Here is a 288,358-nt window from a genome sequence, read left to right on the forward strand (position 1 = left end):
TTGTCAGTGTTGTGGTCTGATGAGGCAGCGTTTAGTGTTACCTGTAATCGAGGAGCGGGCGTGTACCGGAGCAAAGGTAGTGACCCGCTTGACCCCTGTTACGTGGAGAGCACAGTTAAACACCCTGATTCACTTATGGTATGGGGTTGTTTATCTAGGAAAAGTTTAGGGAAGCTTGTTGTGCTTCCCAAGAACTGCAGACTGAATCATGACATTTACCTGGAGCTTCTTTGTGATCATTTACCTGAGTCCTTCGAGCTCACAGGTGCACGAGTGTTTCAGCAGGACGGTGCACCTGCTCATAAAGCCAAATCGGTCACCAACTGGCTTCATGACTGCGAGGTATCCTTCATGAAAGACTGGCCAGGCAATAGCCCAGACCTCAATCCGATAGAAAACCTCTGGTGCCTCGTAAAGAAGAATCTCCAAGGGAAGGACGTGAGCTCTCTGCCTAAGCTGGAAGCAGCCATTCGTGACTCCTGGGCAAAAATACCACTCCAGCACCTCAGGAACCTCACCCTTTCACTTTCACGATATCTCGGGTCCGTGAAGAAGCGTAAAGGATGCCCTACCAAGCATTAAAGGTAAATATAATGCATTATTTACATGTTTTTTCAATGTTGAACGGTTTGTTTCGTAAGAGAGACGCAGGGCGCTCGATACTTCTGACGAGCACTGTATAGAAATGAAGCTTGGACCTTGGTAGAAGAACAGAAGTCAAGAGTGTGTGCAGTGAAAATGAGTTATCTGACAGGAACATGTGGGGTTACATGGAGTGAGAGAGTGAAAAATAAGGAGGTTAAGAGTGTTGTAGTATGGAAGTGGATATGACAGAAAGCATTAGGAAAAATACACTGAAGTGGTTTGGCCATGTGGAGAGGATGGAGAGTGAGACCTACAAGGAGAGAGTATGTGGTGGAGGGGGGCAGGGAGAACGAGGGGGAGACCATGGATGAGATGGAGGGATGGAGCAGAAGTATACGAGAGAGGAGGGTGTAAGCTGTGGGTAGGGCCGCAAAATGGCAGGGGACACGACTACATGGAGGTAAATTGTTTGAGGACACCTCTGCTGGGATGAAGGTGTCTGGCTATTTACCGATAGATAGGCATATCGTCTTTGCAGCCACCAAACATTGTCCCCCAAATAAAATTTCATCATGATCACCCAGTACAAGATGTAAAGCTGAGGTAACTAAATAGTAAACTAGAGTAGGAAAAAAATATAGACAGAGAATATGATGAATGTGAAATCTGAAAGTATGCTGGAGCTGGAACACACTAACGCCCAAATGGAGATAGCCGTAAAAGGGTTTCATTTTGCAAGACTAAGGTTATTGATAACAATGATCATGATGCAACAATTTCAGGATTATTTTGTCAACTTCCATATGATTTCCTGTTGTTAATATTTAATATCTATATCTCTATCTACAGCTAGATGTTTTAATCCTAGAGAGGGTGGCCGTGAACAAATCACCTCCACATCACCCTGCCTTCCACTAACATGTCTCTTCTCTCCTTCCACATCATTCCTACACAGTTTTCTAGTAAATCTCTTGTTTTCCACTACTCCACTTGGTTTAATCATCTCAGGGTACTGCTCTCAACAACTTCCTGTGTATTGGTGTTATGATGAGGTGAGACAGATTGAGATGGTTTGGGCATGTTGAGAGGATGGAAGATGGCAACTGGGTGTGGAAGGTGTGAGGTATGAACACTTGAGGGTAGGGCTGCGAGAGGCAGACAAAAAAGACCTGAGACGAGGTCACACAGTGTGACCTCAGGGATAAGGGACTGAATAGGGAGGCTGCCATAAAACAAGCAGTGTTGAGAGCTGCAATAAGGTGACACATGCAGGCATGTTGGAGCATTTATAAATGGTATGAAACCATGATATAATCCACATCAACACAATGCTCTTGAACTTCCTCATTTGTCTCCATCCTCTTTTTCATATAACACATTTCTACTTTTCTCACTCCTGACTTTTGTTCTTCCAATTAAGTCCAAGCTCACTTCCACACATTTTTCACCTGATGATGGCAATTATCTGTGACTGGGTGCCATGTGGCCCAAGCACCGCCAGTGGGCCACCAAACAAGTAACCTGAGCCAGATTTTATTAATGGCCATATCTTCTTATTCATGCCAACCCTTCCTAGGACCTTGGATTTCAATTTGAATTAGGAGTTTGTCTTCTATGCCAACTACTAGTCCCAGGTTAATGATTCCACTTAATCCCAGGGATCAGGTTTACGTATTCTTAATTTTTTAATGTGTCCAACTCTGGGCATAGGCTTCACAGCTCATTCCCCAAACTAGCAGTCCTCTTAGATACTATACATCTCATGCCACCGATTCAGTGCTAACACACCCACTGTCTATTCTGAATCCATGCTAGGGCTGTCTCATACAAGACTATGTATTGGTATTGACGGGGAAAGTTTTATGACATGCTGGCGGATCTTCTGGTAGACCAACAAAGTCTGCTTCAATAAAATTAAATTCTATAAACTGTTCCCTGCACTAGCCAGGATTCAAACCTGGGTCCATTAGGATTGCAGGCCACCTCTCTACAAGTTTGGCCACCATTATATAGAAGATATACAGTATATATTTATAACAGTCTCACCTTTGATTCTGACTGAATAAATATGATGAGTTACCTACTGAAAAGTTTTGTGCAAGACCAGCTACTGAACTTTTGACCCCATGCTACTCGCATGGTAGTATATCCGTGGGATGATAGTAACCATCCACTTCCTACTACATGTGTTATATGTGTACCTACTCCACCTCCTACCTGCCCCTTTACAATGGGACTGTTGTACGGTATTATAACAGACATGCAGTCTTTTAGCACCACCAACCTGCCCATTCTCCAGATTCATTCCCCCTCCCTATCTACATTTGTTCAGTTGATCCATTCTTCTCTTCCTGCCTTTCGTCTTCTCTCAGCCATTCCCCAACCACATTCACTATTGATGCTTTTGTTCTCTACATTCAGCAAATCAGTAAAATGTTTTTTCCATCTGTTCACGATGATGATGCATCCATAATAACCACACAACTGTTTCGTGCATGTTGAGCAGTGGGGGGGTGGGGGGGAGAGTATTTACTTACAGAAAGTGAAGGAAGAGAACATGAATATTTGAAAAGTTTGAAATAACAGAGTGAAAGAAAAGAGAAAGGGAGAGGGGAAAAAAAAAATTCAAGAAAATTATAAAAAGAACAGCACTTTCATATTCAAACAGCTTACTATCTCTTTTACTTATTTGCACAGGTGGTGCTGAGAGGATTAATTGGCAGACTCTCATAGGAACAAACTCGTTGTAGATAGACAGTCTTTGGTGTGTCTGGCAGCATCAAACAGGTATGGTAACAGTGTCAGAGGATTTGAAAAATCCACTCTTCAAGTAATAAAACAATTACAACTCTTCCGTTAAGCAGCTTCAACTATTTTTTATTGCCCTAATGAACTTACAAATTTATCTTACAGTTACTGTACTCCAAAATTCATGGAGTTCTGGGAACTACTTTTATGAATTACTGTTATTTTACTAAACTCTCAACATCTTTCTAAATTTTATTATCAGCAACAATAATAAAACATACCTTCTGACTCCTTTTGATGGTGCAACATAATCTTGATCATCATCATCATCATCATCATCCTCTGTGGAATCTTTGTAGGATCTTCTGCTGCAGCGCCGCTGTGGCTTACTGCTTTTCTGCTGCACCTGTCCTTTCCTCTTAGGCATGACTCTAGTCTTATTATTCCTTGTATTTCTTGTTCTTAATCCCCAACTTTCATCATCATCATCATCATCATCATCATCTTCCTCTATTTCCTTGTATGTCTGCCTTGATGCCCTTCTAGTGTCAGTTATCTGGAAATACAGAAATAACAATCATCATATTGACCATTTTTCCACAAAAGGATGGAATGAGGTATGGCCAAGAAAACATGGAGAGAAGATGGAACACAAAGAGAATATCAACAGCATGACCAGTGAAATGGGATAGACACTTCTTAACACATCATTCAAGCCCAAGGAATCCTGACCTCACCTCACAGGCTTAACCATGTGCGTATGCAGTAAAAGTCCTCCAATCCGACCGCCAACAATTCAAAATCCCAATACTCCGAATTTGTCGTGGCGAAATTTTTCTGGACTTTATCTATGGATTTATCTGGCTTGGACTTGCTCTTGGACTTGGATGTACCTGCCTGCAACTATTCATCTGTACTTCTATGCATTTCCAGTGGGTAAAACAACAACCCATATCATTTTAAGTGTTTATTTAATGATCATGTACATATTTCTAATGTTTTCAAAGGGCCCTTTAAAAAAAAAAAAAAAAAAAAAAAAAAAAAAAAAAAAAAAACTCAGTCTCCTATGATTCGAATTACAGGAATTTTACTGTATTTTGGCATTCTTCCTCATAGATGTGCTTCACATTACAGAAGACCCTCGCTATACCAGACCTTGATGTAATTGAATTTCAGATTTATCGAATGCTTCTAAGCCCACCGAACTTTCATCTGTTTTACTGAACTAGGGTTGATAAATGAGACGGTACAGTGTACAACACATGTGTTAAACCATTCAGCTTGTCACTCAGTGTAGAGTCACCCATAGGCAGAAGGAACAGGTAAGAATGAAGGAGAGAAATACAAAAGAGTGAGTGTAAAGTTGCATGTAGGCAGAAGGACGAGGAAAGAATGCAGTAAAGAAAGACGGAAGAAGACCAAAGGAAAGGAGGAAGGAGAGGAAAGGCCAAAAGCCCGAGAGCAGCACTACATCGAGTGAGTGGATGGTGAGCGCCCCCACCTACCACAAAATCTGATTAAAACTATTTTTAAAAATATGACTGGAATGTAAATACCTGGACAGGTAACTGGTTTTATGCAACGAAGAATATTTGTCCCAAGATGTAGATGGTTAGTTTTGTGACTCCCTTCAACTTTATCAAACTAAAGCTTCTTTCCCTCATTTTACTGAGTAAATACATTCATAAAATTATATTTATGAACTACGAAATAAAGGAAACACTTACAAAACAGTAGTTCAGTTGACTGCATTTTTACTTTTCAAATTAAGTTATCAGGTGAAGATTGGCAACTTCTGGAAGTTTGTGAGTGCTCCTATTGGGCGGTAACTTTGTGGTTTTGAAGGCTGTTCTAGGATTTCGTGTTCAACTTGTATGACACCTTACTGTTCCTAAGTGATAAGTTAAAAAGTTCAGAGAGAGGCTTTGATATTTCAATTTGTAGTACTGTACCTCTAATACATGTCGAGATACTTTGTCTGGTCCCAGTGTTTTATCCTCATTTAGTTTACTTCCCACAAGTTGTACATCACTTTCACTACCTGTAATATCACTGATTACGTTGACCTCTTCAACAGAAATGGGGGAACTGCAGGGATCCTATCCTATGTCTATTTTCTATTGCAAATATGTATTTTCTATTGTAGTGATAGTGAGAGGATGGAAGTGGAGGGAGGGTGGTGGTTACTTAGTGACATTTTCAGCAATGAGAGACCAAATGCAGCACCAAGATTCACCAGCGAAAATCTGAGTCTGAACCATGTACAGTAATTGATCATTCCGCCACTGTAGCCCCTGCTGATGCATTCTAGCTGATTTTTGATAACAAGATAGAAGAAACCTTGTGGATGGACAAATCAAGTGGATAAGTCTTTCAAGCCCAATCCCCCCTAAAAAAAAGGGAGAGGGGGAACTAAACAGCATAAAGTGGAGGCCCATGACCGAAAGTGACATGTATACATTTATTGCCCATGGGTTCTGAAATTTTAAAGTAAAGGGAAGGGATACTCTTAATTTATTGGTGGGTACAATGAATGATGTTTTAAACTAGTCATAAACAAAGTGGTATGTATTTTCTTTACAATATTCCACTATCCTTACACCATTGCCAGTTGTATTTGAGGTCGTATCTCTCTCTCTCTCTCTCTCTCATGAACACGTCATCTCTCTCATTCTACCATAAGTTTATCAGGCATTCCTTTGTAATGTTCATGACCCTGCATTGCTTTTATCTATTATTTTACCTACCTCACAATAAACATATACTGATATACAGATTTTCACATGCTTATGTATTCTGTCTCATATTCAAAGGCATGTATAATTAAGTAGTGAGTGATACAAATAATGATCATAAAGACTGTCCTGTTTGGGAAATGTCACTACAAAAAAGCTCATATTGAAGGATCGAGGTAAGAACGCATCCATCCTGTTGTTGGGTTAATACCATTAAAGCACAATCTCCTAAACACTATTAAAACCACTTTCCCTATTCACATCGTCTTCAACTCAGAATCAGTTATTAATGTCACAGTCTTCTCTGTAACAAACAGCCTTGAAATGACCAATAGGTTCACTGTCATTTCATTTTCCTTTATACAATAATCCCTATACTATCCGGATGCTCATTTTCTGGACACCTCACTTACTGGACATTGTGGACCTGGACCTTCAAAAAAAAAAAAAAAAAAAAACGCCCCAAAAAATGATTTTCTCCCCTCCTGTAATTTGAAATTCCCATGCAGTGCCGAGCAGCTGTATACACCATGGCCCCTTTACCCCTTCCTTCCTCCCCCCTCCCCTGTCAGGGTTGCCATTTGGTATTTTTCATTACCAAACGTGGGCCAATTTGGTAATGAAAAATTCGTTTGATAATGAATCAGAATAATGCATTATCAAATGGATTTTTCACATGCATCAGGATACACAGGATGGAGATGGTGGACTGTCTGCTCTCTCTGATTAATGTGCTAGCCTACATAGTGTGAAAACAATCAACATGCTGCTATGGTGGTACCATTCTTAAGTGGCGGTTTGGGTGGGGCACCAACCTCTGTACAGTGTTGCCATGTGTTCCATACCCGCTATATGAACGGCTCCGATATATATATGTAATAGGCATCACAATAAGATAAACACATAAGAATATAATGGTAACGTGTGTATTATAATATATGAAAGAACAGTAAACTTATTATGCGTAAAATATTTATACGGCAATACAGAAACGTGGCATAAATATTTTAGTGTTGCTTAAAAACAAGTAGTCACTTTTATTGGCTGTTACCGTATTTCTGGGGTTGGTAATAATGTCACAATTATGACTATAAGATAATGTGCAAGAATATAAGTAAAAATATGTCAATTTCTTAGTAAAAAAAAATAATACATTAAACCCTCGTGAATGGCAACACTCACACACACCCAGTCCCACCTGGCCAGAGCTTCCTCTATCCTAGGCCTGTTTGGGGACACCTCTTAAAAAAAGATGCGCCAAGACTTTTACCTCCTCGGTGGTGTGGAAATAAAGTCAAATTTACAATATGTACATTATAAAGTAAAAGAAAATAACCAAAATGTATCCTAAAATACCACAGACGAGAGAGAGAGAGAGCGAGAGAGAGAGAAGGGGGGGGGGAGGCAGACCAGGGGCAGCGTTGAGTGCAGCTTAGTGAGAGATGGAGGAAGGGAGGGAACGAAGGAGGGAGAGAGTGATTGAATGAAAACAAATCATGGCGCCACAACAACAAGGTCATCTAGCGCCATATGTAAAACAATAATATTTTTAAACATAATTAGATATAATAAAAACAAAATAAAGAAATTAAAGCACAAGTTTATAAGTCACTCATAAAAGAAACAAAATTCCCAAGGGTGAAGCACATCTCCCCCAGGAGAGAGAGTGAGAGAAGGCAGGAAAGGGGCAGTGTTGAGTGCATTGTCAAGATGAGGGAAAGATGAAGGGAGGGAAGGAAGGAGGGCGAGAATGATTGAATGAAAACAAATCAAGGCTTTGCAACACCGAGGTCATCTGGCGCCATCTGTAAAACATTAATATAATAAAAAACAAAATAATGAAAGCACAAGTTTATAAGACACATAAAAGAAACAAAATTCCCTAAGGTGACACACATCTCCCTCCAGGAGAGAGAGAGAGAGAGTGAGAGAGAAGGCAGGCAAGGGGCAGTGTTGAGTGCATTGTCAAGCCGAGGGAAAGATGAAGGGAGGGAAGGAAGAAGGGCGAGAATGATTAAATGAAAACAAATCCGAGCGCCTCAACACCGAGGTCGTCTGGCGCCATATGTAAAACAATAATATAATAAAAAACAAAATAAAGAAATGAAAGCACAAGTTTATAAGACACATAAAAGAAACAAAATTCCCTAGGGTGATGCATATCTACCCCCAGGAGAGAGAGGGGGGGGGGGTCACGAGTATGGAAAACGTGGCAACACTGTACAGAGGTTCGTGCCCCACCCAAACCGCCACTTTAGAATGGTACAACCATAATTATAAGGAGAGTGATTACATGTATTTCTACTTGTGTATACTCCCCCAGTATCCCTGCTTGTCGTAAAAGGCGACTAAAAGGGTTGGCGGAGGTTTAGTGTGCCTCCCCGGAAAACAACTAACTAAAAAGACAAACAAGAAGCCTCGGACAAGGACTGACCAAACGATGACGACCCAGGACCGGACAAAGTACTTGGTAATGGCAACATGGAATGTAAGAGGAGCGAATGATGAGGTGAAAGAGAGAGAGATTGTCCAAGGGACTGAGGGTGCGAAAGTGGATGTATGTGGAATAACTGAAACAAAATGGAGAGGAGAAAGTGTGAGAGAATGGGAGTATGGATGGGGTATATGTGCAGGAGTAGGTGAGAATGAGAGGGCAAAGGAAGGAGTATGTATAGTTGTGAGTAAAAGATGGAAGAAGAGCATAGGACAGTATGGATCACTTGGGTCAAGGATTGTGTGGGTAAGGTTGAAAGTTGGAATACAAATGTGGGCGATTGTGTGTGTGTATGCACCAAAGCAAGATCGTGCTAGCAGAGTGAGAGAAGAGTTCTGAGCAAATGTAGAAGTGTGCATGGAAAAGTTTGGAAGGAATGAGAGAGTGTTTTTGATCAGTGATATGAATGGTAAAGTAGGGAATGTGAAGGTGGATGGAATAGTTGGTGAGTGGGGTGTGCCTGCTGAGATAGATGAGAATGGCAGTGCATTAGTGGACATTTGTGCTGGGAGGGGGTTGGTGATAGCCAGTACCCTCTTCAGGCATAAAATGATCCACAGGTATACATGGCGAGTGATGAGAAGGGTGGGTGGTGAACTGAATGAAAGGAAGGCAATGATTGATTATGTGTGTGTGGATGAAAGGATGCAAAGATGTGCAATGGATGCAAGAGCTTATAGAGGTTGGGGGAGTGGACTTTCTGACCACTACTTGGTGGTGGCCAGAATTAGAATCCAAGTAAGATGGAGAAATAGAGGAAGGGAAAGACGACAGGAAGGAGTAGTTGCAAGGAGAGTGGAAAGGTTACAAGAGGATGAGAAAAAGGCAGAGTATAAGAGAGAAGTGGAGGAACGATTGGGCAAATATGAATTGGAGCAGATGGGGGACGTGGAAGGTGTGTGCAGGATATTTACAGAAGAAATATGTGCAGCATGTGATGTGGTGTGTGGGAGGAAGAGAAGACAGAGGGGGTGCAAGGAACAGCGTGGTGGACTGAAGAGGTGAGACAGGCTGTGGCACAAAAGAAGAAAGCATACAATGAATGGATGAGAAATAGGGGCGTGGAAGAAGTTGAGAGGCGGAAGAGAGAGTTATATGTAGAAAGAAAGAGAGAGGTGAAAAGATTAGTAAGAGAGAGTAGGAAGAGAGTGGATGAGGAATTTGGAAGGAATTTGAGTGTAAAGTGGAGGGACTGTAAGAAAATGTTTTGGAAAGAGGTGAAGAGAGTAAGACAGGGTGGAAGTGAGGTTAGCAGGGGAGTGAAAGATAAAAATGGTAGATTACTAGTGGAGAAGGGAGAAAAAGTGAGCAGATGGATAGAACACTTTAAGGAATTGCTGAACATACAGGATGGAAGTAATGCGAGTATAAGTGGCTGAGGAATGGCTGAGACAAGGAGGGAGGTGAGAAAACAGGAAGAAATCAGTAGGAAAGAAGTTGTGGAAGCAATGAAGAAAGTTAAATTGGGGAAAGCCCCATGAATTGATGGAGTGTGTGGTGAAATGCTGAAGCATGGGGGAGAGATAGTAGTAGAATGGATGTGGAAGATGTGTAGATTGGTCTGGGAGAAAGGTAGAGTCCCAGAGGATTGGAAGTCAGGTATAATTATTCCCTTGTACAAAGGAAAAGTGGAAAAAGAAGTGTGTGGTAATCATAGAGGCATTTGTCTTCTTAGTATGATAGGAAAAGTGTATGGTAGGATACTTATTGACAGAGAAAGAACAGAGAAATTAGTTGGAGAAGAACAGGGAGGCTTTAGGAAGGGAAGAGGTTGTATAGATCAGATATTCATTCTTAGATCTTTAGTGGAAAAGTTTCTAGAGAAGGGAAAGAAGTTGTATACGGCTTTCATGGATTTGGAGAAAGCATATGACCGGGTGGATAGACAAGGATTGTGGAAAGTATTAAGAATATATGAAGTAGATGGGAAGTTGTTGAATGCTGTGAAGAGTATGTATGATGGTGCTAAGGCTGCAGTGCATGTGGATGGTGAACAAAGTGAATTTTTCTCTTTGAAGGTTGGGTTGAAACAGGGATGTGTCATGTCTCCATGGTTGTTCAATCTGTACATGGATGGGGTAATAAAAGAGGTGCAAGGTAGGGTAGTGGATGTTGGAGTGGCCCTGGTGAGAGAGGATAGTGTTTGGAAACTCCCTGTACTGTTGTTTGTAGATGATACTGTGTTGTTGAGTGAAGACGAAGAGGAGCGGCAAGGCTTGGTGGATGAGTTTGCGAGTGTGTGTAAGAAACGGAATCTAAAGGTGAATGTAGGGAAGAGTAAAGTGATGATCTTTGAGAGAGGTGAAGTCAGTGAATGTACAGCGAGGTTGGATGGTGAGGAATTGGAAAATGTGAGTACGTTTAAGTACTTGGGTAGTGCTATGAGTAAGGATGGAGGTTTGGAGGGTGAAGTGCTTGAACGGGTACAGCAGGGAAGAAAGGTTGCTGGTTTTTTTAAAGCAGTGATAAGAAACAGGGAAGTGAGCATGGAAGTGAAAAAGTTACTACATGACTATATTGTGATACCAACTCTAACGTATGGAAGTGAAGCTTGGACGTTGTTGGAAGGACACAAGTCAAGAGTGAGACCAGAGGAAATGAGTTATTTAAGAGGAGCCTGTGGAGTCAAATGGAGAGACAGGCTGATGAATGAGGATATAAAGGAGCATTGTGGTGTGGATGTGGATGTGATAGGAAGCGTTATGAGGAACACATTGAGGTGGTTTGGCCATGTGGAGAGGATGGAGGGTGAAAGACTGACAAAGAGAGTGTATGTGAGTGAGGTGGAGGGGGAGGCTGAGGATGAGATGGAGGGATGGGGTGGAGAGGTATATGAGAGAGGGGGGTGTGAGTTGGGAGCAGGCAGTGAAACGGCGGGGGACAGGGCGACGTGGAGGCGATTTGTTTGTGGCCACCCCAAACGGGATTGAAGCGTCTGGCAATAGACAGATAGATAGATTTATGAATCTGGTAATGAAAAGTTATATTTGGTAATGAAAATTGAGGAGTTTGGCAATGTGGCTGTTGCGATCTGGCAACTCTGTTTCCCCGTCACCAACACTCAACAGTTACTGCTTAACTTGGATCGCGAGTGGATGCCTATCAGTGTGGATGCCTATCAGTGTGGATGCCACACGTGCTCGTTTTTTTGTGTGAATAAAGAGTGAATAAACTGCAATACCTCGCCAGTAGACCACATGGAAATTTACTGAGTTGTGCAGTGTTAAGAAATTAGAATTTAGAGTGCAAAGGATTAACTGTGGAGTGCAAACTGGTGATTGAACTGGCAGCTGAAACTGGTGTGGTGCATTTAACAATGTGCAGTGTTGAACAATCATAACTCACAGTGCAAAGAATTACTGTAAGTGCACCACAACACTGGATTACTGTACGTGGTTCAAGAGCATTTTCACTACTGCCAAAGCCTTAAGAAGGCAGTCACAGACGTGCTGTAAGTACCCTGGCTGTGGTACAGTCACTTCTAATTCCTCATTCTTTGGTTCCATTTATTTCATGCTTTATGTCCATTATTGGTGTGAATAAGGTCTTAAATAGGTTTAAATAGGTGCTATGCATGTCCGGTAGGGAGTTATTAAGGTGGCTTTCAAAGTTAGGCTGGGTTAGGGACCTTAAGTACCAGTTCAGCAGGAAGGTGCCCACTTTCTGGGACATGCCTTTGGCCCTATTACATCGGATAATGGGGGGATTACTGTACTCCCTCTTCCGTCTTTCTTTATTTTTCCTTCTGCCTATGGGTGACTCTACCTGAGTGACAAGCCAAATGGTTTCTTGTACACCAGGAAACCATTTACTACGCAGGGTGATAATCGTATATCAAAAGTACGGCGTCTGGTAGTTTAGTGAGTAATTACAGAGCTCCAATCGGATTGAGCTGGTGCAGGTTTATATCCAAGGAATGGTTGGGGTTTACTTCTCATGTAATGCCACTCTAGGATAAGAGAGGCTGGTTACTCTCATCTTAAACGGATGGATGGTATTCTATGCACAGCACACACACTCCTTACCAATCATATTTACTTCGAGTTTTCACTCACACACCGTACTGACATTTCACACCCAAATGTTTACAAGAGCACTAACACACCTTCATACAAACCTATTTTAGCTCCAACACCCAGTCATTTGCTTGAGATCAAGGTCTTCATAGCATGAGCTCAAACAATAAGATAAGTGAAGTACCACCTACCAGAGATATTTTCAGCAAGGAGTGTATGATAAGATAGTATTCCAACAGTTTTTTTTTTTAAGCAAAAATGAATTCCACTGGCCTCCGGCCTTTGGTTCCTTCTTCCTTGCATATGGAAAAAAAAAAAAAAAAAAAAAAAAAAAAAAAAAGGAGGCCTCTAATCCCTTGAGGGATGAGGCCTCGAGCCCCTAAAGGTTGCTCCCCCCATCACTGATTTCTGGGATTCTCCCACACAAACAAGATTCTTTCTCACGCAACAGGTATCAGAGTACAGTTTGTCTCTTCGCATAAATGGTGAAAATGGCAAATGGAACCTGCATTATTGGAAGGGTCACTGTACACAAATATGTACCAGTCACTCGCCAAGATGGCTCATAAACGCATACATACGTATCAGTCACCTGCTCAGATAATACAAACACATGCAAATGTACTGGGTGTCCGTCATCTGTTCAGATGAAAAATACACAGAACACAAGTACTGTACATATCAGTCACTTGCCAACATGAGAGTATTTCTGTTCAGCTAAATCATACCAGTATTAGTATACAGTATCATTCACTTACTAACTAAAAATGCAGAAACACACACAAATGTATCATTCACTTGCCAAGATGGCACATACACCCACAAAAATGTATTAGTAACCTCCTTAGAGGACATAGAATATATCTCACCAAGACCTACAAGTCATCCTTTATGTGAAAAAATATCAAGTGGAGGAAGCAAAAACAGAATACCCTGTAGAATTATACAATGAGTACCTGGACTGGACCTTCGATATTTGTTCAGATGACAAACACATACATCTTTATCAGTCATATGATCAAACAGTACATAAACACACACGTCAGTCACTTACCAAATCCATAGGTTCCTCAACCTCATACTTGTGTGATTGGCTATCTTCAACCACATCCCTGTGTGGTCGACTACGGCTGCTTCTTTCACTCTTACCCTTGGGAATGAGTGAACAGTTAGATGGTATTACATTCACAAAATAGTGGTAAAAATACTGTAGATCATCACCAAAATCATACTCCCAATAAAAAAATGGCTTTAAAGACTATCATAATCAGTGCACTGTATTCTATATATATCCACAAATGAAAGACAATAATATATATCTATCTACCTTTACAGGGTAAGGTGATCAATATGTACACATAAATGCATGTTTTTCCTTCTCAAGATTATACCAGTACCCCAGATGTCATGAAGCATGTCATATTTGGTCTGCATATGAAGACAACGTTGCAGTTGCATGTGATACAACCAGATATTAAATATCTCAATACAGTACACAGTTGAGAAACACAGCATCACTCTACCATAGACAATACCAGCCAGAATGTCCCAGTACTGGAACTTGATTCTCTCGAAATTGCCCCACTTATAATACAGACAAGATACGTAAAATCCATCCTAGACAATTTACCTACCAACAAAGCTCCAGGCCCAGATGGAATTCCGCCAATTGTCTTGAAAAAAGTGTTCCCCTGAACTTGCCTCTGTCCTAGCTAAATTATTCAGACTATGCATACGTACTTCTTTATTCTTAAATTCATGGAAAGAAGCCAATATCCACCCAGTTCCGAAGAAAGGAAGTTCGTCTGATCCCTCCAATTACAGACCAATAGCTGTCACATCTTCTCGTGGTAAGGTATTTGAAACTTTAATTAATAAGCACATTGTTAAACATCTTGAATCCAACAACTTAATTAGTGATAGACAATGTGGTTTTTGCCACGAAAGATCCACCATTGACATACTCAATCTCTTAACTCATACCATCCATCAATCAATTGATCTTTTTGGCAAAACTCATGCAGTAGCTCTTAATATCTCTAAAGCTTTTGACAGAGTATGGCACCGTTCCCTGCTGTCCAAACTCCCATGCTATGGACTAACGTCTTTTGTTCCTTTGATTTCTTCATATCTTAGTGACAGGAAAATAAGAGTAAAAGTAGATGATGTATATTCCAATTTCCATTTAATTAATGCCGGCGTGCCGCAGGGATCAGTTCTGGCGCCAACCCTATTTCTGGTTCATATTAATGATCTCTTATCTGTCACCCACAATCCCATTCACTCATATGCAGATGACTCAACACTACACAGTTCATTCACACTCAGACATCCATTTACAAAGTCTAATATCTCTACCTCTCAACTCAGTAATTAGGTGTGTATAAACCTATATGGTGAAGAATATAATATTTTCACAACAGTAACGACTGCATTCCAGCACTGGGAACTTCTGACAAGCAGCCAGCCACCACTGCTTTCGTTTACTGTCATTGGCTAGTACAGAGGAATGATTTCCCTACTGTCCTTCTGTCAGTGCACTTACACATTGGAACGAAACATTAGCAATTATTCCTCTTGTCACTGGACATTCTTAGAGGTCAGAAATAAGCACAGTGTATGCTGGCTAAACATAAACAAAGCAGACTATGCTGCCTCAGTGTGAGTAGTGACGTCACGACCAATCACAGGCTGTTTCAGAGTCATGTGATTTTCGGCTACTCTATCTATTATTTTTTCATATTTCTGCACATTTTTTTTGGAAATAATGATTGACATAGTTATTTTTTGCGTATTTTTTTACCCATACAAATATCTAACTTCAAAAAAATTTCGACCGGAAACTTGTCTATTGGTTGGTAAGAAAAAATGAGGTCGGATACTTTCTAAACAGACCTCATATGAAGTCAGTCACATATCCAGTAATGATACTCTACTATCCAATAAGTTCATTAAAGTATCTATCTATTTATCTATAACCATGGGCCTTAATCCCGTAAGGGGTGGCTACAAGCAAATTGCCTGCATGTCACCCTGACTCCTGCCATTTTGTTGCCCTCCCCCCAACTTAGATCCCTCTCCCTCATATACCTCTCTACTTCATCCCTCCATCTCATCCTAGGTCTTCCCCTCCATCTCTGCCCCTACAACTCACTCAAGTACACACTCTAGTTTGTCTCTCACTCTCCATTCTCTCCACATGGCCAAACCACCTCAATGTATTTCTCCTAATACATTCTATCACATCATCAAGGTATGCTGGTATATAAAAAGCGTGTGACAAATTTACACTTTCAATGCAAATTTCAGCTCAAACTTTATGAAATGTATCAACACAATTCATTTCATTTTTCGTTTCATTTCTAAAGGCTCCAACATGCTTGCATGCGTCGGCCTTGGTCACCTAATGGCGGCTTTCCACGCTGCACGATCCATTGCATCCTCCCTGTTCAGTCCCTTAACCCTGGGGTCACACTTAATGACCTCGTCCCATGTCTTTCTCGGTCTACCCCTCATAACCCCACCACCAATATTAACACTTCTCACCTTCCTCACCCAATTATCATCCCCCATCCTCTCCACATGTCCAAACCATCTCAATCTACCACTCCTCATCACAACACCAATACACTCCAGCCCCATCCTACCTCTCAACTCTTCCATCGTAAACCCAGCCCCCCCGGACCTTGCACGCAGGGACACACTAGACATCCACCTAATCATTGTCATTTCTGTATGTCTGAGCTGGCGAATATCCTCCTCCTTTACTGCCCAGGTCTCACTACCATACAGCATTACCCTCCTAACACATGCTGCATATAAAGACCCCTTAGCACATAGGGATAGCCCTCTCAATGTCAGAAGAGGCAAGAGCTCACTGAATTTCTTCCAACCACTTCTCACCTTAGTCACAGAGCTAGCTCCAGCCCCACCTCCAGCACACAACATGTCTCACCTCCCCCCAGCCCCAGCCCAATGTTCACCCAAATGAATTTCTGATTCTGCCTGATGTCCACATGAAGTCATCAAATAAAGGCACTGTCAATCATTACAAGAATCCAGTTGAGTGCCCAGCCAGCCCCCTGACCGCAAACCACTTACTTTAGCATCGCATAATACACTACCCGCTACATGGTTTCACAGGTTTAAACTCACACCATGAAATGTTGCATTATTTCTTCTTTACCTGTTAAGAGGACTACGTATATTATTTCTGTTCCAGGTTTAGTATATTGTACTTTCACTTTTCCCTTACTTTAGCATCACCTAATACACTACCCGCTATGTGGCTTCACAGGTTTAAACTCGCACCATGAAATGTTGCATTATTTCTTCTTTATCTGTTAAGAGGGATATATTACAGGTACTTCTGTTCCAGGTATAGTATACTGTACTTTTACTTTTCACTAGGTTAACCAACTGACACTATAACTTTTGGGGGACAATTCGTTTAATGTCACAGCCACCATAACTTTGCTGGTGTCGCCCAATACACAACTTCCTGCATGGCTTTGCATGCATATGAGGCGTCTAGAGCCAAAGGGGCATCCCCACCAATATACTGGTTTTGAGTTAGGTAGGGGAGACAACAGGCTTAACCCTCTTCTCAGTGACAGCACTGGTTGCCATACAAGATTCGGCCTTCTGGACAGTGGTAGAGGTGCTCAAAGTCACGTGGGTTTGTCCATGCTGCCGGGCGAACAAATCAGAGCAGGCAGGCATCTAAGCCACACAGCCCAAACCAATCAGCATTATCACTTTCTGCCACTCCCCCAGAGCAGCCAATCAGCAAGCTTGTGGCCCGCCCGGTGTGACGATGAGGCTTCCTTATCGTGTTCACTGAGGTGTATAATTATTACGTATTGGATTTTTACCCCATTTATCGTGGATTATTGGTGACAAGATGAGTTGTTGTTATTGGGGTTGAAGGAGAGGTGACAAAATGAGTTCATCACATAGTTACGGTGAGGAGGTGGTGCCAATAACCTCTCGTAAGTGTCAGAAGTGTGTGGAGAAGTGGAAAAAGGTAGAAAGGAAGAGGAAAAGAGAATGGTGAGGGGGAGACAGCGGGAGGGGGCGTGGCACCGAGGAGGCAGAGTTGGATGTCTATCTCCTAGATGACGACCCCACCATTTAACCCCCCACTACCCCTTCTCAATTTACTTAAGCACTACACTACTTTTTTTTTTTTTTAGTGTTATTATTTCAATATATTATGGTAGAGGAAAAATAATAACTGCATTGATTTCAGTTTTAGTTGTCAAAAACGTGAAATTACAGTAATAATTATTCGTTTATTAATATTAAGTGAACTGGAATCTTCAGTTAATAAAGTTTTGTACATTAATACATTCGTTGATGTTTTTTCTGCTATGTTTTTAAATCCCTACAATATGTTATTATGCCCACTTATAAATTGGGGGTTTGGTTTACTGCCTATTTTGTGGTTACGGTTATTATTGTTTTGTTTTTTTGGCTTTACATGTAGAGCATAGGCGCTGATGATCATTTTGATGCATAAAAGGTTTGTTTATTGCCTTCTGGCTATGACGTTACCATAAACACAACTTTAAAGCGTCATAACTCAAAAGTACATTTTGGCGCCGATGCCCCTTTGGTTCTAGACGCCTCATATACAGTACTCAGACCCTGAAGTGTTGTATTACTTTTGCAATAAGTATTTACTGACTGTTGCATGATTTCTGCTGCTGAAAGTGAGTACTGAGTATATAACCAAGGTTACAGCAAACTGATACCAAAAGGACTTTTCTTTACATAATTCTTTTGGATAAAGACGATTTCCTGCATGTGATTTCAGTTTGCTTCATGTTCCTCATGATTTTTTCTCTCTGGCCTGGCGTGTTGTATATAAGTATCTTCAAAAGTGGCAGTACAGACTAGTCAAGAAACTGTAAACATTAACTTCATTTCTCACTGTGCAGTGTTTTTGCCACTACAGAAAGTAACTATTTAAAAAAATCGATTACTCCAATTCTCAGTATGGTATGATAAACTAGTTTACTGTTCTCCTTTCCTAAAAGGTTGTAGATTATGGATTAGTAATAAAACAACAACTTTTCAATGAAATGTTGGATACAGTAGTTTGAATACCAAAAGTGAGTGCGGATGAATTTCTTTCTTTAAATACCAATACTGTACTATTAATAGGTGTATCTAGCTTCTGCTTTTTCCATTGTGTTCCTCATTTTTTTCCTTTGTTTTCATGTGCATCTCATGTTAACAGATGCAAAAGAGGCAGTACTGAGTGCAAGGGGAACTGAAGGTAGTTTTTATTTCTTGACACAAATGTGGCATCCACCAACAAACCAAACCTCCACACATTCCCTCACGCCTCGTTGTGGCAAGGTTCACAGCACAGGGCAGCCCTACAGGGGCAGTTGCCTGCCTGTGGTTAATAGGCCTGCTCAGTCAGGCAGTCTAGGGTTGATTATTTCTGTAAGTGGCCAAGTTAAACTTCAACCTTTTCTCCATCATTAAGCATTCATACCATAAAAATATGACAATGCAAGTACATAACGTGTTAAATGTGGAAGATAATAAATATCTTGAGTGCAATTATGGCCCAAAATCAACTGGGAAAGTATGGCCCACATATTAACGGCCGTTATTAAAATGCATGTGAGGCTCAAATAATTTATGTGAAGGTTGCAAATCTAAAATGATGTCAGCATATGAAAAAGTTAAAGATAACTCATTCATTATCTACTCCTGTGTTGCCCCATGAGGAGTGTAGGAACCCAGGGCTAGGCAAAGTTGGTCTTGATATTTAACCCCTAAAATCATATGACTGATGATCATCAGTCTGCGAGTTTGCAGAATCCCAAGAATGACGATCGTACAAGGAATGTCAAAAACTGCCAAGCATTAAGCCAGCCCCTTTTATGACGTAAATGGCTCCTAACCAATCAGAACTAGGGAATAAGGTGGTGGGATGGAAGATCCCACCCCCTCACGAGGTCAGTGGGGGAATCCCCCCTAAGAGCCATCTTCACCTCCCTCTGGCTGATTGGATACAGCCTGCTCTGTCCCCTCCCACCCAAACTACCCACCAATACCAGATCTGCATCATATGGGGGGGTGTCTCATGCCCGCTTAACCCCCTCCCCCCACCCCCACTTCCCTCCCCACCTTTAAATCAAATGACACAGCAATTTCCCTGCTATAATTGCTTTGTGTGTGTTTCCTCCAGCCATAATACCCCCCACACCACCTCCCCCACATTGGGGGGGTCTCATTCCCCCTCATCCCCACCAGAGACCCTCAACCCCACCCCCACCTCCCTCCCTCCCAATCCTTTGTCCTGAATATGGTACAGTAATTTCCCTGCCATGAGTGGTTTCTCTATCTCTACCCACACAAAAATAATCCCCCACACCACCTCTCCCCCACATTGGGGGTATGTCTCTCCCCTGTCTGAGACCCTCCACCCTACCTCCACCTCCCTCCCTATCCTTTGTCCTGAATATGACATGGTAATTTCCCTGATATGATCAGCCTGTGTCTGTCAACTCTCATCAAAATTACCCTCATACCACCTCTCCCCCGCACTGGGGGTATGTCTCACCCTCGCCTGAGACCCCCCGTCCCACCTCCACCTAACTCCTTTCCTAGTCTGTGTCCGGAATATGACATAGTAATTTCCCTGCTATGGCCACCCCTTACGGGATAATGGCATCTGGCAATAGACAGATAGAATTTCCCTGCTATGGTCTACTTCTAATCATTGCCAAATAACTCTGACTGATGCTTAGAAAGGTTTGTTATAAGTTTATAGTAATTTATGGAAAGTTATTAGCTGTCATGCTGACTCCTGCACCTAGTTACATCAATAGAAACGTATTTTACATTGATTTCACTGATTTAGGTAAGGTTCTTTAGCAAAAATTAGGTTTTTACCAAATTTTTTGTTTGTATTTTTTTTTTTAACTCCCATGCTGACTCCTACACCAAGTTTCATCAACAGAAACATATTTTACATTGACACTGATTTTGGTGTGGTTCTCTTGCGAAAATTAGGTTTCTGCTGATTTCTTCCGGTTTTCTCTCTTACTGCAAGGGGGGACTTTGATAATCTTTCATGGACAGTTTAATTTAACCATTAGGCCTAAGGGACTGAGATTGGCAATTTCAGATGTGTAAATTCAAGCTCTTCAAATCTGCAAGAAAAAAATTTACCTTGGTATAAGATGAAAAACTGACCCCGAATTGCAATTGGGGTGGAACATAGCCTCAAGAAAAATGCAGTCTTTAGGGGTTAAGATGAGAGTGACCAGCCTCACTCATCCCTGAGTGGCATTATGTGAGCAATAAACCCCAACCACTCCTTGGATATAAACCTGAACCTGTTCAATCCAACTGGAGCGTCTTAACTGTCCACTAAACCACCATGCGCCATAATTTGGTTGTACAGTTACCACCCAGCGTAGTAAATGGTTTCCTAGTGTCCAGGAAACCATTTGGCTTGTCACTCAGTGTACAGTCACCCATACACAGAAGGAAGAGGAATGAATGAAGGAAAGAATGACAGAAGTGGAAAGATGGAAAGAAGAAAGAGAGGAAAGGGCGGGCAACTGTGAGCAACACTACATCAAGTGGGTGGATGGTGAGTGCCCTCACCAACCACTAATAACCATATTGAAAAAAAATTACTTCAACGAACTTCCTCCCTCCCTCTCTCTCAAAGAAGAAAGAAACAAAGACCAGAAGCCGGCAGATGTTATTTTTATTATTTCCAGGAAAAATTAACCAAAAGAAAGCAAAATAAAAATCTGTTTGCTCTGAGATATCAAAACATGGCTTTTAAGGGAATGGAGGTCATATACCAAGAGAAATAGACTGAGAAAGACAGTTCCAGAGTAGACCTGTTTCATTCAAGAAGGCAGAGAACTGACTCTTACAAGTTGAACAGAAAATGGGCGAGAGTGAACTGCCAGACAGGTGCTATGCGCCGACCATAACAGAGGAGGGATGCAAGCTGACAGTTCAAAAGAGAAGTGACCACTGAATTAATGATGGAAGAGGGATAAAGGTACACCAATCCAATGCAGTGGCAAGGTTGACGAGTCACTAAATGAAGGAGCGTTGATGACACAAAAAGTCTTTGATTGCTCCCTGTTTAGAAGAGCTGTATGTGGCAAACTCCCCATACATATGAGCTGTACTCTACAGAGGGGTGAGTAAGGCCCCTGTACAAAGTCAACAGCTGTGCAGGGGCAGAGAAAGGAATCCTAAGCATGCTGGATGCTGGAAGGTGATGAAGGACCGAGTTGTAGTGATGAATATCAATGAATATTCCTTTGAAAGGTTGTGGCAGGCTGAATAATGTAGTATTAATTTTTGATACATTAAATGCAATGACATTCCTTATATCCCCACACTGAAATAACAGCCAGGTCAGTAACCAGGCGTGCGTGAAGTAAATGCTGTGATGGGTGATGTGAATGCAAGAAGAAATGTGATGGATGGAGTCATCACTATCAGTGGATAGGGCAACAAATGTAGTTCAAATCATTCATGAATAGGATGGAGAGATTTGATGACAAGACAGATCCCAAACAAACATCAATAATGACAGGTCTTACAGAATGGTGGCTATATACTACTACTACTACTAATCTCATATTTTGTTTTTCGAAAGTGTCAATTTTTCCAAAGGAATTCATTAATGCTCAAAACACATATGTACCTATACAATTACAAGAACTTTGACATTATTCATATACAACACAAACTTCATCAGAAAAGGCAATAACTGCACCCTGAAATCATCTACCACAACATCTCTCTCAAGATCACAGCTTTTCAAAAAGTGAAAGGCTTTCTGCTGCCTTTTAATGATTCAACAGAAGCCAACTGTTTCATAACAGCAATCTATTATGTAACCTAAGGACCACAAGGGTCAATGACAGATCAGAACAAGATGAATGAAGAACAGCCCCTAGTTCCCTGAGATGCTGAGGACTTTCATATTGCAACATCACACTTGGGCATGCCGATAAAGCTATTAACAATTCAGTAAGACACTTCAGTTCACCAAATATACCAATAAGCATCTTTAAAGTCATGAACAGTTTAAATTCTATTCTAGCTTTTACTGGCAGCCAGTGCAACTTGATTAGAAATGAAGTACAGGGGGTCCTCAGAGGGAGGCCATGGATAAGCCTTGCTGCCTTATACAACGTTAAGTGAACCTTCACTTTAATAAATCATTTGGAAAAGCAAGCCACATTGGATTATAATAAGCAATATGAGACTGGATTATTGCACTTGCCAATGTTATGAGGTTACATCTATTCAGAAACTGTCCCAAAGAGTACAGGTTGCTGATGTGCAGATTACAACTTCTGACTACTTGATTAATGTGTTCCTTGTAATTTAGCTTTGAGTTAAAATATATTGCAAAATTTCTAACAGAACACTTATAGAACAACCAGAGCATAAGCTAGAGATGAAAGAAGAAATAAGATACCAACCCCAGGAGGGCAGTATGGAAATGACAGATTTGTGCCAGAGTCAAAAGACTTTGAGATATCATGTGCAATGGTAAAGGTTTCACCAATATTCAGCAAAGATGACCAAAAACAGATAGGAAGGTGAGATCACCAGTGGAACTTCCCTTGTGGAATCCATGCTGGTGGCCAGAAAGTGGGTTATGTGAAGAAGGTTGTCCAGAATCTTTCTACTGTGAACAGATTCAGACATTGGAAATGCAAGATACTGTATTAAAGCATATGGGCAACAGTTTGAAGAACTATAAACCCAACTATGAAACCATACTAGTGCTCAGAACTGATATATCCTTACCACAACATCAGGTTCGGCAACCGCCCTGCGATTTCGGCTACTGCGCCCTTTTCTTTTACTTCTATCAACGCAGTCTACACATTCCCAGTCTTTTCTGCAAATACACATCAAAACAACACTGTAATATGCAGGAAAGCACAACAAAGCACTTAGGTTTGTTTATATATCGTCACCCTCAAAAAGAAATTGCCTAAGTCATTTTTCAGCGATTTCTGGATTTTTGCCTGAATCAATTCTTCATCACGTGGTGCACCTATTGGTATAGCTGCCTTTGCCAGGTCTAGGGTGTGAGTGGTCTAAAATGCGCCTCAGGTTTCTGTCTAAATCATTTAAAAGTTAAGAAAATGAGACAGGTTTTTCTTGATTTCCCGAAAAGTAGAAAAAATTACTTAGGCAGTTTCTATATGAGGGTGATGATATATATATATATACACAGTATATGTATGTACTGTATCTATATCTATATATTATATGAAGCATTGAGAATGACAGAGGCAAACTCGCCACCCAAGTGAAAATTGGATTTTTATACAAACATTTTCATTAGACTTCGCTCTACAGTATGAGAATGGATGGATGTGAGTTTGCCTCTGCTTTCCTAAGGTAAACCCCAAGAAAAGCTATGGTGGGGTCAGCCAAGATCACGAATGAGAGTCGGTGTCTGGCTTGGGGTGACAGAGGCGAACTCACGCAACTTCATCTCTTCTTCAACCAATCAGCATGCGGGAAGGATGGCTTGAGCTAATGAGCATAATGATACAGTCGTTTCTGTGCAGCTCCCAACTTTCCAATGTGTCAATTTTAAGTATGGCAAGGTCTTCATTTTTGACAAAAATTATAAACAAGGCTTTGCCATTGCACCAGACTACGACTTATCTCACACCAATGAACTCAAGCTTCAAAAGGGATGGGCCCCAGCTTATAATCTATCTTTTAACTTAACTGTGATAACCCTGCCTGTCAAGTACCATCTAGCCATACAGATCTCCAAGGAAAAAGCTGAAGACCTCAAAGTACTCAGAGAATACTTAGGGCAGTACCAATGTGGAATTCTTGATGATGTCATTGCCAGACAATCAACTTCACTTGCTGCAGAGAAGGAGGTGGCATTAAATAATGACCAGAATGACTACTAATTACCTACCATTCCTCCTCAGCACACCAGCTTCTTTAGCGAAGTAGACACATCATCTAGAGTGTGTTACCTTAGCTTAACATTTATTTAGTAATTACTATTATTTAAAATATTTGTAGAAAAAAAATTAATTATCTCATTCATCATCATCATCTGGACATCCTTTTCCACCATAGAACAGGGTAAGGAGTAGCAATGTCCAGATGGCCCAAATCCGCTCAATCCAATGGGCTGTGCTTCCATTCGCTCACCATTCAAGCCCCCCCAGAATCCTGGCTCTATCTGATATGCCAAAAACATTCACCACATTCTGTATCCAATAGAGTCAATCCAGACGCTCTCACAGTAAAAAGGGGAGCCAAATCCCTGATCATGAGCTTCTCACAATATACATCCAGCCCACTCAATTTCTTATCAGTCCCCTAGTCTCACCAACTTCCAAACCTCAATTCCTCATACACTAATCCACCATATCCTTCCACCTCCTTCTTGGCCAACCTTGCCCCCTCCCTCCTTCAAATTTGCTCAGATATATCTTTTTCACCACTCTATTGTATCCATTCTCTCCACATGACAATACCATCTCAGTACACTCTCTTCAATTCTGGTGTCCACAAACTTCTCACTCCAAATCTTTCACGAATCACATTATTTTACATCCTATCCACTCTCTGTACAGTACTCCACATACATTCCTCAACAGTCCCATCTCCACTGCTCTCACTCTTGACTTTTCATTTTCTTGTCACACCAGCCGGACCTCCTTTCCCACCCTTGGGTAGGGTGAGGAGTAGCAATGTTCAGATAGCCCAAATTTGCTCACTCCAATGGGCCACGCTTCCATTCACTCATCATTCAAGACCCTGAAATCCTGGTTTTATCTGATACGCCAGAAACATTCACCACGTTCAGTAGTTTCACATAAACGTAACCGACAATCAATCCAGATGCTGTCACATAAAAAAGGGGTACCAAATCCCTGATCATGTGCTTCTCCTCTCAATATTCATCCACCCAGCTCGATCTCTTGTCAGTCTCCTAGCCTCACCAACTTCCAAGCCTCTCTTCCTCACACACTTATATACCATATCTCTCCACGTTCTCTTCTGCCTACCTCGCCTTCTCCCACCTTCAAATTCACTCAGTTATACCTTTTTCACCACTCTATTATTATCCATTCTCTCCACATGACCATACTGTACCATCTCAGTACACACTCTTTCATTTCAGTGTCCACAGACTTCCTCACTCCACATCCTTCACAAATCATACTACTGTATTTCCTATCCTATCCACTCTCTGTACTCCACATACATTCCTCAGCAGTCCCATTTCCACTGCTCTCACTCTTGACTTTTCATATTCATGCCACACCATAGTCTCACATCCATATATTAAATCTGGCACTAACACTCCTTCATGTAAGCCTCATGCAGCTGCAACACTCAAGCCTCTGTTTCTTATCGAGGCCTTCATTGCACCAGCTACTTTTTGCTTCCTTATGTCATTCTACTTTCCACTTCTTTTGCACATTTTCCTCTATTTTCTATCATTGTACCCAAGTATTTCAACTCTCTCACCATTTCCAGTCTCTCTCCATTCACTGTACCATTGCACTGGGGAGTCACCTTCTCCCTCAATAACCATCACTTAACTCTTTTATACATTTACTTTCAAGGCACGACACTCACAGGCATCAGCAAAACTCTGCACTACTCAACCAAGTTCTTGTCCGGTATTTGCAAGTGGTACTGCATCATTACTACACAACAAATTTGGAGATATTCCATCCATCACCATTCATTACCAACTCCATCCCCCTTTCCATTACTTGTGTTTTTACCTCTCTCATCACCCCATCCATATATATATATATATAGATATATATATATATATATATATATATATATATATATATAGATATATATATATATATATAGATATATATATATATATATACAGTAATCACTCTAATATCCGGACGCCCAATAACCGAACATCCCCACTAACCGAACCTTATCGTCCTGGGATCAAACATTCCCAAAATGGTCCGAAAATCCAAAAAAATTGGAAAAAAAAACGATTTTTTGCCGTCCGTAATTTGAACTTGCCGCGCGCCGCGTGAGAGCATTGTTTTGGTTCGTCATTCCTCCGACGTCCGATAGAGCGCCGCTGCATCCTCCCCACTTCCCGCCTGTCTCTCACCGCGACTGGACCTGCGCTCTTCGTAATGGCTGCCCACGTGCTCGCTTTTGTGGTGGTGCCGTACTTGCTGCAAGGCCTCCTGCTGCTCTCTGCCCTACTCTTAGTGTGTGTGATGATGGCCCCGCCTCCTGAGAAAAGGAAGAGAGTGGTGTTGACTCTGGAGAAGAAACGGGAGATATTGGAGAAGGTTGATGCGGGTTGGTCTTCCTCTCCTCGCATTCTCCGCGGAGTTCAACCTGGCCCGGTCGACTTTGTTTGATATCAAGCGTTCCCGAGACAAGCTCATGCAGTACACGGCTGACTTCTCGTCGAGAAGCAAACGCAACGTGGAGAGGAAGGTTATGTTTACTCCCAAGTATGCAGAGATCGACCGCTCCACGTTGATTTGGTATCGACAGCAACGTGCAGCTGGTGTGATGGTACGTGGAACGGGAGCTGAAGGCTGCTGCTGAGAAGTTTGCAAGGCTTCACGACGCCCTAGACTTCAAGGCATCCGAGGGCTGGCTCTTCGCGTTCAAGCTGCGACATGGCCTTACTAACCGTAAAGCACATGGCGAAGCATTGGACGCTAACGAGGATGGAGTGGACGAGTTTCGGCACAAGGTGAAAGGCTTGATCGACAGGGAGGGCCTCACTCGGGTCAAGTCTATAACGCTGACGAAACTGGCCTATTCTATCGCTCGGTGCCAACGAACACTCTCGCCGATGAGACGGAGAAGCGTGTACCCTGGCCGCAAGCTTTCTAAGGAACGGATATCTGCTTTGTGTTGTGCCAATGCTAACGGCATGCACCGGCTTAAGCCCGTTATTGTTGGCCGTGCAAAGCAGCCTCGGTGCCTTCGTGGGGTGATGGATGTCCTTCCTGTCGTATGGTACCATTCTTTGAAAGCATGGTTCACAGCTGTGATTTTCAAAGACTGGTTTCACCATCACTTCGTCAAGGAGGTCATACATTACCAGACGAAGACACTGGGAATTCCTCGCGACCAGGTAAAGGCTCTCCTTCTCCTCGACAATGCACCTGCCCACCCGTGCGACAAGGACTTGGTTGCTGAGAATGGCCGTATTAGGTGCATGTTTCTGCCACCCAATACGACTGCTCTCATTCAACCAATGGACCAAGGAGTGATCGTGGCAACAAAGCGCCTGTACCGTCGGAAGTTCCTGGACGAGGTGATGGTGGTTCTCGAGGACGAGGACGAGCGCAGGGAAGGACGTGACACTCGAGGCAAGCGGACTTTGGAAAACCTTCGCCGCTACAACATCAAGTCTGCGCTGTACAACTGGGCTAGTGCATGGAAGGAAGTCCCTGTGAAAACTCTTGAAAATGGTTGGTCTCGTCTGCTTCTCGGAACAGATGTGGAGTACGATTTCCTAGGGTTTGACGTGGATGACTTCCATGCACGGCTACGTACGCACGGCGACGATGTTGATGTGGACGATGTTCGTGAGTGGTTGGACGACGACGGGCGATCCTGGGTATCAGACGTTGTCTGATATCGAGATCGCGTCTTCGGTTGCTGGTGTCAGTCCCGAACTTGAAGATTCATCACGAAGGCGATGATGATGCAGACTCCGCCCAGCAGGACACTACTCCAGCCATCCCCAAGCTGAGCGCACTGGAACATCTAGAGTTCGTCCTAGACTACCTGGAACACCCGGACTGCGACAGGGAGATGGGGCCCTTGGGACTCGTGGAGGAAGTGCGTGCTTTCCGGCAGCGCATCATCAATCGCCAGAATCGTCGGTCCTTGCGTCAGTCAACGATTGACAGTTTTTTCAGGCCCGTGACCCCCGCTGTGCCAAGCCCTGGTTCCACTCCGTTGCCTCCCCAAGACAGGCCCTCATGCTCCGAGCCACAGCCCAGCACATCAGCTACAGTGGAGTCACCGCTCGACGTGAGTTTGCGGCTGTCTTCAGAGTCTTCTGTAGTCGGTACGCCATCACCACTACCCACCGATGCACCCCTTGGACGCCTGCCAGTGATACTCTCGGGCTCTGACAGTGAATAAACAGCAAGAACTTCTCCACTAGACCACACGGGAATTTTGAGTGTTGTGCAGTGAAAAAAACGGTGTGTTGTGTTAAGGTTTTCAAGTTGGGAGAAAAGACTAAGTAGAAAAGAAATTTAACGTAACTAACCTTCTTTGTTTTGGCTTTGGAAACTTAAAAAAACTTGGGAAAAGTTAATGTGCAACACTTAAATTTAATGGAACATTATTTGGACTAAAGTGAACACTGTGAAAAGAACGGACTTCTGTGTGTTAGTGACTAAGTTCAGTGCAAGACTTCAGGAAGAGTGTAGTGCAAGTGCTTCAGGAAATCGTTCTTACTGTCAGAGTCCGAGAGGAGGCGGTTATTCATCGAGGTGGCCAGGGACTTGCTGTAAGTAGCCAAAATGTTTCATGTTGTACTATTTTCCATACTATATTTACCAGAATGTTTCATATTGTATTTTTTCCCATACTATACTTACCAGAAAGTGTCATACTGTACTTCTTTCCATACTAAACTTACCTCATGCATGTGCAGTAGGAATGTGTTTTTCAGAGTTCGGTTAGGTTCGGTTAGGTTAGGTTCGGTTAGAGTCCATAAGTACCAGAATGTTTATTAATGTATGAACATACTTCTAAACCCACATTTTATGTGTCTATTGCATTTATTTCAGTCATTTATGTGCCTTATTGGTGTGATTTGGGTGTTAAATAGGTGCTATGCATGTCCGGAGGGAGTTGTATAGGTGTTTCTCTGTGTTAGGGTCCGTAAGTACAAGTCCATAAGCTGGGGCCCAATATCCGGACAAAACCAATATCCGAACCTACCGATGGCTCTATTGATCCGGATATTGGAGTGATTACTGTATATATATATATACAGTATACTGAACAACCAACCATGGGGACATCACACAACCTTGTCGTGTGCACACGCTGATGATGAACCATTAACTCAGATGCACATTTACCCTTACACATGCTTCATGGCCATCATAAAAATTCTTGACAGCACCTAGCAGCTTACCATCTACACCGTACATGTGCAAAACCTTCCACAATGCTCCTCTGTCTACTTTGTTGTATGCTTTTTTCAGATCAATGAATGCCATAAAAACCTTGTAGTCCTTCTCACAAGGCTTCTTGACTATCTGTCTCATTGCAAATATTTTATCCACACATCCTCCGCCACTCCTAAAGCCACCCTGTTCATCACTCACTCGCTGATATCTCTTGTACTTTCTCTATAATAGTTCTTTCATTTACTTTCCCTACCACACTCAATAAACTTATGCCATGATGATTCTTGCACTCACTTTTCTCACCTTTATTTTTGTACAGGGATACAATCACAGCCTTTTTCCACTCTGCAGGCACAGTGTCACTAATCCATGCCTTCTTACATATCTCCAAAAAGCACTTCATTCCACTCCCTCCAATACACCTAATCATCTCTGCATACACCTCATCAACTCCCGCTGCTTCCATTTTTCAGCCGCTTCACAGCATTCTTCCCCTGTGCGAGTGTCACATTTCCTGGCACTACACTCCTCTGCACATCCCCAAAATTAATCATGTTTACAGTGGCTCTGGTCTCTCTATTACCATTCACCAGGCTTTCAAAATATTCTTTCCATCTGGTCCTTACTTCATCCCCTTGAGTTAATAATCCACCACTTACATCCTCCACATCTTCACATTTCTTTCCGCTTCTCACTTCTACACTTACGCACCTCTTTCCAGAATAACTTCCTATTTTCGTAGTAGTTTTCATTCATTTCTCGTCCTAGTTCATCATTTACCTCCTTTTTCCTCTTCACTAGTCTCTTTACGTGCTTCTTTCTCTCAATATACTAAGTTATTATTTCAACTGAACCCCTGTCCTGTAACCACTTAGCCACTTCTTCCTCTTTTCTTCCACTGCTCTCTTAAACTCTTCACTCCACCATGCCATACCTTTCTGCTCTGTTGTTACTCTTGCCACACCACACACGACTTTAGCATTCCTAACTAAGCAATCCCTATATGCATTCCACAGGCTGTCCAGAGTCATTTAATTCCTATTGACCGATTCTAACTCCTCCCCTACTTTGGTCCAGTATTCATCTGCCATTTCTTTGATCCTCTGCTTCTTGACTTTGAGTCTTTCTCCATGACTGCTCCTCTCTCTCCTGGTCCACCTCACTAATCTCAGCTTAATCTTGCATACCACAGTCATATGATCTGACAGACCTCCACATCGTCCTCTCATGGCCCTTGTATCAGCAACCGTTCCCAGCATCGACCTCTCTACGAGCACGTAATCATCAGGCTCCTTTCAACACGATCCCTGTTCCCTTTACACCATGTATATTTATGTGCATCTTTGTTTGAAATACGAGTTACAAATGCACAGCCTCCTTTCCTGACACATATCCTTCAGTTGCTTCCCATTATCATTTTCTCCTGGTACTCCATTACTACCCATTATGTTATCCTCAGGACCAGTGCCTACTTTTCCATTCATATCGCCCATTATGATCACTTTATAACTCCTGGGCATTTCTCCCACTGCTTCATCCAGCTCATCCCAAAACCTGTCTTTCTCTCCCTCACTCCTGTCCTCAGACGATGCACATGCCACAATCACCACCATTTTCACCGTCTCAAACTTGAACTTGACATGCATCCGTATATTAAAGTTGGCACCAAACACTCCTTCATGTTAGCCTTGTGCAGCTGCAACATTGAAGCCTCTGTTTCTTGTCAGGGCCTTCGCTGAACCAGCTACTTTTCTTCCTTGTGTCTCTCTACTTTCAATTTCTTTAGCACATTTTCCTCTCTTTTCTATCACTGTACTTAGGTATTTGAACTCTTTCACCATTTCCAGTCTCTCTCCATTCACTGTAACATCGCACTGGGAGTCACCTTCTCTCTCAATAACCATCACTTTACTCTTTTCTACATTTACTCTCAAGGCACAACGCTCACAGACCTCTGCAAAACTCTGCACTAGTCTACCAAGTTCTCGTGCAGTATTTGCATCACAGCATACAACAAAGTTGAGATATTACATCCATCACCAACACCATCCCCCTCTACATTACTCGTGTTTTTACTTGTCTCATCACCCCGTCCATATGTATATTGAACAACCATGGGGACATCACACAACCTCCTCGCATGTCCACACTGATCATGGACCATTCACTTAGATGCCCATTAACCCTTACACATGCCTCACTACCATCATAAAAACTCTTGACATTAATTTCTTTAATGTTCATTTCACACCATTATATTACTGAACATCAGTTTGCTCCATAACAATATATAACAATTTATTTACCACAACAGGCATATTCTGCATTAAATGGGCTTTAAAGAGACCTCATTCAGCAAAATTAATAAATGTACAGCAAAGATATGATTTGCATATTGGCAAACTTTAACTCTTGTTTTCTCAAAACTGTTTTGGTAAGTTTGCCCCGGTCATTTTCAATGCCTCATAAACATACGCTCGCTCGCTCTCTCTCTATAACTTTTAGTTAACAATATACATTAAAAGGTGGCATCATACTGGTCATTTCTGGCTAACATGAGTGTCATTTTTGCTAGCAGAACTGGCTGGCAAAATGAGGTGTTTGTCACACTAGCATGCTTTGTTGGTATACTGCCTAACAATATACAGAAGACAGATGGTGTCTGTCATGGATCCTGCAATGAGTTCTGAGTCTTTACCGTCAGATGAGCTTAATACTGGCTGACGATGGCACAAGTCATGAAATGTGTTTACAAATGCTGTTCAAAGATGGTCAAGGGAGTTCATGAAATGATTTTGTACCAACCATTAAAAAAATTTGAGGCACTTAATAAGCACAAGATTTTCACTTCATTACAAATGTGCCTAACTACAATTATATCGTGCTCTAATGGAATATTTTATTCACAGTTACAAGAACTGATATAAAGCTCAGTTAGGTACTCATCACAGCAACAGAGCTCACAGCTTCTATCCACTTCTTGTAGCAGGTGAGATCCTGCTGCTCAGTGGTCACCGTGGCTAACAGCTAGCAAAAACAACAAAGATGTTTACCAAAAATGATCAATGTGACACCACATTCATCTAATAAACACTAAGTATATCTTAATTTGCATACGGAACAGTACTAACAATTTCAACAGCAACACAGTTCAGGAAAAATTACCATTAAGAAACAGCTGATAATGTACAATCAGAGACAAAAGTTGTGCTGTGAAATTTGGTAAAAACATCCACTGAAAGGCACAAGTTTTGGTGTGCTCTACTTTGTCATACAGACAGTTGGTAGCACTGACATGAGTTGCCATTTGTTCCTGGTGACGAGCCTGTGGATGTCATTATAATTTTGGTAACTAAGCAAACCATATCTATATACTGTGCTTTTCAGCTGCTAATTAACTGTTAATGTTACTTGATGTACTGTATATGAACCATGTCTCATCTGTTCCCTTTTCTGCTGTCATGTTAGCAACACTTCAATTCAATTAGCTAAAGAACTGTCCTGAAATCACATCTTTATTAATTCGACTTCAACTTAAGTTGATAATTATGAGCTGTGACTGTCATTATCTGCCACTGTTATCAAACAAAACAGTACAAACTTTTTTACACAAGAGGGGAGAGTTACCGTATAATGATGATCGAATGTTTTGCAATTAGTGGTGAAATTAATCCTACAGGAGGGAGTCCAAACAAATAACCCTGATGACTGAAATCTATGTAAGACTATTCATGTACAGGCATAACCCGGTTTTACGATGCAATTGGTTAAGTAAAAAACCCATCACTTGGCAAAGTATCATATCTCGGGGAAGATTTAACACGTAAAGTATAGGGATGCGTTTTTGAGTCATGGGTTTCCCCCCAACCAAGTCCTAAACGTTCACAAAGAGTCCAAAAACAAGTTTCTTGCTAACCTAAACCCCTAAATGATTTCCAAACAAGCTAAACTATGCCTCAAAGCAGTTTATAACTCACTTAAACCTATAAATAAAATATGAAAATCATTGTAAATAAGTCTGGAAAAAATCAAACTTAGGAAACTGTATCTCCAAATGACAATGTTCACTCCACCTATAACATAATCTAAGTCTAAAAACAATTTATAAATCAACCTAAACACAAAATTTAAGTCTAAAATACCATCAAAACCAGTTTAAAAAAAAAAACAACAACCACCATCGTTATACAAAGGTCTGGCCATCATTTGGCAGGGCAGGGTGGTATTTCTACCCCCATCGTCAAACCGGGGTATCGCATATAGCAGTATTGTATCTCGGGGTTAGCCTGTACTTCATTCAATTGCAGTTCGTCTCTTTAGGCATAAGTACTACTTCAGGTGCTGCCTTTCATTTCTGTGATTACAGTATTTCTGGGTTTTGTAGAAGTGTGTTAACATGAGGTCAACCTGAATGATGACTGTTCTCATTGTGCCTTCGTCCCAAAATCACCTAATTCATCTCTCCTTTCTCTGAAATCTCCATTCTAGGTGATTTAAATGTTCATCACCACCTTTGGCTCTTCTCTCCTTTCACTGATCCACCTGGTGAACAAGCCTACATCTTTTCTATCCTTAATGACCTAGAGCAGCTAGCACGACACCCTACTCGTATCCCTGAATGCCTTGGAGAAAGCTCCAACATACTTGACCTCTTCCTTACAACTAATCCTTCTGCTTACACTGTTAACCTTTTCTCTCCTTTGGGCTCCTCCGATCACAACTTTATTACCTTAACCTGTCCTTTCGCCTGTGGACCCTCCAAAGAAACGTTGACTGTGGCACTTTGGAGCTGCAGATTGGGAAGACCTCAGGCAGTACTTCTTTGGTTTTCCCTGGAATGATTTTTGCTTCCATGGCCGGGAGCCATCTGAGTGTGTATTGTGCATTAAGGAGATTATTCTCCCAGGCATTGAAGCATACATTCCTTTCTCATACCCACTGTCTAATGCAAGAAAGCCTTTGTTTAATCACGCTTGTTCTAATGCTGTCCGCAACAAGGAGAGGGCCTATAAAAGGTACGGAGCCAACCCACCCCTGAATAACATCTTTTATACATTTCTGCCCGGAAACGTGCTAAGTCTGTTCTTCGCTCTGCTAAAAATAATTTCATCCGTACAAAATGCTCTCAACTCTCCAACTCGAACTCTTCCTGCTCCTTCTGGCACCTTGCCAAAAACCTTTCTAACAACTTTACCTCATCATACTTCCCTCCTCTTTTCACTCTGATGGCTCTGTAGCTATTTCTTCTACTGATAAAGTAGATCTCTTCGCTCAGACTTTCTCCTCCAATTCCACCTTAGACCACCATCACTTCCCCCCTCTGACTTCCTCATGGCTAACATTAAAATTTCTTCAGCCGATGTATTTTCTTCCCTCCTGTAGTTCTCAAGAACTGTGCTTCTGTGCTTACACCCTGCCTAGGCAAACTCTATCGCCTTTGTCTGTCAACTTGTACCTTTCCTTCTTGCTGGAAGTTTGCTCTCATTCAGCCAGTCCCAAAGAAGGGTGACCATTCCCAACCCTCTAACTATCGCCCAATTGCTTTAACATCCTGTATCTCAAAAGTTTTCGAGTCTATTCTTAATAGAAAATTTTTAAAGCATCTTTCATATCATAACATTCTTTCTGACTGTCCGTATGGGTTCTGTCAGGGACGCTCCACAGGCGATCTTCTCACCTACCTTTCAGACTCCTGGTCATCCTCCTTTCGGGACTTTGGCGAAAGGTTTGCCATTGCACTTGACATCTCAAAGGCTTTCAATCGAGTCTGGCATAAATTTTTAATCTCCAAACTGCCCTCTTATGGTTTCTATCCTTCTATATGTGTCTTCATCTATAGCTTCCTTTCTGGTCATTCTATAGCCGCTGTTGTAGACGGCTATCGTTCTTCTCCTAGATCTATTAACAGTGGTGTTCCTCAGGGCTCTGTCCTATCACCAACTCTCTTCCTTTTATTCATCAATGACTTGCTAAGCTGTACATCTAACCCTATCCACTCATACGCTGATGACTCCACCCTTCACCTTTCCATTCGATTCCCACAACGTCCATATCAGCAGTTACTTCAACAGGCAAGGGATGAGGCTATGGCACACCTAATGTCTGACTTGGCTCGTATCTCTGACTGGGGTAAAAATAATCTGGTTGTTTTTAATGCATCAAAGACTCAGTTTTTGCACCTATCAACCAAATAAAATCTTCCACTGGTATACCCACTTATGTTTAATAATACTGTACTCAATCCTGCATCATCCTTGAGCATGCTTGGGGTTTCATTTGCTCGGGACTTGTCTTGGAAAGATCATATTACATCTCTTGTAAAATCTGCTTCCAAGCGATTGCGTGTGCTAAGCTGACTCTGTTCCTTCTTTGTCCCTGCACAATTGTTGACTCTATACAGGGGTTTTATCCGCCCCTGTGTGGAGTACAACTCTCATGTGTGGGGAGGCTCCCCATATACAGCTCTTCTCAATAGGGTGGAGTCAAAGGCTTTTCGTCTCATTAACTCTCCCCCTCTTACTGACTCCCTTCAACCTCTGTCTCTTCGCCGCAATGTTGCATCTTTATCTCTTTTCTATCGCTACTTCAATGGTCACTGTTCCTCTGAACTGTCTGCATGCATTCCTCCACTTCTACGACGGGCGCGTAGCACCCGTCTAGCAGCAAACTCTCACCTCTTTTCTGTCCAACTCTCTAATGCAAGAGTTAACCATTACTCCCAGTCCTTCATTTATGCAACAGGTCAACTCTGGAGCTGTCTCCCTCTGTCTGTATTTCCTGCTTCCTATGATCTCCAGTCTTTCAAATGCAGTGTGTCCAGGCATCTCGAAATGAATGGATCTTGAATTTGGCTCTCTCTTGTATTTTGTTTTTCTCTTGGAAGGAACAGTTTTGCGGGCTCATGGCCTTTGGTTCCTTCTTCTTCACATTAAAAAAAAATATATATATATATATATATATATATATATATAATTTTTTGTTTTCTAATTAATGCTAGATCATTCCCTCAGCTAGGAAAGCCCAAACCGACAGCACTGGAGAGGCCTGAACAGGACACAAGGGAAGCGAGAGTGCAGGCCATGTAAGAAAACGCTGCATGGGTTGTGTAGGCGGAAACAATACACCATGTGGTACACCATCGGTACCCTCCAGCACTTTTCAGATGTTTTTGAAGAATGACCACCTACTCTCTGTGAAATATCAAACCCAAAAATAGCAGGTCATGCGAAATGGCAGCGAGTAATGTAAGTGGACTGAAACGGTTGAACTGGATATGAAAAGTAATCACAAAAAATGTGCAGTATGGTAGTCTACTGATCAGTGTAAATGAGTGTTTGTATGAAATATCTGCATGCCAAGGGATATGACAAGCATGATGAAAATGGTATGTGATTATTATTATTCTTTTCATCCATCCATCTATCATCCAATCCTACATTGCCCCATGAGGAGCATAGGAGTCCTGGGCTAGGCAGTTGATCCCGACATTTAAGATGAGAGTGACCAGCCTCACTCATCCCTGAGTGGCATTACATGAGCAATCAACCCCAACCATCCCTTGGATATAAATCTTCACTGGCTCAATCCGATTGGAGCGCAATAATTACCCACTAAACCACCAGGCGCCAAAATTTGGTTACATGTTACCAGCCAGTGTAGTAAATGGTTTCCTGGTGCACAAGAAACCATTTGGCTTGTCACTCAGTGTAGAGTCACCCACAGGCTGAAGGAAGTGGAAAGAATGAAGAAAAACAGAAGAGGGAGTGTAAAGTCACCCGTAGGCAGAAGGACAAGGAAAGAATGAAGGAAAGACAGAAGAGAATGGAAGGAAAGAAGGATGGAGAGGAAAGGGCAGACACCAGAGAGCAGCACTACATCGAGTGAGTGGATGGTGAGCGCCCCCACCTACCACAATTTTTATTATTATTATTGTTACGTGGTAAGTGGGGGCGCTCACCATCCACTCACTTGATGTAGTGCTGCTCTCAGGTGTCGGCCCTTTCCTCTCCTCCATCCTTCTTTCATTCCATCCTCTTCTGTCTTTCTTTCCTTCATTCTTTCCTCATCCTTCTGCCTACAGGTGACTTTACACTCCCTCTTCTGTCTGTCTTTCCTTCATTCATTCCTCTTTGTTCTGCCTGTGGGTGACCCTACACTGAATGACAAGCCAAATGGTTTCCTATACACCAGGAAACCATTTACTACGCTGGATGGTAACCACATAACCAAATTAAGGCGCCTGGTAGTTTAGTGGGAAATTAAGGCGCTCCAATCGGATTTAGCCAGTGAAGGTTTATATCCAAGGAGTGGTTGGGGTTTATTGCTCACGGAATACCACTCAGGGATGAGTGAGGCTGGTAACCCTCATCTTAAATGTCAGGACCAACTTGCCTAGCCCCAGGCTCCTACACTCCTCATGGGTCAACATAGGATTGGATAATGGATGGAATGGATCGTTATTATTACCTCCCCCAAGGAGGTTATGTTTTCACCCTTGTCTGTTTGTTTGTTTGTTGGTCAGCTTGTGAGCAAGATTACACATAAACTACTGGGCAGCTTTCCACGAAATTTGGTAAAAGGACGGGCCTTGGCCCAGAATACACTCCACTACAGTTTGGTGCGGATCAGGATAAAGGTGCGGATCCAGGATTTTTTTTTTTTTCACTTTCTTTCACACTGCGAGATAGGGTGTTTTCTTACATTTTTGTAAATTTTTCAGTGAATATTGCATGGATCTTGATGAAAAAATCAGGCATATTTAGGATGTTGGTATTTACGAATGTGTACAGTTTGGCAGGATTCATATAAAATTCTGGATCAAGCAGATTTAACCTGTGGATTGTGAGCCAAAGCTCCGGCTGGGTGGCGTCGTGTTCTGAGCCACAGCTCAGGCTGTGCTGGCTGTGCATCACCGTAAACGAGTCGACCCCTACGCAAACTTATGCATGGCGCTACGCAAAGACGGAGAGAGAGAGAGAGAGATTTTTTTCTTTTCACTAAATGATCCCCTGGATGTTTATCTTCAAGTTTATAATAATCAATTTTTTTTTCTTCATTTTTCCACTACTCCCGCATGTAAACTTACACATGGCCCTATGTAAAGACAGAGAGAGAGACAGACAGAGTGATTATTATTATTATTCTTTTTTTTTTCACCAGATGATGCCCTGGATGTTTATCTTCAAGTGTAAAAAAAAAAAAAAATCCCCTTTGTTTTTTTTTGTGCACCACAGGGTGAGTTAAGAAATGATAACTGCGCAATCCATGGGTTAAATAGGCTTTTATAGGGGGGTAGTCTTTTTCCAGCTGCATGTTGGGCCTTGGCGGAGGTATGTGCTCTACTGTCATTATAGTTGTCATTATTATTATTATTTTCTGAGTTTTATCCCATGTCCTCTTTTGTTGATAAGGGCTAAGGCATTGCCCCTGGGTAGAGGACTTTGGTTTTGGAGCATGTAGCACTTTATGATTGGATGCCCTTCCTAATGTCTACCAATGACCCTTGGGTGGACTCGAATCTCCAACCCTTCAGTCAAAGCATTCCAACTCACTGAGCCACAGCTGCTACAACCAGCTAGGTGTCAGGAGAGTGCTACCTCTTCCAGCACGGCAGATTACCCAGGTGTGGCGTGAACTCATGTTTCTTCAGTCTCCAGTTAGGCGCTCTACCACTGAGCCACCATGCGGCAAGGAAATCCAAAAGGAAGAATCAATGTGGTGTGTGAATGTCAAGTTACACAAGCAGAAGAACTAATAAAAGACTAATATGGATGGATGAAGTATGTATGGAGGTGCACATGACGTGGGCTAGAAACCCCCTCCTTTTTTTTTTTAACCGGCAATCAATGGAATAATGTTCACCATAATATCAATTAGTGAATTTTCATCTAATGAAATATGTATAACTGAGAAGAGTTAATGCAGACTCTATTTACATAACATCATTATACAATACAGTCACGCCTCGCTGTATGATGAGATTTCATCAAGCTAAAACCCATTGCATAACAATGTAATGTATAGTGAGGTCAATGTGACATGGGTTCAAAAAAACTTACCCTTTTAGGCTTGCACATAGTACTGTAGCATCATGCTTTCCACTAATGGTAGCATCCTTGCCAGACGTGATTTCCATGTCACAAGTTTCAGTATTGTATATACTTTCACACACAACAAGTTAATGCCATTTAATATCACACGCTGCACTATTTGTTAAGCACTTGCATTGTTATCTGGTGACAGCAATGTTTTTTCAACAGCCTTGCATCAGCAAAACAGAACGAAAAGGAGACAATAACAGTGAATGTAAATACTAGGCAGAATCATGGCTCAAACATCTGACTGTCAGTTTGTGGGACACATCGTGTATGCACTGAATTGTTGTACTTGGCCACCACAATTATCATATACGCAAATTTCGCCTACGTTATTGCAAAATTGAGTATAACTTTTAGTTCATCGTTATATCGATTTATCACATACCAAGCAAACATATCATATGACCTGACTGTAATTCACATATACAGTATAACTGTAACATTTTAGCATTACTGGTTTTACAATTGCCTTTTTTATTTATATATAAGATCATTATGATGCCCAGTTTCTCATTACATGATCCTTTCCTCCCTTATATTCTTGCTATAATGGTGAATTCATTATACTGTACAATCACTTGTTCTACAAACAGTTTTCAAAAACACCTCTCCATCATAAGACAGGGGAGTGTTGTACAGTATCAAATAATGAAAGACTGGAAGTAATGCCTTCTTCAATAGACACACCCTTAGTTTTGTATTCTTGTTTTGCTGTATTCACTACAATGGGGGGAAGTATAGTTAACTCCTTAAACCCTGTGATGTGTTTTTCAACATACATTAATCCCTCGTTATACGATGCCTCATTATACAATATTTCGCTTACACAATGTCGACATTTTAGTACCCTACGCTCGCTATACGATGGGAACGATTCGCTACAATGATGGATCATCTACAGCTCAGTGAATAGCGAACGCAACGCAAACGTCCCCACACGGTCAGCACTGGACAACACACACACGTCCATCGGTCCAGCCTCATCAACCAGCCCTGCCCAGCCAGCCAGTTCTGACACTGATGAGGGCTGTGAGGCCCTTACTGTCCCTTAGCCTAGCAGTCAGGACAATTCACCGTCAAGTCAATTCGCCGTCAGGACGATTCCCCGTCATTCATATATACATATACTGTATATCAGTTTATTTAGCAAGTACACTAGTTTTTGAATTATGAGTTATAAATGTGATGATGGTTTATTTTCTTTATAATAAATGTAAAATATGGCATCAAATAATGGGTATTAACTGAAAAAAATATAAATACAGTATGTAATCCCTCTAATATCCGAACGCCCAATATCCGAACATCCCCACTAACCGGACATAATCCTCCTGGGATCCAATATTCCCAAAATGGGCCAAAAACTGCAAAAAATTCGAAAAAAATCTGACTTTTTTCCCTCCCATAATTTGAAATTCCCGCCTGGCGCCAAACAGCTGTTACACCATGGTCCCTTCACCCCTTCCTTCCTCCCCCTCCCCCCTCCCCTGTCAGGTTGCCATTTGGTATTTTTCATTACCAAGTGTGGACCAATTTGGTAATGAAAAATTCGTTTGGTAATGCATTAGAATAATGCATTACCAAATGGATTTTTCACATGTATGAGGATACACAGGATGGAGATGGTGGATTGTTTGCTCTCTCTGATTAATCTGCTACCCTACATAGTGTGAAAATAATCAACATGGTGTTAGTTATAAGGAGAGTGATTACATGTATTTCCACTTGTATATATAATTAGTGAAGAATATATGCTAGCTTTACGAATTTGGTAATGAAAAGTTATATTTGACAATGAAAGTTGAGGAGATTGGTAATGTGGCTGTTGCGATCTGGCAACTCTGTTACCCCACCAACATCAACAGTCACAGCTTAACTCCAATGGAGAGCAGATACTCATAACAGTGCAAGCCACAGGTGCTTGTTTTTTGTGAATAAACAGTGAATAAACTGCAATACCTTGCCACTAGAACACACAGGAATTTACAGTGTTGTGCAGTGTTAAGAAATTAGAATTTAGAGTGCAGAGGATTAACTGTGGACTGCAAACTGGCGGTTCAAACCAGTCCAAGACCAAGGGACTTGTAAGTACCCAGAATGTTTAATATTGTATAAACTCACCTCTAAAACCTCATTTTATGGTTCTTTTGCATTTATTTCAGTCTTTTATGTCCCTTATTGGTGTGATTTGGGTCTTAAATAGGTGCTATGCATGTCCAGAGGGAGTTGTATAGGTGTTTTTCAGAGTTAGGGTCCGTAAGTACTAGTCCATAAGCTGGGGCCCAATATCCGGACAGGACCACTATCCGGACCTGCCTATGGCTCTATTGATCCGGATATTGGAGGGGTTACTGTATACTGAAACGCGAATCAGGCAATTTATTATTTTTCCTTCATCGTTTAACATAAAGTTACATACAAGACATAGGCACATATATAAATGCCTAATGACCTTCAGTGAACGATCTACATACAGTAAAACCTCAGTATAACAGACTTCAGTATACCGGAATTTGCTTTTATCGGACTCAAGGAGCCTACTGGACTAAACTGTTACACATCGGAAAATGTCTGATAAAGCCAGAAGCAGTCCGGACTGCTTGACCACTACAGCTATGTTCACCACAATTAAGTATATAATACATGTTTATCAGTGTACAGTACAGTATTATTACTGTATATTTATTATATCATTTGATTATTGTAGTGAAGGTATAATACAGTACAATATTGCAGTGGTAATGAAAGCAGTTTAAAAACCGTTGGTGCGATCCGCACTAATGTCCGATATATCAGAAAAAGTCCGGCTTAGCAGAGGGAAGTCTGTATGTCGCTTTTATTGGAATTTTGCTTTTTTCAGAATGGCTTGGGCCCTAATTAGTCCGTTATAGTGAGGTCTTACTGTACTTTGGATTTATACGAATAATCTTCATATTACATCTATATAAACGTTTCAGGACAATTCCCCATCAGCACTTTTCGCCATCAGGATGATTCCCCGTCGTTTATTTACATATCAGTTTATTTAGTACGTACACTAGTTACTGAATACTTGTACCTCTTCAAAGTCATTGTAAAATATACCCAGGGTGTTTTAGTACCAATGGAAATTAATGAAGACAGCTATGGGTGATGCTAAAATATAATTAAAAGTCAACTACAGCAAGGTAGAAACAAGTTAATTATTGTCTAAAAGTGCAACTTATAAATGATATCCAAACCCTACGCTACTGAATGAACACAGACTTTGATAGATCCCTCTGAAAATTAGTTATTGATGTATCAATTAATCAATAAGTATATTTACAGAATGATGGGGAATTGTCCTGATGGAGAATCGTCCATATTCTGATGGCGAATTGACTTCACGATTAATTCACTCGGAACCACATCAACAACCCTACTTGCTTCAGTAAAGATAAGAACTACTGTATACTGCAGTTTTCATGTTTATTCCTCTTTATTCATTATTAATGTGTTACTTTAAATGTTTAAACATAAGGATATTTCATGTATGTGAGTGCTAAGGTGTGTGTATGTGGGAGTTTAGGCAGGTCAGGGAATGTATCCCCATTGACTCCATGTTATAATGGGCTTGCTATACAATGGGGCTTTCAGGAACAGAACTCCATTGGATAACGAGAGGTTACTGTACATTCTTGCTACCTCCAGATGATTCTGTAATGCTTTATGCAGACCTCTTGTGGTGAAAGGGTAAATGCAGGCTTTACTTACCTCTCCAATTCACTCTCTCATAAGCAGAATAAAACTCTCTCTAAGTGGCAAGAATAAAGTGGGAAAAATACATCATACGATTAAAAGCACTGTGATGATGACTGATGATTACTCGTGGTGGTGGTGGTGATACTCTGAAAGAGTACACATTGGGGAGTGGTAACTAACCTTGCCCTGGAGGTGAGTGGTGGATCATGGCACTCTGAGTGGTAAGCAGCAGGACACTGGCTACAGAAGATGAGCCCTAAGCCCCTAAAGCATACCCGGCACACTTTTTCTCTCTCCCTTTCCTCTCCCTCGTCTCCATCATCCAGAGACTGTAGGGTATCACAAAAACCTGCAATGACTTGGTGATTACACAATAAATTTCAAGAACCATTTAACAAGGGTGCTCAAGTTAATGTTTTCCATCTAATAAACTGAATCAACTTAGGATCTGAGAGACGTATGACAACAAGGGGAGTCTGTGTCAGGTATACAAATTCAATGTACCCTCAGCAAAACAACTGTATCTTTGTTATGTGATACAATATGACTCATGGATCAGAATTCAGAAATACAAACCCTGCCAAATAATAAAAGAGTATTTCCATTGGTCTGAACTGTGTAACTTTGTCAATTTGATTCAGTCTTTTTATTAGCCTGAACATTAACACTGACAGTCTTGCCACCAGAGTTACATTTTCTTGCTTTTTAAATTATGATTAAACCAGACCAAAATACAACCAGTAAAATATATAAACAAATACCCTACTAAATAAATAAATATATAATAAGCAGATCAATGAGTTACATTTTCAACCATATCATCCTATACAGTATGTATTGGATACAGAGTCAGGGTTTCATTTATCTATTAACTCTTTTAATGTATTTGACCCTCATCATGAGCTAAGAATCACACTCTAGAGCCCTACTGACAGGGCTTCACATATATGCCATCACTTGATCACTAATGTCGACCATCACTCTTGTAATATGCTATGGATGACTCATTTGGAATTGGTGTGATGGTATCTGCAAGAGTGACTTAATTTTACAACAAACCAGTGGGGCATAATGGAAGAGTAGTGAAAATAATGCAATGAAAGGAAATCATTGTTACTATAACAAGAGGTGTAAACCAACATTTAAAAAAACAATGTAGTCACTGCTCCAGGCATCTGACCATAACCTTCCTCATAAATTAACCTCTTCTTGTACAGGTCTTTCCTTGCAAAATCAAACAATTTGGTGGCAGAATGAAAAAGGCAATTATACTGATGGGGTTAATGGAGATTTTCTAATCTCCTATGTGTCAGCGATGTCAAATGATTTATTCATGTCAATGCGCAGGAGTTAGTAATATAATGTATAATTTCCTTACAGAGATTATGGTTAATTTACCTTGCGTCTATCAGGCCTGACTGACTTCTTTGATGGAACACATGCAGGACAAAGCCATGCATCTGGGAGAGTATCTCTCTGAGGGGGCCGCATACATCTTCCATGGTAGCTCACTTCACACTTGTCACAGATTGCTAGCGGACTCTCAGGACTGCCTTGTTGTCGGCACACCTTGCATTTCTGGCAAACAGCAGAATAAAAACTCAACATTTCTTTGGCTACCAACCTATTTCACATAAGGACAGGCAGGAAGGTGAATGACCTCGTGTTCTTCAGCCTTCCCAGTCAACCACTGGATAATCATCATCTCCACTGTCTTGCCCTCTAGGACCTCTCAGACTGGGGATGGCCCTGACAGAAGAGCCTCCACATTATTATGTCCATTCATGTTCCTCTCAGTGTCACACTTATTCCTCTCCCTTTTCTCTCACCAACATACCAGTTCACTTGTCTCCCACACAAAATGCAATATCCTGCTTTCATTCAAGAGTAACATCATATACTTTCAAAAACTCTGCCACTCAGTCAACATGCATTTTCTGAATGTGTCCATCTCCTTGTTTCTCTCTATCCATTCAACAAAAACAGTTTATCACTCTAACAACTCATTCTACCATTCAAAAGTTCCACTCATGAATTACCAAAATTGACTAGGAAAATGTGTGTGAATGACATGGAAGGGAAGGGGGCAGGGAAGATTGAGGATGAGCTGGAAGGATAGGGCAGACAGGTATATAAATCTGAGCAGTCAGTTGGCGAGAGGGTAGCCTGATGGTGGAGGACAGGACACATGGAGGGAGTTCATTTGTGACCACCCAAATGGGATATTGGTACCTGGCAATCAATAGACTTTATCATCTACAGTAAGGCACAAGTTTTGCTCCTGACAGGGACCGTGAAAAGTGCTGCCAAAGTTAATTCCATCAAAGTTGGAGCATTGACCTTAGCGGAAATAAGCCGGTAGGAGCTGGGCCCATAAGAAAACTCACCTCCCAAGTGTATTTCCTACTCTAAATACATCCTAAAGTTACCTGAAATGTTGGTATTAATCTACCTTTGAACCTCTGTAGCCAACCCCATGATGCAGTGAACTCTGGGGGTGATGCAATGATAAGTTTCTTTGCAACTGCATCATAAAGCAGGCAGGCCTGGTCTTGAATTTCTGGCCCTGACACACTAATGCCTTCGCGGGTCTCCTATTCAACCACTGTGACAAATAATGTTCAACCACTAGCATAACTGAGCTGTACTCAGTCAGTTTTCACTCGTCTACCTCCGGTGCCTGGTTCAAAACACAATATATATATATATATATATACTAGTGGTAGGTGGTGGCGACCATCATCCACTCACTTGATGTAGTGCTGCCTACTTCTTCCTTAGCCTTATCATTTTTTTTTTTTCTCTGTCTGTCCTCCTCTCTTCCTATTTCTCCCAAACTTTCCTGTCACTTTTTATTACTCTTCTTTCCTTTACAGGTGGCATTACATTGAGTGACAAGCCTAATGGTCTCCTGTATGCCAAGAAACCATTTACAATGCTGGGTGGTAACCATATAACCAAACCATACGTGTTCCCTACGTGCCAACAAGTGGGTTGGTGGAGGGTTAGTGCCCCACCCGTAAAACAACTAACTCAAAGACAAACGGCCACCCCTTACGGGAGTATGGCGTCTGGCAATAGATAGATAGATAGATAGATATACCGGGTATAGATATATAGATATACTGTAGATATATACATATATATATATAGGGTATATAAGTACTGTATAGTGGTTGGTGGAACGGGACACTCACCATCCACTCACTCCATGTAGCATTGTTCTTGGGCGACTCCCCTATCCTTTCCTTCCTTCCTCTTTGTTTTTTATTTTTTTTGCTTTCTTTCTCTTTCTTCCGTCTACTGGTGACTCTACACCGAGTGACAAGTGCAGTGGCAGTATCGCAACCAATGAGGTCTTGCCAAGTAACATATTTGCTGCTGCCATAAAGCTCAAATTGGAAAAAGTTGTAAAATACCATCTCAGGACTTTTGCAGCACCTCAGTTTGGGTTACCTTTCCTAGAAGGGTAGTGAAGTCGTACCCCACCTGCTTGTGGTGACATCGCAAAAACCGTGCTTTTTTATTTCTGTTCTGTTTTTTAGTTTTCTCCCCCCCCCCCCCAAACAGGGTGACTTATCCCAGGTAGTAGTGTATATGCTTTTTGCTGTTGTTGTTGTCATTTTTTTTGCTCTTTTCTTTTTGGCCAACCATGAGCAAACAACACCAGTGCCCTTGCTGCAGTAGGTCTGTAGCAAAAATGCACAAGCACTGAAGTGCACCTATTGCAGCGAGTGGGCTCTATTGGCATGCGAAAATATGGATGCTAATGATTATCCATTTATGAAGAAGAGCCACCAGCTGGGCTTTCGCTGGCTGAGTAGCCAATGTGTTGCACTAGCAGATGAGGTCTTGGCTGGTGGGGGAAGTAGACTCACTAAGAAGGGGCTGGAAGATGGGGTTGTTGGGCCAATCTTTCAGGCTATCGAAGTTATTTCAAGCAGACTGGAGGCACTAGAGACCAAGGTCTCATTACCCATGGCAGTCAACCAGGACCAGGCCACGTCATTTGTGAATGCTGTTTGGGGGTCTCTCGTGGGGGGAGGGGGGAGGCTCTGCCTAGGGGTGTGGTTGAGATCAATGCTCAAGGCCAGAAAAAAGCCATTTGTAGTCAACATGTACTGATCATAAAACCAAAGAGCAGTGCTGATGCTCTGACAGTCAAATTGGGACCAGAAGACATCAAAGGTTTAGTTGACTCGTTACTGGTTGACAGCTGCCTCATGACCAAGGCTGGTGGGCTAGTAATGAAGTTTCCATCAGCCAAAGCCAAAGGTGAAGCACCTGGGATACTGAATGATCATTTTGGCACTGATGGCACTTTTTGCGTATCACAGCCAAAGAAAATGCTGCCAAAAATGACCGTGACAGGCCTCTCCTCTTCCTTGGGCGACTCTGACATCATCCCAAACAGTCTACATCCATCCTGTATTTGGGATGATCACCAGAAGTTGGTGGGTTGGGATACTGACCCTCTAACCTCTTCCCCATTAATCCTGTGAAAGTGGGTGACATCCTTTTTGGTTTTTTCATGTTTCTACTGTGCATGTATAGACAACATTACTCAACCTGGTAGAGCCCCCTGTAGTATAAAAGTTAATGAACCCTACACCTAATCTGTGCAGTTCAGAAAGTCTCTCAACCAGTATAAAATCATCCGAACTTACCAACAATAAAATTATAAATACATCACCAGATTAAAGTGGAATTGAGTTATTTAAGAGGAGCCTGTGGAGTCACATGGAGAGACAGGCTGACAAACGAGGATATAAAGGAGCGTTGTGGTGTGGATGTGGATGTGACAGGAAGCGTTAGGAGGAACACACTGAGGTGGTTTGGCCATGTGGAGAGAATGGAGGATGAGAGACTGACGAGGAGAGTGTATGTGAGTGAGGTGGAGGAAGGGAGAGGGAGAGGGAGGCCGAGGATGAGATGGAGGGATGGGGTTGAGAGGTATATGAGAGAGGGGGATGTGAGTTGGGAGCAGGGCAGTGAAATGGCAGGGGACAGGGCGACGTGGAGGCGATTTGTTTGTGGCCAGCCCGTACGGGATTGAGGCATCTGGCAATAGATAGATAGATAGACAGATTAAAGGGGTTAACTGCCTTATTATGATGCATGGAATATTTGGCTACTTTCTCATTTATTCCCAAAGATAAATGATATTACAAACCAACTTGCTTAGCCTCGGGTTCCTACGCTTCTCATGGGGCAATGTAGAATTGGATGATGAATGAATAAATGAATGAAAAAAAACTTTCATAAATTATAAAATATTATACAATCAAGCAACTAACCACAAAAACAAAACTGACCTTAGACGCTAAAGATTTCTCCCACTTGATGCAGGAGTCAAACATTCCCACCAGTAAGTGCATGCGGGAATAGGTTTGACAGTTCATTACAGCATCCCTCCAATTTTGCACTGCAGCAGGCTCCACCAAATCACACTCTGGAAGACACAACACTTATCTATCAGTCAAAAGCATATATATAATGTCGAGACTTATTTCTGCCTCTCTCCCTACAATGAAACCTAACTTGGCTTCAAAAGACAATAAAGCAACATTTCAACTTAATAACCTCTGAGAGCAGCAAGCAGCAAGATAACATACTGGATGATGCTGTCATTCACCAAAATACCACAAAAAATTCTTAGACATTTGGTTCCAATAAACTTCGTAACTGCAACTCTAAAATGCCATCATCAGTACTGTTGGTCCATGACTGCCAACACTTGGTCAAAGGCTGCTCATTATCAACTGGCTGTAGGTGGGGTTGTCCATCATCCACTCACTCAATGTAGTGTTGCCTTATGGTCTCTACACGGAGTGACAAGCCAAACCTGTACCCAGGAAACAATTTACTATGCTGGGTAGTAACCATATAACTGGGGTTTTTGGCTGGTTAAATGTCCCCCAGATTCCCACATCCAAAATCATTAAGTCATAGCAGTTGTTTCAGAGAGCCTTGGAGGGCACAATACGAGCGCAGGACCCCAACCAAATGGGGCAGGTTAGGTGGCCATGTGGAATGTGAGAGGTGTGAATGAAGAAAGCAAGATGGTGGATGTGGTGAATGTGTTCAAGAGTGCAAGATATGCTGTGATGGCACTGTGTGAAGTGGAGGGCTGGGAGGATGTGAAATGTGTAAGGTCGGGTATCAACGGGTAAAGAAGATGCAAGGAAGAAGTTGCTTTGATGATGAATGAAGTGTGGCAGAGAGGAATGAGAGATTATAAACATGTCAGCTCGAGATGTATGTATGTCATGTTCAAGTCTGAGAAGGTGATAATGGCAGTGATTGTAGTGTACCTGTATGCACCGTGTGATGACAGGAATGAGACAGAGAAAGACAGCTTTTGGGACAAGCTGAATTAAGTAGTAGGAGAAATACCCAGGAGTTATAAAGTGTTTGTAATGGGTGATATGAATGGAGGAGTAGGTACTGGTCCTATGAATGATATAATGGGTTGTAAAGGAGTACCATGAGAGAATGATAATGGATTGCAACTAAGGGGCTTGTGTCAGGAAAGGTTCAGCTTTTCTCCATCTATGTTCACTCCTTTTTTTTCCCAGCCTAGCTTTATGAAAACACTTTCTAGGCATGCTGTAAATAATTTTGGAGTAACTGTATCTCCCTGATGCACGCCCTTCTCAATCTTAATTTTTTCTGAGTTCTTATGTAATTTAACTGTAGTAGTTTCCTCTTTATAAATGTTTTTGAGCAGTTTTAGAATGTTCTCATTCACTCCTTGTTCTCACAATGAATTTATAATTGCTATGTGCTCCACTGAGACAAAAGGCTTTTCGTAATCAAGAAAAACTAAGCGCAGAGGTTTATTATATTCTGTAGTTTTTTTTGTTGAATGTAGAGAGTGAGAGCAGTGTGAGTATAAGTGGTTGGGGAATGGCTGGGAGAAGAAGAGATGAGAGGAGGGAGGAAGAGATCAGTAGGTCGGAAGTAGTGGAAGCGATGAAGAAGATTAAGCTGGGAAAGGCCCCAGGAATTGATGAAGTGTGTGGTGAAATGCTTAGGTATGGGGGTGAGATTGTTGTGGAGTGGATATGGAAGTTGTGTAGATTGGCTTGGGAAGAGGGAAGGGTTCCAGAGGACTGGAAATCAGGTATAATTGTTCCTCTGTACAAAGGAAAAGGGGAGAGAGAAGTATGTGGTAACCATAGGGGTATTTGCCTTCTTAGTGTGACTGGTAAAATATATGGTAGAATACTCATTGATAGGGTTAGGCATATGACAGAGGAGCTAGTTGGAGAAGAACAAGGGGGATTTAGGAAGGGAAAAGGGTGTGTAGATCAGATATTTGTTCTAAGATGTTTGGTGGAGATGTATCTAGAGAAGGGAAGGAAAGTGTACGCTGCCTTCATGGACTTGGAGAAAGCTTATGACAGAATAGATAGGAAAGGTATGTGGAAGGTATTAAGAATATATGGAGTGGAGGGGAAATTGTTGAGTGCTGTGAAGAGTATGTACGAGGGAGCTAGGGCTACGGTGCGAGTGGATGGTGAGCTGAGTGAGTTCTTTGATCTCAATGTGGGAATGAAACAGGGGTGTGTAATGTCTCCATGGCTGTTTAATATATATATGGATGGGGTCGTAGAGGAGGTACAAGGTAGGGCAGTGGATGTGGGGGTGGCCCTAATGAATGAGGGTGAGATTTGGAAGCTTCCGGTATTGCTGTTTGCTGATGATACAGTATTGTTGTGTGAAGATGAATGGGAGTTGCAAGGTTTGGTGAATGAATTTGGGACAGTGTGTAGGAGGAGGAAGCTGAAAGTTAATGTAAACAAAAGTAAAGTTATGGTGTTTGAGAGGAATGAAGTCACAGAGTGTGCAGTGAGGTTGGATGGTGAGGATATGGAGAATGTGAGTGCATTCAAGTACTTGGGTAGTGTGATGAGTAAGGATGGAACTTTGGGGGATGAAGTACGTGAAAGGGTACAGCAGGGAAGGAAGGTTGTTGGCACACTGAAAGCAGTGATGAGAAATAGGGAGGTGAGTATGGAAGTTAAGAAGTCACTGCATGATGGTATTGTGATCCCTACCCTGACGTATGGAAGCGAGGCGTGGACCTTGCAAGAGGGGAACAAGTCAAGAGTGAGAGCAGTGGAAATGAGTTACTTGAGAGGAGCATGTGGAGTGACATGGAGGGACAGGTTGACGAATGAAGAAGTGAAGGAACATTGTGGGGTAGATGTGGATGTGGTTGAAAAGATTAGGAGAAATACACTGAGGTGGTTTGGACATGTGGAGAGGATGGAGAATGAAAGACTGACTAAGAGGGTGTATGTAGGTGAGGTGGAGGGAGGGAGAGGGAGAGGTAGACCGAGGATGAGGTGGAGGGATGGAGTTGAGAGGTATATGAGGGAGGGGGGGGTGAGTTGGGGGGAGGGGAGTCAAATGGTGGGTGACAGAGTGACTTGGAGGCGTTTTGTCTGCGGCCACCCTTTGCGGGATTAGGGCGTCGGACTAGAGATAGATAGATAGATAGTTTTTTCAATTAGCTGATTCACTGTGTGTAGATGATCAGTAGTTGAATACTCGTTTCAGAATCCTGCCTGTTCACGAGGTTGGTTTTCCCCCAAGCTTGTAGTTATTCTGCTCATTTGGACTTTAGTGAAGAGTTTGTAAATGACTGATAATAAGCTAATGGGTCGACAGTTACTAAGATCTTTTGCATTACCATTTTTGTAAAGTCAAATAACTACTGCATTACACCATGTTTGGGGAATTTTCTTTTTTATACATTGAGTAAATATGCAAGCAAGCCTATTTTGTACTTCTACTCCTGCATCCAACAGTAAATCTGCTACTATTTCATCTACTCCTGGAGCTTTCCCTCTTTTCATATTTTTAAGAGAAATATTTACTTTGCTGTTACCTCAAGTATTTCACTTATGTCAACTGAAAAGTTAGCTATTGGTACTACGGTCTTTGATGCATACACTTCTTTGTAATATTCTTCAACTCTCTTCACCATCCTATCTCTGCATTTGATACCCTCACCGTTTTTGTCTTTCAGTGATGTAATTTGTCGCTTTCCTAATGCCATTATACTTCAGACATGTTTCAGATTTTTCCTTTTTTGATGGTTTCTTTGATCTGATCCATGTTTCTCTTTCTTTTTCTTCTCTTTGTCTTTCGTTGATAAGCTTATTTAACTCCGCTCATTCTATTTTATCTTTCTTCATTTTTACTTTCGCTTCCTTTCTTTTTTTCATAAGCTCGAGTGTCTTTTCTGAATACTTCTTGGCTTTGGTTGTATTAGGTTTTCTTACTGCCTCCGCTGACTCTCTTAGCACTTTTGTTAGTCTGTCATTCAGCTCATCAATGTCAATTCAGCATTACTTAGAGCCACAAGTAAATGTACGGTAAAGTACCCGTCTGCCTCGTGACAGAAGGGTGAAAATCCTGCCCACAGCCTCGCGTCTCCCCCCCTCCCGTCCCTCTTCCATACCCTCCTGGCTCCCTTCCTCACTCCCTCCCCTCCTTGGCGCTGATAGCACTGACTTGTAAGTTTTCAGATTTTTTTGTGACTTATTCAAATACTATTGGTCGTATTGAAATTATGAACAGACCACAAGAGAGCTAATGAAATTCTGCATCTAGACGTGCTTAACTCTTGGAAGGTGCTGGCAAAATTTCGCACTAAGATGGTGGGTAGTTATATGAAGGTATGTTTTACATTTGAACACTATTTATTCTCACTGCATCTCTGTGCTTTTACCCATCAGTTTCCTGTGTTTTTATTAGCTTATCTCAAGGTATGAACACCAGTGAAGATGATGGTATACCACTTATATCAATTTAACCAATTTCCAGTGGCAAACTTGGCCATGAAATTTTTTTGTGGTGCAGGAACAGATATCACTGGTGTCAAATAACTGATTATCCAACCAACCTGAGTTTTACTGTGGATCTATCTATCTATCTATTGCCAGACACCTCAATCCCGCTTGGGGTGGCCACACACAAATCGCCTCCATGTCGCCCTATCCCCCGCCATTTCACTGCCCTGCTCCCAACTCACACCCCCCTCTCTCATATACCTCTCCACCCCACCCCTCCATCTCATCCTTGGTCTACCCCTCCCTCTCACTCACATACACTCTCTTCGTCAGTCTCACCCTCCATCCTCTTCACATGGCCAAACCACCTCAGTGTATTCCTCCTAACGCTTCCTATCACATCCACATCCACACCACAATGCTCCTTTATATCCTCATTTGTCAGCCTCTCTCTCCATGTGACTCCACAGGCTCCTCTTAAATAACTCATTTCCACTGCTCTCACTCTTGACTTGTGTCCCTCCAACAACATCCAAGCTTCACTTCCATACGTTAGAGTTGGTATCACAATACTGTCATGTAGTAACTTTTTCACTTCCATGCTCACTTCCCTGCTTCTTATCACTGCTTTCAAAAAACCAGCAACCTTTCTTCCCTGCTGCACCCTTTCAAGTACTTCATCCTCCAAACTTCCATCCTTACTCATCACATTACCCAAGTACTTAAACGTACTCACATTTTCCAATTCCTCACCATCCAACCTCGCTGTATATTCACTACCTTCACCTCTCTCAAAGACCATCACTTTACTCTTCCCTACATTCACCTTTAGATTCTGTTTCTTACACACTCTCCCAAATTCATCTACCAAGCCTTGCAGCTCCCCTTCATCTTCACTCAACAACATAGTATCATCTACAAACAACAGTACAGGGAGTTTCCAAACACTACCCTCTCTCACCAGGGCCACTCCAACATCCACTACCGTACCTTGTACCTCTCTTATTACCCCATTCATGTACAGATTGAACAACCATGGAGACATGACACATCCCTGTTTCAACCCAACCTTCAAAGAGAAAAATTCACTCAGTTCACCATCCACATGCACCGCAGCCTTAGCACCATCATACATACACTTCACAGCATTCAACAACTTCCCATCTACTCCATATATTCTTAATACTTTCCACAATCCTTGTCTATCCACCCTGTCATATGCTTTCTCCAAATCCATGAAAGCTGCATACAACTCCTTTCCCTTCTCTAGAAACATTTCCACTAAAGATCCAAGAATGAATATCTGATCTACACAACCTCTTCCCTTCCTAAAGCCTCCCTGTTCTCCTCCAACTAATTCCTCTGTTCTTTCTCTAACTCTGTCAATAAGTATCCTACCGTACACTTTTCCTATTATACTGAGAAGACAAATGCCCCTATGATTACCACACACTTCTTTTTCCACTTTTCCTTTGTACAAGGGAATAATTATACCTGACTTCCAATCCTTCGGGACTTTACCTTCCTCCCAGGCCAATCTGCACATCTTCCACATCCATTCTACTACTATCTCTCCCCCATGCTTCAACATTTCACCACACACTCCATCAATTCCTGGGGCTTTCCCCAATTTAACTTTCTTCATTGCTTTCACAACTTCTAACCTACTGATTTCTTCCTGTCTTCTCACCTCCCTCCTTCTCCCAGCCATTCCTCAGCCACTTATACTCGCATTACTTCCGTCCTCTATGTTCAACAATTCCTTAAAGTGTTCTCTCCATCTGCTCACTTTTTCTCCCTTCTCCACTAGTAACCTACCATTTTTATCTTTCACTCCCCTGCTACCTTCACTTCCACCCTGTCTTACTCTCTTCACCTCTTTCCAGAACATTTTCTTACAGTCCCTCCACTTTACACTCAAATTCCTTCCAAATTCTTCATCCACTCTCTTCTTACTCTCTCTTACTAATCTTTTCACCTCTCTCTTCCTTTCTACATATAACTCTCTCTTCAACCTTTCTACTTCTTCCACACCCCTATTTCTCATCCATTCATTGTATGCTTTCTTCTTTTGTGCCACAGCCTGTCTCACCTCTTCATTCCACCATGCTGTTCCTTGCACCCCCCCCTCTGTCTTCTCTTCATCCCACACACCACATCACATGCTGCACATATTTCTTCTGTGAATATCCTGCACACACCTTCCACGTCCTCCATCTGCTCCAATTCATATTTGCCCAATCGTTCCTCCACTTCTCTCTTCTACTGTATTCTGCCTTTTCCTCAACCTCTTGTAACCTTTCCACTCTCCTTGCAAATACTCCTTGTTACCGTCCTTCTCTTCTTCTATTTCTCCATCTTATTTGGATCTTGATTCTGGCCACCACCAAGCAGTGGTCAGAAAGTCCACTCCCCCAACCTCTATAAGGTCTTCCATCCATTATACATCTTCGCATCCTTTCATCCACACACACATAATCAATCATTGCTTTCCTTTCATTCAGTTCACCACCCACCCTTCTCATCACTCGACATGTATACCTGTGGATCATTTTATGCCTGAAGAGGGTATTGGCTACCATCAACCCCCTCCCAGCACAAATGTCAACTAACGCACTGCCATTCTCATCTATCTCAGAAGGCACACCCCACTCACCAACTATTTCATCCACCTTCACATTCCCTACTTTACCATTCGTATCACCGATCAAAAACACTCTCTCAATCCTTCCAAACTTTTCCATGCACACTTCCACATTTGTCCAGAACTCTTCTCTCACTCTGCTTGCATGATCTTGCATTGGCGCATACACGCACACAATTGCCCACATTTGTATTCCAACTTTCAATCTTACCCACACAATCCTTGACCCAACTGATCCATACATCCATATTGTGGATGTTTCTTGTTTATGCACCGTTTCCTTGGTGTTTAGCATTAAATGGATAATCTTATGTCAGTTTTGATGTATAAATATGGCAAAATGACCAGAAGTGTGCCAAAATGAGGAGAGGTAGCCAACGGCCATACCACGTTGAGTACATCGCTTCCTGTCCGATCAGCGAAGTTAAGCAACGTTGGGTCTGGTTAGTACTTGGATGGGTGACCGCCTGGGAACACCAGATGCTGTTGGCATAACGTTCTCCCTACGTGTCAAGTGGGGTTGGTGGAGGATTAGTGCCCCTCCCTGTAAAACAATTAACTCTAAGCCTTGGCCACCCCGTTTGGGATACATGGCGTCTGGCAATGAATGAAAACTGTATATACAGTACAGTAGTGTATTGGTAGGGTGTTCCTTGGTTTTCAATGGTGTTTTTTTTTTTCATGGTTTCCTTGGTGTTTAGCATTAATATCGATAATCCGGATAATCCTGTGTGTTTTGATGTCTAAACATGGCAGACTGACCTGAAAACAGTGCCAAAATTAGGAAAGGTACTGTACATACAGTAGTGTATAGGAAGGGTGTTTTCTGGTTTAAGCAACGTTGGGTCTGGTTAGTACTTGGATGGGTGACCGCCTGGGAACACCAGATGCTGTTGGCATAACGTTCTCCCTACGTGTCAAGTGGGGTTGGTGGAGGATTAGTGCCCCTCCCTGTAAAACAATTAACTCTAAGCCGTTGGCCACCCCGTTTGGGATACATGGCGTCTGGCAATGAATGAATGAATGAACTTTTTTTTTTTTTCTTTTCATGGCTTTCTTGGTGTTACGTGATAGGTGAGGGCACTCACCATCCACTCACTCGAGGTAGCGTTGCTCTTGGGAGTCTGCCCTTTCCTCTCCTCCATTCTTCATTCCTTCCATCCTCTTCTGACTTTCAGTCATTCTTTCCTCATCCTTCTGCCTAAGGGTGACTTTACATTCCCTCTTCTGTCTTTCTTTCCTTCATTCTTTCCTTTTCCTTCTGCCTGTGGGTGACTCTACACTATGTGAAAAACCAGATGGTTTCCTGTACACCAGGAAACCATTTACTACGGTGGGTGGTAGCCATATAACCAAATTTTGGCATCTGGTGGTTTAGTGGGTAATTACGGTGCTCCAATTGGATTAAGCCTGTGTAGGTTTATATCCGAGGGGTGGTTGGGTTTACTGCTCATGTAATGCCACTCAGGGATGAGTGAGGTTGGCCACTTTCATCATAAATGTCAGCAGCAACTTGCCTAGCCCCGGGCTCCTATGCTCCTCACGGGGCAATGTAGGATTGGATGATGGAGGATGATGAAAGAATTTTCTTGGTGTTTAGCATTACTTTGGATATTCCTATAAGTGCTTTGATGTCTAAATATGGCAGATGAACCTGAAAACAGTGCCAAAAATAGATGGGGTACTGTACATACAGTAGTTTTTGGTTTTCATTTTTTCTTTTTTTTCTTTTTTAAGCATTACTGTGAGAAGATGAAGGTGGCAGTGACTGTTGCATATGCACCATGTGAAGACAGGAGTGAGAGAGAGAGAAAAAGATTTTGGGATGAGGTGCATGAAGCAGTGGAAGAAATGTCCAGGAGCTACAAGGTGATCATAATGGGGGATATGAATGGAAGAGTAGGCACTGGTCTTGATGATGACATAAAGAGTTGTTATGGAGTACCAGGAGAAAATTATAATGGGAAGCTACTAAAGGATATGTGTCAGGAGAGGAGGTTGTGCATTTGTAACTCATGTTTCAAACACAAAGATGCACATAAATATACGGGGACCGTGTTGAAAGAAGCCTGATTGATTACATGCTCATAGAGAGGTCGATGATGGGAATGGTTGCTGATATGAGGGACGTGAGAGGATGATGTGGAGGTCTGTCAGATCATATGACTGTGGTATGCAAGATCAAGCTGAGAGTAGTGAGGCACATCAGGAGAGAGAAAAGAGCAGTCAGGGAGAAAGACTTCAAGTTGAGAAGCTGATGATCAAAGAAATGGCAAATAATTACAGGACCAAAGCAGAGGAGGAGTTAGAATCAGTGAACTGGAATGAAATGGATCTAGACAGCCTGTGGAATGCATACCATATAGGGACTGCTTAGTTAGAAATGCTAAAGTGGGTGTGTGGTATGGCAAGAGTAACAACAAAGAAGAAAGGTAAAGCATGGTGGGATGAGAAGGTTAAGAGAGCAGTGAAGGAAAAGAGCAAGAAATGGCTAAAATGATTACAGGATAGGGGATCCGTTGAATTAAGAACTGAGTATGTTGAGAGCAAGAAGCATGTAAAGAGACTAGTGAAGAGGAAAAAAAGGAGGTACATGATGATCTAGGAGGAAAAATGAAAGCGAACTACTCTGAAAATAGGAACTTATTCTGGAAAAAGGTGTGGAAATGTAGAAGTGAAAGTGGAAAGAAATGTGATGGTGTGAAGGATGCAGGTGGTAGATTATTAACCCATGGAGACGAAGTAAGGACCAGATGGAAAGAATATTTTGAAAGCCTGATGAATGAAAATAGAGAGAGCAGAGCAGTTGTAGACATGATTTGTTTTGGGGGTGTGCAGAGAAGGAATGCAGTGCCAGGAAACATGACACTCGAACAGATGAAGAGTGCTGTGAAGCGGCTGAAAAACGGGAAAGCAGCTGGGGTAGATGAGGTGTATGCAGAGATGATTAAGTGTAGTCGAGAGAGTGGAATGAAGTGCTTGTTGGAGATATGTAAGAAGGCATGGATGAGTGAAACTGTGCCTGCAGAGTGGAAAAAGGCTGTGATTGTACTCCTGTACAAAAATAAAGGTCAGCGAACTGGGTGCAAGAATTATTGTGGCATAAGTTTATTGAGCGTGGTGGGGAAGGTATATGGAAGAATTATTATAGAAAAAGTAAGAGAGATTTCAGAAGTCCTAGTGAGTGATGAACAGGGTGGCTTTAGGAGTGGCAGAGGATGTGTTGATCAAATATTTGCAGTGAGACAGACAGCAGAGAGGGCATGTGAGAAGGACCATGAGGTGTTTATGGCTTTCATGGATCTCGAAAAGGAATACAACAAAGTAGACAGAGAGGGATTGTGGAAAGTTTTGCACATGTACAGCATAGATGGCAAGCTGCTTGGTGGTGTCAATAGTTTTTATGATGGTAGCGAAACATGTGTAAGGGTTAATGGGCATCTAAGTGAATGGTTCACGATCGGTGTGGGTATGCGAAAAGGTTGTGTGATGTCCCCATGCTTGTTCAATATAAACATGGATGGGGTGATGAAAGAAGTAAAAACACGAGTAATGGAGAGAGGGATGGTGTTGGTAATGAATGGTGATGGATGGAATATCTCAAATTTGTTGTATGCTGATCATGCAGTACTACTTGCAAGTACCGGACAAGAGCTTGGTTGGCTAGTGCAGAGTTTTGCTGAAGTATGTAGGCATTGTGCCTTGAAAGTAAATGTAGAAAAGAGTAAAGTGATGGTTATTGAGAAAGGTGACTCCCAGCGTGATGTTACAGTGAATGGAGAGAGAGTGGAATTGGTGAGAGAGTTCAAATACCTGGGTAAAGTGACAGAAAAGAGAGGAAAATGTCCAAAAGAACTTGAAAGTAGAGTGAAATAAGGAAGAAAAGTAGCTGGTGCAGTAAAGGTCTTGATAAGAAACAGGCTTGAGGCTTGAGTGTTGCAGCTGCACAAGGCTTACGTGAGGGAGTGTTAGTGCCAACTTTAACATATGGATGTGAGACTATGGTGTGGCATGAAAATGAAAAATCAAGAGTAACAGCGGTGGAGATGGAACTGCTGAGGAATGTATGTGGAGTACAGAGGGTGGGCAGGATATGAAATAATGTGATTCGTGAAAGGTGTGGAGTGAGGAAGTCGGTGAACACCTGTATCGAAGAGAGTGTACTGAGATGGTATGGTCATGTGGAGAGAATGGACAACAACAGAGTGGTGAAAAAGGTATATCTATGTGAATCTGAAGGAGGGAGGAGGCGAGGTAGGCCAAGGAGAAGGTGGAGAAATATGGTGGATGAGTATGTGAGGAAGAGAGGTTTGGAAGTTGGTGAGGCTTTGGAATTGACAAGAGATCGAGCTGGCTGGATGAATGTTGTGAGGAGAAGTGCATGATCAGGGATTTTGGCACCTCTTTTTACCGTGGCAGCGTCCGGACTGACTCAATTGCATACGTTTGTGTGAAGCTGCAGAACGTGGTGAATGTTTTTGGTGTATCCAATAGAGCCAGGATTCCGGGGGATTGAATGATGAATGAATAGAAGTGTGGCCCATTGGACTGGGCAAATTTGGGGTGTCTGGTCATTGCTACTTCTCACCTTGCCCTTGGGAGGGAAAGGAGGTCTGGATGACGATGATGATGATGATGATGATTAAGCATTACTGTACTCTGGATATTCTTCTGTGTGTTTTGATGTCTAAATATGCCTGAATGACCAGAAAACACTGCCAAAGGAAGCAGAGGTACTGTACAAACAGGTTAGGTATAGGGTGATGATTGGGTTCAGGTAGGGTCTGGGTATAGTAGGGGAATACTGTTCATTATCCGGACATTGCCACTACCCGGACATGCCTTTGGCTCTATTACATTGGATAACTGGGGGATTACTATATACAGAATCCACTCAACTATACAGCAGTATCCCTGATCAGTGTTGTAAGCTAGGTACTAGAATAGCTAATAAGAAAAATGTGGTAAACCATCTGGAAAATACAATATGATAACAGAAAGATAGTTCAGTTTTAGAAATGGAAAATCATGTTACAAATCTATTAGGCTACAATGACAGAGTTGCAGAAACACTACAGAAAAGAAAGGGATGGGTGAACAGTATCTATTTAGACTTTAAGAATGCACTTGACAAAGTACTGCACCAATGACTTTTATGGAAACTGTTCCATCATGGAGGAATCCAAGGTAATCTGTTCTGTTGGATGCAGGATTTTCTCTGAAATAAGGAAATGAGAACAATGCTGAGGGGTAATTACTCATCATGGAGGGAAGTGACTACTGGAGTTCCACAGGGCTCAGTGCTGGCACCAATAATGTTTTTAGTACATATAAATGATACAGACAGGAACACTGGAAATGGGAGCTATCTAAATATGTTTGCTGATGATTCAATAGTACAAAGGAGAATTACAAACACAGACTCTTGCGGACAGCTACAAAAATTAAATAAGCTTCATGAATGAAGCAATTGATGGCAAAGGGAATTCAATGTGGACAAATGCCATATAATTAAGTTTGGTTAAAGTGGAAAAAGACCAGATTGGGATTATAAGTTAGGAAGTTCAACCCTACACATAACAGAAAAGGAGACGGACCTAGGTGTGATTATCACTAACAGACTATCTCCAGCTGACCACATAAATGAGAGGGTACAAAACAAACACACGCTACTTGCTAATACGAGAATAACATTCATATATATAAATGATGACATGCTGAGAAAAATAATATTCATCAGACCAACCCTGGAATATGCATCAGTGGTCTGGAATCCTCATCTCAAGAAACACATATATAATACTGTAAATGGCCACTACAAGATGGGTACCAAGATTAACCCCCTTGGGTGAAATATATGACCGTGTGGAGTAGCGTATTTTCGGAAAAATAATGTATCAATGAATAAGCCTCAATATGCATAAAGTGATGGAAATGGATGAAAAAAGAAGGTATGAGGTGTTACTTACATGGTAATACGTCTCTGCTGACTGTAGAAGGAGGAGGAGGGGAGGAACGATGGAGACGCGTGGGCAGGCAGCTTAACACCAGGCATGCTGGTACTGATTTTCTTTTTCTTCACCAATGAACACTAAATTTAGGAATTCATTACACTGTTCATTGTCTTTAATCTTATGTATGTGTTCTCTGTTTTACTTGAACACTTAAAACAATGAAACTTACGTACATATATTCTATTTTACTTGAACAGTTACAACACTACAACTTATGTGTGTATATTCTACTTTACTTGCTTCAAGGTTTGGGCGGGTAGAGGGCACGACAGTAACTGACAATGATGCCACATCGGCCCAATTTCACCGATAAATAAGGACAGAAAATGGCTGGAAATTACGGAACGACACCCGCCCCCCTCACGCATGGACGTTACGTAACGTCACTCGCCTTTTAGGAGTTAAAAGATCTAAGTTATGAAGAAAGTCTAGAAAAAATGAACCTACCAACATTACAAGACAGAAGGAAATGAGGAGACATGATTACACTATATAAATGCATCTCTGGAAAAAGAGAAAATAGACATCAACGAATATACAACCTATGGAGAGGCATCAGCATGAGGACACTGCAAAAAAAATGCATAAAAATGGAGGTGTCAAGGACATAAGGAAATTCAGTTTCCCAAACAGGGCAACTGATCAGTGGAATGTACTACTGAATGAAGTAGTGTGTGCCAAAACTATTCACAAATTTAACAATATTTATGATAAAAATAGACTAATGCACGGGACAGTACGAGCTTGACTCATTCCTCTAAAGAAATAATTAGGTAAGAACACACACATACAAACTGTATACTTAACTGACCTTCTGGGTTATCAACCTGGACAAGTACAACATTCTTGGAACACTGCATGAAGTTTTTAAGGAACTTCTTATTCATATGTCGCTGCGCTTCAATCAGACGCTCTCCTAATTCCTGCAGGGATGTTGTCTGCCGGAAAACAGTAAGTCATGATTAGTTTTAGTATGCTTACCACATATACTTGGAAGAAGTAATACATGAATATGAAACATTAACATTTAACAAGTGATCCACAACATTTCAGTTTGTCACTCCCTGATGAAACTCGACCACCTCCACAACTTGAAGTACCAACTCATGTTTGCAAGAAATTTCACAAGCCTTAGTAGTAGTAGTAGTAGTAGTTGTTCCCTAGGCAGTCTAGCCAAACAGCCCCGAGTCCCTAAGGAAGGCCACGGCTGAGACTGGGCTTTCCCACAGAGCTCTCAAGGAGTGTACAGATATGTTGTGTTGTTGGCATAGGTCATTGTGTGAAATGCAGTCTTCCACAATGTGCTTAACAGTATGGAATGCTGTGCTGCATCCTGGATAGGCATCAGCAATGGAGTCATCTAGCCTTTTCTGATAACTCAAGAGGGCTGGATGATGCCCACATCTCAGCCTGGCCAGGTGGACCCTGTCCTCACAAGGGAGATGGGATTCTGAAGGGTGGATATCAGGAGGCCATGCATGCAGCTGTGTGTTGTCTTTTACGTGACTGAATGGAGCGGCAAGTGATCTGAGTATCGATATGCTTCTGGAAGCTGGTCTGAGGCGGGCGAGGGGGTAGAGATGACAGTATTTGTGTATGGTATCGTGTGCTGGGTGTTGTCTTGATGTTCCTTGGTGTGTGTGGATGTGCTGCCATGTAGTGTAGTGGACGGTGTGGGTTTGTGGAGGCTGCAGCGAGAATTTGGGTGCCTCTCATGTCTAGATGATCCCTGACTTTGAGGACTTTGGTTTCTTGGTGTAGGCAGTCTGTGGGTGTGGTACCTGTGCAGTCTGTGATTATTTTTAGGGACTTGTTCTGTATGGTCTGTAGGGTGTTGGTGTGTTTTAGTGAGGTTAGAAGCCCAAGCAGGGCTTGCATAATTCATCACTGAACATATATAGTGCTTGTATACTGTGGTGGTGGTTTCTTTGTTGTGTCCAAATGTTGTATGCGCAAGTAACCTTAAGCGTTTGAGTCTTGGTGTTAATCTTTAATGTTCGTAACATGTTGTTTAAATGACAATGATGTATTGTATGTTGCACCAAGGATTTCTGTGTGTGTGTGTGTGTGTGTGTGTGTGTGTGCGCACGTGCGTGCCTTCGTGCGTGCGTGCGTGTGTGTGTCTCACAAGTTCATACCATTTTCCCACAGCTCCTTGAAGGAAGATCGCTGTCTAGGTATTTGTGTCGAGCATCATTCTAACCACACTGATAAAATATTATAGTCTAAATATTTTGCATGTTTTAGTTCAAGCACTCTACCACTTATGACAATCAATGGAATGTGGAATATGTTCGTATCTCCAAAAATAATCATTACAGCATTAGTTCACACCTAAATGGTAGAGAAATAAGTGCTAGAGTCTAAATATTTTTCACTGTTACTCAGCCAATTCCAAGTATCAGACAATTGTTTCCTTTCAATAATGATACCGATATTAACTGGCTTTTGTTTGTCAGCTTATAGCACTAACTACTACCAAGTTTAAAAAGTGTGCAACCTCTGACCTGTATCTCTCCATACAACTCCATCCATACTATCAAATCTGTCAATCTTCTTGGTCCCCCAAGACTCCTACTTCCTTCTGGCTCAACTGCACATAACTTTTCACAACCCTTTATTCATGCATTGTCTCTATCTGTAAGTATTCACTCACCACTCATATAAATAATAAAGCAACTGGGCACTTGCTTCCTATTTCACTCTTTTCTTACTCAAATGACTCCCCACCCTCACTCCATCATCCCTTTCTCACACCTATGCCACCAAAGTATCTCTTATATCTCATCCAATCATTCCTTACTCACCTGTTCAGTTTTTCTTTGCCACTCTTCCAAATCAGGAACAGCCCCAAGGAGTCCCTCAGCCAACTCCTTTTCAATCTGCAGGATGTCCCCTCGTAAGGTCTCAGCTAGCAACAGCGCCCCATTTTCCAGTTCCTCCAGGGGTGCCCATCTGGAAGGCAACAATGTTTAAGGATTAAGATATAAATAATTCACTCCTCCCACCTGATAGCACATTCACTTCACTGCTGCTACCTTTGTACAGTTTAATTCAGTTCTGGGAGAGCAACAAAGCTGTGATGGGGTTAATGGAAACCATTTCTAACCCTATCACAACAAATGTTTTTTTCAAAGTTAACATAAAATATCTGAAGGTTGGAGGAATAAAGCTTAAAAATACATCAGACTGATGGGACTTCACACTGTTACCACAGCTGAGTTCATATTTCATTCATATGCTGCATACATTACTGATGATCAGTCACTGTTATTAGAATGAAAATACCGTATATTGTATTGCTGAGACATACAATCTTTAGCTTACTCCTTAGTGAAGATGTCTTGCAGTTGGTCTCTGACTTTCCTGATGGCGGTGATGAGTTCTGACTCCCTGATTCCCATGGGGTTCAAAGCTTTCAGTAACTCCTCTACTTCCTCCATTGACCTTAAAAGATACATAAGTTTTACAGATAGTTCTTGCTTAAAACTGTTTCACATAAAATGAGTCATTAACTGATAAATTAACATTAATTTTCATTTAAAAATCACTTGTGATTCACTATAAAATTGCTTTGAAGTCTGTAAAAAGTTTGTTGTGCTTTTAACTGCTTATCATGAACTAAAAGTACCTGTAAGTCTCCCTTAAAGACATTTAATTTAAAATCAGCATTTTGCCTACACATCCCCTAAGCATTATGTGATAACTTACTCATACTGTAAGAATCTCTTATCATAAACACCTAAACATTATTTCAGTTATTTTCATTGTGGGTATGTCTGCATGAATGATATATGTACTGTACCAGTCATGCTGCACATGCCTGACATTGGCAAGCAGCTGTTTTACAGGTGAGGAATAGACTGTAGCACCAGTCGAGCAGGGCTGTACTCCCAAGGTGGATAGAAAGCTGATGACAGAGAGAGCTGGAGCTCCCGTTTCATCAGCCCTTGGGACTAGTTCCTGACCTTCCCCCTTTGCTGAACTTTTTCATTGTCTCAATGACACAGAGAGTAGGCCAGCATACCCTCCAATACAAGTTTTTCTAACTGTCAATACCAAATTACATGCACAGTACACACTACACTCCCTTTTCAAAATAAAAAAGAAAAGAAAAATGGCACAATCAAATCTGGCCTCCGAGTCCCCAGGGGGAGAGGCCATAAATGCCCCCACCATCAGCCCCTCTCCCGGTGACGACTCAGAGAGATACCTGGAACCACCGTCTGACTCACTTCATTTCTGCACCGTTCGCAGCCTTTCCTCTAACTTTCTCTCTGTCGAACATCACCCCTCCTCCTCTAAACCTCACCTTCTCTTCCTGTCTGAGACTCAGCTGTCTGAGGCAACTGACAGCAAACCATTTTCTGTTTCCTCCTACTTTCTCTATACTAATTTCAAAGCCAAAGGCAGTTGTTGTGTATATGTACGCAACGATTTATCTTGCTCTCGTGATCCTGAACTTGATTCTTCTGAATTCTCTACTCTCTGGCTTTGGCTTTCTTGTCATTCTCTGACTAAATATATCTTCACAGTTCACTTATCTCCTAATTCTACTGACTATAAAAAATTCTTCGACTATCTTACTTCTACGATGGAACACATTCTATCCATTTCTCCTTTCTCTGAAATCTCCATTCTAGAAGATTTTAATGTTCACCAACACATCTGGCTCCCTCTCCTTTCACTGATTCACCTGGTGAACACGCCTTCATCTTTTTTATCCTTAATGGCCTAGAGCAGCTTGTACAGCACCCTACCCGTATCCCTGACCGCCTTGGAGAGAGCTCCAACATACCTGACCTCTTTCTTACAACCTAATCCTTCTGCTTACACTGTTAATCTTTACTCTCCACTGGGCTCCTCCGATCACAACCTAATTACCTTAACCTGTTCTATCGCTCCGGTACGGCCTGCAGACCCTCCAAAAAAACGTCGACTGTGGCACTTTGGAGCTGCGGATTGGGAGGCCCTCAAGCAGTACTTCTTTGATTTCCCCTGGAATGATTATTGCTTCCATGGCTGGGAGCCACCTTAGTGTGCACTGCGCATTACGGACGTTATTCTCTAGGGCATGGAAGCATACATTCCTTTCTCATATCCATTGACAAATGCAAGAAAGCCTCGGTTAAATCACACTTGTTCTAATGCTGTCCGCAACAAGGAGAGGGCCTATAAAAGGTACCGGAGCCAAACCACCCTTGAATCACATTTTTTTTATGTTTCTGCCCCGAATCGGTCTAAGTCTGTTCTTCGCTCTGTGAAAAATAATTTCATCCGTACTAAATGCTCTCAACTCTCTAACTCGAATTCTTCCTGCTCCTTCTGACACCTTGCCAAAAACCTTTCTAACAACTTTACCTCATCATCCTTCCCTCTTCAACTCTGATGGTTTTGTAGCTATTTCTTCTACTGATAAAGCAAAACTCTTTGCTCAGACTTTCTCCTCCAATTCCACCTTAGATGATTCTGGTGCTGTTCCTCCATCACTTCCCTCCTCTGACTTCCTCATGGCTGACATTAAAATTTCTTCTGCTGATGTATTTTCTGCCATCACTGGCCTTAATACTAACAAGGCATATGGGCCTGATGGAGTCCCTCCTGTTGTCCTCAAGAACTGTGCTTCTGTGCTTACACCTTGCCTAAGTAAACTCTTTCGCCTTTGTCTGTCAACCTGTACCTTTCCTTCTTGCTGGAAGTTTGCTCTCATTCAGCCAGTCCCAAAGAAGGGTGACCATTCCCAACCCTCTAACCATCATCCAACTGCTTTAACATCCTGTGTCTCAAAAGTTTCCGAGTCTATTCTTAACAGAAAAATTTTAAAGCATCTTTCTTACCACAACCTTCTTTCTGACTGTCCGTATGGGTTCCGTCAGGGACGCTCCACTGGCGATCTTCTCACCTACCTTTCAGACTCCTGGTCATCCTCCTTTCAGAACTTTGACGAAAGCTTTGCCATCGCACTTGACATCTCAAAGGCTTTCAATCGAGTCTGGGATAACTCTTTAATTTCCAAACTACCCTCTTACAGTTTCTATCCTTCTATATGTGTCTTCATCTATAGCTTCCTTTCTGGTCATTCTATAGCTGCTGTTGTAGATGGCCATCATTCTTCTCCTACATCTATCAACAGTGGTGTTCCTCAGGGCTCTGTCCTATCACCGACTCTCTTCCATCTACTCATCAATGACCTTCTATGCTGTACACCTAACCCTATCCACTTGTAAGCTGATGATTCCACCCTTCACCTTTCCATTCGGTTCCCACAACGTCCATCTCAGCAGTTGCTTCAACAGACAAGGGATGAGGCTATGGCAAACCTAATGTCTGACTTGGCTCGTATCTCTGACTGGGGCAAACATAATCTTGTTGTTTTTAATGCATCAAAAACTCAGTTTTTACACCTATCAACCTGACACAATCTTCCACAGGAGTACCCACTAATGTTTAATAATATCCAGCTCAATCCTGCATCATCCTTGAACGTGCTTTGGTTTCATTTACTCTGGACTTATCTTGGAAAGATCATACTTCATCTCTTGTAAAATCTGCTTCCAAGAGATTAGGTGTGCTAAGCCGACTCCATACCTTCTTTACCCCTGCACAATTGTTGACTTTATACGCAGGTTTTATTCGCCCCTGTTTAGAGTGCAACTCTCATGTGTGGGGAGGCTTCCTACATACAGCTCTTCTCAATAGGGTGGAGTTCGTCTCATCAACTCTCCATCTCTTACTGGCTCCTTTCAACCTCTGTCTCTTAGCCACACTGTTGCATCTTTATCTCTATTCTATCATTACTTCAATGGTCACTGCTCCTCTGCACTGTCTGCATGTATCCCTCCTCCTCTACGACGGGCGCATAGCATCCGTCTAGCAACAAACTCTCATCCCTTTTCTGTCCAACTCTCTACAGTAATGCAAGTGTTAACCGTTACTCCCAGTCCTTCATTTATGCAACAGGTCAACTCCGGAACAGTCTCCCTCTGTCTGTATTTCCTACTTCCTATGATCTTCAGTCTTTCAAACGCAGTGTGTCCAGGCATCTCGAAATGAATGGATCTTGAATTTGGCTCTCTTTTGTATTGTTTTTGTTTTTTTCTTGCAATTAATGGTTTACAGGCCCCTGGCCTTTGGTTCCTTCTTTCTTGCATTAAAAAAAATAAATAAATAAATAAACTTTACATGTTCAACCCATGTTTTACAAGTTCTATATGGCAGAAGAGTTACAGGATCAAGGAATACCAGTTTGTCACTGGAGCCGAGGCCAGCCCCCACCCAGTACTTCACAAATGAGGTGTTGAAAGCTTCTGACGTGTAAGAAGATAAAGTGCCTGTGGAAATCAGTGCTGGAGTGGTGTAATGGAAGTGAGATTATGTATGGGGTATGTTAGTGGGGAAATCTCAACAGGGTGTGAGGCTTTATGATCCAGAAGCAGTAACTTATCCCTATTTCTTGCTAAAAATGGAGACCCAGAAACATTAACAGTAAAGCAAAAAAAGATGTGAAAAATACCATCAGAGTGTCCAGTGATATGGCACATACATCCATTCATCATTTACATCCATCCATCCATCATCTAATCCTACATTGCCCCATGAGGAGCATAGGAGCCCGGGGCTAGGCAGTTGGTCCTGGCATTTAAGATGAGAGTGACCAGCCTCACTCATCCCTGAGTGGCATTATGTGAGCAATAAACCCCAGCCACCCCTTGGATATAAACCTTCACCGGCTCAATCCGACTGGAGCACCGTTATTACCCACTAAACCACAAGGCACCGAAACTTGGTTATATGGTTACCACCCAGCATAGTAAATGGTTTCCTGTACACCAAGAAACAATTTACTATGCTGGGTGGGTTCTATGCTGTAGGGTTCTTTCAGACACATCTTTCAGCAATTGTGGGTACATATCTTTCAGTTGTCTAGCAGTCAAACGTGTTTTTTTTTATCACAGCTTGCTTCAGTAACCTGTCTGTAGTTGGTGATGTCTTCCTTTTAGGTCCTAGCCTGTCTTTATGTTGGGGAATTGTGTTTTTTAGCAGGTGGCGGTCAGCAGCAAGGAGTGACATTTCGGTAGATTTTCCTCACCCAGTTCGAATACAAATATCCTTAATTTTTACATTTTCCTCTCTCATATTTAAAATTCGTGCTTCTTCTACATCAGTTAGTGGCTTGGGACCCATCTCCAATGATTCACTAAGGCAGAGGAGGGTGTGAAAATGAGAGCTTTGAAATTAACAAAGGCCAGGCAGGACAAGAAAATCTGACGTGCTTTCCAATCCAAAGTCAGGCAGGCAGTGAGCTCATAAACTCACAGCACGTGCTGGTAAGCCTGTAAAGTCGCTAGAAACCACCAGAAAAAAATCCACCAACTACTGGAATTTTCCTACATTATTTCTTGGACCCTACCAAATATATGGTGCGAATTAGAGGGTCCAGACTTCTATTGCGCCGACTGTACGTATATATATATATATATATACTGTACACCATGAAACCACTTACTACGCTGGGTGGTAACCATATAACCAAATTTAGGCGCCTGGTGGTTTAGTGGGTAATTACGGCACTCCAATCAAATTAAGCTGGTGATGGTTTATATCCAAAGAGTGGTTGCGGTTTATTGCTCACGTAATGCCACTCAGGGATGAGTGAGGCTGGTCGCTCTAATCTTAAATATCAGGACCAACTTGCCTAGCCTCAGGCTCCTACGCTCCTCAAGGGGCAACGTAGGATTGGATGATGGATGGCTCTATCTATCTATCTATTGCCAGACGCCTCAATCCCGTTCGGGGTGGCCACAAACAAATCACCTCCATGTGGTATGGCCACGAGATAATCACGCATCGCGGCCCCAAGCGCACAGCACGTTGTACTAGCAGATCCCTCGCAATTTCACTGCCCTGCTCCCAACTCACACCCCCCTCTCTCACATACCTCTCCACCCCATCCCTCCATCTCATCCTCGGCCTCCCCCTCCCTCTCCCACCCTCCACCTCACTCACATACACTCTCTTCATCAGTCTTTCACCCTCTATCCTCTCCACATGGCTGAACCACCTCAGTGTATTCCTCATAACGCTTCCTATCACATCCACATCCACACCACAACGCTCCTTTATATCCTCATTTGTCAGCCTCTCTCTCCATGTGACTCCACAGGCTCCTCTTAAATAACCCAATTCCACTGCTCTCACTCTTGACTTGTGTCCTTCCAACAACGTCCAAGCTTCACTTCCATACGTTAGAGTTGGTATTACAATACTGTCATGTAGTAACTTTTTCACTTCCATGCTCACTTCCCAGTTTCTTATCACTGCTTTTAAGGAACCAGCAACCTTTCTTCCCTGCTGTACCCTTTCAAGCACTTCACCCTCCAAACCTCCATCCTTACTCATCACACTACCCAAGTACTTAAATGTACTCACATTTTCCAATTCCAATGGATGGATGATGATTATTATTATTACCTGTATTATTATTATTATAATAATAATTATTATTATTACCGGTATGTGCAGAGATCATAAACTGTAGCTGAGAATGAGGAATGTAATGATGTTTGGAAATATCTTGGAAGTTTGGATGAGTGGAGCTGTACTAGTGATGTCAAAGAACGCTATGATTGTTGTACTACAAAAGTAAATGTGGTTTTAGTGAATACACAACTTCACTACAATCATTATCTTGACCACTTTTCCACCAAATAACAGGATGAAGCAGAATCCAGACACTGGCAAAGAGACTATCATAAGAGAGAGAAATATCAACAGCATGTCCAAAGTCACATACAGTACTCCAGTTACTTAATTTCAGCTGAGTAATAAACCATTACTTTTATCTGGAATATAAATGAAGACTTGTAACATTTATGGCAAAAGAACTAAGATACATAACTTACTTGTAACAAAACCACATGTTCTGTCCAAGAGGAGGGAAGGTCTCAGTCCGCTCAATCTCAGTCAAGGGCTTTCGACAGATCACTGGACTTCCCTGCAACATAAAACATTTTCTCATTGCCAGAGCAGCAATGCCTTGATATTATTTCACAGTCCATGAGTTAAAGTCCTTTAACTTATGGACTGTGACATACCTCATAAAGGTGTGTCCCGGAAAGCTGCGACATACCTCTTATGAGCAAGATTTTTCAACAATGCATCACAAAGGTTCAAGAAACATTGCATCACAAGGGTTCAAGAAGGATCAACTTGACACGAAATTTATGGGGTATTAGGGAAACTGGTAGCTCTCATTCTCACCCCCTATCTTGAGCCCAGTTGCTAAGTTGCACCAGGAACAATGACCCAAAAGTATGCACTTCGTAACACATCCCTCGCAATATTATCACCCCAGGAAAGGCAGTCATGGGTCAAAATTGTTTAGAATAACATAAAATCTAATGTATGGTCAAAAATGAGGTAATGGAACAGAAGCAGGGTGGTGAATAATGGGTATAAAAGTAGCACCCTAAGCGCATATTGCAGCAGCATGCGCAACAGGCTGGCAACCCACGTGGCAAAGTGATAAGCCTGGCAACAGCCTGTCTCTTCTGCCCCAATATGCATTACACTCTCTCTTTCTCTCTCTCTCTCAAAGCACAGTTTTCATGTTCCTGCCAGAAATGCAATTTCTGACAATTATTTTTCCATAACTATGGGGGGGGGGGGGGGGATCCGTGGCTAGCTGCACGGTGCAATGTCCTGGCCACAGATAAACATTTCACTGAAATCTGTAAGAGTGATCAAAACTGCAATTCTGCCACACCATGGGGGATGTCTGCATGACCCCCAGCTGAAGCTCATCGGTTAAACCCCAGGAAAATTCTAGAAATTTCACATCTGGACTTCATTCTCCTGTACAGCTAAAAATGCTTCTCTCTCTCTGTTACATCAGCTGAACAACAACAACAACAACTACACACACACACACAATGCTCAGCTGCTTCAAATACCTAACAATGAGTCAAGCTCGGTACAAAGCTAAAATATAAATGACTTAATACTGCAGAGCAAGTAAAAGCAAAAGTGTGAAGTCCAAAGAAAGTACAGGTACTGCATATCAAATAATCAGAGCTCTAAGGAATCTGAGACGTAGGCAGAAAGACAGGCACCAGGTTATCACAACAGATGGGTGCCGGATAAATTCCATCACCGAAATAACAGAGATGCTAAACTTTAAAAAGTATATCTAAGTAAAACCGTGTACTTTCAAGAAGTGCATCTAGGTAGGAGGAAGAGAAACAGTAAAAAACAAGATGATGACTACACAGACCTGATGGAACTGGATTATCATCATCATCATCATCATCTGGACCTCCTTTCCCACCCTGGGGCAAGGTGAGGAGTAGAAATGTCCAGACAGCCCAAGTTTGCCTAGTCCAATGGGTCACGCTTCCATTCACTCATCATTCAGGCCCAAGGAATCCTGGCTCAATCTGATATGCCAAAAAACTTTCACCATGTTCTGCACTTTCACTATGTTCTGTAGCTTCACATAAATGTAGCTGATAGTATCAATCTGAACGCTGTCACGTTAAAAAGAGGTATCAAGTTCCTGACCATGAATTTCTCACAACATTCATCCATCCAGCTCGATCTCTTGTCAGTTCCTTAGCCTCACCAACTTCCATACCCCTCACACACTCATCCACCATACCCATCCACCTTCTAGGCCTACCTCACTTCCTCCCTCCTTCAAATTCGCTCAGATACAGCTTTTTCACCACTCTATTGTTATCCATTCTCTCCACATGACCATACCACCTCAGTACACTCTCTTCGATTCTAGTGTCCACAGACTTCCTCACTCCACATCTTTCTCAAATCACATTACTCCATATCCTATCCACTCTGTACTCCATGTACATTCCTCAACAGTCCCATCTCCACTGCTCTTACTCTTGACTTTTAATTTTCATGCCACAACATAGTCTCACATCTATATGTTAAAGTTGGCAACAACACTCCTTCATGGAAGCCTTGTGCAGCTGTAACACTCAAACCATTGTTTCTTATCAAGGCCTTAATTGCACCAGCTACTTTCCCACTGTATGTCATTCTACTTTCCACTTCTTTTGCACATTTTCCTCTCTTTTCTATCACTGTACCCAAGTATTTGAACTCTCTCACCAATTATAGTCTCTCTCCATTCACTATACAGTAATAAGAAATTGGGTGTCACCTCCCTCAATTACCGTCACTTGACTCTTTTCTGCATTTACTCTCAAGGCACGATGCTCACAGACATCAGCAAAACTCTGCACTAGTCTACCAAGTTCTTGTCCAGTATTTGCAAGTAGCACTGCATCATCAGCATACAACAAATTTGAGGTATTCCATCCATCACGATTTTTACCAATGCCATCCCTCTCTCCATTAATCATGTCCTTACTTATCACCCAATCCAACAACCATGGGGACATCACACAACTTTGTCACATGCCCACACTGATTGTGAACCATTTGCTTAGATCCCCATTTACTCTTACACACGCTGTCTACCATCATAAAAACTCCTGACGGCACCTAGCAGCTTACCATCTACACAGAACTTGCATAAAACTTTCCACAATCCTGCTCTGTCTACTTTGTTGTATGCTTTTTCCAGATCCATGAATGACATAACAGCTTATATAGTCTTCTCACAAGCCTTCTCCATTATCTGTCTCACTGCAAATACAATATTTGATCCACAAATCCTCTGACACTCCTAAAGCCACCCTGTTCATCACTCACTAGGACTTCTGATATCTCTCTTACTTTCTCTATAATTCTTCCAAATATCTTTCCTACCAGACTCAAAAAACTTATGCCATGATAATTCTTGCCCTCATTTCATTCACCATTATTTTTGTACACAGGTACAATCACAGCTTTTCCCAATCTACTGGCAGTATCACTCATCCAAACCTTCTTTCATATCTCCAACAAGCACTTCAATCCACTCGCTCCACTACACTTAATCATCTCTGGATACACCTCATTAACCCCAGTTCCTTTCCCACTTTTCAACCACTTCACAGAGTTCTTCACCTGTGTGAGTGTCATGTTTCCTGGCACTGCATTCCTTCTCTGTACACCCCCAAAACTATTGATGTTTACAGCTGCCCTGCTCTCTCTATTCCCATTCATCAGGCTTTCAAAATATTCTTTCCATCTAATCCTTACTTCATCCTCATGGGTTAATAATCTACCACCTACATCCTTCACACTATCGCCTTTCTTTCTGCTGTCACTTCTACATTTCTGCAACTATTGACTCCATTCAATTTTCTTCCTAGATCATCATTTACGTCCTCCTTTCTCTTCTTCACTAGTCCCTTTTCATGCGTCTTGCTCTTAATATATTCAGACCTTATTTTAACTGAACCCTTGTTCTGTACACACAATAGCCACTTCTTCTTTTCCTCCACTGCTCTCTTAACCTCTTCATCCCACAACTCTCTTAACCTCTTCATCCCACCATGCCGTATCTTCCTTCTTTGTAGTAGTAGTAGTTGTTCCCTAGGCAGTCTGGCCAAACAGCCCCGAGTCCCTAAGGAAGGCCATGGCGGAGACCAGGCTATCCCACAGAGCTCTCAAGGAGTGTATGTTGTGTTGTTGGCATAGGTGGTTGTGTGCAATGCAGTCTTCCATAATGAGCTGAATAGTATGGGATGCTGTGTTACATCCTGGAGAGGCATCAGCAATGGAGTCAGCCTCTTCTGGTAACTTAAGAGTGCTGGATGATGCCCACATCTCAGCCTGGCCAGGTGGACCCTGTCCTCACGAGGGAGATAGGATTCAGAAGGGTGGATATCAGGAGGCTGTGCATGCAGCTGTGTGTTGTTTTTAAGTGACTGAATGGAGCGGCGAGTGATATGAGTATGGATATGCATCTGGAAGCTGGTCTAAGGCAGGTGAGGGGGTAGAGATGACAGTATTTGTGTATGATATCGTGTGCTGGGTGTTATTTTGATGCTCCTTGGTGTGTGTGGATGTGCTGCCATGTACTGCAGTGGATGTTGTGGGTTTGTGGAGCCTGCAGCAAGAATTTGGGTGCCTCTCATGTCTAGGTGATCCTTGACTTTAAGGACTTTGGTTTCTTGATGTAGGTGGTCTGTGGGTGTAGTAGATGTGCAGCCTGTGATTATTTTTAAGGCCTTGTTCTATATGGTCTCCAGAGCATTGTAGTGTGTTTTAGTGAGGTTAGGAGCCCAAGCAGGGCTTGCATAATTCATCATTGAACGTATATATTGTTTGTATACTGTGGTGGTGGTTTCTTTGTTGTGTCTGAATGTTGTATGGGCAAGTGACCTCAAGGCATTGAGTCCTGGTGTTATTTTATTTTCAATGTCTGTGATGTGTTGTTTAAATGACATTGATGTATTGTATGTTACACCAAGGACTGTGTGTGTGTGTGTGTGTGTGTGTGTGTGTGTGTGTGTGTGTGTGTGTGTGTGTGTGTGTGTGTGTGTGTGTGTGTGTGTGTGTGTGTGTGTGTGTGGTAGGGGAGTGTTGTTTATGGTGAGGTGTGGAATGTGACTATGCTCTGCTGTCCAGTTTGTAAGGAGGGTCACTGTAAATCTGGCTGGGACCATTTTGAGCCTGTTTGTTGTGAACCATTCGTGCAGTGTTGAGGTAAGGTTGGAGGATGTGTGCAGCTGTGTTTGCATTTTGGTGTGTACATGTAAGCATTATATCATCTGCACAGATAATTTGTGTATCTGTGGTGTGTGGGTATGTCGTGCATGTATAAGTTAAATAGTGTACGGGACAAAACAGATCCTTGGGGGACACCATTTGAGAAGTTTCTGATGTTTGAAGACTGACCGGCAAATGTTACATGTGCACATCTGCCTGCTAAGTAGTTTGCCAACCATCTATCAGTACACCAGGAAAACTTTAAAACACCCACACCAATAAATGATCTGAGGCTCTTATAGCAGTGTTATGGAGAAAAGGTAGCTTGTATTTCCTCCCCAAAAATGTTACAATGAACAGTGACCAGTATTTGCAGTTGTCAGAATACCATTTGCATGCAGTTTATGACATCCATGGTTGCAACATCTTTATGCAGGATGGTGTGCTGTGCCATTGGTCAAAAAAAAATCTATCTATCTCTATCTATCTATTGCCAGACGCCTCAATCCCGTTCGGGGTGGCCACAAACAAATCGCCTCCACGTCGCCCTGTCCCCCGCCATTTCACTGCCCTGCTCCCAACTCACACCCCCCTCTCTCATATACCTCTCCACCCCATCCCTCCATCTCATCCTCGGCCTCCCCCTCCATCTTCCCCCCTCCACCTCTCACATCCACATCCACACCACAACGCTCCTCTATATTCTCATTCGTCAGCCTGTCTCTCCATGTGACTCCACAGGCTCCTCTTAAGTAACTCATTTCCACTGCTCTCACTCTTGACTTGTGTCCTTCCAACAACGTCCAAGCTTCACTTCCATAAGTTAGAGTTGGTATCACAATACTGTCATGTAGTAACTTTTTCACTTCCATGCTCACTTCCCTGTTTCTTATCACTGCTTTCAAAGAACCAGCAACCTTTCTTCCCTGCTGCACCCCTTCAAGCACTTCACCCTCCAAACCTCCATCCTTACTCATCACACTACCCAAGTACTTAAACGTACTCATATTTTCCAATTCCTCACCATCCAACCTCGCTGTACATTCACTGACTTCACCTCTCTCAACGACCATCACTTTACTCTTCATTTAAAAAAAAAAAAAAAAAAAAAAAAAAAAAAAAAGGTGACAACAATATGCATGACGTGTAATGACCAAAAAAATGCCAAGACCCGAATCCAAATGAAAATACTAGGCTATACAGTACTGAAAACAGAGCCTTAACTCTCAGGATACCTTATTTGTCCCCCACTGAACAAAAGAGAAGATATGAATGTATGACTAAAGTGTGAAATACTTTCAGATTATGTCTGATTTCAAGTCAAATGGTCATGCACAACAAAGTCTGGATTATCAGATATTATTCGAGTGGTCAGCAATACATTATCTTTCCCTTTTCACCACAAAATAATTAATGTCACAAAAAATTGGAGTACTCCAAAACTTTTTGTGGTGTGTGTGTGTGTGTGTGTGTGTGTGTGTGTGTGTGTGTGTGTGTGTGTGCGCGCGCGTGCACACGCTACAAATTATATAAATGAGCATCATACAATGGTGTGTGTAATGGAACATACAATAAATACACTACCTTCTGAGGTGAATTGGTGAGCTTCTCTTTAATAACTGCAAGAGGTTTCTCATCTGAATCTGAAGCCTCATTAAGATTTTTCTTAATAGCTGCTAGAGGCTTGTCATCTGAGTCTGAATTTGCATCAATATCTCCCCTGATGGCTCTCAGAGGTGCACTGTTTGAAGTTAAACTTGATATGAGATTCTGTCTCACATTTGCTAAAGACTTGTTGTCAGAATGACTATCCAGTTCATGCTTGATGGCAGACAGAGGTTCATCATCGGAATCCGAGTCAGAGTTCTGAGACTGGTTTCTGTGGCAGCTGTGTGATGATGGAGTAGCAACTGGTTCCTGAAAATTGAAGTATTGTACCTGAGTCTATACATATGCTGAAGGATAAAGTTAAAGAGCTCAGGTGCCATTTTAAATTATTTCTCTATCACCATGGGAGTAATACTGGCCAGACTGATTATGTGAAATTATTTCATTATCACCATGGGAGTAAACCTAATCTGACTGACTATTTCCTGAATGGAAGGGCTAATGGGAAGTTGGTAGGAAGTTAAAGTTATACTGAGCACAGTGTGTGTGCAATAACACAAATTAATGCTATATGACACAGTGCTGAAGACGACGACCTGTGCACCCTTGAGGAAAATAACAAAGTTGAAAACCAATAGTATGGGATGCCTTCTATTGTGAGATGAGCAGAGTGATGGCTAAACAGGAAGCTGTAAACACAAGAGCATTACAGAGCTCATGAGAACAATCTCTTGAGAGTTACAGATTCAATGAATGGATGGACAAAGGGTCATCAAAGACCAACAGCAACATGGTGGTAGGATGAGGGGGTAGAAGTGACAGTTATGGAGACAAGAAGTTTCTGGGAATGGAAATGGGGTGGTAACAGAGAGGAAAACATTGCTACCAAGTGCAGGTAAAGAAAGAAGGTACAGTAATCTCTCAGTTATCTGTTGTCACATTATCCAGCAAAGTTTGTCAATATCCGGCTCAGAAATGGGAAGCAATCAGCAGTACTGCACTACACATGTTTCTGCAGTAATGTATATCACCCGGCTGAGTCAAGGGACCCAACTGGTGCGCGGGCAGAACCCACAACACAGCAATAAATGCCAGCCAATCACAATGCATTGTGGGAGCAGCCCAATCGATGTGCCAAGCCAACCGTCGCCCTATCATTTTCTCCACTGGATGCCGTATAGTGAGGACATATCTGTGCCTTGTGCATTTGTGACTTATGTGGTAGCTACCCCCCAGTGCTGTGACTTAGCCTGTGCCTCCCATCCGTCGCTCGTAGCTGTAGTGCTGTGACTTCCCTTGTGGCCCCTCAGTGCTCCATGCCCAAGTGCTCTGACTACTGTACCCTAGTTCTCTGTGATGGCTGTGTTTGTGACTTTTGTGGCAGTGCCAACACTAGGTATGATTATGATTACATTATGCACTCTATTACTGTACTTTATGTACTGTACCAATACTGCATTTTATTTTTTGCTTGGTTTTATATTTTACTCATGGGTAATACTGTAGGAAAGTTTTTAGGTTAGCAAGTCAAGACAGATAGCTTAGGGTGGTGAAGTATTATCTGGCTCAACACTGAGCTGACTTGGGGTACAGACACAATATCTAGCATTTCTGCAATATATGCACCAGAAGGTTTGGCTGAATATGCCAGATAATTGAGGGATTACTGTATACATGGCAAAATATGAGTCTCAAGAGATTTTTATTGGATAACCTATTGCCAAAAGGAAGAATGTGGTACTTAAGGTGACGAATCAGAAGAGGGAAAACAAGGATATCCTAGGTGAGCCGTGTGAAATGACTGATGAAGGAAAAGTCATGGAGGACAGCGAGGATATTAAAGCTGCCTACAGAAAACAACATACCAAGCTGCTGATTGAGGCATCTGACTGGAATAGGGAAGATTTGGAAACAAAAGATCCAGTGTTAGACCCTGGCCTTTGATTGATGCTGTTACTGCTTTGTTCGTTTGGTTTTTGAAGACTCCAGCATGCTTGCATGCGTCGGCCTTGATTACCTAATGGCAGCACTCCATGCTGCTCGATCTCTGGCAGTTTCCCTATTTAGTCCCATATCCTTGGGGTCACACTCAATGACCTCGTCCCAGGTCTTAATCAGTCTACCCCGTGCTATCATAACTCTAACATTAACACTTCTCACTTTCTACACCCAATTATCATCCCCCATCCTCTCCATATGCCCAAACCATCTCAGTCTACCCCTTGTCATCACAATACCAACACATTCCAGTCCCATCCTACCTCTCAACTTTTCCATCGTAAACGCAGTCCACCCAGGCCTCACACTCAAGGACACACTGCACATCCACCTAATCATTGCTATATCTGTATGTCAGAGCCTGCGAATATCCTCTTCCTTTACTGCCCAGGTCTCACTACCATTCAGCATTACACTCCTAACACATGCCGCATAAAAAGATCCCTTAGCATAGAGGGAGAGCCCTTTCAATGTCAAGAGAGGCAACAGCTCCCTGAGCTTCCAACCACTCCTCACTCTAACCACAGAACATGTCTCCCAAATAATAAAACTTTTCCACATACTCAAGAGACTCACTAGCAAGTTCAATCATATCATGCAAGGCAATCTCCACCTGCTCTCCCCGACACACCGCGCATATAAAATCAGCATTATCTCGCAGTCTACCTCTAATACTACATCTCTTATGCACCCACTAATCATAAACACTGCAAAGCATGGAATTACTTCCCATGCCCTTGTGGCAAAATGAACATGGCCTCTCTCCCTCTTCTCTGACAATACCGCCCCAGCCCTAGATACCATCACTTTCGTTTTATCTGCATTTACCCTTAAGCCCCTGTGCCCCATACTGTCTCTCCATTCCCTAAATCTTTCCTCCGCCTCCCTTTCATTCTCTGCAATCAACATCAAATCATCAGCATACAACATCTCCCACAGGAGTCCATTTCTGAAGTCATGTGAGAGGGCTTCAAGTACCATAATAAACAACAAGGGGCTCAAGAATGACCCCTGATGCACACCAACATTCACAGAAAACTCATGACGCAAAACTCCATTCACCCTTACCTGGGTGCAGGCAGCCACATACACGGCCATGACCAGCCACTCCTCGATCTCAAGCTTTCTCAATGTCCACTTCTCCATCTCTCTAAGGACTCTGCCAAAGGCCTTCTCCAAGTCAACAAAAACAAAGTACAGGTCCCTTTTCTTTCCTATATATTTTTCATGAAGCAGTCAAACAATGAATATGGCATCAGCGGTCCCTCCACCTGGCATAAACTCAAACTGCATCTCATCAGTATTCAGTGTTCCTCTAATCATACCTTCTAGAACTCTCTCCATTACTCTCATTATCTAGTCCAAAAGCTTTATGCCTCTATAATTTCCTTGCTCCAGGGCATCACCATTTCCCTTGTACATATTTATAACTACGCTCTTCGGCCAATCATCTGGGAAAACACACTGATATATACAGTAATTGTATTTATCAAATCAGTGACTAAACCCTGCCCTATATCTCCTGAGGCTTTCAACCTTCCCGCAGTCAACCCTGACACACCTGTCTTCTCCACCTGCATCCTACCTATTGCCCTGCTCACAGTAGCTGCATCAATCAAAGGATAAGGGCCAAACATTGGAGATGCTGGCTCCAAACCTTCTCTGTCCCAGTCAAACCCCTCATTAACCCCTTAAGCGCGGGCATGTTTTTGCGCTCCTTGCGCGTCCAGCGAGAATATTCGCGCTCCGACTGACTTTTTAAAAATATTTGCCAAAAATCAGCTATTAGTCCTAGAATATTATAATTAAATATGCATGTGGCACATACCTTCAGCTTTCTCCTGGGATGTTTGTTGGTCCTTCGTCGAGTACTGTAGGACTTGTGGACTCTTCTGAAGTTGGGTAATGAATTCTCCACTTTACACTTCCAGACACTCCGTAATATGATTACCACAGCCTGATATTATCACTAGAAACACTATTCTATGATTTTCAAGTAGTTTGGAATCCATACACCAAATAAAAAAAACACTGTGAAAGCAATGAAAATTACGAGCGCGTACGAGCTTCCCATTTGCGCTCGTTCCCCGCTGGTATTCTGTCATTTATTATTCATAAACACACTCACACTTTATATTCCTATTACCTTATTACACTTATATATATATATATATACAGTATTTATCCATAAGTTTCCTTCAGTAATAGTAGTTTATTTTCACTCCAGGCATTAACTTTCTCGTTCAGTAAACTAGCATAGAGAGCAAAGCTTTGACTGTCATTTTTCCAAGTTTTTGTACTCATATTCTTATATTAGTAATTAATTACATTTCTATTTTATTTACACTATGTTATACACTGTCACTTCCAGTAAATAAGGGCTCCTTTCCCTTGGAGCCAGGATGAACTTGGGACACTGAAGCACTCGTAGTTTATCACAATTTCCTCCACTGGCTCATCACACGATTCACCAGAAAGATTGTAATCACTGTCCATCATTATCACGGATAAATTAGCCAGTTCACGCTCCACAGCAGAGTCATTTAGTCCTTTATCCCTTCCCACACGAGGTTTAGTAGGGGCAGAGGTCACAGGGCCCTCTAAAAGCAGCGGAAATGGAGGGGCGCGAGTGCTACGTGCTTTCATCTCAAGAAACAACACTGAACTAAATGACGAGGCAGATATGGGGCCGCCAAGGGTTGACAACATCAGCGAGGTGACAGCTGCTAATTTATATGCTGTGAAATGACTGGCAGGAAATTAGGTAGTTCCAGGTGAATGTAAATATCACTTAGGCTTCTCCCGTCCTTTCTTATACTGTATATATTTTTATTACGAGAATAGATTATATGGCATATTTCAAGGGGAAATTACCAGGGAAAATTAGCGAACAAGTGCACGTGGGGTGTTGCCAGGTGATAATTAGCCAACTCCAGGTGTATGGCACTATCAGTTACCTTTTTTTTTTTTGGCATATATTATTTTGTGTACGAATAGGGCATAGGGCTTATTTCAATGGATGAAATCAGTGGAAAATTCCGGGAAAGATTTGCTTAGCGCAGCGCGGCCTGGCAGGCGAGAGGAGAGGGTAATGGAGGGGAGGTAGGGAGGGGGGTCAAGAACGGGGATAAATAGATAAATTGTCGACAATGGATGAGAGTACAGATGACATTAGCAGTGCTGACTATTGTTGGACACTGGCAGTACTGATAGGTGATACAAGCCACCACTTGAAAGCCCGGGAGAATTCAAAATAACACAGAACTGCAAAAGTGACTCCCCGCGGTATGATCCATTGCGCCCGAGTGTCACGAAAGTGATGCCCCGCGGTTAAGGGGTTAAACAACCGGTTGCAACAGTCTCTCTAAGCGTCTTTAATATCCCCACTGTTCATCACTACCTTTCCTTCATCATTCTTCACACGCTTCTCACCTACGATATCCCTATTCTCCGTCTTCATCTGATCTGCCACCTTAAACATCATATTCTTCCATTCCCTGCTATTTAGGTTATGGTACCAAGTAAAAGTCTCTGAGATTAAGACTTTGCCCTGTAAACCTTTCTTATAGCCCTGTGCTTGGTAGACAAGTATTCCTCTCTGCTACCACCCTTTCTCCACTCCAGGAAAGGCCTTTTTTTCTCCTTAACTGCAGCTTCTTACCCCCGTCCCAACACCAAGTTACTTTATGTCTTGGAGGCCCCTTGTCCATCCACACAATCAGAAACTTACAAGAGGTTGTTCTTGAGGGTTCTGTACTATTCATTAATACTTCTATCAATGTCTCCCTGTTCAGCCACCACTCTATTCATCTTGCTATAGAAGGCATCCATTACTGCTTGGTTTTACAACTTCCACAGTTTCCTCCTAGGTGCATAGGTCATCATTTTCATCACCTTCTCCTTAAGCACCATGTCACATATCAATAACTTGTGCTGCAGCATACACTCCTTGCTCCCTATAACTTTTTCATCCCTCACTAACCTCCTATCAGTCTTCCTGACCATGAAATTGTCTATATGGCTGCTATTTCCCCCAGACTCGTATGTACTCAACCTACTCTCTCTTTTCCTAAAATGTGTGTTGCACACAATCAGTCCCCAAACTCAAGTATCCTCTCCCCTTCCTCATTTCTTGTACCATATGTATATCCCCCACGTACTCCTTCATATCCTTAAGCTGCTTCACCTACATGACTTTTAAAGTCCCCTCCCAAAACTACAATTTCATCATCCCCCATACAACTTACTACACGTATTAGGCAACCCCAGAATCTATCCTTCTCTACCTCATCCAAACCTGCCTGTAGAGCATACGCCAATATAAATGCAAACATAATCCTACCGAACAAAATTTTCGATACTATTATCCTATCACTGACTCTCACCGCATTCATAACATATTCCACCCATTTCCCCAACCAACATACCCACACCACCATATCCATCTGCCCTACTCTGCCAAAACAACTTGTAACATGCATCCCTCCCAGAAATTAATCTGGTTGATCCTCCTCTATGCCTGACTTCCTGTACACATCCCACATCCACCCACATCCTGCTAAATGCCTCAACTACTTCTCCCACTCTGCCCAACAAACTTCCCACAATCCATGACACCACTCTGATCCCCTTAGGTGATTTAGATTCCCCAGGTTTGCTTTGAAGACATTTCTTTTTAGTCATAATTTGGTAAGAATAAATAATGGGGGAAACATACCACAGGCCCCACCCACCCACATAGTCCCAGTCCTAGGCATGGGATCTAAGGCCCATAGCCCACCAGTCAATGTGATAGTGGCCTCAGAGCAAACTGCCAGGACAGCTACAGGGACACCCTTCAAGCGCTCCTTGGCATTCTAACTGCTCCATCATTTTACACCCATTGACAGAGCAGCCTCCTGGGGTGCTACTCCCAGGTTCGGGCCCCTCTCTACTGGATGGAAGTGGCAGTCTGGAAATCACAATGCCCTGTACCCTCTAGCACAGGTTGAACCCCATCCCATCCCAGCACCAAAATCTATGCTGGCGGAGCCCTCATCATGCCTCTCCACAAGATGTCCGCCACTAGGTAGCGAGGGCAAAGTTTTCTAGCCACATGCCCATGCTGGTGTCAACCCCTATATGTAGTGGGATACATTGTGTGATATGTAAAGCGCATGTAAAGTAGGGCATGAGAGTGTTAGAGGAAAGTGTTTGGAAGAGTATGCTGCTCTACTCTCTATGTGCTACATTGAAAAGGTCAGAAAAGGGGGATGGTCCAGTAGCTAGTGAAATGGGAGCACTAGCTCTCCCCATCACCAGCATTCCCAGAGTAATAGGCAGGATGCAGCTGGGAAGACAGTGGATGTGTCTGGGTTGACTGCTGAAATGATGAAGGCCTCAGAAGATACAGGAGCGGGTTTGGTTACTGATGTGATAAAGGATTGTATACGAGTGTGCTGTCCCAGATGACTGACTGATGAATGTGACTGTAAATGTGTATAAGAGGAAGGGTGATGCCCTGGAAAGAAGAAATTATAGAGGTATAAAACTTTTGGCCCTTATAAAGAAAGTAATGGAAAGTCCTAGAAGGTATGAGAAGCGAAAGTGTGTGTGCTGAAGAGATGCAATTTAGGTTTATGCCAAGCAAAGGGAACACTTATGCTATATTTATTGTTACACTTCTTCAGGAAAAATATAATATGAAAGAAGAGGGAGCTGCACTTTGTTTCAGTTGATCTGAAGAAGCTCTTCTGTGGTAGGTGGGGGGACTCACCATCCACTCATTCAATGGAGTGCTGCTTTGGGTGTCTACTCTTTCCTCTCTTCCTTCCTTTCTCTTCTGTCTTTCCTTCATTCTTTCCTTTTCCTTCTGCCTATGGGTGACTTTACCCTCCTTCTTCTGTCTGTCTTTCCTTCATTCTTTCCTCTTCCTTCTGCCTATGGGTGACTTTACACTCCCTCGTCTGTATTTCTTTCCTTCATTCTTTCCTCTTCCTTCTACCTATGGGTGATTCTACACTGAGTGACACGCCATGTGGTTTCCTGTACACCAGGATGCCATTTACTACACTGAGTGGTACCCATATAAAAAAAATTATGGCGCCTGGTGGTATAGTGGGTAATTAAGGTGCTCCAATCAGATTCAGCCTGTGTTGGTTTATATCCAAGGGGTGATTGGAGTTTATTTCTCATGTAATGCCACTCAGGGATGAGTGAGGCTGGTCACATTCTCTTAAATGTCAGGACCAACTTGCCCAGCTCTGGGCTCCTATGCTCCTCTTGGGGCAACATAGGATTGGATGATGAATGGAGAAGCTCTTTGACAGAGACCCTAAAGTGGAAGTGACACTGGCAATGAGAAAGCTTGGGATTGAGGTGTGACTGGTTTGAGTGGTTATGGCTATGCGTGTGGGTGTTCACACCCAGGAAACAGTGAATGGAGATATGAGTAATGAGTTTTCCGTGGATGGTAAAGGGTCAGTCATCAGCCCCTTATTGTTTGTCACGGTGCTTGAAGCTCTCTCATGAGACTTCTAAAAACTTCAAAAATGGACGAGAGAGAGAGAGAGAGAGAGAGAGAAGGGGGGGGTTGCCTATATCATAAAACAATATCCCCTCACTCATATATACAGTGTATATATATCCATCATCCAATCCTACGTTGCCCCATGAGGAGCGTAGGAACCCGGGGCTAGGCAAGTTGGTCCTGGCATTTAAGATAAGAGTGACTAGCCTCATTCATCCCTGAGTAGCAGGGATGAGGAACCTATATGTGTAATGCTGTACGCACTGGGTGAGTCGACTGCAGCATTCCTTCACCTCACCGTGGGAAGGGCCCTGGCCCTACCCTGGTGAGCTGCTGTCTGCCACAAGAGGACACATGATCCCCACAATGTACGTATTGTTCTGTACCTGTAGGATGGCCCCACAAAAGCAGATGCTTACCTGTGGCCAACGGGTCTGCCCAGCTGGACAGACTGGGATCAATCAACAACAACTCATACCTGTTCATGCTCTTTTGCATCAGTGAATAGAGAGAGACCAGAATTGGTGAGAGTTCAAATACCTGATTACAGTGACAGAAGAGAGGCAAATGGGCTAAAGAAGTGGAATGTAGACTGACACAATAAAGAAAAGTAGCTGGTGCAATGACGGCTGTGATAAGAAACAGAGGCGGGAGTGCTGCAGCTGCATGAGGCTTACATGAGGGAGTGTTGGTGCCAACTTTAACATATCGATGTGAGACTATGGTGTGACATGAAAATGAAAAGTCAAGAGTAAGAGCAGCAGAGATGGGACTGCTGAGGAATGTATGTGGAGTTCAGAGAGTGGATAGGATATGAAATACTGTAATGTGATTTGTGAAAAGTGTGGAGCGAGGAAGTCGGTGGACACCAGAATCGAAGAGAGTGTACTGAGATGGTATGGTCATATGGAGAGAAGGGATAACAACAGAGTGATGAAAAAGGTATATCTGAGCGAATCTGAAGGAGGGAGGAGGCGAGGTAGGCCAAGGAGAATGCCCCCACCATCTGCCCCTCTCCCAGTGATGACTCAATGAGCTACCTGGAACCACTGTCTGACTCACTTCTTCATTTCTGCAACATTCATGGTCTTTCCTCTAACCTTCTCTCTATTGAGCACACCTCTCCTCCTCTAAACCTCATATTCTCTTCTTAACTGAGACTCAGCTGTCTGAGGCAACTGAAAGCAAACCCTTTTCTGTATCCTCCTACTTTCTCTATACTCATTTCAAAGCCAAAGGTGGCTGTTGTGTATATGCACTCAATGACTTATCCTGATCTCGTGTTCCTGAACCTGACTCTACAGAATTCTCTACTCTCTGGCTTCAGCTTTCCTGCCATTCTGACTAAATATATATGTGCTGTTTACTTATCCCCTAATGCTACCGACTATCAAAAATTCTTCGACTATCTTACTTCTACGATGGAATATATCCTACCCGTTTCTCCTTCTCTGGAATCTCCATTCTGGGAGATTTCAATGTTCATCACCACCTTTGGCTCTCCTCTACTTTCAATGATCCACCTGGTGAACAAGCCTACATCTTTTCTATCCTTAATGACCTACAGCAGCTTGTACAGCATCCTACTCGAATCCCTGACTGCCTTGGAGAAAGTTCCAACATACTTGACCTCTTTCTTACAACCGATCCTTCTGCTTACGCCATTAATCTTTCCTCTCCATTGGGCTCCTCCGATCACAACCTAATTATCTCAGCCTGTCCTATTGTTCCAGTACGGCCTGTGGACCCTCCAAAGCAACGCTGGTTGTGGCACATTGGAGCTGCTGATTGGGAGGTCCTCCGGCAGTACTTTTTTTATTTACTCTGAAATGATCATTGCTTCCATGGCCGGGAGCCATCTGAGTGTGCCTTGCGCATTACGGAGGTTATTCTCTCAGGCATGGAAGCATACATTCCTATCTCATATCCTTTGACTAATGCAAGAATGCCTTGGTTTAATCACAGTTGTTCTAATGCTGTCCACAACAAGGAGAGGGCCTATAAAAGGTACTGGAACCAACCCACTCCTGAATCACATCTTTTTTGTGTTTCTGCCCGGAATCGTGCTAAATCTGTTCTTCGCTCTGCTAAAAATAATTTCATCCGTACCAAATGCTCTCAACTCTCCAACTCAAATTCTTCCCACTCCTTCTGGCATCTTCCCAAAAGCCTTTCTAACAACTTTACCTCACCATCCTTCCCTCCTCTTTTCTACTCTGATGGCTCTGTAGCAATTTCTTCTGCTGATAAGGCAGATCACTTCATTCAGACTTTCTCCTGCAATTCCACTTTAGACGATTTGGGTGCTATTCCTCCATCACTTCCCCTCCCTGACTTCCTCAAGGCCGACATTAAAATTTCTTCAGCTGATGTATTTTCTGCCATCACTGGTCTCAATACCATTAAGGCATATGGGCCTGATGGGATCCCTCGTGTTGTCCTCAAGAATTGTGCTTTTGTGCTTACACCCAACCTAGGTAAACTCTTTTGCCTATGTTTATCAACTTGTACCTTTCCTTCTTGCTGGAAGTTTGCTCTCATTCAGCCAGTTCCAAGGAAGGATGACCATTCTCAACCCTCTAACTATCGCCCAATTTATTTAACATCCTGTGTCTTAAAAGTTGTCGAGTCTGTTCTTAACAGAATAATTTTAAAGCATCTTTCCTATCACAACCTTCTTTCTGATCTTTCTGCTTGGGGTTTCATTCTCTCGGGACTTATCTTGGAAAGATCATTTTACATCCTTTGTAAAAGCTGCTTCCAAGAGATTAGGTGTGATAAGCTGGATCCATACCTTCTTTACCCCTGCACAACTGTTGCCTTTATACGTGGGTTTTATTTGTCTAAGTAGGGTACAACTCTCATGTGTGGGGAGGCTCCCCACATACAGCTATTCTCAATAGGGTGGAGTCAAGGGTTTTTCATCTCATTAACTCTCCTCCTCTTCCTGGCTCCCTTCAACCTCTGTCTCTTCACTGCACTGTTGCATCATTACCTCTTTTCTATCACTACTTCAATGGTCACTGTTCCTCTGAACTGTCTGCCTGCATCCCTCCACCTCTATGACGGGCACGTAGCACCCGTCTAGCAACAAACTCTCATCCCTTTTCTGTCCAACTCTCTAATGCAAGAGTTAACTGTTACTCCCAGACCTTCACATATGCAACAGGTCTTCTTGCTTGCATTAAAAAAAAAAAAAAAAAAAAAAAAAAAATCTGCATTATGTTTTTCAATGCACCAGTTGCTGAGTTTGAGCACTAAACTCCTGAGGTTATATTTATATACTGTAACTACATTCTAACTTAGGCCACACAAAGCCTCCTTTAGAAAGGCCTCAGCCTCTTCCTAAAGGTATTGTGAAAAAGGCTGACCTTGGCTGTGGCCTTAAGGCATTGTTTTAAAAAGTCAACTTCGATTTCATAATTATTTAAAAGCCTTGACCTCAGCCTACAGGCCAAAGGCAAGGTTTATGTCCCATGCTTGGGTTTCAGCTTCATTATCATATGAAAACAGTGACAAAGATGGACCCATCAGTGTGTTGTATAAGGGGAATTTCTGGATAAAATGGATATCAAAAGTTGTGAGACTGAACGTACCTGTACATTATAGTCAGAGTTGGGATCAACCCAGCCTTTTTCAACATAAAGACCAGGTGTAGTCGAGTTAAACAGCCAGTAGCGGTCATGATTACGGTCCACTCCAAGTGGCTTTATGCGCATTGTAATATCCCGCCTATGCCTGGCCAACTGTGAATCAATTTTGACTTGCATCTGACGTTTCTCTTCTTCCTGTGCTTCATATCTGAAGGGAAAAGAATACTTTGTACTCTACATGCATTGAACCCATTAGTCTAATACAGTGTATAGGCTACACATTAAAAACACCACCAGCACAACTGAGTAATGTATAGTGAATTTCTCAATGTTATCATCTCATGGCAAAATGACACTGTTCTACCATGATAATGTCAAATCAACTGTCTTAATTCCTAACCAATGGTCCTGCAAGGTAGTATAAGACTAAACGGTAGCCATAAGTCAGAACATGATCTGTCAACACTTTCATGCAGAGACTCTGCCAAAAAAGTGTACAGAATTAAACTCAAAAGAAGAACTATAACAGTATCAGCCAATTCCATTCAACCATTTTGAAGGTGGCAAGACGAGGGTGGTCTACCATAGTCCGGTATTATTAATAACAGATTGTTTGTCTATTATCCATGTTGGTATTACAGGAGCAAAAAATCTACAATATTTCTTTGAGATCAAACCCAATCAAATGGCAGAGCAATCACTTGAATTGGCATTTTAAATGCCTTAACCCTTACCGTTTTTTTTTCTACCCTGCCCTTACCGTTTTTTTTTCTACCCTGCCCTTCTTCATAATTCTACCTTTATTTTGATTTTATTGTATAATAGTACAAAAATTAATAATTCACCATCATCATCATCCAGACCTCCTTTGCCACCCTCAGGCAAGGTGAGGAGTAGCAACGTCCAGACAGCCCAAGTTTGCCCAATCCATTGCGCCACGCTTCCATTTCCCCACTCTATCTGATATGTCAGAAACATTCACCACATTATGTAGCTTCACAAAAACGTATCTGATAGAGTCAATTCGGAGCTGTCACGTTAAAAAGGGGTGCCAAATCCCTGATCATGCACTTTTCACAACATTCATCTAGCCAGCTCGATCACTTGCCAGCCAACTTCCATACCTCTCTTCCTCACACACTCATCCACCATATCCCTCCACCTTCTCCTTGGCTTACCTCGCCATCTCCCTCCTTCAAATTCACTCAGATATAACTTTTTCACAACTCTATTGTTATCCATTCTCTCTACATGACCATACCATCCCAGTATGCTCTCTTCGATTCTGGTGTCCACAGACTTTCTCACTCCACATCTTTCATGAATCCCATTATTTCGTATCCTATCCACTCTCTGTACCCCACATACTACATATTGTACATTCCTCAGCAGTTCCATTTCCACTGCTTTCACACTTGACTTTTCATTTTCATGCCACACCACAGTCTCACATCCATATGTTAAAGTTGGCAATAACACTCCTTCATTTAAGCCTTGTGCAGCTGCAACACTGGAGCCTCTGTTCTTTATCAAGGCCTTCATAGTGCCAGCTACTTTCCTTCCTTATGTCACTCTACTTTCAACTTCTTTTGCACATTTTCCTCTCTCTTCTATCACTGTACCCAGGTATTTGAACTCTCTTACCAGCTCCAGTCCCTCTGGATTCACTGTAACATCACACTGGGAGTTACCTTCTCTCTCAATAACTATCACTTTACTCTTTTCTACATTTACTCTCAGGGCACAACGCTCACAGACATCAGCAAAAGTCTGCACTAGTCTACCAAGTTCTTGTGTGGTATTTCTAAGTAGTACTACATCATCAGCATACAACAAATTTGAGATATTCCATCCAGAACCATTCATTACCAACGCCATCCCTCTCCCTAATACTCTCATCACCCAAACCATATATATATTGCACAACCATGGGGACATCACACAACCTTGTTGCACACTAACACCAATTGTGAACCATTCACTCAGATGCCCATTTACCCTTACACATGCTTCACTACCATCATAAAAACTCTTGATGGCACCTAGCAGCTTACCATTTACACCGTACATGCGCAAAACCTTCCACAATCCTTCTCTGTCTACTTTGTCATATGCTTTTTCCAGATCCATGAATGACATAAACACATTAGTTCTTCTCAAAAGCCCTCTGCACTATCTGTCTCACTGCAAATATTTGATCCACACATCTTCTGACATTCCTAAAGACACCTTGTTCATCACTCTTCTGAACTTTTGATATCCCTCTTACTTTCTTCATAATAATTCTTCCATATACCTTCCCTATCACACAATAAACTTATGCCATGATAATTCTTGCACTCACCTTTATTTTTGTACAGGGGTACAATCACAGCCTTTTTCCACTCTACTGGCAGTTTCACTCATCCATGCTTTCTTACATATCGCCAACAAGCACTTCAGTCCGCTCTCTCTACTACACTTAATCATCTCTGGATACACCTCATCAACCCCAGCAGCTTTCCCATTTTTCAACCACTTCACAGAGTTCTTCACCTGTGAGAGTGTCACATTTCCTATCACTGCAATCATTGTCTGCACACCCCCAAAAACAATCACATTTACAGCTGCTCTGCTCTCTCCATTCCCATTCATCAGGATTTCAAAATATTTTTTCCATTTGGTCCTTACTTCATCCCCATGGGTTAATAATCTACCACTTACATCCTTCACACTTTCACATTTCTTTCCACTGTCATTTCTACATTTGCACACCTCTTTCCAGAATAACTTCCTATTTTCTGAGGAATTTTCATTCACTTTTCTTCCTATATCATCATTTACTTCCTTTTCCCTCTTCACTACTCTCTTAATGTGCTTCTTGCTCTCAGTATGTTCAGTTCTTATTTCATTTACACTTTTTCCTCTTCACTAGTCTCTTAATGTGCTTCTTGCTCTCAATATGTTCAGTTCTTATTTCAATTAAACCCCTGTCCAGTAACCACTCTAGCCACTTCTTCCTCCTTTCCTCCACTGTTCTCTTAACCTCTTCATCACATCATGCCGTACCTTTCTTCTTTGTTGTTACTCTTGCCACACCACACACAGCTTTGGCATTCCTAAGCAATCCCTATATGCATTCCACAAGCTGTCCAGCACCATTTCATTTCAATTCACTGATTTTAACTCCTCCTCTACTTTGGTCATGTATTCATCTGCAATTTCTGTGATCCTCAGCTTCCCAACTTTCAGTCTTTCTCCCTGTGTGCTCCTCTCTCACCTGATCCATCTCACTCCTCTCAGCTTGATCTTGCATACCACAAACACATGATGTGACAGACCTCCACATCGTCGTCTCACGGCCCTCGTATCAGCAACTATTCCCTGCACTGACCACTCTACGAGCATGTAATCAATCAGGCTCCGTTCAACATGATCCGTGTTCCCTCTACACCAGGTATATTTATATGCACCTTTGTGTTTGAAATACGTGTTACAAAAGCACAGCCTCCTTTCCTGACACATATCCTTCAGTTGTTTCCCATTATCATTTTCTCTAGGTACTCCATTACAACCCATTACAGTATGTCATCTTCAGAACCAGTGCTTACTCTTCCATTCATATCGCCCATAACGATCACTTTATAGCTCCTTGGCATTTCTCCCACTGCTTCATCCAGCTCATCCCAAAACCTGTCTTTCTCTCTCTCTCTCTCTTTCCTGTCATTAAACGGTGCATACGCTACAATCACAGCCACTTTCACTTTCTGAAACTTGAATTTGACATACATACATCTCGAGCTGACATATTTGTAATTTCTCATTCTATTCTGCCACACTTCATTCATCAACACAACAACTCCTTCCTTCCATCTTCCTTGCCTAGCCATGCCAGACCTCACACATTTGACACCCTCTCACTCCTCCACACCCTTTCATCTTTGTTTCACACAATGCCATCACGACATATCTCGCACTCTTGAAGGCATTCACCATTTCCACCCTCTCGCTCTCCTCATTCACACCTCTCACATTCCACGTGGTCACGCGAATCTACCCATTTGGTTAGGGCCCTGGGCAGGTATTGGGACATCTGAGGTTCTCCGAAACATTTGCCATGATTAAGCGATTTTTTTGCCTCAGGGTGGGAAAGGAGGTCCAGATGATGATGATGATAATGATGAATCTGTGGGACACTTAACCCAGCCAAAAACCCCGGTTACATGGTTACCACCCTGCATAGTAAATGGTTTCCAGGGTACAGGAAACCATTTGGCTAGTCACTTAGTGTAGAGACCAAAAGGTATCCCTACATTAAGTGAGTGGATGGTGGGTGCTCCCCTCTACCTAAATAAATGAAATAAAAATGATAATTATGATGATGATTAGCTGCTTCCTCACTGAAAGAATTATTCAAATATTGTATGAGTTAGAAGGCTTGGTGTGGGAGTACTACTCAATAACAAAATACAAAAATGGATAGTACTTTGCACCACAGACAGACAGCATCTTGTTGTATGGTATATAGCAATGAGATTCAGTGCTCTTACTGATCTGCATGTTGAAGTCCCAAAGCACACTTGCAATACTTCTGCACCCTGGCTACTTCTATATACTGCAAGAGAAATGCTAAACCAATTTGATGAAATACAACCCTTAGCAGTTTCACTTACTGTTTTCTCAGATCCTCTTCTTTCTTTGCCTTCTCCTTCTGCAATTCTTCAGGCGTTTTGCGCTTGCTTCTTTCTCGTGTAGGAATTACAATTACAGTCCTCTTTTTGATGATCTGTGTCTTAGCATCAACCACATTCTCATTTTTGTTTTCCTCTTTGACCTCTGCTTTACTCTCCCCTTCCTTCACATCTTTATCTTCCTCTTGCTTCATGTTTTCATCTTCACTCTGTTCTTGCTTCAACTTATCATCTTCATTTTTTTCTTGCTTCAAGCTTTCTTTCTCCTCATGCTCTTCTTGCTTGATGCTCTCCTTATTCTCTTCCTCCTTGTAATTATTCTCCTTGCTTACCTTCTCTTCCTCAGTTTCCTGATTGTCTTCTTTTTGAGCCTTCCAGCTTCTCTTTCCATAGAATTCTTCAAGTGTCACAACTGCAAAGAATCCCACAGAGCTGTGATTACAGATCCCAATTACTGTACATACAAAAATTAAAACACTTTGGTACACAGCTTTCAAAATGGCCATATTTGATGCCTACATAAGGCACTTCCATCTTTATATTATTATCATCTCAGATAATTTGGTACATGATGGGAATTAGTAAGGTAAAGAAGCTGTAAATCATTGAGAAAAATTATACACATTTAACTGGGAAAGCAATCACGCATGTGTGAAGGAATGGATCATTCAATCCTTTGATTCCAAAGATTTTTCTTCTATGTTCCCTGCATGTCAAAGAAGGGGGACTAAAAGGGATATGGTAGTGTAGACTAAGAATATACTCTCACAACAATCTCCAAAATGTTATATACAAATCCTCTAGTCCCAGCCCCATGCCTCCTAAGGGCCTATGCAGGATTACGTGGTTGTTTGGAATGAGTGAGGATTGAATTTGGAGAAAGCATATGACAGGGTGGATAGACAAGGATTTTGGAAAGTATTAAGAATATATGGAGTAAATGGGAAGTTGTTCAATGCCGTGAAGAGCATGTATGAGGGTGCTAAGGTTGCAGTATGTGTGGATAGAGAACTGAGTGAATTTTTCTATTTGAAGGTTGGATTGAAACAGGGATGTGTCATGTCTCAATGGTTGTCCAATCTGTATATGAATGGTGTTGTAAAAGAGATACAAGGTAGGGCAGTGGATGTTGGAGTGGCCCTAATGAAAGAGGGCAGTGTTTGGAAACTCTCTGTACTGTTGTTTGCTGATGATACACAGTTGTTAAGTGAAGATGAATGGGAGCTACAAGGTTTGGTGGATAAGTTTGGGAAAGTGTGTAAGAAATGGAATTTAATGGTGAATGTAGGGAAGAGTAAAGTTATGGTCTTCGAGAGAAGTGAAGTCAGTGAATGTAGAGAGAGGTTGGATGAGGAGGAAATAGAGAATGTGAGTTCATTTAAGTACTTGGGTAGTGTGATGAGTAGGGATGGAAGTTAAGAGGGTGAAGTGCTTGAAAGAGTACAACAAGGATGAAAGGTTGCTGGTTCCTTGAAAGCAGTGTTAAGAAACAAAGATGTGTGCATGGAAGTGACAAAGTTATTACATGACAGTACTGTGATACCAACTCTAATGTATTGAAGTGAAACTTGGACCTTGTTGGAGGGACCAAGTCAAGAGTGAGAGCAATGAAAATAAGTTATTTGAGGGTAGCGTGTGGAGTCACATGGAAATACAGACTGAGGAATGAGGAAGTCAAGGAGCATTGTGATGCAGATGTGGATGTGATAGGAAGCTTTAGGAGAAACACACCGAGTTGGTTTGGCCATGTGGAGAGGATGGGCAGTGAGACACTGATGAGGAGAGTGTATGTGAGCGAGGTGGAGAGGGGGAGAAGGAGGGAGAGGCCAAGGATGAGATGGAGGGATGGAGTGGAGACGTATACGAGAAAATGGGGCATGAGCTGGAAACAGGGCAGTGAAATGGCGGGGGACAGGGCAACATGGAGGCGATTTGTTTGTGGCCATCCCTTATGGGATTAAGATGTCTGGCAATAGATAGATAGATAATTTTTTTTTCTTCATTCATTAGGAAGATCATTTATTCACTGATAACATGTAGTAATTCCATAACAATAGAGTTAAAAATTACAAATAAGGGCAGGGGAATTAAATGATTGGAAACATTTTACGATACTGAGCCAGCCACTACTATGGCAGGTGGGCGTGGTCAAAGACTGTAACATATTTCTGTTCTATAAGCCAAAAAAATCTTTCTAACAGAGCAAGAAGTGTCATTTTTGTACGAAAATCATTGCAAATATATGCTCAACAACTTTCTCTCAACAAGCATTGACGAAATGCTTATGTATCCATGAGAAATCAACATTGAATAAATGAGTGAACGATAAAATATGGAAATTTATTTTCTTTTTTTCGGTTCATTAGGAAGATCATTTATTCATTTATAACATGTAGCAATTACATAACAATCTATCTATCCATCTATTGCCAGACGCCATAATCCCATACGGGGTGGCCATTTGTCTATCTATCTATCTATTGCCAGACGTCTCAATCCCATTTGGGGTGGCCACAAACAAATCGCCTCCACGTCGCCCTGTCCCCCGCCATTTCACCGCCCTGCTCCCAACTCACACCCCCCTCTTTCATATACCTCTCCACTCCACCCCTCCATCTCATCCTCGGCCTCCCCCTCCCTCTCCCACCCTCCACCTCACTCACATACACTCTCTTCGTCAGTCTTTCACCCTCCATCCTCTCCACATGGCCAAACCACCTCAGTGTATTCCTCCTAACGCTTCCTATCATATCCACATCCACACCACAACGTTCCTTTATATCCTCATTTGTCAGCCTCTCCCTCCATATGACTCCACAGGCTCCTCTTAAATAACTCATTTCCACTGCTCTCACTCTTGACTTGTGTCCATCCAACAACATCCAAGCTTCACTTCCATATGTTAGAGTTGGTATCAAAATACTGTTATGTAGTAACTTTTTCACTTCCATGCTCACTTCCCTGTTTCTTATCACTGCTTTCATGGAACCAGCAACCTTTCTTCCCTGCTGTACCCTTTCAAGCACTTCACCCTCCAAACCTCTATCCTTACTCATCACACTACCCAAGTACTTCAAGGTACTCACATTTTCCAGTTCCTCACCATCCAACCTTGCTGTACATTCACTGACTTCACCTCTCTCAAAGACCATCACTTTACTCTTCCCTACATTCACCTTTATATCCGTTTCTTACACACTCTCCCAAACTCATCCACCAAGCCTTGCCGCTCCCCTTCGTCTTCACTCAATAACACAGTATCATCTACAAACAACAGTACAGGGAGTTTCCAAACACAACCCTCTCTCACCAGGGCCACTCCAACATCCACTACCCTACCTTGTACCTCTTTTATTACCCCATCCATGTACAGATTGAACAACCATGGAGACATGACACATCCCTGTTCAAACCCAACCTTCAAAGAGAAAAATTCACTCAGTTCACCATCCACATGCACTGCAGCCTTAGCACCATCATACATACTCTTCACACCATTCAACAACTTCCCATCTACTCCACATATTCTTAATACTTTCCACAATCCTTGTCTATCCACCCTGTCATATGCTTTCTCCAAATCCATGAAAGCCGCCTACTTCTTTCCTATGTTCTTCTCCAACTAATTCCTCTGTTCTTTCTCTAACTCTGTCAAAAAGTATCCTACCATACACTTTTTCTATTATACTAAGAAGACAAATGCCCCTATGATTACCACACACTTCTTTTTCCCCTTTTCCTTTGTACAAGGGAATAATCATACCTGACTTCCAATCCTCCAGGATTCTACCTTCCTCCCAGGCCAATCTGCACATCTTCCACATCCATTCCACTACTATCTCTCCCCCATGCTTCAGCATTTCACCACACACTCCATCAATTCCTGGGATTTTCCCAATTTAACTTTATCCATTCTACTACTATCTCTCCCCCATGCTTCAGCATTTCACCACACACTCCATCAATTCCTGGGGCTTTCCCAATTTAACTTTCTTCATTGCTTTCACAACTTCTATCCTAATGATTTCTTCCTGTCATCTCATCTCCCTCCTTCTCCCAGGCATTCCCCAGCCACTTATACTCGCATTACTTCCACCCTATATGTTCAACAATTCCTTAAAGTGTTCCCTTCATCTGCTCACTTTTTCTCGCTTCTCCACTAATAATCTACCATTTTTATCTTTCACTCACCTGCTAACTTCACTTCCACCCTGTCTTACTCTCTTCACCTCTTTCCAGAACATTTTCTTACAGTCCCTCCATTTTACGCTCAAATTCCTGCCAAATTCCTCATCCACTCTCTTCTTACTCTCTCTTACTAATCTTGTCACCTCTCTCTTCCTTTCTACATATAACTCTCTCTTCCGCCTCTCTACTTCTTCCACGCCCCTATTCCTCATCCATTCATTGTATGCTTTCTTCTTTTGTGCCACAGCCTGTCTCACCTCTTCATTCCACCACGGTGTTCCCTGCAACCCCTTCCGTCTTCTCTTCATCCCACACATCACATCACATGCTGCACATATTTCTTCTGTGAATATCCTGCATACACCTTCCACGTCCCCCACCTGCTCCAATTCACATTTGGCCAATCGTTCCTCCACTTCTCTCTTACATTTGCCTTTTTCTCATCCTCTTGTAACCTTTCCACTCTCCTTGCAAATACTCCTTCTTCCCATCCTTCTCTTCTTCTGTTGCTCCATCTTATTTGGATCTTGATTCTGGCCACCACCAAGTAGTGGTCAGAAAGTCCACTCCTCCAGCCTCTATAAGCTCTTGCATCCATTACACATCTTTGCATCCTTTCATCCACACACATAAAATCAATCATTGCCTTCCTTTCATTCAGTTCACCACCCACCCTTCTCATCACTCGCCATGTATACCTGTGGATCATATTATGCCTGAACCAACCCCCTCCCAACACAAATGTCCACTAACGCACTGCCATTCTCATCTATCTCAGCAGGCACACCCCACTCACCAACTATTCCATCCACCTTCACATTCCCTACTTTACCATTCATATCACCAATCAAAAACACTCTCTCATTCCTTCAAAACTTTTCCATGCACACTTCCACATTTGTCCAGAACTCTTCTCTCGCTCTGCTTGCACGATCTTGCGTTGGCGCATACAAGTGCACAATCGCCCACATTTGTATTCCAACTTTCAAGCTTACCCACATAATCCTTGACCCAACTGATCCATACTCTCTTATGTTCTTCTTCCATCTTTTACTCACAACTATACACACTCCTTCTTTTGCCCTCTCATTCTCACCTACTCCTGCACATATACCCCATCCATACTCCCATTCTCTCACACTTTCTCCTCTCCATTTAGTTTCAGTTACTCCACATACATGAACTTTTGCACCCTCAAACACCTGGACAATCTCTCTCTCTTTCATCTCATCATTCATACCTCTTACATTCCATGTTGCAATTACCATGTCCTTTGTCCAGTCCTGGGTCGTCATGTTTTGGTCAGTCCTTGTCTGAGGCTTCTTGTTTGTCTTTTTAGTTAGTTGTTTTCCGGAGAGGGGCATTAACCCTCCGCCAACCCTTTTAGTCGCCTTGTATGACAAGCAGGGATACTGGGGGAGTATTCTTATTTGTTATACAGGGAGGGGCACTAACCCTCCACCAACCCACTTGCTGACACGTAAGGAGCACGTTTCATAACAATACATTTATAAATAAAGGCATGGGGAAAAATTGAATGGAAACACTGTCCAATGTTGCGCACATCGCTGAGTTAGGGGTGTGTGGCGCATTAGAGGGGTCACACAGTACTCAGAAGTGGTTAGACGCAGGTTGTGTTGAAAGACTTCTAGATGGTTAACTTATAAAACAGTGGAGAAATGATCAAAACTAGAGGTATGTGTGTATCACATATCTTAAGATGAAACATGCCTGCAACTGGGGTCGGCCATAGACTGGTGCGACTTATTATGAGGTACTATCCAAAATTTTCCAGACTGGGACTGCAACTCCTAAATAGGTTGTAGTAGCGCGATGCGCCTCTAGGTGGCAGTGCTAACATGCATTGTAAGTCAATACGCCATGCGGCATATGCTAGGCGGACGTGGGGATTAGTGACATTCGTCATTCACATGTTGTCTGGCAATTTTCGAGATGGATATAAAAACAGAATGGTAAATTTGTTTCAGATTTTGTAAGATTCTCAGGAAAAATGCAACAGAGATCCTGGCAATGATTCCGCAAGTGTTTGGTGAGCAATGTCTTGGTCGGACAGTCTCACCAAGGCCCAAAAGGGCCAGACAAGTGAAAAGCAATATCATGAGCATGCTGATCGTTTTCTTTGACATCCAAGAGGACTGTGAACAAATAATTTTTGTCCCAACTGGCCAAACTATCAACTCCCTCTTCTACTGTGATGTTTTGCAGTGACTGCATGAAGATGTGAAAGACGACGCCATGACCTTTGGTAAGACAACAACTGGCTGCTTCACCATAACAAAGCCTCGGCTCACAGTGCACTAAACACCCAGCAGTTTTTGGCCAAGAACAGCATGGCTATCATCCCCCACCCTCCTTACTCCCCTGATTTGACCCCCTGTGACTTCCTTCTGAAAGGGTGTCATTTTGATACCACTGAGGCCATCCAGAAGGAACTGAAGGTGGTGCTTGACACTCGTCAAAAAGGACTTCCAGGGAGCATTCCAGCGACGAAGGAAGAGCTGGGATGGGTGTATCAATGCGCAAGGGAACTACTTTGGGGGTGATGGCAGCCAATAGGAGCTTTGGTGAGTTTTCAGTTTTATATAGCATTAGTCAGGAAAATTTTGGATAGCACCTCGTTCATTGGTTTACAAGGCACAATGTGCTGATATCACAGAGAGCCAGCCCATAGCAATGTTGAGCAGAGGACACTTTTATTCAATCCCCTGCAGCAACCTTGCCAAGTATGTTTGGGTTTGACAAGTGTACAGTAACTTCCCTGATCACTGGGCTCCATAGCTTTTTTACCTTTACATGACTGTCCTTGCAATGAGGCTGGTATTTTGAAAATATATTTACTGGGCTCAAGCACTTTAGTTATACTATATGACATACCATCTTTCCTTGGGCGCCCTCGCTTAAGCTTGTTTACAGGATCCTGGGATTTGGGGTTGATTGCATCTTCATTATAATGAGTGGTACCTAGTGAATAATGAGGGTGATTAAAATGGATTCTATTACCTTTGGTCTACAATTAATTCATAGCCTAAATTGCCTGAGCTAAAAGGAAACAACACAAATTCACCACTTCTGCTGGGACTAATATGACTGACTGACCAATACCATTTGACCACGTGGCAAGCATAAACACACTGCATGTCTACGTTCCACTGTTAAACAAGCCACGCACAGAAATAATTAAATCTGTCTAGATATGGCATTCTGAGCACATGGAGTAAAACCAATAAAGCTAAATTACCACCGGTAAAATAGCAGCACACTGGGGGGGGGGGGGAATCAATTTCACATCTTTGCAGCCTACCACAAAATGGTTGGGTTCTGCTTTGTACACCTCATTTACTTTATGCTGACTTTTTGTTTAAATAAAGAAAACATAATTCAAGGCTTACTGCTTACGAAACTTGTTCTTTCCAAGTAAAAATAAACAATAAAAGGAAAAATCACAATCAAGATGCGTTCATTTTGGGATGCCTGAATGCAAAAATTTTTCTACGGGTACAAGCGGTCACCCAGCCATGTTGGCAATGATGGATTGAGTGCCTCAAGAAAAGACTCAGTAATGACGGACTTTCATCATCCCCCCAAACAAAATACAGTATTAGGGTAGGTTAGCATTAGGTTCGGTCTAAGTTGGCTAGGTATAGATTGGTTTAATGTCAAAACACGGCTTTTCAGATACTATTTTGGTCTGATTAGCCCAAATGTTTCATCTTTTCCCAAACGAACGTGTGACGTTGCCGCATCATTTCTCACTGAACTTGCTCCAATGCTGCCAATATGACTAGATGACTAACTGTACCTATCTATTTATCTATCTATCTACATGACTAACTGTACCTATCTATCTATCTATATGACTAACTGTACCTATCTACCCAACTATCTATCTATATAAATACTGTACAGTATATAAACGTCGCCCGAGCACACTGCACATGATATGATTATAGGCAGAGGGCAAGACAGACTGAGGGAGACAGTTCCAGAATTCACCTGTTGCATACATGAAAGACATGAGTACTGGTTGAACTGCATTAGAGTTGGACAATTATGGTACAGTGTGAATGAAGCTAGACAGGGGATGTGTGCCTGCTGTAATGGGAAGTATATAACCAGACTTCATACGAACATAGACCAGACAGAAGAGAGATGATGCAACACTGCCGAGAGAGAGAGAGAGAGAGAGACAAATGCAAAGGTAAACATAGTATGACCAGGAAGGAGAGAGAGGTGTAGAATCACGAGACTGACTGTGCTCTCACGTGATTTTATAACTGGACTCCAATGGAAGGTACTGTATGCTAATGACTTGATGCTGACTTGGAGAATGAGGGGGGTAGAGTAAGAAAGATTTAGGAAGCAGAGAGACAGACTAAGGTACAATGGTCTGAGTAAACGTGGGTACAACAAAAGTACAGTACGGCAATGATACCTAGGGAAGGTGTTGCACCATCTCTCCTCTGTCTGGTCTATGTTCGTATGAAATCTGGTTATATACCGTCAAAGCAGGAGTGTAGCCATAAATGGTTTGCCATATGGGTGGGGGAAGTAACTACATTTTATGACATGTTTGTGATAGCTTGGTGCATAAGAGATGCAGTGGTATTAAAGGCAGGCTAAAATATAATGTTGATTTCATGAAGCGGCTGAAAAATGGGAAAGCAGTTGGGGTTGATGAGGAGTATGCAGAGATGCTGAAGTGTAGTGGAAAGAGTGAAATGAAGTGCTTGTTGGAGATATGTAAGAAGGCATGGATGAATGAAACTGTGCCTACAGAGTGGAAAAAGGCTGTGATTGTACTCCTGTACAAAAAGGTGAGCAAAGTGAGTGCAAGAATTATTGTGGTTTATTGAGTATGGTAGGGAAGGTATGTGGAAGAATTATTATAGAGTAAGAGAGATATCAGAAGTCCTAGTGAGTGATGAACAGGGTGGCTTTAGGAGTGGCTGAGGATGTGTGGACCAAATATTTGCAGAGAGACAGATAGTAGAGAAGGCTCATGAGAAGGACCATAAGGTGTTTATGGCATTCATGGATCTGGAAAAAGCATATGACAAAGTGGACAGAGAAAGATTGTGGAAAGTTTTGCACATGTACGGTGTGGAGGATAAGCTGCCAGGTGCTGTCAAGGGCTTTTATGATGGTAGTGAAGCATGTGTAAGGGTTAATGGGCATCTAAGTGAATGGTTCATGATCGGTGTGGAAGTGCAACAAGGCTGTGTGATGTCCCCATGGTTGATCAATATATATATATGGATGGGATGATGAAAGAATAAAAACACGAGTAGTGGAGAGAGGGATGGCGTTGGTAATGAACAGTGATGGATGGAATATCTCATATTTGTTGTATGCTGATGATGTAGTACTACTTGCAAGTACTGGACAGGAACTTGGTTGGGTAGTGCAGAGTTTTGCTGATGTCTGTAAGTGTTGTGCCTTGAAAGTAAATGTAGAAAAGAGTAAAGTGATGATTATTGAGAGAGAAGGTGACTCCCAGTGTGATGTAACAGTGAATGGAGAGAGACTGGAACTGGTGAGAGAGTTCAAATACCTGAGTACAGTGACAGAAAAGAGAGGAAAATGTGCAAAAGAAGTTGAAAGTAGAGTGACACTAGGAAGAAAAGTAGTTGGTGCAATGGCCTTGATAAGAAACAAAGGCTTCAGAGTTGCAGCTGCACAAGGCTAACATGGAGTGTTAGTGCCAACTTTAACATATGGATGTGAGACTATGGTGTGGTATGAAAATGAAAAGTCAAGAGTAACAGCAGTGGAGAGGGAACTGCTGAGGACTGTACTTGGAGTACAGAGGGTGGATAAGATAAGAAATAATGTGATTCGTGAAAGATGCAGAGTGAGGAAGTCTGTGGACAAGAGACTAAATTCTTACATATCGGAAGAAGTCTGATAAAGTCGTAAGCAGTCCAGACTGCCTGACCACTTCAGCTATGTCTACCAAAATAAGGTAAATAAAAGACAGGTTTATCAGTGTACAGTACAGTATTACTATACTGTATATTATACCACTTGATTATTGTAATGAATGTAGAGTACAGTCAAAACAGTTTAAAAACTGTTGGTGCAAACCTGACTAATGTCTGATATATCAGAAAAAGTCCGGGTTAGCAGGGGAAAGTCTGGATGTCGCTTTTATCGGAATTTTGCTTTATTTGGAATGGCTTGGGCCCGAATTAGTCCGCTATAGTGAGGTTTTACTTTTTTTTTTTTTTTTTTTTTTTTTTAAAATAGATATATCAATGACTAAATACTCCTTCTTTCGACAAATGGCATCTTTTCTAGTCTCAGCTGTATATTTAGTGCGGCCAGAAGCATGAGAAAGAGAGGGTGTGTGTTGCTCAGTCCTTGGCAACATGACATGATATCTTTGACAGTCACTTTCGGAGAATGTATGTTTTTAACAAATGGACACTATTAGCTCCTAAAATAATAAAGCAATAGAAAAAATAAAGGTACCAGTGGAAAGCCCATAAAATTTACTATATATTCTCTACCTGGAATGTTTACATAATAATATGTTTGGTGTACAGAGCTCGCCAAACATCCAGGAAATTGTTACAATAGGAAACTTAGATTTTCATCGAAATATATAAAAAAAATCACTCTTATTCATCTAATGCAAACACAGTAACCCCTCTAAGACCCGGACAACCAAGATCTGGTCATCCCAAGTCATGGACATTTTGGGCTTGAGTCCATTAGTCCAAGTCTCAGATATTCCCTAAGATATCTGGACAAAAGGCCATCTAGACAAATGTCAAAAATGATCGGGGGAGGGGGGGGAGCCAATATGTCTTCATCCCTACTTTTTAAATTTGCCATGCAGTGACGAACAGCTGTGTTTTGGCGCATTATTCCAGCGACATCTGCTAGAGGTCTAGCACCCCTGCATGTGCAGTGTTAAAAAATTATAATTCACAGTGAGAAGAGAACGTACAGTGTTAAAAAATTATAATTAACAGTGTAATGGTTTAAGTGTATGTGCTTCAAGTGCACCTTCACCATTGTCAGAGTCATAGAGAAGGCAGGTTAATCTTCGCTATGACCACGGACATGTCGTAAGTACCCTGTACACTGCTAAACATTTTCCTTCCTCACTTTTAATTTCCCATTCTCTGGTTCCTTTTCATTTATTTTATGGTCTCTGTCCCTTATTTGTGTGAATATGGTTTTAAATAGGCACTGTGCATGTCTGATAGGGAGTTATTTAGGTGGCTTTCAAAGTTAGGTTTGGTTGGGGGTCTATAAGTACCTGTTCAGGGGCATTTTTCCCAAGTCCCGGACATTACTTGGGCTCTATTACGTCAGATTTTGAAGGGGTTACTGTATCATGAAATGTATCAGAAAATCTATAAAGCAGCACTTTATGATTAGTTCGCCACATAGCAAGCCAAATTTTATGCATCACTTTAGGAACCTGTTAAATTCTTATAGATAATCTAGAAACTGACAAAAATCTCAGAAGTCTAATGAATCGAATCTGATGAAACAGAGAGAGAGAGAGAGAGAGAGTGAGTTTTACGCCAGGTACCCCCTTTTTTGGATAAGGGCTAAGGCGTTGCCCCTGGGTAGAGGACTTTGGTTTGGAGCGTGTAGCATTTTATGACCGGATGCCCTTCCTGATGTCTACCAATGACCCTTGGGTGGATTCGATCCTCCGACCTTCGGTCAGAGCGGAGCGCTATAACCCACTGAGCCGCGGCTACATACACACAAACAATCTCTCATATAGGTCAATAACTGAAGTAAATTGCAGTCTCCTGGCCCTAATAGTTTAGAAGCAACATGCAGAATGAGACAATGGCCTTAAATCACCATAACAGTCATACCATAAATATCATATATAAATTCATCGTTCCATCCATCCATCATCCAATCCTATGTTGCCCCATGAAGAGTGTAGAAGCCTGGGGCTATGCAAGTTGGTCTTGACATTAAAGATGAGAATGACCAGCCTCACTAATCCCTGAGTGGCATTATGTGAGCAATAAACCCCAACTACCCCTTGGATATAAACCTGCACCAGCTCAATCCAACTGGAGCACCTTAATTAATCACTATACCACCAGGCACCATAATTTGGTTATGTGGTGACCGCCCAGCGTAGTAAATGGTTTCCCGGTGTACAGAAATCCATTTGGCTTGTCACTCAGTGTAGGCAGAAGGAAGAGGAGAGAATGAGAGATAGAAAGACAGAAGAGGGAGTGTAAAGTCACCTGTAGGCAGAGGGAAGAGGAAAGAATGAAGGAAAGACAGAAGAGGAAGGAAGAGAGGAAAGGGCAGACACCAAAAGCGTCATTACATTGAGTGAGAGGATGATGAGCGCCCCCACCTACCACCACATAATGCCAAAAATATACTTAACAGAAAGAAAATACTGTACATTTGAAAATCATAAAAATCTATCAGTATTCAAAGTTTTATGCACTCTCATCTTAAATGTCAGGATCAACTTGCCTAGCCCCGGGCTCCTACGCTCCTCATGGGGCAACGTAGGATTGGATGACGATGGATGGATGGATACAAAGCTTTATTTCAAGTTGCACCATGTCCAAAAATACTGTACAGTACCATTGTTTATAAATGTTTCAACGTGCTTGCAAGTGCTCGCCTTGGTCACATGTTGGCAGCTCTTCATGCTAATCATTCTCTGGCAGACTACCTATTTAGTCCCTTATCCCCGAGATCACACTCCATGACCACGTCCTATACAGTATAATTGTCAGATAAGGACAAATTAAGCTAAAATGTATTGATTCTGCTTTAGTTAATCAAGAATTCACAACAATTTGACTGGAAGATTTTAGCAAATGACACAAATCATCAGTTCTAAACTTCTGTTGTCAAAATCTGGACAAAATGAATAATAATGCATTTTTTTTTTTTTTCCTTCAAAATCCCAACATAGCATGAAAAAGCTGCCTATACAGTGGGGCACCAATTTTCGCGCCTAATTGGGTCCAAAAATAATGCGCGAAAGTGGAATTAGCGAAAGTTGGGGCATTGTCTTTATGGCAAAAAGGCTACCGTATTTCGCGGCATGTAAGACGCAGCATTGTGAAAGACGCACCCTAATTCTGGCAGGGCAGTTCTGTGAAAAAAAGTTTGCCCCAACCAAGACTGCAGTAAGGTTTCTTGATAAGAGCCATTACCACACAGATACACACTCACCTTTCAGAATCTATTCATTACTGATCATCAGCTTTTGGTTTCTTTTTTTATATACAAAGAATAGTACAGGAAAAGAAAACAATGCCCCTTCTTGACAAAAGCGACTGATATGAGCCACTATCACTTAGATACAACACTCACCTTTCAGAATCTATTCAGTACTGCTCATCATCCTTTAGTTTCTTCTTTTATGTACAAAGAATGATACAGGAAAAGAGAAAACAAAACCCCATCTTAACAAAACGTGACTTCAAACCACGAGGCCATCTCAACTTTGTTGATAAAAATGTATCAGTAAACTGATCTAAACACTGTTTTTAATATTTTATGAATTTAAAACCACAAATGAAGTCAATAAACTCTATTCTTTCATTCACTGACGAAAACATAAAATACAATGAATGTTCACATCAGTTCATTTATCCTAAAAGAACCCCGTCATATTCCACACCTGTTACGGAATTTCCTCACATTGCCTTGACTCAAGCACAATATCAGAATACTACCATCATTAATCATGCACTCTAACTAACCTGTAATTACCTCCACAAATATAAAAAGGTAGCACTTGTAAATACACAAATTACAATGTTTTACAACCAAAGTTCAATACAGCAAGGCTGCTTGGGAACAGGATAGACAGCTGTTTTTACTCTCTTCTCTCAGTATCACTCCTTCACTGTCAGCTATGTTTGCCTTGCAGCATCAACAATTAAAAATGTATGCTTCACTGATCATAATTTACTATAAACATTCATTTCAAAACATACTGTGGTGAAAACATCCATTGTTACACCTTAGTAACACTGCTGCCTCCTAGTCGCTAGACAGCAGTCTCTACCCCTTCCTCTCAGTATCACTTCCTCACTGTCAGCGATGTTTCCCTTGCAGCATCAACAGTTAAAAATACGTTCTTCACTGATCACAATTTACTAAAAACAGACATTCATCTCAAAACATGTCGAGAATGGTGAAACTATCTCTTAGCAACACTGCTGCATCCCAAGCGCTAGACAACTGGCTCAACCCTCTTCTCCCAGTATCACTCCCTTACTGTCAGCTGTTTTCCTTGCAGCATCAACAATTAAAAATGCATATTTCTCTTATCAGAATTTGCTAAAAACAGACATCCATCTCAAAACATTCGAGTACTGTGAAAACATCCATTTTTGGTCTTAACACTGCTGCCTCCTAGTCGTTATGGTACACACACACACACGCACACATGTACACACCACATGCAACATTCGCTCACCTCTGAAACATTTACATCAGTCCGTTTTGGAGTACCCAGTGGCTTTATTATATGCCAAAAACATCAAAATGTATTTGGTTGTTCAATATAAATATCATCACTTAAGGACATGAAACATCTCAAACAATTTATTCATCCAAACATCGTCAGTGCAAGACTAAAGGTGTACAGCACCATTGATCCTAAATTTTCCATGGTTGCATCTGTCATGATCACCTAAAACCTATATTCACTTCATATTACTGACATGGTGAAAATTTCAATCGTCTTCAAATCCTGAGAATTCATCACTACTTCCCCCGAGTCCTGAAGCATCACTGGAAGTCATCACCTCAGTCATCATCACTGTTTCACTGTCACTTTCATACAGTAAATGGTCCTCAGTACCATCCATTGAATTGCTTATACCACACTTCATACGATTTTAACTTGGCAATCGTTTTAACTGGGCACAGGCGATATTCAGACTTGGGGCATTTGATACAGCCCACATTAACCTCCTCAGTACATGTTTCCTGAACTGAATAAAATCATATGGCGAGCATGAATAAACTACCCTATAAAATACATTGCTGGGCTGAAGGGATTATAATAAGCGGATTATCAGTTCCCTAACCTGACTCTTCCCACTTCTACTTCCTTAACTACACCCACACCAAACTCTCACCTACACCTTAGGATTCTGGTCGTTTCGGCCGTAACGTCCAAAATGGCAAACGATTTTACAACCTAACCTAACCTAACAAATTTGGACGTTATGGCCTAAATGATCCCCATTGCCGATCATGAAAGCTTTGCTTAGGCAGCAGAGATGCAGAGAGTGAACGTTGTCAATCATTCTGATCGCTTCGTCTGCTAAGAATACAGCAGAAATGGCGGACGCTGATATGAATGCCCGTCAGGCACTGCTATTTCAGATATTGCATCAGTTATGCTACTCAGTGAATTTTATCCTATTTTCATAACAAAATACTGTAATTGGGTGTGCCCTGAGTTGCATAGACATTGCTAAAGTACTTCACTTAGCTGAAAAAGTGAAGCTGTAACTTTGTTAGCTTGCTAGAGTAGGGTGTACGCTAGACACTAAACTGCTAAGTTGCTAAACCGCTAAACCCCTTGACGTTGACGGTATTGGCCAGTTGAGCTGAAAACAATCCCGTGAATGCTTTGTGTTCTTGAACTTGCATGTTTTAATATCTGCTGCATATATACACTCACAAAATATCACAAAAGTAACTGACCTAATTAGGGTTACTGAATTTCCATACGTGACGAAAGTCTGTTTTGATGACTTGGCAGTTTCACTAGCCAGCATCTCTCCAGCATGACTGCTTTGCTAGTTAGTGAATGGATGGCAAGCAAAGTGGTCATGATTGCCTTTCAGAAGGTTAGCAGACAGTTCACCAGTGAGCACGTTAGCTTGCTAGAGTAGGGTGTACGCTAGACACTAAACTGCTAAGTTGCTAAACCGCTAAACCCCTTGACGTTGACGGTATTGGCCAGTTGAGCTGAAAACAAACCGTGAATGCTTTGTGTTCTTGAACTTGCGTGTTTTAATATCTGCTGCATATATACACTTACAAAATGTCACAAAAGTAACTGACCTAATTAGGGTTACTGTATTTCCATACGTGACGAAAGTCTGTTTTGATGACTTGGCAGTTTCACTAGCCAGCATCTCTCCAGTATGATTGCTTTGCTCGTTAGTGAATGGATGGCAAGCAAAGTGGTCATGATTGCCTTTCAGAAGGTTAGCAGACAGTTCACCAGTGATCATGTACGTTAGCATGCTGGAATAGTGCGGATGCTAAACTGTTAAATTGCTAAACCGCTAAATATCTTCACTATGTTAGCCAGTTGAGCTGTAAACAAACCCGCGAAAGTTTTATGTGTTTCTGATCTCGGGTGTTTCTTAAATCTGCTGCATATACACACTAGTGTATATTATTTTTAAAAATAAAATCAAGTCTGCATACTGTAGAAAACACCTGTGGTTGCTAAGCATTGAGATGATCATCTTTATAAGAGTTTCTTCTCAGTGAAGCCTAACTAACCTGCCTTAGTCTAACGTGCAGGACGCATGGGGATATTTTAAGGTAACTTTGAGACAAAAAAGTGCGTCTTATATGCCGCGAAATACGGTAATTGGTTCCCGGTTATCCTAAAGTAACATCAGATTTTCATTTTCACTTGCAATACAGTACATCAAATCACTATTGTACATTGCATTGTGAGATACAAACAATAAAAACTATACAGTACACATTATATGAGGAGAAACATACCACATTTCATTTTTATACTGCCGTTTCTTCACTCCAACACGATACTCTCTTTTAGCCTTGGCCTTTCCTCCCGACTTTGAATGTCCCGGCCACTTTTTATCACCACCACTGCCTCCCGGCCCTCCCCCCACACCACCAGGCTCTCCCCCCACACCACCAGGCCCTTTCCCCACACTACCAGGTATAGTAGAGGCCATTGAACCGTGAGAATCCAACACAATGGAGCTAGCATGCTCGTACACAATGGCGGGAATGGGTGGACAGTGTTGACATGACGTCATTCAAGATGGCGGTGGGTTGCGGGCGGGCGATGCAGGAAATTCAAAGTTCAGAATATTGTCCCAAACCCAAAATTTGTGCGCGAAAATTGATTTTTTTTCAAGCGAAAGTGGAAGTTAGGGAATATTTGGTGCATACCGCGAAAGTGGATTCCGCGAATCCTGCTGTAGCGAAAGTTGGTGCACTACTGTAATACAAAATGTCTGTGGCATTAAAAAATCCAAAAACAATCAAAACTGGCATGTTTCCACTATAGCTTTCCTGAATTTATTTAAACTATATTAAAAAATTACATTTAAGCATGTAAAATATAATTCTTATGCATTTTTTTGTCAAATGAGTACATTTTCTTTTTAATTATGCATTACTGAAATTTACGACAAAAATTTGCTGCTTTCAATCACCTAATTTACATAATGCTACCCTTGCCTACTAATAAGACTATAAAACAACAACAACAAATGACTGAAAATGTCAAAAGTCATGTTGTTGTTGCTGTTTTTTAACCCCAGCACATCTGGCTGAATAGACCCATCAACCTCTGGCATGCAACATTCCCTGCTGGGTTGTCCCGTGCAGTGAACCATTGTTCCCTTGTGGCTGACAGCATCTCACCACAGTAAGGTACTGTGAATAGCGTGGAGGTTTGGTTCCTGGATAGGACACCACATTTACGTCTCTCCATTTAGTTAACAGGGACATCGAAGCAGGATCCACTTCACCCCGTAATTTGGATATATAGTTATCACCCTGCGTTACAAATGATTTCTTGAGTTAAGAGAAATCATTAGGCTTGTCATTCAGTACAGAGCCACCTGAAGTGGAATGAGGAGTAATAAGAAGACACTGAAAGGAAAGGGAGATGTAGGAAGAGAGGAGGACAGACACAGAGACAGAAGGAGGAAGAGGATGGAAAAAGAAGGTGGCACTACATACAGTGAATGGATGATGGTCACCACCGCTTACCATCTTCAAGAGACGTGTGATGGACATACAGTAATCCCTCAATTACCTGGGCATAATAGGGCCAACGGCATATCCGGGTAGTGGCAACATCCGGATAATGAACAATATTCCCCTACCATACCCAGACCCTACCTATACCCACCTCAAACCTATACCTATCTTATTTGTACAGTACCTATGCTTAATTTGGCAGTGTTTTCCAGTCATTCAGGCATATTTAGACGTCAAAACACACAAAGGCATATCAAAAGTAATGGTAAACATCAAGAAAACCATGCAGAAAAATAACTGAAAAACAAAAAACACCCTACCTATACACTACAATATGTACAATACCCTTCTTTATTTTGGTAGTGTTTTCAGGTCATTCTGGCATATTCTGGCATCAAAACATACATAAGAATATTCTTAATAATTTTCAAAAAAAAAAAAAAAAAAAAAAAATGAAAACCAAAAAACACCCTACCTAAACACTACTGTATGTACTAATAAGTACCTCTCCTATTTTTGGCACTGTTCTCAGGTCATTCTGCCATACTGTGACCTCAAAACACACATAGGAATAACCTAAATAAATTTTAGCACCAAGGAAACCACAAAAGAAACCTAAAGCTACCTGCTGAAAAACATTCGGTTGGGGTACTTACCACCCAGTACACCATCGCCAGGCTTTGTAACCTACCACCTCCAGCAGCTTGTCTTGTGTGGTCTAGTGGCAAACACTAGCACCTAACAGAGGTCAGAAAACTCATCCTTATCATCCTCAACCTGCTGGAGCTGGGCGATGACTGGTGATGTGCGGTGCGGTGATGGTGGCCTAACCTCCTCGGGAGACTCCGATGACAGCCACAAACTTACATCTAATGGAGACTCAATGGCTGTCGACGTGCTCAGATGCGGGTTCGAAGGTGAAGGCAGGAAACGAGCTGGTGGTAGTGAGAATGGGTTTGCACTCATGGGGGTTGCAGGCTTAAAGAACGTGTCGATCCTGGTCTAACGGTAGGACTGAAAATTCCGTCAGAGGATAACAGCGTCCCAGACTGCCCGCAGCTCCAACATCAGGCGAAGTGGCACCAACTCCCTGTCATAGTGTAAGTGCTCGGCATACTCCAGCAACCCCTCCAGGTAACCACAGAGGACACTGAGATGAAGGACTGAAGGAGTTGTGGTGGGCTGCGAGTCAGGGTCCTCATGCTCATCCTCGTCGGTCTCGCTGTCCTCTTCCGTGCCCGGAGAGACAGCAGCGGTGATCTCCTCATCAGACATGGTCTGGTAACCAGGATCGCCACCACCGTCATCCAACCAATCCCACATGTCATCGACGTCCACCTGTTCTCCCGCCTGTCTAAGGTGACCATGGATTTACCTTCTTCATTAGATGAGGACCCTGTGGAGCCGGTGTGGCCAGAGGACCGTGCTGGGGACCAGTAGGAGTCCTGCCCTGCCTCAGAACCCCCCTCCCCCCCTCCCCCAGCGAGCCCACAACCTCTTCAATTCAAGGTGAGGAATCCTCTAATGTTTGTATGTACTGAAGTCATTTTTAGGTAGGTAAATGTCATGGGAAAAATCCATGAAAATTTCCCCAAAATGTGAAGCTGGTGCTGGCTTGGGTACCATGAAACCATTTAACATGTAAACATATGGCTGTATAATGAAGAATTCTCATCAAGCGGGACCTGCCAGAAACAATATTCGCACGTTATGTGAGAAGTGGCTGTATACTGAACAACCATGGGGACATCACACAACCTTGTCACAAACCCACACCGATCGTGAACCATTCAGTAGATGTCCATTTACCCTTACACATCCTTCACTACCATCATAAAAACTCTTGACGACACCTAGCAGCTTACCATCTACACAGTACATGCGCAAAACCTTCCACACTCCTTCTCTGTCTACTTTGTTGTATGCTTTTTCCAGATCCATGAATGCCATAAACACCTTATAGTCCTTCTCAGAAGCCTTTTCCACTACCTGTCTCACTGCAAATATTTAATCCACACATCCTCTGCCACTCCCAAAGCCACTGTATTCATCACTCACCAGGACTTCTGATATCTCTCTTACTTTCTCTATAATACTTCTTCCATATACCTTTCCTACCACACTCAATAAACTTATGCCACGATAATTCTTGCACTCACTTCGCTCACTATTATTTTTGTACAGGGGTACAATCACGGTCTTTTTCCCACTCTGCTAGCAGTTTCACTCAACCATGCCTTCTTACATATCTCCAACAAGCACTTCATTCCCCTCTCTCCACTACACTTAAGCACCTCTGCATACATCTCATCAACCCCAGCTGCTTTCCCATTTTTCAGCCTTTTCACAGCATTCTTCACCTGTGCGACTGTCACATTTCCTATCACTGTATTCCTTCTCTGTACACCCCCCAAAACAATCATGTTTACAATGGCTCTACTCTCTCTAGTCCCATTCGTCAGGCTTTCAAAATATTCTTTCCATCTGGTTCTTACTTCAATCCCATGGGTTAATAATCTATCACTTACATCCTTCACACTTTTACACTTCTTTCTGCTGTCAATTCTACATTTCTGCAACTCTTTCCACAACAACTTCCTATTTTCAGAGTAATTTGAATTCATTTTTCTTCCTAGATTATCACTTACTTCCTTCTTTTTCCTCTTCACTAGTCTCTTTATGTGCTTCTTACTCTCAGTGTATTTAGTTCTTATTTCAACTGAACCCCTGTCCTGTAACCACTCTAGCCACTTCTTCTTCTTTTCTTCCACTGCTCTCTTAACCTCTTCACCCCACCATGCCATACAAATAATGAAAACAATAATAATTATAAACAGGGACTACTAAAATTTACCTACCAAGAAGGCTATGACAATGGCTGAAAATAAACTGGTAAATAAGCAAAATAAAGACAGGTAGGAGACTAGCTAACAACTCTAAAATGCACTACAGTACTCTATTATTCTACAGAATATAATTAGTATACTACTACTATACAGTATATAATTAAAGTGAGCTTGATGTACAATGTGAAAATATGAAGAAAAATAAAACACAGATCCAGGACATGAATGTCCCCAAATATGGCTACAGATCATAAAAGAAAAAGTCAATATAGCTGTCAATGAAAGATACACACATATATGTGTAAAGGAAAAACTAAATAAAAACTTAAGTTCATGTAAGACATCTGGTTAAAATTAAGGTAATTGTGTACACATTTATGCTTCCTTTTAGTTTCACCTTCTATGTGAAACTTACAAAATTAAGAAAAAAACATCCTCATATGATGATGATTAAAAACATGGAAGGTGTAATAACAAGGTAAGCATGTGAAGGCAGGGTAGGATAAGCCAGCATCATATAGTAATGAGGCAACTCAGTTAGGGTGATATCTGAAAGTTTGAACCTTAGCTAACAATCATTATACTGCAAAATGGCACCATCTGTGACCCCAATGGTTATGACAGTATCAATGCTCAAAGCCATATAACAAAGACCAAATGTATACATACCATCATTTCTTGGGCGACCACGCTTCTTCTCTTTGGGGTTTCGCTGAAGTCGTACATGTCTGGCCAAGATAACAATTTTCTCCTCTAGTTCATCCACATAATCCTGTAATTATTCTTAAATTAACTAATCGATATAAAGTTTGTAATATGATTCCTACAACCCTGTTTCCTATGAAATACATTCATACATACACATATCTATCTCTATCTATCTATATACAGTATATAGCCATACATCGTAATTCCTTATGAGGGGGCCATTTGTCTTTGAGTTACTTGTTTTACGGGGAGGGGCACTACCTCTCCTCCAATCCATTTGCCGACATGTAGGGAACATGAATGGGTTGGTTATAAGGTTACCACCCAGACTTTTAAATGGTTTCCTGGATTACAGGAAACCATTTGGCTTGTTAATCAATGTAAAGACACCTGAAAAGAAGAGAAGAGTAACAAGAAGTGACATGAAAGATGGGAGAAATTGGAAGAGAGGAGGGTAAACTCAGAAAAAAAAATGATAAAGGTGAAGGAAAAAGTGGGCAGCATATCAAGTGAGTGGATGATGGTCACCACCATCTACCACCATTTGATATAAATATAAAGATAGATAAATAGATAGAAGGATACAACAAACTGCGAGATAATACTGATTTCATGTATGCGGTGTGTCAGAGAAAGCATGTGAAGACTGTTAGGTGTAAAATGACTGATCTTGCTGGTGAGTCTCTTGAGTGTGTTAAAGAGTTTTTTTACTTGGGAGACAAGATATATGCTGGTAGTGGGGCTTGAGCTGACTCTCTGACTAGAGTAAGGAGTGGTTGGAAGAAGTTCAGGGAACTGCTGCCTCTTCTGACACTGAGAGGGGTCTCCCTCCATGCTATTGGATCTATAATGTTGTACTGTATGGTACTGAGATCTAGGCTACTGCCCAGAAAGAGGATGTTCAAAGGCTCAAACATACAGAAATGATAATGATTAGATGGAGGTGTAGTGTGTCCCTGAATGTGAGGACTGGGGCAAGGATCGTGACTGAGGAGTTGAGAGGAAGGATTGGACTTTAATTGGTGGATTGCGCAATTACCTATTTTTATCCCATCCCGTGGTGAGCGAAAAATGAAGGATTTTTTTTTTTTCTTTTTTTAACATTTGCTTATTATAAACTTGAAGATAAAACATCCAGGGCACCATCTGGTGAAAAAAAAAAAACAATAATAATAATAATCTCTCTCTGTCTGTCTTTGCGTCAGGCCATATGTAAATTTACATGGGGGGGGGAAAAAAAAAAAAAAAAAATGCTTTTGTTTATTATAAACTTGTAGATAAACATCTGGGGCATCATCTGGTGAGAAGAAAAAAATCTCCCTCACTATGTCCTTGCGTAGTGCCGTGTGTAAGCTTGCGCCGGGGTGGAGTAGTTTGCGATGATGCACAGCCAGCACAGCCTGAGATGCGGCTCGCAATGCGAAGCTACCCAGCCCGAGCTGTGTCTCACAATCCACAGGTTAATGTATTAGTGTTGTGATGAGGAGGGGTAGTAGTAGTAGCAGCAGTTGTTCCCCAGCTAGTCTGGCCGAACAGCCCCAAGTCGCTCAGGACGACCATGGCCGAGACCGGGCTTTCCCACAGAGCTCTCAAAGTGTCTGTTGTGTTGTTGGCGTAGGTGATTGTGTGCAATGCAGTCTTCCATAACGTGCTTAATAGTATGGGGTGCTGTGCTGCATCCTGGACAGGCATCAGCAACGGAGTCATCCAGGGGCTGATTGAGATGGTTTGGGCATGCTGAGAGGATGGAGGATGACAACTGGGTGCAGAAGGTGAGAAGGGTGAATGCTAGGAGTATGGTTGTGAGGGGCAGACCAAAAAAGACCTGGGATGAGGTAATGGTGGACCTCAGGGATAATGAATTGAAGAGAGAGGCTATCAGACATCAAGCAGCGTGGAGAGACACCATCAAGTGACCAAGGCCAATGTATGCAAGCATGTTGGAGCCTTTATAAAAATGTATCTATCTATCTCCACCTCTCTCTATACAGATAGACAGACTAGATAAGCAGATAGACGGATACATCTATCTATCTATAGCCCGATGCCCTAATCCTGCAAAGGGTGGCCACAGACAAAACACCTCCAAGTTGTTCTGTCACCCACCATTTGACTGCCCTCCCCCTAGCTCACTGTCCCCCTCCCTCATATACCTCTCAACTCCATCCCTCTACCTCATCCTCAGTTTCCCCCTCCCTCTCCCTCCCTCCACTTCACCTACAAACACCCTCTTAGTCAATCATTCTCCATTCTCTCCACATGTCCAAATCACCTCAGTATATTGAATGAAAGGCAATGATAGATTACATGTGTGTGGATGAGCGAATGAGAAGACAAGCATTGGATGCAAGTGTGTGGAGAGGTTGGGGGAATGGAATCTTTGACCATCACTTAGTGATGGCCAAGGTAAGGCTGCAAAAAAAATGGGTGAAGAAACAAAGGGGAAGACAGGAGGAAAAAGCTCCTGTGAAAAGAGTGGAGAAGTTGCAAGAGAGTGAGAAAATGGCAGAGTATAAGAGCACAGAGGAAGAAAGGTTGGGAAGGTATGGTTAGAGCAGATGGAAGGGGTGGAAGAAGTATGCAAGGTATTTGCGGAAGAGATAGGTGCAGTACGCGAGGTGGTTTGTGGAGTGAAGAGGAGATGCAGGGGTGTGCAAGGGACAGCACGGTGGAATGATGAGGTGAAACAAGTTGTGGAACAATAGAAGGCATATAGTGACTGGCTAGCGTGTATAGGTAGGGGAGGAGATGAGAGAGAGAAGAGAGAGGTATATGTGAGCAGGAGAAGGGAGGTGAAGAAATTGGTGAAGGAGAGTAAGAAGAGAGTGGATGAAGAGTTTGGGAGGAATCTGAGTGTGAAATGGAGGGAGAGTAATTGTTTTGGAAGGAGGTAAAGAAAGTAAGTGTGGAAGGGGAAACAGCAGAGGAGTGAAAGATGGGAATAATAGATTGTTTGTGGAGAAGAGAGAGAAAATGAGGAGATGGAAGGAGCACTTTCAGGATTTGTAGAATGTAGAAAGTGAAAGCAGTGTGAGTATAAGTCGTTGGGGAATAGTTGGGAGAAGAAGAGATGAGAGGAGGGAGGAAGAGATCAGCAGGGTGGAAGTAGTTGAAGCAATGAAGAAAATCAAAGGCCCCAGGAATTAATGGAGTGTGGGGTGAAATGCTGAAATATGGGGGTGAGTTTGCTGTGGAGTAGATATGGAAGTTGTGTAGATTGGCTTGGGAAGAGGGAATGGTTCAAGAGGACTGGAAATCAGGTATAATTGTTCCTTTATACAAAGGAAACGGGGAGAGAGAAATATATGGTAACAATAAGGGTGCGTACCTTCTTAGTGTGACTGGAAAAATTTATGGTAGAATACTCACTGATAGGGTTAGGCATATAACAAAGGAGCTAGCTGGAGAAGAACAAGTAGGATTTAGGAAGGGAAAAGGGTGTGTAGATCAGAAATTTGTCCTAAGATATATGCTGCCTTCATGGACTGAGAGAAAGCATATGACAGAATAGATAGCCAAGGTATGTGGAAGGAATTACCAATATATGGAGTGGAGGGGAAATTGCTGAGTGCTGTGAAGAGTATGTACGAGGGGGCTAGGGCTACGGTGCTAGTGGATGGTGAACTGAGTGAGTTCTCAATGTGGGACTGAAACAGGGATGTGTGGCTGTTTAGTATATTCATGGATGGGGTTATAAAGGAGGTACAACGCAGGGCAGTGGGTGTGGGGGTGGCTCTAATGAATGAGGGTGAGGTGTGGAAGATTGCGGTGTTGGTGTTTGCTGATGATACAGTACTGTTGACTGAAGATGAATGGGAGTTGCAAGGTGTGGTGAATGAATTTGAGAAAGTATGTAGGAAAAGGAATCTGAAAGTTAATGTAAATAAGAGTAAAGTTATGGTCTCTGAGAGGGATGAAGTCACAGAATGTGGTGAGGTTGGATGATGAGGACATGGGAGAATGTGAGTGCATTCAAGTACTTGGGTGGTGTGATGAGTAAGGATGGAAGTTTTAGGGATTAAGTGCTTGAAACGGTACAGCAGAAAAGGAAGGTTGTTGGTTCACTGAAAGTGGTAATGAGAAATAGGGAGGTGAGTATGGAAGTTAAGAAGTCACTGCATGATAGTATTGTGATCCCTACCCTCACGTATGGAAGCATGGCATGGACCCTGCTAGAGGGGAACAAGTCAAAAGTGACAGCAGTGGAAATGAGTTACCTGAGAGAAGCATGTGCAGTGACATGGAGGTACAGGTCGACGAATGAAGAAGTGAAAGAACATTGTGGAGTGGATGTGGATGTGACTGAGAACAGATACATACAAATACACTCGACCCTCGATTTGGTGGACCTCTATTTCCAGAATTTCGGATTTTCCGGACAAAATAATGAAAATACTGAAACTTACATTTCAAACTACCAGCGCGCAGTGATCTCTTCCGTTCCCCGGTCAATGTCCAGGCCACCCACTTGGTGGTCGTGTTCGCGCTGGACATTTGTTAACCCCTTAACCGCGGGGCGTCACTTTTGTGACGCTTGGGAGCAAGGGATCATACCGCGGGGCGTCGCTTTTGTGATTCTGTGTTATTTTGAATTCACCCGGGCTTCCAAGTGGGGGCTTGTATCATCTATCGGTACTACCAATGTCCAACACTAGTCAGCACTCCTAATCTCATCTGTACTCCCATCCATTGTTGACAATTTAGCCATTTCTCCCCGTTCTTGACTCCCCTCCCTACCCCCCCTCCATTACCCTATCCTCTCGCCTGCCCGGCCGTGCTACGCTAAGTAAATCTTCCCTGGAATTTTTCACTGATTTCATCCATTGAAATAAGCCCTATGTCCTATTCTTATACCAAATAATATATACAAGAAAGAAATAAGGTAAGTGAGAGTGCCATACACCTGGAATTGGCTAATTATCACCTGACAACACCTCACGTGCACTCGTTCGCTAATTTTCGCTGTTTTTTTCCCCTTGAAATATGCCTTATAATCTATTTTCGTAATAAATATACATGTAAGGAGGGAAGGGAGAACCCTAAGTGATATTTACATTCACCTGGAACTACCTAATTTATAATGTATTGTCTAGATTTCCTGCCAATCATATCAGTGCTAGACAAAGCTGTTTCAAGATATAACATTGGTAGCTCTGAATATATATATCTCCTAAGTAGGCCTCTACTCTATTTTCGTAATAAATATACATGTAAGGAGGGAAGGGAGCAACCTAAGTGATATTTACATTCACCTAGAACTACCAAATTTATAATGTATTGTCTAGATTTACTGCCAATCATATCAGTGCTAGACTTAGCTGTTTCAAGAAGTAATATTGGTAACTCTGAATAACCCCTAGCAAGCCTCTACGCTGGTGGTCCTCTGTTATCACTCAGTTCTCTCTCAACTTCCGAAGCGAGAGTACGTATGTTTCTTCTTGCTGACTTCAAGGCCTTTTTTCACCCCCATGCAAATGGCCCTGTGACCTTTACCCCCTACTAAACCTCGTGTGGAAAGAGGTAAAGGGCTGACAATTGATAAAAGAGTGACTACGATCTTTCTATTGAGTAAAACAGTGCAAGTGGAATTGTAAATAATGTGTAAATAATGTGTAAACAGCAAGTGAGAGTAATGAATGTAAATATACGTGAACAATGGAAAATAGTTTTATAAGTTATTTCAAGTGACAGTGCACAACACAGTGTAAATAAAATAGAAATGTAAATAACGTAAATAAAATAGAGAACGTAAATAGAAATGTAAATGAGTAGTATTATAAGAATACGAGTATATACCCTAGGAGTAATGAAAGTGAAAGTTTCACTCTAGCATGTCTGAATGCTATGAGTTATGAGAGTGAAGATGAAAGTGACATTCACTCTCAATGCCAGTATACAGGACGAGAAAGTGAATGCTACGTATTTTACTGAAAGAAATTGAATCCCTACAGTGACAATAAACTAATACTACTGAAGGAAACTTATGGATAAAGACTATAGATATATATAAGTGTTATATAGTAATAGAAATATAAAGTGTGAGGGGTTTTATGAATAATAAATGACAGACTACCAAGAGCGAACTAGTGCCAGTGCGACGATCAGACGCGCTCGTAATTTCCATTGCTTTCACAGTGTTTTTTTTTTTTTAGTATGGATCCCAAACTACTTGAAAATTGTAGAATAGTGTTTATAGTGTTTGTATCTGGCTGTGGTAATCATATTACGGGTTGTTGGGAAGTGTAAAGTGGAGACTTCGTTACCCTACTTCAGAGGTCTCCACAAGTCCTACGGTAACCGACGAAGGCTCAACAATCATTCCAGGAGAAAGCTGAAGGTATGTGCCATAAGCATATATAATTTTATTATTCTAGGACTAATAACTGATTTTTGGCAAATATTTTTTGAGAGTCTGTCGGAGCCCAAATAACCCCGCGGCACACGCAAGTTATTGGTAAACAAGCCCGCGGTGTAGGGGTTAATGTTGTCTCATGCTGTAAAGCAGCCTTACATTTGAGCATTATCTGAGCAGTTTATAACTCCAGGATGGCACCACCAACCCCTAGGAAAGTAACCAAGTACGCAAAGAAGCCTGTGCATCTCTCAGTGTCTCCAAAACTTGAGTTAATAAGGAAACTTGAGGCTGGGAAGACGATCGCTATGCTGTAAGAGGAGTATGGTGAAAAAAAACAGACTGTATCTGATATCAAAAAAGCAAAAGAAAAGCTGCAGAGTTATGCTGTGAAGTTTTCTGTGTCTGAGGCAAAGATTGGATTGGGAAGAAAGCATGAAAAATTCAAAGTGTGCTGCCTTAGATGCTGCTGTGCACAAGGGGTATGTTCAGCAGCAGGCTTGTGGTGTCTCTGACAGGTGTGGAGCTGGCTGCCAATACTGCAAAGCTTGCTGCACACATGGGTGTTGCTGATTTTAAGGCAAGTGATGGATGGCTGTGGCATTTTAGGAAACGCCACGGCATCCATAGTGTGAAAGCGTAAAGCAAGGCTGCCAGTGCCGATGTTGACAGTGTTGACCCGTTTAGATTGAAGTTAGATGATCTTATTAAGCATGAACATTTATCAGTGAGTCAAATTTACAATGTGAATGAGACTGGGGCTATGTGGAGGTTCTTGCCTAATAATATCCAGGCAAGGAAGGATAAGCATAAGGAGCCAGGTAAAATGATTAACAAAGAGCGGTTATCAGTGACGTGTGGTGGTAATGCGTCAGGTAGCCTACACACAGGCTCAAACTGGTTATTGTGGGGAAGTCTGCAACACCCAGGGCTCTCATGGAATGTATGAAAAAGCTTCCTGTCCATCATTACAATTCTAACAAAGCGTGGTTCACCAACTGGATTTGTGAAGACTGGTTCCATCATCACCTGGTGCCTGAAATAAGGAACCACCAGGAAAAGGTGCTGAAAATCCCACCTCCAGAAGTGAAGGCATTGGTTCTAATGGACAATGTCCCTGCCCACGATGTTTTGCAGAGTGCTGACAGGAAGATAAAATGCATGTTTTTACCCTCAACCACCACCTCACTGATCCAACCCACTGATCAAGGTGTAATCAGTTCACTGAAGCAGTGGTACCAGAGAAAATAGCTTGACAAAGTGCTGATTGTGTTGGACTCTGAGGCTGACAGGGGAGAAGATGCAAGATGGAAGAGAACCCTGGAGAATATTAAAGCATACAACATCCGCTCTGCCATCCACAACTTGGCTGAGGTGTGGGGTGACGTTAAGCATTCCATGCTTACCAACGCATGGAAAAAACTCCTCAGGGATGAAGATTATGACTCTGATTTTGAGGGGTTTGAGACATTAGACTTCCATTCACTTCTCTATATGGGTGGGGAAAATGCAGTTACGCTAGATGACATTCACAAGTGGATAGGAGAAAATGAAGCTGCAGAGGGGCATGAAATATTGTCCAAAGAACAGATAGTGGCAGCAGTGACTGGGGAGCAGAGCAGGAACAGTGAGGACAGTGACGTCAAGCAGCCAACAACCGTTAAGATGTCTGTGATCAGGGAATGTGCAGATACACTGCAGTCATCCCTTAACATCCGCATTTTTAACACACACGGATTTAAATATCTGCGGGTGATATAACATAAATGGTTTTAAATATCTATAAGAGTGGATCCAGTACCAGGGCCGGATTCACTATAGCATTTTATCTTGTTGAACTCTGCTGACACTGTTCACTGCAAATGTAACATTATCCCAGGCACAGTTCATGGCTGTTTTAGTGATGGCACTATCCAGTGAATCAAATATAACACTCTTCCTTTTGGCCACTTCATTTATTAATGCCATTAATTCATCAAGGGAAAAGTTAGGATGGCCTGGGAGTATTTCTTTTCTTCCATGTACCCTCGATGAGCTGGTCTAAATTGGTATGCTGCCCTCCCCCCTCCCTCTCTCTAGTAAATAATACGAAGCAATACACACCCAAATCACACTGAAATCATACGAGTGGCTGAAAGTGTTATTTTATATTATACTGTATTGTGAATTACTGTGATAAAATACAAGTGATTTAATGATATTTTTGCGATAATCAGAGGTCATGATGCTAAGTGCATTAGCTAATGAACATTTTTGAGGTTGCAAACTGTGTAGCTGTGCTAAGAAATGACTCATGACATAATATCAATAAGCTTTATAAAAGTAAGTGGTAATAAAAGTCATTTATGAAGTTTGATAAAGTTTGTAACCATTTTCCTCACATCGTTACTGTTTCGCTAAAGTCTAATGTAAATACTGGAATATTGTAACAAAATCATAGGAGAATGGCTAAATGTGTTTTATTTTTATTATTATTGCAATTACTGTAGAGGGACTGTAAGAAAATGTTCTGGAAAGAGGTGAAGAGAGTGGAAGTGAGGTTAGCAGGGGAGTGAAAGATAAAAATGATAGATTACTAGTGGAGAAGGGAGAAAAAGTGAGCAGATGGAGAGAACACTTTAACCCCTTAACCGAGGGGCATCACTTTCGTGACGCTTGGGAGCAAGGGATCATACCGCGGGGCGACACTTTTGTGATTCTGTGTTATTTTGAATTCGCATGGGCTTTGAAGTGGTGGTTTGTATCATCTATCAGTACTGCCAATGTCCAACACTAGTCAGCACTCCTAATCTTATCTGTACTCCCATCCATTGTTGACAATTTAGCCATTTCTCCCCGTTCTTGACTCCCCTCCCTACCTCCCCTCCATTACCCTAACCTCTCGCCTGCCCGGCCGTGCTACGCTAAATAAATCTTCCCTGGAATTTTCCACTGATTTCATCCATTGAAATAAGCCCTATGCCCTATTCTTATACCAAATAATATATACAAGAAAGAAATAAGGTAAGTGAGAGTGCCATACACCTAGAATTGGCTAATTATCACATGACAAAACCTCACGTGAACTCGTTTGCTAATTTTCGCTGTTTATTTCCCCTTGAAATATGCCGTACAATCTATTTTCGTAATAAAAATATATATAAGAAAGGAAGGGAGAAGCCTAAGTGATATTTACATTCACCTGGAACTACCTAATTATTGCAGGCCAACACACTGTATTCTACGCTAAGTAAATCTTCCATGGAATTTTCCACTGATTTCACCCATTGAAACAAGCCCTATGCCCTATTCTTATACCAAATAATATATACACAAAAGAAATAAGGTAAGTGATAGTGCCATACACCTGGAATTGGCTCATTATCACCTGACAACACCTCATGTGCACTCGTTTGCTAATTTTCGCTGTTTATTTCCCCTAGAAATATGCCGTATAATCTATTTTCGTAATAAATATACATATAAGGAGGGAAGGGAGAAGCCTAAGTGATATTTACATTCACCTGGAACTACCTAATTTATTATGTACTGTCTTGGTTTCCTGCCAATCATTTCATTGCTATAAATTAGCAGGTCTCATAGGGCTGAAGTTGGTAGTATTGGACCTACCCTAGCCAGGCGGCAGGAGGCCACCACTATCAGTTCACTGTCGTCTTTGAAAGTGGGAGTATGTCTGATTTGCTCCTGCTAACTTCCGTCGCTTTATAGCCCCATGCAAAGGGCCCTGTGACCTTTACCCTCTACTAAACCTCCTGTGGAAAGAGGTAAAGGGCTGACAATTGATAAAGAGTGACTATGATCTTTTTATTGAGTAAAACGGTGAAAGTGGAATTGTAAATAAAGTGTACATAATGTGTAAACAGCAAGAAAGCAATGAATGTAAATATAAGTGAACAGTTAAAATTAGTTTTATAAGTTACTTCAAGTGACAGTGCATAACACAGTGTAAATAAAACAGAAATGTAAATAATGTAAATAAAGTAGAGAACGTAAATAGAAATGTAAATGAGTGGTATTATAAGAATACGAGTATATATACTAGGAGTAATGAAAGTGAAAGTTTCACTCTAGCATGTATGAATACTATGAGTTATGACAGTGAAGGTGAAAGTGACATTCACTCTCAATGCTAGTATACAGGACGAGAAAGCGAATGCTACGAATTTTATTGAAAGAAATTGAATCCCTACAGTGACAATAAACTACTATTACTGAAGGAAACTTATGGATAAAGACTGTAGATATATATAAGTGTTATACGGTAATAGAAAAATAAACTGTGAGTGTTTTTATGAATAACAGACAACACCAGCGGCAAATGATCGGAAGTGGGATGGTCATACGCCCTCGTAATTTTCATTGCTTTCACAGTGTTTTTTTGGGGGAGTATGGATTCCAAACTATTTGAGAATCATAGATTAGTGTTTCTGGTGATAATATCAGGCTGTGGTAATCATATTACGAGTTGTTGGGAAGTGTAAAGTGGAGACTTCGTTACCCAACTTCAGAGGTCTCCACAAGTCCTTCGGTACTCGACGAAGGCTCAACAAACACCCAAGGAGAAAGCTGAAGGTATGTGCCATAAGTATATGTGATTTTAATATTCTTGGACTAATAACTGATTTTTTACAAATATTTTTAGAGAGTCTGTCGGAGCGTGAATATGCCCGCGGGAGCCGCAAGTCAAAGCAAAACAAGCCAGCGGTGTAAGGGTTAAGGAATTGTTGAACATACAGGATGGAAGTAATGCGAGTACAAGTGGCTGGGGAATGGCTGGGAGAAGGAGGAAGGTGAGAAGACAGGAAGAAATCAGTAGGATAGAGGTTGTGGAAGCAATGAAGAAAGTTAAATTGGGGAAAGCCCCAGGAATTGATGGAGTGTGTGGTGAAATGCTGAAGCATAGGGAAGAGATAGTAGAAGACTGGATGTGGAAGATGTGCGATTGGCCTGGGAGGAAGGTAGAGTCCAGGAGGATTGGAAGTCAGGTATAATTATTCCCTTGTACAAAGGAAACGGGGAAAAAGAAGTGTGTGGTAATCATAGGGGTATTTGTCTTCTTAGTATAACAGGAAAAGTGTATGGTAGGATACTTATTGACAGAGTTAGAGAAAGAACAGAGGAATTAGTTGGAGAAGAAAAGGGAGGCTTTAGGAAGGGAAGAGGTTGTGAAGATCAGATATTCATTCTTAGATCTTTAGTGGAAAAGTTTCTAGAGAAGGGAGAGAAGTTGTATGCGGCTTTCATGGATTTGGAGAAAGCATATGACAGGGTGGATAGACAAGGATTGTGGAAAGTATTAAGAATATATGGAGTACATGGGAAGTTGTTGAATGCTGTGAAGAGTGTGTATGATGGTGCTAAGGCTGCAGTGCGTGTGGATGGTGAACTAAGTGAATTTTTCTCTTTGAAGGTTGGGTTGAAACAGGGATGTGTTATGTCTCCATGGTTGTTCAATCTGTACATGAATGGGGTAATAAAACAGGTGCAAGGTAGGGTAGTGGATGTTGGAGTGGCCCTGGTGAGAGAGGATAGTGTTTGGAAACTCCCTGTACTGTTGTTTGTAGATGATACTGTGTTGTTGAGTGAAGACGAAGGGGAGCTGCAAGGCTTGGTGGATGAGTTTGGGAGAGTGTGTAAGAAACAGAATCTAAAGGTGAATGTAGGGAAGAGTAAAGTGATGGTCTTTGAGAGAGGTGAAGTCAGTGAATGTACAGTGAGGTTGGATGGTGAGGAATTGGAAAATGTGAGTACGTTTAAGTACTTGGGTGGTGTGATGAGTAAGGATGGAGGTTTGGAGGGTGAAGTGCTTGAAAGGGTACAGCAGGGAAGAAAGGTTGCTGGTTCTTTGAAAGCAGTGGTAAGAAACAGGGAAGTGAGCATGGAAGTGAAAAAGTTACTACATGACAGTATTGTGATACCAACTCTAACATATGGAAGTGAAGCTTGGATGTTGTTGGAAGGAACACAAGTCAAGAGTGAAAGCAGTGGAAATGAGTTATTTAAGAGGAGCCTGTGGAGTCACATGGAGAGAGAGGCTGACGAATGAGGATATAAAGGAGCATTGTGGTGTGGATGTGGATGTGATAGGAAGCGTTATGAGGAACACACTGAGGTGGTTTGGCCATATGGAGGAGAGGATGGAGGGTGAAAGACTGATGAAGAGAGTGTATGTGAGTGAAGTGGAGGGGGAGGCCGAGGATGAGATGGAGGGATCGGGTGGAGAGGTATATGAGAGAGGGGGATGAGTTGGGAGAAGGGCAGTGAAATGGCAGGGGACAGGGCGACGTGGAGGCGATTTGTTTGTGGCCACCCCAAACAGGATTGAGGCATCTGGCAACATATAGATAGATAGATAGCAATTACTGTGATGAGGTAACGTGGCTGTAACCCTGTTTTGAATGGAAAAAATCTTGTGGTTTGGTGTAAATTTCCACTTCCCTGGGCTATTTCCTACGTCAGACAGTCAAAACACACCTTGTATTCTCTCAAATCGTTCTCCGTGCTTGGAGTGCCTACAGACACGCAGTTTGTTGCAAACGATAGTAGAAAGATTGACTTTTGACAAAAATTTTAGCTCTCAAGATTAACGATGAGTGAGTTAAAACACGAGTTGAAAACACACAATTTTTTTCCTATTTCTCCACAGTGAGCACAGTCAGTACCCTCTCATCACAGCCTCTGCAGGCAAAGGGTTAAGGGGGGTCCAAGGGTGTTTTTAAGGGGGACAGCAGATATCCACGGATTTTTAACATTCGCGGGAGTCTTTGTTACCTAACCCCCGTTTTTGTTTAAACCACGCACTGCCCAGCCGCCTTCCCCTGAATCAGGCCCCAATGGTATGAGCCAGTCTGCCACCACCTCCTGAACCAAGCAGCTCATCTGTAGCTCAACATGACTCCACTGGTGCTACAGATTCACCTATGGATGTCATGTCTGACCTTGAATAGTTTAAGCTATTTGGGGAACCACTATCTGATCACGGCATACACCTATATCCTCTCTACAATACAGTACAGTAAGTACAGTTGTGGCCATAAATTATCACCTATCCTCCTGTACCCCGTGCCTCAGACTGGCTCCTTTATGTACGGCAAATCACACTGGAGTAAGAAGAGCTGAGAGGTAGAGGCCAGAGAGAGAAGGAAAGGTGGGTGAGGGGACAAGCATTGGTGCTGGGGTGGAGTGAGGGAGGGGAGGGAGAATGAAATGTGAAGTTGTGGACACGTAATTTGTCTGTTTTCTTTCATTCAGAGCATGCTATAAAGGAGTTACTATTCGGTAGATAAAGTTGCATTACACCTTGTATAGCGGCGTCAGATAACAAGCTTTAGATAGTTGATGATATCAAGGACTAGCTCGTGAGAGAAATATACTGACATGATGGATCAAATATAAGTGCGGAGCCAGATATTTGTGTTTATCTGTGTATTTTGACTTCAGGCACAGAATGGAACCTGGATGGCTCTGACTTCCGTAATGTTTGTGTAAGAAACGTCCTCTAGCCTTACATGTACTGTAATTAATTTTTGGAACTAAATATTACATGCAACCTCTGACATGTCTATGTCCACAGTAAATATGATCACCCTTGCAGTATATATTCTGTCTACAGAGACACCACCATGGCAGTTCAATAATTATTTAATGACATTTCCTGTAAGCCAAGAAACCACTTACAACGCTGGGTGGTAATCATATAACCAAACCATACGTGTTCCCTACGTGTCAACAAGTGGGTTGGTGGAGGGTTAGTGCCCCTCTCCGTAAAAACAAATAAATCAGTCAAAACGGCCACCCCTTACGGGATTATGGCATCTGGCAATAGATAGATAGGTAGATTTCTATATGAAAATGCTATCTAAAATAACTGTACAGAAAAAGTAAACAAATTTTTAAGTCTGTGCTCATGGGTGGATATGATAATGGTATCTCCCATAATCTGTTAGAGGGAAAATGAAACAAAATCCTACCCAAACTCCCAAAATATATCTATGTCAATGTTTACCAACACTGGTCAAGTCAAAGCAATCAGGAACACCTTAGTAAGTAGTCCAATGGCTTCATGCCTTAAAAACCTCATGCAGGCTTCGCGGCACCGGGAAAACAATGTTGTTGATGGTTTGCTGGTTTCGTCTGAACAGCTCCCACTAGTACTTTGTGTGCTGGAGGAGGCAGGCTGGTGTCCTCTTGTTCTCTGGCTTCCACGCTTTGACAATATGGGCCCATACAATCTCAATGGCTCTGCACTAATGTCTGATCCATCACGTCAGTATACTTCTCTCATGAGCCAGCCCTTGATATCACCACCTATCTAAAGCTTGTTATCTGACCTGCTATACAAGGTGTAATGCAGCTTTATCTACCGAATAGTAAGTCCTCTATATGATGCCTTGAATGAAAGAAAATGACAAATTATGTGGCCACAACTTCATATTTCATTCTCTCTCTCCTACCCACCCTCCCTCTCCTCCCTCACTCCACTCAAGCACCATCGCTCGTCCCCATACCCACCTTCCCTTCTCTCTCTGGCCCCTCCCTCTCAGCCCCTCTTACTCCCGTGTGACTTGCCGGGCATAAAGGAGCCAGCCTGAGGCATGGTGACAGGAGGATAGGTGATTATTTATAGCCTAGACTGTACATACAGTACAGTATGTTAAATATATATATTTTTCCTTATATGTAGTCATATGTTGTTATTACAATAAACCATGTTTTGTATGTAACTTATGTTTGCACATGTAATAAAGAGTGCTGGACAAAGTGTGGTAAAAGTCCAGGGCGGGTACTGAATATTGGCAATTGCCATACCGAGTACGGTAAACTTAGGGGAATGGGCCATGGCCCCCGGACTTTTGTGATACCTGGAATTTTACGATTCCCGGACTGGACTTCCCCCTTTAAGTCCGGCAAATCGAGGGTCTAGTGTAGATAATAAACAGACAGAGATATATGTGTGTCATCATCATCATCATCCGGACCTCCTTTCCCACCCTAGGAGTAGCAATGTCCAGACAGCCCAAATTTGCCCAATCCAATGAACCACACTTCCATTCACTCATCATTCAAGCCCCCAGAATCCGTGCTCTATCGAATACACCAAAATAATTCACCACGTTCTGTAGCTTCACATAAACGTATCCGATTGAGTCAATCTGGACGATACCACGTTAAAAAGGGGTGCCATATCCCTGATCATGCACTTCCCCTCACAACAATCATCCAGCCAGAACGATCTCTTGTCAGTTCCCTGGCCTCACCGACCTCCAAACCTCTCTTCATCACACACTCATCCACCGTATCTCTCCACCTTCTCCTTGGCCTACCTTACCTCCTCCCTCCTTCAAATTCACTCAGATATACCTTTTTCACCACTCTATTGTTATCCATTCTCTCCACATGACCATTCCGTCTCAGTACACTCTCTTCGATTCTGGTGTCCACTGACTTCCTCATTCCACATCTTTCACAAACCACATTATTTTGTATCCTGTCCACCCTCTGTACTCCACATACATTCATCAGCAGTCCCATTTCCACTGCCCTTACTCTTGAATTTTCATTTTCATGCCACACCATAGTCTCACATCCATCTGATAAAGTTGGCACTAACCCTCCTTCATGTAAGCCTCATGCAGCTGCAACACTCAAGCCTCTGTTTCTTAACAAGGCCTTCACTGCACCAGCTACCTTTCTTCCGTATGTCACTCTACTTTCAAGTTGCACATTTTCCTCTCTTTTTTATCACTGTACCCAGGAACTTGAACGCTCTCACCAATTCCAGTCTCTCTCCATTCACTGTAACATCTCATTGGGAGTCACCTTCTCTCTCAAAAACCATCAATTTAATCTTTTTTACATTTACTCTCAAGGCATGATGCTCACAGACATCATCAAAATTCTGCACTAACCTACGAAGTTCTTTTCCGGTATTTGCAAGCAGTGCTGCATCATCAGCATACAACAAATTTGAGATATTCCATCCATCACCATTCATTACCAATGCCATCCCTCTCTCCATTACTTGTGTTTTTACTTCTCTCATCATGCCATCCATATACATACTGAACAACCATGGGGACATCACACAACCTTGTCGCACGTCTACACTGATAGTGAACCATTCTCTTAGATGCCCATATACTGCATGTATGTATATTAATATATTCAATATACTAGCATGCTATCAATGGATGCAACCCTTGTTAACTGCATAATCATAGGTAATTCATTTGTTTCTATCTATGCCCGTGGTATCGACGGCAATTTGACCACATTACCGTTCTGATTTACCATCGTATCCTCGGCAAACCTTGTATGAAGTGCCATGGGATTTTTCTCTTTGGGGTCAGGCTAGGCGGGAGGAAGACTGGGTGAGCATAAACATACCCAGTTGGCAGGAAACTGCAAACAGACGATCGAGATGCATGTGGCGCCCGCCACATTCGAATTTCTTTCAAATTTTTACCCATTGTGGGGGAATTTATTTTTTATTTTTTTGTATAAATATTCTTCGGATTGTTTGTGTCGTTAGTTTGGGGTTGCCGTTAGAATGAATGCCGTTAAATCGAGGTTTTACTTATTTCTCATCCGAAGTTCCATACTAAATATAAAGTACTGGGAAACAGTTTGTGGTAATTAACTATCTATCTATCTATCTATCTATAGCCCGACGCCCTAATCCCGCAAAGGGTGGCCGCAGACAAAATGCCTAACCATAATAATAAAAAACATCCAGGTAGTACTCATAATAAAACCTTCCTTCCTTCCTCTGAATTTCACATACCTGAGTGGAATCCAGGTCCATGACACGATGACACAGTGCCTTAAGGATCTCCAGCACTTCTGCAGGTGGCAGCTCATACAGTTCAGTATGCTCCAGCTTGTTCAGCAGGTGATCTGACTGTTCACAAAATAAATGAGGCATTTAAAATGTGTACATAAACAGCTGACCATCAATTTTGCAGACTGATTGGGGGAGGGGGAAAGGAAGACCAGTTGGTTCCTGCAAAAAGTTTGCTACAGTAAAATATTGACATACTTTAACAAAAATTGCACCCACTCACCATGAAAACTGACTCATTGTCCATGACAGTGACAGGGTATTTCCAAATTTCCCATTGGAACGAAGTGGTGATAAGATCCAGTGTTATTTTTTACAGGTTAGCATTTACTTTTTTCTTTTTTTTTTTCTTCTTTTTTTTTAAATCTGTAAATAGTCTGTAAACAGGAGGTTCTGTTATTGTACATGGTACTGTGCGTATCTTATACAGAATATGAAGTGAGTTAATTTAATCACTGAGCACTAATTTACTAGCCTGCATTATATTTCAATTGATATCTCCTGTGTGATACATGCAATGATTTACTTTATGTTGGCACCTACCTTCACCATCGCACAGTTGTGTGATGACTGCACCATGATTAATGAATGCTCTTAAAGTAAGATACTGTTTTCATTCACTTAATGCATATTATAATTTGCATGGTGCTAGGTAGGTTATAATCACTGGGGGGGGGGGTGAAGCCCCCCTGGCTAGGTTTCAGCACTTGCTTCCACTGCTTTATGGTTTTAAACTGTATATATTTGAGTTTGTTTTGGTGTGCTGACATCATGTCCAGTCAGAGATCGGCAGTAAACATGCTATCAGTGGGGTCCCGGTGGCTTTCTGTAACATCACTAAGTTGGTACTGTATATTTCATTTGTTCTCCAATATTTCTCCATCAAAAATCAAATGTTTATCACCTGAGATGTACCTAGTACTAAAGTTATTTCCCTTAGAACAAAGGTCAATAAGAAAACAGCTTGAATTCCTGTGGCACTGTTGTTTTTATTTACCCTCCATCACTGACAAACCATTTTTGAGCTTGTGAATTAGCTCCTCACTTCTGAGTAACACTGAGGTTTACCTTTTTTCATTTTTCAGTCATGGGAGGCATGGTGACACAATGACTGTCACACTGGAACTGATTAGCTAGGCAAAGCGACTGACAGTGCTAATGGCCACCTAGCAGATGCTTTGCGAAGCAGCGTACACCGTTGCCATAACGTCTGCTGGTTTGCAGAGGAAATGGACCAACAGACAATGTCTGTAGAATCTGAGGTTCGTTGTTTCAGGGGTACGCAAAATCAAGGGTCAACTGTGCTTCAAACTTTAAACACAATGAAATGTTTAACTCCTGAACTCCATGGGACCTCTCTTCAGCTGAATACAGTACTCCCTCAATTATCCAACATAAAAAAGCCAAAGGCATGTCCGGGTAGTGGCAATAACCGTATAATGAACAATATCCCCTCTACTATACCCAGACCCTAGCTATAAATACCTCCAACCTATAGCTAACCTATTTGTACAGTACCTCTGTTTATTTTGGCGGTATTTTCCAGCAATATTTAGACATCAAAAGACACATTTAAAAAAAAAAAAAAACACCCTACCTATACACTACTGTAAGTACAGTCATGGTCGTAAATAACCACCTTTCCTCTGGTGCCCCGTGCCTCAGGCTGGCTCCTTTATGCGTGCAAGTCACAATGGAGTAAGAGGGACTGAAAGGGAGGGGCCTGAGAGAGAAGGAAAGGTGAGTGGGGGGATGAGTGAGGAAGGGGAGGGAGGGTAGGTAGAGGAAGAAGAATGAAATGTGAAGTGGTGGTCACATTATTTGTCTATTTATTTCACTGAGGGCATGATATAAAGGAGTTAATATTTGGTAGATAATGCTGCATCGGACCTTGTATAGTGACGCCAGTTAACAAGCACTGAAGCGGTGATATCAAGGGCTGGCTCGTTAGATATGTGCTGACCCGACAGATCAAATATTAGTACAGAGCCAGATATTTGTGTTTATTCTTGTATTCTGACATCAGACGCACAACGGAATCAGGATGGCTTTGTCTTCCGTAATGTTTGTGTAAGAAATGTCCTCTACCATACATGTAATTAATTTTTGGAACTAAACATCATATGCAACCTTTGACAGGGCTGCGTCAACATTAATTATGATCATCCTCTCGTTATACACTCCGTCTATCCAGTCACCATCGTGTCAACTATTTTATGGCATCTCTATATGAAAAGGCTATCTAAAATGACTGTGCACAGAAGGTAAATAAATCTGATGTCTGTGCACATAGGTGGATATAACAACAATATCTCTCATAGTCTGTTGCTTGGACCCTATGCTGGTATGGGTTTGAGTGGCCATCCAACACCACCACCCTCTCATCACCATGTAATGATATTTTCCTCCAACGAAAAACAGCTTGTTAAAAACTGGTGGACAAGGCAATTATGTGTTGTGCTGGAAACTTCTGGCTCTGCACTACTGTTTGATATGTGATGTCATAAAAAAAAAAAATAATAATAATTTGGTTTTACGCCAGGTATCCCCGAAGGGCTAAGGCGTTGCCTCCGGGTAGAGGACTTTTGGACTGGAGCATGTAGCATTTTATGACCGGATGCCCTTCCTGATGTCTACCAATGACCCTTGGGTGGATTCGATCCTCCGACCCTTCGGCCAGAGCGGAGCGCTCTAACCCACTGAGCCACGGCTGCTATTGTATATTTCTTTCACAAGCTAGCCTTGATATCACCATATATCTAAAGCTTGCTATCTGATGCAGCCATACATGGTGTAATGCAGCATTATCTACCAAATATTACCTCCTTTATATCATACCCTGAATGAAAGAAAACAGACAAATAATGTGAACACCACTTCGCAATTCATTCTCCCTCCCCTACCTACCTCTCTCCCCTCCCTAAGTTGATCCCCGCACCATCTCTTGTCCCCCCAACCACCTTTCCTTCTCTCTCTGGCCCCTCCCTCTCAGCCTCTCTTCCTCCACTGTGACTTGCCGCGCATTAAGGAGCCAGCCTGAGGCACGTGGTACTGGAGGATAGGTGAATATTTATGACCATGACTGTACAATACCCATCCTAATTTTGGCATTGTTTTCAGGTCAATCTGCCATATTTTGACATAATATCCAAAGTAATGCTAAACACCATGGGAAAAATATATATACAGTAAGATCTCCCTATAACAGACTAATTGGGGCCCAAACCATTCCAAAAAATGCGAAATTCCAATAAAAGCGACATCCGGACTTCCCCCTGTTAATCTGGACTTTTTCTGATATATCAGACATTAGTCCAGATCACATGAACAGTTTTTAAACTGCTTTGACTACCAATGCAGTACTGTACTGTACTGTGTTATAACTTCACTACATTAATCAAATGGTGTAATATATATAACAACATTGTACAGTACACTGAAAAACATGATTTTTATTTTCCTTATTGTGGTGAACACAGCTGAAGTGGTCAGGCTGTCCGGACTGCTCCTGGCTTTATCAGACTTTTTCCGATATATAGGAATTTAGTCCGGTAGCTCCCCGAGTCCAATACAAGCGAATTCCAGTCTATTGAAGTCCGTTATATTGAGGTTTTTCTGTATATATATACAGTAATCCCTCCACTATCCTACGTAGTAGAGCCAAAGGCATGTCCGGAAAGTGGTCCTGTCCGGATAGTGGGCACCAACCTCCTGGACTGGTACTTATGGACCCTAACCAGCCTAACTTTGAAAGCCACCTAAATAACTCTTTACCGGACATGCATAGCACCTATTTAAACCTATTTAAGACCCTATTCACACCAACATTGGACATAAAGCATGAAATAAATGAAAAGGAACCAAAGAATGAGGAACTAGAATTGAGTGTACCTCAGCCAGGGTACTTACATCACGTTTGTGGCTGCCTTTCTAAGGTTTTGGCAGTGGTGAAAACGCTCTTGAAGCACGTACAGTAATCCAGTGTTGTGCTGCACTTAATTCTTTGCACTGTGAGTTATAATTGTTTAACACTGCACATTGTTCTTAACTGCATCACTGCAGTTCTAACCGCCAGTTTAAACTGCCAATTTGCACTCCACAGTTGATCCTTTGCACTCTTAAGTTCAAATTTCTTAACACTGCACAACACTGTAAATTCCCATGTGGTCTAGAGGCGAGGTATTGCAGTGTATTCACTGTTTATTCACAAAAAACGAGCACGTGTGGCTTCCAGTGCGATAAGCATCTATTCACAAGGTTTTGGCAGTGGTGAAAACGCTCTTGAAGCACGTACAGTAATCCAGTGTTGTGCTGCACTTAATTCTTTGCACTGTGAGTTATAATTGTTTAACACTGCACATTGTTCTTAACTGCATCACTGCAGTTCTAACCGCCAGTTTAAACTGCCAATTTGCACTCCACAGTTGATCCTTTGCACTCTTAAGTTCAAATTTCTTAACACTGCACAACACTGTAAATTCCCATGTGGTCTAGAGGCGAGGTATTGCAGTGTATTCACTGTTTATTCACAAAAAACGAGCACGTGTGGCTTCCAGTGCGATAAGCATCTATTCACAATCGAAGTTAGGGAGTAACTGTTGATGTCGGAGAAACAGAGTTGCCAGATCACAACGGCCACATTACCAATCTCCTCAACTTTCATTTACCAAATTTAACTTTTCATCACCAAATTCGTAAAGCTAGCATTTATTCTTCACTAATTATATATCTATCTATCTATCTATTGCCAGACGCCTCAATCCCGTTTGGGGTGGCCACAAACAAATCGCCTCCAAGTCGCCCTGTCCCCCGCCATTTCACTGCCCTGCTCCCAACTCACACCCCCCTCTCTCATATACCTCTCCACCCCATCCCTCCATCTCATCCTCGGTCTCCCCCTCCCTCTTCCACCCTCCACCTCACTCACATACACTCTCTTCGTCAATCTTTCACCCTCCATCCTCTCCACATGGCCAAACCACCTCAGTGTGTTCCTCACAACGCTTCCTATCACATCCACATCCACACCACAACGCTCCTTTATATCCTCATTCGTCAGCCTGTCTCTCCACGTGACTCCACAGGCTCCTCTTAAATAACTCATTTCCACTGCTCTCACTCTTGACTTGTGTCCTTCCAACAATGTCCAAGTTTCACTTCCGTGCGTTAGAGTTGGTATCACAATACTGTCATGTAGTAACTTTTTTACTTCCATGCTCACTTCCCTGTTTCTTATCACTGCTTTTAAGGAACCAGCAACCTTTCTTCCCTGCTGTACCCTTTCAAGCACTTCACCCTCCAAACCTCCATCCTTACTCATCACACTACCCAAATACTTAAACGTACTCACATTTTCCAATTCCTCACCATCCAACCTCGCTGTACATTCACTGACTTCACCTCTCTCAAAGACCATCACTTTACTCTTCCCTACATTCACCTTTAGGTTCCGTTTCTTACACACTCTCTCAAACTCATCCACCAAGCCTTGCAGCTCCCCTTCGTCTTCACTCAACAACACAGTATCATCTGCAAACAACAGTACAGGGAGTTTCCAAACACTATCCTCTCTCACCAGGGCCACTCCAACATCCACTACCCTACCTTGTACCTCTTTTATTACCCCATCCATGTACAGATTGAACAACCATGGAGACATGACACATCCCTGTTTCAAACCAACTTTCACAGAGAAAAATTCACTTAGTTCACCATCCACACTCACTGCAGCCTTCGCACCATCGTACATACTCTTCACAGCATTCAACAACTTCCCATCTACTCCATATATTCTTAACACTTTCCACAATCCTTGTCTATCCACCCTGTCATATGCTTTCTCCAAATCCATGAAAGCCGCATACAACTTCTTTCCCTTCTCTAGAAACTTTTCCACTAAAGATCTAAGAATGAATATCTGATCTACACAACCTCTTCCCTTCCTAAAGCCTCCCTGTTCTTCTCCAACTAATTTCTCTGTTCTTTCTCTAACTCTGTCTATAAGTAACCTACCATACACTTTTCCTATTATACTAAGAAGACAAATGCCCCTATGATTACCACACACTTCTTTTTCCCCTTTTCCTTTGTACAAAGGGAATAATTATACCTGACTTCCAATCCTCCGGGACTCTACCTTCCTCCCAGGCCAATCTGCACATCTTCCACATCCATTCTACTACTATCTCTCCCCCATGCTTCAGCATTTCACCACACACTCCATCAATTCCTAGGGCTTTCCCCGATTTAACTTTCTTCATTGCTTCCACAACTTCCATCCTACTGATTTCTTCCTGTCTTCTCACCTCCCTCCTTCTCCCAGCCATTCCCCAGCCACTTATACTCGCATTACTTCCATCCTCCACGTTCAACAATTCCTTAAAGTGTTCTCTCCATCTGCTCACTTTTTCTCCCTTCTCCACTAGTAATCTACAACTGGAAATACATGTAATCACTCTCCTTATAATTAACAGCATGTTGATTATTTTCACACTAATGTAGGGTAGCAGATTAATCAAAGAGAGCAAACAATCCACCATGTCCATCCTGTGTATCCTCATACATGTGAAAAATCCATTTGGTAATGCATTATTCTGATTCATTACCAAACCAATTTTTCATTACCAAATTGGTCCACATTTGGTAATGAAAAATAAAAAACGACAACCCTGACAGGGAAGGGGGGAGGGGCGAGGAAGGAAAGGGTGAAGGGACCATGGTGTAAGCAGCTGTTTGGCAATTTCAAATTACGGGTGGGAAAAAAAAAATTCGGATTTTTGGGGGGACCCCCCCCCCCGGTTCTGATGGTCCAGGCCCACAATGTCCCGTAAGTGGGGATGTCCGGAAAGTGGGCGTCCGGAAAGTACAGGGATTTTGTATATATATATATACAGTAATCACTCTAATATCCGGACACCCAATAACCGAACATCCCCACTAACCGAACCTTATCGTCCTGGGATCAAACATTCCCAAAATGGTCCGAAAATCCAAAAAAATTTTTTTTTTAAATCGATTTTTTGCCGTCCGTAATTTGAACTTGCCGCGCGTGCCGCGTGAGAGCATTGTTTTGGTTCGTCATTCCTCCGACGTCCAATAGAGCGCCACTGCATCCTCCCCACTTCCCGCCTGTCTCTCACCGCGACTGGACCTATGCTCTTCGCCATGGCTGCCCACGTGCTCGCTTTTGTGGTGGTGCTGTACTTGCTGCAAGGCCTCCTGCTGCTCTCTGCCCTCCTCTTAGTGTGTGTGATGATGGCCCCGCCTCCTGAGAAAAGGAAGAGAGTGGTGTTGACTCTGGAGAAGAAACGGGAGATAATGGAGAAAGTTGATGCGGGTTGGTCTTCTTCACGCATTCTCCGCGAGTTTAACCTGGCCTGGTCGACTTTGTTCGATATCAAGCGTTCCCAAGACAAGCTCATGCAGTACACGGCTGACTTCTCGTCGAGAAGCAAACGCAACGTGGAAAGGAAGGTTATGTTTACCCCCAAGTATGCAGAAATCGACCGATCCACGTTGATTTGGTATCGACAGCAACGTGCAGCTGGTGTGATGGTACGTGGAATGGAGCTGAAGGCTGCTGCTGAGAAGTTTGCAAGGCTTCACGACGCCCTAGACTTCAAGGCATCCGAGGGTTGGCTCTTCGTGTTCAAGTTGCGACATGGCCTTACTAACCGTAAAGCACATGGCGAGGCATTGGACGCTAACGAGGATGGAGTTGACGAGTTTCGGCACAAGGTGAAAGGCTTGATCAACAGGGAGGGCCTCACTCTCGGTCAAGTCTATAACGCTGACGAAACTGGCCTATTCTATCGCTCGGTGCCAACGAACACTCTAGCCGATGAGACGGAGAAGCGTGTACCTGGCCGCAAGCTTTCTAAGGAACGGATATCTGCTTTGTGTTGTGCCAATGCTAACGGCATGCACCGGCTTAAGCCCGTTATTGTTGGCCGTGCAAAGCAGCCTCGGTGCCTTCGTGGGGTGATGGATGTCCTTCCTGTCGTATGGTACCATTCTTTGAAAGCATGGTTCACAGCTGTGATTTTCAAAGACTGGTTTCACCGTCACTTCGTCAAGGAGGTCATCCAGTACCAGACGAAGACACTGGGAATTCCTCGCGACCAGGTAAAGGCTCTCCTTCTCCTCGACAATGCACCTGCCCAACCGTGCGACAAGGACTTGGTTGCTGAGAATGGCCGTATTAGGTGCATGTTTCTGCCACCTAATACGACTGCTCTCATTCAACCCATGGACCAAGAAGTGATCGTGGCAACAAAGCGCCTGTACCGTCGGAAGTTCCTGGACGAGGTGATGGTTGTTCTCGAGGAAGAGGACGAGCGCAGGGAAGGACGTAACACTCGAGGCAAGCGGACTTTGGAAAATCTTCGCCGCTACAACATCAAGTCTGCGCTGTACAACTGGGCTACTAGTGCATGGAAGGAAGTCCCTGTGAAAACTCTTGAAAATGGTTGGTCTCGTCTGCTTCTCGGAACAGATGTGGAGTACAATTTCCTAGGGTTTGACGTGGATGACTTCCATGCACGGCTAAGTACGCACGGCGACGATGTTGATGTGGACGATGTTCGTGAGTGGTTAGACGACGACGAGGGCGATCCTGGGTATCAGACGTTGTCTGATATCGAGATCGCGTCTTCGGTTGCTGGTGTCAGTCCCGAACTTGAAGATTCCGACGACGAAGGCGATGATCATGTGGACTCCTCTCAGCAGGACACTACTCCAGCCATCCCCAAGCTGAGCGCACTCCGGGAACATCTAGAGTTCGTCCTAAACTACCTGGAACACCCGGACTGCGACAGGGAGATGGGGCCCTTGGGACTCGTGGAGGAAGTGCGTGCTTTCCGGCAGCGCATCATCAATCGCTAGAATCGTCGTTCCTTGCGTCAGTCAACGATTGACAGTTTTTTCAGGCCCGTGACCCCCGCTGTGCCAAGCCCTGGTTCCACTCCGTTGCCTCCCCAAGACAGGCCCTCATGCTCCGAGCCACAGCCCAGCACATCAGCTACAGTGGAGTCACCACTCGATGTGAGTTTGCGGCTATCTTCAGAGTCTTCTGTAGTCGGTACGCCATCACCACGACCCACCGATGCACCCCTTGGTTGCCTGCCAGTGATACTCTCGGACTCTGACAGTGAATAAACAGCAAGAACTTCTCCACTAGACCACACGGGAATTTTGAGTGTTGTGCAGTGAAAAAAACGGTGTGTTGTGTTAAGGTTTTCGAAATGAGAGAAAAGACTCAGTAGAAAAGAAATTGAACGTAACTAACCTTCTTTGTTTTGGCTTTGGAAAATAAAAAAAACTTGGGAAAAGTTAATGTGCAACACTAAATTACAATGGAACATTATTTGGACTAAAGTGAACACTGTGAAGAGAACGGACTTCTGTGTGTTATTGACTAAGTTCAGTGCAAGACTTCAGGAAGAGTGTACTGCAAGTGCTTCAGGAAATCGTTCTTACTGTCAGAGTCCGAGAGGAGGCGGTTATTCATCGAGGTGGCCAGGGACTTGCTGTAAGTAGCCAGAATGTTTCATACTGTACTTTTTTCCATACTATACTTACCAGAATGTGTCATACTGTACTTTTTTCCATACTATACTTACCTCATGCATGTGCAGTAGGAATGTGTTTTTCAGAGTTAGGTTCGGTTAGAGTCCATAAGTACCAGAATGTTTATTAATGTATGAACATACTTCTGAACCCTCATTTTATGTTTCTTTTGCATTTATTTCAGTCATTTATGTGCCTTATTGGTGTGATTTGGGTGTTAAATAGGTGCTATGCATGTCCGGAGGGAGTTGTATAGGTATTTCTCTGAGTTAGGGTCCATAAGTACAAGTCCATAAGCTGGGGCCCAATATCCGGACGAAACCAATATCTGAACCTACCGATGGCTCTATTGATCCGGATATTGGAGGGGTTACTGTATATATATATATATATATATATATATATATATATATATATATATATGTACAGCACCCCTCCAAATTCTGGCAGTGTTTTCTGGTCATTCTGCCATATTTAAACATCAAAACACACATAGGAATATCCATGTTAATGCAAAACACGAAGAAAACAATGTATAAACAACAAAAGTCCACAAAAAAAAAAAAAACTTACGATGGTTGGAATATCAGTTATCTCTGTGACACCAGTGACATGCTAAAAAAAACACACACACACACACACCAGAAATTGGTTGTACTGGTATAAATGGTATACCACCATCTTTGTTAGAGTTCATACTATAAGATAAGCTTATAAAAAACACTGAGAACTGATATGTAAAATAACAAAACTGCATTGAAATTACCAGTAAATGTTGTTCAAGAGTGAAACTTACTGGTATCTTCATACAACTTCCCACCATGGTACAAAATTTTTCCTGCACCTTGCAAGTGTTAAGCATATGTCAAGATCCAGAATTTCATAAGCTTTCGCATGGATTTTGCAGGATTTTGATATGACCAATTGTATTCAAATACTGTACACTGACAAAAACTTTAAAAACTCGCAGGTCAGTGCTTTCAGCATGAAGGAGGGGAGGGACTGAAGGAGTGAGGGCGGGGAGCAAACAGGCGTGGCTAGCAAGGCAGGGAGAATGGGAAGGTATGGAGGACGGAGCGAGGGTGGGGTGGGGTGGGGGGCTGTGGGAGGAATTTTTACCCTTCTGTCACGAGGCGGATGGATGCTTTCACCTGACTTGTGGCTTGTGGTTTGTCTTACACGCGCACTGGCCACTGGGAAACACAACTCTCGGTGACCAGGCGGCTTTGGACATTCAGGGTAGAGGCAGACAGGCGCTTTCACTTGACTTGTGGCTCGCAGTCTGTGTTACATGCACGGTGGCAATTGGGAAAGACTAATCCCGGTGACTGCTTGACTTTAGACATTCGGTGGGGATGCATATGGACATTTTGACACCACCTGTGGGGTATGGTCGGTATTACTCAGGTGCTTGAGGTTCGTAGGGAATGAACAGGCCAGCACGCGACTTTGACCATTCACTGCAGGGGCAGACGGATATTTTAGCTCAGGTTGTGGGTTACAGCCTATTTTCTGCACAAGGCTACAGCCCAGCAACCACGATACAGATTGTCTGAACATGTCATTGACTTGCCAGCTAAAGTTCTTCGGGACTTTTACATCCGGATATTTGCAAGTAAAGTTGGATAATGATTTAATAAAGCCAAGATCCAGTATCCAGATAATGAACACGTCCGGATAAACGAGGGATTACTGTATTATCGCCTAACATTAACAGGCATAAAAAAAAGTATATCCTAGGGCTCATAGGTAGATTGATATTGTTTCTAACTCCTCCATCCCAGGTGGTCTTTCCTCAAGGGTGAGAAAGTAGGAGTAAGGGAGAAACTGTCCGTAAAAAAAAAAAAAAAAAAAAAAAAAAAAAAAAAAAAAAAAAAAGTGGGGTATACAAGTGACACAGGGTAAACATACTGATTCATGAAAGACGTGCAATGAAGAAACCTACTGATCAAAGGGCACAGAATTAAACTCAGGTAACATGGTTGTGCCGTGAGAATGGAAAAGGGTAATGAAACGATCTACAGTATGTATGTTAGTTTGGGGAGGATGCACAGAAGACCAAGAATATGGCTGGACGTGGTAATAAATATGTGAAAAACAGGATATGGTTATTAACCCCTAATGCGCGGACAATGGACAGCCGATCCCCTCCGGGTGGCGGGGTTCGATCGCGGTCTGAGTACCTGTAGGAAAATATTAGCCAAAAATCAGAGATTAACCCTAGAACATTATACTTGGTACGGCAGATAGTACTTACATTCAGCTTTCTCCAGAGACAGGTGTTGAGCATTCGTGGACTACCCAAGGACTTGTGGAGACTTGCAAAGTTGGGTAACAAAATCTTCACTTTCACATCTCCAGCAACCCGGTTTCCCCTCTACCACAGCCTCATTCTGTCACAGTAAACTTTATACTACAACGTACAGGTAGTTTGGAATCCATATTTGTACAATAAGCACTGAAAATAAGGCTAAACTAAACGAAGCGTACGGCCGACATGCAGCGTGGCGGCGGTCTTCCCGTCACTCAACAAACATTTCCATTTTCACAGCTAAAAACACGTATACTACATTATTTTCAAACATATTACTTCCCAAAAGATCACCGCAGCGTGCTTTTTGTTCTGCCTTACGCCCGTCACTTTATTCTCATTCCTGTCGGCCGCTCGCACTGACTCGGAAGAGCTAGAACTCGCCATAATGTCACTTTGAAAGCCTGCGGTAAACTGACGTTAAACAGGGGCAAACCGCGTGAAAAAAAGCTAGTGTGACAACTGGGGAAACAAGTGTTTCCTATTAGCATAAACTGCTTGTGAGAGGAGAGCGCAGATTTACAGTTCTGAGCAGTCAGAGTGCTGCCATGAATCACAGCCAGGCTGGCCGAGCCGTGGGAGGGGTGGCAGGGTGGAAAAACGCGATACTTGGCAACAACGGAGGTCAGTAGTACAAAGGTAAAGTATGCTAATTGTAGCTAAAGGGTGGTGGTACTGATAGACAATACCAGCTGGAACATCCTTGCCCGCGTTTATTCAAAATTAACTTGAATCACAAACGCTACGATCCGCCGTTATGTCCTTTTTGGCGAGCATTGCAAACGCGACGCCCCGCGTTTTAGGGGTTAATAAAGAAAATTAACAGGAAAATGACAAAAGACATGACAAAGTTGCATCATCATTCCTAAACAGAACATGGTGTTAGCTTGAGGTGCAACCAAGATAATGTAGTCATGAACTGGGAGCGAATACGTATGACACACATCACTTGAAACTAATCACAGTTCTCCTACTTTTGTGCTTTTTTTTTCGTACTGGTCCCATTAAAAAAAAAAAAAAAAAAAAAAAAAAAAAAAAAGGCTCCACAGCTGTTATTTCAATATTACCAATTTGGCATTAAGAACTGAACTTTATTTTAAAAACTACTGTGTCTTACAAACATTTAACTTTAAAATCTGCTAGTAGACCATTAAATCTACGATCAATATGTTCTAATAATTATAACTTATAATTCTTTACTGCAGTGACAGTACTACAGAATTAAAATTTGTTGGAATAGACTATAGCCACGGCACGCAACTCTGAGGTTGTTATTATCGTGCCCTGGCAACCTACCATTCCAAAGTGCGTTTGATTTCATGTATGAGACGCATTAGATTTGCACATAATATGCTCGTACAATAATATTCATGTATAATATATTCGTGTATAATAATGTGATTCATTTATAATATGATACAAAATCGGATGCACTTGTGAATGGTACGTTGCCAGGGTACGATAATGACAACCTCAGAGTCGTGCGCCACGACTATAATCATTCATATATGGAAGGTCACCTGGATTATAGGGTATGAAATATGGCTGCTCCTAAATCTAGCTACTTATATTAATAAAAACAGACAATATAATGAACTTACCAGTTCACTCTGTTCCTCAGGCTCTTCAGCATTTTCATGATGTTTGAGACAGAGGCGAGCCAACTCACTCGCTGTCTGATAGTGCACTGGTAAACTGCCCATTCTCATACCAAGTTCCTGTAAAAGAATCCACTAAATAAATAGAGGCAGTAACCAAACACACACATACTGTACTGGGAATGGTGGTGGTCAACTGATCAGAGTGGTTTGTTATGTGAAAAGATGCAAGTCTGATCGCAGGCTGGGAGTGGAAGCAGTTTGATGTCGTGAATTTCATAAATACAGACTTAATTAATCTTCCACATGATCCACCAACATGACAAAATCATCCTCACAAATACCAATACACTAGCCATAAAAGAAGTAACCTTAGCAAATATTCAATATAGATAGTGGGTATGAACACCAAAATAATGACACGTAGTGTGTGTGACACATTGGCGGACTGATGGTAATCAAGGAATGTACAGTAAACCTAAGCTTTGTCATGAACACTGGAAAAAAAGAAATAAATAGTACAACCAGGTAAATATATGAAAATTTTCTCATGTCTAACTCTTGGTGCTCTACCCTCCACATTCACACTTATAGATTTTTCACACAATTTTCACCTCCCATTCTCTCCACACGTCCAAACCATCTCAATTTTCTCTTAGGTATCACATCACCAATGCCTTCAACATGCAGCAGATCATTTAGTTGCTCATTTGCAATTCTGCCATTTGCAGCTTGATCATTCAGGGGAGCACTACATACTATACCCATCTAGCCATTTTCATCTCCACCCTCAAATCTTCAAACTTCCTCCTCCTTTCATATATTCAACATCATCATCAATATCCCTATCTCTTTTTCTACCCAGGGGTAGGATGAGGTTGAGTCCACAGAGCAAGAACAGAGAAAAGCATGACAGAGGGAGAACTAAAGATTAGCAAGCGCAAATGAAATAGGCCATAAACTCACTCACTCACCACCACTCAAGCTCCCAGATCCACACTCCCCATCAAATAAATAACCTTCCACCCACACTGATCAAGGTGAATCCCCTGAGCTAGGACCAATGGACCATACTGCTCTGCAGGACAAGGCAAAATCCTTGGAGATAGCGTTACATCTCTCACCATAAAAACACTACCCTGGTGCAGGCTCAAACTGCCAACCCTATAGTTGTGAAGCACGAGTGCTACCACTGAGCTATTCTAGTCCCCCATACCCATCAGATAGTTTTACCCATACTGTACACACACACACACATATATATATATATATATATATATACAGTAATCACTCTAATATCCGGATGCCCAATATCCGAACATCCCCACTATCCGGACATAAGAATGTTTCATACTGTACTTTTTTCCATACTATACTTACCTCATTTCACTCTTTAATGTCCTTTATTGGTGTGAATAGGGTGTCAGGAGCTAGGCATGTGAAGTAGGAAGGTGTTTTTCTGAGTTACGCTAGGTTAGGGTCCATAAGTACCAGTACAGGAGCCAGTCACCAGAATGTTTATTATTGTATGAACCTACTTCTAAACCCTCATTTTATGTTTCTTTTGCATTTATTTCAGTCATTTATGTGCCTTATTGGTGTGATTTGGGTCTTAAATAGGTGCTATGCATGAGCAGAGGGAGTTGTATAGGTGTTTCTCTGAGTTAGGGTCCATAAGTACAAGTCCATAAGCTGGGGCCCAATATCCGGACAGAACCAATATCCGGACCTACCTATGGCTCTATTATGTCGGATATTGGAGTGATTACTGTATATATATATATATATATATATATATATATATATATATATATATATACACGTTGGGTCTGGTTAGTACTTGGATGGGTGACCGCCTGAGAACACCAGATGCTGCTGGCATCCCTACGTGTCAAGTGGGGTTGGTGGAGGATTAGTGCCCCTCCCTGTAAAACAATTAACTCTAAGCCCTTGGCCACCCCATTTGGGATACATGGCGTCTGGCAATGAATGAATGAATGAATATATATACACACACACACACACACACACACACATATATATAGATAGATAGATAGATAGAGATAGATAGATAGATAGATAGATAGATATGTATATATATATATATATATAGAGAGAGAGAGAGAGAGAGAGAGAGAGAGAGAGAGAGAGAGAGAGAGAGAGAGAAAGAAAGAGAGAGAGAGAGAGAGAGATCTATATCTATCTATCTATCTATATATATATATATTATACATATATATATATATCTATCTATCTATCTATCTATTGCCAGACGCCTCAATCCCGTTTGGGGTGGCCACAAACAAATCGCCTCCAAGTCGCCCTGTCCCCCGCCATTTCACTGCCTTGCTCCCAACTCACACCCCCTTCTCTCATATACCTCTCCACCCCATCCCTCCATCTCATCCTCGGCCTCCCCCTCCCTCTTCCCCCCTCCACCTCCCTCACATACACTCTCTTCGTCAGTCATTCACCCTCCATCCTCTCCACATGGCCAAACCACCTCAGTGTGTTTCATAACGCTTCCTATCACATCCACATCCACACCACAACGCTCCTTTATATCTTCATTCATCAGCCTGTCTCTCCACGTGACTCCACAGGCTCCTCTTAAATAACTCATTTCCACTGCTCTCACTCTTGACTTGTGTCCTTCCAACCATGTCCAAGCTTCACTTCCATACGTTAGAGTTGGTATCACAATACTGTCATGTAGTAACTTTTTCACTTCCATGCTCACTTCCCTGTTTCTTATCACTGCTTTCAAAGAACCAGCAACCTTTCTTCCCTGCTGTACTCTTTCAAGCACTTCACCCTCCAAACCTCCATCCTTACTTATCACACTACCCAAGTACTTAAACGTACTCACATTTTCCAATTCCTCACCATCCAACCTCGCTGTACATTCACTAACTTCACCTCTCTCAAAGACCATCACTTTACTCTTCCCTACATTCACTATCCTCTCTCACCAGGGCCACTCCAACATCCACTACCCTACCTTGTACCTCTTTTATTACCCCATCCATGTACAGATTGAACAACCATGGAGACATGACACATCCCTGTTTCAAATCAACTTTCAAAGAGAAAAATTCACTTAGTTCACCATCCACACCCACTGCAGCCTTCGCACCATCGTACATACTCTTCACAGCATTCAACAACTTCCCATCTACTCCATATATTCTTAACACTTTCCACAATCCTTGTCTATCCACCCTGTCATATGCTTTCTCCAAATCCATGAAAGCCACATACAACTTCTTTCCCTTCTCTAGAAACTTTTCCACTAAAGATCTAAGAATGAATATCTGATCTACACAACCTCTTCCCTTCCTAAAGCCTCCCTGTTCATCTCCAACTAATTTCTCTGTTCTTTCTCTAACTCTGTCACTAAGTATCCTGCCATACACTTTTCCTATTATACTAAGAAGACATATGCCCCTATGATTACCACACACTTCTTTTTCCCCTTTTCCTTTGTACAAGGGAATAATTATACCTGACTTCCAATCCTCCGGGACTCTACCTTCCTCCCAGGCCAATCTGCACATCTTCCACATCCATTCTACTACCATCTCTCCCCCATGCTTCAGCATTTCACCACACACTCCATCAATTCCTGGGGCTTTCCCAGATTTAACTTTCTTCATTGCTTCCACAACTTCTATCCTATTGATTTCTTCCTGTCCTCTCACCTCCCTCCTTCTCCCAGCCATTCCCCAGCCACTTATACTCGCATTACTTCCATCCTCTACATTCAACAATTCCTTAAAGTGTTCTCTCCATCTGTTCACTTTTTCTCCCTTCTCCACTAGTAATCTACCATTTTTATCTTTCACTCCCCTGCTTACTTCACTTCCACCCTGTCTTACTCTTTTCACTTCTCTCCAGAACATTTTCTTACAGTCCCTCCACTTTACACTCAAATTCCTTCCAAATTCCTCATCCACTCTCTTCTTACTCTCTCTTACTAATCTTTTCACCTCTCTCTTTCTTTCCACATATAACTCTCTCTTCCGCCTCTCAACTTCTTCCACGCCCCTATTTCTCATCCATTCATTGTATGCTTTCTTCTTTTGTGCCACAGCCTGTTTCACCTCCTCAGTCCACCACGCTGTTCCTTGCACCCCCCTTCGTCTTCTCTTCCTTCCACACACCACATCACATGCTGCACATATTTCTTCTGTAAATATCTTACACACACCTTCCACGTCTCCCATCTGCTCCAATTCATATTTGCCCAATCGTTCCTCCACTTCTCTCTTATACTCTGCCTTTTTCTCATCCTCTTGTAACCTTTCCACTCTCCTTGCAACTACTCCTTCCTCTCGTCTTTCCCCTCTTCTATTCCTCCATCTTACTTGCATTCTAATTCTGGCCACCACCAAGTAGTGGTCAGAAAGTCCACTCCCCCAACCTCTATAAGCTCTTGCATCCATTACACATCTTCGCATCCTTTCATCCACACACACATAATCAATCATTGCCTTCCTTTCATTCAGTTCACCACCCACCCTTCTCATCACTCGCCATGTATACCTGTGGATCATTTTATGCCTGAAGAGGGTACTGGCTATCACCAACCCCCTCCCAGCACAAATGTCCACTAACGCACTCCCATTCTCATCTATCTCAGCAGGCACACCCCACTCACCAACTATTCCATCCACCTTCACATTCCCAACTTTACCATTCATATCACCAATCAAAAACACTCTCTCATTCCTTCCAAACTTTTCCATGCACACTTCCACATTTGTCCAGAACTCTTCTCTCACTCTTCTAGCACGATCTTGCGTTGGCGCATACACACACACAATCGCCCACGTTTGTATTCCAACTTTCAACTTTACCCACACAATCCTTGACCCAACTGATCCATACTGTCTTATGCTCCTCTTCCATCTTTTACTCACAACTATACATACTCCTTCCTTTGCCCTCTCATTCTCACCTACTCCTGCACATATACCCCATCCATACTCCCATTCTCTCACACTTTCTCCTCTCCATTTTGTTTCAGTTATTCCACATACATCCACTTTCGCACCCTCAAGCACCTGGACAATCTCTCTCTCTCTTTCACCTCATCATTCGCTCCTCTTACATTCCATGTACTCATTACCAAGTCCTTTGTCCGGTCCTCGGTCGTCATCGTTTGGTCAGTCCTTGTCCGAGGCTTCTTGTTTTTTTTTTTTAGGTAGTTGTTTTCCGGGGAGGGGCACTAACCCTCCGCCAACCCTTTTAGTCGCCTTTTACGACAAGCAGGGATACTGGGGGAGTATTCTTGAAAACCCCCCTACCCCCAGGGGTATATATATATATATATATATATATATATATATATATAGATATAGATATAGATATAGATATATAGATAGATAGATAGATATAAATATATATAGATAGATAGACAGATAGATATATATAGATAGATAGATAGATATAGATAGATTATATATATATATATATATATATATATATATATATATATATATATATATATATATATATATATATATATCTTTATATATATATATATATATATATATATATATATATATATATATAATATATATATATATATATATATATATATATATATATATATATATATATATATATATATATATATATATATATATATATATATTATATAAATATATATATATTATATATATATATATATATATATATATATATATATATATATATATATATATATATATATATACATATATATATATATATATATATATATATATATATATATATATATATATATATATATATATATATATTCCTCACTCCACACCTTTCACGAATTACATTATTTCCTATCCTATCCACCCCATCCTCAGCTGTCCCATCTCCACTGCTCTTACTCTTGAGTTTTCATTTTCATGCCACACCATAGTCTCACACCCATATGTTAGAGTTGGCACTAACACTCCCTCATGTAAGCCTTGTGCAGCTGTAGCACTCCAGCCTCTGTTTTTTATCAAGGCCTTCATTGCACCAGCTGCTTTTCTTCCTTGTGTCACTCTACTTTCAACTTCTTTTGCACATTTTCCTCTCTTTTCTATCACTGTACCCAAGTATTTGAACTCTCTCACCAATCCCAGTCTCTCTCCATTCACTGTGACATCACACTGGGAGTCACCTTCTCTCTCAATAACCATCACTTTACTCTACATTTACTCTCATGGCATGACGCTCACAGACATCAGCAAAACTCTGCACTAGCCTATCAATTTCTTGTTCGGTACTTGCAAGCAGTACTGCATCATCAGCATACAACCTCTATGAGAAAAACACAATTTGAAAATAACCACAAAAATGAAAAGGACAATCACCAACCCATGTACAGTGGTGCTGCATGTATTTAAGTGCTGTGGGGGGTGTGAGGCTTAATGGGAGTCCAAGATATCTTCGGTCTAAAGCCATCAGCTCATCAATACAGTAACTTGTTTCAGATTAGCACCAGTGCCTTGCTTGTCAGTTTCCAGTGATCCAGTTACAATCATTTTGTCAAGTACAGCTAAACCATGAATGCTGAGGAGTGATGACTGATGAACATCATAAGTCACATTAGCATGCTCAACACAATAACTAATCATATGTGACTTGTGTGATTTATGGTCCTTGACATGAGGCTGTTTCATAGCAACAATTTTCATATGACTGGCAATGTAACTGTTCTGTCTGTTATAACCACTCACTGCCCAAAAAGATGTAAACAGAGCACTCACTTTATCATTGCCCAAGTTGTTGAAGCAGCCACAGTTACAAGGAGGAGCGATTTTCCTAGCTGGCACTTCCCCTTTTGTACTGTAACTCATGTATGCTTCCCCAGCATTTCATTTTTGCTTGGCAACTGCGTGTTTCCAAGAAGATGGATCATGCTTTCACTTCAGTGTATGCTCAGGGACCTCCTGGTCATCATGCTACTAACATTACCATCTCCCAAAGTATTGAAATCCTCGGTCTCACTTAACAATCCCCTCAACTGGGCCACTCATGTCAGAGCACTTGCTAAAACCACCTCAAAGAAACCAGGATTATTGTAGAGAGTCCATAACTTCACTGACGAACCATTAGCTATAATTTATAACAATAAAACTTATGTAAGCTTTTTCTATTTTACTTGAACAATTATAACACTACAACTTATTTATGTATATAGTATTTTACTTGTTTCCAGGCTTGGGAGGGTAGAGGGCAGGACAGTAGGTGACAAGGATGCCTTATCACCCAATTTCATCAATAAATTAGGACCGAAATTGGCCAGACAATACATAACATCACCCGCCTGTTAGGAGTTAAAGAAGCTCCCCAAACTCCTCCATAAAATCTTGATCTGTGCCCAAAAGGCCTGGTCGATAGACAATTGCAATTTTACTGGTATTCTGATAGAAATTTATTAATACTTCCATAAATTCAAATGAAGATGGGGTCAGGTCTGAATCTATGAGAGAAATGTTTGCATCTGCTGCCGAGTAGATGAGTGCTACACCTCCTCCTGGATAGTTAGCAGCAGGCCTTGGAATACTTATAACAGAATATGTCTTTGGCAATGCACTACGAACAATATTAATAGCAGACTCATACAACCAGGTTTCAGTCAAGCACAAAATATCAATCTTGTGCTGATTTAGAGCTTCATTAATGTGGTCTATCTTATTAAAGATGGAATGAATATTTAAAAGACCCATCCTTAACTGGTTCAAGAGGGACATAGTCAGTTTTTTTAAACTGGTGTTTTCAACCAATCAATTCCTATGAGAAAATATAATTGAACAGTCTCTACTAGACGCAAAATGGATAACTGACTGTGACTTAGTATTAGCTTCTTGATGTCTTAAGGAGGAGCTGTTGATGTATTTCAGAGAATTTCTGTTATTATAATCCTTAGATTTATGGACCCAAGCACAAAAAACACATTTAGGTTCGTCATTCTTTCTGGAACACCTCTTAGATGTATGAACAAAACCCTGACAGTGATGACACTGTGTAACCCAGAATCTGTCAAAAGCACGGCATTTTGTAAGATCCACATAGATATAGTTGCCAGGTTCTATGACGGAGGATCTCACCTCTGGCGACATCTTTAGGACAGCAGCTTTAATGCCATTCCTTGTTCTTGTGAAGACAAAGTTGAGGGTGCAACCTCGATCAACGAGCATCTTAATTTTATTGTTTATATTCAGAATGTTAGGGATGATGTCAGAGTCATGTAAGGAAGAGAAAAGGCCCACCACGATAATTTTTGGCAGCATTTTCTCTAGCTCTGATATGCAAAAAGTGCCATCAGAGCCAAAATGATCATTCAGTATCCCAGCTGCTTCAACTTTGGCCTCGGCTGATGGAAACTTCATTATTAGCACTCCAGCCTTACTGTGAACCAGTACTGAGTCAAGTACACCTCTGATGTCTTCTGGTCCCATCTGACTCGTTGGAGTGTCAGCACCGCTCCTTGGTTTTACGATCAGTACCTGTTGACTACGAATGGCTTTTTTCTGGTCATGAGCACTGATCTCAACCACGCCCCCAGGCAGATCCTTCCCCTCTTTAACGAGAGACCCCTGAACAGCATTCGCAAATTACATGGCCTGGTCTTGGGTGACAGCCATGGGTGACAAGACCTTGGTCTCTAGTGTCTCTAGTCTGTTTGAAACATCTCTGACGGCCTGAAAGATTGGTCCAACAATCCCATCTTCCAGTTCCTTCTTAGTGACTCTACTTCCTCCACTAGCCAAGACCTCAACTGCTGGAACAACACATTGGCTACACAGCCAGTGAAAGCCCAGCTGGTGGCTCTTCTTCATAAATGGATGATCATTAGCACCCACATTTTTGCACACCAAATGAACCCACTCGCTACAGTAGGTGCACGTCAGTGCTTGTGCATTTTTTGCTACAGACCTACTGCAATGAGGGCACTGGTGTTGTTTGCTCATGGCTGATAATAAAGAAAAGAACAAAACAAACACAATGACAACAACAGCAGCAGTAAGTATATACGATACCGATACCACCTGGATAAACCCGGATAGCACCGCCCCCATTTGTGTCACCCTAATTTAGGGGAAAACACAGAGACACACACACACACACACACACACACACACACAAAGAACAGAAATTAAAAAACAGGGTGTCTGTGAGGTCACCACAAGCAGATGCAGTATGACTTGACTACACTTCTAGGAAAGGTAACCCAAACCGAGATACTGCAAAAGTGCAGAGATGGTATTTTACAACTTTTATCAATCTGAGCAGGCAGAGGCAAATATGCCACTTAGGCAAGATCTCATTGGTTACGATACTGCCACTGTACAAAGCTGAAGTAGTTCAAATATCCTATCCCCTTCCAAATTCCTCATAGCATATGCACAGCCTCCCTGGACCCCATCACTTCTTGAGCTGCTTCACCCACATGACCACTTAAGTCCCCTACCAAAACTACTACCTCATCATCCCCTATAAAACCTACCACACGTATCAGGTTGTCCAAGAATCTTTCTTTCTACATCATCCAAGTCAGTCTGTAAAGCACATGCCAGTATAAATGAAATCGTGAGCCTATCAAACAAAATTTTCATTGCTATATTGCTTTCATTCACTCTTCTCATTGGTAGACATCAGGAAGGGCATCCGGTCATAAAGTGCCACAAGCTCCAAAAATATAAACCTTAGTTCTCTACCCAGGGGCAATGCCATAGTCCTTCGCGACAGGTGGGGACATGATGGCTATTTATTTATAAAAAAAAAAAAAAAAGGGGGGGGGGGGGGCCTCTTACAACATTCATGACACACACCACCCATTTTTCCTTAACCAGCACTCCCACCCCACCACATCAGTCTGTACTTCCCTGTCAAAACAGCTTACACCTACAACTCCTCCCAGCAATCATTCTGGCTGAACTTCCCCTATACCTAACTTCCTGTATACAAACAACATTAACCTGCTTTCCACTCATAGCCTCAACTACTTCCCCTGTTCTACCCTTGAAAGTACCCAAATTCCATGATGCCACTCTGATTTCCTTCGGTGATTTAATTTCCTCAGGTGTGCTTTGATATTTCTCATTTTTTGCCACTGCTGGTAAAATTAAAGTAAAGGACGAGACAAACCATAGGCCCCGCCCATCCACACTGTCCCAAGTCCAGGCATGGGACCTGAGACCCATAGCCCACCAGCAGAGGCCAGTGGCTGTGGCACCCTTCCAGGACACCTACAGGGACATCCTCCAAGCATGCCTTGGCACTGTAACTGCCCTGCCATTATACAACCACTGACAGGGCAGCCTCCTGGGGTGCTACTCCCAGGTTTGGGCCCCTCTCTTTTGGGTAGATACGGCATCCTGAGAACCTTAAAGTCCTGAGCCCTCCGGCAGAGATCCAAGCCCCATCCCATCCCGGTTCCAAAAACTATGCTGGAGGAGATGGTGCCACACTGCCCCCCAGGCCTGCCACTAAGTAGCAGGGGCAAAGTTTTCTGGCTGCACGTCCTTGCTGGCATCATCTCCTATGACGCAGTGGGGTACACTGTGCAATATGTAAAGCACATGTAGATTAATGCATGAAATATTTATAAAAGTGTCTGGGAGAGTATGCTGGTCTACTCTTCATGTTAGTGTCACAATGAAAAGGTCACCAAAAGGGGATGGTCAGGATATCCTGATGGCTATCAATAGCATTCCCATTCTCCTTGAAAGTACCACCCTTATCGGCTGGTGCTATAGCCTACTGCCTACATCATAAAAACTCTTACTGGCATTCAGCAGCTTTCCATCCACACCGTACAAATATAAAACCTTCTGTATTCCCTTTCTATTTATCCTATCACAGGCTTTTCGTGATATCATAAATGCCATAAATACTTTAGTCTTCGTAGCTCTCTCTACTCTCTGTCTCACTGCGAGTATCTGAGCCACACATTCCCACCATTCCTAAAGCCACCCTGTCCATCAATCAACACACCATCTTCTGACACATTCTTTATCTCCTCAACAATTCTGCCAGATACATTTTCTGCAACACTCAACATACTAATACCATGGTAATTTCTGCACACACTTCAATCATCTGTATTTTTATGCAAGGGCACAAAACAGTTTTCTTCCACTCTACTGGTACAGTTCCACTGACCCAAGCTTTCTTTATTTCCCACTAACACTTCATTCCAAACACACCTGCAGCTATATGTTTTCATCCTGAGCAACTGTCTTTGGCTACAGTCCTAAGATCAGTCAGTGGCCAAGGACTTAACACTGGTTCAGTTATCCTTAGATTATCCCGATACCAGTAAAACTCCACATTCTGCAGGCAAATGTACTATAATGTTCTCTCCATGGACTCCTAGATATCCTCGTCACTGATTATTACCCCCATTTTATCTTTCTTAACACAGGGTTCATCAATAATATCCCCAATTTCTCTTATCTTCTGCTTGTGTATTCTAAATACAGTACAGAAAACCCTCAATATACCAAACCCTTCTTTTAACGAATTTCAGTTTTACGACCACCTTGAGCTGACTGAGCGTTATGTTCATTTAATAAAAAATTTTGTTTGGTAAAAGAATGGACGAACAGAAAACACCGACCAGCGTGGCGTCCCCCCCCCCACACACAAATGATAGCAAAAAAAGAAAGGGATAAGGAATGGAACAAATGGAGAAAGATATGTAATGATAGAACACAGGAAGAATATAAATGTACTAGAAATGAATGTAACAAGAATACGTAGAGAGGAAGAATAAACTTAGAAAAAGGTATAGCTGACAAATTTAAGAACCAAAACTGTTTTACAGGTTTGTTAATGGCACATTGAAACAAAAGGAAGGAATCAATAAGCTGAAAGTAGAAGTCAATGTCATTAAAGATGCAGTTTTGCAAGGTGAAGTAATGAACAAAATGCTTCCAATCACTCTTCACCAGAGAAAGTGATTTTGTGAATGAAGAAGGAGTGACTAGAAACGTAGTGTTAAAAGATGTAAAGGTTGAAGTGCAAGAAGTATACAAATTACTGGAAACTCGAGATGTGAGGAAGGCCCCAGGACCAGATGGGATCTCTAATTGGATACTAAAGGAACGCAGAGAACAAATGGCGGATAATATTCACGGTTTAATTGTGTTTTCTCTGAAAGAAGGGAAAGTACCTCGGGCTTGGAAGGGGGCCAATGTGGTACCAATTTATGAGGGAGGGAACAAGGAAGCACCTCTGAATTACAGACCAGTGTCCCTGACCAGCATGGTTACAAAACAGTGTGAGAGAATCCTGAAAGACAGAAGGATAAAATATCTGGAGGAGATCGTCATTTTGGCAGAAAAGTCAGGTGGGATTCAGATGTGGAAGGTCATGTGTTTCCAACTTGTTGAGCTTCTACTCAAGGCTGACAGCTTGTTAAGATTCAACTCATGGCCAACAGAAGTGCTACAGGGAGAGAGAGTTGGGTGGACTGTGTGTACTTAGATTTGGACAAAGCCTTTGACAAAGTACCCCACAGGCATCTAAAGTGGAAAGTAGAACACATAGAAGGACTGAAGGGGAACCTCTTACAGTGGATGAGAGACTTCTTGAGAGACAGACAAATGAGGACAGTAATACAATACAGGATGTCTGGATGGGGTGAAGTAATGTTAGCACCCGTAATGTTCCTGATTTACGTAAATGATATGGCAGATGGAATGAACAATTATGCAAGTCTGTTTGCTGATGATGCAAAGATCATAAGGAGATTAGAAGTTGAAGAAGACTGACAAATGCTGCAGGGGGACCTGGATAGGATTCATGATTGGTGCCGGATGTGGGAATCTTATTCAACACAAAAAAATGTAAAATATTGGAAATGGGTAAAGGTACCAAGAGACCATCACTGAATTATTTGATGGATAAAGAACCAATCACAAAAGCGAGAGAAGAGAAGGACTTGGGAGTGTTGGTCCAGGATAATTTGTCACCTGAAAAACACATTAACAAGATAGATAGAGAGATGTATAATCTCTTGGCCAATGTAAGAGTGGCATTTTATAACATGGATGATATGATGAAAAAAATTGATGGTGGCCATGATCTACCCCTGGTTGGAATATGTGGCAGCAGTGAGGTCCCCACACAAAAAGAAAGATATAAACAAGATCGAGAAAATACAAAGAACAGCAACCAAGATGGACCCTAGCCTGGCAGATCTGTCATACGAGGAAGGGCTGGAAAAACTAGACCTGCCTTCCTTAGAAGAAAGAAGAGAGAGGGGCGACATGATTGCAGTGTTCAGGGCCAGGATGGGAGAAGAAAAAATTGATGAGATCTGTTTGTATGGGATACGAGGGTAACAAGAGGACACGGAATGAAACTAAAAAAGCCAAGTTGCTTGAAGGATATCAAGAAGTATAGTCTTCCATATAGATGCATGGACCTGTGGAACAGCCTGGACAAAGAGATTGTCCAGTCTAAAAACTTAAACAAGTTCAAAGCCAAATTTGACTTACTGAGAAACAGAGACGGACCCCACGAACGTATCTCATTTCCCGTGTTTCACAACTCGGTATACACACACACACACACACACTCCTCTGCATCCCACAGAACTTCACATCAGTTTCTGGGTGACCGGCATCGTGGGAGGAGCCGTAAACGAAGGATTTATTGAGAAAACAAGCCATTTAGACCTAGCTGTACGTTACTGTTTCTTTTTTTTTTTTTTTTTTTTAATGCGAGGAAGAAGGAACCAAAGGCCATGAGCCCGCAGTAACAGTTCCCTCCAAGAGAAAAACAAAATACAATAGAGAGCCAAATTCAAGATCCGATCATTTTGAGATGCCTGGACACACTGCGTTTGAAAGACTGGAGATCATAGGCAGGAGGAAATACAGACAGAGGGAGACAGTTCCAGAGCTGACCTGTTGCATGAATGAAAGACTGGGAGTAACGGTTAACTCTTGCATTAGAGAGTTGGACAGAAAAGGGATGAGAGTTTGCTGCCAGACGGGTGCTACGCGCCCGTCGTAGAGGTGGAGGAATGCAAGCAGACAGTTCAGAGGAGCAGTGACCATTAAAGTAGCGATAGAAAAGAGATAAAGATGCAACAGTGCGGCGAAGAGACAGAGGTTGAAGGGAGTCAGTAAGAGGAGGAGAGTTAATGAGACGAAAAGCCTTTGACTCCACCCTATTGAGAAGAGCTGTATGTGGGGAGCCTCCCCACACATGAGAGTTGTACTCCACACAGGGGCGGATAAAACCCCTGTATAGAGTCAACAATTGTGCAGGGGTAAAGAAAGAGCGGAGTCGGCTTAGCACACCCAATCTCTTGGAAGCAGATTTTACAAGAGATGCAATATGATCTTTCCAAGATAAGTCCCGAGTAAATGAAACCCCAAGCATGTTCAAGGATGATGCAGGATTAATCTGAATATTATTAAACATTAGTGGGTATACCTGTGGAAGATTCTGTCGGGTTGATAGGTGTAAGAACTGAGTCTTAGAAGCATTAAAGACAACCATATTATTTTTACCCCAGTCAGAGATATGAGCCAAGTCAGACATTAGGTGTGCCATAGCCTCATCCCTTGTTTCTTGAAGTAACTGTTGAGATGGGCGTTGCGGGAACCGAATGGAAAGGTGAAGGGTGGAGTCATCAGCGTATGAGTGGATAGAGTTAGATGTACAGCTTAGAAGATCATTGATGAATAAAAGGAAGAGAGTTGGTGATAGGACAGAGCCCTGAGGAACACCACTGTTGATAGATCTAGGAGAAGAACGATGGCCGTCTACGACAGCAGCTATAGAACGACCAGAAAGGAAGCTAGCGATGAAGGTACAGATAGAAGGATAGAAACCGTAGGAGGGCAGTTTGGAAATTAAAGATTTATGCCAGACTCGATCGAAAGCCTTTGAGATGTCAAGTGCAATGGCAAAGCTTTCGCCAAAGTCCCGAAAGGAGGATGACCAGGAGTCTGAAAAGTAGGTGAGAAGATCGCCAGTGGAGCGTCCCTGACGGAACCCATACTGACGATCGTAAAGAAGGTTGTGATAGGAAAGATGCCTTAAAATTTTTTTATTAAGAATTGACTCGAAAACTTTTGAAATACAGGACGTTAAAGCAATTGGACGATAGTTGGAGGGTTGGGAGTGGTCACCCTTCTTTGGGACTGGCTGAATGAGAGCAAACTTCCAGCAAGAAGGAAAGGTACAAGTTGACAGACAAAGGCGAAATAGTTTGCCTAGGCAGGGTGTAAGCACAGAAGCACAGTTTTTGAGAACAACAGGAGGGACCCCATCAGGCCCATATGCCTTGTTAGTACTGAGGCCAGTAATGGCAGAAAATACATCAACTGAAGAAATTTTAATGTCAGCCATGAGGAAGTCAGAGGGGGAAGTGATGGAGGAACAGCACCGGAATCGTCTAAGGTGGAATTGGAGGAGAAAGTCTGTGCAAAGAGATCTGCTTTATCAGTAGAAGAAATAGCTACAGAACCATCAGAGTAGAAAAGAGGAGGGAAGGATGATGAGGTAAAGTTGTTAGAAAGATTTTTGGCAAGGTGCCAGAAGGAGCGGGAAGAATTCGAGTTGGAGAGTTGAGAGCATTTAGTATGGATGAAATTATTTTTAGTAGAGCGAAGAACAGACTTAGCACGATTCCGGGCAGAAACGTAAAGATTATGTGATTCAGGGGTGGGTTGGCTCCGGTACCTTTTGTAGGCCTTCTCCTTGTTGCGGACAGCATTAGAACAAGCGTGATTAAACCAAGGCTTTCTTGCGTTAGTCAAAGGATATGAGAAAGGAATGTATGCTTCCATGCCCGAGAGAATAACCTCCGTAATGCGCAAGGCACACTCAGATGGCTCACGGCCATGGAAGCAATAATCATTCCAGGGAAAATCAAAGAAGTACTGCCTGAGGGCCTCCCAGTCCGCAGCTCCAAAATGCCAGAGACGACGTTTCCCTGGAGGGTCCGCAGGCCGTACTGGAGCGATAGGACAGGTTAAGGTAATAAGGTTGTGATCGGAGGAGCCCAACGGAGAGAAAAGATTAACAGAGTAAGCTGAAGGATTAGTTGTGAGGAAGAGGTCAAGTATGTTGGAGCTCTCTCCAAGGCGGTCAGGGATACGGGTAGGGTGCTGTACAAGCTGCTCTAGGTCATTAAGGATAGAAAAGATGTAGGCTTGTTCACCAGGTGGATCCGTGAAAGGAGAGGAGAGCCAAAGGTGGTGGTGAACATTGAAATCTCCAAGAATGGAGATTTCAGAGAAAGGAGAAATGGACAGAATGTGTTCCATCGTAGAAGTAAGATAGTCGAAGAATTTTTGATAGTCAGTAGAATTAGGGGATAAGTAAACAGCACAGATATATTTAGTCAGAGAATGACAGGAAAGCCGAAGCCAGAGAGTGGAGAATTCAGAAGAATCAAGTTCAGGAACACGAGAGCAAGATAAGTCGTTGCGTATGTATACACAACAGCCACCTTTGGCTTTGAAATGAGTATAGAGAAAGTAGGAGGATACAGAAAAGGGTTTGCTGTCAGTTGCCTCAGACAGCTGAGTCTCTGTTAGAAAAAGAAGGTGAGGTTTAGAGGAGGAGAGGTGGTGCTCAACAGAGCGAAAGTTAGATGAAAGGCCGCGAATGTTGCAGAAATGAAGAAGAAGAGAGTCAGACAGTGGTTCCAGGCACCTCGAGTCGTCACCGGGAGAGGGGCAGATGGCGGGGGCATTTATGGTCCCCCCCCCTGGGGACTCCGAGGCTAGGTGAATTGACGCCATTTTGGTAAATTTTGAATAGGAAGTGTAGTGTGTACTGTGCATGTAGTTTGGTGAAGATAGATAGAGAAATTTGTACTGGAGAGCATGCTGGCCTACTCTCTGTGTAACTGAGACACTGAAAAAGTTCAGCAAAGGGGGATGGTCAGGAACTAGTCCTGAGGGCTGATGAAACGGGAGCTCCAGCACTCCCTGTCATCAGCTTTCCATCCACCTCGGGAGTACTGCCCTGCTCGACTGGTGCTACAGTCTACTCCACAACTGCACACCTGAACAATGCTCTATATTTAACGACCTTTGTTCAGTAAAAGCCACAATGCCTGGGAAATTACCAAACAGCAAGGTGTTCGGGTTTAACGAACTATTGGCTTTGACGTCAAGTGACTGGTACCAATTAGTTCGTTATATTGAGGGTGTACTATACTTCATTTCCACTATGGACACCATCTGGCTTGACCCTAGCACTATAATGAAGTATTTCATACTTTGTTCTTGCTACTATCCAATTATTTTCTTTAGCTTAAAAGGTATTTCTCACAGCAAAAGAACTTAATGGAAAGTGTTTCTAATTTCTTCACTGCAAGGTCTCTCTACTTAAAGGTGAATACAACTGACTAGTGAATATAAGATATATAATACATCACCACACTAAATGAGTTAATGGTTCCTAGACTATCTTAGCGCTATACACCTCTACTTTTATACACCTACATTTATTTGCAAAGCACTCTTCCCTCTCTCAACCTTCTTTAAGTCCCCAAAGTTTTTCTCTTCTCTTTTGCTACTGTATCAACCTCCACATTCCACCACTAGGACACTTTACAGTACATCTTTGTCCAACCCCAAGTTAAATCAATGACTTTCAGGAGATGCTTCTTTTAAGATTTCTGCTGCTCATATAAACTCCCTGTCATCACTTTCTAAGCATCTCTGCATAGAAAACTTCATTCAACTGTTTGGTTCTTCAACTTCCACAATCTTTTAAATAATATGAAATTATTTTTTTCCTCTCACATTTTGTCAAGCAACACACCATCACCAGTAACTTTAACAATGCAAAGTAGCTTTGTACCTAACCAGAAATAGATAATCTGGCTACAGACATAACCACTCATTTGGTATCGGTCTATCTTCAATATTTTTTAAAAAGTAAAATACTACAAACTACCATACTCTATGGTTCACAAGACCCAAGCAAAGAACAGTATTCTCTTTCCCTCTACACACCCTGTTCCATTAACCCAACCTTCATGTATTCTTTCCTATTCTTGGTCCTGTGCCCTCACATTTGTTCAAATCAATGCCCAGTACCAGCCTCTGATGCCTATACCTCCAACAACATGCAACTGGTCATTCCAAGAAGCTATTTTTCACATCATCTAATCCAACCTGGGGGGTATATACACAGATATTGCTGACAGATATGACTGTTGAGCCTGGTGCCACTAAAGCATTACTGATGCTAAAAATGCAGCTGAACCACATCTCCACACTTTTCCCCACGTCTCAGAGTCATGGAGCACTATCAACCACAAGGGAACACTGGCTCACTGCATCGGACAGTCCTCAAGGAGCAGTTTTTTGCCTGAATTTGGTGGGTCTGCTTGGCCAGAAAGAGAGGGGTTAATGAACAACAACAGTGTGTATTCCCTTCTTGGATGGCTGGCATTGCCCCTATTTTGAAGATTTCACTGATGCATTTACCATTTTGCAAATAGTTCCCTTTTCAGCAATGACCAGTGCCCCATGGGTGGCATAAAAAATGTGACACTTCAACTGATAGCATAAGCTCCAACCACAAAACAACAGTAGCATGTCATATGCATTTCAGTAAATACTGAAATGCAACAAACCCTCACTATTCCATATATTGCATTTCTGTACAACTTAAACCTACAACACTTCTCTTACAATAGAACTGGTTCATCGTCAACATCATCATTGTCTAATCCTCTGCTGCCCCACGCTGGGGTGTAGGTGCCCGGAGCTGGGTAAGTTGATCCTGACATTTAAGATGAGAGTGAGCAGCCTCACTCATCCCGGAGTGGCATCACGTGGGCGATAAACCACAACCACCCCTTGGATATAAACCTGCCCAGCTCAATCCGATTGGAGCGCCTTAATTACCAACTAAACCACCAGGCACCATAATTTCGTTCTATGGTTACCACCAAGCGTTGTAAATGGTTTCCTTGTGTACAGGAAACCATTTAGCTTGTCACTCAGTGTTGTCACCCACAGACAGAAGGAAGGACAAAGAATGAAAGATAAAAAAGCAGACGAAGGAAGGAAAGAGGGAAGAAAGTGAGGAATGGGCAGTCACATGAGAGCAGCACTACATTGAGTGAATGGATGGTGGGTGCCCACACCAATCACTAAGAACTGGTCTTTAAAAAAAAAAAAAAAAAAAAAAAAAAAAAAAAAAGAGGTCCCTGGCAACAAATGCTCTAAAAGCACTTATCGTTTATCAATACATATACTGTACACAGTATCTTCACATCAACATCATCTGCACTGTAGTGCTCCCTCCTGGGAACCCATGACAGGGGATGACCATGACAAAAAACACCCCCAGCTATAATGACCTCACATACTTACTGTTGGTCTCTCAAATATTCTTACCATTCTTTCTCTCTCACCCCTATACAGGCAGACCCCAATATACGATACCCCAGATTAGCGATGGTGGTAGAAATACCACCCTAACCCGCCTAACGATGGCCAAACCCTGGTTTAACAATGTTTTTTTTTTTTTTTTTTTTTTTTCAATTTTGATAATATTTCATACATAAATTTAGTGTCTAGGTTGATTTATAAGCTATTTTCAGACTTAGATTAATGTGTTTTTGACATAGTCGGAGTGAACATCTGTTTTTTTAGTTAGTTCTTTTTACGGGGTGGGGCACTAACCCACCACCAATCCTTTTAGTCGCCTCGTACGACAAGCAGGGATACTGGGGGAGTATTCTTGAACCCCCCCCCTGGGGGTAGGGGGGTTTCAAGAATACTCCCCCAGTATCCCTGCTTGTCGTACGAGGCGACTAAAAGGGGAGGGGGGTTTCAAGAATACTCCCCCAGTATCCCTGCTTGTCGTACGAGGCGACTAAAAGGGTTGGTGGTGGGTTAGTGCCCCACCCCGTAAAAAGAACTAACTAAAAAAGCAAATAAAGTGCCTCGGACCCGGACGGACCATACGTTGACGACTAAGGAACGGACAAAGGACATTCTGAGGGTAGGAACGTGGAATGTGAGAGGAGTGAATGAAGTGAAAGAGAGAGAGATTGTCCAGGTGCTTGAGGATGCAAAAGTGGATATATGTGGAGTGACTGAAACTAAATGGAAAGGTGAAAGGATGAGAGAATGGGAATACGGTATAGGTATATGTGCGGGAGTCGGTGAGAATGAGAGGGCAAGAGAGGGAGTATATCTGATGATAAGCAAGAAGTGGAAGGAGAATATAAGAGAGTATGGAACAGCGGGTGCAAGGATTGTATGGGTGAGGATGAAAGTAGGTATACAAGCATGGGCGATTGTATGTGTGTATGCTCCAACAGAGGATCGAGTGGCAAGAGTGAAAGATGAGTTTTGGGCGAGAGTAGAAGCATGTATGGACAAGTTTGAGAGGAGCGAGAGAATGCTGTTGATTGGAGACATGAATGGCAAAGTTGGGAATGTACGAGTGGATGGAGTGGTTGGTCAGTGGGGTGTGCCAGCTGAAGTAGATGGGAATGGTAGTGCTTTGGTGGACATCTGTGCTGGTAAGGGGTTGGCAATAGCCAACACCTACTTTAGATCCTAAGATGATCCACCGGTATACATGGAGAGTAATGAGGAGGATGGATGGTGAACTTGTTGAACGAAAGGCAATGATAGACTACGTGTGTGTGGATGAGCGAATGAGAAGACAAGTGTTGGATGCAAGGGTGTGGAGAGGGTGGGGGAATGGAGTCTCGGACCATCACTTAGTGATGGCCAAGGTAGAGCTGCAAAGAAAGTGGTTGAGGAGGCGAAGGGGAAGACAGGAGGAAGCAGCTCCTGTGAGAAGAGTGGAGAAATTGCAAGATAGTGAGAAAAGGACAGAGTATAAGAGCATAGTGGAAGAAAGATTGGGAAGGTATGAGCTAGAGCAGATGGAAGGGGTGGAAGAAGTATGTAAGATATTCACGGAAGAGATAAGTGCAGCGTGTGAGGCGGTTTGTGGAGTGAGGAGGAGATGCAAGGGTGTGCAAGGGACAGCATGGTGGAATGATGAGGTGAAACGAGCTGTGGAACAAAAGAAGAAGGCATATGGTGAATGGTTGGCGAGTAGAGGTAGGGGAGAAGATGAGAGAGAGAAGAGAGAGGTATATGTCAGCAGGAGAAGAGAGGTTAAGAGACTGGTGAAGGAGAGTAAGAAGAAAGTGGATGAAGAGTTTGGGAGGAATCTGAGTGTGAAATGGAGGGAGAATAAGAAATTGTTTTGGAAGGAGGTAAAGAAAGTAAGGCAGTGTGAAAGTGGAAATAGTAGGGGAGTGAAAGACAGGAATAATAGATTGTTGGTGGAGAAGAGAGAGAAATTGAGGAGATGGAAGGAGCACTTTGAGGATTTGTTGAATGTTGAGAGTGAGAGCAGTGTGAGTATAAGTGGTTGGGGAATGGCTGGGAGAAGAAGAGATGAGAGGAGGGAGGAAGAGATCAGTAGGTCGGAAGTAGTGGAAGCGATGAAGAAGATTAAGCTGGGAAAGGCCCCAGGAATTGATGGAGTGTGTGGTGAAATGCTTAGGTATGGGGGTGAGATTGTTGTGGAGTGGATATGGAAGTTGTGTAGATTGGCTTGGGAAGAGGGAAGGGTTCCAGAGGACTGGAAATCAGGTATAATTGTTCCTCTGTACAAAGGAAAAGGGGAGAGAGAAGTATGTGGTAACCATAGGGGTATTTGCCTTCTTAGTGTGACTGGTAAAATATATGGTAGAATACTCATTGATAGGGTTAGGCATATGACAGAGGAGCTAGTTGGAGAAGAACAAGGGGGATTTAGGAAGGGAAAAGGGTGTGTAGATCAGATATTTGTTCTAAGATGTTTAGTGGAGAAGTATCTAGAGAAGGGAAGGAAAGTGTATGCTGCCTTCATGGACTTGGAGAAAGCTTATGACAGAATAGATAGGCAAGGTATGTGGAAGGTATTAAGAATATATGGAGTGGAGGGGAAATTGTTGAGTGCTGTGAAGAGTATGTACGAGGGAGCTAGGGCTACGGTGCGAGTGGATGGTGAGCTGAGTGAGTTCTTTGATCTCAATGTGGGACTGAAACAGGGGTGTGTAATGTCTCCATGGCTGTTTAATATATATATGGATGGGGTTGTAATGGAGGTACAAGGTAGGGCAGTGGATGTGGGGGTGGCCCTAATGAATGAGGGTGAGATTTGGAAGCTTCCGGTGTTGCTGTTTGCTGATGATACAGTATTGTTGAGTGAAGATGAATGGGAGTTGCAAGGTTTGGTGAATGAATTTGGGACAGTGTGTAGGAGGAGGAAGCTGAAAGTTAATGTAAACAAAAGTAAAGTTATGGTGTTTGAGAGGAATGAAGTCACAGAGTGTGCAGTGAGGTTGGATGGTGAGGATATGGAGAATGTGAGTGCATTCAAGTACTTGGGTAGTGTGATGAGTAAGGATGGAACTTTGGGGGATGAAGTACGTGAAAGGGTACAGCAGGGAAGAAAGGTTGTTGGTACACTGAAAGCAGTGATGACAAATAGGGAGGTGAGTATGGAAGTTAAGAAGTCACTGCATGATGGTATTGTGATCCCTACCCTGACGTATGGAAGCGAGGCGTGGACATTGCAAGAGGGAAACAAGTCAAGAGTGAGAGCAGTGGAAATGAGTTACTTGAGAGGAGCATGTGGAGTGACGTGGAGGGACAGGTTGACGAATGAAGAAGTGAAGGAACGTTGTGGGGTAGATGTGGATGTGGTTGAAAAGATTAGGAGAAATACACTGAGGTGGTTTGGACATGTGGAGAGAATGGAGAATGAAAGACTGACTAAGAGGGTGTATGTAGGTGAGGTGGAGGGAGGGAGAGGGAGGGGTAAACCGAGGATGAGGTGGAGGGATGGAGTTGAGAGGTATATGAGGGAGGGGGGGGTGAGTTGGGGGGAGGGGAGTCAAATGGTGGGTGCCAGAGTGACTTGGAGGCGTTTTGTCTGCGGCCACCCTTTGCGGGATTAGGGCGTCGGGGTATAGATAGATAGATAGATAGATTATATTTGATGATTTTCAGATTTTATTTATGGTTTAGGTGAGTAATAAACTGCTTTTAGGCTTAGTTTACCTTGTTTGAAAGCTATTTGGGGGTTTAGGTTAGCTAGAAACTTGCTTTTGGACTCAATTGTGTGGACTTAGGACTTGGTTGGGGAGGAAACTCAAGGCTCAAAACGCATCACTATACATGTTAAGTCTATCCTGAGATACGATATGCCACTTACCAATGGATTTTTACTTAACCAAATTGCATTGTTAAACCGGGGTATACCTGAATAGTGCTCCAATCTCTTCTTCCATACCCTGTAAGTACAAACAATCTTCCCATTCCTCCTCTCACCCATGTATACTGTTACATTCTCTTCTTCCATACCACAAAAGGTCAGCTTCTTCCAACACTACCCTCCTGTCTCACCTTCAAAGACTTTCTATGGCACCCTGTCTGTGCATTTTTAAAATATATCCCCTCCATCTTAAGGTAATCTATATTAGCTACTGCATCGAGTACATTCATAGGTGTTTTTGTACTACCTTGGACTAATGTTGAAACAGACTTATTTAATATAACATACCCAAGAAAACTCCAACAAGAAAAAAAGTGTCATATTATCATACTGATTATCCTTTACTTAGTTATACAGATAACGTTTATATAAGATGTATATCCATTCATCACATCACAGTGAAGGCTTATCTATTTATAAGCTGCAATAAGCTAATCCCACTATTCATTCTTGGTGGCTGTGACAAAAAGGTCTCAAATTTCTTCTAGCACTAGGCTTCAGTCAGGTATATCACATATTCTACATATACAAAGAACATTTTTTTATTTTTTTCTACTGTCAGAGTTCCAAGGAGAGAAAGGCACTAGAGATGATGATCTATGTGCACCGGCTTCACAAACACCCATTTTAATATAACTACCAGACTGCTAACTAAATATTTTTTAAAATTAACTTTTATCACATTATGAAAATTAACTTGGTAATAAACACAGAAAATGGTACTAACCTTTAGGTTGTTCATGCGGTCATCAGCAACAATTTGATGAAGGAGAAGACACATAATCTGGGCCAGATACTTGAAGCCCCGTGGCCCTGCTGCCAGTGCTTGGGTCATCTGACTATGAGAAATCTGGAACTTTTTGTCCATCTTCAGCAAGTCCTGGTAACACTCAATAAACTCCACCACCATTGCAATGTCACCAAACAAGGAGTTCGGGATCTCCTGCAAATATGAAATCAGCAGCAGCATAAGTGGAAATGCTGGTTATTGTTGTTGTTGTTGCTCAACCCTGGTCTGTCTGATCAAGTAGACCCATCGACTGCAGTTGGGCAGCTGCCCCATTGGGCTGTCCCACAGGTTTCCTACACCGCTGATGTGTCTGTGTGTGGCATGTGCTGTGCAGTGTTTCCATTACGTATGTTATGCTACGTCGGCTTATTCTGGGCATGTGCCATCTGTAATTCCACCCAACCTAAATCTATGCTAGCAGCTGAGGAAAGCTGAGTGATGATCTGCTCTAAACCAAGCTAGGTGAACTCGATCATCTCTATTTAAGGACACCTCTGAGGGATGGACGTCAGGAGGGGTGGCATGTAGCATGGTGTTACGATCAAAGTGCTGAATTGCCCAGCAAATGAAGTGCTTATATATGTAGGTGCTTCTTCACTGCTAGAGTTGAAATGTCCAGAGGTGGAGTATTGTGGCAGAGGGTTTGCATGGTGACTGTTTTATGTCTTATGTGTGTGTGTGTTGTGTGTTTCTGTAATGCAGTGACAGGGGTGTTGTGTATTGGCACATGTTACTGCACAGAACTGAGTGCCCCTCACATCAAGGTATGCTCTGACAGGGAGGACATTAGATGAGTTTAAGTGGCCTGTGGAAGTGGTTTTGGTGCAGCCAGTGGTGATGCAGAGGGTGTTGTTCTGTAGGATTTGTAAGGTGTTACAGTATGTACCAGTACTTGATTGGATGGGAGCCCATGTGGAGGAGGCATAGGGCATCACTGATCTAATGTATTCTTTGCAAAGTAAGGAGACTTTCTTTTTGCGACCCAAAGCATGGTCCTGTAGTTGCCCTGCATGCACTGAGTCTGAGAGTATAATACCTCTTGATGCCCTGTACATGGTCCTTGATGGTGAGTCCAGTGTCACATGTCATTCCAAGGAACTTAGTGGAAGGGGCATGTGGCAAACCTACATTGTTAAGTGTGATGTGGGGAAAGTATCACTGTTCATGTTTACAGCTGGTGATGAGCGTGGTGGTGGATTTGACTCGGACAATCGTCAACCTTTTGTTCTAGACCCAGGTCTGAAGTATATTGAGGCTTGTTACACTGAGCAGGCTGTGTCTGCAATGTGGTGTGTGGATGTTAAGGGTCAGTCATCTGCATATGAGGCAATGTTTATAGGTGGCTGGAATATGAAAATATCATGCATGTATAGGATGAAGAGTGTGAGTGAAAAAACGGGGACCCTGAGGAACTCTGGGGAAGTTTTAAGTTCATGATGAATTGCCCTGGAGCATGTGCTTGTGTACCAGGTAAGTAGCTGGCAAGCCAGCATTTGGTGATGTTCCCCCTGTTCAAGTTGAATAACTTGGTGACTAGTTTGTCTCGGGGGACAGCATCAAAAGCTTTATTAATATCTATTGTTGTGAAAAGTGTGCACTGTGCCAGTATCGCAAGAGTTGATGCTATCCAATGCTTGCTGTGAGATATGTCAGTAAAGTGTTTGTAGTGTAGTGCAAATCTGTGTTCTGAAGGAGAAAGGGGGACATGAGGTGTAACTTTGTTGAGAATGAAGCATTCACTTATTTTGGGTGGGTGCTAAGTAGTGCTAAGGGTCTGTACAAAGACAGGAGTGTAGGGTCTTTGTTTGGTTTAACCTGCCATGTGCCAGCTATTTTTAGCCCTATGGGTCGTCTCTGTGCTGGCCATTTTTTGACTTTTTTTTTTTTTTTTGCCTAAAATGATAGATTTTGATGTGAAAACAATGAATTTCACCATTAAAATACTCATCGAAACTCAGAAATGGATTTTATTGAGTCACGCATACTCGTATTACAGCTATGCCCACTCTCTAAAGCTCGCCAAGTAGGTGAGAGAAAGCCGCTTTCTATGTAAGACATACTCGGGTATTCAGGCAGAGAAGGTATTGCAATGTTCAGTACACTTTCCTGACTACTTATTACCTCAACATCTGTCACAATTTGGATGTCTCTCTCACTGTGATTGCATTGTTTTACACTTACTTGAAGATTGGTACAATCTGACTTCACTATGTACAGTTCTGGCACTTACAAGAAGCTACTGTATTTACAACCTGACTTCACTATGTACAGTACTTACACTTACAAGAAAATATTTAGAACTTCTATCTATCTATCTATTGCCAGACGTCTCATTCCCGTTTGGGGTGGCCACAAACAAATCACTTCCACGTCGCCCTGTCCCCCGCCATTTCACTGACCTGCTCCCAACTCACACCCCCCTCTCTCATATACCTCTCCACCCCATCCCTCCATCTCATCCTCGGTCTCCCCTTCCCTCTTCCCCCCCTCCACCTCACTCACATACACTCTCTTCGTCAGTCTTTCACCCTCCATCCTCTCCACATGGCCAAACCACCTCAGTTTGTTCCTCATAATACGTGTCTATGATTTAGGTAGGATATCCATTTGTCTTAGAATATTTTCAACGCAAAGTCTGATCAAAGACGTAAATATTTTTACCACTGCTAAAATATATTATTATTTTTTTGTCTGATGATGCAATTAGATATTGTGGAACGTCACCATTAAAGATGTTCCTACAAGCCCTGGTGTTGATATTCCTTATATATATATAAATAAATACATATATATATATATATATATATATATATATATATATATATATACTGTATAAATATATCATCATCATCATCATCATCCATTTGAGCATCAACTGCAGGACCGGCCTATTCCGACCGAAGTAAGGACGATACAGCCAATGTATCTCTACCAAGTGGCTTAGGTTGTCTGGTAGAGATTGTATATAGGGTGAGAAGTGCTTGTAAGTGTAATTGTAGTGTTGGAATGGCTTTGGATGTGTGTGTAGTCTGTGAACCAAGTGTAATCGGCCCGCGCAAGCCGACTGGGTACAAGCATACTTTGTAGTAAGCGACACTGGTTCAACCACAGCACCCCTTGTGTCCACCAATGCAGTACGTGGCAGGGTGAACACTCCCAAAGTTTAATACCCTGGCAGGGCGGAAACCCTGGTCCACCCGTGTACGAAACGCACATTCTACCACTGTACCACAGAGGCTCCGTATAAAATATATACATATACGTATATATATGCATATATACATTTATACTGTATATATATATATATATATATATATATAAATATATATAAGAAAATGTTCTGGAAAGAGGTGAAAAGAGTAAGACTGGGTGGAAGTGAAGTTAGCAGGGGAGTGAAAAATAAAAATGGTAGATTACTAGTCGAGAAGGGAGAAAAAGTGAGCAGATGGAGAGAACACTTTAAGGAATTGTTGAACATAGAGGATGGAAGTAATGCGAGTATAAGTGGCTGGGGAATGGTTGGGAGAAGGAGGGAGGTGAGAAGACAGGAAGAAATCAGTAGGATAGAAGTTGTGGAAGCAATGAAGAAACTTAAATTGGGGAAAGCTCCAGTAATTGATGGAATGTGTGGTGAAATGCTGAAGCATGGGGGAGAGACAGTAGTAGAATGGATGTGGAAGATGTGCAGATTTGCCTGGGAGGAAGGTAGAGTCCAGGAGGATTGGAAGTCAGGTATAATTATTCCCTTGTACAAAGGAAAAGGGGAAAAAGAAGTGTGTGGTAATCATAGGAGCATTTGTCTTCTTAGTATAATAGGAAAAGTGTATGGTAGGATACTTATTGACAGAGTTAGAGAAAGAACAGAGAAATTAGTTGGAGAAGAACAGGGAGGCTTTAGGAAGGGAAGAGGTTGTGTAGATCAGATATTCATTCTTAGATCTTTAGTGGAAAAGTTTCTAGAGAAAGGAAAGAAGTTGTATGCAGCTTTCATGGATTTGGAGAAAGCATATGACAGGGTGGATAGACAAGGATTGTGGAAAGTATTAAGAATATATGGAGTAGATGGGAAGTTGTTGAATGCTGTGAAGAGTATGTACGATGGTGCGAAGGCTGCAGTGCGTGTGGATGGTGAACTAAGTGAATTTTTCTCTTTGAAAGTTGGGTTGAAACAGGGATGTGTCATGTCTCCATGGTTGTTCAATCTGTACATGGATGGGGTAATAAAAGAGGTACAAGGTAGGGTAGTGGATGTTGGAGTGGCCCTGGTGAGAGAGGATAGTGTTTGGAAACTCCCTGTACTGTTGTTTGCAGATGATACTGTGTTGTTGAATGAAGACGAAGGGGAGCTGCAAGGCTTGGTGGATGAGTCTGGGAGAGTGTGTAAAAAATGGAATCTAAAGGTGAATGTAGGGAAGAGTAAAGTGATGGTCTTTGAGAGAGGTGAAGTCAGTGAATGTACAGTGAGGTTGGATGGTGAGGAATTGGAAAATGTGAGTACGTTTAAGTACTTGGGTAGTGTGATGAGTAAGGATGGAGGTTTGGTGGGTGAAACCTTGAAAGGGTACAGCAGGGAAGAAAGGTTGCTGGTTCTTTGAAGGCAGTGATAAGAAACAGGGAAGTGAGCATGGAAGTGAAAAGGTTACTACATGACAGTATTGTGATACCAACTCTAATGTATGGAAGTGAAGCTTGGACATTGTTGGAAGGACACAAGTCAAGAGTGAGAGAAGTGGAAATGAGTTATTTAAGAAGAGCCTGTGGAGTCACATGGAGAGACAGGCTGACGAATGAGGATATAAAGGAGCGTTGTGGTGTGGATGTGGATGTGATAGGAAGCGTTATGAGGAACACACTGAGGTGGTTTGGCCATGTGGAGAGGATGGAGGGTGAAAGACTGAAGAAGAGAGTGTATGTGAGTGAGGTGGAGGGGGGGAAGAGGGAGGGGAAGGCCGAGGATGAGATGGAGGGATGGGGTGGGGAGGTATATGAGAGAGGGGGGTGTGAGTTGGGAGCAGGGCAGTGAAATGGCAGGGGACAAGGCAACTTGAAGGCAATTTGTTTGTGGCCACCCCAAACAGGATTGAGGCGTCTGACAATAGATAGATAGATAGATAAATACATTATATATATATATATATATATATATCTATCTATATATATATATATATATATATCTATATATATATATATATATATATATATATATATATATATATATATATGTAAAATATCCCCACGGTCTAAGCAATGTGTTATACAGTAGAATGTCCAGTTACCACGAAGCGATTGTAAATTATCTTTTAAAATAACACATACGGCACAAATAAGCACATATTAAACGGGCATTGTTTTCACTCGGTCTGTCTGTCTGTCTGTTTGTTTATCTGTCTGTCTGTCTGTTAACAACTTTAGGCAAGTACTATACTGGCGCAATTTTGATTAAAATTACTGGGACGATTGGTATATGACCTTTTGATCACCTGATTAAATTTTGGGCCAAATTGGGCCGAGGCCCACACTGTAGGCCCCCCAAATTAAAAAACATGGGGAAGGGCACAAATTGTTTTTTCACCTCAACTCCTTTAAAATCCATCATATCAACATGAAACCAAAACCTACAGATGCATCTTCCAAATCTGCATCCTATAACATGCCTCATTACATTTGGCGGGTCACCCCCCAGTTAGTGGTAGGGGAGGTCTATGTCAGGTGGGTCAGCCCTAAAATCTCAAATGGGCAAAAAATTGTCAATTTTCTCCTGATTTACCCTAAATTTCATATGTGTCATGTATGACTAGATATCCTCTTGTGTTTACAGATCAGCACTAAAATGACTGCTGGGGACAAGTTTGCTGAGTCTTGGCACCAGTTCTTGTTTCAATTTAAAGCAAAACCTTTCGATTTTATGTGAGTTAAATTTGGCGCATCATGGAAGCCTTCGTGATTTTGGCCATATGCACCTCAAAATACTGTACAAATAAAGTAATCTCTCGATTATCCAACATAACAGAGTCAAAGTCATATCCGAATAGGGGCAAAGTTCGGATACAGAGCAACATCCTAGACTGTACCCATACCCTACCTATACTCCACCCTGTACCCTATCCCAACCTATATGTACAGTCTATCTATCTATCTATAGCCTCTCCTAATTTTGGGAGTGTTCTGCAGTCTTCTGGCTGTGTTTAGACAACAAAACACACATTGCAATATGCAATACAATCCTAAACACATAGAAAACAATGCATAAACAATAAAACACACTGCAATATGCAATATAATCCTAAACACTAAGAAAACAATGCATAAACAAAAAAGAAACACAAAAACTCTACCTATATGCACAGTACCCCTCCTAATTTTGGCAGTGTTCTGCAGTCTTTTGGCTGTTTTCAGACACCAAAACACACACTGCAATATACAATATGGTCCTTTAAAAAAAAAAAAAAAAAAAAAAAAAAAAAAAAAAGTACTAACCAGCCAGTGAATGGCATCCACTCACTTGATGTAGTGCTGCCTACTCCTTCCTTAGCCTTTATCATTCTTTTTCTGTGCCTGTCCTCTCTTCCTATTTCTCCTATCTTTCCTGTCACTACTTAATGCTTTTCTTTCCGTTACAGGTGGCTTTACATTGAATGACAAGCCAAATGGTTTCCTGTAAGCCAAGAAACCATTTACAACGCTTTTTTTTTTTTTTTTTTTTTTTTTTTTTAACGCCAGGTATCCCCGAAGGGCTAAGGCGTTGCCCCTGAGTAGAGGACTTTTGGACTGAAGCGTGTTGCATTTGATGACCGGATGCCCTTCCTGATGGCTACCAATGACCCTTAGGTGGATTCGATCCTCCAACCCTACGGTGAGAGCGGAGCGCTCTAACCCACTGAGCCACGGCTGCTACAACCAAACCATTCGTGCTCCCAACGTGTCAAGTGGGTTGGTGGAGGGTTAGGGCCCCTCCCTGTAAAACAAATAACTCAGAGTCAAATGGCCACCCCAAACGGGATTATGGCGTCTGGGAATAGAAAAAAAAAAAAAGTACCAACCAGCCAGTGAATGGCAGCCATCTGGGTGTACCTTGCGCATTACAGAGGTTATTCTCTCGGGCACGGAAGCATACATTCCTTTCTCATATCCTCTGACTAATCCACGAAAGCCTTGGTTTAATCACGCTTGTTCTAATGCTGTCCCCAACAAGGAAAGGGCCTATAAAAGGTACCGGAGCCAACCCACCCCTGAATCACATCTTATATACGTTTCTGACCGGAATCGTGCTAAGGCTGTTCTTCGCTCTGCTAAAAATAATATCATCCGTACAAAATGCTCTCAACTCTCTAACTGGAATTCTTCCCGTTCCTTCGGGCATCTTGCCACAAACTTTTCTAACAACTTCACCTCATCATCCTTCCCTCCTCTTTTCTACTCTGATGGCTCTGTAGCTATTTCTTCTACTGATAAAGCAGATCTCTTCGCTCAGACTTTCTCCTCCAATTCCTCCTTAGTCGATTCCGGTGCTGTTCCTCCATCACTTCCCCCCCCTCTGACTTCCTCTTGGCTAACATTAAAATGTCTTCAGCTGATGTCTTTTCTGCCACCACAGGCCTCAATACTAATAAGGCATATGGGCCTGATGGAGTTCCTCCTGTTGTTCTCAAGAACTGTGCTTCTGTGCTTACACCCTGCATAGGCAAACTCTTCATTGTCTATCAACTTGTATCTTTCCTTCCTGCTAGAAGTTTGCTCTCATTCAGTCAGTCCCAAAGAAGGGTGACCATTCCCAACCCTCTAACTATCGTCCAATTGCTTTAACATCCTGTATCTCAAGTTTTCGAGTCTATTCTTAACAGAAAAATTTTAAGGCACCTTTTCTATCACAACCTTCTTTCTGATCGTCAGTATGGATTCCGTCAGGGACGCTCCACAGGCGATCTTCTCACCTACCTTTCAGACTCCAGGTCATCCTCCTTTCGGGACTTTGGCGAAAGCTTTGCCATTGCACTTGACATCTCAAAGGCTTTCAATCGAGTCTGGTATAAATCTTTAATTTCCAAACTACCCTTTTACAGTTTTTATCCTCCTAACTGTGCTTTCATCTCTAGTTTCCTTTCTGGTCATTCTACAGCTGCTGTTGTAGACGGCCATTGTTCTTCTCCTAGATTTATCAACAGTGGTGTTCCTCAGGGCTCTGTCCTATTACCAACTCTCTTCCTTTTATTCATCAATGACCTTCTAAGCTGTACATCTAACCCTATCCACTCATATGCTGATGACTCCACCCTTCACCTTTCCATTCAATTCCCACAACGTCCATCTCAGCAGTTACTTCAACAAACAAGGGATGAGGCTAAGGCAAACCTAATGTCTGACTTGGCTCGTATCTCTGACTGAGGTAAAAATAATCTGGTTCTTTTTAATGCATCAATGACTCAGTTTTTGCACCTATCAACCCGACAAAATCTTCAACAGGTATACCCAGTAATGTTTAATAATATTCAGCTTAATCCTGCATCATCATTGAACATGCTTGGTGTTTCATTAACTCAAGACTTATCTTGGAAAGATCATATTACATCTCTTGTAAAATCTGCTTCCAAGAGACTGGGTGTGCTAAGCCGACTCCGTTCCTTCTTTACCCCTGCACAATTGTTGATTCTATACAGGGGTTTTATCTGCCCCTGTGTGGAGTACAACTCTCATGTGTGGGGAGGCTCCCCACATACAGCTCTTCTCAATAAGGTGGAGTCAAAGGCATTTCGTCTCATTAACTCTCCCCCTCTTACTGACTCCCTTCAACCTCTTTTTCGCCGCACAGTTGCATCGTTATCTCTTTTCTATCGCTACTTCAATGGTCAGTTCCTCTGAACGGTCTGCATGCATTCCTCCACCTCTACGACGGGCGCGTAGCACCCGTCTAGCAGCAAACTCTCACCCTTTTTCTGTCCAACTCTCTAATGCAAGAGTTAACCATTACTCCCAGTCCATGCAACAGGTCAACTCTGGAACTGTCTCCCTCTGTCTGTATTTCCTGCTTCCTATGATCTCCAGTCTTTCAAACGGAGCGTGTCCAGGCATCTCGAAATGAATGGATCTTGAATTTGGCTCTCTCTTGTATTTTGTTTTTCTCTTGGAAGGAACAGTTTTGCGGCTCGTTGCCTTTGGTTCCTTCTTCCTTAACCCTTCTGTGAGGGAATTCGGAATCTGCAGACATGCCCCGGGAGGCAAAAATTTAGGGAAATTTGACATGTCATATTTTAATGATTTATGTGTTTGGGATGATGGATAATGATGAAATATCAATAAAAATAATAAAATAAATATATTTTACTTACCCATTACTGAAGGTACAGCCGATGAATGCAGTATGGGTAATCCATGAGGATGCTGCAGAAGGTAAACAAACAACTTTTTTCTATCTGGTGTTTTCACTTATAGCTTGAACAGAACATTCTTTCTTTATTAGAAAAACTTATTTCTTGCTTCTGTGTACAATCATTTTCAAAACAGAACTTGTTTCCATATTCAAAAAATTTTAATTTCAACTTCTGAACTTTACTTATGCTACCAGTAATTAGAAGAGAACTTATTTCCTCTCATTCAACAAAACTTTTCTTCTTGTTCTTATAGTTTGAACAGAACATTCTTTTCTTATTAGAAAAACTTATTTCTTGCTTCTGTGTACAATTATTTTCAAAACAGAACTTGTTTCCATATTCAAAAAACTAATTTCAACTTCTGAACTTTTACCTGTGCTTCCACTAATGAGAACAGAACTTATTTCCTCTCATTCAACAAAACTTTTCTTCTTGTTATCCATTACTTCTGTTTGGCTAGAACTCTGCAAGTGTGTGGTAGTCACGCCAACACTCAAAACATAGTGCGACACCACATTCTTTACACCATGTGCTCACTCGGTTGTTCTTCCGCGGCTTTCTCACAGAATGAAGGCAGACATGACATGATCGCTGTCCAGTCTTTCGGGTATGTGTTGGAGGCAGCTTTTGTAGATAGTGCCTACTGGCGAATCCCGATGCTATAAGTATGTCAGCAGCTAGTTCAGAGTGGCATCCAGGACGGTCTTTGTTCAGTGTGCCATACTTGGTGTGCAGTTGTCTCACCACTTCCAGAACAAAGTGCCTCAGTGACTTCTTCTTTTGGGTTTCTGCCTTGTACATATGGCAGGCATTCAGCATTGACAAATCAACCATATGAAAAAATAACTTCCTGTACCATTTTACGGTACGTCTGATACACTCCACAGTACCTATTTGGGCATCCGACTTGTCAACAAGTCTCATATTTTTTGTGTAATCAGTTACTACGTCCGGTTTGAGGACTGGTTCTTTTGTTCTATAGTCCACTTTTCCTGATGGAATCAAGTTGCCACGATGGAAGGTGCTCAGCATACAAACCTCCCGTTTATCTGTCCATCTGACACACAACAAAAGATCACTTCTGTAGAGCTCACAGGTTCCTCGAGCACTATGTCCTCCAGAGTTTGGAGGATATTTCCTGTTCTTCCGGACTGTCCCACAACTACCAGTGTTATGATCATGAAGGAAACTACACAGGGATGGGGAAGTATACCAATTACCAGTATACAAAACATGTCCCTTGTTCAGAAATGGTGCCATCAATTTTTTTTACCACAGAGCCAGAAAATCCTAGGGGATCTCTTGCAGGTACATCAATATCAGTGCCAGTGTACACTATAATGTCTAACACTATGCCAGTTAGGCAGTCACAAATAACAAAAATTTTTATTCCAAATCTGTGTCTTTTGGAGGGAATGTATTGCTTGAATATAAGTCTGCCACGGAACAGAATGAGACTTTCATCAATGACAAGTTTCTGATAGGGTGCAAAGAAGGAGTGAATACGCTCCCTTATCTTTTCTATTACTGGACGAACCTTCCAAAGGCGGTCATCGGTACTGGGATGGTTGTTGTCTGTGAAATGAATAAATCGCATGAGTAGCTGGTACCTGTCCCTGGGCATATACTTGGGAAATATTGGGGTATAAATCAGTGGATCTCGGTTCCAGTAGTCACGAACATTTTGCTTCTTTATTTGTGGCATCAGAAGAGTGAGTGCAAGAAATGTGTACATTTCAGGTACACTGGTATCATACCAACGTTTCATTTTATTGTGTGGAGAAAAAGGATGTTTGTCCTTCATGAACTGATAGTATCTATTGGTTTCTTGTACCAAATAATCAAGAATTTCACCATCAAAAAACAGGAGAAAATACTCCATTTCAGAACTGTTTTTGTCTACACCAGCAGCCCTTGTCACTCCACTGTGAGTTGCATCAAATCTATAGCAATTTGGTATGAATCTATCACCATTTGCCCATATAAACCCAGATCCACCAGCACTCCCAATACCACCAGGCCTATGGGGAGGGTCACACACCCTGGGATCATCATCATCATCATCATCACTTAGGTCTGAATCATCATCACTCTCGTCACTCACGGGAATAAATCCATCACTGTCACTGTCTGCCATCCCCTCACTGTCACTACCACTCTCCTGGTCATCACTATCGTACTCCAAACCTGGCGATAACTTATGTTTCACGCCAACACTACTCACTGATACCCCACAGGTTGACGGAGTTTGTGTATCACTGGCCGAAAATCCTTCAAAATCGGTGATGTCATGCACTTCCCTCTCTTCACCGAGTCTACTAGTCTCTTCAGAGTTCTCCAAATTGCTGTCCAGTTCTGCCATCTCATCTGAAGACTGTGCTGAGGGCGATAAATGAAGACTTCCCTCTAACTCCATGATACACACAATCGCGCTGCCTAAACTCTGCGTGTTGCAGATGTGAAAAAAAATCGGCCACATGTACTGTTATTATAGCATATTTTTGAAGGATTTTAGGCATATATTTGTTTGTAGAAAATTATTTTATGATTTATGAGACAGTTTTAGGTAATTATTTGAGCATAAAATGTGAAAATAAAAAAAAAATCCACCCCAAAACCCGGTACATTTGTACCAGCAGGTTTGTTTACATATGACATCAGAGCCCAGACCACTCTGAGTGCAACGTGGAAGGTGGGGGGTATTATACGATGCCACCCGTCGCCTCAAAACCCGGTACATTTGTACCAGCAGGTTTGTTTACATATGACGTCAGAGCCCAGATCACTCTGAGTGCAACGTGGAAGGTGGGGGGTATTATACGATGCCACCCGTCGCCTGAGGCTCTTTTACTCACAAGTCCCGACCCGGTATCCATCAAGAGAACCTGTCTTAAGACCCGACCCATTTAAAAAAAAAAAAAAAAGACAAGCAACGTAATTCGCCAGGCTGCAGCATGTCTACAGGTATCCCATGTGGTCTAGTGGCTAACACTGTCACTTAGGAAAGATCAAAGAACTCCTCCTTTTCCTCTTCCTCCATGTGTCAAGGTGTGGGAGATGCTAGAATAACCATGCAAGCACCCTGCCCTCCCAGGCATCTTTGCAATTCATGAATTATGTTTTCTTCATGATGGTATCAAAAATTACTGTTACGATCTGTTTAAATCAAAATCTGTTAATAATCATCAGCAATCAAATGTTCTGATAAAATACAAACAAAACTGTGCTCTGTGGCAACAGGTGGCTGGTAGTGCAACGAGTGGTGACTGAGTTGAGCACCTATGCCTTGCAATGGGTAGGGTTAGGCTGGGCCTGCTGAACAGTTCACCAACTCCCCCACAATTGATAAAATAACAATACTATACCATTCCACATGACCACTGCTGTACATAACATTTGTAAAGAGCCTCTTCTAGTTAGATATTTTTCCGTTTTAGTTTTTCTTTTACATTCACCACATTCGATGGCAAATATCAAATGAATATCGGCTCTTTTATTTAAGTTTAGGAATCATTTGGGAATGTTAATTGGGGTGTTTTGGCTATTCGCCAGGCCTTGGAAACTAACCCTCGTCAGTTGCGACATAACTGTACTTCATTAGCTACTCCAAAAATGAAGAAATCATGGCAATAGATTATGCTGAAGCAGAAAATTAAGGTGCTGGATGTTCTGCAACATGGCACTGGCACTTCAAGTGAGGCAGCAAAGAATGTACTCTTACATACCGCACAGTAATGATGCCATTCGCTTCCGAACTTCAATGTACGAAATGGTTGGCACAAAATTAACATTCTGACATATCTACCTATCCACCTATCTTCTGCCAGATGCCATAATCCCGTAAAGGGTGGCCATTTGACTTTGAATTATTTGTTTTACGGGGTGGGGCACTAACCCTCCACCAACCCACTTGCTGACATGTAGGGAGCATGTATGGTTTGGTTATAGGGTTACCACCTAGCATTGTAAATGGTTTCTTGGCTTACAGGAAACCATTTGGATTGTCACTCAATGTAAAGCCACCCGTAAAGGAAAGAAAAGCAATAAGAAGTGACAGGAAAGATGGGAGAAATAGGAAGAGAGGAGGGCAGGCACAGAAAAAGAATGATAAAAGATAAGGAAGAAGTAGGCAGCACTACAACAAGTGAGTGGATGATGGTCGCTACCACCTACCACAGTTAACAGAAGCATTTTTACTCTTCTGTGTTACTCTCAGGTACCAAACTATTTTATACCATTAAAATTGCACTTCGATTCTGTGCGACCTCTCCAAGAGCCTATCTCGTGTTAAACTGACGTTCTACTGTACCAGTACTATTGTATAACTAGTCAACATCAAAATAAAATACTCCATCAATGTACTGAAGCTACTGCAATGATACAGTTCTTATACATAACACAGTATTTCCAAACAACACTAGGCTACAGCAATACAGTAATAAAGTTCCTCTAGACTTGAGAGCACATTAATTCCACACAACACTATGTGAACTTGCAGGCAACTGGGTGATACACTACTTACCTCAGGTGTTGGGGCAATTTGTGGAACAGGGAGAGGTTTTAGGTTACTTAGTAATTTATCCTCCTTTTTCACGCTTCCAAGCTCTTTCCACTGATGACGCTGTGGAATATAAATATAATACTGAACATTAAAATAAACCGGTACTCCTGATAGGCTTTAAATAAAGAGAGAGAGAGAGAGAGAGAGAGAGAGATGAACACTAAGTTAAGCATTCATTTAAATTAACCTAGTCCTACCTAGCCTAAACTTAACCTAGATTATCCCACCCTAACCTAATCACAACCCAAATTAACCTAACTGTAATTACCACATTTCAATTTACATTCATTTCATGAACTGACTAGGAATTTTATGAAATGACAGATTTCACAGTCTGCCTGCGACATTATACATACAGTAATCCCTTGATTATCCGATGTAATAGAGCCATCGGTATGTCTGCTTAGGGACAAAATCCGGACACGGAGCAATATTCTACCTACCTATACCCTACCTATATGTACAGTACCCCTCCTAACTGTGCCAGTGTTCTTCGCTCTTTCAGTTACTTAGACATCAACACAAACATGTGAATATCCAATATAATGCTACTCTCAGAAAACAATGACCAAACAATAAAAATTCTATCTCTCTATCTACCTATTGCAGACACCATAATCCCATAAGGGGTGGCCATTTGACTTTGAGTTATTTGTTTTACGGGGAGGGGCTCTAACCCTCCACCAACCCACTTGCTGACACGTAGGGAGCACGTATGATTTGGTTATATGGTTACCACCCAGCATTGTAAACCATTTGGCTTGTCACTCAATGTAAGGCCACCTGTAAAGGAAAGAAAAGCAATAAGAAGTGACAGGAAAGAAGGGAGAAATAGGAAGAGAGAAGGGCAGGCACAGAAAAAGAATGACAAAGGCTAAGGAAGATGTAGGCAGCACTACATCAAGTGAGTGGATTATGGTCACCACAACCTACCACAACAAAAAATTCACAAATAAATAAGTGAACAAGACAGAGGTTGCAAAACAAATTGTAATAAAGTAGTGAACTGTACAGTACTTACCACGTAGTGAATGGCAGACAGGAGTAATAAACCGCTAGCTCCAGCTGGTGCACTGTAATCCAATGTGGTCTAGTGGCTAACAATATCATTTAACAAATGTCAAACACCTCCTCCTCCATCCACTGGAGCTGGGTGATAAGTGGGGACGTGCGACAAGGTGATGGTGGCCTACCCACCTCAGGAGACCCTGATGATAGTTGCAAGCTCACTTCGAACGGCAACTTAGCAGCTGTTGATATGCTCGGTTGTGGGTCTGAGAGTGGAGGAGGAGGAGGAGGAGGAGGAGGAGGGCTAGTATGCATGGGGGTGGCAGGCTTGAAAAACGAGTCAATCTTGGACTGATGCTTGATGCGAAGATTCTGACAAATGACTGCATCCCTGACTGCCTGCAGATCCATCAACAGCTTCAGTGGCACCAACTTCCTTTAGCAGTGTGGGTGCTCGGCATACCATGTTCTGCAGCTTCACATTTTTTTTTTTTTAATGCAAGAAAGAATGAACCAAAGGCCAGAAGCCCACAAACCGTTCCCTCCAAGAAAAAACAAAAACAATACAAAAGAGGGCCAAATTCAAGATCAGTTCATTTAGAGATGCCTGGACACACTGCGTTTCAAAGACTGGAGATCAAGGGAAGTACAAAATACAGACAGAAGGAGACAGTTCCAGAGCTGACCTGTTGCATATCTATCTGACAGAGTCAATCCGAATGTTATCACATTAAAATGGAGTGTGAAATCCCTGGTTATGCGCTTCTCACAAAATTCATCCAGCCAGCTCGGTCTCTTGTCAGTCCCTAGTCTCACCAACATCCAGACCTCTCTTCCTCACACACTCATCCACCATATCCTTACACCTTCTCCTTGGCCTACCTTGCCTCCTCCCTCCTCCAAATTCGCTCAGACATACCTTCTTCACCACTCTATTGACATCCACTCTCTCCACATGACACTCTCTTCGATTCTGGCGTCCACAGACTTCCTCACTCTATATCTTTCACGAATCACATTATTCCATATCCTATCCACTCTTTGTACTCTACATATATTCCTAAGCAGTCACATCTCCACTGCTCTTACTCTTGACTTTTCATTTTCATGCCACACCATAGTCTCACATACGTATAATACTGAAGGTACTGATTATGTTAACGAATTAACAATGAAATTTTTCCAACTCCAAGTTTCCCAACTCACACCATTAGAGTACAGTTCTAGACAAAAATGTAAAACCTAGTTAACCAACTTTTACAGAACCAAGTATGAAAAGTCTTGAGTTTTACTGCTCCTTCAATATTAGCCTTCCCAGACTTCTTCATCACATTCCAACTTAAAGAGTCTCCCTACATCATGATCCCACGCAACTCTTCACATAACTCACCAAATCTACTCATAATGCACATACAATCATGCCTCGTTATATGACTCTTTGCTGTAATAAATCCCTAAAACAATAATTCAAAATTTATACCTTTTCGGAATAAGTTAAAGATTAAAAAAAAAATGGTTGCGATTTCACTATATTGATAAATGTGACAGCCACATCTGAGAATCTTGTGTGGATCTGGTGATGCAAACAAGCCAAAAGAGAGCTGTCTGAACCTAAATGGCTGCCCAGCGAATAAATTCACTAAGATCATCTGCCTTTGTTCCATTGTGTGCATTAAAGGCCACTGAAACACCATTACTATCATCAAATAACAGTGCAAGTGCTGAACAAATACAGCAGTGCAGTGTGGGATATCGTGAAATGTTAACTTTTTGTCTGAGAAATACTGAACTTTGTGACTTGGAAATCGTATCAACAATGCGAACTTGGAAATTATATCATCCATGCATACACAGCCTCCCAGTCAGCTGACAGAACTAAGATGGCTGCCCTGTATTTACATTTGTTGATACTGTCTGCCTTTCATTCCATTTTGTCCATGAGAGGTCACTGAAACACCACTGTTATCACAATATAATGGTGTGAAACAAATACAGTAGTGCAGTATGCGATATCTGGTGAAGTGGTACCTTTTTGTGCATGAAATACTGAAACTTATGACCTGGAAATTGTGTCTGGCAAGCAAGCTAACCCTAGTGGAAAGCATGGTGTTACTATGGGGTGCCAAGGGCAAGCCTAAAAGGATAAGGTTTTTTTAGATCCTAGGTTTTGTAGTCAAGGTCCACTCCTTATCCCCAATGAACCCATATTATATCGACCTCATTATATAGTAAATCATTATGCGATAGGTTTCCACATGACTTATCCCCATCATAAGGCGAGTCATGACTGTACATAAGACTCTAATTACACAATGAACCCACATGTGACTATAAACTGCTTATATGATGAGGAGGAAGTCATGACTTCGTTACAATATATGGCAGAATTTTTGCTTATAAAATGATCATGATCCCATACAAAGCCTCACTGGTCGATATTTGATCACTGTTTTCGCTTATATGATTGTCCTCACACAAGTCTCAGTCATTTGTATGTTCTTCCAAGATGGCCTTTGCACTCATCACTATCAGGTTATGCTACTGTCAGTGATGGAACAACTGTGGTATTATGTTCATGCAGCAAGTGAAGTGAAATAACTACCACCTTCGGTGAGTTGGAAACTTGTTTCCAGACTTATTTTTGGTGGTATGCAGAAAGTGAAGAGCTGTAAAGTGAAATAACCTATTTAAGTGTGTTGGAAACTTGTTTTTAGACTTTGTTGGGTGGGTGACCCTTGACCAGAAACATATCCCCACAGAACCCATGTTATAACTGACCCGCTATATGATAAACTTTTATGCATTGTTTATTCTTTTTTAATGCATCCTCACTGTGAAATGCAGGGCATGCTGTACCAGATTTCAGTCAAAGAATCACGTGAGTGTACCAGGAAATTTCCCAACAGCTCTACAGAACTATAATTTTTGATACAATGAAGCCTACTCAGAACTGCTCCATTATACAGTAAACTCCAATGAATGAGGATGAGGCGTGGAGGATTCCACTGTTGCTGTTTGCTGATGATACAGTACTGTTGAGTGAAGATGCATGGGAGTTGCAAGTTTTGGTGAATGAATTTGGGACAGTATGTAAGAAGAGGAATCTGAAAGTTAACATAAACAAGAGTAAAGTTATGGTGTCTGAGAGAAATGAAGTCACAGAATGTACGGTGAGGTTGGATGGTGAGGATATGGAGGATGTGAGTGCATTCATGTACTTGGGTAGTGTGATGAGTCAGGATGGATGTTGGTACACTGAAATCAGTGATGAGAAACAGGGAGGTGAGTATGGAAATAATTACTGCATGATAGTATTATGATCCTTATCCTGATGTATAGAAGCAACGCATGGACCTTGCTAGAGGGGAACAAGTCAAGAGTGAGAGCAGTGGAAATGTGTTACCTGAGAGAAGCATGTGGAGTGACAGGTTGACGAATGAAGAAGTGAAAGAACGTTGTGGGGTGGATGTAAATGTGATTGAGAAAATTAGGAGAAATACACTGAGGTGGTTTGGACATGTGGAGAGAATGGAGAGTGAATGACTGACTGAGAGGGTGTATGTAGGTGAAGCGGAGGGAGGGAGAGGGAGACCGAGGATGAGGTGGAGGGATTCAGTTGAGAGGTATATGAGGGAGGGGGGAGTGAGTTGGGGGGAGGGCAGTTAATTGGTGGGTGACAAAGCAACCTGTAGGAGTTTTGTCTGTGGCCACCCTTTGCGGGCTTAGGGCGTCGGGCTATAGATGGATGGATAGAAAGAATTTAGCCAAGCCCTACACCAAATAAATTGCAACATCAGATACTGCATATTAACCTCCACCATCGGCTCAGCATTGGGCATCAAGCCGGATACTATGTTGCAGTACAGTACTATCCACCTCAAACCTCTATCCTAAAAACTTTCCCAAGAGGAAAAGAGGAAAACTATGCATAATATACAAAACAGGAATGATAACAGTAGTGTAATACAGTATAGTACATAGTTTACTACTGTATATGCTCACCAAGTGCTAGCATCAATGGAAGGTAGTGTTGTATACCGTGCAGTACAGTACGGTACTGCACCACATGCAGTCGTTATTTCAGGATCATAGAGCACTAGGACACAAACACTGACAGGCCATACGGTCTGCAACAAATGAGTATAGGACACTAAAGAGTTAGTCACAGCACTAGGGTTTGGTGACTTCGTGGTCAGTAAAGCGGAGCACACAGACACGTCTGTACTGACGAGATCCACGAGCAAGAATGAGAGCGAGGCAGTATGCTCGGCACGCTGAGTTAGCCGCTCCCGGATGGATTCTGATTGGCTGGCGCATACCTGATGTTCTCACTGGCTGGTGCATTTCAGGGTTTTCCCGGGTGCCAGCTGAATACCGCTTACAAGCCAGTTGATATACCTTGACGCTGGATATTGCATAGAACCGCTGGTTATGTCCCATTTCAGTGCAGAATGTTGCATAATTTCACCGGATATTGCTTTAATACAGCTAAGCCAGCAGCACCAGATATTGCAACAAAGGATAATTTAGAATTTACTCTATGTACAGAAAGTTTCCTCATATCATTTTTACATTTATCACCCTGGCCCTTATCCTCCCTGCCCCAAATAGTCGGATAAAATAAGGGATTGCTGATTCTTGATCATTTCAATAAATACTTGATGTAAGTGTTGATACAGAGTGAATTACACAGTGAAAATGTTTAAAATGGTTCTGCTAGGTCATGGGTCATCATCTCCAACTAATGACCAGTGCCATATGTAAAAACTGTTTAGCATTTCTAATGTTTTAGTTCTATACTTACTGTATCTTTTAAGAACTGCTGTCTTTCTTCAGGTTCCAGTTTAGTGGCTTCTCTCTTCTGCTGCATGGTCATGTACCGCCTGATTAATGCATCGCGAATTTCAGGAACAGGAATAACCTACAAAAATATAAAGAAAATATGAATAACCATCATTCTACCCTCTTTCCTCACCAAAGAACAGAATAAGCTAGAATCCAGGAATAAGTAAAGTATAAAAATGGGAAAACTACCAACAGCATCCCCAATAACATGGACCAAAGAATCATCCACACATCACTGAAGCCCTATATATTGAATGCTAAGTCGTATGGCAGATTTATACTAGTGGTAGGTGGTGCCCATTATCCACCCACTCAGTGTGGTGGTGTTTTTAGGTGACTACTGCACACTGACTGATAAGTCTAAGGGCTCCCTGTAACCCAAGAAACCATTTACAATGTTGAGAGGTAACCATATAACGTGGCCTACTCTGATGTCCCTGTTAACTAGATGGAGACAAAAGTAGCAACCAACCAGGAGCAACTTCCAAGCTCCTCCCCTCCCCTCGCTCTGGCAAAGTACTGTTTGCTGCAAAGGAACATTGATGCATTGCATGGAACAGTCCTGCTGCTGATGGGTCTGCCTGGCCAGACAGACTAGGGATGATCTACTTCCACTATTACACTAAGGTACACTATGATGCTGGCTATGAAGATGTTTTGTGGAAAGATATAGAGACAGCATCGTCTTTTTCTGCAACTGAGCTACATGAAATTAGCTGTGAAAGGACAAAAGGCTGGGCTAAGTTAAACTGACAAGAATAGTGCAAGCAGGACAACATCATATACCTAAATCAGATTTAAGAGACTTCACCGTTTGCCATTAATCACCATCCCTACTCCTTTTTATTACTCAAGTTTTCACCTCTCTTATAAACCTAATATACTGTATATATGAGAAGGGAAGAGTTTAAGGGCCTGCTATTATGGCATGGATGTCATAAGATACCTCCTTCCTTTTGCTTATATCTCCTGAAATCATTTTTATAAAAATTAAGAACAAAATACAGTATATCCTCTGGTTGATTCAGACGATATGCTGTACATTGCAGTCCTCTACCTGATCCCTGCTTTGAAAAACAAATGTCAGGAGTGTTTAGTATAGACAGAACACTCTTAGAAAAATCTATCTATCTATTGCCAGATGCCTCAATCCCGTTTGGGGTGGCCACAAACAAATCGCCTCCAACTCGCCCTGTCCCCCGCCATTTCACTGCCCTGCTCCCAACTCACACCCCCCTCTCTCATATACCTCTCCATCCCATCCCTCTATCTCATCCTCGGCCTCCCCCTCTCTCTTCCCCCCTCCACCTCACTCACATACACTCTCTTCATCAGTCTTTCACCCTCCATTCTCTCCACATGGCCAAACCACCTCAGTGTGTTCCTTAACGCTTTCTATCACATCCACATCCACACCACAACGCTCCTTTATATCCTCATTTGTCAGCCTGTCTCTCCATGTGACTCCACAGGCTCCTCTTAAATAACTCATTTCCACTGCTCTCACTCTTGACTTGTGTCCTGCCAACAACGTCCAAGCTTCACTTCCATACGTTAGAATTGGTATCACAATATTGTCAAGTAGTAACTTTTTCACTTCCATGCTCACTTCCCTGTTTCTTATCACTGCTTTCAAAGAACCTGCAACCTTTCTTCCCTGCTGTACCCTTTCAAGCACTTCACCCTCCAAACCTCCATCCTTACTCATCACACTATCCAAGTACTTAAACATGCTCACACTTTCAAAGAGAAAAATTCACTTAGTTCACCATCCACACGGACTGCAGCCTTAGCACCATCATACATACTCTTCACAGCATTCAACAACTTCCCATGTACTCCATATATTCTTAATACTTTCCACAATCCTTGTCTATCCACCCTGTCATAGGCTTTCTCCAAATCCATGAAAGCCACATACAACTTCTTTCCCTTCTCTAGAAACTTTTCCACTAAAGATCTAAGAATGAATATCTGATCTACACAACCTCTTCCCTTCCTAAAGCCTCCCTGTTCTTCTCCAACTAATTTCTCTGTTCTTTCTCTAACTCTGTCAATAAGTATCCTACCATACACTTTTCCTATTATACTAAGAAGACAAATGCCCCTATGATTACCACACACTTCTTTTTCCACTTTTCCTTTGTACAAGGGAATAATTATACCTGACTTCCAATCCTCCGGGACTCTACCTTCCTCCCAGGCAAATCTGCACATCTTCCACATCAATTCTACTATTATCTCTCCCCCATGCGTCAGCATTTCACCACACACTCCATCAATTCCTGGGGCTTTCCCCAGTTTAACTTTCTTCACTGCTTCCACAACTACTGTCCTACTGATTTCTTCCTGTCTTCTCACCTCCCTCCTTCTCCCAGCCATTCCCCAGCCACTTATACTCACATTACTTCCATCCTCTATGTTCAACAATTCCTTAAAGTGTTCTCTCCATCTGCTCACTTTTTCTCCCTTCTCCACTAGTAATCTACCAGTTTTATCTTTCACTCCCCTGCTAACTTCACTTCCACCCAGTCTTACTCTTTTCACCTCTTTCCAGAACATTTTCTTACAGTCCCTCCACTTTACACTCAAATTCCTTCCAAATTTCTCATCCACTCTCTTCTTACTCTCTCTTACTAATCTTTTCATCTTTCTCTTTCTTTCTACCTATAACTCTCTCTTCAGCCTCTCTACTTCTTCCACGCTCCTATTTCTCATCCATTCATTGTATGCTTTCTTCTTTTGTGCCACAGCCTGTCTCACCTCTTCCGTCCACCACACTGTTCCTTGCACCCCCCTCCGTCTTCTCTTCCTTCCACACACCACATCACATGCTGCACATATTTCTTCTGTAAATATCCTGCACACACCTTCCACGTCTCCCATCTGCTCCAATTCATATTTGCCCAATCGTTCCTCCACTTCTTTCTTATACTCTGCCTTTCTCTCATCCTCTTGTAACCTTTCCACTCTCCTTGCAACTACTCCTTCCTCTCGTCTTTCCCTTCTTCTATTCCTCCATCTTACTTGAATCCTAATTCTGGCCACCACCAAGTAGTGGTCAGAAAGTCCTCTCCCCCAACCTCTATAAGCTCTTGCATCCATTACACATCTTCGCATCCTTTCATCCACACACACATAATCAATTATTGCCTTCCTTTCATTCAGTTCACCACCCACCCTTCTCATCACTCGCCATGTATACCTATGGATCATTTTATGCCTGAAGAGGGTATTGGCTATCACCAACCCCCTCCCAGCACAAATGTCCACTAACGCACTGCCATTCTCATCTATCTCAGCAGGCACACCCCACTCACCAACTATTCCATCCACCTTCACATTCCCAACTTTACCATTCATATCACCAATCAAAAACACTCTCTCATTCCTTCAAAACTTTTCCATGCACACTTCCACATTTGTCCAGAACTCTTCTCTCACTCTTCTAGCACGATCTTGCGTTGGCGCATACACACACACAATCGCCCACATTTGTATTCCAACTTTCAACTTTACCCACACAATCCTTGACCCAACTGATCCATACTGTCTTATGCTCTTCTTCCATCTTTTACTCACAACTATACATACTCCTTCCTTTGCCCTCTCATTCTCACCTACTCCTGCACATATACCCCATCCATACTTCCATTCTCTCACACTTTCTCCTCTCCATTTTGTTTCAGTTATTCCACATACATCCACTTTCGCACCCTCAAGCACCTGGACAATCTCTCTCTCTTTCACCTCATCATTCGCTCCCCTTACATTCCACGTTCTGATAACCACGTCCTTTGTCCGGTCCTTGGTCGTCATCGTTTGGTCAGTCCTTGTCCGAGGCTTATTGTTTGTTTTTTTTAGTTAGTTGTTTTCCGGGGAGGGGCACTAACCCTCCGCCATATATGATGTTACATTTTATGCATTACAAAAAGCTTTACCTCAATCTGAGCCAGGGAGAGTCTCTTTGCTGCCATTCTGATGTAATAATATGTTTTCTTCAAGTTGCCATTATTTTTGGTGTATCTGGACATTAACGTCTTCATGGTAGGTGACCTCATGACTCCCTCAGCAGTAGGACGCTACAAAGGATCATTTTATAAACATACCATACCAAATGACTTCACGATTATTGGATCTCGTGTGCAAAATCATTACCACTGAATTTGTGTAACTGCAAATGTATAAATGATATAGCTACACACTTACATACAAAATAAGTTCACCATATTAAACCTAATATTTCAAACTTCACTTCCACTTTACATATACAGTAAAGCCTTGAATTTACCCTGCCTCTGGGAGATGGTCTAGGCACTGGAGTCCCACTGGAATTCTTTGCAGTCTTCAGGTCAAACAGTGTTGCTTGTTTCATCTTCTTGCGGGGATGTTCTTTTGGGGAATGTTCTTTGGGAGGAAATTCTTTTGAAGGCTTAATGATCTTTCTTTTCCCAGGGGAGGGGGTGGCATTGGTAACAGCAGGTATGGAAGAAGCATTAGGATCAACTGAAACTCCATTCTCCATCTTTATCTGTCTGTTAGCCAACACTGCTAATGATATATCATCATCACTGTCACTGGGTTCAGTTTTCTCTTTCTTCACATCTTTCTCTGATGACTGAACCTTTTTAACCCTCTTGGAGCCTGGCTTAGGACCTGGTTTCTTTCTTGGAGCATCAGGATCACGTTTCCTAGGTCGACCAGGCTTCCCAGGAGTCTTTGGTGCAGCACTACCATCAGGAGTTTTCAACTTATCTGACTTTTCCTCTTTCATTTTCTTTTTCCTACCTTCATTTGCTGTATCAGATTTTCTTTTCCTACTACCTGTGTGAGCCTTTATGTTAGTAAATATTGAAGCAAGTTTACTAGGAATGTTGTACTGTCTGACCAAGTCCTCTGATACCAGCCAAGGAGTGTAGGAACTCGACCGATGTCTCATAGCACTGGCTCGAACTAGCAGACGGAAATGTTCTTTGGGAGGAATTCTGTACGTCCGCCTGCCAGAAAAAGGACATTACATCAATAATTAAAAAAATGAAAATAAAAATGTGATAAATATCAGATCTGAAGGTGTTCAACACATATACTAAGAAAATAATAAATGTTATATTGAAGGGAGAGCTAAAAATGTCAGAAATTCAAACTGGATGTTGACATTTGTTGCACATTACACAAGAATACTGTATAACTAAAGTAACTTCCTGGTATGGAGAATTGGTTAGGACAATGATGATGATGTGTTGATGGATAAATCTGTGAAGCGATACTGTGGTACATGGGACTCGGATCTGTGCTAGAGAGTATAAGGCACTGCAGTTCCGTGGCTGCTGCTTCCACCCGACAGAGAAGGGCCCAAACCCGAGAGTAGTGCCCCAGTAGGCTGCCCTACCAGTGGGTGTATAATGGCAGGGCGGTTACAGTCCCAAGTTGCATTTGGAGGGTGTACCCGTAGCTGTCTTGGCAGGGTGCAACGAGGCCATTGCCACAGCCACTGGTCACGGCTGGGAGGCTATGGGTCCTAGGTCCCATGCCTGGACTTGGGACCATGCAGGTGGGTGGGGCCTGTGGTCTCTCTCCCCCTCTTTATTTAATTTTAATGGCATGGTAAAAAATTAGAAAAAGCAGAAGCAGTTTGGACACGTGGAGAGAATGGAGAATGAAAGACTGACTAAGAGGGTGTATGTAGGTGAGGTGGAGGGAGGGAGAGGGAGGGGTAGACCGAGGATGAGGTGGAGGGATGGAGTTGAGAGGTATTTGAGGGAGGGGGGGGTGAGTTGGGGGGAGGGTAGTCAAATGGTGGGTGGCAGAACGACTTGGAGGCGTTTTGTCTGCGGCCACCCTTTGCGGGATTAGGGCGTCGGGCAATAGATAGATAGATAGAAGCCTGAAGATACTAAATCACCCAAAAGGATCAGAGTGGCATCTTAGAATTTGAAGGGTAGAGCGGGGAAAGTGTTCGAGGCAATGAGTGGGAGGTAGGTGGATGTTTGTGGTGTACAGGAGATAAGGCATAGGTGAGGATCAGCCAGAATGATTACCAAGAGGGATTGTCAGTATATTTTGGTAGGGAAGAGCAGATGGACATGGTGGTGTGGGTGTGCTGGTAAAGGAAAAATGAGTAAAATATGTCATGAATGTAATGAGAGTGAGTGAAAGGATTATTGTGGTGAAAATTTTGTTCGATAGGCTCACATTCTCAGATACAGTATATCGGTGTATGCTCCACAGGCTGGCTTAGATGATATAGAAAATGATAGATTCTGGGATGGCTTAACCCCTAAAGACCACAAATCTCCCAGCCCCCTATCCCCAGAATTATAAAAATGGTCCGATTTTTCAGCTTTCATCAACATAAATGAGAGAGGGGGGTGTGAGTTGGGAGCAGGACAGTGAAATGGCGGGGGACAGGGCGACGTGGAGGCAATTTGTTTGTGGCCACCCCAAACGGGATTGAGGCGTCTGGCAATAGACAGATAGATAGATCAACGTAAAATATTTTCTTAAAGAACAAGTGATGAAAAAGAGGACTTATGTACCTAGGAGGAAAATATGGAAGCTGAAAAACCAAGTAGTAAGGGATGCCTTCTATAGCGAGTTGAGGAGAGTGGTGGCTGAACAGGGAGCTGTAGACAGAGGCGTTAATGAACAGTACAGAGCCCTCAAGAACAATTTCTTGAGAGTTACTGATGTAACATGTGGCTGGACAAGAGGACCACCAAGACATAAAGTAACTTGGTGGTGGGATGAGGGTGTAGAAGCTGCAATTAAGGAGAAAAGAAGGCTTTTCCGGGAATGGAAGAAGGGTGGTAGCAAAGAGGAATATTTGGCTGCCAAGCGTAGGGCTAGGAGAGAGGTATACAGGGCAAAGTCTGAGTCACAGAGACAATTACTTGATAACCTAAATCATGGGGAAAGGAAAAATATATTTAGGGTGGCAGGTCAGGTGAAGAGGGATAATCGGGATATCATAGGTGAGCAGTGTGTGAAGAATGATGAAGGAAGGGTAGTGGTGAACAGTGAGGATATTAAAGATGCATGGAGAGAGCATTATAACCGGTTGTTGAATGAGGAGTTTGACTGGGACAGGGAAGGTTTGGAGCCAGCAGATCCAGTGTCTGGCCCTTGGCCTTTGATTGATACTGCTACTGTGAGTGAGGCAATAGGCAGGATGAGGGTGGGGAAGGCAACAGGTGTGTCTGGGTTGACTGCCGAAATGTTGAAGGCCTCAAGCGATATAGGGGTGAGTTTAGTCACTGACCTGATAAACAGGATTATTTATGAGTGTGTTGTCCCAGATGATTGGCTGAAGAGTGTAATTGTAAATGTGTATAAAGGGAAGGGTGATGCCCTGGAAAGAGGAAATTATAGAGGTATAAAGCTTTTAGATCAGATAATGAAGGTAATGGAGAGAGTTTTAGAAGGTATGATTAGAGAAAGAGTGAATATTGATGAGATGCAGTTTGGGTTTACGCCAGGTAGGGGGACCACTGATGCCATGTTCATTGTTCGACAGCTTCAGGAAAAATATATTGGTAGGAGAAGGGATCTTTATTTTGTTTTTGTTGATTTGGAAAAGGCCTTTGACAGAGTCCCTAGAGAGGTGGTGAAGTGGGCAATGAGAAAGCTTGGCTTGGAGGAGTGGCTGGTTAGGGTGGTTATGGCCATGTATGTGGGTGCTCACACCCAGGTGAGAGTGAATGGAGATTTGAGTGATGAGTTTTCCGTGAATGTTGGTGTGCATCAGGGGTCAGTCTTGAGTCCCATGTTGTTTATCATGGTACTTGAAGCCCTTTCACGTGACTTTAGAAACGGACTCCCGTGGGAGTTGTTGTATGCTGATGATTTGGTGTTGATTGCAGAGAATGAAAGGGAGGCAGAGGAAAGGTTTAGGAAGTGGAGAGATGGTATGGGGCAAAAGGGTTTAAGGGTAAATGCAGATAAAACAAAAGTGATGATATCTAGGGTTGGTGGCGGTACTGTCAAAGACGAGGGAGAGTGGCCATGTGCAGTTTGCCACAAGGGCGTGGGAAGTAATTCCATTTTGTTCAGTGTGTGTGATAAATGGGTGCATAAGAGATGTAGTGGTATCAGAGGTAGACTGCGAGATAATGCTGATTTTATGTGTACGGCGTACCGAGGTGAGCAGGTGGAGATCGTCAGACGTGAAATGATTGAACTTGCTGGTGAATCTCTTGAGTGTGTGGAAGAGTTTTGTTATTTGGGAGACATGTTGTGTGCTGGAGGTGGGGCTGGAGCTAGCTCTGTGGCTAGGGTGAGAAGTGGTTGGAAGAAGTTCAGGGAGCTCTTGCCTCTCCTGACATTGAGAGGGCTCTCCCTACGTGCTAAGGGGTCTTTGTATGCAGCATGTGTTAGGAGTGTAATGCTGTATGGCAGTAAGACCTGGGCAGTGAAGGAGGAAGACATTCGCCGGCTCAGACGTACAGAAATGACAATGATTAGGTGGATGTGCAGTGCGTCCCTGCGTCCAAGGCCTGGAGGGGCTGGGTTTACAATGGAAGAGTTGAGAGGTAGGATGGGACTGGAGTGTATTGGTGTGGTGATAAGGAGAGGTAGATTGAGGTGGTTTGGACATGTGGAGAGGATGGGGGATGATAATTGGGTGAGGAAGGTGAGAAGTGTTAATATTGGGGGTGGGGTTATGAGGGGTAGACCGAGAAAGACATGGGACGAGGTCATTAAGTGTGACCTTAGGGTTAAGGGACTGAACAGGGAGGCTGCAATGGATCGTGCAGCGTGGAGAGCCGCCATTAGGTGACCTAGGCCGACACATGCAAGCATGTTGGAGCCTTTAAAAACGAAACGAAAACGAAACGAGAGAGCTTGAATTTACACATCTGAAAATGTATATATCACTCTAATATGACTAATGGTTGTGGTAGGTGAGGGCACTCACCATCCACTCACTCGATGTAGTGCTGCTTTTGGGTGTCTGCCCTTTCCTCTCTTCCATCCTCTTCTGTCTTTCTTTCCTTCTTTCTTTCCTTGTCCCTCTGCCTATGGGTGACTTTACACTCCCTCTTCTGTCTTTATTTCCTTCATTCTTTCCTTTTCCTTCTGCCTGTGGGTAACTCTACACTGAGTGACAAGCCAAATGGTTTCCTGTACACCAGGAAACCATTTACAACGCTGGGTGGTAACCATATAACCAAATTTTGGCACCTGGTGGATTAGTGGGTAATTATTGCGCTCCAGTCAGATTGAGCCAGTGAAGGTTCATATCCAAGGGATGGTTGGGGTTCATTGCTCACATAATGCCACTCAGGGATGAGTGAGGCTGGTCACTCTCATCTTAAATGTCAGGATCAACTTGCCTAGCCCCGGGTTCCTACGCTCCTCATGGTGCAACACACGATTGGATGATGGATGGAAAAACCAAGCAGCATGGGATACCTTCTACATTGTGATGAGTCGAATGAGGCTGAACCAGAAGCTGCTGACAGATGTGTTAATGAATAGTACAGAGCTCTCAAGAACAATATCCTAAGAGTTACTGATTCAGTGTGTTTGTGGACAAGGGGTCCCCCTCCAAGACATAGGGTAACATGGTGGTGGGATGAAGGTGTAGACATTTTTCCATGACTGGAGAAGGGGTGGTAACAAAGAGGAATACCTGACTGCCAGGCATAGGACTAGAAAACAGGTATACAGGGCAAAATCTGAGACTAACCTAAATAGTGCTGACAATGAAGAATATGGTATTTAAAGTGACAAATCCGATGAAGAGGGAAAACAGGGACTTTATAGGTGTGCAGTGAGTGAAGAATGAAGGCAAAGTAGTGGTGAACAGTGAGGAAATTAACCCCTACACCGCGGGCTTGTTTACCAATGACTTGCGTGTCCCGCGGGGTTATTTGGGCTCCGACAGACTCTCAAAAAATATTTGCCAAAAATCAGTTATTAGTCCTAGAATAATAAAATTACATACGCTTATGGCACATACCTTCAGCTTTCTCCTGGAATGATTGTTGAGCCTTCGTCGGTTACCGTAGGACTTGTGGAGACCTCTGAAGTAGGGTAACGAAGTCTCCACTTTACACTTCCCGACAACCCGTAATATGATTACCACAGCCAGATACAAACACTATAAACACTATTCTACAATTTTCAAGTAGTTTGGGATCCATACTAAAAAAAAAAACACTGTGAAAGCAATGGAAATTACGAGTGCGTCTGATCGTCGCACTGGCACTAGTTCGCTCTTGGTACTCTGTCATTTATTATTCATAAAACCCCTCACACTTTATATTTCTATTACTATATAACACTTATATATATCTACAGTCTTTATCCATAAGTTTCCTTCAGTAGTATTAGTTTATTGTCACTGTAGGGATTCAATTTCTTTCAGTAAAATACGTAGCATTCACTTTCTTGTCCTGTATACTGGCATCGAGAGTGAATGTCACTTTCATCTTCACTCTCATAACTCATAGCATTCAGACATGCTAGAGTGAAACTTTCACTTTCATTACTCCTAGGGTATATACTCGTATTCTTATAATACTACTCATTTACATTTCTATTTACGTTCTCTATTTTATTTACGTTATTTACATTTCTATTTTATTTACACTGTGTTATGCACTGTCACTTGAAATAACTTATAAAACTATTTTCCATTGTTCACGTATATTTACATTCATTACTTTCACTTGCTGTTTACACATTATTTACACATTATTTACAATTCCACATGCACTGTTTTACTGAATAGAAAGATCGTAGTCACTCTTTTATCAATTGTCAGCCCTTTACCTCTTTCCACACGAGGTTTAGTAGGGGGTAAAGGTCACAGGGCCCTTTGCATGGGGGTGAAAAAAGGCCTTGAAGTCAGCAAGAAGAAACATACGTACCCTCGCTTCGGAAGATGAGAGTAAACTGATAACGGAGGGCCGGGGTGGAGGCCTGCTTAGGGGTTATTCAGAGTTACCAATATTAGCTCTTGAAACAGCTATGTCTAGCACTGAAATGATTGGCAGGAAATCTAGACAATACATTATAAATTTGGTAGTTCCAGGTGAATGTAAATATCACTTAGGCTTCTCCCTTCCCTCCTTACATGTATATTTATTACGAAAATAGATTACAGGCCTACTTAGGAGATATATATTCAGAGCTACCAATGTTAGATCTTGAAACAGCTTTGTCTAGCACTGAAATGATCGGCAGGAAATCTAGACAATACATTATAAATTAGGTAGTTCCAGGTGAATGTAAATATCACTTAGGCTTCTCCCTTCCCTCCTTACATGTATATTTATTACGAAAATAGATTATACGGCATATTTCAAGGGGAAAAAACGGCGAAAATTAGCGAACGAGTGCACGTGAGGTGTTGTCAGGTGATAATTAGCCAATTCCAGGTGTATGGCACTCTCACTTACCTTATTTCTTTCTTGTATATGTTATTTGGTATAAGAATAGGACATAGGGCTTATTTCAATGGATGAAATCAGTGAAAAATTCCAGGGAAGATTTACTAAGCGTAGCACGGCTGGGCAGGCGAGAGGATAGGGTAATGGAGGGGGGGTAGGGAGGGGAGTCAAGAATGGGGAGAAATGGCTAAATTGTCAACAATGGATGGGAGTACGGATGAGATTAGGAGTGCTGACTAGTGTTGGACATTGGCAGTACTGATAGATGATACAAGCCCCCACTTGGAAGCCCGGGTGAATTCAAAATAACACAGAATCACAAAAGCGACGCCCCGCGGTATGATCCCTTGCTCCCAAGCGTCACGAAAGTGACGCCCCGCGGTTAAGGGGTTAAAGATGCCTGGAAGGAGCTTTAACCTCCAAAAGACGGGCATCGGAATGGTGTGCCATACGCTCAGGACAGGCATAATTGGCCAAATGTAAACAAAACTTTAAGCCTTTATGAAAACATAATGAGTAATGCTAGAATAAAAAATGATGTACCACTGGAAAACACATACCTTCAGGTCTTACATGAGGTGGTGTTTAAGACTACATGAACTTTCACTAGACAGGCAGTGATCTTAGGACGTGTACTAAAATTACTTTTTCACCTCCATGACTGCTAGCCCAAGCTTACCACACTCTGATTATCACATTTTAATTACTATTCAACACAGCACATACAAAACATATTCACCGTGCGATCACTGCGGTAGCTGTTTCACTGGATTGGCACAGCAATACTCGTACCACACACTTGCAGTGAAATACATTTGCAAAACCGTTTTATAACACTTTTACAATGAACTGGACACTCCACATCATAATAATAAATGATTATATCACAAATCACGTCGATGTTGCATCACTATTACCACAATGTATCTATTATGCAGGGGCACTTACAGAGAGTAATATATTTCCAATAGCTATATATGTAAAGTGCATATAAAAATATGTTACTACTAACACTATTTCACATCACTGTTGCATCACTGTACTTTACTGTGCGTCACTGTTACAGCAATGTATTTATTATACAGAGGCACTTAAGGAGAGTAATATGTTTCCAGCATCTATGTACAGTACATATAAATATATATTATTATTACAATATTTCACGTCACTGTCACATCACCATACACTACGGTCACTGTCGGTTATTCTTGAGAGTGTGGTACTCCCAACAGCAAGGGTGAGGGGGTAAGGACTGCCTTTCACTTCCCTCCCTTCTTATACTCCTGGCCCTGCCTCACCAAAGGCCCTTTGCCCTTGCCCTCTGATGTTGCAGGTAGCGGTGGCGTATCGACACATTCACTACCACAATCACCTTCCCCAGCAAGAAATGATGACTCATCAGCAGTGAGCACTGCATCACTCTTACTTCCCAAAAATGATACACTCTCCACTGTTTCATCCAGCTCCTGGTCCACAGACTCATCACCAAGTGGCTTTGAACAGCCCCTACGAATAATCTTGATCAATGCGTATGTGGATGGGCCAGATCCACTTGAATCATCAGGGGCCAAGCGGCAGGAGGAGATCAAGTGAGAGCTTGACATAATCACTGTCACAATGCCGGACAAAGACTGAGTGAGTCACGGGGTATGCGGGTGCAATATGGTGCTTGGGTGGTGGTGGGGGTTTGTTATTGTCATCCGACTTCTCCACAGAACGTGGGAAGCTACCTCAATGTCCACACTACTTTTAAAAATGGCGTGACCGCACGTGTGGACACCTGTCTTTCTGGCCCTAGTACCCTTGGACAGCATATGCAGACACCCATCTTTTAGGGGTTAAAACAGGTTGCTAAATGAGGAATTTGACTGGAACAGAGAAGGGTAAAAGTCAGCAGATCCAGTGTTTGGCCAAAGGCCTTCATTGATGCTGCTGCTGTGAGCAGGGCAATACGTAGGATGCAGTTGGGGAAGGTGGCAGGTGTGTCTGGGTTGACTGTTGAAATGCTAAAGGCCTCAGGAGTTACAGGAATGGGGTTAGTTACCGATGTGATGAATATGGCGACTGTGTCTTCGATGACTGTCTAAAAAGTGTGACTGCAAATGTGTACAAGGGGACAGGTGATAGCCTGGACTGAGGAAATAGAGGCATAAAACTTTTGGACCAGATAGTGAAGACAATGGAGAGTGTTCCAGATGGTATGATAAGGGAAGGAGTGAATACTGACGAGATGCAGTTTAGGTTTATGCCAGGCAAAGAGACCACTGATGACATACTCATTGACTGACAGCTTCAGGAAAAATATACAGGAAAGAAAAGGGATCTGTACTTTGTTTTTCCTGACTTGGAGAAGGCCTTTGACCGAGTCCATTGGGAGGTTGTCACGAGTCGGCTCGTGACATCATTTGGTGGGAAACCGCGAACTCTAGTAGAATCCCAGTGTTTATCGTTCAGTTAACCGCTCACCTGGTCGGGAGTGTTTTCAAAAAATTTTTTCACTGTCATAAGTGATCGTCTTTGTGCGAGACATTAGCGCTTCCGCTGAGCGATTTATTTTGGGCATGTTTCGCTCATTTTAGCCGTTAGTAATGCGGCCACAGCACTTGCCTCTTTCCCACGAGTTAGTCAGTCAAGGTTTGAGCGCCGCAGAAGTAGGTAGTGTGTGGCAGTGTCCTTCCTAAGACGCAGTTCCCACTGCTGCCGTATTCCCACATAGCTGTGATTGGCGAGAGACTGAGCGAGTGCAGTGTCCTTCCAGTAACGATGCCCAGTCATCCGCTTTGTCCACTTTTCTGACCAGTATTTCTTTTCGTTTTCCTAGGCTTAAGAGTTAGCTTTTGAGTGAGCAAGTGAGTGCGATCTCATTATTTTGAATTCATCTTGAGACTCATGTAACGTTAATTTATTTTATTGTAATCAATAAATTAACGGTTCTTTTTCTTTGAGCTTAATGTAACGTAAACTCGTGTTTCATTTCTCCATTGAGCTTATTTCACTTATAGCTCCTAGCTTGCATAAACGCTTTGCTATTCATGACTGGTACTTAGGCCAGTCTCTTGTATTAAGCTTAAAATCCATTGTGCCATCTAGGAGTTAACGCATCAGCAAGAATCTGTTATTAATAGCATTAGTTATTGATTGTCAGGGGTGAAGTCACTTTCTCCAGAGGCTAACAGTACTAATAAACAGCAATTGTGAGGAATTAGTCTCTGCTGAGTACTGTTGAGAAAGTTTATAAATTCTCGTTCTTAGAGAATAGGCAAAGCAAGCCAGCATAAAGTAATCACTGCTTGCTTTTAGCAAGACAATTCATTGTCCCTGCTCTTCAGTACTGAATAATTATCCTTTAATATTTTATAATCTTAAAAACCCCATGACAGAGGTGGTGGAGTGGGCAGTGAGGAAGCTTGGGATCAAGGCATGGCTGGTTAGACTGTTTATGGCTATGTATTACTGTACACAGCCATACACAATGTAACCAGTCACATACATACATTGTATGTATGTGGGTGCTCACACCCAGGTGAGAGTGACTGGAGATTTGAGTGATGAGTTTTCCATGTATGATGGTGTGCATCAGGGGGTCAGTCTTGAGCCCCTTGTTGTTTACCATGGTGATTGAAGCCATCTCACATGCCTTCAGAAATGGACTCCCGTGGGAGATGTCGTATGCCAACGAACTGGTGTTGACTGCAGAGATGAAAAGGAGGCACAGAAAAGATTTAGGAAGTGGAGAGATGGTATGGGGTACAAAGGGTTAAGTGCAAATGCAGACAAAACAAAGATGATAGTATCTAGGGTTCGTGGCAGCACTGTCAAAGAAGAGAGGGTGGCCACATGCAGGTTGCCACAAAGGCATGGAAAGTAATTCCATCCTGTGCTGTGTTTGTGATAAGCGAGTGATTAAGTGGTCTAGTGGTATTAATGCTATCAGGGTTCTGGGCAGGGAACATTATGTCTGTGCTAAAGTCAGCCACTCTCATGCTGACCCACATCTTCGTGGTGCGATATTTTTCTTTGATTCCTCTCTGTAAATACACTTTTCATGATAGAATGTTGGTTGTGGTGCCATTTTAAAGCTGAATAGTTGTATTTATTGTAGTGTGTTAAAAAAAAGAAGAACAATGAAAATAAAGTTTCAAAATGATGAGTCTAAGTCAGGCGAAAGCCAAAAATTTTATACCTTGCTGCAGAATATTTGAAAAAAGAAAAACTAAGGAAGATATGTAAATCTGGTTTAAACCATGCCAAACTCCAAGAAATTACCTTTACAATGATATATAGATTATGGTAATTTTTACAGTTTATTGCATGGTAAAATGAAAGGAAAGAGAAGAACAAATTTTATTTTAGTCTCGGCCACATACAGTATTTGTTCCGCAATCTTTTTCTTTGATTGGTCGGTGTATATACACTTTTTATGATAGGATGCTGGTTGTAGTGTTATTCTGAAGCTGAGGAGTTGTACTTTATCATAGTACAGGGTACGTTCAAAAAAGGAAAACAAAGAAAATAAAAGGTCAAAGCAACGTGCCGAAGTTAGGCAAAAGCCAACACTTTTATACCTTGCTGTTGAATAATATTCGCCAAGAATAAAGTGATAAAGAAACAAAGCCATGAGTCAGACCAACTGTGCAGTACCTGCCAGACACAGAGCAACCATTCCGTGATGTCATGCTCGAGCCTCTTTGTTATCACATGTAAACAAGATTTATGGAGAATAGTTTACAAAATTTTCTTAAAATGACGATTAAAAGTGTCATCGGAACCTCTGAGCTTGGATTTAAAATGATCAAAATCATCACTGGAATCTCAAAGGGTTAAAGGTAGACTGTGAGATAGTACTGATTTCATGTGTGTGGTGTGCTGGAAGTGCATGTGGAGATTGTCAGGCTTGAAAGGATTAGATTGGTGGCTGGCGAGGGTGCTCACTATCCACTCACTCGATGTAGTGCTACTCTCGGGTGCCTGTCCTTTCCTCTCTTCCTTCCTTCTTTCCATCCTTCCTCTTCTGTCTCTCCTTCATTCTTTCCTCTTCCTTCAGTCTGTGGGTGACTCTACAGTTGTAAGTAGACGCAGCCGAGTGGTGTAAATCTATGGAAAAGGTTATCTTGTTTTGTCGATGGGAGAGACACCAGGAGAGAGTAATGGTGAGGCGTGTAGGAGATATTAGTGTAGGCCTTCTCTGTTCCGTTATTCTCTTCGTATTTTAAGTGGGATGATGAAATACGCGGACTGAGGTGGTCTGGCCATGTGGAGAGGATGGAGAGTGAGAGACTGATGAGGAGAGTGTATGTGAGTGAGGTGGAGGGGGGGAGAGGGAGGGGAGGCCAAGGATGGGATGGAGGGATGGGTTGGAGAGGTATATGAGAGAGGGAGGTGTAAGCTGGGTGCAGGGCAGTGAAATGGGGGGGGGACAAGACGACATGGAGGCGATTTGTTTGTGGCAACCCAATACGGAATTTGGGCGTCTGGCAATGGATAGATAGACAGATGTTGAAGAAGCAAACGAACTGACAGAGGATAAAACATAACAAGATGTATGAGGATGCACATGCATTAAATGAGACAAGGTTATTTTGTCGCCATTCACTGATCTTAGATAAGTCTTGATTTATGGAGATGACTGTACTGAGTTGAGAGTTAGAGATACTCGATTAAACTTTGTTAATGGGTGTTTGAGTGTGAATGAACAGTGAAGCGTTGAGTCATCTGCATATGAATGGATGGGACTGTGGGTGAAAGATAAGAGATCAATAATGTGAACTAGGAATAGGGTTGGTGGCCGAACTGATCTTTGTGGCATGCCTGCATTAATTGAGTGGAAACTGGAATATACACCATCTACTTTTATTTTTCTGTCACCGAGATAAGAGGAAACCAGAGGAACAAAAGACATTAGTCCATAGTAAGGGAGTTTGGACAGCAGGGAACAATGCCACACTCTGTCGAAAGCTTTAGAAATATCAAGGGTTACTGCATGATTTCCTCCATGTTGGTCAACTGATTACATAACATATGAACATGACAAGGGAGTACTAACTGAAGCAGGTTAGCTGGAACATCTGTCTGGATGCGGTCCTCTCCAACAACTTCCACATCATAGAGGAGTGGGAGCAGCGAAGGTACTTTCTTCTTGGCTGAGGGCGAGTCCTCCTTACCCTTTCCACCAGTGCTATTATTATGGGACGGACTGGTCTCCTTACTCCCAATGTTGTTGTGCGTGGGAGGGCTGGCCTCCTCTCCTGTCCCATTACTGGTGCCATTAATCAAAGAGGTATCAGGACTCTGGGTTGAACAACCATTGACCAATGGGGTACTTGGTGTCTCACAGGGTTTTCCAATCTCATTTTCTGCCTTAGGGATGACTATGGGATCTCTCTTACTTCTTATGACACGTACCTGCACCCTGTGGAAAAGAAAGTCAATCGAACATGAATACACATCTCAGTACCTACTATATTTCATAAAAAAGCCTCCATCAGTCTTTCCCTCCCAGCAATGGTACAGTACACAAGCTTCTTCTCAACAGCTACATTATCCCTTTCAAAATGTAACAATTATGAAACATGGGAAAATATTACACACAGTGAAATGAGTTATTTAAGAGGAGCCTGTGGAGTCACATAGAGAGACAGGCTCACGAATGAGGATATAAAGAAGCGTTGTGGTGTTGATGTGGATGTGATAGGAAGTGTTATGAGGAACACACTGAGGTGGTTTGGCCATGTGGAGAGGATGGAGGGTGAAAGACTGACGAAGAGAGTGTATGTGAGTGAGGTGGAGGGGGAAAGAGGGAGGGGGAGGCCGAGGATGAGATGGAGAGATGGGGTGGAGAGGTATATGAGAGAGGGGGGTGTGAGTTGGGAGCAGGGCAGTGAAATGGCGGGGGACAGGGCGACTTGGAGGCGATTTGTTTGTGGCCACCCCAAACGGGATTGAGGCGTCTGGCAATAGATAGATAGATAGAAATGATGGTCATTCATAACATAGGAAGATTCTTTATTTTTGCAGTCTTTTTCAAGTGAATGTATCAAAAGAAATGCATCATCATCATCATCAAATCCTATGTTTCCCCATGAGTAGCAAAGGAACCTGGGGCTAGGCAAGTTGGTCCTGACATTTAAGGTGAGAGTGACCAGCCTCACTCACCCAAGTGGCATTACGTGAACAATAAACCCTAACCACCCCTTGGATATAAACCTGCACAGGCTCAATCTGATTGGAGCACCTTAATTATCCACTAACCACCAGGTGTCATAATTTGGTTATACGGTTACCACCCAGCACGGTAAATGGTTTCCTGGTGTAGAGGAAATCATTGGGCTTGCTGTCACTCAGTGTAGAGTCACCCACAGGCAGAAGGAAGAGGAAAGAATGAAGGAAAGGAAGACAGAGGAGGAAAGAAGGAAGGAAGAGAGGAAAGGGCAGGCACCTGAACAGCACTACACTGAGTGAGTGGATGGTGGGTGCCCCCACCTACAACTTCGTCTTTCCACTCTCTCCATTCCAACTTTTCCTGTTTATGCCACAGCAACACATTACACATATATATTACACTTGTTTGAGGAAGGCGGTGGCTGAATAGGCAGAGAGGTGGCCTGCAGTCCTAATGGACCCAGAATCGAATCCCAGCTGGGGCAGGGAACAGTTTAAAGATTCAAATTTCCTAAAACCAGACTTTCCTGATCTACCACATGACTCACCGACATGTCATAAAAATACCCCCGCTAATACCAGTACACCAGTCCTGTATGAGACAGCCCTAGCATATATTCAATATGGATGGTGGGTGTTAGCGCCGAAGTGGTGGCATGTGGAGGTGTAGGAGGACTACTGGGCCTTGGGATATGTCACTGCTCCTGAGAAATAGACCCTGAAGTCTTTGCCCAGAGACAGACACGTTTAAAAAAAAAAAAAAAAAAAAAAAAAATACCTTCACGCAGTCCCTTCAAAGCATCTGTAAAGTACTTAGCTTTTTGTTCCACACCATAAACCATCATTGCGCTACATTTTTTTCCTCTGTATAGGTTTTTGTAACCACATTAATACGCTCTGGTCCCAATTACTGTGCCTATATTGTGGATGTGCAAGCGCGTGCTATTTGATATTACACTAATTGATACACATAACTTATGGGGAAAATTTCATTTGGTGGATGACTGACTCCACCTTTAGGTGGTTTAACTTTTAAACACTGATAATTACCCTAGTACTAAATAACAGTACATGTACATACACACACGCTTGTACACGTACCCTCAGTGAGCTGGTCTAAACCGGATTGCTGCCCCCCCCCCCTCTCGTAAATAATACGAGCGAAGCAATACTCACCCAAATCGCACTGAAATCATTCGAGAGTGGTTGAAAGTGTTATTTTATATTACAATGTGAATTACTGTGGTAAAATACATGTGATTTAGTGATATTTTTGTAATAATCAGAGAAGTCATATGCTAAGTGCATTAGCTAGCAAACATTGCTGCAGTTGCAAACTGTGAGGCTATGCTATGAAATGACTCATGACACTGTATTAATAAGCTTTATAAAAGTAAGTGGTAATAAAAGTCATTCATGAAGTTTGATAAAGTTTGTAATGATCTTCCTCGCATCGCTACTGTTTCACTGAAGTCTAGCATAAACACTGTGGAATATCGTAACAAAATCATAGGAGACTGGCTAGAAGTGTTTTATTTTTAGTATAACTGCAATTATTGTGATAAGGTAACATGGCAGTAACCCTAATGTATTTTGTACTGAAAAAATCTTGTGGTTTGGTGGAAATTTCCGCCTCCTTGGGCTATATCCTGCATCAGACGGTCAAACCACACCTTGTATTCTCTCAAATCATTCTCCAGCCTTGGAGTGGCTACAGAACATGCAGTTTGTTGCAAACAAGAATAGAAAGATTGACGTTTGTCTGACAAAAATTTTGGCTCAAGATTAACAATAAGTGGGTTAAAACATGAGTTGGAAGTACAATTTTTTTCCTATTTCTCCGCAATGAGCACATTCAGTACACTGTCATCACGGGTGCTGCAGCCAAAAGGTCAAGGCATCTATCTACAGCAGCCAAGATTTAGCAGATCAGCATCATGGAGAGTTCTCCTGATGTTTCTGGTGTTGCTGGCATCGGTGTAACCTCCTCTTGTCTCACCTGTCCTGCATCATCGATAGATGCTGCAGTAATCACATCTTCTGCTGTGGTGGCTTCACCAGCATTGTTAATTTCAGACATTATGGATATTAAGAGACAGCTCGCACTATTTGGGAATCATGCTATTTGATCACGTGCTAATTGGGACCTAGGTGTATATGGAAGTTAGACTAAAGATGCTGCATGAAAATGAGAAGCCAACAGTTAAAGCAGTGGTGACGAGGTTGCTGAGGGATGTGTATTACATGAGAGCAGTGCCAAATATAGATATGACAAGAGAAACTGCAATGTGACTCGTAAAAGATGTGAAGTAAGACATTCTGTTAACAACACAGTTGAAAAATGTGTGCTTTGATGGTACAATTATAAGGTGAGAAGAGCTATTAATTGGAGGTAGAAAGGGGCAGGAATGAGTTAATTTGCAGGCATAGGAAGCCATGAGGAAGGTGAATACGTACAGTAAATGAGTGAGAAAGCAAGATATGGTGGTTGAGACAAATGAACTGACATGGGATTGAGATGGCTGGATGACTTCTACCCCTTTTTAACCAGATGGTCATCAGCTTGACTTCTGATGTGCTATCGTTTCGTTTAATTTTTGAAGCCTCCAACATACTTCCATGTGACGGCCTTGGTCACCTAATAGTGGCTCTCAATGCTGCTCAATCTTCAGCAGCTTCCTTATTCAGTCCCTTATTCCTGAGGTCACACTCAATGACCTAGTCCTAGGTCTTTTTTGGTCTAACTCTCTCAACCCTACCTCCTAACATTAACACTTCTCACTCTCTGCACCCAATTATCATCCCCCATCCTCTCCACATGCCTAAACCTTCTCAATCCACTTCTCCTCATCATAACACCTATACACTTCAGCCCCATCCTACCCCTCAACTCTTCTATCATAAACCTACCCACTCTAGGCCTCTCACTCAGGGATGCACAGCACACCCACCTAATCACTGTCATTTCTGTACGTCAGAGCCTGTGAATATCATCTTCCTTTACTGCCCACTCTCATTAGCATACAGCATTACACTCCTAACACATGCTGCATACAAAGATCCCTAAGCACATAGAGAGAACCCTCTCCATGTCAGGAGTGGAAACAGCTCCCTGAATTTCTTTGAACCACTCCTCACTCAAGCTACACCTCCAGCACAGAATACGTCTTAAAAAAAAAAAAAAAAAAAAAAAAAAAAAAAAATCTTCCACACACTCAAGAGACTCACCAGCAAGTTCAATCCTTTCACAATCTCCACCTGCTCTTCCTGACACACCACACATGAAATCAGCATTATCTTGCAGTCTACCTCTAATACCACTACATCTCTTTTGCACCCACTTATCACAAACATGGCACAAGATGGAATTACTTCCCATGCCCTTCTGGTATATCACACATGGCCATTCTCCCTCTCCCTCATCTTTGGCAGTACTGCCACCAGCCCTGGATACCATCACTTTTGTTCTATCTGAATTTACTCTTAAGCCCCTTTTGCCCCATACCATCTCTTCTCTTCCTAAATGTTTCTTCTGCCTCCCTTTCATTCACTACAATCAACACCAAATCATCAGGATACATCTCCCACAGGCGTCCGTGTCTGAAGTCACGTGAGAGGGCTTCAAGTACCATGATAAACAACAAGGGGCTCAAAACTGGCCCCTGGTGCATACCAACATTCACAGAAAACTCATCACTCAAATCTCCATTCACCCTTACCTGGATGCAAACACCCACATAAAAAGCCATGACCGCCCTAACCAGCCACTCCTCGATCTCAAGGTTTCTCATTGCCCACTTCATCATCTCTCTTGGGACTCTGTCAAAAGTCTTTTCCAAATCAACAAAAACAACGTACAGTTCCCTTTTCTTTCCTATATATTTTTTTGAAGCTGTCGAGCAACGAATATGGCATCAGTGGTCTCTTTGCCTGGCAGAAATCCAAACAACATCTTATCAATATTCACTCTTTTTATAATCATACGATCTAGAACTCTCTCCATTACCTTCATTATCTTGTCTAAAAGTTTCATGCCTCTATAATTTCCTCCTTCCAGAGCATCACCCTTCCTCTTGTACACATTTACAATTACACCATTCAGCCAATCATCTACGACAACATACAGTACAGGTCTCCCTCATTTTATGCTGTATCGTTTTAAGATATTTCACATTTACGATCCTTCTTCTTTAGTACCAAGTGTTCATTTTATGATCGAGCTCCCTCGCATTTACGATTGGGCATGTGGAAATCCCACGCTCACAGGCAGATCAGCTGAGAGTTGCGTGGCATACCCGCCCCACCCACACAGTTTCCCGCGCTTTTGCCAGTCTCACCCGCGTGCTTGTTCAGCATACAACCTCTGTGCGTCTGTGTGCATCAGTGCCCAGGATATTACCATTTCTCCTGTTCTTCATATTTTGCACCCCTAGTGCCACCACCATGATGTCTTGTAAACGCCCTGCAACATCTGGTGCTGGTGATATGAAGCCAAAGAAAGCAAGAACGTCCTTAACCCTGGAGTCTAAGCTCAATATTGTGAAGCGGCACGAAGCAGGTAAGGGGGAAAACTCCATCGCTCGTTCCATGAGTCTTGCACAGTCGACTGTTATAAAGCATGCTGTCAACATTAAGAAAGCTGGGGAGACAAGCATGACTCTACAATACATAAAACATCATCATTATTATTGCATATTAGATCACTTGTATGGGTCTTGGGTTCCTTATACATGAGTCCAGGAACGCATCCCTGTTTTTCCCATTAAACATTAATTTCGCTTTATGATATTTCGGTTTACGACTGCCTTTCTAGGAACGCATACCAACCGTAAACTGAGGGAGACCTGTACTTATATATAATCGTATTTATCAGATCAGTGACTAACCTCACTCCTGTATCTCCTGAGGCTTTTAACATTTCAGCAGTCAACCCAGACACACCTGCTGCCTTCCCCACCTGCATCCTGCCTGTTGTACTGCTCACAGTTAATGCATCAATCAAAAGCCAAAGACCAAACACTGGATCTGCAGGCACCAAACCCTCCCTGTCCCAGTCAAACTCCTCATTCAACAACCGGTTGTGATGCTCTCTCCATGCGTCTTTAATATCCCCACTGTTCACTACTACCCTTCCTTCATAATCTTCACACACTGCACACCTATGATATCTCTATTTTCCCTCTTAATCTGATTTGCAACCTTAAAAATTATATTCTTCCTTTCCACACGATTTATGCTATCAAGTAAAAATCTCTGTGACTCAGACTTCGACCTGTAAACCTCTTTTCTAGTCCTACACTGAGCAGCCAAGTATTCCTCTGTTACCATCCTTCTTCCCTTCCCAGGAAAGCCTTCTTTTCTCCTTAACTGCATTTTCTAAAACCTCATCCCACCACCAAGGTACTGTGTCATGGTGGACATCTTGTCCATTCACATACTGAAGAAGAAACTCTCAAGCAGGGCTGGGGTCAATTCATCTTTGTCAATTCATTCCAATTCAGAATAAAATTTGAATTAGTCAATTCCATTCAATTCAATTCATTCGTAAAAAAGGAAATCTTCAATTACAATTCAACTCATTACATTCGATATTTCATTCAGTTAAATGTTTTCAATTCAAAATCAATTTTAATCTACCCAGTACCATTAAACTAATGGATCCATCCATCCATCATCCAATCCCACATCGCCCCATGAGGAGCGTAGGAGCCCGGGGCTAGGCAGTTGATCCTGACATTTAAGATGAGAGTGAAAAGAAATAAAAATTATTTCAAATTAACATCTTTTTTTATTATCAAAAATGCTCAACCACACAACCCAATTACATTCTTTACCAACTAATAGTTCAAACTGTTTAATTCTTTGTATTAGTAAACAAAACAAGAATAATTATTATTAACCAATTCAGTCATCAATTCCAAGTGTATCTATCTATCTATCTATTGCCAGATGCCTCAATCCCATTTGGGGTAGCCACAAACAAATCACCTCCACGTAACCATCCCCTGCCATTTCACTGCCCTGCTCCCAACTCACACCCCCCTCTCTCATATACCTCTCCACCCCATCCCTACATCTCATCCTCAGCCTCCCCCTCCCTCTTCCCCCCTCCACCTCACTCACATACACTCTCTTCGTCAGTCTCTCACCCTCCATCCTCTCCACATGGACAAACCACCTCAGTGTGTTCCTCATAACGCTTCCAATCACATCCACATCCACACCACAACGCTCCTTTATATCCTCATTCGTCAGCCTGTCTCTCCATGTAATTCCACAAGCTTCTCTCAAATAACTCATTTCCACTGCTCTCACTCGACTTGTGCCTTTCCGTCAAGTTTCATGCTTCACTTCCATACATTAGGGTTGGTATCACAATACTATCATGCAGCAACTTTTTTACTTGCATGCTGACTTCCCAATATCTTATGACTGTTTTCAAAGAACCAGCTACTTATTTTCCCTGCTGTACCCTTTCAAGCACTTCATCCTCTAAACTTCAATCCCTACGCATCATACTACCCAAGTGCTGTACTTAAATACAGTCACATATCCATTTCCTCATCATTCAACATCACTGTGCATTCAGTAACTTTACTCCCCTCACAGACCACAACTTTACTCTTCCCTACATTCATCTTTAGATTCTGTTTCTTACAGACTCTCCCAAACTCTTTCACCAAGCCATGCAGTTCCCCTTCGTCTTCACGTAACAACACAGTATCACCTGCAAAATGAAAGAACAGAAAGTTTCCAAACTCCGCCCTCTCTCATTACCACTGCCTCAACATCCACTGCCCCACTTTGTATCTCTCTTATAACTCCATCCATGTACAGCCTGGACAACCACAGAGACATGACACATCCCTGTCTCAATCCAACATTAAGACAGTAAAATTATCTCAGTTCAACAGCCACACACACTGCAGCACTAGTGGCCCCATAAATACTGTACTCTTCACAACATCCAACAACTTCCCATTTACTCCATAATTCTTAATATTTTCCACATTCTTTGTCTATCCACAATGCCATATGCTTTCTCCAAATCCATGAAGGTCGCATACAACTTCTTTCTCTTCTCTAGAAACTTTCCCACTTAACACCTAAGGATGAATATCTGATATACACAACCTCTTCCCTTCCTAAAACCTACCTGTTCTTCTTCAACAATTCCTCGGTTATATCCCTAACTCTGTCAACAAGTATTCTACCATATACTTTTCCTATTACAGTAGGAAGGCAAATGCCCATATGATTACCACACACTTCTTTATACTCTTTTCCGTTGTACAGGGGAATAACTGCCTGACTTCTGATCCTCTGGAATTCTACCTTCCTCCCAAGCCAATCTGCACATCTTCCATATCAATTCTACTACTCTCCCATGCATCAGCATTTCACCACACACTCGATCATTTCCTGGGGCTTTCCCCATTCTGACTTTCTTCATTGCTTCCACTACTTCCATCCAAATTATCTCTTTCTCCCTTCTGATTACTCTCCTTCTCCCAGCCACTTATACTCACATCCCTATGTTTAACAATCCCTTAAAGTGTTCTCTCCATCTGCTCACTGTTTCTCCTCCACTGGCAACCTATAATTGTTTTCTTTCACTCCCCTACTACTTTCTTTATCACCCTGTCTAATATCTTTACTTCCTTCCAGAAAATCTTCTTACATTCTCTCCACTTTACACTGAAATTTCTTCCAATTTTCATATCCACTCTCATCTTACTCTCTCCTACTAATCTTTTCACCTGTCTCTTCTTCTCTACATACAACTCACTATTCTGTCTCTCAACTTCTTCCATGCCTCTGCTTCCCATCCACTCACTATATGCCCCCTTCTTTTGCACTATAGCTTGTCTCACCTCTTCATTCCACCATGCTGCTCCTTGCATCCCCTTCTGTCTTCTCTTCACCCCACACACCACCTCAGATGCTGTACAGACTTCTTCTGTAAATATCCTGTATACATCTTCCACCTCCCCCATCTGCCTCCATTTCTCTCTTATATTCAGTATTTTTTCCATCTACTTGCAACCCTTCTAGCCTCTTCGTATGGACCACTACCTCCTGCCTTTCTCTCCTTCTACTTTTCCATTGCATTTTTACCTTAGCCTTGACCAGTACCATGCAGTGGTCAGAAAGTTCATTTCCCCAAACATGCACTCACATATTCCACATCCTCACCATCCAACCTCACTGTGCATTCAGTGATTTCATTTATCTCAAAGTCCACAACTTTATTCTTCCCTACATTCACTTTTAGATGTCATTTCTTATGCACTCTCCCAAACTCATACACCAAGTCCTGTAGTTCCCCTTCATCTTCACTTAACAATACGATATCATCAACAAACAACACAACAGGGAGTTTCCAAACATTGCCCTCACTCATCAGGGCCGCTTCAACATCCACTACCCTATCTTGCACTGCTTTTATCACTCCATCCATAAACAGACTGATCAACCATGGAGGCGTGACTTCCATCCCTGTTTTAATCCAACATTCAGACAGAAGAATTCACTCAGTTCACCACGGATGTGCACTGCAACCTTAGTGCCATCATATGTACTCTTCAAGCATTCAATAGCTCCCCATTTACTCCATATATTCTTCATATTTTCCACATTCCTTATCTATCTATTCTGAAATATGCTTTCTCCAAATCCATGAAGGTCACATCACATACGGCACAACTTCTTACCCTTCCCTAGAAACTTTTCCACTAAACATCTTAAGATATCTGATCTACACAACCTCTTCCCTTCCTAAAACCTCCCTGTTCTTCTCCAACTAATTCTTTTTTCATTTCCCAAACTCTGTCAATAAATATCCTCCCAAATACTTTTCCTATTACACTAAGACAAATGCCCTTATGATTACCACACACTTCTCCTTTGCACAAGGGAATAATTATCCCTGACTTCCAATCCTCCGGGACTCTACCTTCCTCCCAGGCCTATCTGCACATCTTCCATATCCATTCTATTACTATCTCTCCCTTCCATCCATTCATCATTCAATCCTACATTGCCCCATGAGAAGCATAGGAGCAGGGCTAGGCAGTTGGTCCTGACATTTAAGAGGAGAGTGACCAGCCTCACTCATCCCCAAGTGACATTACATGAGCAATCAACCCCAATCACCCCTTGAATGTAAACCTTTACCGGCTCAATCCAACTGGAGTGCAATAATCACCCACTAAACCACCAGGCGCCAAAATTTGGTTATATGGTTACCACCCATCGTAGTAAATGGTTTCCTGGTGTACAAGAAACCATTTGGCTTGTCACTCGGTGTAGAGTCACCCACGGGCAGAAGGAAGAGGAAAGAATGAAGGAAAGTCGGAAGAGGGAGTGTAAAGTCACCCGTAGGCAGAAGGACGAGGAAAGACTGAAGGAAAGAAAGACAGATTAGGATGGAAGGAAAGATGGATCCACATAACATTAAAAAGTTAGATAATTAAAAAATCGACAGTGATCTGCCTATAGAATACTCAACAACTTACGGATGGGGTCCAAGTAAGGTTAACTCTTCCCCAGGGTGGAATTGAGAGTGACATAAGTTTAGTGCTGTTTCTATCAGTTGGTCTAGTGGAAGTGTACCTGTAAATAGAAAAAAAATAAATAAATAAATAAAAAAGATACTGGCAAAGTCAGTATACCTATACCCAACCTCCAACTTATACCTAACTTATTTGCATAGTACCTATGCCTAATTTGGCAGTTTTTCCCAGTAATTCAGGCACTGACATCAAATCACACATAGGAATATCCAAAGTAATGCTCAACACCAAGAAAACCGTGCAGAAAAACCAATGAAAACAAAAAAAACACCCTCCCTATACACTACTGTATGTACAGCACCCCTCCTTATTTTGGAAGTGTTTTCCACTCATTCTGCCATATTTTGACATCAAAACATACATAGGATTATCCAAAATAATTTTCAACACCAAGATAACCATGAAAAAAAAAAAAAAAAAAAAAAAATGAAAACCAAAAAACACCCTACTTAAACACTACTGCATGTACAGTACCCCTCCTATTTTTGGCACTGTTTTTAGGTCATTCTGCCATATTTTGACATGACAACATACACAGGATTATCCACAATAATTTCCAACACCAAGAAAACCATTAAAAAAAAAAAAAAAAAAAAAAAAAAAAAAAAACCCTATCTATACACTGCTGTATGTACAGTACCCCTCCTATTTTTGGCACTGTTTTTAGGTCGTCCTGCCATATTCTGACATCAAAACATGCATGAGATTATACTAAGTAAATTTTTACATCAAGAAAACTATGAAAGAAACCAAAAGTTACCGGCCAAAAAACATTCGGTTGGGGTACTTACCACCCAGTGCATTGCAGACAGGCTTCTTAATCCGCACACCTGCAGCAGGTATAGAGTTGTCTCATGTGGTCTAGTGGCAAACATTCACGCCTAGCGAATGTCCAAGAACTCCTCCTGAACCTGCTGGAGCTGGGTGATGAATGGTGATGTACAGTGCTGTGATGGTGGCATACCCACCTCAGGAGACTCTGAAGACAGCCATAAACCTACATCCAACAGAGACTCAATGGCTGTCGACTTGCTCGGTCCGATGGTGAAGGCAGGAAATGAACTGGTGATGGTGGTGCTGATGAGAATGGACTGGCACTCGTGGGGGTCACAGGCTTGAAGGAGGAGTCAATCCTGGTCTGATGACAGGACTGACGATTCTACCAGAGGATGACAGCGTCCTGGACACCCTGTAACTTAACCACCAGGCTAAGTGGCATCAACTCCCTGTCACAGTGCCGATGCTCGGCATACTCCAGCACCCCCTCCAGGTAACCATTGAGGACACTAAGACGAGGGAGTGAAGGAGTTGAGGAGGGCTGCGAGTTAGGGTCCTCATCCTTGTCCTCGTCAGTCTCACTGTCATATTCTATGCCCGCAGAGGCAGCAGGGGCGATCTCCTCATCAAGCATGGTCTGTTAATCCGCCCCGTCCTGACCGATTTTCCAACACTAACCCCCCCTCCCAATCCCGACCAATTTTAGAAAAAAATTTTTTTGGCTCAAACCTCCGCTTTTGGTGAGAAACATCGAAAATTCATAGAGAAATTGCTCACCTGAGGTTTAAAATACTCTATACAGGTAGCAGTACCCCTTACCTTACTGTGTTTTCTAACAAGGTGGCTCCAAAGAAAACGAGTTCTATGGGAGGGTAACTATTCCACACCACTCATAAACGGTATTTATTTATTTATTTGGTACGAATTTGTATGTAGTACGAGAGTATATTGGTTTTCACACAGTAATACAGGCAATATAAGCAATGTTTCACTCACCGAACACATTGAACATACCTGATCTTTTTTCGCAACATTACCTGATCATCATTTCTGACTGTTTCTTCCTCTAAAGCTACATAAACTTTGTCCTCCACATTGTCATCGATTGGGGAATCACTCTGGTCTTGAATTTCGTACCATGGCATGACATGTCTTTACTGGTCAGGTCACTGGTAACAAGTGAATTGCTGAGACAATGGTATGTGGGGGGGGGAGGGGGTCATGCAGGGTCAGGCATTGGACCTGCCTGGCATCTCACAGAGGAAGGTGTCCCGTGTATACGTACCAAAAATCACATGCGAAATTTGAAAATTGTGCAAATTAGGGACCTTGCAATTGCTGCGTGTTTATATACGTCAATGGGAGTCACAGTGACAAAACGTGTGGACCCGTATATACGGCAACGGGAGTCGGCGGGTTAACCAGGATTGCCGCCATGGTCGTTCAGCCAATCCCTCATGTCATCGACATCCACCAGCTCTCCTGCTTTTCTAAGGCACCTGCAGAAATCTTCTGCATCATACCCCCTCAAAGTCGTACTTGGCTTTGATTCCCTGGGGAAGACGAGACCACTCGCTTTTGAGCGTTTTCGTGGAGACTTCCTTCCACACATTTGCCCAGTTGAACACGGCAGACTTCAGGTCGTAACACCTGAGATTCTGCAAGGTCTGCTCCCCATGTGTGGCCTCCGCCACATTCTCATCCTCCAGCACAACCATCACCTCGTTCAGGAACCACCCGTGGTACAGTCTCTTCACAACCACTATAACACCCTGGTCCATTGGTTGAATCAGAGCAGTCATACTCGGTGGCAGAAACATGCACCTAATCTGCCTGTTATAAGCAACCAAATCCTTCTCAGATGGATGCACGGGGACTCTGTCCAGGAGCAGGAGTGCCTTCACCTGGTTGTGAGCGATAACCAAGGACCTCTGTTTAGGAACTGATAGCCTCCTTGACGAAGTGTCTGTGGAACCAATCTCTGAAGATCTTAGCAGTAAACCCGACCTTCAAAGAATTGTACCACACAACAGGCAAGCTATCCATCAGCTAAAGGAGACAACATGGTTGTTCTGCATGCCCAACAACAACGGGTTTGAGGTGGTGCATCCCGTTAGCATTGGCACAGCACAAAACTGAGCCACATTGTTTGGACAACTTCCAACCAAGCACAGTCTTTTCCCTTTCCCCAGCCAGGGTGTTGGTGGGCAAGAAGTGGCAGAACAGACCAGTTTCGTCAGCATTATAGACTTGACCAACAGCAAGGCCCTCATCTTTGATCAGGCACTGCACTTTCAGACAAAACGGGTCTACTTCCTCCACTGCCGCGTCCAAGGCCTTGCCGTGTGCCTTATGGCCTGTAAATCCATGGTGAAGCTTAAAGTGAAAGAGCCACTGCTCGGACGCCTTGAAGTCAAGCACACTGGGCAGGTGTGCAAACTTCTTGGCAGCAACCTTCACCTCCGTCCCATGCACTAGCACACCGACACCATGTTGCTGGTGAAACCACATCAATGTCGACCGGTCGATAATGGCATACTGGGCCTGGGCCATTACCTTCCATTCACCCTACATGTGCTTTGCCGAAGTCCAGTCCGTACTGCGTGAGCTTGTCCCGTGATTTCTTGATATCAAACAATGTTGAACAGGCTAGATCACATTCACAAAATATGCGTCCTGTTGTCCAGCCTGCGTCAACCTTGCCCAATATCTCGCGTCTCTTTTCCTGAGTCAGAACTTTTCTCTTACACTTCTCAGGTGGTGGTGGGGCCATCACCACACACATGAGAATACTGCATAGGAGGGCCACAACCTGAAGAAGGTAGGAGACCACCACAAAAGCAACCACATTCACAGCCATTCTTGTAAGTGAGTCACTGAGGCAAAACAAAGGCAGGAATTGAGGTGCAGGCTTGTGTTGGCTGGCAAGCAGTACAGTGCTCCCATATGGCACCCCACAGTTACGTCGGAGCGCAGAGGAAGCAAAATGCTGCAAGCTGACATCTGCATATAAGGTTCATTTCTGTTTGCCAAGGCAAGGGTTAGCACGTGACAGCAACAGCGGATGACTGGTACAACACTGGCTAAGATGGCATATGACTAACGCAGCCTGCCAGGCAACTGACATTCCGTAGGGAAGCAGACAGGCGCGCATGGTGGGGGGTTTCACACTAATCCCGGAGGCCGGGGGATTCCCACCATTCGGGTAGAGGCAGACGCGCGCTGTTACATGCGTGGTGGCCACCAGGAACCCTCAGCCAAGAACAACGTTCGCCATCATTTCAAAAACACAAAAACAGGATTTTCTCGAAAATATGCTCAATATTTTTCCCATGCAAAATTATGTTGGTGAGTATGGAAGTTAAGAAGTCACTGCACGATAGTATTGTGATCCCTACCTTGACGTATGGACGTGAGGCGTGGACCTTGCAAGAGGGGAACAAGTCAAGAGTGAGAGCAGTGGAAATGTGTTACCTGAGAGGAGCATGTGGAGTGACATGGAGGGACAGGTTGACGAACGAAGTGAAGGAACGTTGTGGGGTGGATGTGAATGTGGTTGAAAAGATATAGAGAAATACACTGAGGTGGTATGGACATGTAGAGAGAATGGAGAATGAAAGACTGACTAAGAGGGTGTATGTAGGTGAGGTGGAGGGAGGGAGAGGAGGGGTAGACAGAGGATGAGGTGGAGGGATGGAGTTGAGAGGTATATGAGGGAGGAGGGAGTGAGTTGGGGGGAGGGTAGTCAAATGGTGGGTGACAGAGTGACTTGGAGGAGTTTTGTCTGTGGCCACCCTTAGGGGGATTAGGGCATCAGGCTATAGATAGACAGAAAATTATGTACAGAATGTTGTTAGAGTCCCAGAGGATCGGAAATCAGGTATAATTATTCCCTTGTACAAAAGGAAATGGGGAAAAAGAAGTGTGTGGCAATTATTGGGGCATTTGTCTTCTTAGTGTAATAGGAAAAGTATACGGTAGGATACTTACTGACAGAGTTAGGGAAATAACAGAGGAATTAGCTAGAGAAGAAAAGGGAAGCTTTAGGGAAGGAAGAGATTGTGTAGATCAGATATTCATTCTTAGATCCTTAGTGAAAAAGTTTCTGGAGAAGGGAAAGAAGTTGTATGCGGTCTTCATGGATTTGGAGAAAGCATATGACTGGGTGGATGGACAAGGATTGTGGAAAGTATTAAGAACAATGTAGAGCAATTACAGGGTGCTTATCCATCATTTACTCTTTAACTAATCTCTGAAATGGGTGGAAAGAAAAAACTTCTTGAATGAAGTGCCCAGCATAATAGTCTTGTATAAGTAAGCAATGTTTCCTTGATGGAAACACCAGATTTGGCCCAGTTTTTGATCATCACTAGTTTATGTACAGATACTAGGCTATGTACTCAAGGCTTCACAGAAATTGTTGACCCTGAATTATGAACCAGATATACTGTGCACTGCTCATGTGTACTACAGAGTGGTAATGTACTGCATAGCAAACACTTTGAAATCATTTATGAGTATTAATAATAGATGATCAAGTTGCTCTTAAAGTTAGCAAAATTTTAAAGTTTACAGGCACAGTAAACAAGCAGTATCATCATCATCACCCTCTACTTTATCATTATTAAACTTACAAATCTGTATTAGGACAAACATCCGTAACTGGGGTTTACTTGGCATAATTAGTGAAAGATTATTATTATTTATACCAGCAGCTGCAAAAAATCTTCGACAGGGTCCATGGTTATTTACATACAGCTGATATATTACTGGTATATTACTTACACAATGTAAAAATAGTAAGTCCTTCACCAGGACAGGATTCTCGTAAAAAGGTACCAGTCAAGCAATTCTGCAGAATGACTTTTTATTGAAACTAAGAAACCAGTCTGGAAAGAATGCAGGAATGTAGAGGTGTGTGGAAATGCCTGAAAATGTAAATGAGAAGACTGACAGAATGCTAGTAAATTATAAGAAAATAAGGTTCAGAAAAAATATACACAGTACTGGTACACACACACACACAAAATATCTATCCATCTATCTATCTATTGCCAGACGCCTTAATCCCATACGGGGTGGCCACAAACAAATCGCCTCCACATCACCCTGTCCCCTGCCATTTCACTGCCCTGCTCCCAGCTCACATCCCCCTCTATCATATACCTCTCCACTCCATCCCTCCAACTCATCCTTGGCCTCCCCCTCCCTCTCCACCTCACTCACATACACTCTCCTCATCAGTCTCTCACTCTCCATCCTCTCGACATGGCCAAACGACCTCAGTGTGTTTCTCCTAACGCATCCTATTACATCCACATCCACACCACAACACTCCTTCACATCCTCATTTGTCAGTCTGTCTCTCAATATGACTCTGCATGCTCCTCTCAAATAGCTCACTTCCATTGCTCTTGCTCTTGACTTGTGTCCCTCCAACAACGTCCAAGCTTCACTTCCATACATTAGAGTTGGTATCACAATACTGTACCGTCATGTAGTAACTTTTTCACTTCCATGCTCACTTCCCTGTTTCTTATCACTGCTTTCAAGGAACCAGCAACCTTTCTTCCTTGCTGCACCGTACCCTTTCAAGCACTTCACCCTCCAAACTTCTATCCTTACTCATCACATTACCCAAGTACTTAAATGTACTCACATTTTCCATTTCCTCATCATCCAACCTCACTGTACAGTCACTGACTTAAATTCTCCTGAAGACCATAACTTTACTCTTCCCTACATTCACCTTTAGATTATGTTTCTTACACACTCTCCCAAACTCATCCACCAAGCCTTGCAGCTCCCCTTTGTCTTCACTTAACAACACAGTATCATCTGCAAACAACAGTACAGGAAGTTTCCAAACACTGCCTTCTCTCATTAGGGTCACTCCAACATCCACTGCCCTATCTTGCATCTCTTTTATAACCCCACCCATGAACAGGCTGAACAACCATGGAGACATGACACATCCCTGTTTCAACCCAACCTTCAAATAGAAAAATTCACTCAGTTCGCTATCCACATGCACTGCAGCCTTAGCACCCTCATACATACTCTTCACAGCATTCATCAACTTCCCATTTACTCCATATATTCTCAATACTTTCCACAATCCTTGTCTATCCACCCAGTCATATGCTTTCTCCAAATCCATGAAGGTCGCATACAACTTCTTCCCCTTCTCCAGAAGCTTTTCCACTAAAGATCTAAGAATGAATATCTGATCTACCCAACCTCTTCCCTTCCTAAAACCTCCCTGTTCTTCTCCAACTAATTCCTCTGTTATTTCCCTAACTCTGTCAATAAGTATCCTACCATATACTCTTCCTATTACACTAAAAAGACAAATGCCTCTGTGATTACCACACACTTCTTTTTCCCCTTTTCCTTTGTACAAGGGAATAGTTATACCTGACTTACAATCCCCTGGGACTCTACCTTCCTCCCAGGCATATCTGCACATCTTCCACATCCATTCTACAACTCTCTCTCCCCCATGCTTCAGCATTTTACCACACAATCCATCAATTCCTGGGGATTTCCCCATTTTGACTTTCTTCATTGCTTCCACAACTTCCAACCTACTGATTTCTTCCTGTCTTCTCATCTCCCTCCTTCTCCCAGCCATTTCCCAGCTGCTTATACTCACATTACTTTCATTCTCTATGTTCAACAATTCCTTAAAGTGTTCTCTCCATCTGCTCACTTTTTCTCCCTTCTCCACTAGTAATCTACCATTTCTATCTTTCACTCCTCAACTAACTTCACTGCCACCCTGTCTAACTCTCTTTACCTCTTTCCAGAACATTTTCTTACAGTCCCTGCACTTTACACTCAAATTCCTCATCCACTCTCTTCTTACTCTCTCTTACTAATCTTCTCACCTCTCTATTCCTTTCTACATATAATTTGCTCTTCCATCTTTCAACTTTTTTCTTGCCCCTATTCCCCTCCATTCATTATATGCTTTTTTCTTTTGTGCCACAACCTGTCTCACTTCTTCATTCCACCATGCTGTTCCTTGCACCCCCTTTCATCTTCTCTTCACCCCACACACCACCTCACATGCTGCACATATTTCTTCTGTGAATATCTTGTACGCACCTTCCATGTCCCCCATCTGCTCCAATCCATATTTACCTAATTGTTCCTCCACTTCTCTCTTATATTCTGCCTTTTTATTATCCTCTTGTAACCTTTCCACTCTCCTTACGTCTACTCATTCCTCCCGTCCTTCCCTTCTTCTGTTTCTCCATTTTACAGTACTTGGACCTTGATTCTGACCACCACTTGGTGGCGGTCAGAAAGTCCACTCCCCCACCCTCTATATGCTCTTGCATCCATTACACACTTTTGTATCCTTTCATCCACACAAACATAATCAACCACTGCCTTCCTTTCATTCAGTTCACCATCCACCCTTCTCATCACTCGCCATGTATACCTGTGGATTATTTTCTGCCTGAAGAGGGTACTGGCTATCACCAACCACCTCCTGGCACAAATGACCACTAAAGCACTGCCATTCTCATCTATCTCAGCAGGCACACCCCACTCACCAACTACTCCATCCACCTTCACATTCCCTACTTTACCATTGACATCACCAATCAAAAACTCTCTCTCATTCCTTTCAAACTTTTCCATGCACACTTCCACATTTGTCCAGAACTCTTCTCTCACTCTGCTTGCATGATCTTGTGTTGGCGCATACACGCACACAATCGCCCACATTTTTGGTCCAACTTTCAATCTTACCCACACAATCCTTAAGCCAACTGATCCATAATCTCTTATATTCTCCTTCCATCTGTTCCTCACAACAGTACACACTCCTTTTGCCCTCTCATTCTCACCTACTCCCACACATATACCCCATCCATACTCCCATTCTCTCACACTCTCTCCTCTAAATTTAGTTGCAGTTAATCCACATACATCCACTTTTACACCCTCAAGCACCTGGACAATCTCTCTCTCTCTTTCACCTCATCAATTGCACCCCTTACATTCCATGTCACCATCCGTATCATATATATATAATTAGAAAAATCAGAATAGCTAAGCAATAAACATGACCAGTTTTGTTACTGCACAAGGAAGGAATGTAGTGTCTGACAATGTGTTAATGAATAATAAGAAGAATGTGGTGATGAGGTTGAAGAATGGTAAATCAACAGGTCATCATCATCATCATCTTCAATGCCTTGCTCCTTTCTGGGAACAATCAAACAGCCGATGACCATGACAAAACTGCCTCAAAGCTATTTTAACCTCACATACTTCTTTCATTCTCTCCAACATTTCTCTCACCCATACACTGCATCACTCTTCTTCCATACTGCATAAGGTCTACCTCAACTATCATTACCTTCAGTCTCAGTCTTACCAACTCAGCACCCTACTTATGCACAGCTAGTACTGAGGAGGTACAGGCAAAGATGATAAAATGAACAGGGGAGAGTAGGATGAAATAGAGGGAGATATATGTATGAAAGTTTATGAGATGAGTTGTGCTAGCAAAGTGGAAGAAACTGGTGACTGTCTTCATACTGAAGTAATGGAGAAAGCAGTGAATGTAAAAAATTATTACGGGAGAAGTCTGCAGTGTCCTGCAGGAAAGGTGCTGTATATATATGAAATAAAAATTATCGAAGTAAGGAAGGCACCAGAATGTTTGGTAAATTTTGTGCATAGTAATGTTAGAAGTGATAGGGGATATGATTAAATATTTACAGTAAGACACAGCAAAGATGCACGTGAGTAGGACTGTCATTTAAGCATCCGGAAAAAGAATTTATGGTACTGAAGTGAAAAAGGGATTACAGAAGAATTCACGGGGTTCAACAAAATATATATAATTTAATAAGTTATTCCACATCATTCAGGTAGGCTGTGATAGTTAGTACAATTAATCACTGTTGCTCGATTTCAGTCTACAGTGTACATTTATGGTAACTGACATGGGTCCAACTATCTATCTATCTATCTATTGCCAGACACCATAATCCCACAAAGAGTGGCCATTTGACACTGAGCTAGTTGTTTTACAGGGAGAGGCACCAACCCTCCACCAACCCACTTGTTGACACGTAGGGAGCACGTATGGTTTGGTTATATGGTTACCACCCAGCGCTTTAAATGGTTTCTTGGCTTACAGGAAACCATTTGGCTTGTCACTCAATGTAAAGCCACCTGTAAAGGAAAGAAAAGGAATAAGAAGTGACAGGAAAGATATGAGAAATAGGAAGAGAGGGCAGGCACAGAAAAAGAATGATAAAAGCTAAGGAAGTAGGCAGCACTACATCAAGTGAGTGGATGACGGTCGCCACCACCTACCACAATGGGTCCAACACAAACTTTAAAAACACATGGTAATGAAGACATGAATGCTTGCACTAAAGAAGGATATCTGTACATCATCATTACTCGTGGGAAGTTGAAACAAGAATAGTTTACTGGTAATCTTCAACCCTTAAACTGTTGGAAATGCTTAGCCAAACTAATTACAGTGGCCTGAATATAAATTCTTCAGTGTACACAACTACATTCTGCTGACCTGAATATAAATACTTTAGTGCACACAATTACATTCTGCTTTTTAACATTGGTTTTATTACTATGACTGCTTGAATTTTTCACATGAACTTAAATAGTGGTTTTCTATCTGAACACACTAACCAAATGACAGTATGAATCCAAAATCAACACAAATTCAGAGCAACAAAAACATTAAAAAAATATATGCTGCACCTGTGCACTTACACTTCCTTACCAACATTTTATACATAATACTCACTATGGTGAATGGATGAGAGGATAGGTGGGAGGAGGGGTTCAGGGAAGGAGGATGCGAGGAGGATGCGCACCCTTGCCTCGCTGGTCCAAGCTTCCTGGTGGGTGAGGCCAGACTTGCCACTGCACTGGCATGACCAGATGCTCTGACTGTATAGTGCCAGACGGTCCTCATAGTCACTGCAAATCACAGACTTGTCATGATCATCCTCACCCTAAGGTTGCTGCTGGGCCCAAGCTCATCAGACATTTCTCCTTTACAACAGCATGGATAAACCATAAAAGTACACAGGGCTGGGACCAGATTACATTAACTGGGAAAATTTGTCAACCAGACTGGAACTAAACCAGAAACTTATCAGAGGTTAATCGCATTTCTTTTTAAAACGGTAAGTTATTGTTTTCTTATTCTATACCGTATCTGCCTCCCCTCTCCTGAGATGGGACACTACTAGATTTTGCTGGACTCAGGTACCAGCATCAAGTTTATCTACCTTACGTGCCTTACAGAACATACAGGAGTAGAATGAAGCTGGATTAGATCCCTGTAACTAAGAACCAGACTGCCAGACCCACACTGAATTTTAATATAATTTCTAGATCCCTACTTTAACTTAGTACACATATGGTACCTGTAATTATTTCTGAATCACTTCACACTTACATTTAAATCCATGTTCCCTGAATTTATTGTGACTGGTTATTACAAATGACATCACTAGGGGCTGTGCCCGATAAACCCTCCATACATATAGATAACTGCAAGATATTTTATGAAGGAGCACTATTGGCTACAAGAAGAGTAAATTACTGCAGCCAATACAGATGAATACTTGCACTACCTAATGAAGCAAAAATTTATTAACATCTTGTGAGTGTGTAAAAATAAACCTAAATATCCATTTTGTATCCTGTACATCTTGGGGACACAATATGGTAATAACTCAAACTCTTGATATCATCACTATAATCAGCCATCAAATTACTCTCCAGAATACCCTACTACATGAATCACCCGTCAGTCTGACTGACTACAGTAATACAAAGGGATGCATATTCTTTGAATATGTTTTACAACAAAATACAGTATTTATTTACTTTGCAATTTCTTTAGCGGGCAATCTTACTATACCCAATGGATTTGTGCTATCATATAGTGTATGCCTGTATGTGTTTTTTTTGTGTGCAAATGAATATTTCTATATTTTAAAAATATTTTTAATTTCAAATCTCACCTGACGGATGTCACTCAACTGGCCAATCGCTGGGCGATATATAATTCTGAAATCGCGCTTCAACTCCACGGCCACGACCAAGATGTTGTGTGCAGGCTGCTCATTTAATACGAAATTGGGAAAAATTTCTTTGAAACTGAGTAACACGACCATGCCAATCTTGACCCCTATACTTGGGTTAGGTTAGCTTAGGTTGAGACAGTTTAGCTTAGCTTGTTGGATTAGCCAAAAAGGACCATCAGCGTAAGTTAGGTTGGTTTGGTTTGGTTTGGTTTGGTTTGGTTAGGTTAGGTGGCAATCAAGAGCTCCCACAGGACTTGGAGGTAAGTATGATTGTCATAGTCATATTATGGTTATTATTCATTTGCACAATGAATGAGGCCTCAAAACATTCAAATGAACTAAAAAACTATCAGACAGCATAAAAAACACCAAAAATAGGAAACAGCAATAAAGTTAATATTTACCCAAAATACTATACAGTACATAGTAAGTGCTGGTAGAGACATTAAAACTTTCAAGTGATTATTACTGTAGCTATAGCTTGGAATTTAGAGCAAGTCAAAGTGATAAAAAATGACATCTTAAAAAAGCAGAAAAAGTAAAAAACTGTAGTTTCCAAATAGCCTGTTTGGTAACATATGCACTATTTTTCTAAATAAGGGGGTGATATTTAGGAAAAGTACTAAGAAAAAGTACCAGGAAGTTGTAATCTTACACTAAAGCCAAAGTCCTCTCCTGCACAGAATCACCACGCTCCACAGCCCCATTAAAGACACCTAAATAAATTGAGCATAAATCAATCCTCCACAATTCCTCAACTCAAGGTTACATAAGGGCAATGAAACTTCAATAACTTTAAAATCACTCATTATACATGTGTATTCTACATAGCCAACATTAAAACTCACAGTCATGCTGAAATAAATACAAAACCAGAAAGACAGCAAGAGAGGTGCCTAAAGAGAGGGGGAAAACAAGCTTGCTCTGCTTCATATGGCTGGCAATTGACAATATCTCCATCTTGTTTCCCAGCACATAATTTGACCAACTATCTAAAAGTGTCAATTTCACTAAATACCCTACACCCATAGGTACATCCGTCTACTGCCAATACCCTTGAAGCACAAGGAATACAATGGAACAGCAGGGAAATTTAATTGAAAACGTAAATTGAGAAACAGGCAGATGAGGCTAAATAATTATAAACGTAAACAGAGACCGGCGCTTTGGCGGGCATTTACCTCTTGTTCACGAACTTCTCTCCTGTATGTTGAATGACGAAGACTTCTGTCCCAGGATCTATGTTATCAGGCGGCTTGGTTAATCTGAAAGGCTGACCCTGTAGGAGAGGCATATCGTGCTTTTAAGGGGGGGTTGAAAAGGGCGAAAAAATTACACCCCACCAACTGATTGTTCGAAACCACGAGCGTCCTGGTGTTTCTCGGACCGCCTTTATTTTGATATTTTTGTCCCCTTATTTCCCAATTCTCTCCAAAACGCGTATTAAATAAAAATATCTAAATATAAGATATACATATTTATTCCATGCTTTTCATTTTACATTAGTTTATAAAGATTCATATGGAGAACCAACAGAAAGTATCAACAAATAAGAACTGGCGCGAAACTGGCGCCAAAAATGACAAGTGAGTCTGGACCTACTAGTCGGAGGAGTTTGCTACAGGTGCACTTCTACCACATTCATATTCTGCTCAGGTAATGCTGGCTAATATAAGCAGGTTGATTTATGTGGAGGAAATCCAAATAAACAATGTAAAAATATATGTATATCAGCCAGTGGCATTCAAATTTTAGCTCCTAACGAGTCTTAATATTTACGAAGATCAATATAACAAGAATGAAATATTAATAAAATGTGTAAACTACAGGTAGTGTATATATATATATATATATATATATATATATATATATATATATATATATATATATAGTATAATGTACTCTTATATCAGGTTATGATAGTTAACTAATCATTGGTAAGAAGCTGCGATTGAAACTTAACAGATGAGTACCAGCGACATTTACATATGGCCTTCTTTTTTCTTTTTTTTTATCTTTCCTCCAAATAACTACTTTCATTACCTCCTCTGATCTTAATCCTCCTGACTGAATGAAAATATCTGGCGCAAGTATGAGTTAAACAAATTAAACAATTACTACAGAGAAAGTTAAGGATTCGATGTCTATCTATCTATTGCCAGACGCCACAATCCCGTAAGGGGTGGCCATTTGACTTTGAGTTAATTGTTTTCTGGGGAGGGGCACTAATCCTCCACCAACCCACTTGTTGACAAGTAGGGAGCACGTATGATTTGGTTATATGGTTACCACCCAGCGTAGTAAATGGTTTCTAGGCTTACAGGAAACCATTTGGCTTGTCACTCAATGTAAAGCCACCTGTAAACGAAAGAAAAGCAATAAGAAGTGACAGGAAATATGGGAGAAATATGAAGAGAGGAGGGCAGACACAGAAATAGAATGATAAAGGAGTGACGTGGAGGGACAGGTTGACGAATGAAGAAGTGAAGGAACACTGTGGGGTGGATGTGGATGTGGTTGAGATTAGGAGAAATACACTGAGGTGGTTTGGACATGTGAAGAGAATGGAGAATGAAAGACTGACTAAGAGGGTGTATGTAGGTGAGGTGGAAGGAGGGAGAGGGAGAGGTAGACCGAGGATGAGGTGGAGGGATGGAGTTGAGAGGTATATGAGGGAGGAGGGGGGGTAGTCAAATGGTGGGTGACAGCGACTTGGAGGCGTTTTGTCTGCGGCCGCCCTTTGCGGGATTAGGGCGTCGGGCTATAGATAGATAGATAGATAGATAGGAAATGTACACCCTCTTGCCGTCAAATTTTTACTGCACACAACATTCAGTTTCACATTTTATGAGTTTTAGCCATTTTTATAACTTTGTCTAAGTGGACAAAACAAGAAAAAGAAGATATTGAGGTGTAATGTGTAGAGATCACTAAAGAAGAGGTGCCTGCGCCAAGGAAAGTGTGCTTACAGGTGTGGCAAACAAAGGCGCTTGTTGCTTCACTAGTGATTCAAATTTTCTAAATTCTCGACTCGAAGCATAACTTACATTTCTGCACGTTTCAGAGGTGTGAGACTGGCAGACTGGCGAGATGGAGAGGCGGAACGGTGAAGGTGTGGAAGTCACCACTGCCCACACTGCACCTGCCCACCGCCCCTTCACACCTTGTAGGACTTCCCCAGAAAGCCAGTCATTTACTCGCGAAACCCCTGCCTACGCCACCCCCACTCATCTCCCACGTCCTTATGCTTCCCCTACCCATGTCCCCACCACTTATACCCCAACCCATGTCCTCCCCGCCTGTACACCTACAAATGTCCTTTCTACCTATTCCCTCACCCACGCCACTCCTATCCATGCTTCCCTTGATCATGCCACTTCAGCTTACAACACTTTTCCACCGAGTCGTGACAAGTCCTACAGCTTCTCCCACAGAGCCTCCTCTTCACCACAAGGCATCCTGAGCACATCCACCCGCAGAGGCTCCAGCAGTGCCAGCATGGACCATGGGCGAGGGGACCAACTGGCACATCTGGTGACGATGGTGCCACACTCGGCCTTCTCAGCAGCACAGTGGGCGGCCAGGAATGACAGGTGAAATGATGATGATGATAATAAGAAATACAAATTTCTATGATGCGCCAAAAAAAAAAAAATCATATCGTATCATTTATGGATACTTCAACATAATTGCATGCATCGGCCATGGTCAGCTAATTGTGGCTCTCCATGCTGCTCGATCTCTGGCAGCTTCCTTATTCAGTCCCTTTCCCCCTGAGGTCACACTCTATGACCTCGTCCCAGGTCTTTTTTGGTCTGCATCTCGCAATCCTACCCTCGACGTTCACACTTCCCACCATCCACACCGAACTGTCATCTTCCATCCTCTCAAGATGCTCAGATCATCTTAATATACCCCCCTTCATCACAAAACCAATACTTTCCAGTCCTATCCTTCCTCTCAACTCTTCAGTCGCAATCCTAGCCCCACAGGCCTCAAATAATAATAATAATAATAATAATTAGCTGTAGTAGTAGGGTAGTAGGAATAGTAGTAAAAACAACAGCAATAATAATAGTAATAATAATAATAATAATAATAATAATTAATAATAACGATAACAATAATCGTCGTATCTCACAGTTTATAAAGGTTCCAACATGGCTTGCATGCATCGGCCTTGGTCACCTGATGGCGGCTCTCCACGCTGCTCAATCTCTGGTAGCCTCCCTATTGAGTCCCTTATCCCTGAGGTCATACTCTATGACTTCATTCCAGGTCAATTTCGGTCTGCAACCATACCCCCGACGCTCATATTTCTCTCCCTCCGCATCCAATTGTTATTCTTCATCCTCTTAACATGCCCAAACCATCTCAATCTGTCACTCCCCAACGCAGTACCAGTACATTCATGTTCCATCCTTCCTCTCAACTCTTCCATCGTAATACTAGCCCGCCAGGCCCCGCATTCAAGGACGCACTTCACATCCATCTAATCATCGTCATTTCTGTACATCTGAGCCTACGAATATCCTCTTCCTTTACTGCCCAGGTCTCACCACCATACAACATTGCACTCCTATCTTATGCCGCACAAAAAGATCCCTTAGCACGGAGGAAGAGTTCTATCAATGTCAGGGGACGCATTAGCGCTACTTCCTACAACCACTCTTTACCCTAGCCACAGAGCTAGTTCCACCCCCATCTGCAGCACATAACATGTCCTCCAAATAACAGGGCATCCACACATTCGAGATTTCAGCAAGATCAATCGGTAAAGAGGTGGCCTGCAGTCCTACCGGACCCAGGTTCAAATCCCCGCTGGGGCTGGGAACAGTTTAAGGATTTGAATTTCATAAAATCATACTTTACTTATCTACCAGAGGACCCGCCGGCATGTCGTAAAAATACCCCCGCAAATACCAATACACCAGTCCCGTATGAAACAGCCCTAGCATGTATTCCATATGGACAGTGGGAGTTAGCGCCGAAGTGGTGACATGTACAGGTGTATGGTATGTTGGAGGACTACTGGGCCTTGGGAGCAGGCTGTGAAGCCTATGCCCGGAGTCGGACAAAAAAAGAAAAAAAAAATCCTTTCACGACTGACAATCTCTGCATGCTCTCCCTTGCACACCGTTCACACGAAATCAGCAATATATCGCAGTTTACCTCAAAGACCACTATATCTGTTATGCACCCGCTTAACACACACGTTTTACCATAAGAATTTAGAGTGTCTCACCACTTCTTTACGAGGGACCATTTCCAAGCTGGTTAAAATCGTCTGAAGTTAGCAAGAATGAGGTAAAAAAATAAGTCAGCCTTTTAACAGTGTTAACATATTCCAATACGAGTACAAAAATAACACCTGTGGGGACACCAGACGGGATCATTTAAGTGCACTGAGCCGAGATCTTACTAATTCTATCACTGTTGCACATGCGTTTCACTTCATTCTTGCTGTCACCAGTCTATAATATTTACCTTAAGGAGGACGCCTTTGAGTAAAAGAATTAACTGAGTCAAGTATTTAGTAAAATCTTGTTAGGATATACTCATTTTGACAGTTTAACTTGTCAACCAGTTTCACTGGTTCATTTTCCATACTTAGTAGCAGAGTTCGTAGGCGGATGGATAACAATTGTTTTTGTATCATGTCTGTGTATCAAATCTTCGTCCCTTCATTGTATCTTGACTATCTGTTTTTTACTTCATATCCTTTTAACAACAGTGTTTCAAAACATAGTGGTCTAGCACTGAGAGGTACCCAGTTGGAGTGACAGACTTGTGGATATTCATCACCAACGAGGTGGATGGAAGATTTTCGATCCTGCAGTAGCCTGGCATTGAGCCCCTACACCTCAAAGCATGTGAAGTGGATCTGACTTTTACCATTTTTTAACCTTTAATTTCTTTTTGTATTCAGCTCCTCAAGGGATTCTGGACGACCACATTCGAGGTGGACCTTCAATACTTCTGCATCAACACCATCCTTCCTGCAACCTTGGGGCCAACGCAACCTACTCTCCACCAGTTCCTCCACCTCCTCCACCTCCACCGGCATCCTCCCACAAGACAATACCCTTAGGCCTGGAGGTGTAGGGGGCAGTAGACCAAGCCACTCCTCCGCACAGCAAGTCGTCAGCCCGGTCATCGTACGACGGTCATCAGAGGCCACCGTGTCCACAGTCAGCGGTCACTTTACTCACCTGGCCAGACCTCCATCCACTGACGCCTTGGCCCTCACCTCAGACTCTCTCAGGTGAGGCAACTAAGCTTGGATAATATTACTTTGCGTTTGCAAATGTACGGCGTCCCCCCCTCTTGGGAACCCTTAACCCTTTATTATAGTGTGTGCGTTTTTTTTTTTTTTTTTTACATAGTCCTGTTACCACCAGACATTTGTATTCGGCTTAGGAGACACTGCATTGAAGAAGGTAGTCATAACGTTAATTAACTCCACAGCAAAAGATCTCCTCTAAGTTGAATACAGTCGTTTGGTAGCGGCATGATTATAATGAAAAAGACCACCAGACTGAAGATTCGCATTTCTTTAGGGATGTGCGAGAAGCGTATGATGTTCACTGACATTTATAACACACAGTCAGATTGTATCCTAAAATATTAAAATGTATTTAAGCTGAGTACCATCTTTCTGTCCAGTACGTTATGAAATACTGCAACAGTTCAATTATAGCGCGCGCGCGCGCACGCACGCGCGCACACGCACACACACACACACACACACACACACACACACACACACACACACACACACACACACACACACACACACACACACACACACACACACAGTCATTCCTGTAAAGATACAATTAGGTAAGAACACACACACACAGTCATTGTACAAAACTCTAGTAAAACCCTTGACTTGAGCCGCACAGTCTGACTGGCCTTCCATCCATCGTATCGTTTCGTATTGTTTTATAAAACCACCAACCATGCTGTAAAGAAGGTGTGGGTACAGCTGCGCTTATGACGTCAGCAGATCCCCACTCCAGGGTCCTGGGACCTACCTCAGTTCAGTGGTGGCTTTCAGTCAGGCTAGGTCAATCCGGTTTTCTATCATTAATTCTCTGTTTTACCTGAAATATGCCTAACAGTTGTTCTGTCTTTGGGTGCTCATAACACGTGCAAAAAGACGAATATTCCGGCAGAAACAGATTCATCTGGGTGGAAGAAAAGACCAACACCGATAACAGGGAAATATGGAATAAATATTAAGGGAGTCTTTAGCATAAATTACTTGATCTGTCATTACTGCAACAGCAGAAAAAAAAAATGATGCACTTCTGACTGCTTATGTCTGTATCACAGATTAAGTCCCTCATTTTTCGGTTTATCATAAGTTATGAACTAAATTGTTTTTTTTTTTTAAATAATGGAAATTATGTAGACATACAGATACATAGATGTATGTTGCTGTATGTGGTAGATTCTTATGTTGTAATGGCATGTGGTAGTCACGTTACTATGGTATGTGTATGCAAGTTATACCTTATGATGGTGTGTAGCAAGAGAGATGAACTGTGGTGGTATATTAGAAGAGTTGTTTGTTGTGATGGCTCGTTGGCCGTTGCTAGGTATCTGTTATATGAGTGACACTAGTTGTGATGGTGTGTGAAGTGAGTTACATATACTGCATTAAAACAAGGATGGACAGGTTGAGGTGGTGTGTGATATGAGTTACATATTTTGACGGTGTGCTTGGGTTGTTTGTTATTATGGTGTATAGTATAAGTTATAGTCTGTGATGATTTATGGAATAACTTATCTAATATACTATAGCAGTAGCCGTGTGTAATTCACCGGGTCGGTCAGGATCACTTGATGGTCGTGATCGTCAGCATTTTACCCTCCCGGAAGGGAGCTGAGAGCTCATATAGTCCGATCTAAGGGCAAGGCTGTGACCTTCACACACCCACACACCCGTCCCCTTGCTCAAGGGGGACAGTAACCACCCACTTCGTCAGCGAAACTTTTCGCAACCTGAGCGAGGCGCGAACTCCCGTCTACCAGATGGCAAGCGAGAACGTTTTGTGTGTGTGTGTGTGTGTGTGTGTGTGTGTGTGTGTGTGTGTGTGTGTGTGTGTGTGTGTGTGTGTGTGTGTGTGTGTGTGTGTTTTGGGCAGCCGAAATTACGCATTCAAATCGCACCAAAATTGGCACAGAAATAGCAAAAAATTCGCTGATGTGAAAAAACTTGGTTCCATAGCGATTGAAAAACTTTTACAATATTTAATGAGCGATCACAATTTGACCAAAAAACGTCGTTCCTGGCGCCCGACATAGGATCTCCGTAGAATCCTTTGCCCACAGGTACAACTAAAGTATTTCGGACTTGCGTTCGGACAACTTAGGTTCCATTCCCGAAGCTGCAAATAACACGATCAATTGGTTACCTGCAAAAAATCCAAGTGACAACGTTACACTAGAACAGCACATAAACGCGAGAGCCCTCCGCAGCAGCAAGTGCGAGGGGCCCGAAGGGCCTACGAGCGCTTGTGTATTATGATGATAAGTGGTATTAGTTAAATGCTGTTATGGTGTGTGGGGAAGAGTTTATGTTGTGATGGTTGGTATTTTCTGGTTATATGCTTGGTATATTCTGAATTCATAGGCACATCTGCAGCAAAAGAGCGAGGAGTATGATCTGGAAAAAAAAAAAAAAATGGTCTGTGTTTTTAACAAATATAGTCAGGCACGTCGATCTGCCACTTGAGGTGATAACTTTCTTTATTCACTGCCGCAAGCATTTTAGAAAAGGCATCTTAAGCAGTAAAGTGGAATCATCAAGATTATACAGTCAGTAGATGTCAAAGCTGATGAAGAGTTATAGATGGAGGAGATAGAATGAGAGAGGGATATTGTGAAGATGGTTATGGAGTAGGGGCGCAACAGAGGGAGGAAGTGATGGAGAGATGGAATCAATGAGAAAGCAGGGTGAGGAAGAGACGGAGGAGATAGAAGGAGGGAAAGATGGAGATAGGGGAGTGAGGGAGAGACGGGTAAGATGGTAAAGGTGATATGGAGAAAGGAAACAGTAAGGGAGAGACAGGAGGGAGTTCGAGGGAGTTTGAAAGACAGATTAATATAGCAAAGCAGGAAGGAAAGGGAAACAGAGAGAAGGGATAGTGGGAGGAAAAGACAGAGGAAGCATGAGACATATGGAGAGAGAGCGAGAAAAACTAAGATAATGAGAGACAGTGGAAATGATATTCATGTTACTGATGGTGACGTCTACTGTATAAATCTATCTATCTATCTATTGCCTGATGCCATATACCTGTTATATTTCAGCAGCAGAATACGCATATCCTCCTCGAGTTATCCTCTTCTCTTAATGTTCTTATGTATGTACTTCATCATGTGGGAAGGCGGTGGTTCAATCAGTAGAGAGGTGGCCTGCAGTCCCACCGGACCCAGGATCAAATCCCCGCTGGGGCAGGGAACAGTTTAAGGATTTGAATTTCATAAAAATCAGACTTTCCTGTTCTGCAAGAAGACCCGCCAACACGTCGTAAAAATACCCCCGCTAAAACCAATACACCAGTCCTGTATGAAACCCCTAGCATGTATTTAGTATGGACGGTGGGTGTTAGCGCCGAAGTGGTGGCATGTAGAGGTGTATGGTATGTAGGAGGACTACTGGGCCTTGGGAGCAGGCTGTGAAGCCTATGCCCAGAGTCGGACACATTAAAAAAAAAAAAAATGTAGGTGTCTAAGTAATGGACTAAACTATCACAGCTTCTTTGGTTTATATACTTTTACTAGCAAGGGTACCCGGCGTTGCTGGGCCAAAAAGGCGAACACTCTAGTCCTGTTTGTTCTGGTTCAATCTTTCTACTCCAGAAAGACCATGTACTTCTTATGCTTTTGAAGAAGGATTATAAGAGGTCCAGGAACTTTGCATTTCAGCTTTCGCAGACTAACGCACAGTATTTGTGCGCACTTGCCTACTATTACAGGTGACCTCAAATGACATCCGACCAGTGGCCTCAAATGACCTCGGAGGTCAACCTCACATAGACTATGTCGTAAGTGGAGGTCACGTCAGTCTCCATGCCAAAAATTGGGCTGCTGGATCCAGTCGTTCGAGCATGGATTACCGGTGACCTAAAAAGACCTTCGATCAGTGACCTCAAATGACCTTAGAGGTGAGCCTCACATAGCCGATGTCCAAACTGGAGGTCATGTGAGTCTCCATGCCAATAATTGGGCTGCAGGGGTACCCGGCGTTGCCAAGGCCAAAAAGGCGAACACTCTATCGGTGATCTCAAATGACCCAGATCTGAAATTTGACCCCCCTAAAACCATCCTTGGGTCACCTGATTCAGAATATATATGGGTCTGGGGGTCTCTGACCCTTGTTTTGGGCGTGACTGAAGGACAAACAAACGAATAACGCGGCTCTTTTATATAGCTAGGTGTTTCATACAAAAATGTAGGAAGAGCATCCATGAAATCTACGGTTCATATAAGTTCAGAAACAATTTACTACCCATCTCCATTGCTTGGAAGTTTCATAACCACTCTAAACGCCGAAGAAATGGACAATAAAGCAGCAACACATCATTCTCTGATAAGCATTTCAAAGCAGGCAGGCGAGTTGTGACACCAGCTGACGTCATAATGACTCCGCCCGGCTGCGCGCGAGTACGCCATCTCTTTTTACACCATGGTTCCAACATGCTTGCATGCCTCGACACTGATCACCCAGTGACAGCTCTCCACGCAGCTCGACGGTGTTTTTAACTGCTTTCATTCCTTGTGATAGACGGTTCTTTATTAAACATATAAAGAAGTTTATAGCCTTAAGTTCGCCGTAATAATAATTTACAGATATTTAGAGAGGAGCAGGGTTAAATCATGTTAAGAGTTGTGGTATCTTGACCATATAATATGTAAATCTTGAGACTTGGTTTTAGTTATCGTGTAATCGAAGACAGGAGAAGTTAAAGATGGATATAGGGTGCTGTTCATAGTTTATTTTCATCAAGGAAAAGTTTGAGCAGTGTATGTATTACACAGGAACGTAATTTACTAGCTAAGTCTCGTCGGACCCCTCTTCTCTCCACACCCTCTCGGTTCTATGGCTAGCCCCTTTCTGATTCTCTAACTCTTCCATCCTTCTCTACGAAGGCTAGTGTCACGTGTAATGGCCGTGTGTGGAGTTTCTAGAAGCCTGAATGTCTGTGTGTATATAGCGTTTCCGGTGCACTTCTAGTATTCTTTCACTAAAATCTTGCAAGCTCATTTCCTTTTCCCACACCTATCTTGACCGGTGTTCCTGTCTATTATGAGTTGTATTTTGATAATGTAAATTCCTATATCTTTCTATCATGATATCTTTATGATTTGTATTATTATAATATGGAGTCCTGACAGAGTAAGGAAGGATCTGCTGATGGAGGTGAGACGAACCCCTGCTCTTCTGACCCACAGTTTCTTCCAGTTCTGATATCTTCCCCATTATACCCCATCCCCACCAACACAGTTTAATTCCCCTCACTGATTTACTTTCCTCCTTCCACAATAACTAATATCAGGGTCTACATTATGTAAATAAAAATACTTGATGGACTTAATCAAAGTACACGCTTGCAATTAAACAGCTGAATCCACTTCCATGTACATTAAGTAACTGCAGATTTTACGGTATACTAGTTTAATAATCCTCAAGTTTGTGAAAAGCCGCTGGCGATATGTTTTGCAGGGTTACGTACATTTGATTATGAATCAGCGATTTGCACTGTATGAAATTCAGTTTTAACGACAAGTGAGCAAGTGTAATGTTTGCAGAGTTCCTTATAGCTCAGTCTTTTCATGCATATACTGAATCATCTCGGTTACCTGGCACTGGTCGGGAAGGCCTCGTTTCAGTTGTAGTCATTATGCATTAGCAAGAAATGAATAGACCAAAGTAATCTCGTGATCAGTTTTATATTTCTCATTAACTAATATTTCTGCACAATATAAGCTTGTACTTATGTGATGAAAAACTTGAGGTAATTGTTCCAAGGTGCCACCAGTGTAAAAGTGCCACCGTAGGTGCTGGCCATTTTCTATCTATCACCTCTTGCCAGACATCATAATCCCGTAAGGGGTGGCCGTTTGACTTTGAGTTAGTTGTTTTACAGGAAGTGGCACTAACCCTCCGTCAACCAACTTGCTGACATGTAGGGAACACGTATGGGTTGGTTATATGGTTACCACCCAGCTTTGTAAATGGTTTCCTGGCTGGCCATTTTGCAGGTCATTATTCTAGTGCGACTTGGGATTGCAGTCCTTTATGCTGCAGCTGAAAACACTCATTCCAACAGACATAACCTATGTTATATATGCAGTACCACGCTACTTTTTTATACTAACAAGAAGGGACCAGAGACTAGAAGCCCACAAGACTGTTCCCACTAGAGGGGGGGGGGGAAGCTATATTCAAGGTCCACTTATTTCCATATGCCTGGATTGCGTTTCAAAGACTGGAGGTCACAGACAGAGGGAAATACAAAGATAGTTCCTGTTGTATACATGAAGGACTGGGAGTATCAGTTAACTCCTGCATTAAAGAGCTGGACGAAAAAAGGGGTGAGAGTTTACTGTTAAACGGGTGCAACGTGCCCGCCGTAATGGAGGAAAGATGTAAGCAGAAAGTTTAGAAGAGCAGTGACCATTAAAGTAGCAATAGAAAAGAAATAAAGACGCAGCAATCTGGCGAAAAGACAGGGGTCGAAGGGAGTCAGTAAGAGGAGAGGTAATAAGAGGAAAATCCTTTGACTCCACCCTGTTGAGAAGAGCTGTATGTGGGTAACTCCCCCACACAGAAGAGTTGCACATTACACAGGGGCGAATAAAAGCCCTGTTTAGAGTCAACAGCTGGGCGGGGATAAAGAAGGCACCTAATCTCTTGGAAGTAAATTTTTAAGGTGGGGTAATATGATCCCTCCATGATAAATCCCGTGAGAATGAAACCCAAAGTGTTCAGAGATGATGCAGGATTGGGTTGGATGTTGTTAAATACTAAAGGATATCCCTGTAGTGGATTTTGGCAGGTGGAAAGAAGTAGGAACTGGCTTTTTGGATGCATTAAAAACAACGTTACTTTCACCCCAAACAGAGAAATAAGCCAAGTCAGACATTAGGCTTGCCATAGCTTCATCCCGTGTTTGTTAGAGTAACTGCTGTGATGGACGCTGTGGAAAGCGAATGGAAAGGTGAAGGGTGGGGTCACCATCATTTGCGTGGATTAGGTTAGGTGTATAGCTTAGAAGGTCACTGATGAACGGAGGAGAGTTGGTGATATGACAGAACCGTGAGATGTACATACACCAACGGTGATTGCTTTAGGAGAAGAACGGTGGCCGTCAGCAACTACTATGGAAAGACCAGAAAGAAAGCTAGAGATGAAGGCACAGACAGAAGGATAGAAATTGTAAGAGGACAGCTTGGAACTTAGATGATTTATGCCAGACTCAATCGGAAGCCATGAGATGCGAAGTGCAATGGCGAAACTTTCCCCAAAGTCCCGAAAGGAAGATGACCAGGAGTCTAAGCGGAAGGTGAAAAGATCCCGAGTGGAGCTTCCCATGCTGACAATCGGAAAGAGGGTTAAGATAGAAAAGGTGCTTCAAAATTCTTTTGTTAAGAATTGATCCAAAAGCTTTAGAAACACAGGATGTTAAAGTAACTAGGCAAAAGTCATAGGGCTGGGAACGGTCACCTTTCTTCGGAATAGGGTGAATGACAGCAATCTCCCAGCAAGAAGGTATTAGTGGACAGACAAAGGCAAAAGAGTTTACCTGGAAAGGGTGTAGGTGCAGACGCACAGTTCTTAAGGATGTAAGGAGGGACCCGTGTGCCTTGCTAATATTGAAGCAAGTGAGCGCACAAATTCATGTCAGCTTAAGAAATTTTAATGTCGTCATGAGGAAGCCAGGGTGAGGAAGAAATGGAGGAAAAGCACTGGAATCGTCTGAGGTGGAAATGGAAGAGAATGCCTGAGGAAAGAGTTCTGCCTTTCAGTAGAAGAAAAAGCTACAGAGTCATCACAGCGGAAAAGAGGAGGGAAAGAAGAGGAAGTAAAGCTGTTAGAAAGGTTTTTAAAGAGGTATCAGAAGGAGCAGGAAGAATAATATTGAGTAGGAGAATTCAGTGCAATTAGTACGAATGAAATTCTTAGAAGAGCGAAGAACAGACTTAGAACAATTCCGAACAGACACATAAGAGATGATATTTAGGGGTGGGTTGGTGCTGGTACCTTTTGTAGGCCCTCTCCTTGTTGTGGACAGCATTAGAACAAATGTGATTAAACCATTTTTTTTTTTTTTTTTTTTTTTTTTGCATCAGTCAAAGGATACAAGAAGGGGATGCATGCCTCCATATCCGAGAGAATAACCTCCGTAATGCGCGAGAAGCACGCAGATGGCTCTAGGCCAAGGAAGCATTAATCATCCCAGGGAAAATCAAAGAAGTACTGCCTGAAGGTCTTCCAATCAGCAGCCTCAAAATGCCACAGACGCCTCTTGTTTGGATCCACATCCCTTACTGAAGTGATAGGACAGGTTAAGGTGATAAGGTTGTGATCAGAGGAGCCCAACGGAGAGGAAAGATTAACAGCGTAAGCAGGAGGATTAGTTGTAAGGAAAAGGTCAAAAAGGTCAAATATGTTGAAACTCTCTCCAAAGCATTCAGGGATACGGATAGGGTACTGTACAAGTTGCTCTACTGTAGGTCATTAAGAACAGAAAAGATGCAGATTTGTTTATCAGGTGGACCAGTGAATGGACAGGAGGGCCAAAGGTGGTGGTAAACACTAATATCATCTAGAATGGAGATTTCAGAGAAGGGAGAATATACAGAATGTGTTCCATCTTAGAAGTAAGACAGTCAAAGAAATTTTCATAGTCCGTAGAATTAGGGGATAGGTACACAGCACACATATAATTAGTAGGAAAATGACATGATCCTGGCGGGATGTCCCGAGGTATAAATATAAAAATTATTAATTGGCATGTTTAGCATGTCCGAGAGGAAAGAAATCACAGAGTGCATTGTGGGGCTCAATTATCAGGAAATGGGGATCTTGGGTGCCTTCAAATATACAGGTGCTGTGATAAGCAAGAGCGGGAGTCCAGAGGATAAAGTGCGAGAAAAGGTGCAATGTTCAGGCGAAGGAGGTGGCAGGTACTGTACAGTGAAAGCAATGATGAGGAACAGAGAGGTGATCATGGAAGTAAAGAAGTTTCTGCACGACAGTATTGTGATCCCCACCCCAACGTATGAAACTGAAGGTTGGACATTGCTGGTTGGACACAAGGGTAAGAGGAGTGGAAATGAGTTATCTGAAAGGAACATGTGGAGTTACAGGGAAAGACAAACAGAACTGGTGAATTTTGGGAGCGTTAAGGTGTTGATATGGATGCCCCTTAAGCTGTTAGAAGTACTATGAGATGGTTTGGCCGTCTGGAGAGAATGAAGAATGAGGGGATGACTTTTAGAACTTGTGAAGGAGATAGAGGTGGAGAGAGGGACGGATGGAGAAGTATTTGCATCAGGGTGATGCGAGTTGGAGGGAGATCAGCCTGGTTGCATAGAAGACGGGTTGACATGAAGGAACTTGGTGGACATCCCCATCCGGGACTTAGGGGTCTAGCCGTAGGCAGGTAGATATAAGTTTTGAATCTGTGGTCACAAAATATTTAATATATTTTCTACCAATACGCTTATAATTTTCCCACCTCCCTCCCAGCTCCGGCGATGCTCACCAAACATCCAACACCCCAGCCAACGACGTGAGTATGGAAGGGGCGGGATCCCATGGCCATTCCCTGGAGGGCGCCGTACCCAGGGTAATCATGAGCATCTCGTGGTCGCACGGCAAGATGGCCGCTGCCTTTTATGACGTCACCTCCGCACAGGTATGCCAGTCACAAGTACTGCATCGTCTCACTTAACTTCTGTAGTATAGTGAAGTCTTATATATTTTATTATTTCTTGTCACTTTAATCATATTCTTGCAAGTCTTATTTTGTTGCTGCTAATCTATATTTATTTGCTTCATGCTTGTCTATATTTTTCCAGGTTTGTTTGCTTGCCAGTCTTATTTATTTATTGCTGACATTTCATTTGATTTTAATCAGCATTTTTTAAAGGTTCTTAGTACATCCTTCCCTCACCCCCATACCTCTCAGTTTATCACATAGGCTTATTGTGTATGCAAATTGCAAATTCAGAATCGGACTGGTTACCTAGAAGGGCGTTCACAAGCTATGATCTTTGGGTGGAAGGGGCACGCGGGACCTACAGTAGAACACTGAAAATCATTATAATAAACCTGGCCTTTACTATAGACATATTGTGTGTGTAAGGTACCCCAAGCACAAACCAACACCGGCCCAACACTACAGTAAGTGTTTTAGTAACATCACTCCTCGTCCACTCAACACTACACGTCACCAACACATACATAAACAGCCACCACAGCCACTTCAAACCTCCAGCCAAAATGGCGTCCTTCACGAACCGACACCAGACATTCACCCCACAGAAACTACCCTATCCAGAGAAACACCGGTGCACTAAGCTAGACTTGGATGTGGCCATTACCTTTCCCTTCTAAAGCTGCAACACAAAATACAACTCGCAAACTATGCTCACACCACAGTGCAGCCCTCCAAAGCACAACACACTCAGCTCATGCACTACGCAATCATAACACAGAAAATCCTTTAACATAACCTTAACAAACAAGCCTGGGAGCTCGCTTCTTGTAATCCATTGGGTTCAGGAATGAGTCTTGGGTTGCAACAACAACAACAACAACAAATCATTCCAATCAACAGTGGCATACTTACTTAGAGTGTTTATAAATATGTTGTGATATGTGGTGGCAGATCCGATGGTGGTCCAGCAACAGCAGCATGTTACTAAAACCATAGTAGCCTATATCTTCATATAACATGCTGTAACTACCTGCCCTCAAGCCCCTACACCTCACAAGAAGTTATATGAGACTAGATGTTACTTTTGTTTAACCTGTTCACTCGTACAGGTGTACGTGGTGGAGGACAAGGTGGAAGCAGCCCCGGACTTCTGGGTGCTGAGGACTCTGTTCAGGGAGCAACTACCCAGGTGAGGCTAAGACTGTACTGAGTTGAGGGCTCAGGGACCTGATATGGAGTGCTGAGGAATTGGAGAGATAGAGGTTTGAAACAGTAATAGTACGGGTGAAGCAGTGATGAGAGGATGGAATGGCGAGGACTTGGTGAGATCATGGTGAAGTGGGAAGATGGAACAATGATGAAGTGAGATGGAATGGTGAAGTGATGAAGATGTAGTGAGGAGCAGAGATGAAGCAGTGATAAGTATGTAGTGCGGTGGAATGATAAAGTGAGATGGAGCCGTGAGTTGGTAAGATGGAATGTTTATGCAGTGCGGCGGAATGGTTAGGAAATGGAGTCAGGAGGCAGAGTAGAAAGACAAAAGCGATGAGCTAATGAGTTATAGAGTGGTGAAACAGCGATAGGCAAGTAGTGAGGTAATGTTGTCATAAACCAGCGAAACAATGGTGAGAAAATGAAGCAGTTAAGAAGAAATGGTGAGGTAAAGTGATGGAGCAGTGTTGTGAAAGTGGAGTGATGTGGGAATGGTAGTGCGGAGTGGTGGTGTTATGTTATGAAGGTGTTGATGCGAGGTGTTGTGAGGGTGTTGGTGTGTGGTAATGTGAGGATGATAATGTGTAATGTGTTTGCAGGGTGGTGATGTGTAGTGTTGTGAGGGGTAAATATCGGTTTTCAGCCCATACTGCTTTTTCCCACGAAACCTAGGTTTTTCTGATGGTTTATGATGTGATTCATTCGATTTTGAGAATCATTTCCGTCGGAAATGACCAGATTTTGATATACGACCCCCCCCCCTCCCCCTACAATAATGGGGGATCTTTGGGGACTCGGGGGTTTTACGGAGGGGAGAAACACAGCAAATGGTCATTTCCGAGTGAAATGAAGCTGATAGTCGAATGAATCATACCAAAATCCATCGGAAAAACCTAGGTTTCGTAGGTAAAATACGAAGCTCAAACCTACGGTATCCTAACCTAACCGAACCTAACCTAACCCAACCTAAAACCTAACTTAACCTAACCTAACCTAACCTAACCTAACCAAACCTAACCTACCCTAACCAAACCTAACCTAACCTACCCTAACCAAACCTAACCTAACCTAACCCAACCCAACCTAACCCAACCCAACTTAATCCAAATTGAAAGTAACCTACTTTTCAAACCTTACGTCTTCTTACCGTACTCGTCAGATAAGGACACTGAACAGACAGGGGCAAAGCACCGTGGGATCTAAGAAATTCATTGCTTGAATCGTTGTTTTCAAAACACCTTTGAAGAATGCGGCCGGGAACAGACGGACACCTGCTGCACTGGATCGCCATATCCACTTTGATTTTTAAATGAAAGCAGGAGGTAGCGGGGGGAGCAGCGCAAATGCTGATTGGCTGTAGGTGATCTGATGGCAGCTGTGATTGGCACGCTTCGCGGCGGCGCGGCGTCGAGCTCAGCTTGAACCGAATTTTGTTGAGCCAGCAAGTCATCCTAGGTGGGTCGAAAGGGGGTGGGGATACCAAAATATTGTTATATCTTCCTTAAAACCAATTTGCGACGGAAGTGTATAAGGAAAATGTTGAACTTGAAGAGATGAGTGTGAAGAACATAATAAAATTGACGGGAATGATTATGGGCTGAAAACCGATATTATCCTTGTGAGGGTGGTAGTGTTGTGAGGGTGGTAATAGGTGGTGTCCAGAGGGTGTTAACATGTGGTGAGTCTGCAGGGTGGTGGTGGTGGGCGGGCGGCAGGACCAGCGACTGTTCAATGTACTGCGGGAGCTATGTGGGGTGCCTGCCACGCCCCTCTGCCCGCCTCCCTCTCCAAGCACCCAGGTTAGTCACGAGGATGCAGTATCTCATCATGTTATACTTCGGAATTTTCATGCTTTTGTTATCGTCCTTTTTGCGATTAGGTGATGTGTATAGTAATGCTTGTCTGTGTGCCTGTCTGTTAGGCTGTTCGAGGTTTAACTTTTCAAAGCATTGACCTTTAATCATATTTTTTGTTGGCTGGTATCTATGAACCATTTATAGGTCAAGTTCGAACACGAGGGTCATGGAGCTAAGGTCAAGGTCACTTAAACGAAATGGAATCTACCCTAAGGGATCGGTGTTCCTGGCCTCGTTTTGTGTGTGTGTGTGTGTGTGTGTGTGTGTGTGTGTGTGTGTGTGTGTGTGTGTGCTAACAACAGAGGCAGGAAAAACAAATGAATAAAAAAAGATAATTCAAACATCAGATTATTGGTGTCCTCCATTCACAAAATATCTGTAACAGACTTGAACAACCGTAGGTTGATGTTTGGGGGAAACAACTCTTGGGAATCGAGTTCCAAAGAGATGCAGTTTGGGGAATAAAAGGTTTCTGATAGGCGGAAGTTCTGCAATATGGCAGTGTGACATTCTAGTCATGAGTGCTACCAGATGCCCGTGTAGGGAGGAGGAAGGTATGGAAAGGTGGCACACTGGATGCAACTCCGTCTGAGCATAGGCCATAAAATTACCTGTAATATAATGCAGTGGAGGCAACATTCCTTCATTCCTGTAGGGAAACTTTGTTTATTTGTAATAGCAGGGTTGTTAATAATTCTAACAGCTTTGTTCTGAATTTTGTCTAGTTGTGTTAGTGCAACCTCTCCGCATCCATTCCACGAGGGTGGAATATTCCAGCTGAAAGCACACGTGACTTCTATAAACTATAGCTAACTGCTCGTCAGTGAAGAAGCTACGAACTCTGTACAATAATCCAAGTTTCTTTTAGGCGATTTTAGCAAGTGATCTGACATGAGAGGTCCAGCTGGGGGCTTTGTTAAGTGAAACCGAGAATTTCAGTACTTTTGGAGATAGGAATATTGGTAGCATTGATGGCAATATAGAAATCTGACAATATCTATTAGCAGATTGTATATATTTGGTTTTATTGGCATTGAGACAAGGTTATTCTGTCCCCATTCAGTGATCCCAGATAAGTCTTGATTTATGGAGATGGCTGTACAGAGTTGTGAGTTAGAGATATTAAATTTTGTGAATGGGTACTTTAGTGTGCATGAACTGTGAAGTGTTGAGTCATCTGCATATGAGTGAATGGGGTTATGGGTGACAGATAAGAGGTCATTAATATGAATTAGGAATAGGGTTGGAGCCAGAACTGATCCTTGTGGCACAATGGCATTAACTGAGTGGAAATAGGAATACACATCATTTACTTTCACTCTTATCTTTCTGTCGACGAGATAGGAGGAAATTAGAGGAACAAAAGACGTTAGTCCACAGCAAGGGAATCTGGATAGCAGAGAACGATGCCACACTCTGTCAAAAGCTTTAGAAATATCAAGGTATACTGCATGAGTTTCTCCATGGTAGTCAATCGATTGATGGATGGTGTGGGTCAGGAGATTGAGTATATCAATGATGGATCTTTCGTGGAGAAAACTACACAGTCTGTCACCAATTATGTTGTTAGCTTCAAAATGTTTTACTATGTGCTTATTCATTACAATTTCAAACACTTTACCAAAATAAGACGTGATAGCTTTTGGTCTGTAATCAGAGGGGGTCAGAGGAACTTCCTTTCTTCGCAATTGGGTGGATATTGGCTTCTTTCCAAGAATCAAGGAATGAAGAACTACATATTCACAGTCTGAATAATAAAGCTAGAACAGAAGCAAGTTCCGGGGAGCACATTTTCAAAACAATTGGAGGAATTCGATCTGGGCCTGGAGCTTTGTTGATTGGTAAATTGTCTAGGATGGATTTTACGTATCAAGTCTGTGTAAGTGGAGCAATTTCGGGAGAGTCAAGTTCTAGTACTGGGACGTACTGGCTAACTTCCTCTAACATAGAATTTCCGGCAGATGTACTGCCAAGGATATTTGCATTCCCACGCGGGTCATTTGTAATGTTACTATCTGAAGAATTTGGTGGGGTAATGGGTAATGACCTGTTAAACTACTGTTGAAAGAACTGAGAGTTGACCAGAATATATATTGTCATTAGGACTGTTTAGTAGTTTGGATGCTTGGCTGTGAAGAAAGTTTGATTAAGCGAGATTAATTACTACTTTTGCATGGTTTCCAGCAGTTTTAAATTAACTGAGTGATTCAGATGTTTTTGATCTTAAGTAAGAGTTATATGCTAATGACTTTTGGGCCGTTGCTCTGGCGCAGTTGCTATCACACCATTTTGGGGGGTCTGATCTTTTACTGAATTGCTAACTTGGGGTGAACAATTCCATACCAGCTTGTATTAAGTCATCAATGTGGGTCTGGGTAGAATTGATATCACTAGGGAAGAAAGACTGCAATGAAATGTCAGAAAAATTATTCCTGAATCCATCCCAGTCTGCCCTATCAAAGTGTCATCGAGTCACCCTGACAGGTTCAGAACGGAGAGGTTTGGGGAAGCCAATTAATGAGGCTTTGATAAGATTGTGGTCGGAGGATCCAAGTGGTGACAGCAATTCTAACCTGTATTGATCTGGATTATCTGTCAGGAACAAATTCAAGAAATAGGCATTATGGTCAGGATTATCTGGTATTCTGGTTGGTTGCTTTACCAACTTTGTGAGATTAAACGATTCTGCAAACGACATGCATTCTAGACCAGTATCGTCTGTCCTGGCAGAATGCGATAACCTCATTATATACGTTAAAATCACCCACATTGGTAATATCAGGGTTAGGTTAAGGTTAGTCAACTGACACTGGGCTCTGTGGAAGCACTAGGGGAGCAATACAGTAGACTACACAGATAAATTTGGTAATACTTAGATAATTTAGTTTATGCAATGAGTAATCAAAATTAGTTGAAGTGATGTTCAAAACAATATCAACTGCAAATTCAGATTATATATATATATATATATATATATATATATATTGTTGAGGAGTGGGATTTGCTAGATAGGAAGTACTGGAAGGTTCTCAGTATTTCTCGTATTTTCAGTTACGTGTCAGAGTTGCCAGATAGCCTGCTATTATCAGCAGAGTTATTTTGTAAGTTGTACATTAATTTTTGTGCTTCTTTTCTCTATAATGTTTTATTTATGTGATTGTTTATTAAATTATGTAATTTTATCTTAGTTTGTATGTTTAATAATTTAGAGTGTTATACAGTGTAAGAAAACTCTGGCATGTTTTGGATGTCCCTGATTTGGTAACTGTAGGTGCTAGAGTATACTAGAAGCTTCGAAAGTAATGCAAACCTATATAAGGATGGGGAAGGGATTAGAAAGGTTTCAGCTCAGTTTTTTTTTTTTTTTTTTTTTTTATGCGAGGAAGAAGGAACCAAAGGCCATGAGCCCGCAGTAACAGTTCCCTCCAAGAGAAAAACAAAATACAATAGAGAGCTAAATTCAAGATCCGATCATTTTGAGATGCCTGGACACACTACGTTTGAAAGACTGGAGATCATAGGCAGGAGGAAATACAGACAGAGGGAGACAGTTCCAGAGCTGACCTGTTGCATAAATGAAAGACTGGGAGTAACGGTTAACTCTTGCATTAGAGAGTTGGACAGAAAAGGGATGAGAGTTTGCTGCCAGACGGGTGCTACGCGCCCGTCGTAGAGGTGGAGGAATGCAAGCAGACAGTTCAGAGGAGCAGTGACCATTAAAGTAGCGATAGAAAAGAGATAAAGATGCAACAGTGCGGCGAAGAGACAGAGGTTGAAGGGAGTCAGTAAGAGGAGGAGAGTTAATGAGACGAAAAGCCTTTGACTTCACCCTATTGAGAAGAGCTGTATGTGGGGAGCCTCCCCACACATGAGAGTTGTACTCCACAAAGGGGCGGATAAAACCCCTGTATAGAGCCAACAATTGTGCAGGGGTAAAGAAAGAGCGAGTCGGCTTAGCACACCCAATCTCTTGGAAGCAGATTTTACAAGAGATGTAATATGATCTTTCCAAGATAAGTCCCGAGTAAATGAAACCCCAAGCATGTTCAAGGATGATGCAGGATTAATCTGAATATTATTAAACATTAGTGGGTATACCTGTGGAAGATTTTGTCGGGTTGATAGGTGTAAGAACTGAGTCTTAGATGCATTAAAGACAACCATATTATTTTTACCCCAGTCAGAGATATGAGCCAAGTCAGACATTAGGTGTGCCATAGCCTCTTCCCTTGTTTCTGAAGTAACTGTTGAGATGGGCGTTGCGGGGAACCGAATGGAAAGATGAAGGGTGGAGTCATCAGCGTATGAGTGGATAGGGTTAGATGTACAGCTTAGAAGATCATTGATGAATAAAAGGAAGAGAGTTGGTGATAGGACAGAGCCCTGAGGAACACCACTGTTGATAGATCTAGAGAAGAACGATGGCCGTCTACGACAGCGGCTATAGAACGACCAGAAAGGAAGCTAGCGATGAAGGCACAGATAGAAGGATAGAAACCGTAGGAGGGCAGTTTGGAAATTAAAGATTTATGCCAGACTCGATCGAAAGCCTTTGAGATGTCAAGTGCAATGGCAAAGCTTTCGCCAAAGTCCCGAAAGGAGGATGACCAGAGTCTGAAAGGTAGGTGAGAAGATCGCCAGTGGAGCGTCCCTGACGGAACCCATACTGACGATCGGAAAGAAGGTTGTGATAGGAAAGATGCCTTAAAATTTTTTATTAAGAATTGACTCGAAAACTTTTGAAATACAGGACGTTAAAGCAATTGGACGATAGTTGGAGGGTTGGGAGTGGTCACCCTTCTTTGGGACTGGCTGAATGAGAGCAAACTTCCAGCAAGAAGGAAAGGTACAAGTTGACAGACAAAGGCGAAATAGTTTGCCTAGGCAGGGTGTAAGCACAGAAGCACAGTTTTTGAGAACAACAGGAGGGACTCCATCAGGCCCATATGCCTTGTTAGTACTGAGGCCAGTAATGGCAGAAAATACATCAACTGAAGAAATTTTAATGTCAGCCATGAGGAAGTCAGAGGGGGGAAGTGATGGAGGAACAGCACCGGAATCGTCTAAGGTGGAATTGGAGGAGAAAGTCTGTACGAAGAGATCTGCTTTATCAGTAGAAGAAACAGCTACAGAACCATCAGAGTAGAAAAGAGGAGGGAAGGATGATGAGGTAAAGTTGTTAGAAAGATTTTTGGCAAGGTGCCAGAAGGAGCGAGAAGAATTCGAGTTGGAGAGTTGAGAGCATTTAGTATGGATGAAATTATTTTTAGTAGAGCGAAGAACAGACTTAGCACGATTCCGGGCAGAAATGTAAAGATTATGTGATTCAGGGGTGGGTTGGCTCCGGTACCTTTTGTAGGCCTTCTCCTTGTTGCGGACAGCATTAGAACAAGCGTGATTAAACCAAGGCTTTCTTGCGTTAGTCAAAGGATATGAGAAAGGAATGTATGCTTCCATGCCCGAGAGAATAACCTCCGTAATGCGCAAGGCACACTCAGATGGCTCACGGCCATGGAAGCAATAATCATTCCAGGGAAAATCAAAGAAGTACTGCCTGAGGGCCTCCCAGTCCGCAGCTCCAAAATGCCAGAGACGACGTTTCCCTGGAGGGTCCGCAGGCCGTACTGGAGCGATAGGACAGGTTAAGGTAATAAGGTTGTGATCGGAGGAGCCCAACGGAGAGAAAAGATTAACAGAGTAAGCAGAAGGATTAGTTGTGAGGAAGAGGTCAAGTATGTTGGAGCTCTCTCCAAGGCGGTCAGGGATACGGGTAGGGTGCTGTACAAGCTGCTCTAGGTCATTAAGGATAGAAAGATGTAGGCTTGTTCACCAGGTGGATCCGTGAAAGGAGAGGAGAGCCAAAGGTGGTGGTGAACATTGAAATCTCCAAGAATGGAGATTTCAGAGAAAGGAGAAATGGACAGAATGTGTTCCATCGTAGAAGTAAGATAGTCGAAGAAGGGGGGGGGGTCAGTAGAATTAGGGGATAAGTAAACAGCACAGATATATTTAGTCAGAGAATGACAGGAAAGCCGAAGCCAGAGAGTGGAGAATTCAGAAGAATCAAGTTCAGGAACACGAGAGCAAGATAAGTCGTTGCGTATGTATACACAACAGCCACCTTTGGCTTTGAAATGAGTATAGAGAAAGTAGGAGGATACAGAAAAGGGTTTGCTGTCAGTTGCCTCAGACAGCTGAGTCTCCGTTAGAAAAAGAAGGTGAGGTTTAGAGGAGGAGAGGTGGTGCTCAACAGAGCGAAAGTTAGATGAAAGGCCGCGAATGTTGCAGAAATGAAGAAGAAGAGAGTCAGACAGTGGTTCCAGGCACCTCGAGTCGTCACCGGGAGAGGGGCAGATGGCGGGGGGCATTTATGGTCCCCCCCCTGGGGACTCCGAGGCTGGGTGAATCAACGCCATTTTTGGTTAATTTTGAATAGGAAGTGTAGTGTGTACTGTGCATGTAGTTTGGTGAAGATAGATAGAGAAATTTGTACTGGAGAGCATGCTGGCCTACTCTCTGTGTAACTGAGACACTGAAAAAGTTCAGCAAAGGAGAATGGTCAGGAACTAGTCCTGAGGGCTGATGAAACGGGAGCTCCAGCACTCCCTGTCATCAGCTTTCCATCCACCTCGGGAGTACTGCCCTGCTCGACTGGTGCTACAGTCAATGCAGTGTCAATGCTGATGGTATAGCTCAAGAACTTGTGAAAAAAGTGAAGGGTAGTTGACAAACATTAAATGCAATTATTTGGAAAATAAAGACAATGAACTTAAGAAGCCAGTGTTTACTTACAATGCCTGAGCTGATTTTGTTGTACAACGGAAGGCTGACCATAAGAAGAACAACTCTATGGGCAACGTCCTTGCTATACTTAACTACTGCTGTTGAAGCCAGTGGGACAGGGACATAACAGTGGTGTCAGGAGTGTGGATCATTAGAAAAGTGCTGCAGTGAGTCAAACCTTCGACATGGAAGCAGAAGGTGTACAGACAAGAGGCCAAGCTGGGCAGGAGGAGGCATGCCTGGCAGCAATCATGAAGCTATTACAAGCACAGAATGGTCAGAAAAAACTCAGAGAACAAATACAAGCACAGAATGACGGACAGAATGAACTCAAAGAACAACTGCGAGCACAGAGTGCACAACTAGAGGAACAAAATGAAGAACAGAAAGAAATCAAAGAACAATTGCAAGCACAGAGTGAACAACTACAGGCACAATGTGAATAACAGAAAGAACGATATGAACAGCTTCTTGAGGCATTACAGGAGCAACAGAGGGAATTACAGTACAACTGAGGATACAAGGACAGCTAGATGCATTAATGAGGGAAATGAAGGAAGAACAGCTACAGTTTAAGGAGGAAGTAGATGCCAAGCTAGAGCAGCAGAAGTGTAAGGTAAGCAATTTGGAGTGCAAACAGCATGTAGAGAACCAGCTGAAGATTAGTGAGGGAATAGTGATGGAGTGCAGACAGCATGTAGACGACCAGTTGAAGTATGCAGATGTCCAGTTGAAGGATGTAGACGGCCATTTGAAGACAATTAGTGAGAGAATTGATGCTGTAGAGAAATACTGCACTACTGAGCCCGAGATTAGTGTACAGGGAGCATATGAAATGGACATTGTATGGTGAATCTTGACGAATCTCAAGCATGTAAAGGTAACATTACAGGGCTGAATAATCAGAATGCAGGGGTTTTGAATCCTGGACTTTAATATGATGCCCCAATTTTTAGGCCCCAAACCAGTGAAGTGCATGGCTATAATGGGGGTCCAGTTAAAAAGAAACCTCAGGCATTTGATTGCAAAGTATCTTGGGAAGCTTGCCATGTGCAATTTGAGGTACTTGCTGATCAAAATGGTTGGGCAGAGGGCAGTGAAGTTGGCTATTAGCATCAAGGGTGCTGCAGTGGATATTCTGGGCCAGATGTCAAACCTTCGACATATATATATATATATATATATATATATATATATATATATATACTGTATATGAATGTATAAGTGTTTTATGCTTATTACAGTATATATATATATATATATATATATATATATATATATATATATATATATATATATATATATATATATATATATATACTGTATATATATATATACTGTAATAAGCATAAAACACTTATACATTCATATACAGTATATATATACAGTATATATATATATATATATATATATATATATATATATATATATATATATATACTGTATATGAATGTATGTGTTTTATGCTTATTACAGTATGTATGTATATATATATATATATATATATATATATATATATACTACCAGTCGTAAAAGATTATAAGCTTTCTGAGAAAAGCATTAGCCTAGAAACTGATATCTGTATATTATTCCAATTAAGATCAGGCCTGTATTATTCAGCGCAGAGAAACAATCTACATACACACCAGTACGTTTTATTATTTTGCCCCCTGTATGAAAACTTCTATAGAATTAAAGATCATACACACCACTATTTACCATGTATTTCTGAATATAGAGAAGCCGCGCCTCTCATCTTGCTAAACTGTGCATTTGCATGTGCAAGTTAGCTCGACTCTTCTTCACTTTCTACTGAAGAGAATAGGCTTTCAAAGTGAGAAGTGTTCCGTCCTTCTTCCCTTTAGCCAAATGGGATGTTGCACCTTGGGAACAATAGCACCTCAGTAAAACTTTGCTTTCCTCGAGTGGTTCTTCTGTGCAGATCTTATTAGACTGATCGTTCCAACCATACTAACGTAAAACAATCATATCAATGTAGAGAACTGCAAGGTTGCATAGTCACGTACTGAATATGCACAACTGTACTTACATTACATGTATCTGTATAAATTACGGCGAATGATAGTGAAGGATGTATTATATCACCACTGTGCCTTCATTCTGGGGCGTAGGGGTGGGGAGGGGACTGCAGGTTCCATTCCTTTAACAGATGCAATTTTACGTTACTTGGAATATTGTAGTGAAGTACTCTTACTGACTTTGTGTGGTTTATAAAACTACAAGTGCATGTATAACACTATCTCAGATAAAAACGAGCTTTCTCATGTGCAATGCGACCTGTCGTGAACTTGACTCTTTTCGTGCTCCCAGAAACTATCTACACGAGCAAAATTATATCTGTCATAGGCCAGATCTGCCAAACCGTTTCCCTAACAATGACAGGCGTTCGTGCACTGTGCAGTTAGTACACGAATTACGACAAAACTGATATCAGTTCTTTAACTTCAAAGTTTACACTCTGCAATCAATTGTCTACAGATGCGGCTAAAACTGGAAAAATAATCTCAAACAGCATCAATAAAACAACAAAGCTGACGGTGACGAAAGTCTTTCAACTTCGTGCTGCAACCTAACTTGTTATAACAGTCATTATCATCATTTTTGTTTAACATAAATGATGCAGTATTCTTACATTACATCGAAAATGTTCCACTCATCCCATCTACAAAGCTTTTCTTTAGCTCCACATTTTTTGTGAAGAATCCACATTCATTTTGTGTCACTACTGCTAGATCGTATATGACTGTCACAGTGTTATGAGCATTTGGTGTACCTGTACCGTTTCCCCCTGCAGTGGGGGAAACAACCGAAATTCTGCAGTATGATAATCAATCTCCGATTTTATTTGATTACGTTAGGTCAAAAAGGTATAATCGCCAGGGCCAGAAATGTGTATGGCGATGCTAATATATAAATTTTATGCCACAAGATGCTAATTTGCAGCAATGTGTCATTCTTCTCACACTGATGTCTTGTTTGCCTTCCGGCAGATCGGGACGGAGGAAAGAGGAAGAGGAGAAGGCAGGGAAGGAACCTCGCCCTCACTGTCACTCTCCTCGGCCGCCGCCTGCACCATCAGGATACTCCCTATGGCAGATTTTAGTCAGTCTCAAGTTCTTGTCGTCTCATCGTACCTGTGTCAACGCACGTTCATATTAGGCTTGTTTATTTGTTTTTACATAATAATACTACGCTTGTTGATCAGTTTGAACGCCTGCTTGTCCTTTTTACTTACACCAACGAAGTTGGAGGAGGCTATGTATTCACCCGTGTCTGTCTGTATGTGCATAAAATATTTCAAAAAGTTGTCATTGAATTTCATTCAAATTTGGTGCGTAGGTGGCCAGATTTTAAGGTGGATGAGGATTTGGATACAGGATTATCATGAATTTTATTGGCGCTCGTTGGGGTATGCGCTTTCTGAATGCTTTCTGGTTTCATTTTTATTTTTATTTTGTCACCACGAAGAGAAACATTGCGTCCAACGCATTCTAATTACTTCCTCCTTCACGTAGCATCGCTCAAGTGCACTTACTTCATCCCTTTATGTCTATGTTTATGTGTATAGTCAAATCCCTGTCATAAGTCGTACTTTTTTTTTTTTTTTTTTTTGTAGGTATTAAGTAAATTAAAAGGAAATTGCTAGTTCCAATTTACAGCGGCAGTTGTGTGTAAAAAGTTGTGATATTTGACAGCACATCCTTTACTTCCTCCATCTACCATTTCAGAGTACGAGTTGTGCGTGCGGCGGGTGTTGTCCCTGTCCCTGCCCGGTGAGCCTGAGGACCTGACGGAGGGTGAGCGGGAACTTTACATGCGAGGCAAAGTCAACACTGACCTTGTGTCCATGACCAGGGCACTCGGGGCGCTACTTAGGTTAGCTTCCTAACTGGTCTTGTGGCATCTTAACTGTTTCTCATAACAGTACGAACAGCAATAAAAATATGCAGTTATGACATTTCTAACCGACCGTGGTACACACACACACACACACACACACACACACACACACAATATATATATATATATATATATATATATATATATATATATATATATATATATATATATATATATATATATACACTGGAAGTTTCTTTTGTTGTAATTAATTTTCTAAATACATAATAAATCTTGTATCATCATGCATTTTTCTTTATGTATTATACGCTTCCTTAGGGCAAGCTTAGGTTGAACAGAGCTCTAAGTACAGAAATATGTTCATGTCTATCCATATTCTGGAAGGAGTAGGGGTGATACGGCAGCCCTAGTTACTGTAGAGAAGAAAATGACTTCCCAGGCTGGCCGCAAATGTCATTTGTCTAAGGGTGCAAGCAGAGGTAATTCTAAGTACCAGACGTCACCGAACTATGCCGACTGGAATGTCTGAGAAGAAGCGAGATTGGATCAAGGCAGCCTTGGGATAGGACATCACGGGAAATCATGGGTGTGGTTCTAAGGGAGACATTTGCCGCGGAACAAATAACCACCATGTGGCCTCTGTCCACTTCACAACATTTCTGTCATTGTTAAATTTTTATTTATTTATTTATTTTGTCTAAACCAGTATGCTGTATTAACAATATTATGCTTCAGTTCATTCAAGTCATCCAGCACTATTTTTCATGAGCGCGGTGGCTATGTTGCAGGTTCCTGGACAAGCACGGGACAGAGGCAGTAGGACCGATGGAAGACACACCAATCCTCGGCCTCCATGTCTACGCCATGCAAGTATCAATTTTCACACACTCTTCACTGTTGGTTAATTTGCTCACTCGTACATTGCTGAACACTCTTAGAGTTTCAGAAAAGAGTACTTGTCTACGAAATTAACAGTGAGATTTGCTTTATAGGCTCTTAATTAGTTAATTTGCAAACTGATCATATTTAACCTACATATGACTTTACAATATCTGTATGTTAAGTTAGCTAATATAATCTTTTTACTTTAACTTGGCTTAAACTTGCCGTCTCTCCGTCTTGAATGCTGAGCCGTAAAAATAGACTGAGGATGCTACCACGCAGACGTGCTGTATGAGAAGGATGTGGAGCAGTAGTATATAGATTGACTTGATCTGCCACAGAGCTTCATGAAATAAGCTGCAAAGGGACAAAAATCTCGGCAAAATTACGGTAAAACGAGTGTAGTAACGTATCGTAACATTATGCCGTTACCGTTAGCATCACCTTGCTATCACCATATTCCCTGTCAGCACATCTTCCAAGGGGTGGTTGGGACAAAAACACCCCCAGGCATTTCCATTCCTTCTGTAACGAAAACGGTCTCTGCTCCTGTTACACACCAACGTCCGTTATTCATTCTACAACTTAGTCCTTCAACAAGGTTCTTAATCTTCCTGACACCCTATTCGCCCGAAAGGCTTAAATTCCAATTCCCTATCGTAGCTAGGATCTGTTTTTTCGAGAAGAGCAAGAGAGATGAGATGATTCTGTACCCGCCCTTTCCTTTATTTTCCTGCAGGATAAAACGGCTCAAGATGTTCTTTCTCGTAAAAAAGATCAGTTTCGGGGAGAACAACCTGAGAAAATTCTGCACTCTGCTTGTCTTTCCTGCACAAATTAATCGCTGTTACGACAAGGGATTTGGCTGTAAGTTTGTTTATGAATCTGGGATCCAGTCTTCTACTTTCCATTAGCTCTGTATGATAAAACCACCTTTGGTACTTTGCTTTATGCATCCAGTGACATTTTCTCCACCCTCTCCTTTCTATCTATATTTCCTTCATTAACAAGCACACTTTCTTTCTATCTACTGCATTCTCTTCTAACCCTATCTCTTCCTCCGCAGTGATGCAACCATCCCCAAGTCGGACATCAAAATATTCATCTCATCATGGTAAGATGCTGGTTGACTTGTGCTCTCCATCTATACAATACCTCATGTTTTTCAATCAGCACTTTACCTGTGCCTTTACCTCTCTGCTGCTACTCCCACTTCTCTTTTTTATCATCTTCTCAACCTTATAGAACAGTTGTCTGCTGTTCCTCCACTTACTGTTCAACTTCTCTAAACTCCACATTACCTTCGTCATCTCTCCCTTACCACTCCTGTCACTCCTCATTTCCCTTGCAGATACAGCTTCCTTTCCAGCCTCTCCACCTTCGTTTCTCTCCTGTTTTGCAACCACTCCTTGCATACTGTCTTCCATGCTTTCCCTGCTTCACTCACCTATTGTTTCCACCAAGCCGTTTCCTTGATACAGATTCCTCTCTTTCTTCACCACACACACACACACACACACACACACACACACACACACACACACACACACACACTACCTTTCTTGAGAATTGCCCCGCCTCTTAAACATTATCATTATCTGTATCATATCTACTTAACCTTTCTACAACTGCAGGGATTAATTCAGGGTATATCTAACCTCTCTAGCTCGGAAAGTCTCCCTTATGCTGGCTAAAAACCGTCTGAATACAGCAAGGTTAAAACTACGTCCTCTGGCTGAAGATATTAAGTTTCGTTCATCCTCAGCCTGTTTCTCCATATCAGCACTTCCCCTTCAGCTTGATGTTTATGTTTGTGTTGTCACATCTTTACCCTAATCTCTGACATGACCACATAATGATCTGACATGCTACTCCCTATACCTGTAACTGCTGATGTCCAAATCTCTTAAATCGTTCACTCAAACACAAGATTAACCATTGCATTGCGCTGCACGAATGACGATAAAAAATGGATAAATGAATAACAGTAATAATATTAATCCATCCATCGATCCATCATCCAAACCTGTGTTGCCCCATGAGCAGCGTAGGAACCCGGGGCTAGGCATGTTAGTCCTGACATTTAAGATAAGAGTGACCAGCCTCACTTATCCCTGAGTGGCATTACGTGAGCAATAAATCCCAAAATAATAATAATAATAATAATAACAATGTCATCGGTAAATGAATAATAAACAGAATCTAATAACAATAGGGGAATAACAATGTGATAATAATAGGCAAATAATTGCAATAAAAAATAATGAGTGATACAACACCGTGCACAGCAAGAAAGAGGTGGCTCAGTTGGACAAATAATGTGATGAGAATAATAACAGTGGAATAACAATAATATGATGAAAAGAACAAAAGCGTGTCAAACAGGAAGGAGATTGCTCAGGTGGACGAGTAAAGTGATAATAATAACAGAGGAATAGCTATCATGAATGAAAATAATAAAAACGTCTCAAACAGGGAGGAGATTGCTCAGATGGACGAGTCAACGGTGGCGGCCCTGCAGTTGTTCTCTGAGGACCAGCACCCCGCGGCCTTCAAGAGCGGCAAGACCTCCGCCAGCAAGGAGGGACTCAGTCTGTACGCACTCCTCTCCCGAACCGCTTGTCCCATGGCCGCACACACTCTCAGGTCAGACATACAGTGCTTTGCTTTCGCAGGCCCGCATTATAGATGGAACAGGAGACTTCATAGCACCTATTATGCATATTAAACCCTTATAGTCTACCTTAGGTTATTTATACCGACATACTTTCCCAAATAACGTACCACAAAATCAACCTGTGTGAAATGCAAAATAAAGCGCTGAGGCACAGGGATTACTAAACCTCCGAGGTGACTACAGGAGAAATACGTCCTATAGCAGCAGTGGACACGACGGAAATATTCTATGGGGCTTTATCATAATCCCTATTTCTCACTAATGACTTAAGTGTACTGGATCTAGCTATCTATCCAGTATATTAATCTATCTCTCTATCATCATCATATTTCCCACTAATGAAGGGAGTGGACAGGGTCCATAAATATGGGACACGTGGAATTCTTTAGGTTTATCATTATCATACGGTATATCCCACTAATCATGGGTGTGGACAGGGTCCATAAATATTGGACACAGTGGAATTCTGTAGGTTTATCATAATTACCGTCATATTTCCCACTAATGAAGAGAGTGAACAGGGTCTAGAAATGTGGGACACAGTGGAATTCTGTAGGTTTATCATCATCAGCAGCAGCAACAACAACAACAACAGCATATTTCCCACAAATAATTGGAGTGTTGCATGAACATACGAGTGTATAGGACAAAGTACAAAAATGTGGTACGAAGAGTGTAAACTGTCGTAAATATCTGGTAAGACAACTGGGAGAGTTGCAAACAGTACTGTACACTGCTTGTCTGTGCAAGCACACAAATACAGTCCTCCTTAGCGCCCGATATATCAAGCATTTACCAAGGTAACTTGAATGTACATACCATGGCACGACGAGGAGTAGTTAGAGACCACAGACGTCACTAATTTAACCATGGGAATATGATAATGTAAACCAGTAATCTTTATGGAACAGAAGCAAGAGTGCAGTACCCGGTAATATAGTATATCACAACATGGATACCAAAGACGTCTAACATTTATTTCTCCCCTTTTAGGTACCCAGATTGCGAACATCTCCAACTTGAACCCCTTCAGTGCAGTGACGGATTTTTTTTTTTTTTTTTTTTTTTTTTGCTTAACTCTCGCTTTCTCCAGGCGAGTTTATTTAGCTTTATGAGGGACTTTTAGAATATGAAGAGGTATATACAGTCTTCAGTAACCCCTTCACTATCAAATGTCTCCCATTGTTGAAAATCGACCTGTAGTAGTGAGAACGAAGTTAAAATAACGTAATCGGACTGAAAGGGTTAAATAATGTGGACTATGGGGCCTTTACACCTCAAAGGGGTAATAAGGAACTAACTGGTAAAGTAGGCTTTGTTTTCACCTTGCCCATCTGCACATGCTACTCACTGTCGGCCCAGACGTGTTGTGCTGCGGCCAGTGATGGACGCTGAAGTGCTGGAGGCTCGTTACGACGCCGTGGCATGGGGGGTCGACCCGGCCAACCTTGACATCAGCAGGCAGCTCCAATCCTGCCTCAGAAACATCACCAACGTCACGGTAACATCACACTACTTTCGCTGTGTTACTGGTGTATGTTAGAAGTGCTATCTCACACTGGAAGGACTATAAATGCTTAATCGTTTGTACGACCTATCATGATTTTAACGTCACAATATCTTTAAGGTGGCAGCTTGGTTTTGGTTGTTACATGAAGTGTTACAACATATACTGTATATCACAGTAACTTTTAACTCATAACCAGAACAACTGAAAATACTAACTACAGAATCAAATAAAAATACAGTCTACTAGTCATACCTGAAACGAGTTTGAAAACTGTGAGGAATATCAAGGAGTTAGTACTGTACTCTGCACTGTACATTATGGTTTCTTGTTGTTCCTGATTTTTAGGATCTGCTACTGCCAGTATGTTGTACTCTCCTTCGCGTTTTCCAAGCAGAATCTGTTTTATATTGAAGTCAAGTAAATTGTGCTCTGCTTCGTGTTTTGCCAGCAGTATCTATCCTGTACTGAAATCAGGTACAATGTGTTCTGCGTTTTCCCAGTAGCAATTTTCCTATACTGTAGTCAGTGTGTTGTGCTCCGCTGTACGAGAAGTCGACGGCTGCGTGTCGTAGTCTAAAGGAATGTTTGTTGGATGCTTTCCTTGTTAGTTACACTGTGTTTTGTTACCTGTGCTGAGAACTATGCTGTGGTCTGATTACCCTGTTTTGTGTCCATTGCAGCACACGGTGGGGCGGCTACAGAGAGGGCAACTCAGTGTCAGGGACTGGAAAGTGCTCTATAAGGTGGGACATGGGTAGACGGACAGGGCGGAACAGAGTGACGGAAGAAGCTCGGTGGGAAAGGGTTGGGGAGTCAAAGTAGGGAGAGAGAAGGGAGGGGAAAGAAAGAATGGTAGAGAGTAAGGAGGAAGTAAGAAGAAATGGGCGAGGGGGAGGAAGAATAGGAAAGAATGAGGAGGGAGTAAGAGGTTTGGAGTGAGGGAACGAAGAATGAGGTGTAGAGATGGAATAAAACAGAGTAAGGGGGAGAGAAGAATGGGACCGGGTTAGGAGACTGTAACAGAAATACAGTGTAGGGGTAAGCCAGAATGGAAACAGCAAGGAGGGGATAAGATGAAAGGTGGGGAATGAGGAACAGTAAGGGGGGAGTGAAAGGACAAGGATTAAGGTCAGAGGAAAGATTAAGACTGGAATGAGGAGAGAGGATGTGCATGACAGACGCGAGAGGAAGGAAGGGAAAAAATAAAAATAAAGGGAGGAACAGGGAGGTGACTGACGGAATGTATAGTGACAAAACAAAGAAGAAATGTTATACAAAAATATGGGAAGAAGTAACTTTCAGAGGATTCTCTTATAAATACTGATGTTTGTAGAGGGAAGAAGGACCTAGTATACTAATGTGATCAGTTAATCGACTCAACTCTGTTTAAACTATTATTTGGAACTGCAAATTTCAGAAAACAGCTAGAATGATAATGGCAGGAAAGTAATGTAACCTCCATTTTTGCAGTCTCTCTTCAACGCCATCTTGGTAGGTGAAATCTGCCAGGCACAAGACCAGAACATCCCTATCTTCAGGCAGGTGAGATTATTAAGTATATACTATACTGTATACTCTGTGATTCTGTTCTTTTATAATCTGCAACACTTTTAGCTTGACGGTGATAATAATTAGCAGAGAGGATGTTAGACAGATAAAAATGTGGTGTGTTCAGACAGGTGAGGGCGTGACTGAGGGTCTGTACCGCGCCACCTTCCTCATCCAGCGCATCATGGACATGGACCAGTCGGAGAGGGAGGCAAGGTTCGTCGTCAAGCCGGGAGTCGACCCTGAGTTGGACGACAGTAAGTCTACCTTATGATTTATCTCACAGAGGATTGACACCGCTAAGCTGGATATTTTTATTGTATGAGACTACCTACAGTATAGTGACAGACGATGGTTAAACAGCCGATATTACATGTTACCATCTACTCACCTTCCTACCCTAACCTCTGCCAAAAGGCTAGAGCTCCTATAGTGTCGCAGTCAATTTTGAGCAGTAAGTCCATAGTTTATTGTCTCATGTTTTGGAAATGGCTGGTATGGTAGCTATGGAATAACCGCGGCTACTGTGTTTTCTGCATTTTCTAACTGGCTTTTTTCCCAGTCGGAGAAGACCATCTTGTGCACCTCCATACCGTCTTCTCTCTGACGTGTCCTCATCCCGCATATCCAGTTCTCACGTCTCGCTGCACACCATCCCTCCTGATTGTTGTTTGTTGTTCAGAAAAGCGTCGGTTCAGCGGCCTGGGAGAGGTGATGCGCCGAGTGGCCGAACTGGAACTGACCCATCTGCCTGAGGAAGTGGAGACCTGCTGTATCATCTATCTGCCCCACGTTGGCTACCTCCTTGCCTTCCCGCCCCCACACCACCACCAGGATCCACAAGAACACTACCAACTGCCCGGTCTGGAGTTTATGTTCGAGACGGCAGACATGGCATTCTACAAGAGTCAGACGTGTTGTGGTGAGCTGGTTTGTCAGCTGTTTTGATTTCCATCATTTTATACCTGTTAATGTCACTGGTTCTGTGAAGATTTCATTAGCACACAGCTACAAGAAGCTGTTTAGAGAAGATTTATTACGTACTATGATATTGTTGTGTCCCAGGCCTTGATTTGGGTACTGATATACAATGAAAATCTTCCTGTAATAAAACAACACATCCACATAATACAACTACCGTAAACCTGCATTAACCATACCCATAACAACCATACAGCCTATCTGAAATACCAGTGCCATATATTTAATTCACTTAAAAACACTGAGTCTTGGCAGAAATATCTTTTAGCCAAAATAACCAGCCACCTGTCACTATCAGAGCTGGACACTGAGCTAGGGGACATCCAAGTAGAAATCGCCAACCACGAGACCCGAATCATGATGCGCCTGGTGGACGTCCTCTTGCATCAGACAGAACCCTTCCTCGCCCTCCTCGATCACGTCCTCATGTTAGATTGGTTAGATAAACAACTTACCTCCTTAGCAACTGTGTTCACTACATACAGTTGATTAAGCTGTTCTTGTTGTCCATATCTGACTTGCTATATTTACTGAATGCCCGAGGCCTAATTCTAGCAGTCATCCTGCTGACGACAAAACCTTCATTCCTCTTTATCAGCTACTCCTTCGTCCACCACTACCTTCTGTCACACCAGCTCGGCCTTTCTATTACTAACTTCATCTTTCCACCTTGCTACCCCCTTTTTTTTCTCATTCTTCTAATAAATTCGCTTCTATACGATCTCTTTGTTGACTTTTCATTCTTCATTCATGTCAGTATTTTTTAACGCTGATACATCACTAGGAAATACAGGTAATACTGTTCAGTGACTTTTTGGTCGCGATATTCTTTCCATACTTAAGACTGTGCTGACTTTGGTTTGATAAACATATTGTTTACGATGAAGCTGATGCAGAATAAGCAGCAAAGTTGCATAATACAGTTTCCCTTGTGTACTGAATAGTATAAACAAAGCATCTAAACGTGTGTATAAAGTAGCATAACACAAGTGTAGTAACCTAAAAAAATTCGTTTTTTAAATGCCTTACTGACATGACTGTACTGAAAAAGAAAAATACGGTACTTGAGAAGTAACTTGATAGAAATTGTATGGCCATGCTCATGTACAGTAGCCTATAACTCTGTATAACTGAATTCATATGTGAATATATCAAATTGAGTATAAAAATCTGTGTCCAGTTTACTGTCGTTCTCCGTGGTGGCACGGGAGTGTGGCTGGGTGCGACCAGAGTTGACGGATGAGGCAGTGCTGGAGGTGAGGGAAGGGCGGCATCCCCTGTACGAGCTGTGCAGTCCCACCTTTGTGTCCAACCCCATCAACAGCGGTGCTGTCCACCCATCCATCACCCTCGTCACCGGAGCCAACGCCAGTGGTAAAACCGTCTATCTCAAGCAGGTCAGTTACAGCTGTACCTGCTCTCCTCCAGGGCTTGTGGTAGGTGACGTTTGTGGGTTTTACCATGGTCCTTCTATTTCAACTTGGCGAAATTACGCCACGCAACCAACTTGAATGCTGAACCGTGATTACGTGAACCTTGAAGGGACACCGAAAACTCTGCTTATAGTCACTATGAACATACTCAGTAAAGTTTTCTTGAATCACAGGACTGTAGATTTATTCTGAATCATAGCCAATACAGAAAACTAAATACAATAAATTGCAACTGAAACAAGGAAGGACTGTGACATTACTTTCCCGCAATTATGTCAGCCAAGCATCTGGAAGGGAGAAGGGCGATTGTCTTGAACTAAAATCTAGTAACATAATAGTAAACGAAGAGCGATAACTAGACATGCTTACAGTATTATCAACACGTTTGTTATTCTTATTGGAATGTCAGCCTACATGATGATAACAAGTGTTTCATCATAAAGATCACATGGTAAAGGAGAGAATGCATTACAGAAAGTATATTGTACACCCGAGAGAGAGAGAGAGAGAGAGAGAGAGAGAGTGTGTGTGTGTGTGTGTGTGTGTGTGTGTGTGTGTGTGTGTGTGTGTGTGTGTGTGTGTGTGTGTGTGTGTGTGTGTGTGCAGAGGCCGTATTTATAAACTATCCCAAGCTTATGCTGTGTATAAGATTGTACAGTATATACATTTGTCTTGCCCCATACAGCCACCAAACACTACAATGAAGTTACAGCGAAGAATGACAAAATACGAAAAACAAAACGATGTGTGATATAACTGTTATGGAATCTTCTTTATTCTGGGATCCTTTATAAATCATTCTAGAATCTTTTTTAAGCCTGTAAACTGGATATGAAATGTTTTTTTAATCCTGTAAATTGCTTAGGATCCTTTATAAATTGATATAATCTGGTTAATCCTGTAAAGTAGTTAGGATCCTTTCTAACTATTGCAGGTGGGCGTACTGGTGGTGCTGGCCCAGATAGGGTGCTGGGTGCCTGCCTCCTACGCCCGCCTGAGGCCTGTCGACGCCATCATTGCCGTCACGCAGTCCACGCCGCCCGTCATCTCACATCTCTCTACCTTCATGTTGGACCTCACCAGGGTAAAATACACACACACACACACACACACACACACACACACACACACACACACACACACACCGTTGCTTCTCTTTCCATAAATATAATTTTTAGGCCAAGCTTGTCCATAACCAGTCTTCTATAACTGGAATCATTATGAAGCCCTGAAGAAAGGTCTCTGATTCACCTACCATCATTCGTTTCCACATGAAGTAAATGAAACTAGACAATGTGTAAGTGTGTGCGTGTGTGTTTTCCAGCATGAACACGACAGCAATACTTATTTTACTAGGGCTTGTTCATTAGTACAGCCTAGTAAATAATAGAAAGAGTCAGCATTTTCTCACAGGAAAAAGTGCCCACACCAGACACTACACTTACGCCAAACTTTCATTACTACTCTTATTATCACTCCCTGTGGTCAGATGTGTGCTGCTGTGTCACGCGCCAGCCGACATTCCCTGGTCATAATAGACGAGTTCGGTGCATCCACCTACGAGAATGATGGGGCCGCCCTCCTCACTGCATGTTTGGATTACTGGGGAGCCATGGCCAGAGGGCGACAGGATGAGATGGGGGCAGAGGAGCAGGAGAGGGGGAGAGGAGAGAAAGATAGAGAGAGAGAAGAAGAGAGTGGGACAGAGGAACGGGAGAGGGGAAGAGAGGACCTAGAAAGAGAGAGAGGGGATCACTGGAGAAGAGAGGGAGAAGAATATACCAAGCAAAGGAGGGGAGGAGGGGAGCGGAAAAGCAGTAGAAAACGAAGGAATATGGAAGCAGGCGACAGTGAGAACCCAACAGACGAAGAGGACAGGAATGGCAGACAAGGTGATAAAGGATGGAAGAAGAGGAGGGACGAGAGAGGAGGAGGAAGATCGAGAGGAGGATCCCCCCATGTATTCGTCTCAACACATCTGCTGCAGGTGTACGATCACTTACTCTACCCCGACACAGTCCGATGTTTGGTCAGTCCTTTTTTTTTTTTTTTTTACATTATCAACCTTCACCCCTTGAATCCGGGTGACATCATTTTCAGCTTATTCTTGATGCTATGAGACGATTTTATTCAGCCTAGGAAAGTCTCTCGTCCTGAAAGGGTTTATAGTTGTTATACCTAACCCCTGCGGTTTGGAAAGTCTATCCTAAGTTGAATAAAATCGTGAGTAGATGGCAGAAATGAGGCGAAAAGACATCACCAGGCTTACTGGGTTAACGACCGTATTATTAACCGAGGGCGCGGAAATATGGAAAGGTCCACCGTTTTAGACGATAATTTCTGAAGGATGACAATAGAACATGTCTGACTTTTTTGTATCATAGCTGACTACACTTGGTTATGTGGGATGCAGGCTGATCACATGTAACAATTACAAGCATTCTATAAATGACCATCAGAAATCTGGGGCTTGTTAACACCTTTGCGCTCTCAGTATTGATAATACGGACCAAACCCTTCAATTCACTGACGTTATTTTCTGCTTTATTCCTACCTCCAGACAGTTTTATTCAACTTAGGAGAGATTTTTCAAAGCGGAGATTGATATATCCTTCGTTAACACTTCCACTGTGGTAGGTGGGGAAGCTCACCATCCACTCACTCGATGTAACGCTGCTTTGGGTGTCTGCCCTTTCCTTTCTTCCGTCCTCTTCTGTCTTTCTTTCTTTCATTTTTTCCTCTTCCTTCTGCCTACGGGTGACTTTACACTCCCTCTTCTGTTTTTCTTTCCTTCATTCTTTCCTCTTCCTTCTACCTATGGATGACTACACTGAGTGACAAGCCAGATGGTTTCCAGTACACCAGGAAACTATTTACTACGCTAGGTGGTAACCATATAACCAAATTATCGCACGTGGTGGTTTAGTGAGTAATTAAGGCGCTACAGTCGGATTGAGCCGGTGGAGGTTTATATCCAAGGGATGGTTGGGGTTTAATGCTCACGTAATGCCACTCAAGGATGAGTGAGGCTGGTCGCACTTACCTTAAATGTCAGGACCAACTTGCCTAGCCCCGGACTCCTACGCTTCTCATGGGGCAACGTAGGACTGGATGATAGATGGATAAAACTTCCACAACGAGTGGGGCTCTCCCAAGTTCAGTACCAGAAGAAAATAAACACTAAGAAAAAGCATCACCGGGTTGTTGTGGTAAAATTTTTATTTCTTCCTTATTTTTTCTGGAGTATACAGTATATAATAACCTTAACCTTTACACTACGATGTCCACATTTAAATTTTATTGTTGCTACTGTTTGAAGATTTTATGCCATACAGGAGGAAAAAAGTTGAAAAATTAAATACCACACAACATGTAGGGTAATATTTATATCCTTAATAGCTACCGGGTATGCTTTAAATTATAACTGTTCACTGATATATATATACATACATATACATATATATTTTTTTTAACAAACTTATATACATTAATCACTTGTCGCCGATTACCATACATATTCTTGACTGCTCTTGCTGTCTCGATACTTCTTCCGCTTGGTAAAGACTGTTCGAACTGGATGGGTAAGATATGGCTCCCATCAAGCTTGTCAGTACGAGATCCTTCCTAATTAGAAAATAATAGCCTGGAGGTAGCAAGAATAAATTATCTAATACATCGGCATAATGAAGGGATGAAATTAAGTCGGCGATTGGGTGAATGATGTCACAGAGTTCACAGTTCGACACCCTATTGACCCATTTAGATAAGTGAGTACACTTGGTTGTTATGTAGGTAAAGCATAAGTTAGACACTGTACTAACCTCTGCCACCTTACCGCCCCTCCTAACATTACTTCTTCCCTTATAACCGTATTCTAGGTTAAATGAGAGGGAACGTAGCACCTCTTTCACGGCGATTTGCATTGTATACCACAGCTTAACATATTATTGTGTGCTGTTTATATCGTTTTAATACGGACACTGTTTGCATCAGGAGCACACAAGAAGATACCGAGGCTTGATGTGCAAGATAAGTCACTAAGGAAGAGGTGTTGCCAGACCTTTATTGCCACGTACAATACAATCTATAGTGCCAGAGTAAGACAGATTGGCTTTAACTGATCCTGTGTGTCGATTTTAATACTTTGCTTAAACTTATTGCAACTGAAAAAAATAGTTTGGTGTTGGCCTTACCAAAATCCTCAGATGTACCAATAACAGGAAGGGTTACTGGACTGAGCTTTTGAAGTATCTGACTCATACAGTTTTTCTTAATTGTATACAAATCTCTGGTGATCGCCTGAACAAAATACCGAAGTTCACCAACCACAGCGAAAGGCATACACATTGCAGCACGATGATAATTATTTAGTTCTTATTCTTACCATCACCAAATTACTATATTGGCCTAGGTTGGATGTCTATAAGTGAAAGGATTAGAAGCCACCTCAATTCATTTTTTCGGCACGTTGAGGTCCTTTTTATATTTTATTAGTTCTACCGTCAGACCATTTTATTTAGCTTAACACAGACGTCTCGTACGAAAAGGGAGTGATGGTGGGAGGGGAAAGGGACTGCCACTACTCCCTCCCTTCCCAAGCACAAGGAACGGTGAATGTATGACAAGTTGAGGAGGGGTAGTCGTGGTAATGTTAAAAATTTTGTGTTAAATCTGGTGCAAGTGTATTCCTTATTTTCATAAGAAATAAAGTATAGGCTATATTTGTTTAAACACTAGATACCATTGCATAAGAATTTTATTAATTAACATAAAGACTTTACATCCAGCTTTTGATGACATATTTGCAAGAAGTACGGTATAAATTTTTAAGTTGACGATTCTTCTAGTAAATGCTTAACCATCTTTTTTATAGTATTATGTACCGAGGCCAGATATGTCCCACATTTTTCCTGTTCTTCCACTGACAGATCTCACATGTTACCCCATACTCCTGTTTTTGTGTGCCAGGTGTTGGAGGGCGTGGTGGAGGGTGCTGAGGGTCGAGTGGTGCCGCTGTACCAGGTGGCAGAGGGTCGTGCCACCGCCAGTTATGCCGCCAATGTAGCTGCCATCGCCGGGGTCCCTGCAGCAGTCGTCGCCAGGGCTATGCAGGTCAGAACATGGAAAGGGTGAGGAAAGAGTAATAGGGAGAAAAGGCAGGTACAGGAGGAGAGAACAGCCAGGAGTGATACGGTAATATCAAGATACAAGAAACAAGATAAAGAAAAGATATTAGAATTTTTTTCTAACTCTTTCAGCCCGAGGATGTGTCGATTCCTGTGGCGAATATAACTATCTCGTGTTAGCCAAGACAAATAAAGACGTGTTTGGGCTGAGGGGTTAAATTTAATAAGCGTGCCATGCCCTATTCAGATGTTATGCAAAAGTTTAAACATTTCGAAGATGGAACAGAAAGAGAACGGGAACTGTAAAGGAATATCAATAAGAAAAGCAAGTGCACAATCACTGCGTGTTTATGCGTTAACGAAGCGGAAAATATAGCAAAATAATAATGGAAATTGCAATATGTAAAAAAAAAAAAAAAAATGTGAAAGTACTGAAGCGCATGCCAAAAGGAGGATGGTAAGAAGAGATTGTAGGCCTACTTTGGGCAGCAGAGTATGTTTGCATTAATAACTAGGTAAAGAATAACTTTATATCTAAACATCCAATATGTTTCGTTTTATTTTCTTGCACATGGTATTTTCTGTAGGTAATGTTTCACACACTTCTTGATATACAGCTATTGTAGAGTTTGGGGGTATTTTAAGATCTTTTGCGGACATATTATATTAGTAGTAGTAGTAGTAGTGTTATTTTGTGGTAGGTGGGGGCGCTCACCATTCACTCACTCGATGTAGTGCTGCTCTGGGGTGTCTGCCATTTCCTCTCCCATCCTTCTTTCCTTCCATCCTCTTCTGTCTTTCCTTCATTTTTTCCTCTTCTTTCTGCCTGTGGGTGACTCTACAATGAGTGACAAGCCAAATGGTTGCCTGTACACCAGGAAACTGTTTACTATGCTGGGTGGTAACCATATAACCAAAGTGTGGCGCCTGGTGGTTTAGTGGGTAATTACGGAGCTCCAGTCGGATTGAACCGGTGAAGGTTTATATCCAAGGGGTGATTGGAGTTTATTGCTCACGTAATGCCACTCAGGGATGAGTGAGGCTGGTCACTCTCATCTTAAATGTCAGGACCAACTTGCCTAGCCCCGGGCTCCTACGCTCCTCATGGGGCAACGTATGATTGGATTGTGAATGGTGTGTGAATGTGTTGTTGTTGTTGTTATTATTATTATTATTGTTATTATTATTATTATTATTATTATTATTATTATTATTATCATCATCATCATCATCATCATCATCATCATCATCATCATCATCATCATCATTAGTTTTATTATTATTGGGGGTTGCTGCTTATTCGATTATATTATGTGTATTTTGACGTGAACTTTCTTTCTCGTTGTATGTGTATGTGCAGGTGTGTGAATGCATCAGGACCGGGCAGCTACCCCCGAGATGGACTCTGCTGGAGGACGAGAGTGAGGCCAGGAGGTGCCGGGCTGTGGTTTCCCTCTTCCTTTCACACGTGTCCTCCAAACAGCCCCTCCACACCCTCTTCCGCAAGATTAGAGGGTACACAGCCCTCTCAACGCCCCCCTCTCCCTCCACAATTAGCTCCCCCGCCTCTCCAGTTCATAGCAGGGTGGAGGAGGACTCTCGGGTGGAGACAATACTAAGAGAACTGGAGGGTGAATCCGACTACGCCAGAATCCTTCAGTACATCTCTCAAGATATCATCAAGAGTACTGACACGCTCCGGTGCGAGTCATCGGAGCCTCCCCAACATGATACTGTGCACCAGCAAGAACCTGCCGCATGGTCTCAGCATGAAGTACCCCAGAATTGTCCTGCAGAATCTCATCACCATGCTCAGCCACCACAACATACCCCAGCTGACACAGATACTATGGCTACTGAGATTTGCCAGCATCGTGTAATGCAACAGTCAGATACAGAACATGTTAAGTCTCTAAGTACTGAAGCTGGAATTGCTGATCAGCTCCAAGATGTGACACCTGTCATCCCCCAACAAGCAAATACACCCACAGATAAGTTTAATGGTGAATCCCAATATATTCACACACCCCATCAGAGAAACCAGCCTCCTCCAACCGACACTTTTCACCGTGAGCATAGTAACGTAATTTCACAGAGCTCTCAGAAATGTAAACAAAATGAATCTTCTCTTTTGCCTCAGGAGATCATGCCACAGTCTCCACCAACTCTCACCACCACACAATTACTTCAGGGCTCGTTTACACCATCCGTTTCAATTTCTTATAATGTGAAGTCTCAATCAATGGATCTGGCACCTTCGGCAATTATCTCGTCAGCTTCATTTTCGGAGACACGTAAAGCTTCAACACAGTCTACAGAAATGATGCTGCCAAAGGTTTCGACACCACCTCCAGCGGTAGCACCTTCCACATCTGTGGCAGAACGCACAGGCTCGGTGTCACCTTCAGCATTAACATCATCAGCCCCAAGTTCCTCCCTTCCTAAGCCCATGATAATAAATCCAACACAAAAGGATCGCATCTTACAAGCCGCTGCCAAGATGTTTAGAGCTTTTGGAGATTCGCAGAGCAGTCAAGTAAGTGCTTCCGCTCCTCTCGTACCTTACGCCATCGCCTCCTCCCCTTCGTCCTCACCTTCTCCACCTCTGTTGGCTAATGAAGCAATGACAAAGTCGAGTGACAAGGATGTCAAGGATGTACAAGACTCTCCTGAAGACGACACAAGTAAGCTGGCACTAAAGATTCACGAGTCTGACAAACAACATTCAGGGAAACAATACACGAAGGAAAAAGAAGACCAACACTCGTCAAGGCATGACTCAAGGGAACCAAGCTTAGATGGCCTTCAGAACTACACCCCACATGAAACCCCACATGAAACTGACTCCCAGGGACAAGGCTCACTCGATGCACAACAAGGAAACTCTAATGAACGCGACTCACAGGAAAGCGACCTCCATAACACCTCTGCGCAATCGTGTGGGAGCGATGACAGCACCCTGCTAGTGAGGAACTACCGGCAAAGGCTGTTCAAGACTTGGAAGTCTGAGTCACAGACGCTGTGGGAGGTTCCACTGCGAAATCAAGAAGCTAGAGTAGGAGGAGGTAGACGAGAGGGAAAGTGTATGAACGAGGGGAAGCAAAATATAACAATAGGTGCACGGGAGGGAAAGGAAGCCAAATACAAAAGTCAGTGAATGGAAAGGAAAGTGTGTGGGGAAGAGGAGGCAAAACTGATGAGCCTATTGGAGTAGAAAGTAAACTGGAGACGATTGATGGACAAAGTGACGGTGGAATGAATGAAACAATTTGCAAAATAATAAGAACTTTCCGATATATCTTAAGGGGGAAAGTGTATAGAGGAAGAGGTGGCTTGTGAGAACAGTGACGGTGAGAGGACAGTGTTACCTGAAAGAGTGGAAGAAAAAGCAGAGTTGCAAGTAGAGATGGGATTTGTGAAAATTGCACAACGGGTGAGAAAGTAAGAACTTAGAGAGAATTTCGGACATTAAGGGATGACAACATTCTGAGACATTAGATGAAAAACAGTAGAAAAGGCTAATAAGATATACTTAAAATGGATGAAAGAGATTATTGTTGTATAAATGACGATGAGAAATGTGCCGGTATTTACTCTTGCCTTATTATGCTACAAAGACATTAGCTTCCCTTATAATTTTGCTTGGAATTATACAGTTATGTTACTGAAGGATGTCTTCATCTTTTCTATTCTTTGACCGTAAACAAATCCGATTATTAAGGAGTGTTCTTAAATAAAATCCCCAACACAGGGAATGCAAACGTTGTATAATTATGTTCACCAACAATTCGACCTGTGTTTTTTGTCACATACTTTAATTTACACTCAAGCACTGACAGACATTAGCGCCATCAGTACAACGATGTTTTTTTTTATTTTTTTTATTTATTTTTTTTTTTTACAATCAAAGTTTGCCATCATCATTATTATCACCCTGACCGGTTTTTCGCACCTGGGGATGGGGACAAATATCTCCCAACAAAGTAGTTAAAAATACTATATTAAATCCTTCAGGCCGGTGACCTCTTGCTACCACCAGACGATGTAATAAATCTTTGGAGAGATCGCTCGCAGTGTCGCATGTCTGTCCGTCTATCTGTGTGCTTTCGTCTATCATAGAATATTCTGGTGTTTACCTCTGTATCTGCCTGTTTACTATCCGTTTACCCGTTTTTATGTGTATGACAGATTGTTTAGTCGTGTGTGTGTGTGTGTGTGTGTGTGTGTGTGTGTGTGTGTGTGTGTGTGTGTGTGTGTGTGTGTGTGTGTGTGTGTGTGTGTGTGTGTGTGTGTGTGTGTGTGTGTGTGTGTGTGTGTGTGTGTGTGTGTGTGTTCTACATTTACCGTATGTCTGGCATTTTTTTTTTTTTTTTGTTCACTTGGGGTCTGTTTCCGTGAAACAGAGAGAGAGAGAGAGTAGGGAGGATGAGAGAGAGAGTGATAGTGTGCATAGATGTTGAATGTTGCGCTGGTCAGGTCCGAACTGTTTGTCATGCAAGTTTCTCCTCAAATTACACCCTACGGCCACCACCACTATCATCACCGCTGCTGCCACACTCACAATCACTGAAATCAACGCCGATACAAGTATTACCACAACAATCGCTGGTATTTTCATCATCGCTATAACACACACACACACACACACACACACACACACATATATATATATATATATATATATATATATATATATATATATATATATATATATATATATATATATATATATATATATCAACCATAGTTGTTTCTTTTGTAGTCTTTGATACTGCTTGTAATAATACATCATTCAAGAATATGGCCATTAAGGAGGCGCACTTTACGTTATAGCTCCCACAACACGCTCAAAAACTAAGACAGCCCGATCATTAATTCATGCTTTTGTGATGCAGCCATCGTTCTCGACAGTGGTATTATGACAGCAACTTGAGGTATTATACCCCTGGTGATAATGGTATGGTAGAGTTGGTTGGTTAACATGGCAGTGAGTGTTTTACTGGGTGGCATAGTAAAGATACTTTTAATTTTGACAGTAAAATCCTGTACAGCAGCTGTGTCACCTTATATATATGGATGAGAGAGAGAGAGAGAGAGAGAGATTAATATCAAAGTTAAACAAAGTTGTAAGTTTGCGTGCAAAATATTAAATGGGGCTGAATAATTCTCAGGAAAAAGAATCTCAGTTTTAGTCAACTCCATTATAGCGTAATTTGCTCTTCCAATAGTACGGCGTTTTATTCCTGCAGTATTCACAACTGGATTCAAAGCATACTAAACATAAGCGATAATTGATTAGAACTGAATAGTTCTGAGGCGACAGAAAACGAAATGAGTCAGATGATTTTGATCTGACTTGAGTAAGCTCTTCAAGTTTCTGATGGTGCAAGTCTTCGCGTTGCAATAAGATGAAAGTGATGACTGTAAAGCAGGTAGGATGCATGCAAGCTGCAGAGTGATTGGATGAGAGGTGAGAACTTAACCGCTTAGCCTGTCATAAAGGAAACCCAAGTAATAGATCGTGCGATATGCTATAAGCATAATATGGGCCGCATTCTTGTTAGTCGAAGAAGCTCCCATGCATCTCGTTACCATTGTTTCTACATATGGCATACTAATTTTCCCTTCTGTGTTACCCCTGTAAACTATGTGGATACTTGAACGATACACACAGAAACAGGAGAATAAGCATGGTGTAATATGAAAAGTAACTGACCAAAGGAGATACTAGCGAGCCTCCATAATTCACGACAGTACGGCCCAAAGTCCATGACTAAACTGATCAGATTGCTCACTATGTTATCCAGTAAGAAAACAAAAGCTGCTGACATGACTTTTTAATGTGTTCTTCTTCATTCAAGTTCCCACTGCATGATGAGTGTGTGGGAACCGTGGGCTGTGGGCTGTTCACGGCTCACTGGACAAACCACTGCCGCCACGGAGACACATCCAGCACGGGAGCAAACAGGTGACGTCATCAGGTGAGAGGATGGCTTTCGCTTTCCGTAATCTGAGGCTCTTTCCCTATTCAAATATGATTACAATAGCAATTACTCTATTCAACCCCAGGACGTCCTAAAACGCCAGCTTTTGTCCGTAGTAATAACTTATAAGAACCCCATTCAACCCGAGGTCAACAATTATATTTTGTTTCCTATTCTCGGCCATTGTTATTCAACTAAGTAAATATTAATCCAACTGAAGGAATAGATACAACCTTCATTAACCCCTGCAGTATTAGTTATTTTCCTCAGCTAAGTAGTATAGCCTCGAGACAGTGAAAATAAAACAGTAAGATGTCATCGTGGTGAAGGGACTGGTGTCGATAAATTTAACATATTAATTATAATAGAAATCTTTAATAATTCACCGAATCAATTAGGCCAAAATTATGGTAGTAGAGGGTAAAAGTTCGCCTACTATCCCTTTGCGTTTTCATCTCTTTCCTCTGACGCAACATATCAAAAAGAAACATCTAACGGCAGAGAAACATATCAAGCCTCTCCCGACTTAGGAATATTAGGCACCAGAGAAAAGTGAGAAGTAAAGGTGGTTAAAATATAGTACGCGAACTTTTGCCCCTGACTGTATCAAGACACGAACAGACAATAGATAATTAAGGTAAATTAGGGCTGGGAGGAACGGGTCGTGAGGAAGGTAATGATGTGGGTCATACGGTGACGGAATATAAACAACCTCAGACACTTTAGGGCTTAGAAATATCTGCCTGGTATATAATGCTGTTGCGGACACTGACACTGATCCACTTCATTGCGATAAGTAACTGAACAACTACTTCCGAAACCAAGCGATATATTGAAATCTTACAATATTTTTCCAAGCTTCAAAATTGTTCGACTGAAAAATGAAGCGATATGAGTGACGTGCAGAAACCTTATCTGAAAGTAATGAGATACTGTTATTGTAACCAATAACAGTTTGACAGGTAACGGCTCAGAGAAATAAACCATGTCAATAGTTCCTAAACACCGTCTGGAAATCATGTCAAAATCTAATGAGATATCGCTAATCTAATCAGTGATAATCAAACATTAGGGAATCTCAGATCAACAGCTGGGAATCCCAGAGGTGTATAGGGTTTATGAATGGGACGTTAATTTACCTATAAACTAACGATCACTTCACTGTCGTAACTAAGACATGTATATCCAGGAAGAACAAGCAAGAAAAATACACAATCTATCCGAGTCTCCTGTTCCTGCAAAACCTACTGTAATCCAAGTCACGAAAGGAAAATGATCTTAAGTTATTTGGTAAATCTCAGCACTGTGCAGATTTCCTGTATCATTAACCCTTTCACTAAAACTAAGTCGTTTAGGCAAAATATTTTTTTGCGATCTCCAGAAAACTTTATTCTGTTTAGGGAAGACCTAATTGGGGAGTTAAAGCTCTTCGATGAGTTCAATAAAACTGTCTGGTGCTATACAATGACTAAAGTGAAAAGTCGTTAAAGATCAATATAAGATCAATAAAATCTTCTGGGGGTGGACTGGTTAAAATATAAAAGACGTCATCTTGGTAAATGGGTTAAGTATAATGAAAAAAAAAAAAAAGTGAAAAAAAAGTTTACCGGTCTCTTTCGCTTCGTCATTCCCTTCTCAGCCTCATCCACTTCATATACCTGTTCCAGTCTTCCCTGCTGTTAAACTTTCCCTTCACTTTCATAATAAGCACATCACGTTCCCTTCTGCCGCCTGTTACCTTTTTTCTTGTTATTCCTGTCCACCCCTTGGCGACATAGAGCTAAAACACTTATGGTGGTATTCCGAAACTGCAATAAACTCTTCACACATTACCTTGCATGAAGCTGTCCTTTCACGGGAGATAACAAACGAATATGGAGAATCTGGCGTGAGATAGTCCAGAAAGTGATGTTAAATACTGAACTTGTCCAAATTTACAGACGAGTTATGAAAATTATTTTAAACTTCCGTACATTCCTTATTTGATTTTTTATCTCCTACCTTACAAGAGTGATAGATCAAGGCAAATCATGGTTGAGATTTAGACTATATAGTATTCAAACTCACAAAATACAGGAGGCTATCACCAGGCAGCTGCTAAAGTAGTGCCAGCTGGTGTTTGTATCTCGGTTTAGGAAATGGAACATTGCTGCAGGCGTGAGTATAGGAATGGTAGGAGACCCATGTGAGTTATGCCAGTTATCATCCACCTGCCACTTTTGTCTCCCTCTATCGGTACGTTACCGCTGTGGACCGGGAATGTGTCCAGCTCTGCCAGTTCAGAGTGTATGGAGGTTCCGCCAACACAAACGTGCACATTTGCTGAGCCTCACTGGATGTGAAAAGAGAAAGTGTCAATGGTACTATGTTAGCTTTTCCTGTAAATTTGCCTGAGCAAAACACACCAGGATTAGGAAAGATTTGACAGGAAAAAAGAGGCCTTATCTAATATAACACAATAGCACAAAAAAAAAAAAAAGGCAAAAAATTTAAATCCCTTCAGCCAGGGAGGTTTCCCCTAGGTCAAATAAAACAGTCTGACCTTAATTAGATATGAAAAACATATAAATAAATAAAAATAAAAATCCCACCGTACTGAAGAGTGAATCAACAGCTTATCACAACAAAATGCCAAATTTTCTCCGGCGTTCAAGAGTTCGCATGACAGACCCTCCTTCATCATGCATGTTAGCCTCTGATGTTAACCTAGGATCGATGTTACTGACTCCCGCCCTCCTATCTAACACTTGATAAATACGACGATATTTACAAAGTTCCACATCGCTGTGCATTGTCTGCTCATACCGGCACATGTAAGATAAAATTTTCTAAGAGGGCAAGTCCTGGCCCTTTTCGCATATACGATAGCGATATAAAGAACTTATGTACTATGGCTGTAACTAGTTTAGTATAATTCCAATTTACTCTTGTCATAGCAGTCAGTCTACTTTGTTCCTCTACCCCACACTCCTATACACCCTCTGGCATAGAAAGCGTGGTGGAAGGGCAGCCCAGCACACCCCATGCCACTACCCATCCAAACAGCAATATAGATTTTACGATCCGGCCAACATGGCGGTGGTGGTGGACGAGAATCACAATGCGCATTAACTCGACAGACAAGGGGTAGCATTCTAAGTCGCTATGGAAATTTCACAACACTTCTTTCTTGGCGTTTTATTCTGCACACTACACCTCAATATCCTTTTGTGTGTTGTTGTTGTAAACAATGTCAATATTAAAACGATATCCATAACATACACGAATGTTAGCGCGTAATATGCAGTGTAATTCGCTAAGAAAGAGGTGCTACGAAGCCTCCTATGCCACTTACCTTTAGAAAAAGGCTCATGGTGACGGGCACACAAAAATAAACATGACCAAAAATACCACATCTCCTGCCTCGGCTGAGGACCTAAACAGAAAAATAAACACCCAGGTTCCTCAGATTAGCGAGCCTTATGTTGCTATGGTGAAAGTGTGAAGATGAAGAAAGAATAACAGAACAGTTCATATACAGGCATGAGGGAACAACACCGCCAGATAACGTAACCATGATGACGCAGACATTGCGATGATACCCCCTCCCCCAGCATGACTTCTTTGCGTGAATTTATATCCTTATTGCGTACAGAAATGCTTGCTGAGCTATGGGAGAAAAAAAAAAAGGGGAAGAGAGAGAAGGGGGGGGAGAGGTACTAATCAAGATCCATGGCAATGTACATGTGGATCGTGATGGTAAACTGCATTTCACCTGTGCCATCAACAAATGCGAGTCACTCTTTGTTTACCTGGGGTACAAAGAGCGAGCAGGAGGGGGGCTGTAAAAATGAGAACTTTCACTTGAGCGCCAGTCAACCACGCTCAAAATGTCAACAAACTATACGTGGGAAGGCTGGATGGGTCGCTTAGTCACCGGCACCGTAAGTCCTCGTAACCGCTCTCCCGCAGACATAACCTTAATTACAGTCCTCTGTCTACCGCTATATCATTATCACTCTTCATGGCCAATAGTTACCAAATACACATTTTCGCCCGTTTGCCTCTTTTGCAAGTATGGTCACATACGTCCACGCTCCAAGTGAGAACCTCTGAATATGAAATATAGATCTTAGCAACACCATAACCCAACAGTGCAAAGACGGTGGGGGGGGGGGGAAGATCTCCAACATGGTTAACACAGTCGTTAGGTATTAAACAGAACAAAGAAAAGTCTCTTGAGTATGAAATTGTTTTGGATGGTTTTGAGGTGGCGTCACAGCCCATAATGAAGCAGACACGGAAATACCACAACACAGGACGTTCCGAGAATTTATAACAAAGAAAGCAACAAGGTCTGAAAATAACTCTCTCTCTCTCTCTCTCTCTCTCTCTAGCATGGGTGTGTAGGTGTCAGAGGAAAAGTCGGACCTGTACGTTACCTTTATGGACCAAGGGAAGATGCATAATAGTGGTAACATTAAGAAAGCGTGTTTGTGGCAGGTGCTGTAAATGTACAATGTATGTTTACGGTGGGAGTGAAAATCTTAAGTGCAGTGAAGAAATACCTATGTCGCAACTTGCAAGACTCTTGCTGTTGTTGTTGCTGTTTTCTTATTATTCTTGTTAGGAGAAACTTACAAAAAATCTTCATCATTCCCATACTCCCGGACGATTTCACTCAGCTCAGGAGTGACGTCTTGTAAGGAAGGGGTTATAATAAAAACTCTAACTTGCACCTCCAGTTAGAAAAATCCACCCTAAGCTTCATGCAATCGTCTGGTGATGGCAGGCACAGCATCTGAACTACTCGGACGGATGGAATTTAACTGAGAAGCCTAACTAGATGCTCGTTACAAGTGGAATGCCTCAAGGTTCAGTTTTTATGTCCTGTACTGTTTCTAATTTATACTGATGATACTGACGATGGTTTGTATCGTAAAATATACAACTCAGCGGTTGGTACGTGATTAGGTAACAACCCAGATACCCCTGAATAAAGTCTGATGATTTAAGGCGATCTTGATAAACTGTTAACTTGGGCTCAAACATGGCAAATGGATTTCACTCCTGACAAATACAAAGTTCTAAGTACTGGAAGTGACAATGAAAACTTTAGTTACACTGTGAACAGTACCCAGACTGCATATGTACTTCGAGAAAGATTTAGGAAGTACAGTATCATATGATTTAAAACCAAGTCGTCAGTGCAGAAAAGCAATAAAACTAATAAACTAATAAAAAATTAGTTGGATTTATAGGTTGGAATTCAAATTAAACAATATCATCCTTATCTCGTATAATTCCTCGATGTGTCCCCATCTGGAGTACTGTATTTAATTTTGGTGATTATATTAAAGAAAGATATACAAAAGAAAGAGTGCAACGAAACGCAACTAAAATGATCCCTGGACTAAGAAACAAAACATACGAGGAATGTTGGGAAGAGTTAAAGCTGTTTGACATACCAAAGCGCATACTGCGAGGGGATTTACTTCAAATATTCAGAAGTGTTAAAGGATATGACAATATGGCAGTCGATGAACACTTCACAATAGCCTAGACCCATCCGATTACACTAGAGCTTCTGGATATGAAATTATTGGCAAACGCTGCCAGTCAAATGAAGTAAAAAAAATCTTCAAAGTGGTTGTAAACATAATATGATGTATGTTGCCTAGGGATATGGTAGACAAAAGTACAATATTAACATTTAAAAGTCGCTTAAAAAAGTATCTAACTTTGAATTCCCAGTTTAACTCATTCATCGCTACAATGGAAAAAAAAAATTTGTTGTTTTCCTCTCAGATAATGGCGAATGCAGCATCAGCGTTATAGTTTGAAATACATGTTACTTTTCCGTTACAGCTTAAAATAAGGTACAATACAGTTTCACCTTCAAACTTTTCTCCGAAATTTCTTTGCTGCATGGTTGTCCTCCTCACTTTTTCCTGCCGGCTTCGGCTGGAGGGTTTGGTGATGGAGGAGGGGGGAGCGGCTTCTTGCTTTCCTATCCTTCTCTTGTGCACATAGAATTAGATATAGTCAAAATATTCTCTCTAACAAACAGCCTCGAATGGGCCACTCGGTCTGTTGCAGTTTGCATTCCTTTAAGGTACTCCTGTGTATTCAAAGAATGAACTACCTCCCCCAAATGGCGTACCTTTTAGCACTATTCTCTCCACCATCAGATAATTTTATTTAGCTCGATTGACTTTTTGAACCGGTGGGGTAATGCATAGTATTTATTAATCTCTTCAGTACAAGAGATCTTTCCTGAGGAGAGTTCATTCGTCTCATACAAGAATACATTGCAAATGACGTCCTCAGGTTGAAGGAATTGTTGTTGATGATGATGATGATGATGATGATGATGATGATGATGACGGTGGTGGTGGTGATGGTGGTATCTGGTTAAAATGTGTTAAATCATGGCGGCGTCACTTTATCAGAGCATAGCAGATTTCCTCACCTACATCATCACATTCTGTCACAGCGATGTCATTGCTGGGAATATTGCACCTTCTTAGATTTCTCTCTCTCTCTCTCTCTCTCTCTCTCTCTCATACGAATGGCACCGAGTAAGCTATGCGGTGTCAGTGAATGAGTGGTTTTCCTTGAACAAATTGTGTCTGCGTACAAATAAGAGTGGATAAATTGTGAGATCTGATCTATGAATGTCTCTTTTTCTTCTCTTTTTGTACAGTTCCTCAAAGAATGGTCTCTGTGTAGTCCAAAATGCTGGTGAAATAAAGAATTCAAGCTATTTCCTGTGTCTTTCCTCCCGTTCATTTTATCATTTGCAGAGTACGGGTGGTCTTCATTGCAAATGGGTAATGTGTCAAAAAATATCACCATTTTTTCATACAACAGGTACAGCAAGTTAGACTGGCAAAACAGCCCTAGAGATACGAATGAAAATTTAATGTGCCTTTCTTCTACAATTTACTGTAGACTTAATAGCAAAAGGAATGTAAAAATACAGTTTACAGCGAGGACCTACTGTAACATGGCGGCTGTTTATTACAACAGGAAGAGGTCATCCAAGTGTGGGGATCATAATTATGATCCACTGCAGACCTGGATCTCTTCACAAAGCAGGAGTCAACCATATATCACCTCGCTGGCTTAGGACGGGTTAACAAAGAAGTTGGTATTTATAGAAGGGAATTCAAAGTTTGTCACAGTCACACCGTCGGAGACTCTCGACATCCTTCTGGTGATAATGAGAAAGCCGGTCTATTGG

At 42.2% G+C, this 288,358-nt stretch overlaps 2 protein-coding genes and 1 non-coding gene across 3 annotated transcripts; 2 read left to right on the forward strand and 1 right to left on the reverse strand.

Annotated features, from left to right (window-relative positions):
- Positions 1-13,166: 13,166 nt before the first annotated feature.
- Positions 13,167-232,588, reverse strand: LOC145413825 (tyrosine-protein kinase BAZ1B-like). Its single transcript, XM_080283486.1, has 28 exons — positions 232,476-232,588; positions 230,001-230,176; positions 219,362-219,458; positions 208,729-209,094; positions 195,581-196,286; positions 195,231-195,371; positions 191,249-191,365; positions 190,670-190,869; positions 186,634-186,880; positions 185,398-185,496; positions 171,448-171,663; positions 147,438-147,554; positions 133,902-134,018; positions 116,728-116,830; positions 102,125-102,211; positions 95,024-95,453; positions 90,375-90,579; positions 78,249-78,581; positions 71,945-72,036; positions 65,370-65,489; positions 64,850-64,997; positions 62,854-62,980; positions 48,894-49,030; positions 44,977-45,156; positions 43,759-43,907; positions 23,403-23,496; positions 13,633-13,728; positions 13,167-13,217 (listed from the first exon to the last, which is right to left on the reverse strand). The coding sequence occupies exons 1-28, from the start codon at positions 232,586-232,588 to the stop codon at positions 13,167-13,169; spliced, it is 5,064 nt and encodes a 1,687-aa protein (XP_080139612.1).
- Positions 56,402-56,520, forward strand: LOC145413910 (5S ribosomal RNA). The gene has a single exon (XR_013899788.1). It is a non-coding gene; the product is annotated as a 5S ribosomal RNA (ribosomal RNA).
- Positions 232,589-234,384: 1,796 nt separating the features above from the next.
- Positions 234,385-281,121, forward strand: LOC145413826 (uncharacterized). The gene is made up of 23 exons (XM_080283487.1): positions 234,385-234,887; positions 237,224-237,559; positions 246,337-246,501; positions 247,067-247,235; positions 248,369-248,448; positions 250,162-250,270; positions 256,280-256,296; positions 260,139-260,233; positions 260,860-261,007; positions 261,781-261,862; positions 264,354-264,520; positions 265,914-266,052; positions 266,742-266,804; positions 267,532-267,603; positions 267,737-267,866; positions 268,292-268,531; positions 268,889-269,027; positions 269,771-269,987; positions 270,958-271,107; positions 271,513-272,052; positions 274,992-275,135; positions 276,510-278,204; positions 281,011-281,121. Exons 1-23 carry the CDS (start codon positions 234,385-234,387, stop codon positions 281,119-281,121), a joined length of 5,511 nt encoding a protein of 1,836 aa, XP_080139613.1.
- Positions 281,122-288,358: the final 7,237 nt, after the last annotated feature.

The sequence above is a fragment of the Coenobita brevimanus genome, chromosome 97 (genome assembly GCF_032717465.1).
Source record: "Coenobita brevimanus isolate Jiangsu-jjx chromosome 97, ASM3271746v2, whole genome shotgun sequence".
Taxonomy (NCBI): Eukaryota; Metazoa; Arthropoda; class Malacostraca; order Decapoda; family Coenobitidae; genus Coenobita; species Coenobita brevimanus.

Excerpts from the sequence above, each read along its gene's own strand:
- LOC145413825 (XM_080283486.1), bottom strand. The coding sequence starts at position 232,588 with ATGCCTCTCCTACAGGGTCAGCCTTTCAGATTAACCAAGCCGCCTGAT. Across the intron at positions 171,664-185,397 it reads AAATTGCCCCAACACCTGAG|GAGATCCCGAACTCCTTGTT; the intron begins GTAAGTAGTGTA and ends TCATATTTGCAG. Across the intron at positions 134,019-147,437 it reads CTGAGGAACAGAGTGAACTG|TCAGATCACCTGCTGAACAA; the intron begins GTAAGTTCATTA and ends TTTTGTGAACAG.
- LOC145413826 (XM_080283487.1), top strand. The coding sequence starts at position 234,385 with ATGGAGAGGCGGAACGGTGAAGGTGTGGAAGTCACCACTGCCCACACT. Across the intron at positions 237,560-246,336 it reads CTCACCTCAGACTCTCTCAG|CATGTCCGAGAGGAAAGAAA; the intron begins GTGAGGCAACTA and ends TGGCATGTTTAG. Across the intron at positions 266,053-266,741 it reads GAAACATCACCAACGTCACG|CACACGGTGGGGCGGCTACA; the intron begins GTAACATCACAC and ends TGTCCATTGCAG.